The 288,358-nt window shown below is 42.0% G+C and overlaps 3 protein-coding genes and 3 non-coding genes across 7 annotated transcripts; 2 read left to right on the top strand and 4 right to left on the bottom strand.

The window, feature by feature from the left end:
• Positions 1 to 15,047: 15,047 nt before the first annotated feature.
• Positions 15,048 to 31,529, bottom strand: DMRT3 (doublesex and mab-3 related transcription factor 3). The gene is made up of 2 exons (XM_049773469.1): positions 31,061 to 31,529; positions 15,048 to 16,061 (listed from the first exon to the last, which is right to left on the bottom strand). The coding sequence occupies exons 1-2, from the start codon at positions 31,527 to 31,529 to the stop codon at positions 15,091 to 15,093; spliced, it is 1,440 nt and encodes a 479-aa protein (XP_049629426.1). The 3' UTR covers positions 15,048 to 15,090.
• An 8,508-nt stretch (positions 31,530 to 40,037) lies between these two features.
• DMRT1 (doublesex and mab-3 related transcription factor 1) lies at positions 40,038 to 159,387 on the bottom strand. The gene is made up of 5 exons (XM_049773768.1): positions 159,016 to 159,387; positions 154,916 to 155,102; positions 121,805 to 122,085; positions 101,263 to 101,407; positions 40,038 to 40,189 (listed from the first exon to the last, which is right to left on the bottom strand). The coding sequence occupies exons 1-5, from the start codon at positions 159,385 to 159,387 to the stop codon at positions 40,038 to 40,040; spliced, it is 1,137 nt and encodes a 378-aa protein (XP_049629725.1).
• On the bottom strand, positions 68,226 to 68,354 carry LOC126030773 (small nucleolar RNA SNORA19). Its single transcript, XR_007503182.1, has one exon. It is a non-coding gene; the product is annotated as a small nucleolar RNA SNORA19 (small nucleolar RNA).
• On the top strand, positions 118,577 to 118,683 carry LOC126025936 (U6 spliceosomal RNA). Its single transcript, XR_007501542.1, has one exon. It is a non-coding gene; the product is annotated as a U6 spliceosomal RNA (small nuclear RNA).
• Positions 159,388 to 182,503: 23,116 nt separating the features above from the next.
• On the top strand, positions 182,504 to 182,607 carry LOC126027971 (U6 spliceosomal RNA). Its single transcript, XR_007502357.1, has one exon. It is a non-coding gene; the product is annotated as a U6 spliceosomal RNA (small nuclear RNA).
• A 37,610-nt stretch (positions 182,608 to 220,217) lies between these two features.
• Positions 220,218 to 249,619, bottom strand: KANK1 (KN motif and ankyrin repeat domains 1). 2 transcript variants are annotated; one of them, XM_049773051.1, is made up of 9 exons: positions 246,958 to 249,619; positions 232,569 to 232,677; positions 231,094 to 231,324; positions 228,708 to 228,795; positions 224,815 to 225,034; positions 221,995 to 222,137; positions 221,358 to 221,558; positions 221,173 to 221,271; positions 220,218 to 220,764 (listed from the first exon to the last, which is right to left on the bottom strand). In XM_049773051.1, exons 1-9 carry the CDS (start codon positions 249,182 to 249,184, stop codon positions 220,702 to 220,704), a joined length of 3,381 nt encoding a protein of 1,126 aa, XP_049629008.1. In that variant the 5' UTR covers positions 249,185 to 249,619; the 3' UTR covers positions 220,218 to 220,701. The 2 variants fall into 2 exon arrangements, with proteins under 2 accessions (XP_049629008.1, XP_049629016.1); XM_049773059.1 differs by lacking the exon at positions 231,094 to 231,324.
• Positions 249,620 to 288,358: the final 38,739 nt, after the last annotated feature.

The following is a 288,358-nucleotide window of genomic DNA, read 5'->3' on the forward strand; positions in this document are numbered from 1 at the left end:
TGCTGTTGATGTTGTGTATTATGTTGATAGATTTACGGATGTTAAACCAGCCTTGCATTCCTGGAATGAAACCTACTTGATCGTAGTGGATGATCTTCTTAATGAGGCATTGAATCCTATTTGCCAGGATTTTGTTGAAGATCTTTGCATCTGCATTCATCAGCGATATTGGTCTGTAATTTTCTTTTTTCGTAGCATCTCTGTCTGGTTTAGGTATCAAGGTAATGTTGGCTTCATAAAAGCTATTTGGAAGTTTTCCTGTTTTTTCAATTTCATGAAAGAGTCTTGCCAGGATTGGTAGTAGTTCCTCTTGAAAGGTTTGAAAGAGGGCCCGGAGAGATAGCACAACGGCGTTTGCCTTGCAAGCAGCCGATCCAGGACCAAAAGGTGGTTGGTTCGAATCCCGGTGTCCCATATGGTCCCCCGTGCCTGCCAGGAGCTATTTCTGAGCAGACAGCCAGGAGTAACCCCTGAGCACTGCCGGGTGTGACCCAAAAACCAAAAAAAAAAAAAAAAAAAAGAAAGGTTTGAAAGAATTCATTAGTAAATCCATCTGGGCCTGGGCTTTTGTTTTTGGGCAGACATTTGATTACTTTCTTAATTTCCTCAATAGTAATGGGTGTGTTTAGATATGCTACATCCTCTTCATTCAATCGTGGAAGATTATAAGATTCCAAAAATTTATCCATTTCTTCCAGGTTTTCATTTTTAGTGGCATAGAGTTTCTCAAAGTAGTTTCTGATTACCCTTTGAATCTCTACCATATCAGTAGTGATCTCTCCTTTTTCATTCCTAATACGAGTTATCAAGTTTCTCTCTCTTTCTTTCTTTGTTAGTTTTGCCAGTGGTCTATCAATCTTGTTTATTTTTTCAAAGAACCAACTTCTGCTTTCGTTGATCTTTTGGATGGTTTTTCTGGTTTCCACTTCATTGATTTCTGCTCTCAGCTTTGTTATTTCCTTCTGCCTCCCTATTTTTGGATCCTTTTGTTGAGCACTTTCTAATTCTATGAGCTGCGTCATTAAGCTATTCAGGTATGCCCCTTCTTCTTTCCTGATGTGTGCTTGCAAAGCTATAAATTTTCCTCTCAGTACTGCTTTTGCTGTGTCCCATAGGTTCTGATAAATTGTGTCTCCATTGTCATTTGTTTTCAGGAAGGTTTTGATTTCCTCTTTGATTTCATCTCGGACCCACTGATTATTCAGTATGAGGCTATTTAACTTCCAGGTGTTAAAATTTTTCTTCTGTGTCCCTTTGTAGTTTATATATAATTTCAGGGCTTTGTGGTCAGCAAAGGCAGCCTGCAAAATTTCTATCCTCTTGATATTATGGAGATATGTTTTGTGTGCTAACATGTAGTCTATCCTAGAGAATGTCCCATGTACATTAGAAAAAAATGTGTATCCAGGCTTCTGGGGGTGGAGTGTCCTGTATATATCTACTAGGCCTCTTACTTCCATTTCTCTCCTCAGGTCTAGTATATTCTTGTTGGGTTTCAGTCTGGTTGACCTGTCTAGTGTTGACAATGCCGTGTTGAGGTCTCCCACAATTATTGTGTTGTTATTGATATTATTTTTCAGATTTGTCAACAGTTGTATTAAATATTTTGCTGGCCCCTCATTCGGTGCATATATGTTTAGGAGGGTGATTTCTTCCTGCTGTGCATATCCCTTGATTAATACAAAATGTCCATCTTTGTCCCTTACTACTTTCCTAAGTATAAAGTTTGCATCATCTGATATTAATATGGCCACTCCTGCTTTTTTTTGGGTGTTGTTTGCTTGGATGATTTTCCTCCAGCCTTTTATTTTGAGTCTATGTTTGTTCTGACTATTCAGGTGCGTTTCTTGTAGGCAGCAGAAGGTTGGATTGAGTTTTTTGATCCATTTAGCCACTCTGTGTCTCTTAACTGGTGCATTTAGTCCATTGACATTGAGAGAAAGAATTGTCCTGGGAGTTAGTGCCATCTTTATATTAAAGTTTGGTGTGTCTGTTGGTAAGCCTTGTCTTAAAGTATGCCGTTCAGTTTTTCTTTTAAGAATGGTTTTGAGTCTGTGAAGTTTTTGAGCTGTTGTTTGTCTGTGAAACTATGTATTGTTCCTTCAAACCTAAAAGTGAGTTTTGCTGGGTGCAGTATTCTAGGCGAAGCATTTATTTCATTGAGTTTTGTCACTATGTCCCACCACTGCCTTCTGGCCTTGAGTGTTTCTGGTGACAGGTCTGCAGTAAATCTCAAGGATGTTCCCTTAAATGTAAATTTCTTTTCGATCTTGCTGCTTTCAGAATTCTGTCTCTATCTATGGGATTCGTCATTGTGACTAGGATGTGTCTTGGGGTGTTTTTTCTGGGATCTCTTTTAGTTGGCACTCTTTGGGCATGCAGGATTTGATCACATGTATTCATTATCTCTGGTAGTTTCTCTTTAATGATGTTCTTGACTGTTGATTCTTCCCGGAGATTTTCTTCCTGAGTCTCTGGGACTCCAATGATTCTTAAGTTGTTTCTGTTGAGCTTATCATAGACTTCTATTTTCATCTGTTCCCATTCTTTGAGTAATTTTTCCATTGTTTGATCATTTGCTTTGAGGCTTTTTTCCAATTTCTTCTGCTGTATGTAATTGTTATGTATCTCATCTTCCAGTGTACTGATTCTATCCTCAGCTGCTGTTAACCTGTGGGAAATCTCAAACATGTTTTTCTTCAATTCATCTACTGAGTTTCTCAGACCTGTTATTTGATCTGAAATTTCCGTTTGGAGTTTTCTCATTTCTATCTTCATATTCTCCTGATTCTTTTTAGTTTTCTCTTCTATACTTTGTTTGAGTTCTTTGAACATGTTCCATATTGCAACTCTAAACTCCTTATCTGAGAGACTGACTAGGTGGTTGATCATGTTCAAGTCATCAGAGTTGCCATCTTCATTCTCTATGTCTGGCACTGGCCCATGTTGTTTCCCCATTGTCACACTAGTACTGCGTGTTTTTCTACGTGTTGTGATTGTATTCATTGGCTAAATGCTGTGCACCGTCGCGAAGGGGAGCGGAGCAACCATGCTCCTCTGGCTTCTCCCTTTCTGGGCGTGTCGACTCACCTCCACGGAAGGCTCACAGGAAGGCAGGCTGGCAGATGGGCCGCACCCAGGATGAAATCAGGCCAAAAATGCAGGACAGCAGAGTAGAGAGGCAGAAGGGTGCTGGCATCTGAGATCCAGCGAAGTTCAGTGGCTCCTCCCTTTCTGGGCATGTCGACTCACCTCCACGGAAGGCTCACGGGAAGGCAGACTCCCCGGAAAGCTCACAGGAAAGCAGGCTGGCTGATGAGCCGCACCAAGGGTGAAATCAGGCCGAAAATCGAATTATTTCTATAATTATATTAAACTATTTCCAAGATATGTTAAGTAAATAGTAGGGGGAAACTAAGGTAAAAGAGCTGAGGCTGAAAGACAGTACAGGGGTTAAGGTGCATTCAATATCTTGCACCTCATAATTCACAGAGTCCTATCAGGAGTGTTCCCTGAGTGCAGAGTCAAGAGGAAGCCAGGTGTGGCCTGAGAGAGAGACAGACAGACAGACAGAGACAGAGAGAAAGAGAGAGAGCTGTGCATATGGTATAAATCATTTGTGCAGTAAACGTAGAGTGATCTTTGTGACTACATATTGTCTGGAAGGACACCCACCATATTATTAGTCTTGGTTGCTGTCAAGTTGCTTGGAGAAGCAAGAATTTTCTCTCAGGCCAGAGAGATAACATAGCCATAGGGCTTTTGCCTTGCATGCAGCTGACCTGGGACTGACCCAGGTTCAATTCCCGGCATCCCATATGGTTCCCTGAGCATGCCAGGAGTAACTGCTGAGCACCACCAGGAGTGACCCAAAAACAAACAAAAGAAATTTCACTGTAAGCTTCACCATGGTTTGACTTCAAAATTTGCCTTGCAAGCAGCCGATCCAGGACCAAAGGTGGTTGGTTCAAATCCCGGTGTCCCATATGGTCCCCCATGCCTGCCAGGAGCTATTTCTGAGCAGACAGCCAGGAGTAACCCCTGAGCACTGCCGGGTGTGGCCCAAAAACCAAAAAAAATAAATAAATAAAAATAAATAAAAATATTTCAGTTCAAATTCAAGCTATTGCTGTTTTTCAAGCTCTTAATCATCCTGTTTTAAAAAAAGGCAGTCCTAACGGAGGGAAGGCACTGGTCTTGCATGTGACTTCAGGCTCCATTCACCAGCATTGTATATTGTCACACACAGACACACACACACACACACACACACACACACACACACACACACACACACCCCTCACCACTATCTGTCACTCCTGAGCACAGATCCAGGAATAGCCCTTGAGCACTGCCAAATATAGCTCAAACCAACCCATGTCCCTTCAAAGAAACTATTGGGACCCATAGTGGCCTGAGAGTGATCAACAGCTTTTAAAATCCCACCTCACCAGTACAGGGAAATATCAATAAAAGTCCCCCTCATTTTAGAGCTGAGAGAAGAGACCCAAAAGGAGAGGTGAGGAATTTGGCCCATGTTACACTTAAGTCCTTATGAAGAACAAGTTGTCATACTAGAGCAAGCAGCTTCTAGTATGAAGGTTCAAGCCCAATCCAGAACAATCAGGTAGGGTCAATGACCGCCCAGAATTTTCAGAACCAAAATATATTTCTCCCCAGAGGAGGCAAGATTTAAGAAATGGTCCCAAACATAGCTCCTGAGCACAGGAAACCAGTAGAGGAGACTCCAGGGCAGACACCAACTCAGTTCTTCCATGAGACATCACTGCAGCCCAGGTTTCCTCAAGAGCCCCAAAGTTTGGGAGTGGTGAAATCTCTTGATGTTTAGACAATGGCAGTCACATGAAAAAGAAATTGTAATGGCCATCGTGGCCTCCTGAATGCATTGGAGAACTTGATGAAGCCTCACTCAGCACCTCTGCTGACAAACAAGCTGGGCTCTAAGTTCTCCAGTTCTAGAGCACAATGTGACCAGAGGCTAAGGAGAGTATTCTCTCTCTCCCTACCCACCCCAGTAGGGTCGCCTGACTTAGCAAATGAAAGTCAAGATGCTGGTAAATTGCACTTCAGAAAAGCAATAAATGACTGATGTGAGATACTGGGGATTCTATACTTATAGTGTAGAATGTAAGTATGTTCACGCAACAGAGTATGTGGCCTGGCCATTCTTATGCAAATATATATCTATATCAGTGCATACAGATTCTGAGATGCAGGCAGAAATATAGCCAGGTACATACTAACACTAAGATATTATTCAGTGTATTTGAAAATCAAGATGTTCAACTGGGATCTTGACCCTAACTCCTGAGTGGAGTGATTCAGTTCCAAGCAAGTGTCTATATGTCCCCTTGTCTTCTAAAGGGTCACAGTACTCTGTGGAGGCCTCACCTTTGGTTGTAGTGTGGGGGTCAGAGCCAGGGACCCAAATCTCAGAGCCCTGCCTTCACCTACAAGGCAGCACTGGACTCTTGGAGCCTTAACTGTAAGCTCATCCTTCTTGGCTGCTATTGGCTTAAAAAAGGCAAAAAACTAAGGCATTTGTGACCAACCAGGTTCCAAGTCACCTAACCTCAGCGCTGGGAGTGGCTGCCTGGACAGAGCAAGGAGGGAATTTAGTCCCATGAGAGGGAGGTGGAGCCCTGAAAACAGGTACTGTCACACCAACTTTCCACCATGGTAGGTTTATCCAGCCACAGTGAAACAAGGTTTGTTATTATTCCCAGCACTTGAAGGGTCACTTCCCATTGACTTCCCAAGCTTTAGCATCCACCAATTCACAGGCTTCATAGTGCTGTTTCTTGTCTCTTTGAAAGCAGTCATGTGATGACCAGAATCCCAGAGCACCTCTTCTGTCCTCTGAACCCTCTCATACTTCTAGGTCCACATGTGGGGCCTCATTCCGGTGTGTCTGCTCTGTAATTCTCAGGATTTCTTCAAATCTCTGTACCCACTTTCGTCACCCCCACCACACCTCCTGTAAAAGGGGCAACCAAAAATCACCCTCACACCCCCTTAAGGAACTGCAGAAGTCACTGTCCAATTCTACTCACTGCTGGGGTGAGAAGCCTCCACGCTCTTTAAGTTCAGTGACCTGCAAAAGAAATTAGCTCAAGATAGGCCAGAGCAATAGCACAGCCAGAGGGCACTTACCTTGCACGTGGTCAACCCATATGGTCCCCCATACCTGCCTACAGTGATTCCTGAGCGTAGACCAAGGAGCAAAAGCACTAAGCACCACAGTGTGTGGCTTCTCCCAAGAAAGTAAAATAAATAAACAACTTAAGATAAATAATAGTTGAAAAGACACCATCTGTCTCCTTGAGGTGAGGGGTTTCACAGGAAAGAAGTGAATGCAAAAGATAATAACAAATATAAAAGTGGTTTGTCTCTTTACCTTTGCCTTCTTAGCAAAGCAAAGGGGTTTTGAGTGTCAAAAGGTGATCAACTAAGGGAATGAGTAGAAAACATGGGAATTTGTGGTACATTACGGGCCTGTTGTAATAGAGTCATTTTCTAATAATACCCTATATGATTTGGCATATTTAAAAAAGGACTGTTAGGGCTGGAGTGGTAGCACAGTGATAAGCCTTACATGCTGCCAACCCAGGAGAGACCCATGTTTGATTCCCCAGCATTTCATATAGACCCCCAAAACTGCCCAGAGGGATTTCTGAACTCAGAGCCAGGAGTAACCCCTGAGAGCCACTGATGTGGCAAATAATAATAATAATAATAATAATAAATTAAAAAGGAATCCCCCACTTGCCCTCTGGGATAATCTTTGTGTAGTAAGAAAGTTGTACAATCAGGGGCTTGAGAGAAAGTACAAGGGTCAAAGTCTCTGCTTTTAATGCAACCAACCTTGGTTTGTCCCCAGCACCACATATGAAGATCACCAGTAAAGATCCCTGAGCACAAAGCCAAGAGTAAGCCTTAAGCCAGGGGTCTCAAAATTGCGGCCCTCCGTACATTTTGTGGCCTGCGGCTGGCCTTCAAATATCACAGTATTTGCGATTATTCGCTTACCGAATAATCGCAATAAAAATCGCATTAGTAAGAAAAGATCGCATTAAACATTCGCATACCCCGAGCAGTTTCTTCGGGGTATGCAAATGTTTAATGCGATTTTTTTTGCGATTTTTTTCTTACTAATGCGATTTTTTATTTCGAATATTCGGTAAGCGAATAATCGCAAATACTTTGCGCCTAGCGCAGACGTCATTTCCGCTGCTCCTGCCCGCTGTCCCTTGCATTATCGGAGGCCTAAGGGAGAGAAGGGAGAGAAGTTTATTACAGAATTATATTTTGTCATAATTTCATCATGACTTCATCAAACCCTGCAGTGAAGAGAAAGATTGATGACGAGCACAGACAATTTCAGAAAAAGTTGGAGACACAGTATTTCTTTGTTGAGCACAGGGGCATTCCCACATGTCTTATTTGCTCAGAGAAAGTTGCAGTGCACAAGGAATACAACTTGAAATGCCATTATTCTACTAAATATGCTGAGGAATGTGCAAAATATCAAGGAAATGAGAGAGCCAAGCGGGTTGCCAGTCTTAAAGCATGTCTAATGAGGCAACAAGATTTCTTCAAGAAAGCAACCAAAGAGAATGTTGCATCAGTCGAAGCTAGTTACATGGTTAGTGAGATGATTGCTAAGGCAGGGAAACCATTCACAGAAGGAGAGTTTGTTAAAAAATGCATGTTACAGGCTGCAAGTATTATCTGTCTGGAAAAGAAAGGTCAGTTTAGCAAAATCAGCCTTTCTGCCAACACTGTGGCAGAGCACATTTCTAACATGTCAAGTGACATTTATCATCAACTGTGTGAGAAAGCCAAATGTTTTGATGCATACTCAGTTGCTCTTGAGGAGGGCACAGATATAACAAATACTGTGCAGCTCACAATTTATGTTGTGGTGTTGATTGCAATTTTGAATTGACAGAGGAGCTGCTCACAATTATTCCAATGCATGGCCAGACCACTGCTAATGAGATATTTTGGCATCTGTGTGATGTCATTGAGAATGCAGGTTTGCCATGGAAAAGGTTTGATGAAATGCCATCGATGACAGGAAAAATGGACTGGTGGCACTTGATCAAAAAAAAAAAAAAACGTGAAGAGGAGAGTGAAGAGAAGGCCATTGCTCTTCACTGCATTATCCATCAGCAGGCCCTTTGCAGTAAATGCCTGCCATGTGACAGTGTGATGTCTGTTGTTGTGACATGCATCAACCAAACCAGATCCAGGGGCTTAAAGCACAGGAGGTTCCATGCTTTTTTAGAGGAAATGGAGTCAGAATATGGAGATGTGCTCTATTTCACCGAGGTATGTTGGCTCAGCAGGGGAAATATCCTGAAAAGATTTTTTGAGTTGAGCGAAGAAGTGAAGAAGTAGGGAATGCTGTTTCTGAGTTGAGTGATCACAAATGGCTCATGGATTTAGTTTTTCTTGTTGACATCACACATAAGCTGAATGTACTAAACAAGATGTTCCAAGGCCCCAGGCAGCTTATCAGTGCTGCCTATGACAATGTGAGAGCATTCTCCACAAAACTTGCATTATGGAAATCCCAGCTCTCTCAGACAAACCTTTGCCATTTCCCAGCATGCAAGGAACTTGTGGATGCAGGCATACCATTCAGTGGTGAGAAATATGTTGATGCTATTTTTAAGCTAGAGAAGGAATTTGATCACAGATTTGCAGACTTCAAAAAGCACAGAGCCACTTTCCAAATCTTTGTGGACCCCTATTTCTTTGATGTGCAAGATGCCCCTCCTGTGCTTCAAATGGAGCTCATTGACCTGCAACTCTGATCTCAAAGCCAAGTTCAGGGAGATTAGTGGAAAAGCAGACATGCATGGGCAATTTTTGAGAGAATTGCCCCCCAGCTTCCCTGAGCTTTCCCGAATGTTCAAGCACACCATGTGCCTTTTTGGGAGCACATATTTGTGTGAAAAGTTATTCTTCACATTGAACGTCAATAAGTCAAAATACAGGTCTAGACTTAATGATGATCATCTTCAAGCCATACTGAGGGTCTCAACTACTTCCTCTCTAAAGCCAAATGTGGTTCAAATTTGTGAGAAGAAGTGCTGTAAAGTCTCTGGCAGCAAGGAATAGGCAAAATATGCCATGTTCAGAAGAACTGTTCATGATCTTCACTCAATGTTCTATTCATGTTCAGAAGAAATAATTAAAACTGTTAATAATGATGTTTGAGGACTTTTTTTGTGTGTGAAATCCCTTATGCAGCCCTGCCTCACCCCGACTTTACCTCCTGCGGCCCCCAGGTAAATTGAGTTTGAGACCCCTGCCTTAAGCACAGCCAGGTGTAGCCCAAATCCCCAAAATTATGATAATCACCTACATCAGCCCTGGTCTCCCCCTCCTTCCAAAGGACAGAAGTCCATGCAGAAAGTTCAGGCCTGAGTGGAGTGCCAGCATGTCCTAGGAAAGCTGGGTTCTGGCTATCATCACAGCAGCCAAGAGCTTCTGAGAAGGGGCTGGGTTCCAGTCAAGTTCACTGCCCTTCTTTCCATTGAACCTCTGCCATATTTGAGGGACAGAGATTTGTTCTCTCCCCCTACCCCAAACACTCTTTAATCACAGTGTGTTTGGGGCTAAAGAGATTGGACAGCAGATAGGCCCCCTGCTTTTGCACTCAGCTGACCTGGGTTTGATCCCCAGTACCACCCAAATCCTGCCAAGAGGAAACCCTGAGCACTATCAGGTGTGCTCAAAAAATGAGTGCACACACAACACACATAAACACACACACACACACACACACACACATCCCTGAGGGCAGAAAGTAGATTTGGAGGCTAGGGGGTGGGAGATGCTGAGCAGGTTTTTCTCCCTAAAAAAGGAATGCCTAGGCCAAGCAAGTTTGGAAACTTCTAGTCTAAACCGTCAGGCTATGCACCGAGTCTTTTGGAGACAGTGTTTCTGAGTAACTGCTGAGTTTACTTTTGGTTAAGTCCAGTGGCTTTGTCAGGGGATATACGAAACTCTTGATACAGCTTACAACCCCAGCAAATGCACAGAATCCAATTAGTAAATAAAGCCCATTGTTATTTAAGGAGCCAGCACTACCCTTGCTATTTACCCTTCACACCCAAATAGTAAGGGATACTGTGGGAACATGGGGGCTAAGAACTGACCAGGCAGCAGCCAAAGGAAAGGGCCAGGGCTAAGGCTTCTTTCTCTTCCCTCAAGATAGGAATTTGTGGACAGTTTGCAAATTATTTTCTTTTATTCCTAGTAATGCCAACATTCAAGACCACATAAGAAATGAAATTGAAGCCTTGGTCTTATTCTTCAAATACAGGATTGCTTCAATATTAAAATTAACATATAAATTTAGCATCCATCTTATTTTCAACTCACTTCTGCTGAGTTAATGCACATAAAAAGAATGAATCACTGAAACAGTATGCAGTGAAATCAAGTTCATTTTTCAAGAGTGTCATTTCTAATGCAGTCACTGCCTGTTTTCTGGGCACCAACAAATGTTCCCAAGATGCCCACCACCACCACCTCCTGCTGAGCCAGCCAAAGGGCAAGCTGGGGGACTTCCCAAGATGAATTCCTAAAGAAGTAACGTTGAAATATATGAGATGACCCAAGTTGCCCCATTCTTCTGGTCTGATTTCTTTTTACAAATTTTAAATGTTCTTTTCAGTTCTTAGACATCAGCTGATTAGCAGAGCCTGGAGCAAGAGTCTAGAACAAGCCAACACACACACACACACACACACACACACACACAGAGACAGAGAGACAGAGAGACAGAGACAGACAGAGAGAGAGAAAGAGAGAGAGAGAGAGAGAGAGAGAGAGAAATACATAAACTTCCCCTTTTCTGTTTCCTACTCTCCCTTCCAGATTGATTCCCATATGATTAATTCAAACCACAGATATGGCACAGGTCTTCTCAATTCATCCAGGAAATTTTTTTTATCTCATCATCAAAAGCACTGATGGTTCATAATATCAGAGGTCACCTCACATCTGTTAGGAGGGTTCTAGAGATTTGAGAGATAATAGGTTGGCCAGGAGATGAAGGGAGAAAGAGGATTTCTGGCGCAGCATTGTTGGAAAAGCAAACTGGAAGAGCAACTTTGTAAAAGAGGACAAGATGTCCCCCAAAATGAAAAAAAAAATGGATCTATTATATAAGTTAGTTATTCCATTTCTGGGTATATATTTGAAGCATATAAAATCACTGTCTTAGATATCTCTAAACCCATACTTACTGACACATTATTGATCCTTTTGACACCAACCAGAAGCTTCCAGAGATAAATATTTCTGTTCACAAGTGTATCCTCAATAATCATTGGTTCCAAAATTACTTGAATTAGACCTAGGGCATGTACCAAGACTGCTAATATTTTTATGTTTACCATAGAAAGTCAATGAAAATGGAGGGAGGTGTTACAAATCTCCAGCATAAGTTTTTTTTTTTTTTTTTCACCTTTAGGAGCTTCCCACGTAATACTGAGTAGGCCCCAGGGTCTCAGCTCTGATTCAGCCATCTGGCCAGGGTTTCCAAGAGCTCAAGGATATGGAGCTACTTGGTCTTGAGGTACTGGGTAAACACAGGTAATCCTACAGCATCTTCCAGGGCTGCCTCTGGTGATGCTATGCTCAGGGGACCATATGGTGGCATAACGTTATCCTTCACTCTGTTACTTGTCATCAATTAAAAAAGAATATGGTTGGGCCCAGAGAGATAGCACAGCGGTGTTTGCCTTGCAAGCAGCTGATCCAGGACCTAAGGTGGTTGGTTCGAATCCCGGTGTCCCATATGGTCCCCCGTGCCTGCCAGGAGCTATTTCTGAGCAGACAGCCAGGAGTAACCCCTGAGCACTGCCGGGTGTGGCTCAAAAAAAAAAAAAAAAAAAAAGAATATGGTCAAGGAAAAGGTTCCCAAACATTTTGTTGTTGTTGTCTGTTGTTGGGCCACACCCAGAACTACACGGGAGCCACTCCCAGTTCAGTGCTCAAGTTCACTGCTCCTAGCAGTGCTCATCATGCTATGTGATACTTAGGATCAAAACCCACTAGATCCATGGGCAAAGCATGTACCTAACACACTGAGCCATCTCTCTGGTCCATCCCAGACCCTCTTTTTAATTTTCCCAAATTATTTTTAATGGAGGTACAGTGATTTACAATGTTGCTCATAATTGAATAACTACAAGTGTACAATTTTCTAATACCAGTGTAAACTTTCCCTCACCAATGTCCCCAGGTCCCCCAAGTTCCCTCTCACCTACCAGCCTGCCTCCTTGTCAGGCATGTTTGTACTTTTGGTTGTGGTCATTTGGATCCATGCTTTCAGATCTGTTGGCTCTAAGGTACAGATATATAATACAACACCTCTATACCACCAATATGTCCAGGCATCTGCCCCGGTCTGTACTATCTTACTCCACCCATATATCATAGTCTCCCAAACATCAATGGTTAGTGCTGGAGGCCCCAGAGCACTACCAGGGTGGCCCAGGTAATCCCCGTACCACAGGGGCTAAGCACAAAAGTTTCTGAATCAGAGAGAGCTCAACAAGTTGAGTGAATGTTTTGCATGTAGGAGGGAGGCCTGAGTTAGATGTAGTTCACAACACTGCTGGGAACAACACTGAAGCCAGGAGTCGTAGCCCCTAAACACCACTAGGTCTGTCCCCCAAAGCAAAGAAGTTTCTTCTTTAAAATATTTCCTTTTTCCAGGGACCCATATAAGGGTGGGGGTCAGCTGATATCAACTCTTTCCCTCAAGTTTAGAAAGCATCTAAAGCCAAGAGGATTTGCCCTTCTCTTTGGGAGACTACAGAGACCCATAGAGCTTCTTTTACACCAGCTCAGAGCTCCTGGTATTCCTGTCAGTAGACACTTACTTATTTTCCCTGCCATATTCCTGAGTTTCTCTCTCACCTAAGCACTCATCTTTCTTCTGGAGCACTCTGAAGAAAGGAAAGAAGTGTGAGCACTGGTGAAGGAGGGGGTGTTATTTACATGACTGAAACCCAATTACAATCATACTTGTAATCAAGGTGTTTAAATAAAGATATTAATTAAAAACACACACAAAAAAGAAACTGTTGACATTGGTGTTGGAAAATGTGCACTGGTGAAGTTTGTTATACATTGTATAATTGTAATTCAATAATGAACAACTTATATGTGAAAAAGAAACTGTATTATGAACAACCTTGTAACCATGGTGTTTAAATAAAAATATATTAAAAATATAAAATAAGAAAAAAGTGTGGGCACCATTAAGCATCACAGCTGGAAATTTCTCTTTTAAAAATATCTGGACAAAATTGGAGAGAATACAAGAAATAAGGAGTTTGCCTTGCATCTAGCCAACCCTGGCTTGGTCCTCAGTACCACATATGATCCCAAGTGCTCCCTGATGCACAGAGCCAAAAGGAAGGCCTGAGACAGCCAGATATAGGCCCCAAATAAAATTATACACACCAACGTATATATATATTTCTAAATGACCAAGAGTTATGCACATACAGCACCCTTAAGTGTTTTTCAAATGCAGAAGGGGTCCTAGCTGTCAATGTTTTATGGTGTTTCTCCATTAGACCGTAACAGTATGTTCTCCAAAAGGACTTTGTCTGTCCTGAATGCAAAGCCTGTGACCCTCACACACAGGAGCTGTAGCTCCTGGCTGTTAATTTCTGTCTCTGTCTCTCTGTCTCTGTCTGTCTCTGTCTCTGTTTATCTCTGTCTCTGTCTCTGTCTCTCTCTCTCCCCCTAGCATTTCCCATCTTCCCTGACTCCTACTGTTTCATTTTTACCTTGTGATTAAATGAGATTCTTGTGATCTCTGCTTCTTTTGAATTCCAGGGTGCATAAAATACAGTAACAGGGGGCTGCAATGATAGCACAGCAGATAGGTCATTTGCCTTGCATGCAGCCAACCCTGGTTCTATTCCCAGTATCCCATATGGTCCCCTAAGCCTGCCAGGAGTAACTTCTAAGCACAGAACCAGGAGTAACCCCTTAGCATTGCTGGGTGTGCCCCCCAAACAAAACAAAACAAAACAAAATAAAAAAATTACAATGACAATTTCACAGCAGATACTCATTAAATACAATTGAAGAAGCAAATAAATGAGTAGGGGGCTGAATCCATTCTATCCTTCTGCCTCTTGGAGACAAATGAATAAAATCCTCTTTCTCAGCGCACCTCCCTCACAATTTGGCCATAACTATTTCTCATTCACTGACACAGGGTGTCCTGATCACAGGTTTTACGTCAGAGATCTTCTCTTCTTTCTCCAAGTAGAAATGACATTAACCAAGATCAGTTCCTTAGTTTATTTTTTTTCTAGAATCCTTAGCATGCTACATTAACCTGACAAAGCTTAATCTTGTGTTCATTTCACAACACATTTCATGCAGTTCACAGCTGTGATTGGTTTTACATTGACATTACACATGTTTCTATTCAGCCATGTGAAAAGAATAATTCTTAATGGAGTTTGTCTCAGAAAACTGTCCAAGCTTAAATAAGCACGTGAGCAGTTCACTTTAGGGCAGTCTCTTCACAATGCAAGAAGGATCTTTAGCTTAAGAATAGAACACCCCTGTTTACTGTCCATTTGCCATCCAACCTGGCTCATCCTTTAGGGTTTGCATATCATGAGAAATCCTCTGGGACAAAAATTGCATTCAAGTATACTATCTTCTAGAACATTCCAGGTTGATTAGAGGAGCAAGGCTGACCCATCACCTTGACATCCCAAATAAATCTTCTGTGGACCCAGTTTCCCCCAGACTATTAGCATGGGATGCTCTTTTACAACAAACATTCAGCACTAAAGCCACAGAGCAGAGCTATTTGGCATTTTCCAGTGAAGTGCAAGAAATTAAATAAGTTATGTTTTTATTGCGAATGTATAGAATCAAGCAAGTCCCTTTTGTCAAACAGAAGGAAGGAAAGGGGAAACACATGGGAAGTGAAATCTCCTGGGGAAGCTGGGTGGCAGGGTTCAAATACACAGAAAATGTCACCTGCAGCCATCCACCCCTACTTTAGGATGACGTGTTGAGTATTCTAGAGTCTGAGGAGTCGGACCGTTCGTCGTAGTCCTCCTCACTGTACATGGACTGCTTGGACACCATAGGACACCCGTCTTCGGGGATGGAGATCCGGGGGTCCTCGGCGGCACGCGTGGGGAGGACAGGTGAGCTCCTGAAGACGCTGGCAGAGTTACTGGGGAAGGGGCTGACGTACTGGGACCTCAGCTGGTACTGCTGCTGCAGCGTCATCGTGTTCCACAGGGTGACGTCGTTGGGTAGAAAGGGGCTCGATTGGTTTCTCGCCAAAGTATTCCTCAGCATCAGAGGGTACCGGGGCGGCTGGGGGAACGGGTGCTGCAGAGGCACAGCCAAGGGGCTGGGGACAACGTTAGTGGAGTCAGCGGAAAACCTCAAGGAGTCAGGGACTCGGAAGGCAGAGCCCACGGACCACTTGGAGGAGGAGATGGGGTAGGAGCTCAGGGTGTGTTCGAAGATGTGCCCATTCGAGGGCAGCACTAGGCCCTCGGGCTCGGTGGCAGTTCGGTCAGCTGCTGCGGACACAGAAGCCCGGCTGGACAGCAGCACCTCCACAGCACTTACCAGGTCCCCGCCACAGCCCTTCAGGATCAGCTCCAGCACTGTGGGCTTCTGGTTGGGGAATATTTTCTTTAACACTTCCAGGGGTGGCCTGTTGGCTTTCAGGCTAAAAGGCAGAGAGACAGTTCCAGAGGGGCCCTCGATCAGGAGGTGGTTCTGCTCCCCATGGTATTTGGGGCTGTCTGGGCGGCCCTCTGAGCTGCCCCCGTTCTTCTGGACAGTGGCATAGCTGCCTTCATCCACAGACACAATCTCGGGGCTCTCGGGGGTGAAGCTGCTCTTGCTCTTCACAGCATCAGGGGAGCTCCTCTGGTCGGTGTCTTTGTCACTGAAAGCCTCTGGGTTGTCGGGAGTGCTGCCATCCACAAGCCGTTCCTCAGTCAGATCTGAAAAGCAGAGGACAGCTAGTTAATCCTCTCCTAGATGGTGGGGAATTGGGGGGGGGGATCAGATGTAACCCAGAAAGCACGGCCCATCTGTGGCTAGGAGAGATGTTTATTGATGGGTCATAACCCACCCCCAGCTGCCAAGAACATCCAAAGTTTATCTCTGGAAATAGCAACATAACCTCTGACTCGCTCACACGTGACACACTCACATGCTCATGACACACATATACACACATATGTACACAAACTCACACAAACACTCCTCTTTGCATACACAACACCCTTGCACATCAAACTCACACATACATGCACACATACGCACAAGTTTGTTCACAGATATATTTGGTCACACTCTCTTTCATACATACAATATATTCACACATTCATACAAAACATAGACTGTGCATGGTCACACTCACTTGCTCACACTTATACATGCAAACTCACTTTCACACACTCCCCTTCATACACATATGCACACTCAAATGCATGCATATTCTAATACACAAACACACACATTTGCATACTCCCCTACCTGAAAATAAAAACTAGACACATAGTAGTGACTTCTCTGAGTGGCATGTACAGAGAAGCTCACCTCCAACACACAGTAGCTCTGGATCTACAACCCAGGTTGCCTGCCCAAGTTCTCACCTCTCCAGAGACAGAGGATGCAGGACTGAGCTTTGTTTTGCAAAAGGGGTGGCTGGATGTGATCAAGTGCACTATTGCCGAGCAAGACCCTAACCCTACATGGATACACAGAATTTTAATGTCCTAAGTGCATTTCCTATAGCCTGAAGTCTTCATTCTCTACTTCACCAGGTAACATGCAGAGTAACTAGTTAATGACTTTTCTACGGATAAAGAGAAGCCTTCCTACATTGCAGTCCATCTTTCTTTTTCAAGAAAGGACTAACATGGTAAGCAGATATCCCCAGTTTCCCTCTCACCCTCCCTGATGCCCTCTTCCCTCCTACCCACCTTCCCCTCCTGCCTTTGGGCAGGAATTCACTGTTACCTTTCTTAGAAAACCACTAAGTGTAGGGCCCGGAGAGATACCACAGTGGCGTTTGCCTTGCAAGCAGCCCATCCAGGACCAAAGGTGGTTGGTTCGAATCCCGGTGTCCCATATGGTCCCCCATGCCTGCCAGGAGCTATTTCTGAGCAGACAGCCAGGAGTAACCCCTGAGCACCGCCGGGTGTGACCCTCCCCACAAAAAAAAGAAAACCACTAAGTTTGTAAGTGGTGTGTGTGTGTGTGTGTGTGTCTGCGCACACGCACGCTGCGTGAAGTATGTCAGTTGCGCACTTGACATTCTGACTATAAGCATGACTCCAAAGGGGCTGGTATGACAGGGCCAGTTAGGCAGGAAAGAGTGGACAAGACAGCATGGCCTGCAGTACAAATTCTAAAAAAGCTTTATAATCAAGAAACATACATTATGTTATAACAAACATTATTGAACCAGCTATAAACAAGTGGGTTTGTATCCTTGGTAAAACATATCCAGGTGTGTTCAACTCAAAGCTAATGTAACTGATCATAAGATCAAAACTATTAATGGCCCAATTGTCTGTCAATGATAAGGCCTTTTGCATTTTCATCTGCCCTGCCTGAATAGATTCATCAACGCCTTCTCTAGGTTCTCCTGATTATGTGTATATAGTCCCTGGTGAAAGTTCATCAAAGAAGCTTCTAAAATAGAGTTCCTCCTATTTGTGGTGGTTTTTCCTTAAAATCTTTAAACGGGGGTGGGGGGAGGCGGGGAAAAAAACTTTAAACAAAGGTTCATTTGTGACCATTTTTTCTGATATGAACAAGATATTAATGAAAATTGAAAGACAAAACTTTGTTTCTTTGTAGGGCAATAAATATATGGCAAACAAATCACCACTGAGAAAAATGTTAAAATACAAAAGTGGGGGCCGAAGAAATAGCATGGAGGTAAGGCATTTGCCTTGCATGCAGAAGGACAGTGGTTCGAATCCCGGCATCCCATATGGTCTCCTGAGCCTGCCAGGAGCGATTTCTGAGTGTAGAGCCGGGAACAATGCCTGAGTGCTGCCGGTTGTGATCCAAAAAAAAAAAAAGATACAAATGTGTATGTACCTTGCAGACACAACTATCCCAATCCCAATTCACATTTATCCTCAAATTTTCATTTCAGTAAGCAGCTTCATTTTCCAATACAAAATATAAAGTTTCCATGTGAAGATCATTGGCAGTTTACCTATACTATTAAGCTATCTTCACTTTCTATAACAACTCAAGAGATGCACAAAAGACCTATTTTAGTAAGAGAAATCTGATCTATTCTCCCCTGCAAAAAAGCTGGGGATACAGCTTTTCATTCCTATTTATTTTTACTTGCCCTTGATCAAAAACAGCATCAAAAACACACAGAGGGCCAGAGCAATAGCACAGCAGTAGGGTGTTTGCCTTGCACATGACTGACCCAGGATGGACCTGGATTTGATCCCCCAGGGTCCCATATGGGCTCCCAAGCCAGGAGTGATTTCTGAATGCACAGCCATGAGTAACCCCTGAGCATCACCAGGTGTGGCCCCAAAACAGAAAATAAAAATAAAAACACATAGAAATTACACTCCAGTCAGCCAGAACCACCTAAATTCTCCCAACTCCTCACCCCCATATATATGTCCTGCTGTTCCTCTAACATGAAACAATTAAAAGTGAATGGACAGGGACCTGAGCGATAGCACAGCGGGTAGGGCATTTGCCTTGCACATGGCCAACTTGGTACATACTCAAATTTGATCCCTGGTATCCATATGGTCCCCCAAGCCTCTAGGAGCAAGTTCGGAGCACAGAGCCAGGAGTAAACTCCTGAGTACCATTGGATGTGGCCCAAAAACCCTAAAAGAAAATTTGAGTAAACAGTGGCAGAGTATTGGCTCAACGCCAAATTGACCACACCACTGGACACTGGCCCCTGCCTGGTTCATTAGAGCTTGAACAAGTAAGCTAAATAGTTCCTGGATAAATATGAACATAAAATATTGTTTCCATGCCAGAGACTTCTAAACAGTTTCCCCATTGAATTTTTGCTTTCACTACCTATTATTATCAGCATTAAGTATTAGTATCACTGTGACTAAAAAGTCTGGTGGGTAGAAATCAGCAGGAAATATAAGATTGTCCCTCACTTGTAAAGGTGTTATCTAGCTAGGGAGACAAAGTACATTGACAAGGAGATGCCAACATAGCCAGACAGCATTAGTCCAACATCAAACATGCCAGTTTGGAACACTAACGGTCATAGTAACTGCATTCACAATGGCCAAAAGATAGCAACAAGCAAAAAATCCATCAGTGGGTGAATAGGTAAATAAGTGCAGTCCAGGCATAAAATGGGATGATTCAGTCTCACAAGGAAACCAAATTCTAACTTGTCACAAGAAAATTAACCCTGTGCATTGACAGGACTTAGCAAGAAGAAAAAAAATCTAACCTCATTCAAAAATGCGAAGAAATTAACTGATATTTCCTCAAAAAAAAATACAGGGCCAGAGAGAGAGCATGGAGGTAAGGCATTTGCCCTGCATGCAGAAGGATGGTGGTTCAAAGCCCGGCATCCCATATGGTCCCCCAAGCCTGCCAGGAGTGAATGTAGAGCCAGGAATGACACCTGAGCGCTGTCGGATGTGACCCAAAAACCAAAATAAATAAATAAATAAATAAATAAATAAATAAATAAATAAATAAATAAATAAAATACAAATGGCCAAAAAGCACATGAAAAAATATTCCATATCATTAATCATCAGGAAGATGCAAATCAAAACAATAAAAATCATCTCACACTACAGAGACTGGCACTCATCACAAAGAACAAGAACAAGTGCTGGTAAACATGTGGAGAGAAAGGGACTCTCATTCACTGCTGGTGGAAGAGAAAGCTAGTTCAGTTTTCTTGGAAAACAGTATTGGTATTTCTCAAAAAAAAAAACCTAATAATTGAGCTATCAAATGATTCGCAATACCACTCCTAAGTATATGCCCTAAAATCTCAAGAATACCACGCAGAAAAATCCTTGTATTCTTATGTTGCAACACTATTAGTATAGAATAGCCAGAATTTGGAATTGAACAACCCAAGTGCCTGGAGAGATGAGTAGCTAAAGAAACTGTGTAGTGAATCTACAATGAAATACAACACAGCTGTTAGGAAAATGAAGTCATGAAATTTGCTTATACATGGATAGATATGGAGATTATTATGCTGGGTGAAATGAATCAAGAGGGTGAGAGATATAGAATAATCTCACTTATTTGTGGAATATAAGAAAAATAACAGATAGTATGATAATAATAATACCCCCCAAATAGAGATGAGCATTAGAAGGACCAATCCATGGTAGAAGCTTGCCACAAAGAGTGGTGAATGCAGTTAGGGTAGTGAACGGTCCATGGTTACAGTGATGATTGGAACTGATTACTCTGGACAAGAACTGGGTGTGCTGAAAGGGAAAAAAGTGATATACATGATACTCCTTAATTAGTAATAGTGAAAACCACAATATCAAAAATAAAGAAGGAGGGAAAGTGAGAAAGGAGAGAGAGAGAGAGAGAGAGAGAGAGAGAGAGAGAGAGAGAGAGAGAGAGAGAGAGAGAGAGAGAGAGAGGCAAAATGCCTACCCCAGAGGCAAGCAGGGAAGGGTGGATGGGAGGGAAACTGAAGACACTGGTGGAGGGAAATGTGCACTGTATTGAAAATCAAAGTCTAAAAGGAAACAAAAGGGAGGGAGGGAGAGAGAGGGGGGGGGCAAAATGTATGCCCCAGAGACAGGAATTGGAGAGGGCATGGGGAGGGTGAGAGGGAAACTGGGGATATTGGTGGTAGGCAAAAAGCACTGGTGAAGTTTTTATATACTATATGACTGTAACTTGATCATGAACAACTTTATCTGTGGGGAAATAAAACAACTGTATTATGAACAACCTTATAAATGTGATGCTTAAATTTAAAAATTGAATAAGAATAAAAACAAAATAAAAATGAAGCTAACAAAGAAAAAATGCAGCTGGAAAACATGTTAAATAAACCAATCACAAAAAGATCAAGATTATAATAATCTACTTATATCCTGTACCTAGAACTGGTACATTCAAAGACAAACTCTTTGACAAATCAGGGAGGAAATGCAGTGAGAATAAGGAGTTGTTAAACAGGCACAGTTTCGGTTTAAGAGGACAAAAACTATTCTGGAAACGAAGGGGAGTGAGACCGCACTGTAAATAAACTTAAGACCTTTAAACAGTACCACTATTAAAAGGCTAAAATATGAAATTTTGTAGGCTGGATCATTTAAGGGGGAAGGTCCCAACCTTGAATGCTGCTAAACTGGTTTTGATCCCTGGTACCATGTATGGTCCTTCCCTCAAGCCTTACCTGGAGGGATACCCAAGCACAGTGTCAGGAGTAAGTCATGAGTCACCCAAATCAAACCAAACCAGAAACAAAACAGTAAAAAAATGTAAGTATATTTGACCATATATTTTTAAAGGAAGATTAATTTGCGACAATATCAAATTAAATTAAAGAATAGTGGCATTTTCAGTGGGAGCTACATTCTACATGTTTGGGGGCTATTTTCAGCATAGTGCTGTGGGTTCACTCCAGGTGGTGCTAGAGGACCACATGGTGTGGGGCTAGAACCCAGGGCTCGAGCATGCAAAGCACGTGCATGGCCAATCTAGCCCTGGTGTCCAGTTTTTCTTTTCATTCTCAAGCAAAAGAAACTGGTCTTTCTAAAGAAGAGAATATAAAACTTCAGGTAAGGAGTTAAAAAAAAAAACCCTTGTTAAAAAAAAAACTAGCTTTTTTTGTTTGCTTGTTTTGTTTTGTTTTGGGGCCACTCCCTGTGACGCTCAGGGCTTACTCCTGGCTATGTGCTCAAACATTGTTCTGGGCTCAGGGGACCATATGGGATGCCAGGGTTCAAACTCAGGTCCATCCTGGGTCAGCTATATGAAAGGCAAATGCCCTACCACTATGCTATCACTCTGACCTCCAAAAAAAAAAAACAAAAAAAAAAAAAACTAGCTATTTTTAAAATGGGATGCTAGACCTACAAATAGCTCCCTATTTTAGGGGAAAGGGTGACCACACCCAGCAGTTCTCAGGGTTTAGCCCTGCCTCTGTGTTCATGGATCACTCCTAATAGGCTCCAAGAGGCTGGGGATTGAACCCAGGTCAGCCATGTGTGTGTTAAGACAAGTGCCTCAACCCTTGTACTAACTACCTCTATGGTCCTACAGTCCAGCTTCCTATTTTAAAATCCACCTGAATATGTATCAAGCACTAAAAATACCCAAAAAAAGTTTTTCTTTGGTTTTGGGGTCACACCCGACACAACGCCCAGAGGTTACTCCTCTCACTCAGAAATCGCTCCTGGCAGGCTAGGAGGATCATATGAAATGCTGGGATTCGAACCACCAACCTTCTGCATGCAAGGCAAATGCCTTATCTCCATGCTATCTCTCCGGCCCCACCAAAAAAAGATTTTATATGTATTAGCTAAACCTACTCTTCCATGGCAGGGCACCTCTAGAAGTGATTCAAAGTTTAGAATGTTAGCCCAAATCTGATGTAACATCTATTATAAAACTGTTTTTCTCAAGAAGCCAAGGGTTTAAATGAACTGAATAAAAATATTTTTTGTACCTATTTTCCTATTCTTAGAACAGAATGCAGTGGAATCTTAGATGCATCCATGTGCCCAACCATGAACACCACCCCCCAAAAAATGGCAAAATCTTCTTTCTTTTTTACTTGTACTGCCTTTGTACAGTACAAGCCAGAGACAGTGAGCCAGGGATAGTGCAGACCCTGCTTCTGGCTCCTTCTCAAGCTGGCTGGAGCTGATTCATCTACATTCTCCATAGGTTTCTGGAAGAATCAGCCTCTCTATGACTCAGACAAAGTAAGTCATGAGAGGAGCTAATAGGATGCCACAGGAATGAAAGCTACAAATTCAAAATATTCCAACCAGCAGGGCTCTGTATTCTTTACACTGTGTTCAAAGAAAAGACAGGCATTAAAAAACACAACTGAACATGCCTATGCATTCATGCACTGAAGTTCCATAAGATATTCTGCTAAGGGCTGAGTGAGCAGAACCACAATCAAGCTCCAAGACCACTGGCACCTCCAGACTGCGTAAAGGTTACTTAGCTTCTTACTTTGCATTTCGACTTGGACTTATCCATTCGTGGACAGCCTAAAGTATCCCTGCAGTTTTGTGGCACTATGATGTCTAGTATTGGTGGGATTTTTAGGCCTAAACTAGATGTTCTATAAATTACTCTATTATACATACAGGCGTTCACAAGTAATTATAGAGGCTGAGTTTTAAGCCTAGTGATAAAGTGTAATTGAATAGCGGGTGTTTCTTTACATCTCTTGATTTTTTTTTCTCAAATGAACTTCATAAATGGTTCCTGTTGATTTAAAACACAAAGGCCTTTCTAGATACAGAAATGTGAGACTGCTAACTAAATGAAAAAGGATATATTCCCCAATAATTTTGTCCTCTTCTCTCTCAAAATGGACACCCTCATTCCTAGAACCTAAAGAGTAAGAATAATTTCAACAGACAGAATTTTACTATTGGTATATAAGTTCAGCATGAAAAGTAAAAAGTACCAGGTAAAAAGGAGAAATAAATCTATTTCATCTGAAAAATAAATAAATAAATAAAATATTTCTCAGTGGATTCAACTATAAAAAAATCTATTTCATCTGCTCTTAAAAACACCTATTAAGCTTCTAATGCTTAAATATCTAGATTTTTTTTAAATCTTACTAAATGTTCATTTATATTTATAGTTTTTATAATGCAAAAATAGACTTACCCCTAAAATAATTTCTTGACTTTCATAAGATGCAAATAACTTTATTTAAAAAAAACATTTTTCTAAGGGAAACAGTTCTGCTTCCAATTTTAAAGTAAATACCAGATCTATAAAAATATACATATGAATTAAAAAATATATATATACATATGTACTCCAAGACAGGAGAAAAGGGAGAGAAAATGAGCATACAAATGACTTTCAACTTAAAATTACAGACTGCATCATCTAACTTTCTTTAGAGAAATTTTTTATAATAAACAATTTCTTCAAATCTAGGCACTCAGCTCAGAGGTTTAAGAACACCTACTATATTTGTGAAGTACTAATTGAAGACACATAAAAAGAGAAAATGTTTCTGACTAAGATGCGGTGGGTGGGTTTGTCCATTCTATCCAGTTACATTCATCAAAACAGAAAATATCTTACATTCCAAGTGAAAACACAAAAACATTGGCTTTTTGGTGTTTAAAGAATTAAAGAATGCTTACTAGCACAAAAAGTCACAAAACTCTTTTTCTTTTGAAATCATGTTATGCATTTGGGTGGGGTTGGGTTTTGGATCACACCCGGCAGTGCTTAGGGGCTACTGCTAGCTCTATGCTCAGAAATCGCTCCAGGAAGGTTCGGGGACCATATGGGATGCCGAGATTCGAACCACCACCCTTCTGCATGCAAGGCAAACGCCCTACCTCCATGCTATCTCTCTGGCTCCATGTTATGCATTTTTTAATATATATGGTCACTCCTGTCCTTATCTTTTCACTTTCACTTCAAGATCATAACATAACTAACTGTGCCCTGGAGTTGGTTTCTAAAGCACTCAAACGTGTCATAAATGATAGGGAAAAGCTCTGTGTGAGATGGAGCTTCCAGAAGTAGATTCATTCCCATTCTAACAGGGCAGAGATATTTTAAATGTTTTCTGCCACTCTTTATTTCACATGAGAAGTGCAGAATCATTCGACACTGAAGGATTGAAAGCCTCAATTATAATCAGAAATAAAAATAGTCTAAAATTCTTTCTCTTCCTGGAAGGGGTGGGAGAGTGATTGTGGTTTAAAGTAAAAATAGTCATGCTTTGTTTTTAAAAATTATTAAGAATGTTGCCTTAATGACTTATGAAGGAATTAGGATGATTCCTTGGAAACAATATTTTTGGGAGAGAGAGGGGACGTTGGTTCAGCAAGAGGTGGATTGAAGGAAGCATGGTTTTGCAACAGTGAATTTCATGTACCACACATAGATTTAGTTTTGATTTCTTTCTTGACTCAGAAAAGAACATTTTTGCAAAAGCAGGCAGAAAATCTCATGTGAACTGACTATCATGCAAGGTAAGATAAGAGATGGTCCAAGTCTTGCATCTCCAGTAGGCTTTCAGTTTTCTAACTAACTCTTTTGCAAATGTTTCAAGTTTTCTTTGCAGTTGGTCATATTTTTATATTGAAATGCAGCAAGAAACTCAAGAACATGGCAGACTAGAATATATTCATGAAAGAAAAATCCCTAGGGTACAACAAATATTTATTCTAGCCCTGATAAAGTAATATGGTGGAGGGAAGAAAGGGGAACTCTGGTCCCAGCTAAAAATGTAACAGCTTTATTAAAATAAAAATGATTGAAATTACAAAAGATTAGTGATACTGTATTTTAAAAATACACACAGGAAAAGGAGATGCTCTAACAATTAGAAAATTAGCATCATCATTGTAGTTGATTGTGCCTTGTTTTAATAGTTGCAGAATGACAAGAATATGAGCAAAAAACTAGTCCTCTTTATGTTGTCACGTCCTATTAATTTCTTTAAAGAACAGTGGTCTGACTACTAGGTGCAGGGCATTCACGAGGTCCATGTGGAGAGAAGAAAGCCAAGAAACTCATCAGTTTCCATGAGATAAAGGACTTGTGAGCTCTGCCACGCAGGCCTAGCCTCCAAGATCACCCATGTCCACTCCTGTTCAGAGCCCACTCAAGCCCTCGGTACCACTTGTAACTATACAAGACTGGGGGAGTGGGGTTCAGTGACATGAGCAAGCTGAGGATTGAGAAGCCTGAAGGGTAATAATAACTGAAGGAAAGTAGGAAGGAAAACAAAAGGCAAGACAGGCAATAATGGGGAAGCAGGCAGGACTGGCAAATCAATTTTTGTTTTTTTAAAACTGGGCTCGGCTGGTCCTCCCTGTCTGACAGAAGTGCAACATTTCCAGAAAGGCATTCCAAGTCCTCCAGGAAGGTTGATTTATGAAGATTTACTCCTTCCCGTCAGTAAAGCTGTTAGCAGAAAGTGCTGACTGGCCTCAGCAAAGAATTCCTCATCGATGCTCTTTGATTGTATTTTGCAAACAAAATGCCTGTTGCTTGGTAACATTTCACTTGAGCCTGACCTTCCCCGAAAGTTATTGCTATCAGATTCGATTTACACTGTCCTCCTGTGATTACAGTAATCTTTTAAACCCAGAAGTTCATCCATCAGGAGAGGGGGGAAGTTGGTTGTGCAAGTCCAGAGCACAACTCGCCAGATTTATAACTGTATGGGGGGGGGGGCTCTTTCCCGAATGACAGAAACTCTTGCCCCTGGTCATGGAAGACCGTTCCTGTTTGCTCCTGCCACCCCTTTCCAGATCCACTAAACTTACTCCAAGGCGCTCAGAAATTTCCCTACCAGATCTGATTTCTGGAAGAAGGAAAAAAAAAAGGTGGAATCAGCTCAATCAAGACTCCCACCCCAAAAACAGACAAGCTGGGAGCCTGGAGTGACAAGATAAAACAACAAGATGTTAAACATAAACTAGGGATAAATAAACAAGAAAAAATTGCATCAGTAATGTCTCCGGCAATGTTGGCATCCTGATTTTGTTGCAAATTTGTCTCTTACTTGTTTTGTTAAATCTAAATCTCCACAGGAAGCAAAAAGCAGGGCATAGAAGCCAGTCAAAGGGGCTAGTGCTCTTCTTCCAGGGTTGGGGGAGAACGAAAGAGGAAGGAGAAAGCTCAGCCCACAGCGCCTGCTTTGCAAATCCTGGCGTGCTTAACACTGCTACCGAACTTCCTTCCGAGGTGCAAGACGCCAGTCTCTCTATTGTGATGAAAGCCCAGCACAGTGGCCCCAGCGCTGAAACCTCTGTCCAAGACTTCTGCATCCAGTACTTAAAGCTCTGGAGCCCTGCCTGCAATCAGCTGCTCTGGGCTGAGGTTTGCAAGCAACATAGAAGTGGAGTATTGCATTCTGTCTTCCTTTTCTTTTGGTTGGTTTCATTATTTAAAGTGCAGTGCTGATTTGGTTGATTCAGCTGATTCTGCTCTTAATTGTGCCCTTATTAAAACCAAACCTTTATCTGAAAAAGTCTTATGTTGGGGACCTGAGTGGAGAAGGCACCTAGATTCCATCCCTGGCACCTTAAGAACATGCCTGAAGTAAGCCCAGAGCACCGGCCCAGCATAGACCCAAGATAACTTGTTCTCTCTTCACTCCCAATTTAATAGGCAAATCCATAGGTTAGTCCACTCAAATTTCACTCATCTGTACCCAGGTGAGTTGGGTTTCCTATAGACTGACCCGGGCATTCTAATAACACCTTTACCTTTGCAAGTGCTTCAGTCTCTTTAAAAATAGTGATAATTAGTATACATAAAATAAACAGTGATGATTAGACAGGTTTAATCTAAGCCCAGAGCCACCATAAGTATGCTAAGAGGTAGAATAAAATAGTTGGATAAAACCTCCTAACTTGGCTCCCTATGCTCTCTATAGGTCTCAAGTTCACTTCTTTTCAAAAGAAATAAACAGGCAAGGAGATCGTGCATTCTCACTCTACCATGCTCTCAGTTCTAATTAAATATAATATTTTTTAAGAACATTTTGTTTCTTTCTTCCCTCCACCCCCAACACAGGGGATCAAACCTAGAACTCCACACAAGCAAGGTACAACCCTTCCACTAGCCACTTCACTCTTCTTTCCCTTAAGAACATCTTAAAGGCCTGTGTACAAGCATTTACTTTGATGCAAGTACCAAGAAGGAAATCTCTGGCTTCTGATCCTTTAATCCTTTAAGGGGACACAGGACACTTTCTGGAGGAAAAGTTAAGAGATGGAGGAAGGTCTGGGACCTCAAGACTGAAAGTTACTTTAGCTTCTCTCACCTTGGTCTTGACCCTTAACTTGCCTCAGCTCTTTTGAGCCATGTCCTGAAAAGCTGTCCGTTGTGTCTGTCTGGAACTGTTGACTCAGAAACAAATACTCAGAACTGAAAGTACACACTTCAGGGACATTTTCATGGTTGGAGGGCAGGGAGTGTGAGGAGAAGGGTTCACTAGTATGGAGCAAGAGCAATAATACAGGAGGCAGGTGCAGGCCTTGTATGCTACCCACTGGGGTTCAATCCCCAGCACCCCTTATAGTCTCTGAACCCTCCAGGAGTGATCCTTAAGAGCAGAGGCAGGAGTAAGCCCTGAGCACCGCTGGGAGTGGACCAAAACACAGAAATTCACTAATATCTAAAGCATGCAAATGGTCTATAAATAAAGAAGCTTAAATTAGGATTCTGAACTTAATTACAATTGACTAATTTCAGTTAGTCAAAGTTAACGAGAAGGGAAAATCTATGCCCCCTAAAGGAAAAAATATTTCCATTCATAGGGGAAGAAATAGCATTAAACTATGAGATTTCATCAGGAAATCAACATAAAATACAGGAATCTTCAACATACTATATTCTTAGATAAAAATAATCCCTGTTCCTTTAAACAGAATTTTAGAACCAGATTTCTACATTTCTCAGCTACAAAACAACATTGTCATCAGGAGTTGTTTTGTTTGTTTGGTTTGGCTTTTTTTGTTTTGTTTTGTTTGTTTTGTTTTTCCCTTCTTGATAAGTCTGCATAAGTCTTCTGCACTTTTCTCAAGGATTTCAAATTTCTGGAGAGAGAAAAAAGACGCTGCAAAATGTACCTGCAATTATCAAAGAAAAAAAAAAGCCCCAAAGTCTCCAGAATTATATACTAAAGAGACCTTTTGAAAGCAATTACATTTTTTACAATGAATCAAAAATACATTTCCCTAATTTTCTAGTATTAAAGATTCCTTATGGTTTGTGAACTTACTGTATATGTGGAGTAGGGTTTCACTTACTTCTTATGCACTGAGCTATAGTTTCAAAGATACCTGATATTTCTTAAAAATAAATGTGGTCTATTATATAAAAAACATTCTAATAACAACCATTAAAAGTCAGGGAATGAAACAAAATAGAATACATACAGCATTGTGGAATTTCATTGGGCAGTTTCCCTCTGTCTTAAACCCCACATTGTCTTCCTTCATACAAAAACACTGCACAAAACCATCCTGACCCTTCCTGATGGAAAACCAGAATCTATTCTTTTCCTGCTTCATCACTGACAAATGGGTGATTAATTTCTTTCCAACAGAATTATGGGAGCAAACCAATACAAAAGTAGGTTAAACAGAGACCCCAGAACCTAATGTCTTATAAGAGGAGTGTTACTGTTTAATGGGCACTGCAAAATATCACCTGCCACTGACCTAAAGGCAGACTGATGCTGGGGGGGAAGAAAAGAGAATTGAAAAGGTTCAGGAAAGTTTCCCTGGTAGATCAACTTCTAGAATGAAGACAAAACTAGTAATTGGCTCCATCCTAAAGGAGGAAAACAAAGCAAACCAAAACCTTCTTTGTCCTCCTCACCTCCTCCATTCTTAGATAGTACACCCATCAATAAGAAGAGATCAGAATGACAACAGGTACAATGTTGGGGCGGGTGCAATACTCAGAAAAATGCTTGTTACTGGGGCCTAAATAGCTACGAAATAATTAGTCAACCCTTCTGTTATGGAAACATGCCATCCTGAATTTCCAGCGTGGAAAGCCATAACTGATCAACAGGAACTCCAGACAGACATTCTGCTCATCCAAAGCTCACCATGGGGTGAGTCCTAGGAGTCATGAATTAAAAAAAAAAAACAAAAAAAAAAAAAAAAAAAAAAAAAAAACAACTCTCTCAGGAAACCAGGAAAACCAGGAACACCAACTTTTGCCAGGGTGGAGCGTTGAGGGGGCATGGGAATTTGGGCAAAAGATCTACCAAGCTCCCACCTACATAAGAAGGCTCTGAGCCTACTGTGCCAATGACCAGTCTTCCTGGGTTGTACCAGTACACCTTTCATGTACCCCTGAAAATGGATTTTCTTCTTTGATCAACGACCACAGAGAAAGGGAAACACTAGGCATTCAACCACTGAATGCCCCAAGTCTGCAATTCAAACAAGTGCTAGAGGACTTAGGGTCTATACAGGATCAGGGGGGCTGGGAAGAGAAACCACTGCAAGAGGAAGAGTGTGGAATGAACAGAAAAATCCATCCATCTTCGGGGTTCTAAAAAACTCATTCCTTCTTAAAGCAGAGAGAAGACAGGGAGGGAGTACTAGAAGGTGGAAGTCTCCCAGAGATTTGCCTGGCAGAAGTGTCCTACCTTCCTCACTGCAGGGCCTGTTTTGGGTGGCTTAAGCTACAGAAACTCCTGAGGGTGGCCTAATGATAAAGGTCCTGAGTAGTTTCCAGTGGGTGAGCAGCTTCGGGGTCTCCTGGAACTTTTGTCTTCTAGTTTCTAGATGAGGTTTCTCGCCGGAATTGCAAGCGTTGGCCAAGGCGCTTGAACCAGAAGGGCTTTGAGTCCACTCCATTTCTCCCGCCCCTGACCTGCACTCAGCTGGAGTCAGTAACCGGGCCTGTTCTTTCCCTGCACCTACCTGCCGAAGCTCCAAAAGCAAAACCCTCCGATGCCCTTGGCTAAGAAGATCAGCGGATGGTGGTGGGGTGTCCGCGTGGAGCTACTAACTAGGCTCCAGTCTGAGCTTTTTATTTATCCGCCAACTCGGTCACGTTCCCCTTTCCCGTGAAATGCTCTTGGTTCAGCCCAGACTGTCCTTCCTGGGGGTGGCTAGGTACTGCCCAGGCCGGCTCTAGATTGTAGGGGTCTTCCAGCGTGGCGAGTGAGAGAGAACTCACCGGGGAGAAAAGCCGGGACAGGTCCCGTTTCCCCAAACTTCCCTACGGACCCGACCGGCAGGCACCCCGTGGCCGGTGCGCTCTTTCTTACCTGGCTTGGCGATCGGCGCCGGCAGCGCTCCGGGCTGAGACTCGGCCGCCCAGCGCAGCGCGGCGGCCGCAGCCAGCTCGGCAGCGGGCCGCGGAGGAGGCGGCGGCGGCGGCGCCTGCGACGTTGGCTGCGCGGTTGGCGGCGGTGGCGGGGCGGCCGCGGCATCTCCGGGCGGCGGGGGTCCCGGGAGGGCGCGCAGCGAGTCGGGGATGAGGCTCTCCAGGCTCTCGTTGGCCTGCTGTCGCCGCAGCGCCACCTGCGCGGCCATCACCCGCTGGCGCTCGATGATGAGGATGCACTTCTCGCAGGTGCAGTCCTTGAAGCGGCAGTAGCGCTTGTGGCCCTTGAGCCACGACAGGACGCCGTGGTTGCGGCAGCGCGCGCACTTGGGGGTGCGCTGCAGGGGCGCCCGCGGCGGCTGCGACACCGGGCCGCCCATGTACAGGTAAGGGGAGCCGTAGCCGTTCATGCCACGCGCTCCCAGCCGGGGAGGCCGGCTCCGGGGTCGCCTCCGGGCGATGCGCTCTCGGTCCCCGCAGCTAGGGCGAGCGCGTGCGCTCCGGACTCCCCGAGCTGGCAGCCGCCGTCTTGGCTCGCAGCTTCACCTACGGGCGGGCAGGGGCTTCTCGAATCACACTCGGGGTCTCCAGCGGCCTCTGCCTTCCGCTCGGCCCCGCAGCGGCTGCACCGAGCGGGCGAGAGCGCCGGGGAGGGTGTGAGCCACAGCTCGTCTGCAGCTGCCGCCCGCGCGCGCACACGCAGCCCGGCACCTCCTCCGTCGCCCTCCCCACCCCTCCGCCCTCCCCGCCCCCAGCCCCCGGGGTCCGGGTCCCCGCGCAACTCCCCACCTCCCTCCACGCCTTCCAGCTTCTTTCCTGCTGCCACCCCCTCCGTTCCCGGTTCCTTTGCAGCCCGGCTCCACGCGCGCGCGGGAGCGCTCCAGGCTCTGCCCACCCACGCCCGCCCCCCAACAGCTCCCCGAGTTCTGGCCTGCTGGGGGAGGGACTGCGGCGGGGAGCTCCGGGACGCCTCTGGGCTTCAGGGACAAGGGTAGGGAGAGATGCAATCTAGTGGGTGCCCAGAGGCGCAGCGGAGAGGGCCTCGACCCTTTCTTTCTCTCCTCTCCCTCTGGGACTGAGCTGGCGGCAGCAAAGGCCAAGGCCGCGTTCAACGTGACAACTTGGCCCTAGAAACTGGGCCCTGAGTATACTCCGTGGTTTCGTGAGCTTGTGAAGTTTTAGGGCGGCCTAAAACTACCTACCCCTCGGCAGGTACCTTTGGGATGTTTGGACTTTTTGACATTTCCTTTGGTAATATTTTTTCTTTTTTCTTTCTTTTCTTCTCCCCCCCCTCCCACTCATTTTTTTTTTTTCTTCTCTCTGGTCCTTGCTGTTGCAAGAGAAAATGAGTGTTTCTGAAAGATCTGATTCAGGTATGGTCATCCATTTTGCAAGATTTCAGGGGAAAGCCAGCACCTTCTCTGGAGCTGCATTTACTTATCTACACTTCTTCTCGTATCCTAATTTAAAAACAATTAAAACGAACAAAAATCAAACACGCACACACACACACACACACACACACACACACACACACACACACACACACACTCCCTGTCCTGAAAGGTTGGAGAGTAAGCTTTTTTGGGGAAGAAGGTTCTTTAAGTGCTGTTTCCAGAATTTCAGAGTCCAAGGAGGTGTCATATTAGCACTATAAAGTTACCAGATAGGGCTCCTCCTCCTCCCCACAGTAAGCGTTGAACCATTGAACGAAGGTGCCTATTAATTCAAACCCTAAGGAACCCAGTAATTGAGTTATGAATAAAAGGATGGGCCGTTTTTCCCCAACCCACACCAATATTTAGTTGGGGCTCCTAGGACGACGGTATGAAATTCCGTTTAAGCTGATATTTGCATATCCCTAGAAGTAGTGTGGTTTGATCTGATCATTGTCATCATAAATACACATGAAGGATTCCCCTCCATTCCTCTGTATCCAAGAAAAAACAACCAAACATAAGGTGGAGGTAGCAGAACCCTAATCCAAGCTTTGTGCACAGGCAAAGAAGGGCAGTTTCAGATCTTTCTGAGAGCCAGCACGAAGCTAGGCTCCTGCCTGAATTGAAGGCAAAAGCCCACTGCAAATACCAACCCTTCATTTACACTGGGGGCCCTTGTCCACGAGAGGCTGTTTCTTTCTGCTTGGCCCAGCAAGCAAGCGAACCTGAAATTTTTCGTTTACTAATACTTTAAATAAAGTATCACCTGACTTTCTTGCCAATCCTCCACATAGAAAGGTAATCCTGGGGAATTGGGTCTGTTAAGAAGGGAATTCAATTGTGTACATTTTCCTTGGAGCCCTAAACCACCTCTGTCTAGAAGTTAGGGGTCAGTGATCTAGTGCAGTGCTGACTTTGAAGGGCCTCCCCCCAAATCTCCTGGGACACAGACCTTCCCACATAACTTATCTGGTCCACCTATACAGATGTCCTCCTTCACAGACACCCACCACCTGTAAATGCACCTCCTGTGCCCCTCCCCCAACCTTTGCTCACAAATCCAGCCCTAAAACACAACTAAGTGGCCTAAACTCTCAGGACGTTAGCCGGAGGTCACCCAATGAAGTAGAGGCTAGGGACTTGGCCACGAGTTGCTTCACATGACTAGGGAGAACTGAGAATGGCATCAAATCTGGGAACTTTCCTGCTGAAATCCCAAATCTCAATTTGGGAAAATTAACGTCATGGATTTAAGGAATATTTTTCCCAATTTTCTCCCAAAGGTCAGAGAAAACAAGGATTGAGTATAAGGATTTTGGGAGTTAAACAATTTAGGGGGAAAAAAAGCAACGAAGTTCTGTACCCTATTCTGATTACCAAGGCACCCCCTTTCCTCTCTGGTCTCCAACCACTCTATTCCTTTGCCACTCAAACAGTCTGGCATTATTTGGTCCTGGACAGTTTCACTCCAGTGCACATCAGGGGTTGAGATCTAAATACTCATTTGATATAGTGCAATAATCCTTTTCTCATATTTGATGGGAATGTTTTCCATATCCCAGTATTTGACAACATCTCCCTATAGGGACAGGTTTGTATTTATGTTGGTAAAATGTCCCCTGCCTCAAAGTCTATTGTAACCCAACACCTGACAATCCTGAGTCCCATTTCTGTTTGCAGAAAGGGTTTATTCAAGCACATAATGGGATCCCAGCAGAAAGCCTTTCAGAACGAGGGGCTATGGTAAACTTCACCACATGAACTCCGTTTCCAGGGCTATTAAGCTTTTAATTGGAAAATAGCAGAGGAAATTTCAAGGTGACTATAACGTGTTAGCAGTTAGTGCCGAGAAGAAAAGCCTGAGAGGGGATGAATGCAGAAAGCATATGGTCCGAATCACTTTTAGGAGGAGCGGCGGCCTGCTTCTACTGAGTCCAAACAGCTTATACACGTATGGGAAAAATCATCAAAGAAATTGAAAAGGGACAGGGAAAGTTTACGAGTAAATGTGCTCTCCTTAGACCGGATCCATTGGGGTTCTGCTCTATAGTGTGTGTGTGTGTGTGTGTGTGTGTGTGTGTGTGTGTGTGTGTGTGTGTGTGTGTAAACCACAATGACCAGGGTAGAATTATGACAGGTATCAGCAACGAAAGTGAAAAATAATGTGCGTCTGCGGTTCTTGGGGCACACGCTGACTCTTGGAAGGAGGGCGGTTTGGATCCGCTCAGAAGGCAGGTGCTCCAGCAAGTTCTGACTCCAAACCAACCCACGAGTCCTGGAAGTTGCTCCTCACCCTCAATGCAAACTTCATCAAAAGGGCAGTTTCAGATTGTCCGAGGATATCTCCTGGAGGGGGAAGTTGGGGCTCTGCCTTAACCTTTTTTAATTTTATTTATTTACTTATTTATTTATGTATTTGTCTCCACCGCGTTTAATGCTGAAACCCAGGGCGCAGAAAGGAGTTCCTGTAAATAAATGCAAGAGAATTAACCGCTCTGCCAGCTCTTTAACTCCGCCGCTCTGGCTATCCGTGCTTCTCAGCCACACTCTAGGGCCAGCAAAAAACAGAGGGAAAATGTCTCTTGGGGCGGCGTGGGGGACTTCTCACTTGCAAGTGACTTCTTGCAATGACAGTAATGTCCTTGTTCTCCCTCAAAGCTCTGCAACTTCCCATGAAATCCCCAAAGGCGCCCGGTGAGAATGCAGGGTTGCCTCAGGGACAGAGTTGGGTAACGCTGTTGAACTGGAGGAGGGTCCCGAGTTTTGGCAGTGGGCGGCCTGGCTCTCCCCCAAGGCTAGAGGCCTCCCTCCTGCGGCAAATAAAACGGGCCAAGAGGAGCCAGCCGCTCCATCTCCTGAGCTCTGCAAGCCTGCGGTGGCTTACACCACTGAGCCCGGCTCTCACTCGTGCAGATTCGTCTGGCTAAGTCTGGGGCCCCAAAGTAACGGTGCGCTACAGCCTCGCTTCATCCGAGGGGCAGGCAGAGCTGAGCGGTTTTAGTAGGGAAGGAAGGAATAAAGCGCGCCCTTCCCTCTGGCAGTAGCCACACGCGCCCTGGCCTGGCTCTCTCGTTCCGCGGTCGTCTCGGGCACCGGGATTGGGGACTTGCACTTTGCCATCGCAGGGAAATCTCGGGGAACCGAGAGCGGGAAAGGACACCACCCACACCCCCAAGACAGCAGGAAGGTGTTTAGCGGGCCGTGGACGCGGGTACATCCAGTGCAATTTTGGAAAAGGTCACAGAAACTGCAGACTCTGTCTTCGATGCAAAAAAAAAAAAAAAGGAGCGAGAGAAAAATGTTTCCTCCAAGGTCCGAATGGGAACAGCCGGCTTTTGACCGATTTAAGATCATCTTTCCCTGGCGACTTGCAAATAATCAAACAAAAACCCTGCTGTGTAAATATTTTTAGGCAATTATAACAACATTCTCGTGACGTGGTAAGGGTTCCTTTTTCCCTAGGAGCTTTTTTTTTTCGTTCTCGGAGTTGTAGACACTCTTTGCAGTGGCTTTTCCAGAACTTTCTTCCACCTTCCCCCACTTCTCTCTTCACCCGTCTGCCCCGTACCAAGAGCCGCAGAGTTACAGGAGGGTGGTGATGCGGGCTGTTAGAAACCTCTAACATAGCCCCCTGAAAATGAGGGGAAACAGCAACCTGAACTCCCCTAAAACTCCCCCTTCAAGGAAATGGGTGCAAACTGCACTCCAAGGCCAGAGCAGGTGAGTAATGCAGAGGGCCAAGGCGTATTGCAACTCAGGGACCCACCGTGGGCAGGAGTGTTGCAATCTCAAAGTGCGGCCCACCAACCCACAGACCTGCAGCCAAGAACTTTAACTAGTTTGCCTAGAGCCCGAACCTCCACAGCCCAGCACCCCTCGACTGCTGGAAGGTTCGTGGGGCTCCGCCCACCCAACCTACGCTCCGCCCCAGCCCCGCGCGCCGCCCACGGCTCCAGCTCCCCGGGCCGCAAGTTAGCAGTTTAGGGGCGGTGGAATGGGGAGGAGACTGTCCCAATCTGAGGGTAAGTGGTGGCCGCTTGCCTGTCCGTGGTGGTGCTGGAGGTGGTGGAAAGGAGTCACGAATGGTACTTGCAGCCGAGACTCAATTGCGCCCTTCAGCACAAGGCCCCGCAGCACCCAATTCCAGGTTCCCTTTGGCGCGCGTGTACGTGGAGAGGGAAAGCGCGCGCGTTTCCCGGCCAAACGGCCCGGCCCGGCGGCGGAGCAGGCGGGATCGGCCATCATCTTCACCCGTGAATAGGACACCCCGGGAACGTTAGGAAAAGTCGCTTCCCTCTACAGGCTGACCCTAGCCCTAGGTTTCTGTGACGCGGATCGCGTGCCAGACACTGCTTCTTTTTTGGTTTTGGTTTTGGTTTTTGGGTCACACCCGGCAGCGCTCCGGAGTTACTTACTCCTGGCTCTATGCTCAGAAATCGCTCCTGGCAGACTTGGGGGGCCTTATGGGATGCCAGGATTCTGAACCACCGTCCTTCTGCATGCAAGGCAAACGCCCAACACCATGCTATCTCTCCGGCCCCAGACATTGCTTCTAAATACCATTTAGAAAGCCCAAAGTGCAGTGCAACAAAACTGATATGCGACACGTGTGAACTTGTGAAGCATATGGGGACGTGTGTGTGTGTGTGTGTGTGTGTGTGTGTGTGTGTGTGTGTGTGTGTGTCTGGGTTGGAACCTTGGGTGACCATAATACCGACTCATGCATGTGATTCGTACTTGACTGTAAGGCATACACCCTCACTGTAGCTCTGACAGTCATCGTGACAGCGAGGCCAGGATCACCGGAGTCGACACGGACCTTGTTGATGGTCCCCTTCCCTACTTCGGAAGTGCTGCGCACACTTTTAGGACTTCAAAAGGGGACAACTGGAGGGGTGCGCTCGCCTGCCCCCCAGCTGCTGCAGCAGCAGGAGTCAGGCGCTCCCGGGCAAAGGCCAAGCGAATCCTTAGCCCGTAGCATCGTCACTTAGTGTGGCCGCACTTTGCCCATCAATCCTCCGGGAAGGCCTGCCTCGATTTCCCCAGAGCTTTACAGTTAGACGCGCTTTTCAAGCGTGTTAGAAGGCTCATGAGGGCGCCAACCAGACGGGCTGCAGGTCCTTCCGCACACATTCACAGCCTTGCTGGCAGCGAACTCCGCACAGGACGGACCTCGCGCTCGCGCGGGGGAACGCAGCCTCGTCCTTTTAGGTCTTGGTTCATGGGGACACTTTGAGAAACTTCCTGAAACGTGGGGGTTAAAATGTACCAAGACTTCCAGTCTGTGTGCTGTCTACGTCCCCAAAATCCTGGATCTGATCCATTCAAACCGCTACACTTTGCACTCAAGGACTATCACCTGCAGGAAAGCAAAGCTGCATTTCAAAGCAGCACTAGCCAGGACACAAGTCCCAGGTTTGCGTTTTGTGGGGCCTATTAGTGGAGAGAAATCCTGGACTTCTCCAGAAACCGCCTGGGCAGCTGCATTCCGGGGTTACCAAGTGGGGAGGGGCTCTACTGGGACGAGACCCAAGTGCATTTTGGGTTCTCCAAGACCAAGGACCGGAGCTGTCCGCTTGGCTTGGCAGGCCTGGCTTCTTGGGTGTGGGCTGCCACGCTGGACCTCAGGTTGGCACTAGGGATTTGGGGCACGCAGGGCAGGCGGGTACAGAGGCCGGTTCTTGGGGGGGGGGTTTGCAGGATACCTTGAGTTTTTCTCCGCGGGATATGGATCCCTCGTTCTTTCAGATTCAGTACCCAAAAGGGTTGGAACACTAAACATGGTTAAACAGAGAGGATGGAGAGGACGCAGGCGGGAGGGCTGCAGACTTCTCCAACAATCGCCTGCAAAATTATAATGTTGTATTCATCTACGGAATCACAGGAACGTTTAGATTCCAGGATCTATCGCAGAAACCTGGATTATTCAAAGCTACAAAAGGGTCTGGTGCGGCCAGCGAGCGAGCAAGGGGCCTTCAATTCGGAGAACGCTCCTGCAGCAAGGAGGTGGTGACCCCTAGGTCGGTCCCTTCCCTGCGAGCCCTGACACCTCCAGGCTCCGTCACAATAGCTACAGCTAGAGCTACCCAGAAGGGCACAGGGCTGCAGTAGCAGCCGCCTGACAAGTGTGATAAAATGATCTTCCTTAACTAAACTCGTAAAGCACTAGGCAATAAAACTCAATCTTCTGTAAAATCCAATTAAGTCATTATCTGACTGATTGTATCTTTAATTGAAAACAGAAGTGACAGTAAATTTCTGTGATATATCAGGATCAATCGATACCGCTCTACAATTCAGCCCCAAGAAGTGATTTATAATGTCAAACCTATATAGGTAACTCCACATTATTCTCTCTAAAACCACTGGTGGATGAAATTAAGAGTAAGTGCATTTAATAAAAAACAAGATGGTCAGGTTATTGATTACAACAGATGGGGGTGAAATCAAATAGATGTTTTCAAAGCACAGAGCGAAGAAAATACAAGTAATTTCTTTTTTCCTGTTTAATACCATTCGCCAAATATACACACAGGAAAATTCGGTCATCAATAACATTTTTATTTCAGGTACAGCTGCAACTACACAGAACAATGAATTTTTTTTAGACTAGTTTCATTTCACGATGGCTTCTGTTACATAAAGAAGTACTCCATAAGCAATTTTTAACAAAATAATAAACTCAGAAAGTGTAGTAACTTTTAAAGAGGTAATCAGATTACAACCTAAGGTTACAAAACAGTCTAGATTGAATCCATTTTCGTCCCTGTAGTATAAAGAATTTGTATGATAAACTTACTATATTATCCCAGAAATAACATCCAGGCATCTGGCCTTACTTTAATTATATTGTTTTCAAATTACCCTTAACAGAAAAAAAGTAGCTATTGTTAAGGGCTATAATTTTATCTAATGGTTACTCATGTTTTTGTGGGATGGAGGAATGCCGTGAGTAGGATTTCGAAACAACACCACAATCAGTATTTCCATTTACTCTGACCTGCAGATTTTTAAATCACTAACTTGGCTGTATTCTCATAGGTCAGGTAGGCACTTCACTAAATTTATATTTCTGCAGTTTTATTGAATTCTAACTTTTAAGAAAAAAACTTAAGGCACCTAAGATTTCATCTTAAAACAAGGCATTCTCTAATTATGACTTATTTAGATGCAAAATAGTGCTTTACTTGAGAGAATTACTCGATTTTTTGAAAACTACCTGTAAACCAGTGTCATAAAAGGGGGTTACTATTTAACTCAGAGAGCAAAGGCCTTTTTTTCTAATAGATGATAGTTGTGGATCCTAAATTATCAAAGGTGTATTTTTAGCGTCTGAGCTAATCACTAAGGGATATAAACCAAACAAGTTCTCAACAGGTAAAACTGGGCCTAAATCAAAGCAAAATATTAACAACAAATCCCTTGTATAAATAGATTCATCAGCTTTATGTCAAGTGAAGGGCCAAAGGCAACAGGCATTTATTCGTCGTCCTCCTCAATGACAGGAGTGACTGTGAAAGTGCTGGGCTCGGAAGCCGACTCGCATTCAAGCACTCCCTTTGTGCTCTCAGGAGAGTTGCTGGACAGGGAGACCAAGCCAGAATCTTGACTGCTGGACTGAGGTGAGAATACTAGGAAGGAGAAAGAGGGAGAAGAGTAAAAACAAGATTTTGACATTCATTATTCAGGGTTTCAACAAAGAAACAGGTGTTCCTATTCTGAGCTGACTGCTTATCACTCGCAGTCATTTCCAACTCTCCTTTAAAATAAAAAAGATAGAAGTGAGGCCAAAGTAATAGCACAATGGGTAGGGCGTTTGCCTTGCATACAGCTGACCTGGGTTTGATCCCCAGTATCCGTATGATCCCCAAGCCTGCCAGGAGTAACTTCTGAGCCCAGAGCCAGGAGTACCCGAGTACCCCGGGTGTGACCCAAAAACCAAAATAATAAGTAAATAAATACATACATAATAATAATAAATGGGAAATTAGGTAGCAGAGTTCCGGTTTATATTCATTAAGTCTACTCCTGCTTTGGGGAAACTAGTTACACTATTCACTGAGTTTATCCTCTCCCCTTATAGAAAGGATGCTAATAGAACTTTGTCAAGTGATTCACCTGACAAATTACCCCTAAGCAGGACTCTATCCCATGTATTTCCACAGTTTAACGAGTTACCCTAAATTTTTAATTTATTACACATAAAGATGACCACTTATCAACTTGCCTGATATTTCTCTCACATGTTAGGGAAAAACATTAGAAGAAATAATATATATATATATATATATATATATATATATATATATATATATATATATATATATATATATATATATATATATTAAAGCAGTAGATAAAAGAAAACCTCAACAACAAAAAGTAAAAGAAACAGATTCATATATATCACACTATATTAAGGAGGGAGATAAATATTTTGTAAGCAAACCTAAGAATATAAGACTACTAGGAAACCAACATTAAACACGAAGGATGCAAAAGTAATAATGTGCTGAACAATTTTTGCAACCTTACAAGTCACAGTAGATACAAAATTTAAGCAAAAGGGCCTTTGACCTTCTTAACCTTAGTAGAGTCTAGATCCACCCCCAGAACTCCCTTCCTGCCTAGTGTGAATGTAATTAAGGGCAAGCTGCAGTGGTAATTTCTCTCCTCATTAACTTCCTGATTGGTTTCAGCCTCAGGATTTTGCCGGGCAGTAGTTTGTCACCAATTCCAAATGGCCAATCGTTAATACTAATGTTTGTGTAACTAACTGCCAGCATCTGCCACGGCTTCTTGTACAACAATAATGGTGAAAGGGTACATTAGTGCTCCTGTGTTAATTCAGCTTGTGTTCATCAATAGGGAAATCTATGGTGTAATTAGCAGAATGCATTGGGAGCTGAGTCATTTGTAGGAAACTAAATCATAGTAGAAGCTGTACTGGATCCTGATGTGTTTGCCATCAATACTTATTATGTTTGGAATTTAATAAGGTATATTACACCATACTGAAAAGAGACCTCTTTACAAGAGAACACTATTTACCCTTGTTATGGGTTTGGAAAGGTTTGCAGCAGCTCATGAAACCACACAGAAATAAAAGACAGAGCCAGGATTTAAGAAGCAGACCTTTAAACACTCTATGGGGCCTCTTTCCGAAATATGACATATGGACCAGCAGACAGACATATGGATAGTTGTTTATATCTACCTCAAAAATTCAATAAGGACAGGCATGATCTGAAAACTAAGTATTGAATAAATTGGAAAAGCAATTTAAGCAATTTTCTGACAAGCAATTACTTTTTATATTGGTGAAAGTCACTTAATCTTTAGGAACTGCAAGAATATATATAGCCTACAAGCTTCTTTTTTTTTTTTTTTTTAGAAGAAAGGTACTCAACAGATATCCTTCCATAGCATGTATGAGCACACTGTGTATATATACAATATAATATGTAATCTCCTAAAGCCTATAAATTTGAATACCTTCACTGTATGGCCACTGATAGAAGCATCTTACTTAATTTGGATTGAATTATATGATTCTTGTTTTGTTTTTTTTTTTTAAGGAAGCACACCTGGTTGCCCAGGTCACTCCTGACTCTGCAATCCGGGGACCATGTGAGATGCCAGGGATCAAACCCAGGTTGGCCATGTGAAAGGGAATCACTCTACCCACTGTACTATCTCTCCAGCTCTTGAATTTTATGATTCTTACAAGACCAAGATTTACAAAAATATACTGCATATGTAGACAAAAATGTTTTCCCAAAGAGTTTACTGACATTGGAGTTTATGGAGTCAACCAGATCAGCATCTAATTAATCTGTCCTACACACCAGGTACCCACCTCAAACCAATGATTGTCCCGAATCCACCAGGAAGAGAGTGAACACTCATTACTTCCTGTGCACCCCATTTTAACGGAATAGTTAATCATCAAACCATTCAGTGAGAGATTAGTTTCTCACTATGGAAGCTGCTAAGTAACACTGGTCAGTTCAACCCTGTGGTTTGCTCTTAGTGCTCGCACCCTTTCAATTCCCTGAATTCCACAGTGAAGTAACTGGCCTCTGAGTCTTTCTAATCTCTGTATGATTTTAAGAAAACAAAGTACATTACCCTTGTCAAGCCTAGGAAAGAACAGATATGTGTTTTTAATATGCTGCTCTTCCTTCTGACTCCACTTAGCAGCTTTTGGAATGTGACCCCCCCACCTCCACCACATCACATTTCGACTCCCCATTCAACATATGGGCTTGAAAAAGGAAGGGACAGAAATTCTGCAAGAGATAGCACCCTTTTGCTCTCACTTGTCTTGTGAAAGAATATCTTCTTTGAGAAAGTTTCCTGTATCTTGGGGATACAAATATATCTGCCTAGATCAAGCTCTGTGCATATTTATAATGCATGACCATAAACTAGCAAAGTACAACTAAAATAGCTCAAATATATGTATTTTAAAATGTTTCACATTCAAAATATAAATATGCTTTATTACTTTTATTCTCAGATTATTTTCATTTTTTAAAAGGGCCTTGATATCAGGAATAATATGTTTACTCATTTTGTGAAGCATCTCATAAAGGTAGTTCCAAGTGGTTATTTCAGAAATTAGTGTTAGTGTACAAAATCTATTTTACAACATCTCCATTTTAATAGTTACCAATAACTAATCATGAACATTTATAGCAATTAAAAATTTCAAAGTCAAAATTATCCTTCTTACTTTATTTCTGTCTTTGGGCCCCACCTTGTGATGCTCAGGATTAATTTACTCCTGTTCTGAGCTCAGGGATCACTCCTGGTATGGATTAGGGGACCTTATGAAAAGCTGAGTATCTAACCTGGGTCTGTCTGCCTTTTGCAAGGGCAGCACCCTCCCCCCTATATAGCCATCTATAGTTTAAGTTAATTCTAATGAGTTCTACAGGACGCTAATTTCAACTCCAAAGGTTCCTCTTAATTGTTTTGTAAAAATGCTAATGCCCAAGTGTCAGTGGGAATGGAGAGAAAGATATGCTGCTGGTAGCTCTAGAAATTGGTTCAATCTCTCTGGACAGCAATCTAGTGACATGTAATAAGAACCATAAAAACTGTTCATACCCTCTGACCTGGTAATTCCACCCTGGGGAATAAGCCTGAAGAAAAAGAATAATTGGCCCAGAGATGCTCAACACACCACTATTAGCATCAGTGAAGATGTCAGTGCTCTACTGTGGTTCTGCTTTGGGGGTAGCTGTGCTAGGCTTGGAAGGCAGAAAGCATTCACAGGCAAGAAACAATTCAGGATTATGCTACCCTGTAATCAGCCATAGACTCTCAGCCTTTATAGAAATGGAATAAATGACTTCTAGAGACCAGAGACTGAAAAGTAAGAAAAAGAGTAAAAAACTTGTCCATCTGACCCTTTCCTGGCTACAGATGAAAGGTAAGTAAACCCTCAAGGCTGACCCTAGCTTGAACCAGCAAGACTAGTATCTATTTTTCTCTCATGTAGCCTAGTCTACGGAAGCCAAAGGCTTTTTCTTTTATTACTATTTAAAAACAAACAAAAACCTTATACACACTTATTCTTATCAATGCTGTGGAAAACAGATTTCAGCAGTACTCTTGGGGTTCTTGGAAAATAGCCGAAACCAACAGTACCGAAACAAACCAGCTCTAATAAAAAACTAAACAAAAACCACTGGAACTGCTAAATCTTATGACATGGTAAAGACCTCTGATTTTTAACTTGAATGATCTGTTGGAAGTCAATGGACTGGAACAAATAATTCTCTTCCAGTGATGTGAGAAAACAGGATATTCATGCTTGAGGAAAAAAATGTTCTTCCTCTATATGTTAAATACTATTAGACTCCCACTAAGAAACCATTTAAAACTAAAAAGTGCAAGTGACATTCTTCGATTGTGAGCCACTCTTCACCTAGAAGTTGACAGCCAAGGAAGAAAACTAAATTGCTGGCCTCTGGTTTCCTTGAATTTGCAGGCACTAGAATCTGATGAAAAGCTGGTGAAAGTGCCTTAAACAACAAATTCTTCCGCTTCGTGATAACCATGGTGTTTGGAAATAAAATCATGTCCAATCAATACCACTTAGCAGATATTTAATGTTTCACAATGGAACTCCTTTCCAGAGTGGGACTGCTGCCCTTCTCACTAACATTGAAAATAATTAGGATTATCTTAGCTGTCCGAAGCTTGGCAGGTTCAGCTTGTACTTTCAAACAGCATTAATTCTTGGCACTCAGAACAAGGGATAAAAGGTAAAGATATGAATGGAGATCTTTATTCAACCTGATCTATCATGGATTAGCTCATTCTTTTCCAGTCCATGCCTGCACTCTAGTTAAGAGGAAGGCTAAGCTGTAACTGATGTAATTAGAAACCACAAGCTGAGAAAAAATAGCCCTTTATTAATCTCTCCATTTACTATAAATTTACTTTAAAAAATAAGAATCTTTGAAACAAGTGTTTTTTTTCCCCCTCTACCTAGAATCGTTAAGAGTATAACAAGAGAAGAGGGCTGTTTAGGATTATGTTTTTAAGAAAAACCTATCTTAATTGTCAGTTCTAAAATCTAAGCCAATTTTTAGAAGGGCCAGTCTGCACTGTGTTTTAAGAAGAAACGGCTCAGTGACAGTCAATGCAAGTGTGCCTATGGCTGCAATCCGGTTCCTTCACAAGTGCTTCTTCCTGTGTAAAAGCAGCACAACCACAAACACTGGGGTCTGTCTCTAAAAAGCCAACGTTTGGGGGCAGGGGACTGTAGCTCGGAGTATGTATAGCATTTGCCTTGAAAGTCTGATGCCTCTGATCTCCATTTCTCCCTCCATTCCCTCCTCCCACTAAACCTAAGAGAACTTTTGTTTTGGAGCCACATGTGTGTATGCTCAGGGGTTACTCCTGGCTCTACTCTCAAGTACCCAGGTTGGCTGTGTGTAAGACAAGCACCTTATCCATGTATTACCCCTCTGGCCCTACCAAAAGAGAATTTTTAACAGAGTATTTATTCAAATCAACAAAATTTCTTCCTCCCTCCCTCCTTCCTTCCCTCCCGTTGGCTCCATACCTGGCTTGTCCCCGGCTCCAGGCCCTGGGATAACTCCTGACAAGGTTAAGGGTGCTGGGGATCCACCCTATTTCAGCTATGTATCAGGGAAGGACTTTATCTGTTGTATAATCTCTCTGGTCTCTTTTAATTTGTTTTTTTTTCCCCTGGGCCACACCCAGCAATGTTCAGGGGTTGCTCCTGGCTCTGTGCTCAAGACTCACTTTTGGAGGACTCAGGGACCCATATCCCATATGGGATGCGAGGGATTAAATCTGGGTCAGCAATATGCAAGGCAAAGGCCCTACACTCTATACCAGCACTCTGACTCCACATTTAAATTTTGTGCATTACATAAGTGCAATTCACAACATAATACTTTCTGATTCTCAAAATGAAAAAAAAAAAAAAGGCTAATCATCAAGCACCTTTTTGTTGCATGTTGGGACAAAAAGTTGGCTTGGCATCTGAGCACCTGGATCCAGGATACCCTGTGGTTAATGCAGTATTCTTTCTCTATTTTTGGGAAAAGTAAATGATGTGACATTCGGGTCCTCTCTAATCTAGTGATAGAGTTCAGCGGGTTTACAAAGGGAACAGCTTTGGTGTAGACACTGTTGTGTAGCATACAAAAGGGTAAAAGGAAGAAAAGACACCATTCTTTCAGCCCTCCACCCTTCCACCATCAACCAAGTCGCAGGCAGAATTGTCTCTGGGCCACACAGTTCTCCTTGAGCTCCTCGCTGTCTCACAACCAACCTTGGGGATCTAACATCTTATCTGTTTCATGGAAGGGAAGAACTATATCCCCCAAATCGACCAAAGACTCAAGCAAGTCCATGTGTCTGCGATAACAGCTTTACATGGAGAGGGGAATCACACCTCAAAGTAACTCCTTGCTGTTCCTTATACCTCTTGCTCATCTATATTGAGTTTCTTCACCCTGCAAATTGTCAGTGGACATCGCAGGGACTTTTCTCTCATGACACTTCTTTCTGAACCCTTTCCAGAAGGAAACAGGTGAGTGTGATAAGCTTCCTCATTATTATCAGCTCAATTGCTTTACCCATCCATGGAAGCTATCTTTGGTGAATACATCAAAAATGACAAACAACCCAAACATCCAAGTTCCCCTAATTCCCCGTGCTTTACCCAAAACATCAAGGCTTAAACTTGCACATACTACATACAAGATCTTTTTCTTCTCTTTGGTAACTTACAGTAAACGGGTTAGCCTGGCTCTCTTTTCTTGGTGGTATAAACACTAGGCAGTCTTGGAAGAAGCCCCTTGAGCTACCTCTGTGATGGGCTCCAGCACCTGGGATTCAGTTTCCTATGAAATGTGGCTAACAGTAAGTTGTTGCTTAGTGATCATTTTGAGTAATGTGAGTTTCTGATCATATATGAGGGAACCTGAGATAAAGCACACATGATTACTGTATATGGGATGAACATACTTGCCAGAGTGTCCATCAAGGAGGCAAAACCCCTACTGCTCACATGGGCAAAGGGTCCTCTTTTTGTTTGTTTTGTTTTGGGGACACACCCAGGAGCAGTGGTTGCTCCTGGCAGGCTCTGGGGACCATAAGAGAAGTTGGGAATTTAATCTGGGTGAGTTGCATGCAAGACAAATGCCCTACACACTATGTTATCGCTCCAGGCCAGATAAAGGATCCCCTTGTTGTTTTGTTTTTGGTTTGGGGCCACACCTGGCAGGGCTCAGGAGTTACTCCTGGCTCTGCACTCAGAAATTGCTCCTGGCAGGCTTGGAGGACCATATGGGATGCTGGGGATCGAATCCAGGTCTGTCCTAGTTTGGCTGTGTGCAAGGTGTGCATGATTGCAGGAAGATGGCTACTATCAAATTAAAATCAAATGAGATATTGTGGATAGAAATACTTTATAAGCTCCACCTCCAAAAAACTGTCTAATGAGTTAACTATCCCTTCAGACAGCACTGTTTTCTATAAGAAGACTTTCTTGGTTTTGACAGTTTGGTCACCTAACATGTCTGGCCTGGTGGCTGCAGTACCTCCAACTGTTCCTCCACTTTATTTATTTTTATTTTTATTTTATTTTTTGGTTTTTGGATCACACCCGGCCGCACTAAGGGGTTCCTCCTGGCTCTACTCTCAGAAATCACTCCTGGCAGGCTCGGGGGCGTCCATATGGGATGCCGGGATTCAAATCTTCTGCAAGCAAGGCAAATGCCTTACCTCCATGCTATCTCTCCGGCCTCAGTTCCTCCACTTTAATTTAACCAAACATGTCTTAAAACTTCAGGCTTTGGCCACTTGTCATCCTGGTTTCTGTGCCTCCCTGCCCTGGCTCACGCCTTCTTCTAAGGAGGAAGAGGAATCTGTTGTACTTTATCTCTAAAGCAGAACTAAGAAATTAGGAAGGTTCTTTTCCAACATTCTTTTTTTTTTGGGGGGGGGGTCACACCCGGCGGTGCTCAGGGGTTACTCCTGGCTGTCTGCTCAGAAATAGCTCCTAGCAGGCACGGGGAACCATATGGGACACCGGGATTCGAACCAACCACCTTTGGTCCTGGATCGGCTGCTTGCAAGGCAAACGCCGCTGTGCTATCTCTCCGGGCCCCTTTTCCAACATTCTAATCTTCCATCTTCACAAAAGATTTGACTTAGCACTGGTTGAAAAAGAAAAAGTACAGAATTGGGGCCAGAGAGATAGTATGAAGGTAAGGTGTTTGCCTTACATGCAAAAGGTCGGTGGTTCGAATCCCAGCATTCCATATGTCCCCCGAGCCTGCCAGGGGCGATTTTTGAGCATAGAGCCAGGAGTAACCCCTGAGCGATGCCGGTGTAACCCAAAAACCAAAAAAAAAAAAAAAAGAAATAAGAAAAAGAAAATTTAAGAAAAAGAACAGAATGACAACCAACTCAAATATTCCCAAATGTTCTCAACTAAGTTTCATTTCTGATGTTTAGGCAAAGGAGACATTTACTTTATTCACTTTTCTCACACACTGAAAGAGTGAAAGCTAAGATGAATTCCAAGCTGAAACAAGAGCCTGTTATTTTTGCGCTTTTTACAGCATTGTGAACAAGACTTCAGTTACACATAATATTTCCTGAGGCTGGGCCAACAGGCAGGAGGCTGGGGCAGAGCCATGAAAATCACCTGGCATTGAGAGAAAGGCTCCAAAGAGAAAAGACAAGCGTCAGGGGAAGGGAGGTGAAGCTGAAATCCTCTGCTCTTGGTGCCATGCACAATGCTCTACACAGCACAGTGCAGAGGTGTTCAACGATGGGTGAACGTGTGAGGAGGTAAAATCTTCAGTCTTTACAAGATCTACAGCCATCACAGAACAGCGTACTGCACACTGATGAAAAGAAACTCAAGCCTAAGAACTATTTTCAGGCATTTAAAAGGCACAGGTTTATTTTACCCACATCATTTATTGCACAGCAGCTTTATGCAAAGCCTGGAAATTGAGACAAAGAGAACAGCTGCCTCCACCATGCCCTGGGACAAGTAGTAGAATCAGGACCTCAGCTCAGAAAGAAACCAAAGAAAGAGACTGGCTCAATCTTCTTGTACAAATGGAAGGAACAGATCATCCTAACCTTATTTAAGTGCAAATATTGGTAAGGCTAACTTTCATCACTGGAATCTAATACTTCTTTTTTCATACTGGAATTAAGTCCTGGTCTCATACAAGGCGTGCATTCTACTAGCAAGTGACATCCTGGTCACAAAAACACAAATTCTTTTTTCTTTTCTTTTTTTGAGGGCAGGCACCTAGCTATCTTGGGCTCATTCCCAGCAAACCTTGACACTAAGGTGCTGTTTTGGTCCAGTAATTATAACTGGTAGCACAGGGGAATAAGGAGGGGTTCATGGGGTGTTGGGGGGTTAAACGAGGGCCTCTCATGCAAGCCAAGTACCCTCTGAGCTACTACTGTCCCAACCCATCCTGAAAAATCACTGTTTTTCTGCTTATTTGTGGTTTTGTGCACAGAGATGATGTGGTGCTGAGAATTAAACTGGCCTTCTGCATTCAAAGTCTGTGCTCCAGCCGTCTGAATTATTTCTTTTAAAATATATATTTGGGGGGGAATGGGGAAGGGTATTCAGTGGTGCTGATGAGTGACCCCTGGCAGGACCATACTGTGGTATCAGAGTTTCAAACTGTATCAGTAGGATGCAAAGCAATGCCTTAAGTTCTGTACCTCTCCACCCCCTGAAAACTTACATCCTTTTTGTTTAGTTTTGTTTACTCATGGCTCTGTACTACGGGATCACGCTGGCAGGGTATAGGGGACCATACATACTATCAGGGATCAAACCAAGCCAGCTATGTGCAAAGCAAGTGCCATATATATTATACTATCTCTCTGGCTCAAAAAAAAAAACAAAACAAAACCCTACATTCTTAATGAGTACATAAATGAGCACTCTGGACTATGCTACTTGGGGATCCTTCAACCAAACCACTTTTATCTGTCTGTACATATACAAGTGCTATGACTGAAGAATGACAAATGCAATGGCATATGTAGGCACTGTCCATTTTTATGTGGTCATCTCAAAAGCTAAGATAGACAGGGCAAAGATGATATTCCACAAATTGGCTGATTCTATAGGCCAGGAAGCCTGGCACCACCTGATTTCTCATATGTGTATTTCGGACCCTCTTCCCCCTGTCCACTTGTCTAGACTCTGTCCCACAAACCTAATCACTGTTCTCAGGCTCTGAATGTGGTGTGGACCAGGTTTAATTCTGGACATAAGTGGAAAAATAAAACAAAAAGCTGTCAGGGAACATTCCTGTAGCTTCACAGGCCCAAATGCTCGTCTTTCCTTTTGTGAAGAGGCAACGGAAGACCTGGAAGAATTCTAGAAAGTTCTAATGCAGACCATGGAGATGGATGGTTGCCTGACCGTATCACAAGGACCAGACCTTCATCCTCTACAGAAACATTAACCACTGATGCCAGCCCAGACAGCCTTGAACCAGAATTCTCATGTGTTCTGCATACAGTCATAAAGTTCTTTGAATTTCCCTTTCCTTAAGAGACTAGCATCTTTGGTTGCTAGTACCTGAATAAGCTTTTGTAATATCAATACTTAAGTAATTGTCCTTCAAAGCAAGATGCACTGAACTTGAAATTTAGTTAACACTTCTAAGAAAGCTGTCTTTTCCATACAAAATAAAACAAATCCATGAAACAAGTTGTGGCATTTGTCAACCTGGGAACTAAACAGACTAGGTATTTTGCAACAAGACAATGTTTTAAAAACTCTCCTGTAGGGTGTTAGAAAGGGAAAGGTAGTATGACATGGGTAAGGCACCTGGATTCAATCTACTGCATCCCATATGGTTCCTCGACCACCATCAGGAGTAAGTTCCTGAGTGCAGAGCCAGGAGTTATCCCCTAACCATTCCGTATAGCCCCAAAATAAAAACAAAGAAAAACTCTTGTTGAAGGTTTTTTCACCAGCAAAGCAAAAATAAAATAAAAATCACAAATGTTTAGACGGTAACAGATGACTTCTTAACCATGATGGGTATCTTTTAAAGTCAAGAGAAAGGAGATGGAAAGATAGTATTGCAGGCAGGACACTTTCTTTGCCTACATCGGAACCAATTCAATCCCTGGTTGAATTGCACTGCCAGTAGTGATTCCCTGAGCATAGAACCAGAGAGTAATCTCTGAGCACAGTCAGGTGTGGCCCAAAAAAAAACCCTGTCCACCAAGAAAGGATAGAGAAAAAATTAAACCACATGTGTCCACACACAACTGATTGACTCCCCCCCCCACCTTTTTTTTTTTTTAATCACTCAGGTTTGCTGTAAAATTTACTTTTTCTAAGGGAACAGAGAAAGCACTATCTCAACTCAACTGAGGCTACTACTACTGCACCTCTGGTTCAGTCACTACCCTTCTAGGAATAAGGACCGCCCATTTTGGTCAAAAATGGATTAATGCGGGCCCTGAGAGATAGCACAGCAGCGTTTGCCTTGCAAGCAGCCGATCCAGGACCAAAGGTGGTTGGTTCGAATCCCGATGTCCCATATGGTCCCCCGTGCTTGCCAGGAGCTATTTCTGAGCAGACAGCCAGGAGTAACCCCTGAGCACCGCCGCGTGTGGCCCAAAAACCAAAAAAAAAAAAAAAAAAAAAAAAAGGATTAATGCTTCAGAGTCCATTTATATCATTGCCAGGAAAGCCTGCCACAAAGTCAGAGACAGCCCTGCCTTCTGTTCAAGGGCTTAAAGTGCATGACATCCAGCTAATCTACTGCCTTTCAACTTCAGAATTAGAGCAAGTTCAAGAAAGCAACCTATTTAACCAAACCACTAAAATATTCATCTTTACACATGACTTTAGAAGTATTTCATCTTAAAATATTCTGATATTCTTTAATTAAACAGAAAAAAATGTTCATGAACTATTTCTCAAATAGAACTGGGAAAACACTTGCAGCTTGTAATTTGAAAAAAAAAAAAGCATTGTGGGGCCAGAGAGATAGCATGGAGGTAGGGTGTTTGCCTTGCATGCAGGTCAGTGGATCGAATCCTGGCAGGCTCGGGACCATATGGGATGCTGGGATTCGAACCCCAAAACCAAAAAAGAAAAGAAAAGAAACATTGTACCACAAGTGACAGATGATAATAGGAAGGTACAGAACTAGGCTAAGTAAGTTATTTTATCTTCACTCCCTAATGATTATTCTTCAAAAAGCAAATCTAGTACTCCTTCAGGATTCACTGTCATACTATGCCAGCCTTCCTCCTATTTCTGTCTAACTAGCACTCTACAGAATTTACGACTCATAATTATTAGTATCATTCTATGATACAGAGGAAGGAAACAAACACCAGAACACAGATAAATAAGACATATACAAGATAACAATCAGGATAGAAAATGCCATACACTTCCAGACAGGAGCTTACATGCCTCCTCTCAGCCACACAAGTTCCTTCACCACCTAAATACAATACACCACATCACGAATGAATAAGGAAGTTCAGATTACAGCAACAAGAGCACACTCTTCTGGAATGGATCATGTTAGAGGTGAACTGAAATAAGAAAATAGAACAAACTATGTGTTTCTGAAAAAAGTATTTCCAAGCATTACAAAAGACTAACTGCTAATAAAGTTTACAATGTGTATTTCTTCTGACTCTGTTTATTTGGGTTTGGGAGCCAAACTGGAGAAGTTCAGCAGCTGTTCCTGGGTCTGTACTTAGGAATTATACCTGATGGTGCTCATAGGACCATATGGAAGGTTCATATGGTCAAACCCAAGTTGGCCACATGCAAGGCAAGCAGACTATTCCTTTGTACTACAGATTCAGCCTCTTGTTGTTCAATCTATTCACTTAGACTCCAACACAGCACTCTGAATCCTTCATCCTTCAAGAGGTTTTGGTCTATGGGTCACTTGATGAAGTCAGGGAAGGGACAGAGCTCGGACCAACCTAATTCTGGGCCTTAGTGATACTGACTCATGTTTGAGAAGAGAATTCATAGGAAAAAAAGAGATTTTCTTTTTAATTCCATTCACAAACATGCCTCAGAAAATCAAGTACTTTGGAATCAACTTAACAAAAAGATGGAAAATCTATATAAAGAAAATTACGGGCCGGCAAGATAGCATGGAGGTAAGGTGTTTGCCTTGCATGCAGATAGATGGTGGTTCAAATCTCAGCATCCCATATGTCCTCCAAGCTGCCAGGAGCTATTTCTGAGCATAGAGCCCCGAGTAATCCCTGAGCGCTGCAGGGTGTGACCCAAAAGCAAACAAAAAAGAAAACTACAAAACACTGCTTCAAGAAATCAGAAGACACAAGAAAATGGAACCACATAGCATGATCATAGATTGAGAGGATTAACATAATTAAAATGGCAATACTTCCCAAAGCACTGAACTCATTTAATGCAATTCCTTTAAGGATACCCAAGTCATTTTTTCAAAGAAATAGATCAAACACTTCTGAAATTTATATAAAACAATGAACCTCCATGAATACCTGGAGCAATTCTTGGAAAAAAATAATATGGAAGGCATTGTTTCCCCCAACTTCAAACTATTATAAAGCAGTTATCACTAAAATAGCATTGTACTGGAATACAGACCGACTCTCAGGTATAATATAATCAATTAATCTTTGAAAAGGTGGCAATAAATATGAAGTAGAATAAGGAAAGCATCATTAACAAGTGTTGTGAAAACTGGTCAACTACAAACAGAAACTTGAACTTAGATTATCAACCACAAGGTACTCAGAGGAAAATGTAGTCAGAATTTTTCATGACACTCAAACTAAAGGGATCTTCAAGGATGAAACACCATTTACTAAGCAAATGGAAGCAAAGATAAACAAATGGGACTACATTAAACTAACAAGTTTCTGCGCCTCAAAGGAAACAGTGACTAGGATGCGATAACTGTGCTTGGAATTGTGAAAACTATTCACTCACCTGATAAGGAGTTAATATCTAAGATATATAAGGCTTTGGTAGAGCTTAACAGGAAAAAAAACTAAGCCATCCAAAAATGGGAAGAAGAGTAGAACAGACATTTCCTCAAAGGAAAAATATAAATGGCCAAAGGACATATTAAAAAGTGCTCCAGGGGCCGGAGAGATAGCATGGAGATAAGGCGTTTGCCTTACGTGCACAAGGATGGTGGTTCGAATCCTGGCATCCCATATGGTCCTCTGTACCTGCCAGGGGTGATTTCTGAGCATAGAGCCAGGAGTAACCCCTGTGCGCTACTGGGTGTGACCCAAAAACCAAAAACCAAAAAAAAAAAAATGCTCCATATAATTAGCCACCTAAGAGATGTAAATCAACAATAAGCTATCATCTCACCCTTCAGAGACTGACACACACAGACAAAACAAGAACCAATGCTGGTGTGGATGCAGAGAGAAAGGGACTCTAATTCACTGCTGGTGAGAATGTAGACTGGCCCAGCTTTTTGGGAAAACAATATAGATATTCCACAAAAAGGCAAAATAAACATAAATTAAGCTTTCATATGACCTAGCAGTAACACTTTTAGGCATACACTCCAGGAGCCCAAACCCAGGATGCAAAAAGGCATCTGCACTCCTATGTTCATTGCAACACTATTCACAATAGCTAGATCTGAAAACAGTGCAAGTGCCCAGAACAGATGAGTGGCTAAAGAAACTGTGGTACATCTACACAATGGAACACAACACAGCTGTTATTAAAAATGAAGTCATGAAATCTGCTTATATACAGATGGATTTTTGGGGGAGCCACACCCGGTGACGCTCAGGGATTACTCCTGACTATGCGCTCAGAAGTCGCTCCTGGCTTGGGGGACCATATGGGATGCCGGGGGATCGAACCGCGGTCCGTCCTAGGCTAGCACTGGCAAGGCAGACACCTTACCTCTAGCACCACCGCGCCGGCCCCGTATGCATAGATGGATATGAAGAGTATTATACTGAGTGAAATGTCCATGGTAGGAAGCTTGCCACATAAGGTGAGGAGTGCAGTTACGATAGAAAAGGGAGAACTATGACAATGATATTGGAACTGATCACTCTGGACAAGAACTGGGTGCTGAAAGGAGATAAAGTTAATATGCATCATACAACTTCTTTTTTTTTTTTTTTTGTGGTTTTTGGGTCACACCCGGAAGTGCTCAGGGGTTATTCCTGGCTCCAGGCTCAGAAATCGCTCCTGGCAGACACGGGGGACCATATGGGACACCGGGATTTGAACCGATGACCTCCTGCATGAAAGGCAAACGCCTTACCTCCATGCTATATCTCCGGGCCCACATCATACAACTTCAGTAACAATTTTGCAAACTATAATATCTAACAGTGAGAGAAAAGAAACAGTAAGAGAGAAGAAAAATGTCACAGAATCAGGCAGAGGACAGGAGGATGGGAAGAAGGGAAACGAGATATTGGTGGAGAAAAGTGTGTGCACTTATGATGAAGGGATGGGTGCTAGATATTGTATGACTAAAACTCAATAACATATTTGTAACTATCTCATGGTCATTCAATTAAAGAATTTATTTCTTTTTTTGGGGAGTGGGGGGTCACACCCGGCAGCACTCAGGGGTTCCTCCTGGCTCTACGCTCAGAAATTGCTCCCTCGGGCCGGGAAGGTGGCGCTAGAGGTAAGGTGTCTGCCTTGCAAGCGCTAGCCAAGGAAAGGACCACAGTTCGATCCCCCGGTGTCCCATATGGTCCCCCCAAGCCAGGGGCAATTTCTGAGCGCATAGCCAGGAGTAACCCCTGAGCGTCAAACGGGTGTGGCCCAAAAACCAAAAAAATATATAAAAAAATAAAAAAAAAAAAGAAATTGCTCCTTACCATGAGTCCAAATTCTACATACCAGAGAGATCATTCTGTATCTGTTCCTCTCCTTCTAACTGCATTCAAGATTCAAAATGAAGAATGCAGTTAGATTCAACATGATTCCCCAGATCCATCCATGAAGCAGAAAACTGAACATTCCATCTTTTCTTATAGCCAAGTAGTATTCCACTGTGTGTATCTACAGTTTATTATATGCAGTCACCTGTTCTCGGGCACCACTTGGATTGTTTTCAGATTTTGTTTTCTGTAAATAGTGTTGCAATGAACAAATCAGCCATAGATTTGCATTATTGAGGTAGGTTTTTTAATTCTTCTATCCCATTGGTTGACAAACTTCACATTTCAGGGTTTAAGTTTTCTGTTTAAAAACATGTTTATTAGGACTGGAGCCAGTCCAGGTTCAACCTCTGGATTCCATACAGTCCCCTAAGCATTGCCAGGTGTAATCCCAGAGTGCAATCTTGGAGAACCTCTGCATGTAGCCCCAAAACAAAAAAAACTGTGTACTGTGGTCCAATATACACAATAAAAATATACTGCTGTCAATATACACAACTTAGAATACACTGCTGCAGGGGCTGGAGAGAGAGTACAGCAAATAAGGTACTTTCTTTATATGTGGTTCACTCAGTTCTATCTCGACATCCCAGGAGTTATTCCTGAGTGCAAAGCCAGAAGTAACTCCTGAGCATTTTAGGCGTGGCTAAAAAAAAAAACAGCATTGTGGACTCTCTCTCTTTCTCTCTCTCCTTTCTTTCTCTCCCCCCCTCTCTCTTTTTCTCTCTTTCCTGGTGATGCTCAGGGGTTACTCCTGGTTTTGCACTGAGAAATTGCTCCTAGCTTGGGGGGCCATATGGGACATCGGGAAATTGAACCACTCTGTCCTGGCTTAGTGCGTGCAAGGCAAACACCCTACCACTTGCACCACTGCTCCAGCCCCAACAAATCTCTCTTTAAACTCATGCCATGGATAGACTTAACTTCACTCTGGCCATTAACAAAAATATCAGAAATGAAGCTAGAAGGGAATGCAAGGCGGGGGAGACTTTCTTAAAAGTAATTCAGTGTAACAGCAGATTAAATTTTAGAGATGTTTTATTACTGAGTGACTGATTAAGGATGAGAATAAACAGAATAAATAAACTTGGTTCAACAGTTTCTGTGTTTTTTTAGCCACATCGACTGTGCTAAGGGCTTATTCGTGACTCTGCTCAGGGAACACTCCTAGCAGGCTCGGGGACTAATTGGGATGGGGGGGGGGATTACCTGCAGGACTAATTAACTCTGATTTTGCTTTAGCAGTCTTACATTGAACTGTGGCCCAAACATACTTCCCAAGCATACTTGAAACATTAATTTAAAATGAAAACATTGATACAGAATAAATACAAAATGACCAGGCACTAAACCACAAAGCAATTGCACTAATTTCAAAGATGTCTTTGTCTTTTTCAAATCTTTGAGATCTTAAAAGACTTAAGTCTGCACTATACTCTATCAGAAGAACTTTTTTTTGGGGGGTGGGAGCAGCATACCCGGTGGTGGCATTCAGGGGTTACTTACTCCTGGCTCTGCGCTCAGATATCGCTTCTGGCAGGCTCAGGGGACCATATGGGATGCCAAAGATCGAACCCAGGTCCGTCCTGGATCAGCAGCGTGCAAGGCAAACGCCCTACCCTGTGCTATCACTCCCGCCCCTCTATCAGAATAACTCTTTAAGAGAAAAACCAGTCAACTTTGAAAAACAATAAATAAGAGGGGTATAAATTTCACTGACTCACTAACCAACAGGCCAGTATTTGGTCACAATATAATTTATTTTCCCCTTAACGCAACTGTTGAAAGTATTTAAATGTCCCAGCACTGACTCCAACCCACACACTCCTCCTCGATCACACATTCCAAGTGATCAGATATTTTCACACTTGGTTCATCTTCAGTGAAGACTGTAATTGAATCTTTAATTTGAAAAGAATGAAAGTCCAGCACTTGCTGCATTATAGGTTGCCCTAATCTGATAATAGAGCATTCAATAATAAAAGGCAATGTCCACTCCTGCAAATTTTAGTCATTTGGTCATTTCAGAAGGTACAGCACCTCTCAAAAGGGACCAAATTATATATGGAAATAGTTTCCAATTACCTGTAAACTTCTTGGACATTAGAAGTGTTATTTAAATTTCATATATTGTTATATAATACCTACCCTAGATTACACCATTTTTTTTTGTTGTTGGGGACCAAACCCATCAATGCTCAGGGGTAACTTCTGGCAGTGCTCAGAGAACCATATGAGATGCCAGAGCTTGAACCTAGGGCATCTACATTCAAGGGCAGCTACATACAAGGTTAACAAAGTACAGACTATACTATCTACCCAGCCCTAGAACTACATTGTAATTTTTGAAACATCAGTTTCAGAACACTATTTTTAATATTCAAAGTATTTCTTTTTTTGTTTTTTGGGCCACACCCATTTGATGCTCAGGGGTTACTCCTGGCTAAGCACTCTGAAATTACCCCTGGCTTGGGGGGACCATATGGGACGCCGGGGGATCGAACCGAGGCCCTTCCTTGGCTAGCGCTTGCAAGGCAGACACCTTACCTCTAGCGCCACCTCACGGACCCCATCAAAGTATTTTTTTGAAACTTTTTTTTTCTTTATTTAAACATCTTGATTACATATATGATTGTGATTAGGTTTCAGTCATGTAAGGAACACCCACCCTTCACCAGTGCAACATTTCCACCACCAATGTCCCAAATCTCCCTCCAACTCACCCCTCCGCCACCTGTACTCCAGACAGGCTTTCCAGTTCCCTCATTCATTCACTTGATTATGGTAGTTCTCTGTGTAGTTATTTCTATAACTGAATTCACCACTCTTTGTGGTGAGCTTTATGAAGTGAGCTGGAAGTTCCAGCCCTCCTCTCATTGTCTCTGAGGATTGTTGCAAAAATGACTTTTATTTTTCTTAAAACCCATAGATGAGTGAGACTATTCTGCATCTCTCTCCCTCCGACTTATTTCACTCAGCATGATAAGATTCCATATACAGCCATGTATAGGAAAATTTTATGACTTCATCTCTCCTGACAGCTGCATAATATTCCATTGTGTATATGTACCATAGTTTCTTTAGCCATTCGTCTGTTGAAGGGCATCTTAGTTATTTCCAGAGCCTGGCTATTGTGAATAGTGCTGCAATAAATATAGGTGTGAGGAATGGGTTTTTGTATTGTGTTCTTGTGTTCTTAGGGTATATCCCTAGGAGTGGAATAGCTGGGTTGAATGGGAGCTCAACTTCCAGATTTTGGAGGAATCTCCATATTGCTTTCCATAGAGGCTGTACTAGGCGGCATTCCCACCAGCAGTGGATAAGAGTTCCTTTCTCTCCACATCCACACCAGCACTGATTGTTCTCATTCTTTGTGATGTGTGCCAATCTGCCAATCTCTGTGGTGTGAGGTGGTATCTCATCGTTGTTTTGATTTGCATCTCCCTAATGATTAGTGACGAGGAGCATTTTTTCATGTGCCTTTTGGCCATTTGTATTTCTTTTTTATTAAAGCTTCTGTTCATTTCTTCTCCCCTTTTTTGATGGGATTAGATGTTTTTTTTTCCTTGTAAAGTTCTGTCAGTGCCCTGTATATTTTGAATATTAGCCCCTTATCTGATGGGTGTTGGGTGAATAGTTTCTCCTACTCGGTGGGTGACTCTTGTATCCTGGGCGCTATTTCTTTTGAGGTGCAGATGCTTCTCAGCTTAATGTATTCCCATCTGTTGATCTCTGCTTCCACTTGTTTGGAAAGTGCAGTTTCCTCCTTGAAGATGCCTTTAGTCTCAATGTCATGGAGTGTTTTACCGACGTGTTGTTCTATATACCTTATGGTATCAGGTCTGATATCAAGGTCTTTAATCCATTTGGATTTTACCTTCATACATGATGTTAACTGGGGGTCTATGCTCACATTTTTGCAAGTGGCTAACCAGTTCTGCCAGCACCACTTGTTGCCAGCACCACTTTCTCTGCTCCACTTAGGATTTCTTGCTCCTTTGTCAAAAATTAGGTAATTGTATGTTTGGGGGACAATGTCTGAGAACTCAAGCCTATTCCACTGATCTGAGGGTCTGTCTTTATTTCAATACCATGCTGTTTTGATAACTATTGCTTTGTAGTACAGTTTAAAGTTGGGGAAAGTAATGCCTCCCATTTTCCTTTTCCCTAGGAGTGCTTTAGCTATTCAAGGGTGTTTATTGTTCCAGATGAACTTCATAAGTGTTTGATCCACTTCTTTGAAGAATGTCATGGGTATTTTTAAGGGGATCGCATTAAATCTGTATAATGCTTTGGGGAGTATTGCCATTTTAATGATGTTAATCCTGCCAATCCATGAGCAGGGTATGTGTTTCCATTTCCGTGTGTCCTCTCTTATTTCTTGGAGCAGGGCTTTATAGTTTTCTTTGTATAGGTCCTTCACGTCTTTGGTCAAGTTAACTCCAAGATATTTGAGTTTGTGTGGCACTATTGTGAATGGGATTGCCTTCTTGACTTCCTTCTCTTCCCTATCATTATTGGTGTATAAAAAGGCCATTGATTTCTGTGTGTTAATTTTGTAGCCTGCCACCCCATCAAAGTATTTAAAAAAAAAAGAATTCAATAGGTCTAGTAACTCAATGACAATTGTCAGATGGCTATTTCTTAGTGTGTTTCCAGAAAAACAAAAATAAATCTTTTTGGGGGTGGTGGGATCACACTTGGTGGTACTCAGGAGTTATTCCTGGCTCTGTGCTCAGGGCTCAATTTTGGATGTGCTTTAAGGGTCATATGGGATGTTGGGATAGATAGAGGGCCAGATGCATTCAAGGCAAGCTCCTTATCTGCTGTACTGTCTCTGCAGCACCAAGAATGAGAGCTGTCAAAATGATCTAGCAGTAAGCTAATAAGGCAGATCATCAATCCCCGCTTAAATCTGCTTCCCAGGAGTTTAATTTCAATTTAGAATAATGGCCATCAAAAAATGTTGACGTCCAAATAGCTCAAAGGTAAAAGGAGATCCAGTACAAAACACAGCACACCTTCTCCCAGGACCATCAGGAGCAATGCAAGCTGGGAAAGAGTCCTTGAGTCCCAAACAAACAATATGGTGTTTAAAGAGAAATTACCCCCCAAAAAGTTTCTCCTAAGAGTAACACTCCAATTTTCCAGTGTTTCAGGGAGGCCCAGAGTATAAACACTTGATAAGGTAGTGAAAAAAAGTCAACTTGTAATTACTTTCAATAATAGGAATTCATAGTTGTGACAGTAAACAGGTATAGAGGGAAAAAATGGAGAGGGGGAGGACAAGTAATGTCATTGCTGAAAACTATTGTTAAAGTTAAGGAGAGAAGTAGTTTTTCTGGTCATCCTTCACCCTATTAGTTTCCAAAAGTATTTGGCCAAGTCCTGTAGCCTCCAATAGATTAAGAATCTGCTGTGAGATCTGACCATCAAAATTTGTCACCTACCAAGAAGGTGAAGGTGTTCAAGGAATCTTTCTCCCTAAGTAACATTTCCTCCTAAAGAAAAGCGAGGAAATGGAGCAAAAAACCCTTCTGGACATAAAGGTTCTTCCTTTCCCTTTCTCTTTATTGAATAATTCTGATGTATGGTGTTAAGCAGAGGAGTGAGGAGAAAAATCAGGAATGGAAAAATCTGGAGGTTATAAGTTCCAACTGGATCGCAGGCTCACCATCTCGTTCCCCAAGCACAGAAAGACATAAGGGCCAGATTCTGGGCCAACCCATAGAGGTAGGTGAGTTTGCTGAGTAGGTAAGTAATTACTTGTTTCCACCTCCTGTGACCTTCCATGAAGTTAGGATGGAGACCATGAAAAATGAACCAATTCACCCCAGCAGGCTCCAGCACCTCCCGGTCAGCAGTATCAAGGACTCCTGATACATCTAACAGAAATGCCGTGGTGCCTGACCAGGGCCACCAGCAGGGAAAAAATCTATCAATCAGCAAAACTATCAGAGCCCAGTTCATGTTCCAATCTATAAGCAGAGCATCAGGAAATAGATCCTAGCACAATAAACAACTCTTGGATTTAGGGAGGATGAGGATTATCAACCTTAGACACTAGACTTTCCACATCTGTATGACACAGTTGAGTTGAATGTCTTCTAGAAGCTGCTCTCGCACAAGTAAATTTCCTTGATAATTTTACTGTTAGTCTTTCAAATCTTCATTTCTTTTAAGCTTTAAAGGCTGAAAGTCAGAATTAATTGAGTACCAAACAGCTGAGCAATTTACCAGCAAGTGATTACTTCCGAAGCAAGAAATTAAAATCTTTCCTTTTCTAATAGAACCATCAATGTTTTCTGTCAATACCAGGCCAAGGAAGTGCTTTCAATCACTGAATCAGGCAGTGCAAAAGAGAAGGTTCAATTCCTTCGCTGGTGGACAGCAGTTAAAGAGAAGTCAGAATCAAGGATGATCCCATTTTCACTATTTGTGGAAATCAGATCAAAAGCTCATGCTCCAGAAGGAACTTCCCCACACTCTGAGCTCATTCCTATCTGGACTATCTCAGCCTATGGATCGAGTTTCCGGAAGAGTCTCAACTCACTGTTCTCTATGTGAATCTGCACTACATCTGCCATTATCTGAAAGGCCCAGAGGTTAGCAGAGGACAATTCCCCAATCTTTTCCACCATGAAAACAGAGAATTTTTCCCTTCCTTGAAACACAGCTGCCCCCAGTAGAGTTAGCTTCTCCCACCTCTTTTATGAGGTTAAGATGTTCTAGTCATTTTCTAGCAACAACAGGAGCTGAAAACCACTCAGATTTTCCAAGCAACCCTACTCGTTTAAGAGCAGGTGTTTTCCTGTGGAGATTTATTGGAATTCTGTGCAAGCTGACTGTTAGGCAGAGATGGACTGTGCTTGGAAAAGCTTGTCTTTTGACCTGTGACCTGCTCTTGTTCTTTTCTTGCAGGGAGGGAAAGAAGCCAGTGGAGTGCAGAATGGTCCAGTCACTGGCCTCTCAAGCACTGCCCAGACGCTCATGAGGATTCCATCCTCACTGACAGGTATTCTGGTTCTGCTAGGAATCAGAACCATCCGACTTTCCAATCAACTATAGAGATCCGTGTAGATGTTCAATAATACCATGTTAGTAAAAACACGAAAACAGTTCTTTCTCAGAATATCATTTCTAAGATACTCAATTCACTGGCTTTTAATGAAATCTAAAATGCAGGCTTTATTTGAAATGCTACCTTTAAGCTTTACCCCCAGAAAGACACCAGAAAATGTGTACAAGGAGACTGTACATTTGTCTGTCAATAGTGTCAAACAGTAGAAAACAACATGACTGTTAATAAGTAAGGAAAATAACCAATATAAACATACCCACCCAAACTTTAGAATACTTATATATTATATTATTATATTATATTATATATTATTATATTATATTATATTATATATGTTAACGTGAACAACACAAGACCAACTATTGACTGAAAAAAAGAATATTTGAGTAACATTTTTTTTTTTTGCTTTTTTTTTGGGGGGGGCCATACCGGATGACGCTCAGGGGTTACTCCTGGCTATGCACTCAGAAATAGCTCCTGGCTTAGGGGACTATATGGGACACAGGGGAATTAAATCTCGGTCTAGGTTAGTCAGTGCAAGGCAGACACCCTACCGCTTGGGCCACGGCTCGGATCCCATATTTTAGTAACTTTTTTTTTCAAATTACATCACTCAAATTAAAAGGAAAAAAAAACTATGCATTTCAACAGGAACATATACCTGCACATGATTTCAAAGAATTAAGTCTGAAATTACATACATAAAATACCTATTAAGGAAATTATTAAATAAATTAGAGTTGGGGTGTGACTCAGTAGTAGTAGTGTACATACTTTGCATGTGTGTGAGGCTCGGGTGTCACTCCTAATACTACAAAAATAGAAAGAGGGGAGGATAGATCATAACTTAGCACATATAGAGACCATCTACAAACACTCCATGACAAAGATTACAATAGTAAAAAAATTACATGCATATTTTTTAAAAATCTTGTCAAGAATCCAATGAAATAAAAACAACGTTTTGCTCATTTAAGGAAAGTTATTTTAGCACAACACTCAGAAATATTTTCTGAAGAAACCAGTTTTCCAAAGTTATTTCTGTTCATTAAATATGACTTGAAAGGTACTTTGTAGATGAATAAGGTATGAAAGTAATTGTATAGCAAGTTTCATCTTGATGGAAATATGAAATGGCTGACTGCAAACTATTATGAAAGATAAAAGTGTTTAACTATAGTCTAGTTATACTGTTAATACAAACCATTTTGAACTATTTTGATTTATAAAATACTTGAGGATAAAATGTGCAGTGGGTTTACTATTATTAATGAGTTATGTATGGTAGGCCTGTAGTTAATCCATCAAAGTCTGAAAAATTCTTTAGCTTAAAGTTAGTCACTTTGGGATATGTGTTTTGGACAGCTAGATTTAATAAAATACCTTGCTAATAGAGTATGTGGTCTGCACCTTTCCAAGCAAATAGCTAGAATAATAATGTACTAAAATGTCTATGTTTAAAACACCAAAGAATAGGACTGAAGAGAGTACATCTAGTAGGGTGCTTGCCTTGCACACATCCAGGTTAGACCCCCACCCCAGTACATGGTCCCCCATTACAAGAAAATTAATTTCTGCATGCAGAGCCAGGAGTAATCCCTAAGTATCACCAAGTGTGGTCCAAAAACCAAAAAATAAAAAAAGTAATGTTTTATGTCACATATTTTTATTTTGTGTGATATTCTAATAGAGGTATAAATATAATCAATTACATAGATCAAAACTTAAAAGTACTTAAACTTAAAAGATTTGAATTAGGAAGTAAAATCTTAGCTCCAAAGTACACAAAAGAGGTAATTATTTATAAACCAAGTTGAGGTGAGAGTCAAAATATGCTGGTCACCTAAGGCCACAGTCTCTCTGAAACTCCACCATTAAACATCCATTTCTCCAGAATATACACTAATGTCCTTTTAAAATGCACATCATCAGGAGGACTAAGACATAAAATCAATATTATTTTACCATGTTATTTACTAAAGTGTTTTCTCTCAAAAGATGCAAAAGGGACAAGAGAGGGGCCGGAGAGATAGCATGGAGGTAAGGCGTTTGCCTTTCATGCAGAAGGTCATCAGTTCAAATCCCGGCGTCCCATATGATCCCCCCGTGACTGCCAGGAGCAATTTCTGAGCATGGAGCCAGGAGTATTTCCTGAGCACTGCCGGGTGTGACCCAAAAACCACAAAAAGGGGGGGAGCAAGAGAGAAACAGATCCCTATCGGGAAAACAATCCTCTCTGAAGGAGGATGAGGAAAAGTTCAAGCCTACTAAGAATCCCATATTCCTCCTAGAATCAGTCCTATTTGGGAAACTTTCATTGGTAGCCTGAGCATGCTGGCACAAATTCAATCAGGCTCCTACAGTTAACCATGGCCCATGTGCCATCCAGAATGAAGATCACTCCAACACTTTGGGATTACATGAGCCAGTATGTAGCTGGTAGCAGCCAAAAGCAGAGGTAATTAATGCTTCTGGCTGCATCACTACTGGATCAACTTCAACAAACATTCCCCAACATTTATCACACTATTCTGAGAAAGAGAGTATGAGGCATTGACAGTGACCAAGGAACCAGCTTCTGTCTGTGAACCTTTAGCTGCCTTACTCAGGCAGTGAACAGACATGGGAGGAAACAAGACTGTCTAAGCCTGTCACTACTAGAATGTAATGGGGCCTCTCCAGACTAGGGGAAATATAAAGGTCCCAAACCCAGCATAACAGTTGGAGATATGACTGAAGGGCAAGGGATCTGAAGTCATATAAAGAAAAGTTCAGGAGCTGGAGCTATAGCACAGCGGGTAGTGTGTTTACAATGCGGCCGACCTGGGACCAACACAGGTTCATTAATCAGCATTCCATATGGTCCCCAGGTCTGCCAGGAATGATTTCTGAGTGCAGAACAAGGAGTAACCTCCGAGCACCACCAGGTATGGCCCCCAAAACAAACAAAAAAAAAAACAGGAAAGTTCGCTAAAAAATACAACAAAAGTATGGAAATCCCTGGAAAATAGATGAAGAAAGTACTATGCAAAGCCAGGTAAGTCCTTAACCTGGATGTCCTTTTTTGTTGTTTGTTTTTGTTTTGTGGACCACACTCAGCAGAGCTCAGGGATTATACCTGACTCTAAGCTCAGAAATCACTCCTAGGTGCCATATGGGAAGCCAGTAATCGAATCCAGGTCCATCCCAGGTCAGCTGAGAGCAAGGCAAATGCCCTACTGCTATGCTATCACTCTAGCCTTGGATGTCTTAATTTACACTGAAGAGATATGAATAATATGTAGAGCACTGTCAATTTATAGGTAGAAAGAAAAGGTTCAAAGGAAGACAATAAGGTCTTACACAAGGTCATGAGACATAGGCAGGGCCATTCTGGGAAATGCCAAAGTCTAGAACATGTAATTAGTCCTCACCTACCCTCAGATGCAAAGGAAAACTAGGTACTTTCACTGTAAACAAGTGCTTCAGACCCTTAGCCATATTTTCAGAAGTTATCTTTATGTTCATAATTATCTTCTCTTCTAATTGGTGGGTCAAGGACACAGCACAAAGATCAGAAACACATTCTAGCCCAGTTCAATCTCCAACATGGCATGAACGCCAGGAGTGCCAAGTTTAACCCTGGAGGCCCCAAACTGCAGGGCCCAAGAAGTACATTCTCAGGCCCTGGCATTTAAATAATCAACCCCAGAAGGTTGAAAGTCATCATCTCTCAAACTTATTAGACTACATAAAAATAAAAAGTCAGGGCCAGGAGAGATAGCACAGTGGCGTTTGCTTTGCAAGCAGCCAATCCAGGACCAAAGGTGGTTAGTTCGAATCCAGGTGTCCCATATGGTCCCAAGTGCCTGCCAGGAGCTATTTCTGAGCAGACAGCCAGGAGTAACCCCTGAGCACAGCCAGGTGTGACCCAAAAACCAAAAACCAAAAAAAAAAAAAAAAAAAGTCAATATATTTAGTTTTGTTCCTTTAAAATTATTTTTGTTTGGTTTTTGGGCTACAGCCTTTGGTGCTTTAGGGATTACTCCTGGCTCTGGACTCAGTAATCACTCCTGGCAGTGCTCAAAAAACCAAATGGGACACTGGAGATCAAATCCAGATTGGCCACAGTCAAGGCAAGCATCTTATCTACTGCCACTGTACTATTGCTCCAACCCTTAGAACGTTTTTATGGCTAATTAAAGAAAAAAACTACCCTCAAGCACAGTCAAGTGTCCCCACATTCTCCAAATGCTTCTTTCCTATGTAGCTCTTCTGGCCTTTCTTACCAAAATAAACTCCTCTCCAGAATGGAGTATTTCTCCAGTAAAAAGGAATTTGCTGGTAAATCATCAATGCTCTATTCCAGTCCATCCTCTACCCACAAAAGAGCTGATATTCCTTTGTGGAAAGAGAAAAGGAAAATCCTCTGCACAGTGAGCCATGCATCCACCATCACAACAAAATTCAGACCTTTGGGGAGAGGGAGCAAGGGAGAGAAGCCTTCCAAGTGGGACTTAGGAGGTGCAGGGTCCCCTCTGGACCACTTTCAGCCAACCAGGTTGGTGGTTCCCAAGTGAGGGCCCGAGGATGCAGTGATGCTTAGAAATCCGGAGCCAGATATTACTCAGGCCATCCAGGTTGTGCTCAGGGACCTCCACAAGGCCAGACCAGCAGTGCTTGCTGAACCATGTGGTACTGGGAGGGTGGGGTCCAACCAGCATCAGCTACATGTAAGGAACTGGCTTTAACTCCTGTAGTATCTCTCCAATATCTTTTTTTTTTTCAGTCATAATGGTATTTATTTGGTACTTCTGATGAGAAAATAGTATAATGTCAACCATGAGAAATAAAAATAGGCCCATTTGGGGACAGAGGATCACACACACACGCATGGACAAGCATTTTTCATGGAGAGTGGGGAGAGATGGTTCAGAACATGTACAATATGGAGCTGGAAGTCCAATCCAAAGCTACCAACGCCCAATCCAATGATTTCAACTAGTGACAGAGCATTACCTATGTTCCTCAAATACACCATCTTTTAAACCCTAGACTCATAAACAAGAAACTCTGAATGGCCCACCAGGTGCTGGTAACATTCTGATTTGTAATTTGCCCAGGCAATCTGACAGAACTGTCTGAAGGAGACTGGCAGTATCACTATGGAGTCATACTGCTAATTAGCCTTCAACTATTATATAGCACATGAGAAATAACACTGCTCACATGAACAGAAGAAAGCAGGTCAATGAAATGTGCACATCTCTCTAATATCTTAAAAGACTTTTAAGGAAACAAAAATAATGTATTACTACCAAAACAGCAAGGACAGGTGGTGGCATGTTCCTTTTATGGAAAATAAAGTCAAGTCGGGAAACCATGTGAGATCAAATGATAACCTATAAAAAAAGATATCCTATATACAGCGATTAGACTGCCTGTAAGCATAACCCATAAGCTACTGACACAATCCTTTAGTGCAAATTTCAGTACACACACACACACACACACACACACACAATACCCAGGATCATGAAACCAGAGTGAGCCATGCATGGCTCATTACTTTATGCCTGAGGCTTCAGACTGGGACAGCCTCCTTCATCTAGCACAGAAGGGTGTGTGCGGGGAGGAGCTAGTGCTTCAGCCCTGCTGGATGGCAGTCCAGGGATTAATAGACAACTGCTTGATCCTCATGGGAACATTTCTGAGAGGCTTTCCAGAAATTCCTGAGAAAATTCCAAATCTAACACCTGCTGCTGCACACCAGTAATTCTGGTAACACAGAATTAGGTTGGCTTTTCCTCTTTCACTCACTCTTCTTAGCTGTTGGTATTTTTTCGCCTTTGGGCCACACCCAAATACTCTGGGGTTACTCCTGACTCTACTTTTAAGAATTACTTCTGAGCCGTAATAAGAGCACTGGCACACAGTCCAACCTCGATGGACCCAGGTTCAATCCCTGGCATCGCATATAGTCCCCAGAGTCTGCCAGGAGTGATTTCTGAGCTCATTTGGGAGTATCCCTTGAGCTCTGTCAGGAGTGGCCCTTTCCCCCCCCCCACACACACACACACACAAAACCACTCCTCTTGGTGCTGGGATGGAGCCCAAGTCAGTCCCATGCAAAATAAGCATCCTACCCTTCTGTACCATCTCTCAAGCCCGCTTCTAGGTCCCTCACTTTTAATGACTAAAATTCTTCTCCAAAATATTACATAATTCTTGAGTGTAACATATCCCCTCTGGAAAAACTTTCCCTCTCACCCACTATTCCCACCTTTCAGCCCTGCTTGCTGGGGACTGAACCCAGGACCTGACACATGAAACAAGGCAAGCCATGCTCTATTACTGAAATATATAATTCCTGGCCCTAAGTTCTGTTTTTAAGTGGAAACAAAGATAAGGCATAAATGTTCATTCAGACCTCATCAAGCAGCATGATCTAGTGAGAGGTAATTCTGTGGGTGAAGTCAGACCAGGATTTGAATCAGCATCAAAGTTTTATTTGTTTGTTTTTGTTAATTTTCCACCTTCTTTAGGGGAGTAACTTATTTAAGCCAATTGGCTTATTTTGCTTACTTGTTTTGTTTTGGGGGATCACACCTGGCAGTGCTCGGGGGAACCATAATAATGCCTGGGCTCAAACCCAAGTCTGTGGTATGCAAAGCATGCAATTCCAGCTCTTGGAGTTGTTTCCCTGAGCTACCAATGTAATTTTATATCATTAAGTTTGAAAGCCAAACTGGAATGGAAAGGTCTCTTAAAAAACTGTCAAAATGGGGCCGGGAAGGTGGCACTAGAGGTAGGTAAGGTGTCTGCCTTGCAAGCACTAGCCAAGGAAAGATCGCGACCACGGTTCGATCCCCCGGTTTCCCATATGGTCCCCCCAAGCCAGGAGCAATTTCTGAGTGCATAGCCAGGAGTAACCCCTGAGAGTCAAACAGGTTTGCCCCCCCCCCAAAAAAAAACTGTCAAAATTAAGTGAGGACATAGCAGATTACAACAGCATAAAGTAGAAAAAGTTATTTGAGACTTAAATTCAAGAAGGGTCTGGGCCTCGATGATATTAGGGGCAATTTTATCCTAACACTAGACTTGATTATTTTGTATCATTAAAGCTGCTCCAGATATAAAGGAATATGGGTAATTCTTTTTACTCTATGAACTTATTATAATCATGATTCAAAGATATGCAAAAGAGAAAAATAAGATGAAGTTTACTGTGTTTATAATGTTTTAAGTAAACAGAATCTGTCAAATATAAAAAAAGATTCATCAGGAGGGGAAAAAAATTTGTTCAGAAATACAAGTATTATCTTGCATTAGAAAATTCATTAGTGTGAGCTATTATATTTTATAAAAGAAAAAATTAGTGATTATGTTGGTAATATTCAAAAGACATTGATATAATATTTGTCATACGTGTTATAGTAAATTACTATATGTGACAGGAAGAAACTTCAAATATATAGTGTTTACTATATCTGCTATCTAATACATATATCATAATATATATTATTTTCCCAGTAAGTTTGCATGGAAGGGCATTCCCAGCAATGCTGGGGTATCGTGTGATACTGGGTCTCAAATCTGGAGTTCATGTGTGCAAATCACATGCTCCAGACCTCTGAGCCATGTTACCTGTACTGATTTATATTAAGCTCAGTTTTAAAGTAACAGTAAATGTATTAAACTATGAGTTAGAAGGAAAAAAATGCAAACCTCTTTGGTCATTGTGGTCTATGTTCAGTGCCAAGAGAGAAATAATAGAGTTGAGAAAATGAATGAAGACAAACTATACACCTTCTAAAAATATATGTATACAATAGGATTGATTCTGTATATATCCAATAGGACTGATATGCAGGAATACCCTTTTCTAATCAGCAGGATTAGGGCTAGGACTATTATTTTTCTATATGGCAGTTAGGGACCCCTGAATTGCACATGCCTTAGCCAGGTTTGATTCCCAGAATCCCTATGGTCCCCTGAGCACTGCAAGGAGATATTTCTAAGTGTAGAACCAGGAGTAACTCCTAAGCACTGTGGATGCCCCCCCCCATAAAAACTCAGCCAAAGTAAATCCCCAAATTGATATGGTTGATCTTTTTCACAAAAGAAGGAACATTCGTGGGAGTTAAGTCCTTCTTAAGTTAAGCATAAGGAAAAACTTGGAATTGAACATGCACGGACACTTAGAAGGAGTCCTTACTATGGAATGTGAGCTCCTGGCAGAGGGTAGAAACCAAGGTCCTCTAAAGAAAAACACTAAATTATTCCAGACATGAAAGAGTAGGACATAAGTTGAATCCCTCAATCAAGGAAGCAAAAAAGGATTCTCAGGTAAGAGGGTACACTAGAGGATAAATGGGGTATTACTGGAACCCCACAGAGGCCTCGGGTGTTAGGGTGAGGAAACTGGCAGTGGGGTGGGACAGGTGGTATTAAGGACACCTTGGAGCTGGAAGCCCACCATTCATCCATACAACAAAACCTGTGTATGACTTTGCAATAAACGTAGAAGTTTATATCATCTGTGAAAGTACTTAATGACACTAAACTCTACACTGAAGCATGAATAAAATGGTAAAATGTGCCAAATATATCTATAAGAAAAATATAATGAAGAAAAATATTTTTAGTGCTACAGCAGGACATTATGATTGTGATGTTCAATACTTAAGAAAAGGCAAGTGGGAGACAAGACAATGCCACAATCAAACCCAACAAAAAAACGAGTACCATGATTGTTTAACTGATATTTGATGGCAAAGCAATATTCCACAATAATAAAGACAATCAAACCATGCCACTTGACATCTGTACCCTAGTTACCTAGGGTCAGCCCTAGGCTCTCCATAAATGAATGCAGCCACTTTAGCACTCTGTAACAGCAAACATCCTTCATAAAGCAGAGCCAAGAAATCCAAAAAAGAGAAATATATGTTCCCAATTTTTTGTTTCTTTCTTAAAAATTATGGGGTAAGCCTGACCCAGAGGCTGGCGGGGAAAGGTGGGTGGGAGGAAAATGAGACATTGGTGGCAGGAAATAGGCACTGATGAAGTAGGGTGGTGTACATTCTATGACTGAATTTCAACCATGAACAATTTTGTAACCACAGTACTTTAAATAATATAATTAATAAAGAAATAAGCACCTTCTTATGCTTATTTATGGTAAGCACCCTGTACCTTTTACACCGAGTGCATTACTGGTTCTTATTAAGTAGACAACCAGACTTGATAAATTTACAAATGACTCTATTTGAGAATAGTGAAGTATTGTCATTTAGAAAGAAATTAATCATTTTTCTTCCTACCTTTCCTTCCTCCCTCCCATTTCTTCCCTCCATCTTTCCTTCCTTCTCTCTCTTTACCACATCTGACAGTGCTAAAAGGTTATTTCTCTATCTGAATTCAGGGACACTCCAGGTGGGCTTAAAGCAGGGGTCTCAAACTCAATTTACCTGGGGGCCGCACGAGGCAAAGTCGGGGTGATCCTTGAGTGCAAAGTCAGTAGTAAGCCTTGAACATTGGGGGTGTGACCCAAACAACTAAAACAAAACAAAACAAAAAAAGATTCCTCTAGGGCAGGGCCACAAAATATTGTATGGAGGGCCACAAACGGCCCGCGGGCCTCGAGTTTGAGACCCCTGGCTTAAAGGGACCATATGTGGTGCTGGTGATTAAACTTGAATTGGCCATGTGCAAGGCAAGAGCCCTCTCAACTATACTATATATAAGTATGAAATAATTTTATTTTATTATAATAAAATAAGTTATATATTTATAAATTTTATTTACAATTATTGTAAGTAATATTATAAACTATGATACCTCAAAAATAATAAAAATAAAATAACTAGAATCATTTCTCTTACTTGGGTGGGGGTGCTTTTCTACCTAATAATACACAATTGTGTTTGGTTTACAGCAGCAAAATGCTACTCCCAGGATTTAAAAAAATGAGCAAGACATTTACCTTCATTTTCTAGAGACAAACATTTGACTTGATAAGTAAACAAAAAGTCATTTATACTCTAAAGATCACTCAGATGTATATAAACAGTCTGACTTACTCCAATGGGTCTTGAAGAGGGTGTAATTTATTATAGTCCACTTAGCCCTTTAACAACTGCTTTTCAAAACCGACATTGATTCATGAAAATGAACATACTGACTCTCTTTGCAGCATAAACCCCAGCAGCCTCAGGCAAGTGCTGATAGAAATGTAGTACAAGGCATTGCAAACGGTATGCGGAAGCAAGCAATTACTCCGGTATTTAACCCAATCTATCGCTCGTCAGAAAAGCGCTTAGCATGGTACTCAGACCAGATTGAGCTGACAGGGAGCACAGCCACTTAACTGTCCCCTCCAGCGATTACATTCTCTCAACCCAGACTGTGTCAAATTAAAACAACTACACATTGACTTTTTGCTTCTGTAAACATTAAGAGGTGATTGACAACTCTGGGTGCAGTCAGCCAGGCATTATCACAGGCTGTCTCCCTTTCTGCCTGTGATTCCACTACTCAGTACAGGAAACAACTTTCCATTAACATAATGGGAAAACTAAACTTCCAATGCAAGAAAACAAAGTTAGATCCATATATATATATATATATATATATATATATATATATATATATATATATATACATATATATATAAGCTAATCCAAAATGAAATAAAGACTTAATATCAGAGCTAAAAATAAATAGGGAATAGCTTTCTTCTTATTCTTTAGTTGCTTTTAATTTGAAAGTTCTATTTTTAATTTATTTTAATTTTTGGTTTTTGGACCACACCCGGAGATGCTCAGGGGTTACTACTGTTTTTGCTATCAGAAATCACTCCTGGAAGGCTGAGGGGAGAGGGGGAAACCATATGGGATTCCATGATCGAACCCAGGTCAGCTGCTTGCAAGACAAACACCCCACACACTGTGCTATAGCTCTGGCCCCTAAGGGAATAGCTTTCTAACATTGAATTTATCACACTTAAGGGAGGTGCTATGAAACTCTTTAATGAGCTGGGCAGAAATGCAGGTACTAAGGAAATCCCATTTGTGGATATCAAGTGAAGTGGATGTAGTCTTATGAGAGTAAATTCTTATTCTATGAGATTTGTGCTAAATAAGTAGGTAAGTGCCAGAACTGAATTGTAGAGCACAGTCTGGTGGCAGAACAGTTTGGTTTCAGAAGTGGGAAAAACTCCTCTCAACCTATTAGACTCTTGCTTGGAAAAAATAAAATTATTTCTGTCCATGGATGATGGCTCATAACCATTATCAATATTTCTCTGAGCTATAGCATATACTAGGTCCTTTACAAGGGCTGAATATGAAATGATATTACCATGAAATGATACTTTTTTCCTTGGGCATATTACCATCTAAAAACAATGCAATGCTTTGTCATTAATTTCCCTACCTATATCCCTTGTTCAGTTCTCCCATTCCCAAGCATATTTGCCATAAAATTATTTAAAATAGGGCCCGGAGAGATAGCATAGCGGCGTTTGCCTTGCAAGCAGCCGATCCAGGACAAAAGGTGGTTGGTTCGCATCCCGGTGTCCCGTATGGTCCCCCCTGCCTGCCAGGAGCTATTTCCGAGCAAACAGCCAGGAGTGACCCCTGAGCACTGCTGGATGTGGCCCCAAAAAAAAAATTTTTTTTAAATAAACTTTAATTAGTATCAGTAAACCAGAATTAGGATTAACTAAGGTTATGAAGAATACTTCAAGGATAGAGATGACAATGAAATCCTTTCCCCAAAGACAGAAATAAAAAAAGAAAAGGGGAAAGAAAAAGTGAAGGGGGTGAGGAGTAGGAGAGAGGAGAAAAGGGGAGGAAAATTCTAGTGGGGACAAAAGTCCCAGGTAAGCAGGCATGGCTGATCTTGGATCTCTTCATCTTTGAAAGCCATCCCTGCTCTGAGCTGGGAATGCAGAAGGGGTTGCCACTAACTGTCCTTTAACACATCAGAGCACTTGAAAAGTGAGCAGTTCGGCAGCAAATGCCAGACAGGCAGGACCAGAGATCTTAATTAATTCATTTTCCACATTCTGGCTTACCGTGTTTCAGTGCTCTTTTAGTCATCGAGTACAAGAGGCATTTAAAGATAATGAAGACAGAGCAGTAGTGCATCGAGGAGTGTCCTTGCCTTGCATGGAGCCACCCCGAGTTTGATGCCAGCATCCTATTATGATCTCCCAAGACTGCCAGAAAAATTCCTGAGTGCAGAACCTCTGAGCACCAGTGTGTATCATTCCCAACCCCCAAAATAGGACAAAAACCTCTTATAGTTAAAAACTAAATTTCCAAAATTCTTCTGTCAGAAATACTAGACCACAGTTGGACTCTCCTTTAAAGTAGACCACAGTGGGACTACATTGTAAAGTAGACTTTAAAGGAGAGAGCAAGGGCCGGAGCAATAGTACAGCAGTAGGGCATTTGCCTTGCACATGGACACGAACCTGGGTTCGATTCCCAGCATCCCATATGGTCCCCCAAGTCTGCCAGGAGCAATGAATGTCTGAGATGTGGCAGAGTGCTACAGGGTGTGATTCTCCCCTTCAAAAAAAAAAAAAAAAGGGCAAGAACAGAGATTAAAAGAAGATTAAATGATTTCGACACCACCAAGGTTCCTATCAGATCAGATGAGATGTGATCCTGGACTCTATACTTTTGCTCACTGAGAGTTAATTTGTTAATGTTTTTGTTTTGTTTTGCTTGATTGGTTTTATTTTGAGCCAGACCCAACCTGGTGATACTCAGAGGTTACTCCTGGCTATGGCACTCAGTAATTGCTCCTGTCTTGGGGGATCATATGGGCCACTGGGGATTGAACTGCAGTCTGTCCTAGGTCAGCTTGTGCAAGGCAGATGCCCTACCACTTGCGTCACCACTCCAACCCCTTCATTTGTCAATGTTTAATCCATCTAGTCTGGGCTAATGTGTTGTGACAGCTCTGGAAGGTTAATGTAAGTATCTGCATAAAACTAGAAATTTCCATAATTTTCCATTAATAGCTCACTCAGCATTCTACACACCACACACCTGTTTCAGATTACACCTGATACAAATATTCAAGTGTTGAGCTGAAAGCACTGGATATTTTATACAACAAATAAATATGCACTTTCACCGTGAGCATCTCTTCTCTCAATCCCTCCCTTCCAGATATTTTTGCAATGTCAGGTCTACTGATGCAGCTGGTTATGATGCGCACAGACTGGCAACTGTGCTGTTTGCCAGGAGTCACAGTAAGTGTATGGTCTATATGTGGTATTCACTCACTTGGCCTCGCCAATTGGGGAGCTCTGTGCACTGTGGTGTTCAAATATGCAGTCATCTAGGGTTACCCTCAACTTTGTGCTCACGTAGTTGCAATGTTTTCCAGAGTGTTGTGGACCCTACACAGATGCTTTCTAAGGTTGCATTTCCTGGTCATGACACTCACATATACACTGAACTTCAGAGCTTCCAGAAACCACTGCATTGCCCAAGCTTACACTGAGGCATTCTAGGGAATCAAACTCAAAACTGCACACTTGCAAGATGGATGATCTAAGCCATGGCACTAGCCGCCTAATCCCTTACCTTGAGAACTTTACAGTCTGTTTTGCAATGTTCTGAAAGTTTCTGAATGCAAAATAACCAAACTTGCCATAAACTGAATTCTTTAGCCACAAGGATTAAGTACTAATATGTGCCACAAAATGAATGAGCCTTGAAAAAAAAATTTGCTGCATGAAAGAAAACACATAAGGGGTCAGGCAAGATCGCTTGCAAAGCTTCAAGTTCAAGCTTCTAAACAGCTGGGCTTGGGCACTGAACAATCCAGTGATCCTCTCAAGTGTCCTTGAGCTTTCCTAAGCACTGACTGAGAGGCCACTCACCCCCCAAAAATAAATGAACATTAAATAGGGTAAATATAGGATTCCATTTATATGCAACTTCCAAAATAAGCAATGAGACAGCAAGTAGAACCGTAGCTATGAGAAGGAAGAGTGTGATTCCATTTGGCATTTTTACAAAGACAATATACTTTGGAAGGTAGCACAATTTGCCACCTTTGAAAGAATGCATTTTTGGGTATATGAATTATCTTAATAAAACACATGTACAAACAAATCAAGCCTGTCTCGCCTCTTGAGTCATGATGAAGCCTGTCTGGAAGGACTACTTATTGGGAACATTCACTCCAAATCTGGTTTCTCTCAAAGAGAAGCCTTCCCTCAGGTTTGCAAGGACCATCTCCACCAAGATCAAAGCAATGGGCCTGTGATTACTCAAAAGCAGGTGGGGCTCTTCTGTGTAGGAGACAGGAAGGACCTGTTTCCCTAAGACCTCACTTCTGGGAATCTCCCCATTGTCCACCTCTAATGTGCTTGGTCTGCACACCTAACAATATGTACTCAATGAGTCTACGAAGTCAGTAAAGAGATGAAGAAACTAACCCTGAAGAGAGTTTTAGGAGTCACTATTATGGTCAGCAAAACTGAAAGGGGACCCACTGGACAGAATCTGAGAAAACGATGTATCTCCAATTTGAGATAGTTCTTATTTTCTCATATCTTGATATATGTAACCTATAAAATACAAAGTATAATATAAATTGTATATAATAATATAGGGGCCAGAGAGATAGCACAGTGGTAAGGCGTTTGCTTTAGACGCAGAAGGACGGTGGTTTGAATCCCGGCATCCCATATGGTCCTCCAAGCCTGCCAGGAGCGATTTCTGAGTATAGAGCCAGGAGTAACCCCTGAGCACTGCTGGATGTGACCCAAAAACCAAAAACCAAAAAACAAACAAACAAAAAAAAAAAAGAAACAAAAAAATATAAATTACATATAATAATATAATACATATAAAACAAGGTTTTGTTATATTTTTATTTATTATTATTTAATTGTATTATTTACAAAATAATATAAAAAGATCTTTCAGACTTATAAATTACCTAAGGAGAAGGTAGAAGTGATATGATTAAAATAATGCAGAACCTCTAATTATAATCTTATTCCTTTTGTTTCGGTTTTGGGCCACATCCAGCTATGCTCAGGGGCTACTCCTGGCTCAGCATTGAGGAATTACTCCTGGTGGTGCTAGGGGGAACATATGGGAAGCAAGGGACTAAACCCAGGTTGACAGAGTACAAGTAGCCTACCTGTCGTACAAATGCTCTGCCCACCAACCCCCCTCCCCCAAAAAAACACTTTTCACTAGGAAACTATGAATGATTTCAATCAAATTAGGAAGCCCTCCAAGAACAGCCAGCATTGCCTCTTTCAATCTTTGTAGAGCTAAAAACAGAACAATTCACAACTGAGGTGCTGGGATAGCACCATTCTGCAGATGTTCTGTCACTTGTCAGTTCTGCCCTCTACTCCAGGATCCAAAAATATCAGTTCATAGAAAACTTAAGTAAACATAAAGTTACCAGAGCAAGTGAATAAAATGTAGGATACTGAACAAAATTTAAATTTTAGAGTCATTTTTTAGAAAGGCATTATTTGGGGTGGAACAACAACTTTATGTTTTATCTAAAACCCCACCGGAATTGTTGTGAGCAGATCTGGAGCTGTTTTCTTCCTCCTTAAGAGCAAAATAAAGATTTCCACCCCGTCCTCCTACAGAGCACCAAATACCTGCCACTGTGCCACTGAGTTCTGCGCTGCTTCAGGAAACTGATATCCACCATTCATCACTCTCCAGTAAGAAAACATGGCAACAGAGAGGAAATAACCAGCAACGAAGAAGGACACAGCGGAAGGACTATTTGCTTCTGTACTAAACAGTAGAGGATCCACTATCCTCGATATGGTCAGTGGGGTTTGAGAAACCCTGGATTCTGTAGTGCCAAATATGTAAAGATCACAGATGGCTCTCCTAGCAAGCCTGCTATACAGAAAGAATTTTAACATGTGTGTTGGGTGCATATGATCACAGCACTGCAGAGCCTGCTGGTATCTCTGAACAGCTTTTTATGAAGCTCATTTTTAAGATCAGTGCTTTTAGGGCGAATGTAAATAAACCTGATCATGCAATAAATTCCATGTGCTTTTATACTGCGGATTTAAACTCAAACGTCATAAATCTCCTTTTGAAAGCAGCATCTTTCATGATAGCTGAGAGAGAACTGGAATTTTGATACCCATGAAATAAGCAACTGACTTTGGGCACACTCAGAACCAAGGCTGGGAGCCTGACAGCCAGGGGAAAGTATCTTGTGGGGTTTTCTGAACTAGATCCTCATCTCAGTGGGGTTCTTCCTGTGCTTCATCATCGCGAGAGAGGAAATCTTGGTTTTGGAGAAGACGGCAAGAGTTATTAGCATTATGCAGGCAACAATATCAAACTCGCACTTACAATCCTAGTACTTTCTATTCCACTCCCCACTGCCCAAGATGCCATTTAGGCCCACTCTGACAAACCACTGAAAAAAAGCTAGTCACTATTCTTCACAGCACAAGCCCAGATGGAACGTGACCTCAGCATATACTGTATACCCATGTATACGTGCACGATGGGAAGTATATGCCTATATATAAATATAAATACATAGAAAGCTAACTTTCACTGTTCAGAAAACAAAAGCTATCCCCATATAACAGCCAAATTCTGACATAACTCAATTTGGACACCTCATCTGGTGCGCACTGCACTCATTCCCAGTGTAAACCCCACGGCGCCAGGCAATGATATACTGTAATGTCACATCGCAATCTGGATTTACTATAAAGGGCCGCCGACGAGCTTCAGAGCAGTAAACATTGCAGTGAGGTGTATTTCACACTGAGCTGGTTTTTATGAAGAACACTTCACCGCCCAGGCACAGCACCTGGATGATGAATGGTGAAAGATGCATGACAAGCTTCATCATTGTTTGTAAATCTTAACTGTTCCTGCTCACTAACTCTGGAGGCAATTTTCAAAGACAGCGGCCGACAGAAGGACAGCACAGCTTTCCTGAAGGTTATTCAAGTTGTACTTGGCCTGGGCTGTGCCTCTAAGGAGCAGAGTCAGGAAAATAAACTCCCGATTTACTCCATGCTATGTCCCCCGAAACACGGCCTTAGGCCAGATGGATCCAAACTGAAATCTGAAGAAGACCTCCGGGGCTGACTCCTCCGGGAAGGTGGGTAGAGGAAAGGGTCCTGCAGGACTAGCCTATCTGTGTTGATGTCAAAGTGGATCCTGCTTCTTCAAAATTTGTAAATACAATCAACTGGTCAAGTGACAGAAATGGGAAACCCAACTGAGGTGTGATGTGTTCTCGAGACTGGGAATGAGGGGCAAGTCACCCAAGCAGGCAAATGGGAGGACTAGATAGCTGTCTTGCCAGAATTTAATTCAAAATTAAATTAGCTCTAATAATACAGACATGCAACATTTTTACTGTCATGTGTAAAGCATGTGCTAGGATGTTTAGTAATTCCTAAAAATGTTTTCAGGGTCACCTCCACGCTGTCCTACTGTGCATCACTGTAATGGCCTGGCCCAAGTGCAAACATCTTGTCCCAAACCACCATTTCATTGTTTGGTTTTTGCTTTCTTTAAAACAATAACCAACAAAAATAAGCTCCATAGAAGTGATCCAACAAGGCCAGAGAGAGAGAAGCCTCCTTCTGAAAATGACTAACTTCTAAGCCTTTGTGATAACTAGATGCTAAAATGGCCTTGCAGATATAACCTTATTTCCCAGTATTGTGAACTTGCTTATCTACTAGTGCATATCTGCTTTAGGAAGATGTATTCCACTTTTTCTTTTTGGAGGGGGCACACTCAGGGGAGATCAGGAATTACTCCTGGATCTGTGCTCAGGAGTCACTCTTAGTGGGCTCAGGAGACAAAATGGGATTCAGGGGCTGAAACTTGAGTTGTCCATGTGCAAGGCAAATCCCCTCCTGCTATAAAGATGTACTCTATTCTTTCAAAGATTTAAAAACTGTAATAGGGGCTGCGTTTTGTACCTCCTGGGATGAAGTGCAGTCACCACGGTGCTAATAAAGAATTCCTGACTTAAACTTTGCTGAGTGCTTCCATCCTGGTTATCCCAGACACGGTAACTAACAATCACAATTATCAGCGAAAGGAAAATTCCTGCAGAATATAGGTTCCCTATGCTCTTGGAATAAGAATAAGTTAAATGTGAAAAGCTACCTTAAAAATGGCTCTGACAGTAGGTAGAGTGCAAAATATCGTCTTTCTCAACCTGGGAAAATCCATGTGCTTGTTAGGCACATTAATTTTATCGACTGGTTTGGGGGCCACACCCAGTAGTGTTCAAGGATCACTTCTGGGGGATTCTTAGGGGAAATATATGATATTAGGGACCAAACACGGGTCAAGGGTGTACTTTCTCTCTCGCCCAGCACACTAATTCTTAAAATAGCAATTTATATCTACAGTAGCAAAGAACTTCAAAGTAAATACCTGACAGTGCTTCTCCTTGCACTTAACAATTTAAAGGCTAGTAACAAAAATGTTACTTATCACAACCATCCAAATAAATTATTAATACACAATTCACTTCCTCCTCTTACACCAGGAGAAGATTCAGTTATAACCACAAAATTAAAAAGGACTTTACTGTGCCAATCAAGTCAGACAGAAGTTTAAAGTGTAGAGTCTTGGAGAACAGTGATGAGGCGAGGCTCTTTAAAGCTGCTTTAAAGCTGCTTTTGTTTTGTCTGGCTTGGAGATGTGACTCCAACAAGCTGCAGAAAGACACCCCTAGATGGGGGTATTTCTGCATGATGCACAAGCGAATGGAATGCATTGCAGCAAAGAAGTATGATCACATTCTTATTTTTAATTCCAGCACGCACAACATACCAAGAGCACCTCAGCCCCAATCACAGCTATTATTCCCCTGAAAACAGGTCACATTTGAGAACACCAGACCAGAGGTCAGCGAAGCTACAGACAAATTCAGTCATCTCAGTGTCCTCTCTGCCAAATGAAGATACTAATATTATTGCTGTTATTATTATTATCATTATAAGAGAACTGAGTTATCCCTATCAAGTGCACAGAACATTGTCTCCAGTAAAAGTCAAACAAGGCTCTGTCAGAAAAAGAAAAGAAAGGCAAGAGGAAAGGGCAGGTTGTGCCAGCAGTGATAACTGGTGTGTCTGAACAGATCTGAGAGTCACTTTGGGGGGAGTGTCTTTAAAAAAATCTGTTCAGATACCCCCCCAAAGTGGCTCTCAGATCTGAGCCCCAGGCTGGCACCCTTTCGCCAATTGCAAGCAGCAGACAGACTCCAGACATCAAGCACTGTCTGGACGAAACTCTATGCAAGGTCAGTTGGGATCAAGCACCCCCAAGGGCCCGTCTTTTGCACAGCTGTGTTATTAATCAGCAAAGAGTCATATGTAAAGAATTAAGCCTTTGAAACTGGAAATTGAGCTCCCATACAATCCAGCTATTCCACACCTAGGAATATACCCTAGAAACACAAAAATACAATACAAAAATCCCTTCCTTACACCTATATCCATTGCAGCACTATTTACTATAGCAAGACTCTGGAAACAAGCAAGATGCCCCTCAACAGATGAATGGCTAAAGAAACTATGGTACATATACACAAATGGAATATTATGCAGCTGTCAGAAGAGATGAAGTCATGAAATTTTTCTATACATGGATGTACATGGAATCTATTATGCTGAGTGAAATAAGTCAGAGAGAGAGAGATAAAGATGCAGAATGGTCTCACTCATTTATGGGTTTTAAGAAAAATGAAAGACATTTTTGCAATAATTTCTAAAGACAAAAGAGAGGAGGGCTGGAAGTTCCAGTTCACCTCATGAAACTCACCACAAAGAGTGATGAGCTTAGTTAGAGAAATAACTACATTGAGAACTATCCTAACAATGAGAATGTATGAAGGAAATAGAAAGCCTGTCTAGAGTACAGGTAGGGGTGGGGTGGGGAAGAGGGGGATTCGGGACACTGGTGTTGGGAATGCTGCACTGGTGATGGGGGGGTGTTCTTTACATGACAGAAACCCAACCACAATCATGTTTGTAATCAAGGGGTTTAAATAAATTATAAAAAAAAGATTCACCAGGTGTGCCCCCCAAAAAATAGAATAAGCCTTTGAAATTCAAGTTTTCATAAGGGAAAATTGTTTGTGATCTAAACCCAGTAATGTTTGGCCATGACTATTACATACCTTACCAGTAAGTGTAACACTGGGCTGGGAAGGAATCAGAAAAAAATCCCACAGGGGTTAGTTTCTTCTGTATTCAAGAAACCATGAGCCATGGGGCCGGAGTGGTGGTGCTAGAACCTAGGACAGACCATGGTTCGATCCCCCGGCATCCCATATGGTCCCCCAAGCCAGGAGCGATTTCTGAGCGCATAGCCAGTTAGAATGTTATAAAGTCTGTTGTTTTCTTCAGAAGAGTATGAGTGTGGCTGAGTAAATTATAGGTAGCATTGAAACAATATTGGCCACAAGATGGTAAGACTCATTTCTGTAGGGAAATAAGTACAAATGTGGTACTGGAGAGCAAGAGAGAGAGAGAGAATGAGAAAGAGAGAGGGGGAGAGAGTGAGAATGAGGGAGAGAGACACAGAGGAGAGAGAGAGAGAACAGAGTGAGGAGGCAGAGAGTGAGCGGGAGGAGAAAAAGAAGAGAAAAATAAAAAAGGAATAGTGAGAAAGGAAAGAGTAAGAAAGGGAGGGAGGGAAGGAGGGAGGGAGGAAGAAGAGCAAGCAGGCGATGCTGTGGCTCATGGTTTCTTTATTTGTTTTGGAGCCACAGCCGCTAACGCTCAGGGCTTACTCCTGGCTAACCAACATGTAAGACCCAGAATACTATTATCGTAGTAGGAGAAAAGTCAATTCCTTAAAATCACAAACCAGCTCTGTTTTAAGTTTCCAATTGTCAAATGATATATGTCATAATTTAAAAGGCTGATTGTAAAGGCTGATTGAGTGTGGCAGGTTTTTTTTTTTTAATTTACATCTTCTAGATAGAGGCTCCTGTCTTTTTTCATAGAATCTTGGGATATAAATTACTTTCTCTTATCTCATATTTTTTGCATCTTTCTACAAATTGAGAAAAGTGGATGGGGCCCAGGGGCCAAGAGATCTCAGGTGCATTGGGTGGGGAAAAAAATGGTCAGAGCTAAATAAATACCCAAGCCAAAGTCAATGACAATAGAATCAAGAGACCCAAATTATAAAAAGATAAACACAAAATGAACCTGTTACACTGGTAAACCAGGGGGGGTGCCTATAGGTGGAGGTAAGGAATGAACACTGGAAACTCTAGGGGAGGGAAGTCAACACTGGTGGTGGGAATGGCCCTAATTCACTGTCACTATATCCCTGAAATACAACTCTGAAAGACTGGTAATTCACATTAGTCTCAATAAAAAAAATTAATAAAAGGTTATTTGAGTGAGGATCCAAATAAAATGAGTTATAACATACAACTGGGTGGTATGACTCAGGGTACTTTCTTTTATTTATTTATTTATTTTTTTTGTGTGGTTTTTGGGTCACACCCGGCAGTGCTCAGGGGTTACTCCTGGCTCCATGCTCAGAAATTGCTCCTGGCAGGCACGGGGGACCATATGGGACGCCGGGATTCGAACCGATGAGCTTCTGCATGAAAGGCAAACACCTTACCTCCATGCTATCTCTCCGGCTCTAGGGTACTTTCAATCGCTGGTATCCCTTCCATTCTTCCATGATATGTTCTGCCTTTGCAATTTGTTTAAATTTAAATAAATTGTCCTGACTTTAGCTAACCATGTATTTGTGGTGTCATCTAATGTTATTCTATTCCTCCTATTACCTAAAAAATAGTGCTTGGATTGAAGAACTTGATCAGTTTTGGCCAAGTTTTAGAGGAGAAAGCTATCTTTTAAAAAAGTCTTAATGGTACCATTTCAAAAAGTTTATTATATGTTTAGAATAACTATACAACATTTACCTATTTTATTAATGATGTCTAGCTAATTTTGAGCAACGTAAAAATATTTTCTTCAAATTAATAAAATAAGGCTGACAAACTTTGCTTTATAAATATCACAACCATTATTTGATTTGTTTTGGTTTCAGGGCCACACCCAGTGGTGCTCAGGGACTACTTCTGTCTCTGCACTCAGAAATTATTCCTGGCAGTACTTAGGGATTCCAGTATCAAACCTGGGTCAGCCACATACAAGGGAAATGTCCTACCCACTGTACTATCTTTCCTGCCTCAGGATCACAACTGATTTATTTTGTACAGCTCACTTCACTGCCTGGCACTTTTTAAAACGAAGTTAGAAATATGAAATATAGGAAGACCATATTTTCATGGTAGAATGCAGTGGCGAACTTCAGTGGTACTTTTACATAATTTTCTATGTGATCATAGAAATAAGCTATTCTGGCTGCAGCTGAACCCAGACGATCCCATATGCCAGGATTCCTGCTCCTCTCCTATGGGTATGGCTGGGAATCTGGGCAGACAGCTGGCCAATGGCCTTCTGGGCTGACCACTTAGTCCAGGAGACAGAGATCCCCCCCCCCATGCCAAACTGGTCTTCAGGGCCAGGTTTGGCAACTGGGCTCTGGGGGAGAGGGGAGGAGGGCAACTCCTCCCGTATTCATACTGGACGCCCTGCAGGGGTGTCTTTTCTTACTAATACTCATTTTTATAACTGCGTGGGCACAAATGCGCCCACACAACAAATATACTTTTTAAGCATTATCTAAAAATGTTCTTCATTCTAGACGGTTCCTAGGAAAGGAAACAGAATACCAAAGATTTGGATGATAACACTCAAATAGATCTTTAAAGTCAGTCTTTATGGACGTGACTTTCCGTACTGACTCCAAGCTGAAATCACAAACAATTCATATATACATATGTATATATTGTATATAGCCCGTCATATATTGCCTCTCCCCTACCACTGTGTCTCTTCTATCCCCTCATCTCCCAATCCTGATCCGCTATCTTCCCCTAATTTAACCCTCTTTACCCTCAGTTCCTAACTCGGTAGGCACCAAGATTGACCTCCTGCCCCAACAGACCACCTTCCAGCTCCTCAGTGAAAGACACGCGACACGTTCTGGGTCCCCGCTCTCAAGCCTCGGCAAAGAACTACAACTAGCACGCCTGCTGACTCATGCTTGATGGCCCCTCTCAACCCCACCAAATCGTGGACTGTTGCACGATACAGGAATCGGCCTCAGCAAAACCCCCAGCTCAAAGACACTATATGATCTTGTAATGCAGCAAAGCATCTCTCAAACTCAGTTCCAAGGCCTGTGATTCGAAAAGTACCTTGGCTTTTACTACCCACAAGAATATATCAAAAGACTTAATTGGAAGTCTTATATTGCCTATGGAAGCTCAATACCTGTATAACAATACATCTTAAGATGTGTATTCCTAAATATACAAATAGCCTCCTCCACCACTTGTTTTATTCAAATACCTTTTCTTTTTAACTCAGTTTTATTTATTTGTTCTATTTTAATATATATATTTTTTCTCTATCCTTACCATTTTTGGTGCTGCTTGGTACAACAGCCTTGACTAGGATAAAAACTCAGAACAAAACCAGACGACAAAGACTGTGTGTGCAGCCTGTCATCCTTACCCAGAATAGCACCAGCAAAACAGTATTACACCATACGTTTTTGTATGGGCTCAGTAAAAAAAGGGGAAACCATAGACACAGAAACAAAATATTATCTTCTAGGGATAAGAACTCACTTTCTATAGCAGAAGGTGCCTCTCATCCTGAACAGGTGTCATGTGGATACAATCAGTCCCCAGGAGATTGGACAGTGTTAGTCCAATACAAAACCCCAGATCCCTGATGTAAAAATGATACAGCTCCGGGCAACACCACCAGGAACTAAGCTCCATTGGGAGATTTATAACACTACTCTGGCACCAAGTTTGTACCAGTTTTGATATGACAACGAGGAAAGGAAAACTTGACCTAAGACCAGGCTGTCCTATCACATCACCTAACACTAAATGGAAATCAGAAGAGCTATCATCCTTTGAACTGTGAAAAATAAGAGCACCAACAACAGAAAACTGACTTTGACAACCGTGACTGAACAGAGCCTACATTGGGACTAATAAGGAAAACCCTACCCTAGGCTGTAGCCCAGGACACATAAAAAACAACAACAACAACAACAACAAGATGTCTTATTGCAGAGGTCCAACTTGGACAACAGAGACTGAGCAGAACCTTTGGATCCATAATATCCTAGGCTTCGGCTTAGGGACTGAACGAAAACAGGGAGCAAGTGTTACAGAAGACTGAACACCACAACAACGATGGATAGAAACCTCCAGAACCTAGAGACTCTATCCTAGACCCTGACCTATAACCTGTGCAAATACCAAGATCACTAGCTACAGTGGCTTGATTTTCTCACACACAACCAAGAGGAAACTTTCCTGGCATCACAAAAAAGCCTTTGGGAAGGGTAATGAGTGTATATGGAGCCAGGAGTTGATCACATGATGGCATGCTTCAAGGATGGAGAAACCCTGAATCTCTTAGGCCACGGGAATTCCCTTTCTTCCCCAATGCTTACTGTGCCTATGCAAAAAAAAAAAAAAGTGTGGGGAATGCCAAACCCTACCACTCCAGCACCCATACATTTTCTTGTTTTGTTTTGATTTGTTAGTTTTTTACTTTATTTTGCTTCTCCTTTTTCTTCCACTTTTCTCATTCTTTTTCACTCTTGTAGTTATTATTTAGAGATTTATTTTTATTTTTATTTGCCGGGTCCATTTTTTTTCTTTTTTCTTCCATTTTTCTTTTCTTTTTTTTTTCTCTCTCTTCTTTCTTTTTTTGGTAGTTGTCACCAATTTTTTTCTCCCCTTTTTCTTATCCTTTTTATCTCCAATGACGGTGAAATAGATACTCAATCTACAACAAGCTGTAAAGTGGGGTCCAGTTGCACTAGCATACTGGGGGGTAGAGGAGGGAGATATGGGATGCATACTGGGAACAGGGGCGGAGGGAGGACAGCACTGGTGGTGGGAATGCCCCTCATTCATTGTCACTATGTACCATAAATGATGCAGTGAAAGATTTGTAATGCACTTTGGTCACAATAAAAATTAAAAAAGAAAAAAAAAAGAAATAAGCTATTCTTTATTTTCAACTTTCTTTTTTTTTTTTTTTTTGGTTTTTGGGTCACACCCGGCGGTGCTCAGGGGTTACTCCTGGCTGTCTGCTCAGAAATAGCTCCTGGCAGGCACAGGGGACCATATGGGACACCGGGATTTGAACCAACCACCTTTGGTCCTGGATCGGCTGCTTGCAAGGCAAACACCGCTGTGCTATCTCTCCGGGCCCCTATTTTCAACTTTCTAAGTGAGGAAATTAAAGCTCAAAGGGATTAAATTCGCATTTTACAGTCCTGTCAGGAGCAGGAACTCAAGGCTAGACCTCATTTTGGGGTGGCATCTGATCTCTTACATACACTGGCCTCTGAGGTCACTGCCACTGAATGCCCCACTTACCTCTCTGCTCAAAGCTAACTCAGAATAAAGGTCACATAAGGAAAGCAAGTTTACCAGCTGAGTGCTCTTTTCTTTGAAATTTAGCAAACGCTACGCAATTTTCTGAAGTGCCAAGTTTAATGCAACATTTTCTAAATTGCGTACCACATATATTTCAGCCCTAAAATCAAGAAAGGGTAGATGTTTTTCTCTGATAAAATAATTCTACACTTTTGGGGGGGACAGAAAGATAGCACATCAGGTAGGGCATTTGCTATGCATGCGACTGACTTGGGTTTGATCCCAGCATCCCATATGGTCTCCCAAGCCTGTCAGAGCAATTTCTAAGCACAGACCCAGGAGTGTCTCGTCTCCTGAGCACTGTCGGTGTGACCCTAAAAAAAAAAACCAAAAAATAAATAAATAAATGAAGCAATTCTACATAAAACTGAAGTGCTAATACAGCAGATAGGGAGTTTGCCTTATATGTGACTGGTGCAGGTTTGATCCCTGGCAAACTGTATATAGTCCCAAAGCACAGACTGCCAGGAGTAACTTCTAAGTGTAGAGTCAGGAATAACACTTGAGCATTGCTGAGTGTGGCCCAAATCCAAACAAATAAAAACTAATTTTAAAAAACTAACAGGCATTCCACGCAATTCAGAGCAAAATATTCTCAATAAAAGTAACCCACAAATTCTTTGGTCTACCCTCCTTCCAGTCTGAGCAAACTTTTAGCACACACACCACACATACATACGCACACAAACACACACACACACACGCCACACAAAACCACTCTAAAACATCTGTGTCTCTGATAAGAACTGCCCAAGCTGTCAACAAAACCCTTGCAGAAAGGAATGCTAGAGTGATAACAAAATCCTGCCGTCTCTCATCATATTTGGGGATTTACTGAACTTGTCTGCATATGCTCCTGATTTCATCCTCACCACACCTGTGTAGATTTTCCAGGTTCTACTTCCCTCTACCCCCCAATAGGAAAGGAAACCTGAGCGCACAAAGAAGAGTTACCTCAAGGTTTCACAGTCTATCAGAGCGAGACAAAACATGTCTACTACTGGACTTGCCATTTGTGGCACAAAGTATCTGATGTGAAAGACACTCTGGCATCCTGCACTACGAATGGTGCCCAAATGAGGATGCCCCCACCTCCTGTTCTCACCTGTCAAAAGGAACCTGTTGCTGAGATTCAACTCTAGAGCATGCAGCACTAAGCATATCCATGCGATAATCATTAGAGTATAATCATTCTGCCTTTAGTCACAAGAACACGGAGTCACCAGTGAGGTCAAATGCACTGTTCTAAATCTAGATCTGTTCTAAGTCTAGATCTGCTGGCCTAAAAACTGCTCAAGCTAAATGTACTTGAAAAGCCATTTTTGGTGGAAATGAAGATCCCCAAAAGCCACCCCAGACATCATCAAAGCAGCATGATGTCTCCAACCGAGAAAGATCTTTCCATTGAGCCCAGCTACCGGATCTCTGGGTAATGCCCTCATGCCGAGTCCTTGCCTCACAGAGTTGTTGACAGCCTTTGTGTGCTAGAAGAATGATGCATGGGCATTCCTGATGCAGAAAAAAAAATGCTGATAGTTTTTCCTTCTCCTGGAACAAGAGGTTGACAGGAAAGACTGACTCAGAAAGCCTGCACAGCATCTCCTATAGCTAAGCCAGTAGAGGCAGCACCATTTCTGACTTTCAAAGACAGAGAGTACGTTAAAAAAAATTAAACTATATTCAGACTAATGTTTTGGTCTTGGGGCTTCTTCACAGGGCTCAGAGGGTGCTGAGGACACTAATAGTGACACACAATCAGCCTTGTCAATAGATCAGGTCTTGGGCCTAGTGATGCAGTGAAGTCTGGGCCTGCAGTGCTTGCTAGCAGGGATGACTGGCTGCACTTGGGGTTATAGGTTCAGGGACTGAGCCTAGCACCTTTAGCCCTTTGAAAGCGACTTCTTTAGCCACTGAATTTACTTTCTAAATCTAAGTATTTTCACAACTATTGGCAACTCATTTATATTGCAATACTTAACATTCAAGAGGAAAGAGAGGCGCCAGAGCAGTGGTGCAGCGGTAAGGCATTTGCCTTGCATGTGGCTGACCCAGGATGGAATGTGGTTAGATCCCCGGCATCTCATATGGTCCCTCAAGCCAGGAACGATTTCTGAGTGCATAGCCAGGAGTAATAACCTGAGTGTCACCTGGTGTGGCCCAAAACCAAATTAAAAAAAAAAAAGGAGAGAGAAATGGCATAGCAGGTATTTATTTTGCATAAAGTTAGTACGGTTATGATATACAGGACCACATATGTACCCCATCCTTCACCAGTGCCCCCTTCCCATTACCGATGTCTCCCATTTCTTCCCCACCTCCCACTCCCCTACCACTGCCTTGCTCTAGGCTGCCCTAGAAGCAAATTGTTTCTCTCTCCTCTCTCTCTATGCTTCTCTCCTCTCTCTCTTTCTCTCTCTCTCTCCCTCCCTTCCTCCCTTTTTTTGACACTGTGGTTTGTACTACTGTTAATGGAGGGGCACGTTGCCTGCTAATTTCTCCACTTTCAGCACCAAGTTCTTGTCCAGACTGATCAGTTCCAGCAATCATAGTTCTAGTAGACACTTCTCTACTCCAACTACACTCACCGCTCTTTGTGGCGAGCTTCCTATCCTGGGCTAGAACTCCTTATCTCTATTGTCTCTGGGTATTATTCTCATATTATCTCTTTTTTCTTACACCCCACAAATGAGTGAGATTATTATATTGATCCCTTTCCCCCTGGCCCATTTCACTTAGCATAATAGTTTCCATGTCCAATCATGTACAAGCAAATTTCATGACTTCATTTTCCTAATGGCTGCATAGTATTCCATCGTGTAGATTTACCACTTTTTTTTTTTTGGTGGTTTTTGGATCACACCCGGCAGTGCTCAGGGGTTACTCCTGGCTCCATGCTCAGAAATTGCTCCTGGCAGGCACGGGGGACCATATGGGATGCCAGGATTCAAACCGATGACCTTCTGCATGAAAGGCTAATGCCTTACCTCCATGTTATCTCTCCGACCCCTACCACTGTTTCTTTAGCCACTTGTCTGTTGTCAGTCACCTAAGCTGTTTCCAGATTCTGGTTATTGTAAATAGTGCAATGCTGAACATAGGTATGCAGAGGCCACTTTTGTATTTATGTTTTTGTGTTCACAAGATATATTCCTACATCATATGGGAACTCAATTTCTGATATTTTAAAGAATGTCCATAATGTTTTCCCAAAAGGCTGAACTATACAGTATTCCTACTCATAGTGATTGCAAGTCCCTTTCTCCCTACATCAATACCAGCACTGGTGGTTGGTTGTTCTTTTTTTTTTTTTTTTTTTTTTTTTGGTTTTGGGTCACACCTGGCAGTGCTCAGGGGTTACTCCTGGCCCCATGCTCAGAAATCCCTCCTGGCAGGCTCAGGGAACCATATGGGATGCTGGGATTCGAACCAATGATCTTCTGCATGAAAGGCAAATGCCTTACCTCCATGCTACCTCTCTGGCCCCTGATTGTTGTTCTTTGTGATGTATAATATTCTCTTTGGTGTCAGAGGATACCTCCCTGTTTTGATTTGCATCTGCCTGATGACTAGAGATGAGGAGCATTTTTTTTTCATGTGTCTTTTGGCCACCTGTATTTCTTTTTTGAGTAAATGTCTGTTCATTCTTTTCTCCACTTTTTTTATAGGATTAGATGTTTTTTTCTTGTAAAGGTTAGTGCCTTGTCTGTCCTCTCTCACCAACCCTATTCAACATAGTACTGGAAGTACTTGCTATAGTGATAAGGCAAGAAAAAGATGTCAAGGGAATCCAGATAGGAAAGGAAGAAGTCAAGCTCTCACTGTTTGCAGATGACATGATACTCTACTTAGAAAACCCTAAAGACTCTACCAAAAAGCTTCTAGAAATAATAGATTCATATAGCAAGGTGGCAGGCTACAAAATTAACACACAAAAATCAATGACCTTTTTATACACTAATAATGATAGGGAAAAAAATGGACATTAAGAGAACAATCCCATTCATATTAGTGCCACATAAACTCAGATATCTTAGAGTCAACCTGACTAAAGATGTGAAGAATCTATACAAAGAAAACTATAAAAAACTGCTTCAAAAAATGAGAGAAACGCGGAAATGGAAACACATACCCTGCTCATGGATTGGCAGGATCAACATCATTAAAATGGCAATACTTCCAAAAGCATTGTACAAATTTAACGCGATTCCTCTAAAGATACCCATGTCATTCTCCAAAGAAGTGGATCAAACACTTCTGAAATTCATTTGGAACAATAAACAACCTCGAATAGCTAAAGCACTCCTTGGGAAAAGGAATATGGGAGGCATTACTTTCCCCAATTTTAAGCTGTATTACAAAGCAATAGTTATAAAAACAGCATGGTATTGGAATAAAGACAGACCCTCAGATCAGTGGAATAGGCTTGAGTACTCAGAGAATGTTCCTCAGACATATAACACCTAGTTTTTTATAAAGGAGCAAGAAATCCTAAATGGAGCAAGGAAAGCCTATTCAACAAGTGGTGTTGGCACAACTGGTTAGCCACTTGCAAAAAAACCAACTCAGACCCCCAGCTAACACCATGTACAAAGGTAAAATCCAAATGGATTAAAGACCTTGATATCAGATCTGAAACTATAAGGTATATAGAACAACATGTAGGTGAAACACTCCAGGACATTGAGACTAAAGGCATCTTTAAGTAGGAGACAGCACTCTCCAAACAAGTGGAAGCAGAGATAAACAGATGGGACTATATTAAGCTGAGAAGCTTCTGCATCTCAAAGGAGATAGTGCCCAGAATACAAAGGCCACCCACTGAGTGGGAGTAATTATTCACCTCATCAGATAAAGCACTAATATCCAAAATTTACAAGGTACTGACAGAACTATACAAGAAAAAAACATCTAACCCCATCAAAAAATAGGGAGAAGAAATGAACAGACACTTTGAAAAAGAAGAAAGGCAAATGGCCAAAAGGCACATGAAAAGATGCTCAACATCACTAATCGTCAGGGAGATGCAAATCAAAACTACTATGAGGTACACCTCATGCCACTGAGATTGGCACACATCACAAAATAGGAAAACAAGCTGGCGGGGATGTGGAGAGAAAGGAACTCTTTTTCACTGCTGGTAGGAATGCCGTCTAGTACAACCTTTATGGAAAGCGATATGGAGATTCCTTCACAAACTGAAAATTGAGCTTCCATACGATCCAGCTATACTACTCCTAGGAACATACCCGAGGAACACAAAAATACAATACAAAAATCCCTTCCTTACATCTATATTCATTGCAGTGCTATTTACAATAGCCAGACTCTGGAAACAACCAAGATGCCCTTCAAGAGATGAGTGGCTAAAGAAACTATGGTACATATACACAATGGAATACTATGCAGCCGTCAGGAGAGATGAAGTCATAAAATTTTCCTATATTTGGATGTACATGGAATCTATTATGCTGAGTGAAGTAAGTCAGAGGGAGAGAGAAAGACGCAGAATGGTTTCACTCATCTATGGGTTTTAAGAAAAATGAAAGACATTTTTAACAATATCTCAGAGACAAGAGAGATGAGGGCTGGTAGGTGCAGCTCATGACATGAAGCTCATCACATAGAGTGATGAGTGCAGTTGGAGAGATGACTACACTGAAAACTATCATAACAATGTGAATGAATGAGGGAAGTAGAAAGCCTGTCTCGAGTACAGGTGGGGGGTGGGGAGGAGGGAGAACTGGGAAATTGATGGTGGGAATGTTGCACTGCTGAAGGGGGTGTTCTTTACATGACTGTAATCATACAACTATAATCATATTTGTAATCACGGTGTTTAAATAAAGATAATTATAAAAAAAAAGGTTAGTGCCTTGTATATCTTAGAAATTAACCCCTTATCTGATAGTAATTCCTCCTTTTCCATGGTCAGTCTTTGTATCTTAGTCACTATTTCCTTTGAGGTACAGAAGCTTCTGAGTTTAATGTAGTCCCATCTGCTTTCATTTGATCCATTTGTTTCATCCTTGAAGATGCCTTTAGTTTCAATGTCATGGAGTGTTCTTGCCTGCGTTTTCTCCTCTATGTAGCTTATGGTTTCAGCTCTGATATCAAGGTCTTTAATCCACTTTGATTTGACTCTCATGTATAGTGTTAAGGAGAGGTCTGAGTTCATTTTTTTTTCTTTTTTGCATGTAGTTTACATGTAGTTAACCATTTTCCACAGCACCACTTGAAAAGGCTTTCCTTGTTCCACTTTGTATTTCTTGCTCCTTTATCAAAAATTGTTTGCAAACCTGTGGGTTCATAAAGGAGCCTTTTGATTACATTTCAATTCCCCCAATAGTGATTGGTATGTTCAGGTATTCCAGATCATTTTAGTTCAACCTTGGAAGGTTGTAGAAGTCTTAAAATTTATCCATTTCTTCCAGGTTTTCTTGTTTTGTGGCACAGAGATTTTCAAAGTACCATATATACTTGAGCATAAGCCAAGTTTTTCTGGTACAAAATTTGTACCAAAAAAAAAAAACAGACTCAGCTTATGCTCATGTCATACAGGTTATTTGATTCGGTATGCACTCACCAAATCAACTGCACATAGTTGCCAGTCATCTTATGCTGTCTGCTGGAGGAGACGGTGCTTCAGCTCAGTCCACAAGTCACAGCTGGGGTGATGAGGTAGGTGGCTGAACTGAACTGTATGCCACAGAACTGTTTAATCCACAATATTCTGCGCTTTGTATGAGACCAACAGTGATGATATTTGTGAACTCAGTGATGATGACAATGTCTATGCTGATATGCACACATCAGATACAGCTGAAGTTCTATTTGGATGTATAGATGAGGAGGAGAAGGAATCCAGTTTTGAAGGATTTTAACCTTTGTGATTTAGCTTGATTACCTGTTAAGCTTTGGTTTTCTGCACTTTAAACTTTTAAAGTTATTGTTGCTAGTTTATAGTTTTTCTTTAGCAATAAATATTGAAAAACATTCAACTTACTGATTCCTCAATTGCTGTAACTGTTTTGGATATATATTTTTATTTTTGAAATTTACCAGTGGCTGCTGCATTTTCCACCGTGGCTTATACTCGAGTCACTAAGTTTTTAGGGTAAAATTAGGGGGATTGGTTTATACTCAGGTAGGCTTATACTCAAGTATATAGGTGGTCTCTGCTTGCCTTCTAAATTTCTGTAGTGTCTGTAGTGACCTCCCTTTTCATTTCTGATTATGCTCACTAAATTTCTTTCTCCCTTTCTTTATGAGTCTTGTTTATTTTTTTCAAAGAACCAACTCTAGCTTTCATTGATCTTTTGGAATTTGGGGGGGGGGTATCCAGTTCATTAATTTCTGCTAATTTTTATTATTTTCACTGCTTGCTTACTCTCGGCTCATTTTGTTGGTTATTGTCTAATTTCCTTAGCTGTGCCATTAAGTTATTTCTATAAACCTTTTCTTCCTTTCTGATGAATGTTTGTAAAACTATAAAGTTCCCTCTTCCTACTGATTTTGCTGTGTACCACAGATTCTGATCATTCGTGTCTTCATTCTCATCTGTTTCCAGGAATCTTTTGATTTCCTCTTTGATTTTGTCTCTGACCCATTGATGATTCAGCCGTGAACTGTTTAATTTCCAAATTTTAAAATCATTTCTTTATGTCTGCTTGTAATTCACCACTATATTTCTGCTTTCATATCTTCTTGAGTCTTGGTTGTGGTTCGTTCAGTTCGTTCCATGCTTTCTTTGAGTTCTTTGAACAATATTCATATTTCTTCTCTAGAACCCTTATCTGAAAGGCTGGATAGGTGGTTGGTACTTTTAGGGTCAGCAGAGCTAATGTAAAGTGAACCCTTCCCCCAACTTCCTTTTTTCCCCAACTAACCTCTTTTCTTTTGGTTGAAAAGCCCACCTGGATTACATAACCTCCCCCCATCCTGGTGAGTGGGGTCTGAAGAATAAAGAAAGGAGTGAGGATTTTGGGCTCAGGAGAGAGAGTACATGGCATGGCAGCACATGGCAGAGAAAGGCCATGAGGAATAAAATGAGCTGACTCCAATGAAGATCTTTTCTGACTCCTTGGTATATTATTTCTCTGCTGCTATCCTTCTTCATCAGACCCATTGGCCCTAGTGGTTAGAAATATGGTGCCTAGGGTGGTCTCTCCAATTTGTGTCTTTACTTATTTATTTATTGTACAAGCTACCATATTCGTTCTCTAAGTATGGTGGAGGTCTACTTTGCTCCCCCATTGTCACACTTGTAGTGTTGTGTTTTCTATGTGCCATGTTTGGGTTCATTGAATAAGAGAAATGTGTGCAGTGCCAAAGCTTTTCTCTGGTTTTCTCCCTGGAGGGGTGAGAGGGGCAGCTCACCTGGCTAGCTACAGGTTCCTAGGCCACTTTTTAATTTTTAAGGATCATATTTAGTGATGCTCAAGAGCTCTTCTTGGCTCAAGGTCCTTCAGGCTATCACGGGATTTTGGTTATCAAACCTGGTCTTCCAGCATACAAAGCAAATATTAGAGCCAGCTGAACTGTCTCTCCTGCCCAAACACTCCTTCATCTACACAGAAAAATATACCCTCCAGAGACATGAACGTCATCTATATAAAAGTCTGGCTACAGAACCTCCCCTTCTCCCTAGCTAGGAAAACAGGAAGTTTCAGTGCTCCAAATGTCACTGTTACTAGAAACCAGCAACACCTTCCAATCCTCCACCTGGGCCCTAGATCAGCACTTCTTAAACTATTTGTGAGGAAGAATATGCTCTTGGGTTTGTTTTTTTTTGTTTTTTGTTTTTTTTTTTGGGGGGGGGGATATGTTTTGGACCACATGCTCCTGACTCCTGTACTCAGGAATCAATTGTAGTGATGTTTGGGGGATCATATGTGATGCTGGAAATCAAAATCAGGTTGACTATGGGCAAGTGATTTACCACTTGTATTATCACCCTGACCCCAGAATCTGTTTCTCTGGTGTAAAAAAAACTTTTTTTTTCAGTTTCCAATACATAAAAGTGTGACGCTTTTGTAAGTAAAAATTATTTGACTCGTAATATTAAAAAAATAACGGGGCTAGGAATATTGTGGTGGCATAGCTATGTGAGCACATGGCCTGTGAGAAGCCTAGGGTTCCCTCCCATGTACCACGGTGATGCCACAAGTCATGAAAAACAAAAGGCAAAAAATTGTGGCTGTTAAAGCTGGAGCCACATATATTGTTGGCTAACCTCCAGTCACTGTGGAGAAGTTCACTCAATCTTGGAAAGTTAATATATGGAATTCTATCCCCAGGTGAATACCCAAAAGCAAACTAACCAGGTATCCAACCGAAACTTGGTCACTAATATTTAAAACTGTGTTGTTCACACTAATAAAAGAGCAAACACCCCCAAATATTCACCAGAAGATAAACAGCTTAAATTGAATCAAACCAGAATAATCTAACTTTTCTTTTTCAGAAAAGAAAAATGTCCTATCTACTACAACATGGATGACCCTTAAAAACGCTAAGTGCTAAATGAAGTCAGTCATAGAAGGTCATGTATTTATGACTTTATTTTCAGGACACCTTCAGTAAAAGCAAATCTATCAATACAAAAAGCAGACTAGTAGTCACTAAGGGCTGAGGAATGAGGAAAGAAAAATAGAAAATTACTATTATGAAGTAAGTTTCTCTTTGGGGGTATCAGAGAGAGAGCTCAATTGCTGAAGAGCTTGCAAGACACCCAGGTTGGATCTGACACTGCTTATTTTCCCATCACTCATCTGATTAAGGGTTAATGTTCAAGATATATAAAGCATTGATAAAACTTTATCAGAAAAAAGACATTCAATCTCAAATGGAGAAAAGAAATGAACAAACTTCCTCAAAAAAAATGTAAATGGGGGCCAGTGATGTGGCGCTAGGGGTAAGGTGTCTGCCTTGCAAGTGCTAGCCAAGGAAGGACCGCAGTTTGATCCCCCGGCGTCCCATATGGTCCCCCAACCCAGGAGCGACTTCTGAGCGCTTAGCCAGGAGTAACCCCTGAGCATCAAACGGGTGTGGCCCGGAAAAAAAAGAAGAAAAACATGTAAATGGCCAAAAGACATATAGATATACTTTATCATTAATCAGAGCAATGAAATATCACTTCTATTACAAAGACTGGCACTAAACAAAATAACAGGAATAACCAGTATTGGTATGGATGTGGCAGAAAAGGAACATTCATTCATTCAGCTAGTAGGAATGTTAACTGATGGTCCAGCCATCAGACAGTTTGGACATATTTTTCTAATAATTAGGAATTGAACTCCATATGACCCTGAAATACTCTTGGAAATATATTACAAGGGCTCAAAAGCACAATGCAGGGAGAGGGAAGAATCTGTACTCCTATGTTCATTGCAGCACTATTCACGATAGCCAAGATATAGAAACAACCCTAGTGCTTAAGTAAAGATGACTGAATAGAGAAGTTATGGTACATTTATATACACTGAAATACTATTTGGTCATAAGAAAAGAAGTTGTGCAATTTTGATGATAACTGGATGGATCTTCTAGAGTGTATTATGCTGAGTGAAATAAGTCAGAGGGAGATGGGCAGACAAAGAATGAACTCAATCATATGTGGGATATAAAGAAACATAATAAAGGAAAAATCAATGCTCAAAAGCAATAGAAATTAAGAGCAAAAGAACAGATCTTTAGCAAGAATCTGGACAGTGGCGTGGGGGCAGAGGAATAGGTCAGAAAACATAACACTCTAGCAACAATAGAGGGAACTGGTCCCTTGGGGAAATGGATGCTGAAAAGTGGTAAAGTAATATGCATGATACTCTCTCAGTCATAGTGTTGTAAATATAGATTTACAGTAGCAAACCATTTTAAAAAGAAAACTTAAAATATTTGATCCAATTCATTATCCATTGAAAAGTAAATCAAGTTATTACAGCAGGCACAAAGTATATACAGCATTCTGTATTCATATGAAGCTTACAGTCAATATAGACTCCTATATAGAATCCTAGGAAATATGCATGAAAGGCCATATGTGAATTGGTTTATCATCCAACATCATAGTCATGTGTCACTCCACAGCAGGGAAGGAATATGGTCAAGAAATGTATTTTAGGCGATTTTGTCATTGCATGATCACTGGAGTGAAACCTGACAAATCTAGAGGAACAACTTACCACATATCTAGGTTGTGGGATGTAGTCTACTGGAATTATTGCCACAATGTCATCTATTGTTATATATTATATATTGTCATCATCAGTATTATTGACAGAAACTATGCTACACAAATCAATGCCTGAATCCACAACTGTGCTGTCCATTTCTGACCAAAAACTATCAGTCCGAAAAGTCATCGTGCAATGGACAATACATACATCTGTGTCCCTGCAGTCCACAATGACCCATACATTTTAATAAATGTCTTTATTTGCTCCTTCCCTTAGCTGTTCTTGCTGTGATGGCTGGTGATTATCACCATGGGGGGTGAACACTTTTCATTGCAGTGTTTGTACTCACATGGCTGCGGTGCAGGAGATCTCATACTTTGTTCTGGGATCACACTGGGCATGTGGGGCAGTACCGGGGATGGAACTCGTGGCCTCATGCCTGCAAGACAGACCCTCTACTACTGAGCCATCTTGGGTCACTTAATTTATAATGGTAAATACAGCATAACTTGCCCAGCTTTTTAAGACTTTATCATTCTGAATGTGAAACCAATGCATGGTTCTGTTTCCTTTCGTCTAAGAAATCAATTATCTAGAGAGCATGATTATTTAGAAAATAACATTCAAATGTATAGAATATAAGTTCTAGTGGTCAGTTTATGGACCAAGACACTCACTACTGCCCTGATCTCTACTTAAACCCTCAACTATGTATATTTGTCTTCCAAGGTGAAAATTATGCATAACTATAAAGAACTTAACTTTGGGGGCTGGAGTCCTTCCTATCGAGGGAGTTTAAATGTTGGGAAAAGGTTGAACTTGAAGTTGAGGTATTATGTATTTCAATATGCTTTGGTTCATTAAACAGCCATTTTTTATTTCAGTCACTGCATCAGAGTTATTTGCATTGCTACTGCATACTCTGAGATCAATTGTATTAAAAAATGTTTTACTATGTTATTTTATTTCCTCTCCTAAAAGATAAATACACCTTCAATTTTAAAGAGATCTAGAAAACACGTATTTGATAAACAGAAATTCATTTTTCTCTATACCACACACACACACACACACACACACACACACACAAATCAGAACTGCTCCACACTGAAAATGCCCCTATACTTCACAGTTATTCCCCAGCAAGTACATGTTCTACTTCAGATGATGAAGTGCTGATCTGAACTCACCTTTTGTTTTTTATCACTCCAGATAGACAGAAAGCCAAATACTGTATTAAGAGTCTAGCAAAGTCAAATAATTCTGGGAGTTGATAGATACATAAGAGTCACATGCCATAAACTGGTCAGTGGCCAGTTTATCACTCCCCAGTGATCATTATTAGAGGGTGTGGTCCCCACCCTCTATCCATCGAGCTCCAGTCTCTAACAGTACCTACCACTTGCTTTTGCTTCGGAGTAAGAGGGGCCATCCTCAAAACTGAAGATCTGGGACACACTCTGGCCCAAATAGGAAGGAGGTGGATAGTAAGAATGCATCCGGTACTGTGAACTCACGGCATGACGGTTCTCCGAGTTTTTCATCTGCTAAAGAACCAAGAAAGGAAAATATAAATGTAGCAGTTTGCAATTAGTACATGTATGCTTTATTGAAATTTTTGTGGAGGGGGGCACAAACCCAGAGCCTTACACATGCAAAAACATTGCTCTACTGCTGAGGTATATCCCAACCCTTGGCTTTAACTGATTTAATTAAAAGAACAGTGTATTAAAATTCAAAGTATTTTCCACCACTGATAAGCCACCCCAGTACACAGACAGATCTTGTAACTGCACCATTTGATGCCTTGACTGATGGAATCATTTTTTATAGATCTAAATGCCTTTCAAAGAGGCAGAGTAGTAAGAGAGACCCTGGGTGAAAAAAGGTCACAATGATGGTAAGACTGATGTTGAACTTCATATGACTGTAAATATATTCTTTTCTCTTCCTTCCTTCCTTCCTTCCTTCCTTCCTTCCTTCCTTCCTTCCTTCCTTCCTTCCTTCCTTTCTTTTTTTAATTTTTGTTTGTTTTTTTGGGGGATCACACCTGAAGGCACTCAGGGGTTACTCTTGGCTCTGCGCTCAGAAGCTGCTCCTTGGCAGGTTCAGGGGACAACCTGGGGTCCGTCCTGTATTGGCTGCAAGGCAAACACATTACCTCTGTGCTATCGCTCCAGGGGGAATGGGCTTGGGCCACGTCTGGCAGCACTCAGGGTAACTACTCCTGGCTCTGCACTCAGAAAACACTGTTGGCAGGCTCCGAGGACCATATGGAGTGCTGGGGATTGAGTCGGTCCTGGATTGGCCGTGTGCAAAGCAAATGCCCTATCCCCTGTGCTATGGCTCCGTTTCCTGTAACTCTATTCTTTTCTTTTATTTCCTTTCTTTTCTTTTTTCTTTATTTTTTTTTTGGGGGGGGGGTTGGGCCACACCCAGCAGCGGCACTCAGGGGTTACTCCTGGCTCTGAGCTCATAAATCACTCCTGGCAGGTTTGGGGAACCATATGGGATGCCAGGATTTAAACCACCTTTTGTCCTGGATCGGCTGCATGCAAGGCAAATGCCCTACCACTGTATTATTTTTCTGATCCCTGTAACTCTATTCTTAATAATTTTGTAAGTTATGGTTCCTTAACTAAAAAAGTGTGTGTATGTGTGTGTTTGTTTGTATATGTGTATGTATGTATGTATGTTTCTATGTCTCAATAGACAAGCACCGAATGATACACCTCCAGCCTTTCTTAAAAATGTATCACCATCGGGGCCGGAGAGATAGCACAGCAGTGTTTGCTTGCAATCAGCCGACCCAGGACCTAAGGTGGTTGGTTCGAATCCCCGCATTCCATATGGTCCCCCTTGCCTGCCAGGAGCTATTTCTGAGCAGATAGTCAGGAGTAACTCCTGAGCATCGCCAGATGTGGCCCAAAAACCAAAAAAAATAAAAAATAAAAAGATACAAAAATGTATCACAGGCACATTTTTTAAGTTTAGTTTTTGTTTAAAACTAAAAATTTTAAACTAAGAAATTTTAGTTTAGTTTTTGTATTTGGATCTTCTGCTTGCAGTCTGGCTGACACTGTACTTTACATATATACACAGACCTCAACTCTATACCTTCAAAATGCCAGTGATCTCCCACCAGCCTCATCTTAATTATCTTCCCTATTTCATTCATGTCATTTCTATAATCTAGGGCCCAGAGCTTAGGTAACCTGTGTTGGAGTCCATCATAAGACCCCTAAAAGAGCCCAAGTAATAACACAGCGGTAGAGTGTTTTTGACTTGCACATGGCCAACCCAGGACGAATCCAGGTTCGATCCCTGCCATCCCATATGGTCCCCTGAGCCAGAAGCAATGTCTGAGCACAGAGCCAGGAGCAACCCTGGAGTGCCTATAAGTGTGCCCCCCCAAAAAACAAAGACCCTAAAAATTCCATCTGATCACATAAGCTCAATTATCAAGAAGATAAAGACAACGAATGGTAGGAAAAGAAGACAGTGAACTACTGATGTCCTGACTAAAAGAAACAAGATATGTAACTCCTCCTGCTTCCTTTTGTGTTACATTGGTCTCTGAATTTATCTGAATTTATCTGAATTATAGTATTCATAGAAAGACGATATTTGAAACAACTATATGCTGTGGTGTGTAGGAGGAAGTTGTTTCGACTAGCATGACTCTTATGCCAGATACTGTCATTCAGTGTCCATTCCCAGCTTTTTCTATGGTTTTCCCTGCAGCCAGAATACACAGCTTGGATCTCTTTCCTATACTCTCCAAGTCATTTTGTAGCAGGACCTAGAGTGAAACTGGAAGCAGAGGTTGATACCTGCTCTCCAAGAAGCAGCAAGAACAGTGGCCTTGAGATATGGCCTTGGCAGGGTTGGGTGCATTTTTCTGGTGACCTCTCATTCATAGCTAAGGAGATGTTGGTCCAGAGTAAGAGCTCAACATGCTAGAGTGTTTGCATTGGCATGCAGGAAGCCTGGCTTTAACCCCCAAAAAGTGGTCCCCCTAATACCACTAGGAATGACCAGAGCACTGAATCAGAAATAACCCCTGGGCACTTCAAGTGTGACCCCCAAACCCAAACCAAAAGAAAGTACTTCAAAGTTAAAGAGATATTCCTGAAGGTTTACAAAAACCTCTTTCTTCTGCTTTCCACACCTTCCCTGGCTGCTTCCATAAACTCCATGAATGATTGTGTTTTCTGCATAGAGCAGTGATCCTCAAACTATGGCCCGCGGGTCACATATTGTATTTGTATCTGTTTTGTTTCTTCATTGCAAAATAAGATATATGCAGTGTGCATAAGAATTCGTTCATAAGTTTTGTTTTTACTATAGTCAGACCCTCCAATGGTCTGAGGGACAGTGAACTGGCCCTGTTTCAAAAGTTTGAGGACCATAGATACTGAGAAAACAGCTGAAGTCCTACCTTTACAGCAAGAAAGTTTTGCCTTGAATTATTACATATATTATCCTCTAAATTTAGATGGATTAACTTACTCTATAAAGACAATCAGGTACTACTTAGGATAAGCACTCAATGCAAGATTTAGAGAACCAAGTTTAAACCACGATTTTGATTTAGAGAACCAAGTTTAAATCATGATTTCCATATGGATCTTTATACTGCTATTTTGGTCAAGAAATCAGATCTCAATTGACAAAACTTGGCAGGGAAAAATAAAAAGCTAACTATGAATAGTTAAGATTTTGAACAGGTTCCCATGTGTTGAAAAAAACCTAAGTACACTTAAGAGTATTACAACACTGCATGGTACAAAGGTCTAAGTCCAAAATTTGTGACCTGATCTGAGCTCAATTAACTCAGTTTTGACCTTTCCACTGCTCACCACTACAAACCTACAGAGGGCTGGTTTTATTTCTTGGTGAACAAGAGCTACACCATTCCATTTGATTATTTCATTTTAATGCAGTTCACTTGATGAGATCCCTTGATTTCTCATTTCTGGGTTTGGTTGGTTATTTGTTTGCTTTGGATTTTTGGGTCACACCCATTGTGCTGAGGTGTTACTCCTGGCTCTGCACTCAGAAATTGCTCCTGGCAGGCAAGGGGGACCATAAAGGATGCTGGGATTTGAACCACCATCCGTCCTGATCTGCTGCGTGCAAGGCAAATGCCATACTGCTGTGCTATTTCTCCGGCCCCCTCATTTATGTTTAATAAGTATATGAAATTGTTTCTCTTCTGTCTCCATCGCCCAATTTCCACTTTCTATTAACTGAAAGCAGTTAATAAAGAAACTAAGAGCTGATCAGTACTAGAAACCAAGAATCATCTGGGTCAGGATGGTAAGAAATGTTGAGAACAGTCCTTCTCCCTTCATTTGGTATAAAGGCTGCGATCACAGAAACCTTCACCAGTTTCTATTTTCAGACACACGATTGTGATTTTCAAAGAATCAGCCTCAGAGAGAATACTCAGTCAGTCATCCTAGTACCCACCCCACCCCACCCCCCAGTCCACTGCCAACTCTTGCTAGAACTTTGCTTCCATATTCTCTTTTCCTAGGAAACTGCTTCTTGTGACCACAAAGACAAGGTTACTTGAAGACAAATTTGAAGACAAAATCTTCCAAATAATTGACTTATTTGCCAATAAAGTTCTTTCTTGACCCTGTACTGTGTCTCCCAACTGAATGGGCCTGAAGTAGCAGTGGAACTAGACCTTGGTGGTTAAGTCATATAAATCTTTACTAAATAAAAGGGCAAGCAAGCTGTACTTAAAAATAGCCAAGGGCCAAAAACAACGCTCCTTGATGAGTCTGCTCGGGTCAGTAACACTATTAAGGACACACAAACACATGTCACAGGAATATCAATGGACCAGCATGAAGTCCTGTCAAGTGATCATTATTGATGAGTTGCACGCAGACACTGTAAAGTTCATCCCTCTGCTCTGAATGTGGGTCACTGAAAATGGACACATGCTCCGTTTATATAGATTCTGATTCAATGTCAGAGGTATGATCTCAGACTTTCACAAGTTCCCAATAGAAGCTGATTCTGCTTGTTCTCAAACCTTACTCTGGTGAAAATGCTTCCACTTTATAGGCCACAACAACAACAAAAAGCCATCCAAACCAGTGATCTTCAACCACCCATCCATGAACAGATGCAAGCCAGGTGTGGCAAGGTGCAAAATCTCTGGTTTCCAGCCTTAGTTTTAACTGTCCATTATGCAGAACTAGTGCTGGTCATATTTTTAAAGGCTGAAGAACACTGTTCCAATAAAGCCTTTCCCAACTGGTTACAGCCAGTTGTAGTTTTCACCTGAAGGTGGAAATAGTATCAAAACGCTTTACATTTTTCATCATTTTTCTTCTAGTCTCTAAGCAAACCACTTTTTTCCCCAAGGGGTTGCTGCCATTTGGAATTATTTTCATTGTATGTCCAACAAAGCCAAATAACCAAAGATTTTGTTTTTGGGCCACACATGGCAGTGCTCAGGAGTTACTCTTCATTCTGTGCTCAGGGATAACTCCTGGCAGACTCAGGGAACTATCTGGGATGCTGAGGACTGATTCTGGGTCATAGGCTAGGCAAGTTTCCTATCCACTGCACTATCACTCTGGGTCCAAAGATATTCTTTATAGTTTGCTTTTTGCCATACTTGGCTTGGCTGTGCAGAGGGCTTACTCCTGGCTCTGTGCTCAGGGATCACTCCTGACGAGTCTGGGGGACCATCTGGGGTGCTGAGGACAGCACCATGCAGCATGCAACAGACAGGAGCAAGCAATGCAAGCACCCTACCCACTATATTATCAACCCAGCTCCTAAATATATACTTTTTTCACTCAAGAGTCACTTCTGCCTCTATAAATTGCCCAATTTAAATGTGAACACTGCATTAGAATGTAAGTAGCTTTTCACTGCTGCTGTTATTGTGTGTGCTACATAAAAGTGGCACAAAGGGGAAAAACCTGCTTTTTTGAGGGGCCACACCCAGAAGTGTTCAAGGGTTAATCCTGGTTCTGTACTCAAAGGTCATTCCTGACAGTACTCGGGAGACCATATGAGATGCTGGGATTTGAACCGGGGTTGGCCAGGTGCAAGGCAAACACCCTACCAACTGTGCCATTGTTCTGGTCCCAGAACATGCTTTTTAAATTAAAAAAAAAATACAGAACTCCTGGATCATAAAAAAAAAAGTACAAGAAGTTGCCAGAGCAATAGCACAGCAGTAAGGCATTTGCCTTGCACACGGCCAATACAGGACGAACCCCAGTTAAAATCCCCGCATCCCATATGGTCTCCCGAGCCTGCCAGGAGCGACTTCTGAACGCAGAGCCAGGAGTAACCTGAGTGCTGCCGGGTGTGACCCAAAAACAAAACAAACAAAAAAACAGTACAAGAAGGAAGTGCTTCTCCTGCATATGGGAAACCTGGATGGACTCCCAGGCACCTGATGCTAGTCATGCTTGTCCTCATAAAAACTGATATTGTCTCCATATTTTAATGAATGGCAGAAACTCAAAATTACAGAAATTGAGAAATTCATCTTCAAGTCAGTTCTAGAAACAAAATACTTTTCCTGGGGCCAGAATGATAGTACAATAGGTACACAGCTGACCTGGGTTCCAACCTCAGCATCCTATTTGTTTCCCCTCAGCACCACCAGAAGTGATTCCTGAGTGCAGAGCCAAAAGAACCCCTTAGTCAGGAGCAATCACCAGGTGTGACCCCAAAACAAAACAAAAATAAAAAAGAAGAAAAGAAAATGCTCTTCTAGTTTTCCTCACATGTAAGAAAATCCAAAGGATATAACCCTAAAGATTTTGCAAAATGTTGGCCTTTGCAACCATCCCATCCTCTTCTCAAAATACTTTAAAAAATGTTCATTCTGAATCTAGAGTAAGAGCCAGTGAACACTTTTTTTTTGGGGGGGGGGTCACACCCGGCAGTGCTCAGGGGTTACTCCTGGTTCTGAGCTCAGAAATCGCAGATGGTAGGCTCGGGATACCATATGGGATGCTGGGATTCAAATTTTCATCCTTCTGCATGCAAGGCAAACGCCTTACCTCCATGCTATCTCTCTGGCCTCCAAACTTTTTTTTTCCAAATTTACAAACAGAAGGTTTGAAAAGCAACAAGTTCTTTACAATGGATATGACTTTTTCCATTTATTCACTGCCAATGAGACAGCTAAAAAGACTGAGCCTGTGCTGTGCATGCTCAAAGTCCAGGCTCAATACCTGGCACCACTGAATCCCCTGAGCACTGCATGTGAAATAATTCCACACATGAATTCATTGGTTGACCATTAAAGCTACAGACAGGAGCAGAGTCTGATCTTTCCAGGAACAAATAGTTCTTTTCATCTAATACCTAATTCTAATTATAGGGTGGCCAAAAAGAACAGAGAAGACAGAAGTAGAAATGTTATCTACTTGTTTATGAGGAGTGATGTGACTGCACAGATTGAGTAGAGGAAGACAAAATGATCAGAATAAAATTCCTAAATGCAAACTCTGGTGTCTAATTTAATAGTGACAAGGAGCTGGTTCACTCATCAAATCCCTTGGGTTTTTCGGGGGAGAAAGTCATAGGAGAGGACCACTCTCAGTAATGCTCAGGGGTCACTCCTCACTCTGTACTTAATAAATCTTGTTGAGGCCAGAGTGATAGTACAGCAGTAGGGCATTTGCCTTGCACGCAGCCAACACAGGACAGACCCGGGTTCATATCCCAGCATCTCATATGGTCCCCTGAGCCTACCAGGAGCAATTTCTGAGCACAGAGCCAGGAGTACCCCAAGCGATGCTGGGTGTGACCCAAAAACCAAAAATAAATAAATAAATAAATCTTGTCAGGGCTCAGAGGGACCATTATGGGATGCCAAGGATCAAACCCAGGTCAGCTGCACACAGGGTCTTGCCCATGAGTAGCCCTTGAGCATCACTGAGTGTCTCCTAAATACAAAATTAGAATTGTATATATATATAAAGAGGTATGGCAGATTTGAAATTCTAAATCTACATATAAAGGGAAGAGAAAAACCAGCTCAGATTCTTGGGTCACCATAGAGTAGCCCACTGCACCTGTCTGAGATGAGGCCTAGATCCCAGGCCATCCCAAAGCAACACTAGGACAGAGAATTTATGCCTGAGAATTACTAACACACTTCCTGTATCTGAGAAACACACAACTCCAACATCCTGTAAAAATTAACTAAGTCTACTAAACTAAGTTAATTAACTAAAAATTACAGAAGGTCAAGAAAAGTCTCACATACTAGTTTGACTGCTGACAATTCCAACATATTACTTGAAAAGGCATAGATTTTATTTTCTTAATTAAAATTTACAAAAAATAAGCAGTAATTTCAACTCTAATATGCTTATTTCTCCCAATTCCTTTTCTTTTTTTATAAGGCACCAGATTTATAAGGCACAGCGATCATTTAAACTCAGACATTCAATGTCCCCAAATCAATCAGCTATAAAAGATGTCTAGCAAACACAATGAAGATGCTATTTGAAGTTATTAAAATGAGGATACACTGAGGTCATCAGTAGTATCACCTACATTCAACAGGAATAAGACACAAAGGGGCATCTACATGATATGACAGGTTGGACATTAAGAGACATAGACTTCTATGTATTTCAAACTGGGAATTTCTGAAACATGAGGTTAGACTAGCTTGTGGCTCACCCATAAAGCCCTCCAAAAGTGATGGCAGATCTGATTTTTTAAGTTCTACTATAACTTTTTACCACCTTCAAAAAAAATCACACTCCTGCTACTTTTGGCTTAGACAGATGAGTAAATAAGGAAAGCTTTGAAACTTGTTTTAATTCAAGCCAGTAGTACTCAACCAAAGACCATTTATCTTCCAGGGGACATTTGACAAAGTATATGGTCATTTTTCATTGTCATAGCAGGGAGGGAGAAGGTGTTACCACACTGAATCCAAAGCCGCTGCTGAATTCCACCAAATGCACGGACACCCTCCACTGCGTAGGGCCAACAAGGAATAAGGTTTCCCCGCCCTCACCTAACAGCCTTAACCCTCCATCCAACACAGCAAAGGTCAAAGAGGGAGAAGAGTGACCTACAAATTTGAGTCACTTCGATTTTACTAATAGGGCACCCCTTTTCTTTAAATTCTTTTAATGCAATGCTGTCTGCTTTCCTCAAGGTTTTGTTTTGTGATCTTTTAAATTAAATCAACTCATAAAACTTGAAACCCAGGATTCTAGTAGGTTATTGTTGCAAGTCAGCCCCTGAAGAGGTTGACTGAGGTTATGACTACTACTTACGGAATATGTTGTAGGCAAGCCAGAGGCTCTTTCTCTCCTTTCCCCAGCATGCAAGTGCACACGTGCACAATACATGCACCACACATACACACACACACCTCCAATCCCAAATCAAACCCACACACGAAGATGTTTGGGTGGCAGAGAACGCGTGTGCTACAGTGTGGAAACACCAAAGAGTTTGATTTCATTCAATTGTTGAGTGCATGTGGTCCAATAAACCTGAACCATAGCTTTCCTTTTTATATACCTAGTCACTTTTTTATACTAACAATAAAGTTCGAACAAAACATAAAAATATTAAATCCCACTTCCCATAGAAATAATTCCAGACACTAACTCATTACTTGACCATTAAAGTTACAGACAGGAGCAGAGTCTGGTCTTTCCTGGAACTCAAAGTTCTTTTCATCTAGCACCTAGTTCTAATTATGGAGTGGCCAAAAAGAATAGAAAAGGCCAAATTGTTGTCTACTTGTTTATGAGGTATGGCGTGGCTGCACGAAATTTGAGTAGAGGAAGACAAATGATCAGAATAAAACTCCTAATTGCAAACTCTGGTGTCTAAGTTAATAGTGTGAAGCTTCCCTTGCCACTTACAAGTAGCTGCCTCAGTCATCAAACCCCTTGGTTTTTTGTGGGGTTTGGGGGGAGGGAGTCAAAGGAGAGAAACACCCCCAGCAATGCTCAGGGGTCACTCCTTTCTCTGTACTCAGTAATAAATTTTGTCAGGGCTCAGGGGAGATCATTGTGGGGATGCCAGGGATCAAAGCTAGGTCAGCTTATCCGAGCTGCATATAAGGCTACAAGCCTTATACCTCAGTTTTTCAGAAAACAAGACCCATACCCAGTGGAGCTCAGGTCTGGAGATGGGGTGCTGGCCCACACCCAGCATTGCTGTGGAAGGAGCACACAGTGCCTGGGATGAATTCAGGGCTTTGAGCATGCAGGCGTGCGTTCTCTCAAGCTATCATGCCAGCAGTCTTCTTGAAATAGGCCACACTCAGGCCAGGAACAGACAATGACCTTTCTGCTAAGGGTCATTTAGATGTTTGGAACATCCACAATTCATACCAAAATACAGTCAGATGGGCCTCAAGTCTATTCTGTCATGTGCTGGGGCCAGACCACATAATTTTAGACTTATGTAGGCTCTGGGTCTCTGCTCCTCATCTCCCTGAGGTTTATAGCATAATGATTTTACACAGACCACAAAATTGCCATAAAGAGTTCCACTAACATCCATCATCTCATACAAACACAAAAGGGGGGGGGGTTCTTGTGGTAACTTTGGGATCTGCAATCTTATAGGCTTCCATATCCAATACATAGCGGTGTTAACTAGAACCATCATGTTGATTCATAGTCTAATTGACTGCAAAAGTCACATATCAGAAAACCTTCTGCTTTTACCAGCAAAAATAACCTTTATTTTTTTTTAATAAAAGAAAGCACAGTTATTTACATGCTGGGGAATTCTAGGTGCCTGGGTGATATTAGTGAGTGATACTCAGTTATTAGCATCTCAGTGACTCTAGGGAATGGGTGGTATTTTGCCTTCATTAAATAATCTTTTTTTTTGGCAGTGGGTGGTATACCCAGATGTGGTTTGGTATTACTCCTGATGGTTCTGAGGACCATCTGAGACGAAAAGATAAACCTGGGATTATTGCAAGGCAAGTGCCTTATTTACTATACTATTGCTCCAGCCCCAAAGAATTTCTTTAGTTTCAAACCAGCTGAATAGGATACCTGTTTACTTAATTACACACTCTGAGCTCTCTTTCTCTCTAGGGCACAGAAGTTACATCTGCCAGTGCCTTTACCTGAAAGCCAAGTACCAGGGCTCCCCACAACAACCACTTCAGGTATCAGGTATGCACTGTGAGGCTATATATACATCATGGGAAAGAAGACCTACTACACAGATTACAAACACTCCTGCTCTAGCCATCACAGCTGTCCACTTCATAAGAGCACCACGTGTGTATGTGTGAGTGGGGTGGGGAGGAGGGACAAGATGCCTATCATGCACACATCTCACAACACCAACAGGTTGAATATGCGTCACGTGACCTCACAGCTATCAGCCACCTCTTGCTTCTTCCTTCTATCTCTCACACCCTGTTAGCCTTTTCCCAGTTCTGGCCAAGTTCCTCCACTGCCCTGATCCTCTCATATGGTCCCCAAAGCCTGCCAGAAGCAATTTCTGAGTGTAGAGCCAGGAGTAACCCCTGAGCACAGCAGGTATGTCACAGAAACAAATAATACATACATAAATACATAAATAAGTACATAAATAATAAATAAATAAATAAGTAAATAAATAAATAAATAAATAAAATGTTGTGACCCCAGAGAACATGGCAAAGATGAGGATCCGCCGGAGGGCACCAGATAGCCCATGAGAACACAACAACCAGAATGACTGGGAGCATCACAACTAAGACAGTAACCCAACCACAGTTCAGTGTGAGTGTCACTAGGTGTGTGCAGACCTTGACTTCAGCAGTGCAACAATGAAAAGGAAGGGGGAATTAATTACAGACAGCCTGGAAACAATTAAATGGAATGAAATAAGAATGAGCATTCAGGGCAGGAGGAATGGTATAGCATGTAGGCCCTGGGGCCAACCTAGGTTTAATCCCTGGCATCCTATATGGTCTTCTGAGCCCACCACGAATGAATCATTGAGCTCAAGGTCAAAAGTCAGCCCTTGTGCACTGCTAGATGTGGCACAAAAAAAATATACACCAAATGAAACTCACTACATATAGCATGTACTGTTCATTTTTTGAAACTTGTTTTCATTTTGGATCTGTATGTACATATAACCTAGATCACAATACTAAAGATTTCTTACTGGTTATCTTGATCCAAATGTTTGAAAGACAGTGATGGATAGAACAGAAAAAGGAGAACAAGGAGTTTTGAAAATGCTACATAGTAAAACATTTCCTTGATGGCTGCTTTTTCTGGACTCTGGAAGGATTTGGTGCATTTTGAAGGATTCATCCCCCAAAATGGGTGGTTTGGTTCATTTGAAGGCCATGACTGCATTTTCTTATCATTTCTCCAAGTCACAAATCTGTGTGGAATTTTCTAGCTCCAGAATTGAAACCATTTGCCTGATTCTCAAATTTAAAACAAACCATAACTTTGCAGCTTAACTCCTACAGGGTCCGGAAAGTATGTAAGAATTGCTTTCGTAGGGGCCGGAGAGATAGCATGGAGGTAAGGCATTTGCCTTTCATGCAGGAGTTCATCGGTTCAAATCCCGGCATCCCATATGGTCCCCCGTGCCTGCCAGGAGCAATTTCTGAGCCTGGAGCCAGGAGTAACCCCTGAGCATTGCCGGGTGTGACCCAAAAAAAACACACAAAAAAAAAAAAGAAAAGAAAAGGAAAGAAAAACAAAAACCAAAAAAATCTATAGGGACCGGAGAGATAGCATGGAGGTAAGGTGTTTACCTTTCATGCAGAAGGTTATAGGTTCTAATCCCGACGTCCCATATGGTCCCCCGTGCGTACCAGGGCAATTTCTGAGCATGGAGCCAGGAAAAACCCCTGAGCACTGCCGGGTGTGACCCAAAAGCCACAAAAAAAAAAAAAAAAAGAATTGCTTTCGAAGTCAGTAGGAAAATGCTTCGGCAAAAGACCTGGTGGCAAATGTAATGAGCATGTTTGCATTTTTTAAATTTAGTTAATAACTATCAGGATGCAGAATATGAAAATTATCTCTTAAGACAATAGGCAAGGGCTTGTAATAGTGACATCTTAAAGGTAACTTTCCTAAGATAATATCAGTTGGTGGCAGTAGAAGTAATGCAATTTCAGAGAAAGAAAAGGAGCATTTATTGAAAGGCACTGGAGAGCTTAGTCCTGTTGTTGCAGAGCATAATAACCATTAATAATAATAATCATAGGAAGAATAATCATAAAAATGATAGGAAGAAACTACTCAGAGAGCCAATCATGGGGTTCTGCTCATAGGGATTACGAAGCATACAAGATTCAAAGGAAATCAACTTCCAAAGCTTCTCTCTACTAAGTCAAGGTACCATTCCCATTTGTTTTTGTTTTGGAATGACAACTAGCTATGCTCAGGGCTGACTCCAGGCTCTGTATTCAGGGTCCATCCCTGGCAGGGCCTGGATACCAAATAAAGTGCCAGGGACAAAACCTAGGTCTGTAACATACTCTCTATATTATATTATCTCCTTCTGCCACCATTCCCATTTTAAATTAAGAGATCTGCTTATTATTAAAGAGCAGCCTTTGGCTTTCATCATCTCTTTCACATTTTCATTGCTTCAAGATCGAGTAGGAAAGTTTTGGGGGTGATGAGAAGGACAGGGCTACAACATGAATAGAGGATCTCTGAAGCACACATTTAGCAACTTTGATTTTTAGTAGCAGAAATACCAGGAGCATCTATATCTGTCCCCCTCTTGATGGACAAACTTAATTAACCTTTGCTACTCTGTTCCAACCTACTGTTTTAGACAAAACTAGTGACCCACAAACAATATGTTACCATCAAAATCTCAGCTTTGGCGACACCAAGAGATATAGCCCTATCAGCACTATCGGAAAATAAGCCCCTGGATTAGCTTGCTCTAAGAAATATGGATTATATTCATGTCACACATGAGCTGTCAGAAACATTAGGATACTTTTAGCATAAATCAGCAGTGTGAAGGGTATCTTATGAGCACTGAGAATGACAGACGACCAGGAGGAAAAGGTAAGACATCTGGGGTCCCTTCTGAGTGGTAGTATAGGCAGGCACGCACGAGAACACACGCGAACACACACACACACACACACACACACACACACACACCCCTTTGTCTGTCTGTCTGTCTGTCTGTCTGTCTGTCTGTCTCTCTCTCTCTCTCTCTCCCCCCCCAAAAAACCATGATGTAGAATCAGCAACAAAGGTACAAAAACAACACAAAAATGACCCCAAATCTGTTTTCCCAGAGAACAAGGTTCTACTCTAAGTTTTGATTCTAACCATCAGGACTCAAGAGTGTTCAACTCTCCAACACTTTGGTCTCTGAAAATATCATGGAAGTGGTTGTTAGTAAGATTTACTACACAATAGGAAGAAACATGACTTATTTTTCTTAAATCCCATAGTAAAGGTAAAGTGACCCCTATCCTCAGGGAATTGAAAATGACCTCCATTTCCTGGCTGCTAACTTCTGGCAATCTCTCATAGCCACGGGTCTTCAAGAGAGCATGCTCCGGATTGACCTTTGTCCTGGAGCAGATGGCAGGACCCACCTAGGAAGTATGCGAAGAGGGTTCCCAAATTGTTAGGCTGCAATGATGTGTTCAGAGAGCTGCCATTCAAAACAAAAGGTAAAAGCTGCCTATAAGGGGCCAGAAAAATAATGCAGCAAGTGGAGGGTTTGTCTTGCATGTGGCTGACCCAGGTTTAATCCCCAGCATCCCTCAGCCTGTCAGGAGTGATTCCCAAGTATAGAGCCAGGAGTGGCAACCCTGGAGCACTACTGGGTGTGATCCTAAAACCTACAAACAAAACAAAAGAAACCGCTGCCTCTAGAAGGTGAAGCTGTTCAGGTGAGAATAGCATCCAAAGACACTGAAGAACTGTCTCCGGTCTTGGCCACACTATGACAAAACAGTTTGCAGACTTGGAAATTTACAGGGTAGAGGAGGACTAGTGTTGCCAACTTTTCAAATTGCCAAGAAGGCACTTACAAAAATGACAACCTGATGTAGATGTAATTAGATGCTATTATTAGATCTAATGAGATGTTTTTTTGTTTTGTTTTGTTTTGTTTTGTTTTTTGGGGGGGAAGGGAGCCCACACCTGGCAGTGCCTCAGGCTTACTCTTGGGTCTACACTCAGGAATTATGCCTGATAATATATGGAACCACATGGGGTGTTGAGGATCAAAGACAGTCAGCCACATGCAAGACAAATGCCTTGTTCACTCACCAGTCCCAAAGGTATTTTATTGAATAAAAATTTGGAGGGAAGAGTCTTTTTTATTAAAAATTACTTTAATTTAATAGCACCATGGTTACATAATTGAGTTTCAGTCATAGAATGTACACCACACTTCACCAGTGCACTTGGGAAACAAAAACCCAGGAGTTTGAATGAACTAACTTAAGTGACTGTCTTTCTCTGGCTCCCAAAATAGTGACTTTAAGTTAAAAATTGTGTGCCTGGAAACCAGAGCCTTGGCCTCCCTCTCCCCCCTCTACCACCACCACTAGGACCTCCTACAAGACTTCCAGGACCCTATGGGCACAGGGCAGGAGCAGCTCTCACACTGCATGGATATATACATATGTATACATATGTATGTGTATGCTCAGTTTGTTCTGATGCTAAGCCATGCTAATTAAAAGGGGATGTAGTTAAAATAAATGTTCCTTTGTAAAAGCTCCGGAACCCCAAGTCACAAGCCTCTCAAAAGGGTCAAGATGTAAAGGCATTTCTCAGGGTCCCAAACGGCCTTAGGGAGCAGGATGGTCATCTCAAAAATCCCCAGAAGGGGTGCCTCTCATATGAGCCAAGACTTGTCAGAATGTCATCTTCTTCCTTCCTGTAGCTGTTTCAAATCCAGGGCTTCAAAGATCCCAACTTCCCAGTGACCTTTTACAATTTTTTGTTTGTTTGATTCAATTACAAGATAGATGGTAAGGGCTCATGAGTGTCTGTTACGTAATGAATGTGTTCTGGTGGAGTGTATGATCAAATGGGCAACCATGTGATGGAACACTTCAAACTGAGCCCCAAACCGCCACTAGGCTGTCCTGACCACACCCTACGTGTGCCTGGAATGTGTGCACACGTTGCATCTAGAAGCATTACAGGCTTCTGAAAAACAGTCCGAGGCTCCTGCCTCAGGGAATGAGAGGAGATCCCAAGCACTGCTTAAGTCCTCCCATATTTACATCTGCCCGCTTGATCTGCATCTCTCCCATGTCAGCCTGGTACATGTTTATTTAAGAGATAATGTTGCCGTGGAGGAGTGCACGAGGCAATAAACAGCTTTTGCAGGCAATTAAATGCAGAAGTGAAATTGAGTCGCTGGTCAGTGGAAGCAGCCATTCATCGTGAGTTTGTTCCAGTGTCACAAATGTTATTCCTGTTTCACAACAGGACAAGAATCTATGATTGGGCCACAAATCTCTATGAGCTGGAGACAGACCACAAGCTATAAAACAGCGTGTAGCATTCAAGGCATTAATAGAGCCGAGTCCCAGGATTCTGGGATGCTAACCCAGAAGCCTGTTGTTCTTTTCTTTAAGTAGGTTTTGCACTTAGTAGGTGCTCAGTATGTATTTGTGGCGTGTAAATTTTATAAAGACTTGGAGAGAGACTCTACAGTAAGCCAGCGAGTGAGAAGCAAAGAGGGGGTCAAAAGATACAAATGTCCAGTTATAAATCAGTTAAAATGATTAATGCTGTATCTATAAACTTAAGAAGAAAGGGAAAAAAAAGAATGAGGGCCAGGAGCCAAGTGATTTCAGGTGTATTGGTGGAGAATAAAAGGACAGAACTAAATATCCAAGCCAGTCAAAGACAATAGAATCAAGAGACCTAACCGTTAGCAATCTAAACTTAAATGGGCCTGTTATATTGGTAGGCGTTAGGGGCAGAAGGTAGAGGTCTAGGATGCATTCTGGGTTCATTAGTGGAGGGAGGTCAACATGTGTTGGGACTGGCCCTGATTCACTATCTATCTGAAATTCAACTATGAAGGACTTTGTAGATCACAATGGTTTCAATGAAATAAAATTAAAATAAAGACTAGTGCTGTATGATATTAACCTGAAGTTACTAAGAAAGATCTAAAAGTTCTCAGTACAAGGGGGAAATGTCTATCTGTATTATGATGGGTATTAACTGTATTTATTGTGGTGATAAATTCATAATGGGTAATAAGTTGATATATTTTAGCTCAATAGAAAATAATCGCAATATGAGCAGGCAGAAAGCCCAAATCAAAGAGTAGAGTGGTAGCTATGGCACTGACCATCACCTGAGCCCCTCATGATACAATCCTGGTGGTCTTGTTGGGTATTGGTCCAGAAGAATTACAAGGCCACCCCAGGCCTATATCTTCCACTAAGTGTTGCCAGGAGTGTCCCTCTGTACTCTGAGCTCCACTGAAAGTGAGCCCTCCACAAATCAACAAAATTTCAATATTTAATAAGTAAGTTTTTCTTTTTGCAACTAGTTCAGTCTTCTCCCCCTACCCTTTAGGAAGCAAGAAGTTCTCTGGGTCAGGGCAAAGGGCAGCTGGGATTGTGACTGGCTCTGATGAAGTGCTAGTGGGAAGATGCATGTCAACAAGAAGCAAGAGAGAAGATGACAGAGAATTCAGGCCCTTCATGATCCTGTAGATGGATCAAAGAGCTGGATCCCGTGCTCACTTCAGCAGCACGTATACTAAAATTGGAACGATACAGAGAAGATTAGCATGGCCCCTGTGCAAGGATGACACACAAATTCTTGAAGCGTTCCATATTAAAAAAAAAAAAAAAAGAGCTGGATCCCAGGTACCACATGGTCCCTGAGCACTTCATGAAGTAGTCTCCAGTAGTCTCCCCTCAGTGTCTGAGAGGTGTAGCTCCCACGTTTGTGGAATTTTTTTGGTAGTGGTGGTTTTGAGACCACCCTCAGCACTGTTCAGGGGACAGACCACTTGGGATGCTGTGGATTGAACTTGAGTTGCAGTATGCAAAGCAAATGTCCTACATGCTGTACTACCACTCTGGACCCGACCCCACTTTTTTTTTCTTAGCCAAAAACTCATTTGAGCCAGAGTAGATTTCAGTGAGGAGATACTAGCAAAGGGGTCCTCCAAGTACAACTTGTAGAGAATCATACAGCAGCCAAGAGAACTCTGCACTCCCCACTTTGCGAAGAACAGAGCTGGGAACCATAGGCAGAAAACTCAGCGAAGGGGTAGCCCCAACCCACAGCTGTTCCCTACACCCAAACCCAAACATCTCTAGTTACAAAGTCAGACCTTCAGTTCCTTATGACGAACTGTCCTAGGTCTAAGAATGATTTGCGATGTGCTTCTCTATAATATGTATCTCCCTCAGCCTGCTTTGTACCAATCTACTCTGTGTACTTTGTTTTCTATTTCCTAAGTGGATAAACTTCCTCTCCAAAAATGATAAAAATTATTAAATATACATTCCTATTTGGCCCAGATTCATGTGTCAGTTTTTTAGTAACTAAAACGTTCTATATCCCCTTCTTGTTACAAAGGGTATCTGAGGTAGATAAGAAAAATACATAGAAACAATACTGACAACTGATAGAAGAGGGTCAAGTAAAGTAATGAGTCCACTGCCTCTGACACACACAGCACTTGTAGGAGTACAGGGAAATAGCCCTGAACCAGCCGTGCTGGTTTCACCTTCTGTTTCCCACAACCTCCCTACAAAGCTGACCGAGCATCCATTCTCTGGGTAAGAAAAGCAATTCAGAGGTGAAGGATTTTGCTCAAAGTTTTCCTAATGGTTTAATCACAAGTTAGAAAAGAAGGCTGACCTGGTGCCAGAATCCATGTTTCTCAAAGAACAGAATGTTGCTCTCTTGGCTCAACAGGCCGGGATTCTAGTGTGAACATTGCCACATACTAGCTTATGGTGCTGAGCCAATATCTTCAGCCATATGTTAGTTTTCTTAGGACTAGAATTCTTCAGTCCAACTCAGAGCAGACATCACTGAGCTAATTGTCACCTATCATCTTGCAAGCTGATGGCTGTCTCTCTCTGTCTCTGTTTCTCTCTCACGCGCGCGCTCTCTCACTGCCGCCCCCCCCATTCAATGGGAATAATTTCTGCTGGCAGGACAAGGTTGTAATAATACAAAACTTAATTTACATTATTTACAGGATTGATCTACAGACTCTTAGAAAAGACAAAGAAAGCCTGAGGTGCAGCCCCATCACCTCAATGACTCAATGATTAGGGTCCCCTTCTCTCTATGGCAGATATGCTTTGTAGATGATTATAAATTTATCCACACCTGTGTGCAGATTCAAATTGCAACTTGCAAACAGCAATTCAAGGTGTTATAGACACTAGGAGCCAAGGGTGTGAAGCATTACAAGCCATTTGAACCACATATTGTTCTAGAAGTTTCCAGAAGCTTCTGGGCTGCACAAGTGAAGGAAAATATTCAGAGGTTTAAGAATCCCCAAAGGAAAACAAAGGACTTAGGTGGAAATGCAAACCTATAGAGTCTAAATCCCAAAAGAGAGACTTGGATCTTGAGATCCAGAATCTAGGATCTCATCCTCCTCTCACAAGAGTAGGATAAATTCAGGTAAATTCTTTCCTCCCCACGCTTGTGAGTAATGCATGCGATTAGTTTCTGAACCTGGCATTTGTGACATCTTTCCAAGATCCCAGTAGCACTTCCACCCATCACAGAAGGGTGCCCTTGGGAGGATTTTCAAGGACATCCAAGACCCCTGTCATTTACACCTTCCCCAGTTTTCCAGGGAAAACGCAAAGAAACATCAGTGTGTCCGCCACATCTGTCACCTGAGAGGGTCACTAAACATGGTGGAGAGTCACTGAACCTAAGAGATTTCTGGCTTTGTTGTAAAACTCCCCTTGAGTTTTCAGAACATCATTTTCTTTCTCATCTTTCATCTCCTAAGACAACAGGTTTCCGGGCCCTCCTACTTGATCCCTAAAAGTCTGGACACAGGCAGGAGACCAGAACATTACAGTAGCAAAAGAGCAACCGCAGCTTGCTGGGAAATATGGGGTAAACTGGCCATTCTTACAAAAACCATGATGCTTTTTTTCTCCTTTCAGAGAGAAAAGTCTCTAAGAGAAATCAGCTGAAAACCTGCCCCAGATCATAAAATCCAACAGACACTTTGAAAGACTTAAAGGAGGCTTAAAGGAAGACCTAAAGACTTAAAGGAAGCTCCTCCTTTCCTCCCCTCTTCAACTGCCTTTCAATTCTGACACCAACGTACTAGAGCACTCTCATCTTAAATAGTCTTGATTCTGAAAATAAATCATATAAAAAGCTTGTGGAGCTGTGAGTCCCAAGGAATTAAAAAGTGACAGTTTAGCATACCCTAAAGGACATTCATGAGAATCAGGAGAGAATCCCAAAGGTGGGCTGACTTGAATAGTAACTACCTCCCTTCATCTGAAATCTGCAGAAGCAGAATGGAAAGAATCTTCTCAGAGGAAAATTTCATTTGAAATTTTTGGAAAAATATAAAGAAAACTCCCCCCAGTACATACATCATACTATGTTAGAACCAAAACCAGGGTGAGAAATCTGAGCCCGGCCAATGCATTTAAAATAAGGACGAGGCTCACAGAATCACCCCATCTTACAGCTGAAGGGCAGCTGAGAGGTACAGAGTGAAGTGTCTCAGGTCCACACTCTCACTCTGAGATGGGTGAATCCTATCTCAGACCAGCTCAGTCTGCTGCGAACACAACAGCATGAGGAAAATGGAGACACTGAGGAAGAAACTATAAGTGGTCTGTGGTTTTTCACCAGGCAGTTCACGCGGCAGTCTGTTTTGTGAACTAAGTGTGTGTTGGGAGGGAAGGTAGAGAGTGTGTCATGTTATCCATTTTACCTTGGGTAGCATCTTACCTGCCACTGATTTCCTGTTTGACCAGGCACATACGGTGCTGGGAGGCTCCGAAGGCTGTTCTTCACAGGGGATCCCCCGAGAGGGCTTCCCACCTCGCTGGAAGAGGAATCAGCAGCCAAGGCCATGGAGTACTGAGGGTAGTTGTACAAATTGTTGTAGTAAGGGAACAGCGACGGCTGGTAGAAACTGCTGTAGTAGGGTTCAGAAACCAGTTCAGAGTTGTTCTCCATGTGCCCTCTGCTGGTGACAGCAGGAACATCCTGGATGACCATGCGACCCTCTAGAAAGAGAATCAAAGTATGGTAGTAAACTGGGGGTGCACACAACTGTAAGATTTCCAGAGCTGCTGAGCAAAGACTCTGAACTTATTATTTCATCCTGTAGCCAAAATAAAAGAAGGCTGGTGAGGCTGACATAGTCTACATAAAATACATTTTTCCAACATATTGTTTAATAATTATTTATTATTTAAAAGTATTTCCGCTTGCAAATTTATTTATTAAGGCAATTATTTCTCCTGAGAATATTAAAAAAAACTGTTAGGGCTAGAGGGAGGGATAGCACAGTGGTAGGGGCATTTGCCTTAAATGCTGCAGAACCAAGATGGACCTGGGTTCGATCCTGGGCATCCCATATGGTTCCCTAATCTTGCCAGGAACAATTTCTGAGTGCTAAGCCAGGAGTAGACCCTGAGCGCCACTGAGTGTGACCCAAAATAATAAATAAATAAATAAATAAATATATAAATAAATAAATAAATAAATAAAGTGTTAGACATTATCTTTACTGTACCAAGCCTGTCTTTTACCCAGAAGGAATCTTAAGTCAATCCAAAAGCTAGATATCCGATCTAGGCAACAAATTTGGCTATGTGTGACTTTATTCAGCAACATTCGCTGCACTTCACAACAAATAATATAAATCAAAAAAAAAAAAAAAACTCCCTAGATATGGTAGCTAGAACGTGAAAGAAAGCAAAGAGGTGAAGAGTTAACATAAACATTGTCTCCTTCACTTCCTTCCATAGCTGATTAAGTAGCCTCTGGAAGTCTGGGTGATGGTATGGACCAAGGCTAGGCAAGCCTTTGCTGTAAAAGGTCAGCTGTAGACCCAGGGTGCTGGTGTCATCTGGCCCTCTGTCAGCTGCTGCTTAGCTTTATGTGGGTGTAATTCCTGGCATTTACCTCTAGAGCAGGGGTTTCAAACTCGCAGCCCTCGGGCCGTTTGCGGCCCTCGGTACAACACTTTGTGGCCGGTAGCCGGCCTTCAAATATAGCAGTATTCGCGATTATTTGCTTACCGAATAATCGCAATAAAATTGCATTAGTAAGAAAAAATCGCATTAAACATTCACATACCCCGAGCAGTTCCGTTCGGGGTATGCAAATGTTTAATGCGATTTTTTGCGATTTTTTTTCTTACTAATGTGATTTTTTATTGCGAATATTCAGTAAGCAAAATCCCTTATGCGGCCCTGACTCACCCCGACTTTGCCTCCTGCGGCCCCAGGTAAATTGAGTTTGAGACCCCTGCCCTAGGGTCTGGTTCCAGGAAGTGACTGTTCCCTGGGCCTAGTCTTTCTACCTTAAAATTTCAGCCTGTCATGGCAGCACTTAGGCTCACCACAGAGCCCAAAGCCAAGTTTACAGTAGTTAACTTCCTTAAGCAAGCAGAGTACAGAAGCCAAAGCACTGGTGTTCCCCCAATCTTCCCCTTTGTTTTGTTATTGTGATAACTAGTGTCACACTTAACTTGATAGCAGTTCCCCGGGTCAAAAGAGAAGAAGCCTGAGAAATAGATAGTACAGCAGGTAGTGAACTTGCCTTGCATGCAGCCAAGTTTAATTGCTACATTCCATATGGTCCCCCTATGTCCCACCAGAAATGATTCCTGAACAGAGCTAGGAGTAAGCCCTGAGCACCACCAGGTGTAGTCCAAAATTTAAAGACAGAATAAAATTGATCTAGAATAATCTACTTGATGAATGATATGGAAGGATAATTACTAGCTTGAAAATAGAAAAGAAGGAAACCTCAAGACAATCACTGGCATATCTGGTGTTCTGGGAATTCCATCCAAACAACCAATCTCATCATAAACATTTACCACAACCAGGAATAAGGAAAGACGCCAGCTTTATTTCTAAGCGAGCATGCAATGAGTCCTCTCCCAGCCTGAGAATGAACAGAGGCACTTCCCATCCCTGGCAAAAGAGCCTAGATATAGGCAGACTATGCCATTTCTACGAATTCTGCCACAGCACAATTCAGATTAAATATCATTATTCTTGATGAAAATAAAAAAGTAAGATTTCTGATGTAATACTAACAAGGGACTATACCGTGGACATCAGGATATTAATAGGTTACTTCTGACCATTCTCTCAATTATAGAATAGCTGACAGAATAATAAATTAAAGCTAATTTTGAAAAGCTAAGCTGAATTCACCAACATTTACTGTTACCTGGCCGTGACTGTAATTTCCTCCTCCTCCAAACACCAAACATACCCAGGCTTCTTACAAAATGACCACTAGTACCCACTGAAGACCACAAAAGAGTATTAAAACAAAAAGTCCTTTCTTTATCCTTCAAAACTTGCAAAAAAAAAAAAAGTTAATGATTTTTTAGAGAAAACTATGCACTGCACAGCATTGCTTAGGAGAGCAGGGAACTACTCACGGCAAAACCAGCCCCATGGCCAGTAGTGCACGGGGATATTGATGCACTCTCTATGCAGGAGACTGAACTCAGGGCTTTGCATGTACTAGGCATGCCTTTTACCACTTGAGCTCTCTCCCTGATCCCTAAACCAAATGTGTGTGTGTGTGTGTGTGTGTGTGTGTGTGTGTGTGTGTGTGTGTGTGTGTGTTTGGGGTGAAACAGGGGTGCTTGGGAATTACTCCTACTTCTACTACACTCAGGAATCACTCCTGGCATTGTTCGGGTTACTATATAGGAAGCCAGTAATAGAACCCTGTATGCAAACAGGAACCTTACTGGTTCTTGTTTTTATTTTTATTTTGCCAAACTGGGTTCAGGGGACCCTACATTGTGCTGGGTACTGAACATATGTCTGCTGCAAGCAGAGCAATAACCTATCCACTGTACTATCTCTTTGGCCTCTGAATGAATCCTAAACTGGATCTCATTATTTTTCTTGAAGAAAAACTGGCCAAGGTCACTTGACAATGGCAATAGTAAAAGCCAGTGAGATAGTTCAGTGAAGAGGGCATTTGTCTTGCACGTGGCTGCCTCAGATTCCATCCTTGACCCACATGATCTTCTGAGAACCACCAAAAGCAGTTCTGTGTGCTGAGACAGGAGTTAAGCCGATAGCACAAAAACAAACAAAGAAACAACAACAACAAAAACCCATAATGACACCAGTAGTAGAAAGCACAAAGTATTATTCCAGGAGAACCTGGTAGCTTTCTGGATCAGTGGTTGCAAAAAAGCCCCCAGACTCAAACATACTTATGAAAAGAGAGGTTTTAAGTGTTGTAAGGCCTCATGTAGCTTGTGCTGCAAGAAAGAAAAATCAGCAGGAAGAAACCAATGGCAATGGCTCTGAAAGCAGCAGGTGTAGACAGGCATGTATGAGCATGATGACAGGGTTCCTTCCCTACAACTGGCCAGCCTTGTCCCTTCTATTCCCTGGCTCGAATCCATAGCTTCCTCCAGTTCTTAAGAAATTTCCCACTGTCTCTGCTACTTTTTTTTTTCTGCACTAACGTATACAGTGTAAAATATGATTCACTTCTTCATGAGAGATCAATACTCACATATGATAAATATCCCTATTGATCTTGCAGTGTTAGAGGCTGGTCTCTGGGCCCATGGCATATTAATAGTAGTTAACCAGTAATTCATTTTCAGGTATGTGAAGGCTTTATCCCCACACCTCTCTAGTGTCAAGATTTCCAGAGTTGTTGCACTTTAAGTCCTTTAGATTCATACTCAAATTCACAACCCCCCTTTATTTTTAGGATCATACCCAGCACTGCTCAGAGCTTACTTCTGCTCTGCTCTCAGGGATCACTCTTGGTGAGTTTTGAGGGACCATATACAGTTCCAGTATATGCAAACTAAGTGCCCTACCTGCTATACTATCTCTCCAGTCCCCCACACAAACCTTTTAAAAAAATTTTTTATTGAGATTGGTCCAGAGAGCTAGCATGAAGGTAGGGCGTTTGTTTGTCTTAGTTACAGAAGGACAATGGTTCAAATCCCAGCATCCCATATGGTCCGCTGAGCCTGCCAGGAGCGATTTCTGAGTGCAGAACCAGGAGTAACCCCTGAGCACTGCCAGGTGTGACCCAAAAACAAAAAACAAATTTTTTTTTATTGAGACCATTATGAATTACAAGTCTTTCACAGTTGTATTTCAGGCATATTGTGAGTAAGTTAGGGCAATTCCCACCACCAGTGTTGACTTCCCTTCAACCATAGCTTCCAGCCTGCATCCCATACCTATATCCTTAGGCCCCTGGAATACTAATGTAACAGGTCCCTTTTGTGTTTATCTTGTTACAGTTTGGGTCTCTTAATTCTACTGTCATTGACTTTAGCTTGGGTATTTAGATCTGACCTTTTTATTTTCCACTCAAGCCGCCTGAGTCCAGTACCTTTTTTAATGACAAAACCAGATCCAATAGTTTCCTTTAGAAAGTTTTAAAAAAGGGGGCAGAGTGGTGGCGCAGTAAGGTGTCTGCCTTTCACGTGCTAACCTAGGACTGACCAAGGTTCGATCCCCCGATGTCCCATTTGGCCCCCAAGTCAGGAGCAATTTCTGAGTGCATAGCCATGAGCAACCCCTGAGCATCACCAGGTGTGCCCCCCCAAAAAAAATAAATAAAAATAAATAAAACCAAAATGTGGAATCTATGAATGTTTAAGATGAGATTCACAATGACCCATGCACAATGATTTGTCAGGTGCCCAATCCTCCTAAATTTCTATTTTTTTTTTGTTTTTTTTTTTTGGGGGGGGCAACACCCACTGATGCTCAGGGGTTACTCCTGGCTAAGCGCTTAGAAATTGCCTCTGGCTTGGGGAGACCATATGGGACGCTGGGGGATTGAACCTCGGTCCTTCCTTGGCTAGCGCTTGCAAGGCAGACACCTTACCCCTAGCGCCACCTCACCGGCCCCTAAATTTCTATTTTTAACAATTACTTATCAGGAAAATTGCTTATCAGATGCAGTAAGTTCAAAAGACCAAATCATCCACCATTCTGACAGTCTGCTGTGCTCTGGGCAGGGGCAGAAAAAGAACTTAAGTGCTTTTCTGCATTTCTATTTAGGAGGGAAATCCAGGTCTTAAAGACCTGGTGGGTTCTGGAAGAAGGCAGCAGGGTGCGTGCCCCTGACCCTTGACAGTCTTTTCTGCAAGCAACCCTGTGTCTAGATTCATCAGCTCCTGACATTCTAGACTGAGGAATAATAAGTTTGATGCTTCTCAGCATGGGAGAGAAGCAAAAGAAAGATACATGGGGAAAAAATGTGTCTGTTCCCTGGTTTCCACCTGAACCTCTCAAAGTCTCACAGGGTTCCAAAAAGTTCCCTGCACCGACTGAGGCCATGGTGTGGGGAATGTTCAATAGGGAGATGGCACCTACCTGGGCACCTTCTCTGTTTAAAACAACCCAAGTTCCATGCAACAAAGGCACTAACAGGGTAGGAGAGATAGATCAACAAATAGGGCACTCACCATTCATGTAGATGACCCTTGTTCCATTCTGAAGTCCCATAAGGTTCCCCCAATACAAATATCCAGAACCACCAGTAGTAATTCCTAAATGCAGAGCTAGGAGTAACCCCTGAGCATCACCAGGTGTGGCCCAAAAATAAAAACAAAACAAAACCCAAATGAGAATCTATTGTATACAAGGTGACCTGTCCCCTCTATAAGAAGGCAGTAGGGAGGACTATATCTCCTGCACTGCAGGGTTCATTTGGAAGGGGCCACGGCAAACAAACACACAGAAAAAAGACAGTGGGAAGCCATGAACAAGGAAGACAAATGGCCTGCAGACAGGAGGGTAAGTTCAAGTCCACCCTTCAGCCTACAGTGGTTCTTGAATTAAGTTAACCCACCCCACCCTAACTCTTAGTTCAAGTAATTTGGTTCTGGAAGGAGGAAAGGGTCAAGTTTGAAAGCCTGGCTAAGCTTGGTACACAAATATAAGGGGAAAAAATACATGTGGGAGCAAAAGGGATTGGAAAAAATAGCAAGTCAAAGGCATGTAGTACGTTGGGCAAGATCAGATCAAAGACATCAACAGGAAGCCAGGGAGAAGATGGAGACAACCAAGATGGAAGCAAACATAAGCTTCCCACAAAGCCAGATGACAGGCTTCCCTGGGGCCACTGGGTGGCTAGTGCTAAGTACATCCATTGTGTGCAGCGGCCCAGCCAGGAGCAAATTCAGTCCTTGCCCTCTGGGAACTTGTCTTTCACCCAGATTATGAGCTCAAAATCAAATCCTAGGCACCTTAGAATTTTATTTGACTGAGACATTTTCAAAATGCAAGACCCATAATAAAGGACTTTCAGGGCCAGAGACAGTTATAATGATTAGGGAATTTGCCATACCCTAAGCCCACATATTCCTTGAACCTACCAGGAGTGTGATTCCTGAGAGCAGAGCCAGGAAGAGTAAACCCTGACATGACAGATTTCATTTTATTTTTTGCGTCCCTCCCTACCCACAATACTACTTGGTAACTTCAGTTCTGTTGCTAGAATCCAAGAATTTTTTTTCCCACTGAACACTATCTAATCCCTTGCTTTTTAAAAATATAACACATAGGAATAAAATAATCTGTCATTTGTGCTTTCCCTCTCTGACTTATTTTTCTTAACACAACATCCTTTAGTTCCATTAAAATTGTTGTAAAATTCAAAATTTCATTGTATTACTGAATAGTATTCCTTTGTGCATCTATACCACAACTGCTTTATCCACCCATATTCTATGCCTATTTTATAAATAGATTGGGTTGTTTATTTATTGTTAGGTTTGGGCCACACCTGGTGATGCTCAGGGGCTACTTCTGCTCTATGCTAAGGAATCACTCATAGCAGAGGGTGGGGGAGGAGGGAGAGGGGGGGCATTGGTTGCAGGAAGGTTGCACTCAATTTTTTTAAAAGGAAATCAAGATTAATGAGAGAACACAGGCTAGGCAGTGGGATGAGAATGCCAGAGATTCTGAACCTAGAGGACAAGTTTTGACTTTCATTGGGGGAAGAAACTGTGGAGAAGAGGCATCAGGGAGCAGCCCTGAGGGGCTATGGGGGGGGGGGCATTCCCCATCTCATCCCTCCCACAGGGGCCTGAGACTCCTGCTGGCCCATCAGGAACACTAGCCCTGCCCTGCAGTGGGCTGCGGATCCGAATTAAATGCCTTTTCTCTGACTTTACTAGGAAATGTCTCATGGCCATGAAAGCCTATCTCGTGGCTAAGAAAGAGAGTTTTCTCTCTCCTGGCGAGTTCAGAATTCCCTATCAATGGCAAGATGCCAGAGACACACTGGGATTCCATCCACACCTCCCAGTAGATTGGGAGGCAGCAGGGTGAAACAGGGAGTGGAGGAGAGAAGCCAGCAAAGAAGGCCAATGCCTCCTCTCCATCAAGGGCTCTACTCTAAAGGAGCGCTGACCAAGAAAATTCTGGAATCCTTTACTAGCTCTCATCTGGAAGAAATTCTATAGCAGGAACCTTTTGGATAAAGTCTGTACCTAGATCTCAGAGTCTCCACAGAAAACCCCTTCTCTGAGCTGTATTTAGAAAACTGAAAATATTGGGCCTTGGGAGCTTCATGTCCGGTCCAATTTTCTGTATCAGCTGGTTCTCCAGAACTGCTGGTTGTGGTCCCTACAAACAGCCCTAGCAAAGCAGCAGCATCCTTTGGTCATAGCATTGGACTATCTGACTGAGAGGGGACACTCAAGGACTGCTGGGGACAGCCTCCAGGGTCTGAATACTGCTTGTGGGAGCACTCCCAAAATAAATTATTTTTAATATAGGGACTTAATGGGGCCAGAACAGCAGCATACCAGTAGGACATTTGCCCTGCACGCAGCCAACCAGGGATAAAGCCCAGTTTGATCTCTAGCATCCCATATGTTCCCCAAAGCCTGCCAGGAGCGATTTCTGAATGTAGAGCCAAGAGTAACCCCTGAGCGCCACTGCTGGGTATAGCCCCCCACCAAAAATAAATAAATAAATAAATAAATAAATAAATAAATAAATAAATAAATAAATAAATAAATAAAAGAAATATGTAGGGGCTTAATTTATCAGATTCTTTCGGGATTTTTTGTTTTGTGTATTTTTTTGTTTTGTTTTAGACTGTTAGGACAGGAAAGTGTCTTAAAGAAGAGGTGTCAAGAGATATAACTGGAATATTTTTAAAAGATTGTATTGTAAAGATAGGTAGTATAGCACTTGCCTTGCACAGAGCCTACCATGGTGTAATCCCCTCCCCAGCACCCCAATCAGTCACTCAAACCCTACCAGGAGTGATGCCTGAGTAGGAATAAGAATCAGGAATAAGTCCTGAACAATTCCATGTGCAGACAAGATAAAGAAATAAAATTAAGAATACTGAATATGGAAAGAAAGTGCAGCAGGTAGGGTGTTTGCTTTGCATGTGGCCAATCCAGGTTCAATCCCCGGCACTCCAATGGTCATCTGAGCCCTCCAGGAATATCCTGAACAGTGGTCTGTGTGACAGAAACACACACACACACACACACACACACACACAAAACAAGGGAAGAGGAAAACAAAAGGAAAAAAACCCAAAACAAAAAGTAATAAAATCACAAAGCCAAGATAATTTACATGGGAGAACACATGTCTAACAGGCACAAAGCTCCTCAAACTCCCTGGCTCACTCAGATCTGGATAGCCCTAAGGACGCCCAAGGGACCACTGAACACAATATCATAGATAACATATGAAATTATGTATGTGTCCATTTTCTTTTAATAAAAATTACATTTGTTTTCATTCTTGCAGTTCTCAAAGGGTTATGTTATGTAAGGTGAAAGAGCAGAACTCTCCATAAATGAAAGAGATGAGTCACCTCTTAACAGACAATGCTTCCCTGGCTTTTTGTGCTCAGCATGAATATACCCTGTCCTAAAAATCTAGCATCAACTTGTTTTCATTCATTCATTTTGTAAGATGTTTTTAGCCAATGAAAGAGGAAGCCTCAGTTTACACTTGCCAGGGCAAAAGGCTGCAAGCAACTACATTATAGCTAGCTGTGTTCCACATTTTAAACATTCCTGCAGAATCATGGGCTCTTCCTGAGAAAAGGAAGTTAAAAAATTTCCCAAGACCATAAATTCTTCCCCCAAATTTAAGACTCACCAAAGAAAAAAAGATAATGGGCAATACTTAAGGCAAATAGTCAATAAGATAATCCAAAATTTCCAAATTTTCTACAGTCCTTATGTTTCCTGCAACATTGTCACTTGATCAAGGCTTTCTGTAAGAACTCCACAATAAAAAACCATGCTTAACTTAGTCCTATACTAAGTACCTCTCCTGCTGGAGAGTGTCTTTCTCTTCTACTTCACTTTCGAATAAACTTTGCTGCTATTTCCTAACTGAATCTGAGCATTTTTATTGCTCAATATATACATTTTTGAAAATACTGAAGAACCTGGAAACTCCATGGAGGAGCATAGAGACCCAATGTCACTGCTTTTGCATCACCATCATGAACATGGGACTAAGGAGTACTAGACTTAGGACTTAGCACTGGACTAAGGAATGGAGCCTACTGGAACCTCTAAACCCACAGCTCTCTACGAAGCTGCCCAGGATGGGTCGTAAAACTCCTCAAGCCACATCTTAGATGGCTCTACTGAGCCTTGCAGATGGAAACAGGCACTGAACTGTGGGGGATAATTGTAGCAGCAGCAGCCTTGAAACAGCTTTAAGCCTTTGGGTGTTGGTCTTTCAACACCATCAGATCCAACGTAGTTGAAGGAATCCTGTCATGACTCAAGGTTCCAAGAAGTCAAAAGTCTTTCCATATTTCATTATTTGCCTTTTTCCAACTGCAAACAAAAGCTGACGAAGTAATGATGGAATAACCACTGGCTTTGGAGCATCTATAAAGGCGACCCCTTTAACCTGCATATAATCACTATATTTCCCACTGCCACAGTGTAAATTAATAATCCATGTAAAATAATAAAAATAATGTAAAATGATGTAAAAAATAAAATTTTCACTGCCACAGTGTAAAGTAATTTATGTTCATCATGCAATCTGATTGCCCTTGATGAAAAAAGAATAATATTTACCCAATTGGTAGCTGAGTACATCCTTTTATTTTTAATATTGTATGATAAGTGGGAAAGAATTACATCAATGGGATGATAGTGTTAGACCCATGAGCGCTGCCGGGTGTGACCCAAAAACCAAAAAAAAAAAAAAACAGAAAAAGAAAAAGGCACACTTGTGCTAAACTCTTTACTCCATTGCTTTTCAATTAAACAATTCAAATAGAATAGTTGAAAGTTGCTAACAAAAATGGCTGAGGGGCCGGAGAGATAGCACAGCAGTAGAGCATCTGCCTTGCATGCAGATGGATGGTGGTTTGAATCCCAGCATCCCATATGGTTCCCCAAGACGCCAGGATCAATTTCTGAGCACAGAGCCAGGAGTAACTCCTAAGCACCACTGGGTGTGGCCCAAAAACCAAAAAAAAAAAAAAAAAAAAAAAAAAAAAAAAAAAAAAAAAAGGATGAGTCAAGAGCCTTCAGACATTTTCTAGGAAATGAGCTTTTTTATTTTTGGGGGGGTTTTGGTTTTTGGGTCACACCCAGCAGTCATGCAAGGCAAATGTCTTATCTACTGTGCTATCTTTTTGGTCTCTTTATCTCCATTTTCCAACTATCTGTGTGAGGATGAATTTTTTTTTTTGAGGATGAATGTTTTTCATATATTTCAATCAGAACAGACTGGTTGAAGGTGCAAGGGGAGCCCAAGATCTCCATTTAATCTACACAATCAAGATTCGTCAAAAAAGATGATGGTGCCATCCTCCTTACTAATTTCATTTGTTTCAAAAAATGACTAATTTTATTGATATTACTTACATCAACTATTTTGTGGTTATTTGGAAATATAAATATATTTTGTTTTAATTAAATAAATATCCAATATATAGCCAACATAAACAAAAGCTCTGAGGTCTTCAATGTGTTTTTGTTTGTTTTGGGCCACACTCAATGATGCTCAGGGGTTACTCCTGGCTATGCGCTAAGAAATCGCTCCTGGCTTGGGGGACCATATGGAACTCCGGGGGATCGAACCGCAGCCCGTCCTAGGCTAACGCCAGCAAGGCAGATGCTGTACCACTCCACACCACCACTCCGGTCCCTTCAAAGTGTTTCTAAGAGTCAAAAGGGTCCTACCACTAAAATACTTGATAATGTCTCCTTTACAGGCATTTCCCTCCCCAGCCAAATAAATTTCAGAGCAACTGGAGCACATGTTTTCTGAACTAGAGTTTCTCTGCCTATTCTAGACATCTCTATCTCTTTTCCTTAAGCCTGGAACATTGCTTCTTGTAAAAGAGCCTTTATCCACTACACTGCACAGTAAAGCAGCAGGGCCTTAGGCCTGATTCCCTGAATACCCAAGTTATTTGTGCCTGAGTGGAAGTTTTTAACTGTAGCACATAAGGTATATAATATGGCACCGATCCACAGCGGGCTGAGAAAGGTTCTGTCCCACTACCATTGTCAGCTATAGGTGCTTTCACCATTATAACTCAGCAATAATAACACACTTGGCCATCAAGCAAGACAATTACTAAGTGACCAGACAACACAAAATATAACAGCTCCCACCACTCTTCTTTGGAGTAGCACAGGGGGACTGGACAGTACCTGGCAGGGCTTGCAGCAAATTGGAAAAGAACAGGGTACTCACTGCTCTTTGCCTTGTGAGGCCAGACAGTAGCCTTGAGTGCAGTCAGTGTGCTATCACTCCCTAAAGTCATAATCAGAAAATGCGGGAACAATCTGTTTCTCCCACAGGCAATCATGACAGGCTATTTCAGACAAACCTGGCAACAGCACAGCAAGCAGCCTCTGTGCTATGTACCTGTCTCTAGTCCAGAATCACCTGGGGATGACAAAGGCCACCAGGGGGAGGAGACCTGATGATCCCTCTCTTTCCTAAATTCTTTTTCTCTAATTTGGGGGTTTGGTTTTTGTTATTGTTGTTGTTTGTTTGTTTGCTTGTTGTTTGGGCCACACCCAACAGTGCTCAGGTGTTACTCTGCACTCAGAAATCGCTCCTGGTTTGGGAAACCATATGAAATGCCAGAGATGAAACCTTCATCCTTCCTGGTCAGTTACGTGCAAGACAAATGCCCTAGTGCTGTGCTACCACACCAGCCCTCTTTTTCTTTTGGGGGGGCCACAACCAGCAATGCTCAGGGCACACTCTGGGCTCTGCACTCCAGAATCACTCCTGGTAGTGCTCTGGGATTATCTGGGATAGGCCAGGGATTGAACTCGGATCACCATGTGCAAGGCAAATTTCCTATGCACTGTAATATTGCACCAGCGCAACCTTCCCTAAATTCTGTCTCCCCCAGCCCATCTCCCCTGAATTCAGTTCCACTCCTGAGAAGCTCAGTCTATAAACAACCATTCTACATACAGTGTTTCCCTGAAGTAATCCTAAGATTTTATGTATTAGGCGGGGAGGGGAGGCAACCAGCCGCTGTTCCCAGGATGAACTTTCAGCTTTCTATATAAGTTAATGTGCTATTCAATGTTCATTCCAGGCAAGACAGTGGGGCTGTATACTTTCTGCCACCCCCAGAAAACCATTATCTGTAATTACCCATTACCATGCATAATGATTTCTCATAGCTTGGTCTGTGACCTCCAAGGTTTCGCATTGTTACAGCTAACTGTTCCCATTTTACCAAATTTGTGAAGGTTTCAGCTTATTAGCACTTACCTGGAAGGTATAGTATAAGACTGTCATTCAGAGACAACTAGAATCTGGAAGGTTTTAGGCCTCTCCCAGAGGTGTCTTTTTCCCACTTCCATGGAGTTGTATCTGCCCTTAAATCAGAGGAAAACATAATGCACTGTCTACTATGTGGGAGCTGATAACCTCAAGGAGAAATTATCCAAAGTCCTTAATACTCCCTTTTCTTTGATTTGGCTGTTTAATTGATTGTGCTTTTTAAAGACACCACTGGGAAAAGGTGGGGTTAGAAAAAGGATGTACAGAAACAAAAATCTTTCTATCTTAAATTCTTTCTCTTTATTCCCACATTTAGGTTCTTGTGAAAACCAGAAGAAAAATTTATGGTCAAAACAGAAATTAAAATTATGGGGGGGGGGCTGGAGTGGTAATGCAAGAAGTAGCCTAGGATGGACTGTGGTTCAATCCCCCGGCGTCCCATAAGGTCCCCCAAGCCAGGAGCAATTTCTGAGCACATAGCCAGGAGTAACCCCTGAGTGTCACGGGGTTTGGCCCAAAAGACAAAAAATGAAAACAAAAACAAAATTACCCAGGGGTATGCATTTCCTAGGTGCATTTAATATGTTCACTTCAGATCTGATACCTAGGGTTACATTCCAAAAGATGGCATTGCACTAATGCAGCTTTTCGATCACAGCAGAAAATAAACAGGTTGGGGGTGGCTGAAATGCCTAGTCATGGAAGAGCTTTTCCACCACCTCTTTAGGGAGCCCACATTTAAGACTCAGGTGTGAGCACGAGAGTGAGATAGATCTCAGTATTATCAAGCTTGCAGAAACTTTACTGCCACAAATGAAAGTATTCCACTTTTATATAGGCCCAACCCACTGGTATATCACACACTCACTCTCACTCTCTCCTTCTCTCTCCTTCTCTCTCTCTCTCTCTCTCATACACACACACACACACACACACACACACACACACACACACACACACACTTTCCACCTTCACCTTCCTAAATCCTTCTGAATAAAGTTCCTCTGTGCTTCAGTCAAATTTCATCCATTCTTCAATGGGTTGCCAAAAAATAAGTCAACCAGAAGAGGAACAACCTTTGCATAAAATCTAGCCATCAGGAATTGCTAGGAAATAACTAAATCACTTGTGCTGATGTCTGGAGAACTAAAGGGAGAAAGCTTGAGGATGGGCATGCATCCACAGGAGGACCTCATGCTTGGACTATGTATGGTGCCATTAGGACAGAAGAAAGCTGACAGATGTGGCCAGTGAGCCTCATCACTTTAAAAAAAAAAAAAAGTCTACTAAGGACCATGCGACATGGATTCCCAGAAATGGGCAGAAATGATTGCTAACTGAAAACACTGGAAGGCACAGAACCATGTCCAACTCAATGCTTCCCAAATTCCACAGGCAGAGACAATGACAACAGAGATCAGTGATTTCTACTGGGAAATGCCAAGAAGCACTGTGGCTGGGACACATGGCTTGGTGACTCTGGCCGTGAGTTCGCAACTGGTGGCTCCCCCGATTCATCTCTGAAACAGCTCACCCTAAAGCTTCCTTCAACTCTGCATTCTGCCACTGAAATCTTTTTTGCCAGCTGCCAACTCTTTCCAAAAGTTCTCCCCAAAAGCACACTAAAAGGTATATGTAAGATGACCATCTGTGCAACCCAACTTCCTCCTCAGAGCACATCACTTCACCAAACATATCACTAATCACAGGAGAAAAAAGTCTGGTGACATAACATGTTTTGACATCTCCTGTCTGTCTCGAAAAACATTCATAAACACAGCCACAAAAATAATGGTCAAGGCATACTCTAATAATAATCACATCATCATTTAAGATGAGCTATGCCAATGCTGCCTGCCCTCTTTGTCTCTTCTTACTGGAGGTAGAGGCTTCTGGCTTTATATAGTGGCAGACAGGATGGGCCAGAGAGATAGCACAGTGGTAAAGCCTTGCATGCTGATGACCCAGACTTGATCTCCAATATCCCATATGGTCCCCTGAGCCTGCCAGGAGCACTTTCTGAGCGATGAGCCAGGAGTAACCTCTGAGCACCGCTGGGTGTGGCCCAAAGAAAAACAAACAAAACAAAAATTTAGTGGCAGACAGGAAATGCTAGGCCTGAAAGGCTCTGACAATTCTGACAACTTGGATTGTATGTGTACATGTGTAAGTGTATCTACTTACACAGATATCCACACAAACACAGACTTTTATAGCATCACTTAATAAAGAGACGTGTTCTGAGAAAAGCATCCTTAGGTGATTTCACTGTCTTACAGAAGCAACATTAGTAGTGGATTTTGTATGCTATGGGGATCATAATCAACACAATATGAAATTAAGTTAAGCATATATTTGAAGAGTGATGCAATCAAGAGACATGTTATGGGGCTAAATAGTACAGGAATCTAGGCACTTGCCTTGCAAGTGGCCAACCTGTGTTTCATCTCCAGTACCACATAAGATCCCCCTGTATCCTACCAGGAGAGATCCTTGAGGAAAGAATCAGGAGGAAGCTCTGAGCACACTCAGGTATGGTCCAACAAGAAAAAATTTAAAAAAGAGAAACATGGTAAGCACAGGTAGAGAGGCCTGTTTAAAATACTACGACTGTCACAAATTCAGTAGACAATAGGGATTCGAAGACCATGGTGTTAGACAGCTTCTGTCCATGACTTTCATCATTGCACCGTATGTCCTTCGTTACAGGCATAAACATCTCTATAGATGTGTGTATTACAACATTTTAACCAAAAGAAAGTTAAATCTTTTATTTGTTTTTGGGAAGGGAGCCACACCCGGCAGTGCTCAGGGTTATTCCTGGCTCTGCACTCAAGGGTCATTCCTAGCAGTGTTCAGGGAACCATAGAAGAAGCTGTGAATCAAATTAGATAGACCATGTGCAAGGCAATGCCCTACCTGCTGTACTATCACTCTGGCCCCAAAAAGTTAAAACTTGCACTTAGGTGTCATTTCTAGCAGTGTTCAGGGGACCATACAGGAAGCTGTGAATCAAACTGGATAGACCATGTGCAAGGCAATGCCCTACCTGCTGTACTATCACTCTGGCCCAGAAAGTTAAATCTTGAGTGGAAGAAATAAACACAAGTCCAAATTGGGCCACAACTAAAATGTTTTGGCACCAACTAAGAAGAGCATGACAGAGGCCACATAACTGCCTGTGTTTTGACAAGTACAGTTGCACCTGGGTTGCTTCTATAATTCCCTTATCTACTGGTGTTTGCTGTACAAGCTTTCACCATCTGGACCACTGGAAGCCTAACATGCTTCCAGAATTGCCATGACATAGAGAGATCGTGAAGTCTCGAGTAATGAGTACACTCCAAACAGAGGTAAACCTAGGAAAATTGATGATAGGGTACCATCACCAGTGACACAGATGAAAGAGTACATAAACTATAAAGCCATGCAACCTGCATGGACAGCACCATCTTTGGCCAAGAGTCAGCAGAGTCGGAGTAGAGAAGTAGAGAAGTCGGTCAGCAGCCTCCACTGTGCTTCTCAAGACTTACACCACCTGTCTCAAACAGTACTAACTTTGCAAGAGAATAAAGGTGTTTTGTTTCCAAATCAACAACAAAGCGATGGTCCTTATCTAAACAAAGGAACAGCCACACAGGCCTTAAAAATACAATTTACGATTAAGGTGCCCATCACAGCAGAAAGCAAAATAGGCTGAACCTCTAGACTCACCTGAGAGTTCATTCATCCCAGGACAAAGTACTGACCCAATCATGCTAACCTAAGAAGAAACTTCATGCCAAAGGGAAGCGACTGCAATGGGACAGAGCTGCTTCTCCTCAGGGCTGTCACAGGAAGGATTCATGAAAAAGTTAACCAATAAAAGAGCAGTTCACAGCTATTCTCCCTTATGTCTGCAGCAGTTCAGACATCTATCTACTCCAGAAAAAAAAAAAAAATAGAAACTTGTGAGAATGACCTCTTGAACAATGCAACACATTCACCAGTTCAATCCATGCCAAGAGTGCTCAATTGTTGACCTTGGACTTGAGAAATGAGAAAGGTCATTTTTATAGCACTACCATATGCATCTGTGGGTGCCTTCAGGGAGAAGAGATGTCAGCTAGTACTAAAATGAAGAAGCCCACCAATTCCACAGAATGATAGAACGTTATTTGCTGTTAGCCAGAGTGTACAGCATGGACTTGTATTAATAGGTAAAATAAAATGTGTGCATGGGGAGCGAAGCCTATTAAGCAAGGTGACAGAAAATATGACACCTTCAGAAAAACTTAGAAAATAATAAGAAACAGATTATTAAATTCTCAGGAACTGAAAACAGCAAAAATAGGGAGGAGAAACAAAGTCACTGCAGATTAAATATGGAGAGTCTTAAGGCAATTATAAAAGATCAAAGAGAACAAGAGAGGGGAGGAGTTGCCTTACAAGTAACCGAGATAGGAGACCTTGGAAGAAATACGACCAGGGTGAAATCACTCCAGTGTACAGTAAAAGTAATCTGGGGACGACTTTAGAGAGGGATTCACAAGACCGCATCGGCAAGCAACAGCAGGACAGAAATCACAAAGTGCTTTATTTTCAGAAAAGGCTCCAGAGAAAGGTACGAACAATGCAGACTAGGGAAAACTCATGAAAAATTAAAAAAAAAAATGACAGTGCATTGAGCCATTTCCTGATTCTACACACCATCAAACACTTCCCACTTGCCTGGTCTTCACTTTAACAGTGGGTAAAAGGACTAGGCAAAGATTATGGAAATATGTGTGAAACTTAACTCCATACTTGCTTCCTCCTCCCCAAAGATCTGTCACTGTCCCCTTAGAATGACAATTTCCTCAACAATTTACTCAACTATTACTGACTTCTCGATTTTAGCCAAGAGGAGATGTGCTAAGAGCAAATGCAAATATTTCCCTAGGTTTTGTTTTGTGCCATCCCCAGCCATCAGTCATTCAGGTTACCCTCTGGGGAGGGTTCAGCAATCAATTGTGGCTCCATGCACAGTGTGTGTTCAGCCCACTGAGCTCACTCTCCAGTCCAACATTTTTAGGGCCACATCTGGTGATGCTCAGGAGTTATTTCTAGGGGGGATCAAACTCAGGCCGACTGCATTCAAGACAAACACCCTATCCACTATACTACTGCTCTCATCCCTTCTAGTCCAACCATTTTAACTTTAAAAAATCATCCTCCTCGTTAGTATAGTGGTGAGTATCCCCGCCTGTCACTCGGGAGACCGGGGTTTGATTCCCCGACAGGGAGGTTGTTTACACCTTTTGGGGCCCGGAGAGATAGCACTGCGGCGTTTGCCTTGCAAGCAGCCGATCCAGGACCAAAGGTGGCTGGTTCGAATCCCGGTGTCCCATATGGTCCCCCGTGCCTGCCAGGAGCTATTTCTGACAGCCAGGAGTAACCCAAAAACCAAAAACCAAAAAAAAAAAACAAAAAACAAAAAACAAAAAACTTTACACTCTGGAATGGCAATGGCATGGAAAAACCCAAATACCTACTTATCACCTTGACTTTATTTTCTTCAGTGAAGGATCACCCAGCCCCTTACCCTATCATATACGAGGCACAGTCTACCACTGAACTACATCCTCAGCACTCAATCCTATTTATTTTTAGTAAATATAACTCTGTATTTTGTATGAGTCATTCCAAACTATCAGTCAGGAATCTAGCTAAGCCCAACAGGTTCAGTGTGCAGACTGTCTGTGAGAGCCCTAGGTTTGTCCACATCATGTTCCCCTAAGCATCACTGAGACAGAGCCCTTTCCCCCAAATAAATATTTACATATATTACCTGTTTATATTTTATTTAAGTTTGTTTCACAAGATTAAATATTTATTACATGTATTTTATATATTAATATGCACACATGTAGGAGTTAGAAAGCCAAAGAAATTATTAAACTCTGCAAGAAAACCTCCATTATAAATTGTATTCTGCTCAGTGACAGTACCTACCTGATAAATTTTTTCTTCCACTATGAAACCATAGAGATCACTATGAATTTACAAGGATAACTAACTGCAATGATGATATAACTGAATTTGTAAAATGAAAAAATGTAATTATAGTAACACTATAGCACTGACACAGAAAATATATATCAAAGAAAAAAGGGAGATCTCTAGACATCAACTTTGGGAGGTTGGGGTCACACCCATCAGTGTTCATGAGTTACTCCTGGCACTGTTCAGAGGACCATGTAGTAGTAGACTAATCATATGCCTTAACCCTGGCACAACTGGCTCAAGTTAGACATCAACTACTTCTTTTACTCTTTTTTTTTTAATTTCTTTTACTCTTGTACTTGGATATAAATTGTGTACCTGGCTGTGGAGTGAGTCTCAAATGCACAAGCTTCTGAATGAGTGATGGAGCTTAGAGTTGTGGAACATAAAAACAGACTATGAGTCCAGGTTCTAGGGTAGAATTGCCTGCCAGTGAACACATTTGAAAATGTGGATAATATTCAACAAGTTACCTGAGCTCAATTTCCTTCAGTAGAACAAAGAGCTCCTATTTTTACAGAGTTGCTGTAAAATTTAAATGAGAATATAACTCACAAAGCAGACAAAACACACCTGACATGAAGCTGACAGTGTCTGCAAGGCAGTACAGTAGAATTACTATTACCACCGTTGCAAACATAATGCCAAAGAATTGGGAATTAAATAAACAAAGTACTCAAAAACAAAGAATAAAGTACCGCTCACTCTCCCCTGTCAGAGGAATTAGGAAAACTGTTCTTAGCAATTGTGCATGAATTCTGTTTGAGAAGCATCACTTACTTCTACTGTTCTAGCTCTTGTCAACACAAATGCATATGAGAATGACATTTCTTTGCTTAATCATCCTTATTATACTGGTTTTTAATTTTTCTTTAATTTTTTTTTTCAGTTCAACCCAATTTCCACCTGCTTCTAGATGCAAGCTTTTGTTCACTGTCAAAACTCCTCTCCCTTGCTGTAAATAATTCCTCCCTCTTTTATATTACCTTTCAAATATTTATAGACTGTTATTCTCCTCCTTTCCGAGCCATACATCATTTTTGTTGCCCTTCCCCTGGATTCTCTCTCCTTTATTGACATCTTTAGAGAAAAACAAACCCCAGGTGCTTCATGATGAAAACAGCACATACATAGCTAACCACTATAAGCCAAGACGGCTCTTCCAATGAAGCCACAGAAAGTTCTTTGATGTGCCTCTTACTCCTTTTCTCCCATAACTCATCATTCCATCTCTCAGATAAAAACTGAGGGAGCAAGTGATAAGGGGAATGAGCACCACCTTCAAGTCAATGGCCAGAGCCCTAGAGGTGGTGGATCCAGGAGTAGGACAGCTCAGCTATACCACAACAGCAACTTATAATAAGGAATCACTAATAGAGACTGCTGCTTCTACTTACTATATCCTTTACCATCACTGCATTTGATGTAAGAGGATTGAAGTATCCTTGAGAGTTTCTTTAAACTTTTGTTTACTCCTGGCCAAAAACCTGACACCATTTAACTAACAGTGGTGACTATATTAGGGGTGCGAGTGGTAGAGAGGAACATATTTGGCAATACTCGGGACTTAGTCTTGGCTCTGTACTCACGGATCTCTCCAAGCAATATGGAGTGCCTAGAATCAAACCTTCTGGGGTATTTCTTCAATCTGAATGTTCTTTTTTTTTTTTTTTAAATAAAAGCATCTAAAATAAAATACTTAGTAATACTATCCTTCCCACCAAGTAGACTTCACTGTGGAGAAACTCACCTGGTTCAACTTTCTAACAAAGCTTATGGAAGAATGTGATGTTGCAGAGTCTGTTCCTAAACCTCAACAGGCAGGCTGGCACACCTAGTTACTAGGGGAGGGGAGTTTAGCTATACTTAGTGTTCAGGAAATTACTCTTTGTGTGATTGAAGAGTTGGATCCCTGGTAGCCCATATGGATGCAAGGAAGGCAAGCTGTATTACCCACTATATACTTCTATGGCCCCTATATTCCATACTCATAATTCCACATGCATGTCCAGTTCCGTCCAAACCACCAAGCCTGGTACAACCTCACCTCTGTGGCTGAAATTATGGAGAGAGGGGAAAAGGGAAGGAGGGAGGGAGGAAGAACATACAGTTTTGTATGAAAAAGCATCTATCTACAAGTTCATGTCTCTGCTTCTGACATTAGGGTCAGAAACTTGAGCCTATGAATGTTTCTTTAGATCATATCATGTCTTACAAAGAAATGTCAGAAAAATAATTGTGCCAACTGAAACTATTGTGAGATAAATAGGAAAAGAATTATTATTTTAATCTCACAAAGAAGAAAATAAAAAAGATTAAGTGAACTGATCAAAAGGGAGTAACTGAACCAAGTCTTTGGATGCTCCATCGTGGAGTCTTGCTATAATATGGCTCTTCCTTCCCAGATGTCAAGTTATCAAAATAGCCATAAGGCTTTTTTATGTGTCTCCAATCCTCAAGACCTTGGTTCAAACTTCAACACCTATCTACAGACCTGTCTATATATCTATCTATGCACTATTGATATACGATCTATATACCATCTTCTCAATGCCATGCAGTGATATCACTCAGTTTTGGAGATGTAGAGTTATATGCATGCTCCTCATCCAGAATAAAAAAAGCAGCAAAACTGAGAAATAGTGATTGATAATCTGCCTTCCATTCCATATAATATTGATAATAAGATTGGTCTCCAGGATTTGAATGTAGTACAGCTGGTAAGGCACTTAACTTAGTGTGACTGACATGGGTTGGATCCTGGAAGCCCATATGGTTCCCCAAGAACTTCGAGGAGTAAGCCCTGACCACATCCAGATACAGCCCAAAAGCAAAAACAAAATAATGGCTATATTAGTAATATTCCATCCCTCAGTAATGAGCAGATCTTTTATTTACCAAATAATACTGAAACTTTGAGACACCACAATGACAAGACAAGTGATCTAGCTTAACCACTGGGGATGTTAAGTTTAACTTGACATCTGCTTATGGGTTAACAGAAATGAGTAGACATGGAAGAATATGAAGAACATATTCAATTTAGCTAGTTTATGAACTTTTTAACCAGCCCAGGCTAATGGCCCCCCAAAAAGTTTCTATCTTGTATGGGAGACATTTATTAACAACTATACATGTATATAAGCTATTTTCAGAAAGTGATAAATGCTACAAAGAAAAACAGTGATGTGATGAATGTGTTTGAGAGTACAGTGATTGGGGTGGTCAGGGAGCAAGAGCTTCCTCAAAGGATTCAATGTAATGTGGTCTTGAATGATCATGAGTAATTGTGGTCAATGTCAGGACAAGACATTAAAAAAGATGATGGTGTGGAGTAGACAAGTCAGTAGGTTAGAAAGCTGAGAAAAGGAGCTGATGTAACAGGGAGTGATGTTACAGGGCTTTATAGGCCACTGAAAGTAGTGAAGTTTATTACATACGTAGTGAGAAGTCATGAAAATGTTGGCGCAGTGATGGCAGGATCTGATTGACTTTTGGGGAGGGGGCACACTCGGCAGAACTCAGGGGTTACTCCTGGCTCTGAGCTCAGAAATCATTCCTGGAAGGCTCCAGGGGAACATATGGGATGCTGGGGATCAAATCCGGGTTGGCTGTGTGCACGGCAAATGCCCTACTGCTGTGCTATTGCTCTGACCCTTTGATTGATTTTCCTGAAAGAACTCTCATCAGAGTATGATTAAATGATGACATGTGGAAGCAGGGATAGAATAAGGCTGTAAAGTTGGACCGCAGTACTAATAGGAGGGATGGGAAGAGTTTCTTGCAGTTTCTGAATAGATAAGATCCATAAGACAGAGTTTTGATGTACTTCTGTATATCCTTTGCTAGAACAGTGGTGAATCCATACACATGACTGTTGAATAATTTAAAAAAAAAAAACAGAAAGGGAGGAAATGAAGGTGAGATTCTTGATCAGATACTCATCAACAAGAATTAATTCAATTTGGTTCACTAAAGGTTTATTGGGTTTGATTAATCTAATCTGGTTTCCTGAATTAAAGCATATTTAGATAAACACAGAATTAAGTATTTCAAAGATAGGAAATAGTTTCATTAAGTGCTGAAACCAATACTGAGAGTTATGTTTTGTTTTTGTTTTTTGGGCCACACCCGATGGCACTCAGGGTTACTCCTGTGCTCAGAAATCAATCCTAGCTTGGAGGACCATATGGGATGCCGGGGATCAAACCCACGTCTGTTCGGGGTCAGCCACATGTAAGGTAAAACACCCTAACACTGTGCTACCATTCAGGCCCAATACATCTTAATAACTCTTTTCGTTATTGTTTTGGACCACAGACCCAGGCTTACTCCTGACTGTGCTCAGGGATCACTTCGGGTGGAGATTGCTGGATTATATGTGGTAATGGGATAGAACCCAAGTCAGCCATATTCAAGGCAAATCCATTACCTATTTCTCCAGCCCAAGGTATCTAAGAATTCTCAGGGCTAATAAACATCAGAAAATCTGCTTACATGAATACTAAATCAGTATTTTCTCTTGACAAGAAATAAGTTATAGACTACTTTAAGGATTCCTTTGTACTTTTACTAAAAAGTATGTTCACTGGTATTGTACAGTAAGAATAGAATGATGACTGTAAAATCTGGAAACTGAGCTAAGAAACTAGAATAAACTGAATTTGAAATGTAATTTGGTTCAGCAATCAAATGAATAAAATGTAAATTTTGGTTTAAAAATGCAGTCACAATGAGCTACTTGTAAGTCTAAATAGAAGATACCTGAAAATTAATAGAGAAATTTGAGTCTGGAGAACAGAGCAATACTACAATAATTGGTAGGGCATTTGCCTTGCACACAGCCAACCTGAGTTCGATCTCCAGTATCCTGTATAGTTCCCAAGTTCCTACCAGGAGTGATCCCTGAGCAAAGCCACTAGTAAGCCTTGGACACTACAAGGTGTTCATCAAAAACAAATAAACAGAAAGGAAAATGAAACAATAAAAAATTCCTATATATGTATTTATATACATATGTGGATCCTCATGACAAGCACAGCAGGAACAAACTCTGCAAAGCCACAAAGGTCACTAGCACACACAACACACACACACACACCCATACCCTATTTCTTGGACTTCAAAGCACAAAGAACAACACTCCTAAGCACAAAGTCCAGCATTTATAGAATCCTGAATAGGGCTTAGCTGACATCCCCTGGTCCTGTTCCTATACTTCAATCCTTCAAGAATCTTTCAGATTCTTCATTACCCTAAAGTGACAGTTGTAATGAAAGAAATCAACAGTAAAGCAAAAAGCACTGGGAGCTGGGAGAAGGGAGAAGTCAGGAAGGATGCTGACGGAGATAAAAGGAATCATGTTATCTCATGTGAGTCTATGGGAGATTTCAAAGACCAACTAGGCAGCTTTGAAGAAAGAAGTGTTAGTTCTAGGAGCTGTCCTAGATTAGTTAATTCAAGGGACAGAAAGGAGTTATTATCATTAGTGAGTAGAATTACAGTTTGAGGAGGAGAAGAAACCTTACTGGAGACAGAGGGTGGTAATGGATGAACAATGTGAAATATACTTGATGAGACTACCTGTACATTTTTAAGTAACTAAGGCATTGATTTAATATAGTTTACAGAAAAATGTTTGAATAAATTGGTTAAAACAATGGCTAGAAAAGAAAGGCATCCACAAGATGCAAAGAACTGTAGGTGGCCGAGGGTTGTGCTCATTGGATAGAATTCTTGAACCAGGAGATCCAAGAGCTCCTGGGGACAGGGTGGAGCAGGCAGATGTAACTGGTGACACAAATTGGCATTCTCACAGCCCGAACTCTTCCTAGCAGCAAATGCCAAGTCTATAGTGCCCAGAATGGCCATCTAGAAAATCCTCCAATACAGCTATTGTAGTAATTTTAAGGACATTGAGAACTAATCTCTTCCCATGGCTAAAATGTAAGGAAGATACATACATCATCTCTTGATTTTTCTCTTCTACCTCCCATAAGAGTGATGGTAATTTTTCATTTTTAGAAATCCAAAGACTAAACTGATTAAATGTTTTCATATCAAATTTCAAAGGCAGTGGCCAGAGCAATAGTGTAGTGGTAGGGCGTTTGATTTGCACATGGCAGATCTGGGAAGGACCCAGGTTCAATTCCCAGCATCTCATACATTACCCCGAGCCTGCCAGAGCAATTTCTGAGTGCACAGCCAGGAGTAACCCCTGAGCACTGCCACCACCACCACCGGGTGTGGCCCCAAAACAAAAACAAACAAAATTTTAAAGGCAGTAATTACATTTCTTCTCCCTCCTGAGTAAAAATGTGTGTACCCAAGGTATGTAAAGTGCTTGACAGAAACAAACCTGTGTTCCTACCAGAATACAGAACACACACCATGAAAGTCCAAAATTCAAATCTTTGGTTTACCTCTCAAACATTGCTGTTTTCATTGCTAATTAACAGTAGTTTTAAGGAGGTGACAAGAGATTTTTAAAGATGAATTAGTAAAATGATAATAAGACACAAACCTAGAGAATCTGCCATGATCTCAACTTTGGGTTATCCAAGAGTTTTTGTAGTGATTGCCAGAATGAGGGCATCTACCTTGTAATTTAAAAGACCTTGAGTTTAAAAATAATCTTGTACTACCTCAAAATTTAAGCATTATGTTACTGTATAACTCAGTAATTCTCTCTCCTAGTTGTATGCCCAAGATAATGAAAGATGTATCTCTCTAAAATGTCACAGCAACATTATTTATAGTAATCAGATGAGCACCAAAATGTCCAATTATTATATTAGTATTAATTATTACTATTATTATTGGTTTGGGGGCCACATCTGGCTTCGCTCAGGGGTTACTCCTGGCTCTGCATTCAGAAATAATTCTGGCAAGCTCAGCAGACCATATGGGATGTAAGGGATCGACCTGGGTTGCCATATGCAAGGCAAATGCCCTATCCAATGTGCTATCTCTCCAGCCCCCCAAAATGTTCAATTAGTTTTAAGTGGCATATTCATATATAGAGATCTTTTAGATTTTGTTAAGGGAATAAGAGTCTATAGGGATAGTTCCAAAGGATACAACTAACCCAATCTTGGGCACAACCAAATCCCCAGGATTGCATTCTCAAAACAGCAGAACACTGCCAAATCACAGAATTACGCTGTGAGACTTCCCCCACCAAAAAGGAAAATATGTTACAAAATAAAAACCTTACAAATATCAAGCTCCAAAAATTATTCAAAAAACTAAAACAGCATCTATCAAATGTTCCTATTTATATGAAATGTCCAAAATAGACAAGTTTGTAGAAATAGAATACACTAGCAAAATAAACATGTATGTAATCAAGGTGTTTAAATAAAAAAAAGAAAGAAATAACTACACTGAGAACTACCATAATCATGTGAATGAATGAGGGAACTGGAAAGCCTGTCTAGAGTACAGGTGGGGGTGGGGTGGGGTGGGATGGAGGGAGATTTGGGACATTGGTGGTGGGAATGTTGCACTGGTGAAGGGGGGTGTTCTTTACATGACTGAAACCTAATCACAATCATATATGTAATCAAGATGTTTAAATAAATAAAAAAAGTTTTAAAAAATCTCCCTCTGTAAACTATAATGGTAGATATATATCATCATAAATTTGTTCAAATCTGGGCCCGGAGAGATAGCACAGCGGCGTTTGCCTTGCAAGCAGGCAATTCAGGACCAAAGGTGGTTGGTTCGAATCCCGGTGTCCCATATGGTCCCCCGTGCCTGCCAGGAGCTATTTCTGAGCAGACAGCCAGGAGTAACCCCTGAGCACCGCCTGGTGTGGCCCAAAAACCAAAAAAAAAAAAAAAAATTGTTCAAATCTATGGGGCATGTAACATCAAGAGTTAACCCTAACACAAATCAAAGCCTTTGGTGATTTTGAGACTCTGTTATGTTAGTATAGCTGATCAATTTTAACACCAATCACTCTGGTGAAGAATCCTAATTAATACTGGAGACAGAGACTATATGTGGGCAGTGTACAGAAAACTTCTGGACCTCCCTTTCAATTTGGCTATGATGTTTAACTGCTTAGAAATTAAATCCTACTTTTTGAAATGTAAAGAACTTGGTATCTTCCATTGTTAGTTCACCAGCTACATTTCCTACTGGGAAGAGCTTCCGGGGTGAGGGGGAGAAGATGGACATGATTTCATTTTCAAACTACCACATTTCATGTTTGCAAAGCATTTTTGTGAGAAGACACAACAAACTACTACCCTAACAGTGTGCTGGCACTCTGCATGTGTTGAACAGAAAGGAAGATTCACAAGGAGAGTGGGTGAAGGGTCCCATCATTATCAGACTCCACTGACCTTTGCAAGCTGGGAAAAATGAGGGAAACCAGGTCCCAGGCCCCAGAAGGCTGAGCTTTCTGGGGAAGACTCAGAAGTAGGAGGTGGTTTGACATGGGGGAGTGTGCCTAAGAGTGTATATGTGGAAGTCCAGGGTGCTCCAAAAGGGAGGGCCTGAGAGAGATAACATTCCTGTTCTTAACAAAGAGCACACATGCAGAGCAGCCTGGACCACAATACAGCCCTTCACTTGACAGTTTCTCCTCAACAAAAAAGAAGCAAACATATACCTTAGTTTACAGACTGGGTAAAGAACATAAGACATACTTCACAGGCAGCTAAAGAAAGAGCACAGATTTATTACAAAGAGAAATCAAGTTTTAAAGAGAAAAATGTCTGGAGTGATATTTTTTTAAGTAGCTAAATCCTAAAATTTATAAATATATTACATGCTAAACTTTAATCAGTAAAATCACAGACAATGCTTTGCTATATTAATTCATTGTCATTTATCACCAAAAATGTTGGTTTTTTTACTGGGTGCTACCAAGAAAACAACTGGGGAAAACTATTAACCAGTACTAGCATCTGAATCTGCAACAATATGAAATGCAAACAGGGACCGGATAGTAAAGTGTATAGGGCATTTGCCTTGTAAAACGCTGATCAAGGTTCAATCTCTGGCACCCCATATAGTACCCCCTGAGTCCTGCAAGGAAATAAGCACTGAGTACAGAACAAGGAGTAAGCCCTGAACACAAGAGATGTGCTCAAAAGCAAAAACAAAGAAGGAATAAAAAGAAGTATTTGGAAAGGTTATTTCTTCCACAGTAAGGCTCCTAATTATAGATGCAAATAAAATTTTTTCAGACATATTATTCAAGGACTCTGGTCAATGTTCTGGTCAATCTTAGCAGATCTCTGGCTAAGGATTGAAGAGACTTTCTTGCAACCTATAGTCTATAACTCACAGAGAGGTAGTTCTCCAATAAGTGAAGCAGCTTGGCAAACCCAATTTCCTTCAGAGAATTCTTAGAATTCAAGCCATCATCTCAGCTGTATTATTTTATGGGCATTTTCTCACAGCCATTTTGACACTTTCAGGAGCCAAAAGCTAAATAAGAAACTTCAAGAACATAAAAATAGGTTTCATTTCATCTAGGTACTTCCCTCGAAGACTCTGAATATTAGTTATTAAACATAAAAGGGCAGGGCTGAAGTGATAGCACAGTGGGACCGGTGTTTGCCTTGCATGAGGCCAACTGGGTTTGATCCCTGGCATCCTATACGGTCCCCTGAGCCTACCAGGAGTAACTCACAAAAGCAGAGCCAGGAGTAATCCCTGAACACTGCTGGTGTGGCTCCAAAACAAACAAATAAGAAAACAGCAGTTAAGTGCCACCACATGAGTGGGGTAGGTAGATTTTATTCTTCATAAAAGCTCCTACAATCCTACGACTTTACCTCTTACCAAGTAATTTTGAATCCTAGTCTTCCACAGGTCTATCACTGAATACCATGTGGGAAAAATTTCCAATTTGTTTTGAATATTTAAAAAAAACTAAACATACACAAGATAAACAACTCTTTTATCTTTGAAAAGCTAGACACATAAACCAGTACAAGTATCCTAGAATGACAAACATAAGAGGACTAGAGATGGAGATGGAAAAATAATGATCTTCAATGAATATATTTCTGTGCTCTGTACCACTGAGTAACATTATTTTTAAAAAATCCTCCCAATGAGGATTAATATAAGCCTCATGTTTGCTAGCACCAGCTACCAGCTATCTGCATAAACTTGAAGGACATGCATTCTCTATTGGTCTGGTTCTCTTTCTCCTCTACCCTCTTCACTTTCTTACTCTCCCAATTTGTTCTATTGCATATTTTTATCGTTTAACTTAAATTTTTGGTTCTCTCTTGCTCATGTTCCATCAGAGTCTAGTTATCAGTCTCCACTCAAGAGCTCTGAAGCTCAGTAAATAATGAACAACCAGCCAGTTGTCAAAGGGGCAGGAACTGACTAGTGAAGGCACATCTTCCCATGGCTGCAAAATTTCCAGAAAGAATTCTTCCAACTCACACCTGAGCATAGTCTGAACACCAGTGAAGCTTCCATATTCCCTCTCTGAGTGCTGGTTCAAGACCTTGAAGGCCAGCCAAATCCTATCAACTCCAAAGCAAAGGTGTGATCTCTGCAGTCAAAGCCTCCTGAACTTCCTTTCCTTGCTCTCCTACTTTTCAATTTGTAACTTTTCCCACTCAGAAACACTACTAGAAATCTACCAAACTTCACCTAGCCTCAAGTCCTTCTCAAAGCTTTGCATTCTTGGGATAAATCAAACACAGACATTCATTCCTCCAAGGTGAATTGCAGGACAGCACCTCAGACCTGAGTCAACAATTAGTGCTTTATAAAATCCCCACACTAACATTATCCACCATGGGCCTTCTCTACATCTCTCACCAGACTTGTCTAGCCTTCTATGCCAATGAAGAATGGCAGTGTTTTGGGTTGTTTTTTTTTTTTTCACTGAATATTGTTCTTTTTTACCTGTTAACCCTGAGTCCCTGCTGAAGAGTAAACCAAGTCCATTTTCCCAAGGTATCATGACAACAGGGACCCCACTCAATCTTTGCAGGAAGATAAAATGGAAAGGAGTTTGGTAGCAGACAGACCTGAATCAATTCTCAATTCAACTCGGCTTCACTCTGGGGCAATTTCCTTAATATTTACTAGCCTGATTTCCATATCTGCAAAAGCAGTAGTAATTCCCACCTTGTAAGATGTTTGTAAATGACTTATTACTCTCCCCCTTTTGCTTCTTTGAGAATACTTTCTTGTCAGCTCTCCAGCTAAGTTCACTAGAGAAACCCAGATTAGATATTATTCAATCATATAAGTTCTAGAAACAGCATAACATTAAAACTCAAATGTCGGGGCCGGAGAGATAGCACAGAGGTAAGGCGTTTGCCTTGCATGCGGAAGGACGGTGGTTCGAATCCCCGAATCCCATATGGTCCCCGGAGCCTGCCAGGGACTATTTCTGAGCATAGAGCCGAGAATAGCCCCTGAGCGCTGCCAGGTGTGACCCAAAAACAAAACAAAACAAACAAACAAAAAAACTCAAGTGTCAAGATCTCATTCATAAGATGTTATCTACAAAAAGCGAAGTTGGAAAACCATTTGTTAAAAATATCTATTATGAGCAATTTCAAATTGCTGTTTTTTCCTCCATTATAGAATCTTTAGCTCCAGTAACATAGACATACCTACCTGCAATGTATATTCCAGATCTAACCTGTTTACCACTTTCTTCTTTTTCATATTTAAGACTCATAAAATCTTCAAACTTACAGAAAAAATAAAAGGCTATGAGACCTTAGGTGACTTATTTGAAGTTACGCAGCAATTAATAATAGGCAGTTAAGTTTACCCAGGGGTTAAGTCCAGCAAACTGAATAAACCATGAAAACCTACACTGTAGATCCCACACTACAACAGGCTGTGTTTCATGGAGTTTGAGCAGGTTCTACAAGCATCCCATGGAATGAGAAGACTCAAAAATGCTTGAATACATGCTGCAGCCTCAAGTTCGATCCCACGTACTACATGGTGTCCCATGCCCTTTTACACACACACACACACACACACACACACACACACACACACACACCTGTTGTGGGCCTCTCCCCCCCCCAAAAAAAAACAAGATATTCTATAATTCTCAAGCTATGTCTTAAAAATATAAAGTATTTTCCAAGTGAATTTCACAGATTCAACAGATTTCTTAAGGTTTTAGCAATCTAAACCTACCAAGTGGAACTTTCTAATCAATTAAAATGCACTATCCAATTAGTACCACTTACCTATATTTATTTGCTCAAAATGTGTTAGTGAAACTGAAGAACTGAACATTTATTTTCAATGTTATTGTGATACAATATAAAAGCATTACCAATATGAACAAAGACTTCAGTGACTATACAGAAAATGGGGTTGTCTATCTGCATATATTCTTCTCATTTAATTTAAAGTCTATATTCATTATAGTAATCTCCATTCCCCTCTGCCAGTGCTTGTCAACCATTCACTTTTCTTTTGCCTTAGAAACCTCATAAATTAGAATCATACAGTATTGTCCTTTTGTGACTCCTTTTATTTATTTTTTTTGTTTGTTTGTTTTTGGGTCACACCCAGCAGCGCTCAGGGGTTACTCCTGGCTCTACGCTCAGAAATTGCTCCTGGTAGGCTCAAAGGACCACATGGGATGCCGGGATTCGAATCGCAGTCCTGCTGCAAGCAAGGCAAACGCCTTACCTCCATGCTATCTCTCCAGGCCCCTTTTTGTGACTTTTATTTCACATAGTAAAATTATTACCTTCAAGTTTCACATTGTGGCATGTGTCGCAACATACTTCTCTTTTAAAGGCTATGTAATTTTCGTCTCTGCTATAACACATTGTGTTCATCTAACAGTCCAAAAATAGATCGGTTACTTCCACATTTTAACTCTAGGAATAACACTAAGGACAAGAGTGTTTAAGTATCTTCCAAGATACTGATTTTGGTGATGCCCATACCCCCGAGTAGTAGACTTTCAGGAAAATATAGAAACTCTAAAATTTTTGAGGTACCTCCTCTTCTTCCTCATAGCAACTGTACCATTTTCTATTCCTACCAATGGTGGGTGTGAAATAGTTTTGACTTCTCCACATTCTCACCAATACTAACTTCCTGTTCTTGGATAAAGAGCTATCTTCATAGGACTTTATCAAACTATATATATATATATATACATATATATACATATATATATCAAACTATAGGTTTGATTTGCATTTCCTAATATTGAGTTTTCAGATGTTTAGTAAAATATGAATATTTTGTGTGACTTTTTTCTATATAGATCTTAGAGAAATACTTTACATTTCTATATAAATATATTCTATTTACATACTTTCATTTGAATCCATGGTTAATCATTTAAATTAATAATTTAAATTTAAATAGCCACATCATTTGGCATATCCATACAAAAACATCAGGTAATTTGGAAGTGCCATTAAGCCCTAAAACTTTGAAGATAGATGGAGTTAGCTCCTTCCCAAAATGTGCATGTATCTAGTCACTTAACTTCCTAAACCTTAGCTTTCACATGATATGGATTAAAACTTCAGGTACTCTAAGAAAAAAATTAAATGAGTAAGGTTGTGTACAGCCCCCTCTCTTATGCAGTCTTAATGCATGGAAAACTATATAGCACAACAGAACATTCTATCTCACTTCCTGGAGCACTTTAAAATTTGATACCTAGAATCAATTTCCAGACACTTTTCCCAAAAATCACAGCTGAAAGAAAAAACTTTCAGTTCTAAGAAACTTAGATCTTCCAACTCAGATCTTCCAAATGCAGGAGTGGGTCAAGAAATAAACAAACTTGACTTCTCTGACCTGAGTCTACTCTTGGCTAAAACCCAACAGGAAAGTGAAGCTGTGGAACTGAAGGTTTTAGAATTCTTAGCCATCTATACTTAGAGGGAGCCAAAGGAATACTTTTTATAAAGGAAGAATTCTTTAAGAACATCCTCTAGGCATGAACAAGCTAAGTACAGGATGGTTGGCAGGCCCATGGGGCTTTCTTTGTCCCTCCTGTCTGGACACAGGGGACCCCTAGTTCCATTTCAGCCCAGAATCCTTACCTGATGAAGCAGCCCAGAATCCTTACCTGATGAAGCAGAGGTGAGGGTGCTAGCCGGTGGTGGGGGCTGTGAGGAGCTGCTGCTCTCATTCATCAGGCAGGGGGTGCTGCCATTATTCTCTCTCTTGACAAGCAATTCAGCAGTACTGGGCAGTGGGATGGGGTGACTGATCCCCAGTTCCTCCTCTTGGGCTTGCTGCCTTCTCAGCGCCACCTGTAATAAGCACAGGGCAGCAGGTCATTCTCCAACACATTGGTATGTACACTGTTCAACTCCCTTAGCCCAAACCACTGAAGTCAATATTCACCCCCAGACAGCAAAAATGCTCAGCTCTGGAGAGATCTAAGAATCTCTAATTTCTTTTTAAAGCTACGCAGGAAATGATGACTATGCAGACAAAACTTAGAAAGAGTATGGCGGTAGAGTTTGGGTCCACAATGAGTGCCTCCAAAATGTTTATTATAAACAAATGAGTGAGCAAATCATAGGAGCAGTAAGGCTGACTAGGGAGATGAGAAAAATTTAGTTCAGACAGATTGGAGTAGAAGTAGAAGCCTTCTCTGAGAGGAATGAGGGAGGGTGGGCTGACATTGGACTGGAAACAGAAGTTTTAGCAAGATACAGCCTGATTAAATCAGATCCCAGATTAGATGGTAATCACCATCTAACAGAGGGTTAATAGTTCAATTCCAAACTAAACTAGGCAAAGCCCTTAGGTATGTCCTAAACTGAGCTGAGAGATTCAAACCAAATGTCTTCAGATAGAATAACGGGGCCAGAGAAAGTAAGGTGCTTGTCTACATTGTAGTTATCCTGATGACTTTAATTTGAATACCCATACTATTCATCCCAGAGCACTGCCATGAGTCACTTCAGAGCACAGTCAAGAGCAGCCGCAGAGCATTGTTGGGTGTGCCACTCTGCTCCCCACCACCCCAACCTCCCTCCAAAAAGTCCTAAGAATCTGATGGAGGTGGAATACTATGAAACAGGACCTTGATGAATAGGAGAATGGAGAGGGGAAAATACGAAATAAGGGCTAGTCTGGAACTAGAGGGAAAGGCATTTAGTAAGGGAGGTTCCCTAAGGTAAAGGGGTATATGAAAAGTAATGAGAAAAAATAGGCTGAAATTTGCTGTAGTTTCTGGAGAAGAGAGGCTAGAGGGGGAGAGAAGATAGAGGCCAAGTGTGACATTCTGCAGAGCTAATAGGGGAAGTAAAGTGCTGGACTTAAACATAGTCTGTCCAAATTCAATATCAGGCACCACCAGGAATGGTCCCTGAGCACTGTAACTGTGGAAAAAGAAGAGAGAAAAGAACAGAACAGAAAAGACTAAAACTCTCCAGAGTCCCCTCTATTTTATCTGCTTAAAAAATGTTAATGGTTTGGGAAAAAAAAAAAGCGTGGTTAAAAGAAAATATATTTCATTTTTGCCTGGTCCTAGTAGCAAAAAAGCAAGACTTTGTGCTGAAATTGACCACAAGTGAGAATGAAATGAGCAAGTGAAATCAGTCAACTTCAAAAATCCACATACAAGCCCGGAGTTGATATTAAAATAGTAAACCAAAACACAGGTATAATTTATACGTTTTAAAAAACTGCAGTCTTGGTTAAGAAAGAAATTTACCCTTAACAAGAAGAATTTTTCACTTAACAATGTGAAAATATCTTAAGAATAACTGTAGTGGTTGTTAGAATGGGTTGTTAAAATCAACCTAGCATAGCACAATTTTTCTGGGATAAAAAATCTGATGCTTTTTAATATCAAAGTTCTCTTTTTTGGGGTATAAAAGAAATCCCTTGCTTTTGTCTTTAACATAGCCTTTATCAATGTGTGACCCTACTAATAAAACGTATACAAAAATAATGGCTTTATTGGGGCCAGAGTAATAGCACCGCAGCAGGGAGTTTGCCTTGCATGTGGCTGACCCAGGACCGACCACAGTTCCATCCCCAGGTGTCCCATATGGTCCTCAGAGCCAGGAGCTATTTCTGAGCACATAGCCAAGAGTAAATCCTGAGCTTCACGGGCTGTGACCCCAAATCAAAACAAAACAAAACAAAACAAAACAAAAATAATGGCCCTATTTAGCCAACCATTTTAATACATTTTTAGGAGAAGTCTTCCTCTCTTATTCTACAGTGAACATTTAAGTCAACCTCTAAATGCTCAGGTTATTTTCCTTCCTACAGGAATAATTTAGATATTTTTTCTTTCATTAAACTCTGAGGTGCATTTTAATGCTACTCAGTATTATCTTCGTGTCACTAAAGACTAAAACTTTATAAAGTTTAAAATAAAGAATCTTTTTTAATGCCTCTTCATATAACCTATGAAGTCAGAATATATTTAACTTAAGGAGATTTTTGAGAACCTTTTATATAAGCTAATGTGGTTGTGTTCGATCTTCTTATGTCAAGAAGTAGGACTTTGTTCGCGAACTTTAACATTTATTTTAACATTTTTTGCATTTTAACATTTAAGAATATTTTCAAATACTGTCCTAAAACGATGCAAACCGCTTCTAGGTGGGAAAATGTCGCTATTCTATTTTGCAATATTTTATGTTCTGCTTTCCTTTAAAAAAAAAAAAAAACTTTTAGGATACCTAGGACTATTTCGGTTGAAATGTTAAGTTCCTTCCCTTTTTTAGGACTCCTTAAAAAATGAGCAAACATGACAAAAACTTCAACTTGGTGCAATTATCCCATGCACATGAAAAATACATAAGTGCATTTTATTTTTAATCCTCCAAGTGATACAGGCTGGAAAAAAATAACTTGGATCAAACGGTAAACCTGCAAAAAGCTTTGGAGAAACTTCCCGACGTGTTCAAAATGGCCGAGGTGGGGCCGCCAGCCACACTCCGGGGCGCCTCCAAATGCGCTTGGAGCCCCGGAGCATGCAATCCGCCCGCGACTCCCTCCTCCCCAAAAAAATGCCCGTTTCCCCCGCACGTCGTCTGCAAAACGGAGACGCGGGCCCGGGAGCCTTCGTCCTCCGTTCCCCTAATGCCTGCATTTGCAAATCTCAGCTGGGGAACCCGGAGTGGCGGGTTACGGGGATCCCCGACGGGAGAGACGAGCCCCAGAGCCAGCTCTGCAACTCCGCTTGGGCCCAAAGCGTTTAGCGAGCAAAGGGCGAGCTCGATCCCTAGTCTAAGGGGAATAGCAAAGATCCCAGGAACTGCAGAAAAGCCGGTAAAGACTCCTAGAGTAAAGCGAACCACCCGATTCTCTGCTCGACAGTGAATTCCCAGGGCTCCCCCGAGTCTGCGCTCAAAGCCAACTATATGCTGGGAGGGGAGGGGGGAGAGAATCCTAGTCACCATAAAAGCCTGAACCCCGCAACGGAGATTTCGCCAAAAAAAAAAAAGTGTAAGTGCAAACTATCTGAAAAAAATAATAATAAAATACAAATTGTCCGAAAAAAGCATTTTTAAGTGCATGGAGCAGAAGCGGCGGCGCAAGGGATACTCTGCCTTGCGCGCGCCAGCCTAGGACGGACAGCGGCTAGGTCCCCCCGGCGTCCCATATGGTCCCCCAAGCCAGGAGCGATTTCTCAGCGCATAGCCAGGAGGAACCCCCCGAGCGTCACCGGTTATGGCCCAAAACGCAAAAAAAGTAAGACATTTAAGTGCAAACTCTCCGAAAACAAAAAAAGTTTTAAGTGCAAACTATCTGGGGAAAAAAAATATTAAGTGCAAACTCTCCGAGGGAGGAAAAAAAAAATAAGTGCAAACTTTCCAGAAAAAAAATAAAGAAGTTTTTTTTTTTTTTTTGGTTTTTGGGCCACACCCGTTTGACGCTCAGGGGTTACTCCTGGCTATGTGGGACGCCGGGGGATCGAACTGCGGTCCTTCCTTGGCTAGCGCTTGCAAGGCAGACACCTTACCTCCAGCGCCACCTACCCGGCCCCGAATAAAGAAGTTTTAAGTGCAAACTATCAGAACCGCGAACCGAGTTCAGTTCGGGCCCGGAGATGCCGGCGTCGGTGCACGGTCGGTCCGGAGTCACCCCGCCTGCAAAAAGCCCCGCGGCCCGGCAGGCTGCTCACCCCGTGCATCTCGGACCCCGCACCCCGCACCGGGCCCCGGGCCCTGCCACCCACCCACAGGCACTCACCTGCGCGGCCATGACGCGCTGCCGCTCGGCAATCAGGTTGCATTTCTTGCACTGGCAGTCGCGCCACATGCAGAAGCGCTTGTGGCCCTTGAGAGGCGACGCGTAGCCGTGGTTCCTGCAGCGCGCGCACTTGGGCAGCCGCGGCGACTTCTTGCTCGCCGCGCCCGCGCCCAGCCCCGACGGCCCGGAGCCCGAGCCCAGGCTCCCGCCGCCGCTGCTGCTGCCTCCGGAGCTGGAGCTGCCGCCGGGGGTCCCGAGCAGCGCCCCGGAGGTCTTGCCGTAGGCCCCGGCCTTGCCTTGCGGCGGCGTCCCGGAGCCGTGGTGGACCTCGGACGGGGCCGAGGGCTTGGCAAAGACGTCGTCGTTGGGCATCTCGTTCCCCTAAAGAGAGGCGAAGAAATGCGAAGCTGCGCTCGAGCAGGGAACACTCGAACCCCGACTGCACTGGGAGGAGGAGGAGAAGGAGGAGGAGAAGGAGAAGGAGGAGGAGGAGGCGTCCCGGAGGTGCGGCGACCCAAGTGGCGAGGTCGACACAAGCAGCGACCCAAGTTGTGGGGGGATGTGCGTATTGGGACGCTGGCGCACGCGCGCGCGTTCTTGCGCACAACTTTTTGGATACTTTTTCAGAACGTTCCCGGGACACCCCGGGCGGGAGACGGCGTGAGCGGCCCTGCCCCCCGCCCCTCAACTCTATCCCCACCCACCCACTCATCATCCCACCTTTCTAAGTGCACCAGCTAGCTGCGGGTTTGCAACCCGTGGCAAACGTCGAGTCTGGTTGCAAGACACACCTGCACGCCCACCGAGAAAACACCGCGTTGCTTTTTCCAGACAGCCGGAGGGTGCTCAAAGTGGAGGTTTGCACCCGGAAAGCTCAGCCTAGAGCCTCGGGTCCAGAACAACTGAGTGTGTGCACGGGGCTGGGCGGAAGCGGACCCCCAGTGGTGTGTCTGTCTGTCTGCTCTTTCCCTCCCCGCCCCCCTTAAGGAAGGTCATTTTTCCAAACCTGCTTAGTAACAGACATTGACAAGACAAAAAAAAAAAAAGCCAAGTCCGAAAGCAGCTTATTTTTTTTTTCTCTTACGTTAAGTGAATTCAGCATGAGATTGGAGGCCTGGGGAGAAAAAAAAAAGAGTTGGACGTTCAGGTGTGCTGAAATGTACAGATATTTCTGTTGGCTAGGTAGCTTGTTCTGCCTGTGTTCACTTACAAGATTTCTTTCTACCTACCGGCTGCAGAGACCAGCTTGTTTCTCACTCTTGACACGCCTTGAAGGCAACTCCTCTTCAGTTCTGCAGGCAAGTGAAATTCAGTCTATTAACAGCCTAAAAAAAAAAAGTCGTGGAGAAGATGATTAAACTGATAAAGACTGACTCTACACTTAAAAGCTGCCCTTTTTAGCAAAGAACTAAACCTCCCCAGGCTCATTATTTTGCAGCCTCCCCCAACCTCTCTTGTAGCTGTTTTTTGTCTCCTCTCTCTCTTCCACATACACTCTGGAGGCCTGATGAGCATTTCTTCCTCCACACCAGGTCTGTCATTCTAAAGGCCAGAGTAGAATCTCTATGGCTTCCAGGAGGTCTAGTAGTCTTCTAGCATATTCCTTGTACAAGGTTGACCCCATACATATCTCTGTTGGGGGCCTATTACTTCAAATTACAATGCAGTCCAGCCCCCACTGACAGCCAAGAAATGCTTTCTGAAGGTACAAGACTGTGGAGCCTGCCCCCAGCTGATATTGTTTTCTATTTGAAAAACAGAACTTGAAGACCAAAGACTACGGCCAGAGAGATAGTATAGAAGGCAAGATGCTTGCTTTGCACTAGACTTACTTGGGTTCAATCCTCTTCACATTTGTTCCCCCTCCTTCCCAAGCACTACCAGAAGTGATCCCTGTGTGCAGAGCCATGTCCTACGTGCCTCCTGAACTCTCTTTCTCTTCCAGAAGCTTATTGGGAGGGGGAGGGAAGCCATGTCCAGTGATATAAAGGGCTTACTCTTGACTCTGAGTTTAGGGATTACTCCTAGCAGGCGCTGGGGTACCATATGGAGTTCTAGTGATCAAAACCTGATTTGGCTGTGTGCAAGGCTGTACTATCTCTCCAGCCTCGATTCCTTTGGAGGAGCATTATACATATTCCCATGCCAGGGCCTCTTTCCTAGTAGAGCACTATATGTTTTTCTGAACTTTACTTCTTTCTCCTCATCCTCTTCTTGCTTTTCACCAGCATCACTACTTAGGTTTCCATTTCTAGAATCCCGAGTTGTGTATTTCCTGACTTAGAACAATATCTTACATTTATCCTCCCCACTCTCATGTCAGGAGTTGAATCTAAAACATGTCAGGGTTAGGGAAAGACTTCTTACATACAATACTAAAACAAGTGATCAAAGAAACAAATCAGACTTCATCTAAGTTCAAACAACTACAATTCTTTTTTTTTTAAACAACTACACTTCTAAAGACATGAACCAAGTGGAAAAGGAGATCCATTTATGGTTTATAACATAATAAATGGATGTTTGGGAGATGTGTATTCACACCTTGTTAAGAAGTTGACATATGGGCCCGGAGAGATAGCACAGCGGCATTTGCCTTGCAAGCAGCTGATCCAGGACCAAAGGTGGTTGGTTCGAATTTCGGTGTCCCATATTGTCCCCCGTGCCTGCCAGGAGCTATTTCTGAGCAGACAGCCAGGAGTAACCCCTGAGCACCGCCGGGTGTGGCCCAAAAAAAAAAAAAAGAAGTTGACATATTTCTCATTTGTTGTACAATCAAAAGATTGAAAATTTATTTGTAAATCTTGTATTTGGTAAAAGATGCACACCAGAATTCCAACATGTACTGTAACTCTTGCAATTTAATCATAAAAGAAATATATACCAAAATTAAAAATTGACAAAGGATCTTAATAGACATTTTTTTTTTTTTGGTTTTTTTGGGCCACACCCGGTAACGCTCAGGGGTTACTCCTGGCTATGTGCTCAGAAGTTGCTCCTGGCTTGGGGGACCATATGGGACACCGGGGGATCGAACCGCGGTCCGTCCAAGGTTAGCGCAGGCAAGGCAGGCACCTTACCTTTAGCGCCACCTTAATAGACATTTAACCAAAGAAAATTTTATAAAGCTTAGAAACCAAGTAGAAGGATTCTTGATAGCATTAGTCATTGAGGAAATATAAATAAAAACAGCCATGAGGAGTAACATCCACTAGGTTGACTATAATTAAAAAGATAGCAAATATGACTAGAATGTGGAGAAACTAAACTTCTCATACATTGCTGGCGGAAATGTAAAATGGCACAAATTTTTGGAAAATTTGTTATGTAAAGTTTACCAATTTTTGGAAAACTTACCATGTAAAGATTACTGGTTAGGTATTTAACCTAAGTATCTATCCACAAAAGTGAAAAATATGTCCACATAGAAAATTTTGCATAAATATCCAAATAATTATCATTCAATTAAAAAAATCTAACTGTTCATTAATGCTTGAATGAATTTTAAAAAGCAATATATCCATACAAGAGTTGTGTACTTTTTATTACTGAAACCTAGCTATAAACATGTTTGTGCTTAAATAAATATATCAATATAATAATAATAAAAATAAACAAAAACAATAAAATAGAATTATAAATATTAAGATAAAATATTAATAAAAATATTATTCAATCATCAAAAGAGATAAAGTATGGTCGGGGGGGCAGTACAATGGTTAGGTATGCTCAGTTCCTCATACCACATGATCTACCAGTCTAGCACTGCCACCATGATGAGATATCCAAGCACTGCATACCAGAGCAGCATGGCTTCCTTGCATTGAACTGCCAGCTGATCGGATGAGAATCACTGAGGCTACACTTAGGAGGCCCAGGAAAAATGGTTGGGGGAGGATTGGAGAGACAGTACAGCAGGTAGGATACTCCCCTACTATGCAGCAGACCTGGGTTTGATCCCTGGTACCTCATATGAGTCCCCCAATCCCTGCCAGGAATGATTGCTTAGTGTAAAGAGTAAGCCCTGAGCATCACTGGGTATAGACCAAACCTTCCCCCCAAAAAAGAATTGGGGGTGTCATAAAGTAGCATAGTAAACAAGAAAAAATCTTGAGAGTCAGATGTGGCTCACAGGCAGAGAACTTACCTTGCATGTGAGGCTCTGGTTTCAATTCTCATCACTCAGCAGGGGTCCTCAAACTTTTTAAACAGGGGGCCAGTTCACTGTCCCTCAGACCATTGGAGGGTCTGACTATAGTAAAAACAAAACTTATGAACGAATTCTTATGCACACTGCATATATCTTATTTTGCAATGAAGAAACAAAACAAATACAAATACAATATGTGGCCCGCGGGCCATAGTTTGAGGACCACTGCATGGTCTCTCAAACACTTTTGGAGCAATGCCCAAGCATGAAGCCAGATATAATTAAAAATAACACTCTTGAAAAATATTAATTTACAGAAGATTAAATTCAAAATACTACATATTATCAAGTTCATTTATATAAAATGTCAGAGCAGGTATATCAATATATACAGATACAGTTGCCAAGAGTAGTTATAAGGGTGAAAATGAGTACAAAAATATTTTGGGGGGCCTGAGAGATAACATAAAGGTAGGGCATTTGCCTTGCATGCAGAAGGTCGGTGGTTCAAATCCCGGCATCCCATATGGACCCCTAAGCCTGCCAGGAGCGACTTCTGAACACAGAGCCAGGAGTAACCCCTGAGTGCTGCCGGATGTGACCCAAAAACAAAAACAAACAAACAACAACAACAAAAAGATTGTCATGATAGTTGTTAGTGTAGTTATTTCCCTACCTTTACTCACCATTCTTTGTGGTGAGCTTTATACTCCAAAGATGGAAGGAACCCCCAAAATGCTTTACCAGATCATGCCTCAGCTCAATCAGAGAATACCTATGCCTTGAAGGGATTTACCATTGGATCCAAATGTGTTGTGTGGTCAAGTCTAAGAAACACATGGTCTAAATGTGAGATTTTAGAAATAGCTGAAGAAGGCACAAGGGTTTTGGACCTCTCAAATGGCATGGAAGAGATAGTGAAGCCTGAGAACGTCTGGAGTGGCATATCCAAATTGGATATGAGTCCATCTAAGAAAAGTGATCTGGAGGCAATATAGATTAAGAATGGGTTCCCAAGTGTTGCCAGTCAGTCAGAAGCTGATATTAAACAAGTAATCATCACACCTAGACCAGAGGAGTAATCTAAAAAACTCGTTATTTGTATCTAAAGATTATTTTTTTAAATAATAATAAGAAGTTGACATTTTCAAAAACTTACATGTCAAAAACAAAACAGATCTTAGGTTGATTGTGTAATGCATTTATGATGACTTTTCTATAAATGCATATCTGGGATGTATCCTTTCCCTCCCTTTAAATATGTTAATGTTCTTAATCAGTTGGGAGAATTATTATTTTATTATAAACAAATTGCTAATGCACTATTAACATTTTCAATAAAACTATGTTGCTTTGTTTTGAGTATGCCATTTAAGTTAAAATAGGAAAGTATAGGTTTATGACATGTATGTTATATGATGCTACTTGTAGAATAGCGTTGTTAGCAGTAACTACTACAGAATTTTTGTTTGTCTCTGTAGCCTCTTCATGTTATTTGTTGGTTAAATATTTGAATAATACTGTTTGAACTTGAAAATATTCTAATATGACACAATTTGAATAAAGTTTATTTTTTAAAAACAAACAAAAAAAGAAAATATTTTGGGGGCCAGAAAGATAGCATGGAGGTAGGGCAGAAGGATGCATGCAGAAGGATGATGGTTCGAATCTCAGCATCCCATATGGTTCCCTGAGCCTGCCAGGAACTTCTGAGCGTAGAGCCAGGAGTAGCTCCTGAGTGCTGCCCGATGTGACTCAAAACCCAAACCCAAACCCAAAACCCAAAATCAAAAAAAAAAAGTTTTTTGGAATCATGTGATGACCTGTGACTAAATGGTGGTAATGGGACAAAATAATAAATTTACTAATAGTATGTATATGTTAAAATGAGAATCTGAAAGTTCTGAATTATACCTAATTTATATGTTAAACGTTTAAATGAAAAGACCAAAAACATTTTGTACCATATAGTTCAATTTCTGAAATAGAAACTAAAGTGCATTTATAAGTGCTGGAATAGATTATTTAATTTTCTCTGGGGAATAGCATTTTGGATTATAGTCTCCTTATATTTAGTTTATGATCTTATTAAAAATGTAGCTGATATTACTTTCACTATAGGGAAAACAAGACATCATTTTATTAGTGATGTAATAGAATCATCATAATTAAACATCAAATCATAGTTGTAGGATCTTAGGCAACTTTCTTAACCTCTCAGTGATACCATCCCCTCAGATTTAAATGAGGATAATTAAAATACTATAGAGGATTATTGGGAATATTAAATTGTTAATACTAGGAAAGTGTTTAGAAAAGTGGTGCATGATAATATTTGCTATTGTTATTTCCATGTTAGAGGGAAATAAATGTATATGAAACATATATAACATAAATTGTGTTATGTTGTATATAACATTTATAATATATATACATAACATAAATATGTGTTGTGTATATGTTATATGATTATATATAATATATATAAAATAACATGTATATTTTTAACATATAGAAGAATGTAATGGAAGGGGAAGCTCTATTAGAAGGCACTAGTCATCTACTATGCACTACTATGCACTTGGAAAAGTTTTCCTGAATATGTGGGATACTACACATGTCTTAGGTGCCTCTAACTATACCTACAGAGAGAGAGAGAGAGAGAGAGTATAATAGTCAAAATACTCATCTCAACCTACAAATATGGAGCCATGAGTCAGCCATGAGTCAAAATGTAAGAATTACCATGCAACTGTGTGTACTCAGGGGACCAAGTGATAGGTAACGTATAGCACTAGGAATTAACAGAGAAGGGAGACTGCCAGGACATCCAGCACCTAGTATTCAAGAACCTGGTGTGATAGAGAAGACTGAAGTGTTTTCGTCGTCACAGTGTATTTGATTATTTGGAGTGGGTTTTATGTCTGTTTGTTTTGGGCCTTCCAGGGGTTCTCAAGTCAGCACTTAGGAATTACTTCTGACAATCCTCAAGGGACCATATGGGATTCAGGAGATCAAACCTGGATCAGCTGCACGTATGGCAAATGCCTTATTCTCTTGTATAATCATTCTGGCCTCTATCACAATGTATCTGAGTAGGCACAAAGGAGAAAGGAGACATTCTGGGAACAGTGGTTAGAGGATTGGGCATTAGGAGTGATCATGAAGATTGGAGAGAGTGTACAGAGATGACAGTCTGGAACAGAAGAGCCACTCTGGAAAAGATCATGAAGATGGTATAGCAATTTACCATAGGCTAATATAGTGTGATGGTAACTGAAGAATGAAAGTGTTGGGTTTTCTTTAAACCAAAGGTACATCAATAAAAGTTAATTAAAATTTTGTTGTTGTTGAATCTGCCAATCACTGATTTGACAAGCCTGAGTCTTGGGTCTATTTTAGATAAGGATAATGATCATATTAAATTAAAGAATAGTGTAGAGTGCTCAAGATCAAATCTGCCACATTGCTCAATTGTTGTTGGCATTGCAGACACTAATTATATCTTGCATTGGAGAAACAGGAGGAATCTGAAAGCAGATTAATGCTAGTAGGGAACTAGCTGCTCAGAAAGATAGTCATCAAGGCTGTAACAGTGAAACCTGATAGCTAGCCACCATTCCCCATGTAAACCCAGTCCGACCTAAATCCACATAGATACAGGTCAGAACCCTGTCAACCAGAGTGTATGGAAATTTGCAGCTTTGCTGTTTGTAATTTATAGTTGGGTTGTCGGTGCTAAAGTTTCAGGTTTGTAGCTTGCCCTTATGCTTTCCTTGGCAAATCTCTTAACCTCTTTGTGTCAATGGTTTAGATTGGGTCCTTCTTGGGAATAAGTATGTGTCAAGTGAAAATTACTGTTCAGAATTCTGTAGAAGGTGTTTTGAAGCACAGACTGGATTGGAGATAGGTTTTAGTATTTGGGCATTTTGATACGTCCTTCCAAGACAATTTTCCAACAAGCACAGAACCTGGAGTATGACCGGGTGTGGCCCGAAAACCAAACAAACACACAATGAGACTAGAAATAAGTGGGTGGGAGGGAGATGGAAGGCTTCCTGGAAGAAACAGATATAAAAATAATTATTTTGGGGTCAATGAACCAAATCATGAAAGGCCAGATACAAATTAGAATCGGATTTTACAAGAGGAATTTGAATTGTCTCATGACGAGGGAAATTGCCCTGGAAGTTTTTATCTCTGCATCTCCTATCCCTTGCTGCCTGCCACGGTCCAGAATAGAAGCATTCTACTTGAATTTATTTAGGCAAAATACAAGGCCCTTTCTTTGTATGCAGGAGTCTTATTAGGAGGCAAGATCAGAGTAGTTTTACTATTTTATTATTTATTATTATTTTGGGAGGGGCACAGAATGTGATGCTCAGAGGCTACTCCTGGCTCTGCACTTTGAAATGACTCCTGGCTCGGAGGACCATATGGGACATGGGGGAATCGAACCAAAGTCTGTCCTAGATAGGCCCAGTGCAAGGCAAACGCCCTACCGCTGTGCTATTGCTCCGGCCCCTATTTTTATTTTTATTTTTTTATTATTATTTTTATTATTTATACATATTAATGAACACCAAGTCAAAGAAATAATCATAGAGGACCATGAAGCCGCACATTGCAGCTTGAAATATGTCACCTCCTGTCACTCTTCCTGGGGACTCCATAAAGTCAAGTCCCCTGGAGCCGGCTGACCGGTGCCATCTTTAGGCCCAGGCTCCTCCCCGACCCCCCAAATCTGTGGTCAGGGGACTTGCCGCGTGACTGGCACGATCTAGTACACGTGACCTAGTGGGTAGCTGCTCCTCCTGCTGCTCCTCGCCCCGCCCAGAAGCCACCCGGGCCCTGCAAGGAGCCAGGCGTTCTGCACCCCCGCAGTGAGAAGGTGGCTCAGAGGGTAAAGAGGCGGTCAAGGCGGGCTAGTATCTCTACCCTTTGAGAGCACTATTTACTCAGAAATGTGGGAATGCCACATCAGACACGCAAATCACGCAAGCTATAATTTCCTTGTTTATCTGAAATGCAAGTCCTCTTAGAAGTCCATAAAAAAAATAAAAACTACAGAGTAGGGATTCAAGGATTACAGCCCTCTACACAAAAATCCAATGGACAGAATTATTTTCTTTGTTGTTGTTGTTGTTGTTTTTGTTTGCTTGTTTTGGGACCACACCTGGTGATGCTCAGGGGTTACTCCTGGCTCGGCGCTCAGAACTCACTCCTGGCTTGGAGGACAAAATGGGATGCTGGGGGATTGAACAGCGGTCTGTTCCACCGCTCTAGCTCCCAGAATTATTTTTTTGAGTGTGTTTGGGGGAGAGCCTTTTGGAGAGCTACGCCTGGCAGTGCTCAGGGCTTACTCCAGGATCTGTGCTCAGGGATGGCTCCTGGCAGTACTCAGGGAACCATATGTGTGTGCCGGAGATCAAACCCAGGTAGCCGTGTGCAAGGCAAATGTCCCAACTGCTGTACGACCTTTTGGCCCCAGGACAGAGTTCTTTTTTCTATGATGTGAGCTTAGAATGAATTTTACCTTATTATAAGGGTTTAAGAAAATGACAATTTTTATGTTATAGGAAAATTATACTCAAATTTTAACATGTAGGTGTTCATAAAAATATTTTATTAGTGTACACATTCATTGCAATATATTCTTTTATCCACTGTTTGTGGTTGTTTAGGGGAGAGAGAGAGAGAGAGAGAGAGAGAGAGAGAGAGAGAGAGAGAGAGAGAGAGAGAGAGAGCCAAGGACAAGAATCTAGTTAAAACAAATCTAAATTGGCCCACAGATATTTAACTGTCTAGTCTTTTGCCTTGCATGTGGCCAACCTGGGTTTGCTCCTTGGCACCCCATGTGGTATCCCAAGTCTCCGGAGTAATCCTTGAGTAAGCCCAGAGCACCACTAGGTGTAGCCCCCAATAAAAATGTATTTACCTTGGGCTGGAGGAATAGCATGGAGGTAAGGCTTTTGCCTTTTATGCACAAGGTCGGTGGTTAGAATCCCAGCGTCCGATATGGTCCCCCGAGCCTGCCAGGAGTGATTTCTGAGCATAGAGCCAGCAGTAACCCCTGAGCACTGCCGGGTGTGACCCCCCCCCCCAAAATTTTATTTACCTCAGAGAGATAGCACAGTGGTAGGATGTTTACCTTGCAAGCGGCCAACTCAGAACCAAAGGTGGTTCGAATCCCTGCATCCCATATGGTCCCCCATGCCTGCCATACAGTAGACTTCATTTGTTTAACTTTCCAGTATAATTGGGAGGAATATAATATAATGAGAATATAATGAACACACCCAGTGTTATCCAGGGCTTACTTTTTTTTTTTTTTTTTTTTTTTTTTTGGTTTTTCGGTCATACCTGGCAACACTCAGGGGTTACTCGTGGCTCTATGCTCAGAAATTGCCCCTAGCAGGCAATTATGGAATGTAGAAATTCGAACTACCATCTATCCTTGATTGGCTGCATGCAAGGCAAAAGCCCTACTGCTGTGCTATTTCTCTAGCGCTCAGGGCTTACTTTTAACTTTGTGCTCAGATATTTCTCCTAGTGATGCTGGGCACCCATATGGGTTGCAGGGATCCATATAGGTGGGCCAAATCCAATGTAATTGCCCTACTTGCTGCATTATCCCTTGACCCACAATTTTAATTTTTAATTTTAATTTTTTTACATATGGTATTTCCAAATAGAATAATACATTTACAGGTATGCCCCAGGTCCATTACAAATGTCAGACTATATCTAAAACAGTACTATTTAGGAAAGAAAATAGGGGTTGCTGTGGGATTGGATCCTCTAGGTCACATGGCCTCCTCAGTGATGCTGGGTGTAGTCTTGGTGACCCTGGAGTCCCTCTGGATGTCCCTGATGTTCCCAGAACTTGTGGGCCAGAGCAGGACTGCATCCTCTAGGCCTAATACAAGCTATTCATTTGGCCAACTGAGAATCATAGGGGCTGGTACTTCTTCTTATAAAGTTATTGCTGTTTTTGTTTTTGTCTTTCATCTCTTATCTCTCCTTGCTTACTGGTGTATTAAATAATGATTATGGTCTAAGACTTGTCCTGGTAAAGCTACTGGTTATCAGGTCAGGTAGGCCTTGCAATAGTGTTCTACTGGGAATTCTACTGGAAAGCCTTTCTAGGAGGCTTTATGAGATTGGCCAGCAGAGGAGAATTAATCCAGCCTCACCAGATTGGTAGAAAAAGATAAGAAAAAAACAGCAGGTATAGGAGATAGATCAAAGACTGAGAGCAAATTCAGGAATCCCTTGGACCCAGGCGACCATTTGGGCACCATAGCACTGTATGGGAAAAACCTAAAAAGCATCTATTTACATGTAGGGGGACTCACAGATGCAATAACTTCTAGAAATGATACAAAGGCTGAAACTGAGGAGCCAAGGCTGGCAGGTGACTGAACAGCAATACTTAAAATTCACATAGATTAGGACTGAAGAGATACCATAGAAGTAGGGTGTTTGCCTTGCTTGCAGAAGGATGATGGTTCGAATTCCAACATCCCATATGGTCCCCTGAGCCTGCCAGGAGCGATTCCTGAGTGTAGAGCCAGGAGTAACCCCTGAGCATCACCAGGTGTAACCCAACCCCCCCCCAAATTTTTTTCACATAGATTGCACTATTTTAAGAGCCTTCTTGCTTTGTTTCAGCTCATAGCTATCATGAGCCACTGACCCCATTTTTATAGGTGAAGAATATGGGGTATCCCTAGAGGGAAAAGAAAGAGAATGAGAATATGTGTATAGAAAAGTCATTGCCACTTAATATAAATGTGAACTTCCTTGAACAACAGCAAAACTACCATTAGGACAGAGAATAATTATTAATGTGATACAGGGAGTGAGAAAGGAGTTTGGAATATTCCTGCTGAGAAGTTATGGGACTGAGAGAGATATTAGAAGGGCTAAGATCTGTATCTTGCCAAGGCTGACCCCATTTCCATCTCTGGCACTGCATGTTCCTCCAACATGATAGGATGCGACTCTGGAGTTCCCACCTCAGCACTGCTCGAAGCAACAACATCCTCCAGGCCTTGATTAAACCACAGACCTGATTGAGCAAGAATAACTGGAAGGGACCGGAGAGATAGCATGGAGGTAAGGCGTTTGCTTTACATGCAGAAAAATGATGGTTCAAATCACAGCATCCCATATGGTCCCCTGGGCCTGATAGGAGTGATTTTTGAGCATAGAGCCAGGAATAACCCCTGAGCACTGCCAAAAGTCAAAAAAAAAAAGAATAACTGGAAGGGTCCACCTTCCAGTTATTGGGGATGGAGTCTCCATCCCCAAATAAATAAATACATAAAAGAAATTGTGAGTAGTATCAGAAGAGCCAACCTTAAGCTGCTCTTTGGACACTTTGGACACTCAACCTGAAGAGCATAGAGTAGACTGGTCTTTTCCATTGATATGTGTGGTTTCTTTTACAGTACCTTTCATAGTACCCCAGTACCCAGACCAGGACCTGTTTTGTTTAGCTACTCATTAACACTTATGGTACAAAGGAGTGAACTGAAAAATATACGTTTTATTTAATAGAAAAGGCTCACATGGTTCAAACGTGAAAAGATGATCAACTCATAGGGCAGGAGAGATAGCTCAAAGGACTGGAGTACATGGTTTGTCTGCAAAGCCTAATATTCAGTTCCTGCACTGCCACATAGTTTATCAATACATATGGGAGGAACCCCTGAGCACTGATTTGGGAGTAGCCCCCAAGGTCTGCAAGCTGGGACTATCTTTACCCCAATTACCAAAACTGAATTATGAAACTTTCTCTTACTGCTGTCTTTAGTCTCTTTGTCTTTTCTATGCAGCAAACCAGGGTGAGGGTCAGGGATCCAGGGATATTTTCCTGTGCTGCTCAGACCCTGGGGTGTGGGAAATTACTAAGACCACCCACCAGTGCCCAGGACCATACTAAGCAAGTTTGGCTCTGGGGACCATGGATGCTAGGACCAAACTGGGATTTGAGGTTATTTCTGTATGATCTCCCTGATCCCTCAAATCAACCATCTCTGTGACTCCTGTGACTCAGAGGAAGCTAAAACAAACAATATCCACAAATGGGGCAGTTAAGTTTCCCACTTTCAGGGGAAACTCCAGCTAGAGGGCAGTGGGTAAGCCTTGTCCAGGGAGACACAACCTCCTGGTCATGAACAGACAAACTTTTATAGTTTTTGAAAGTTTTTATTTTTATAAAGTGATTGTGGTTAAACTTAAGTGGTTTATTTTACCCCTAGGTGCTTCGTTTACCTTATGCAGACATAAATTAAAATGAATTCAAAACAAGGAGGTCAAACCCAGTAGCCAAGGGTCCCTTTTCCATCTGAAAGTCTGCAATCTGCCTCTAGCCTCTGACTGGAGGAGGAGTAGATGGGGGAAGCTAAAGAGAGGAGAGCAGAGATACAGGCTGGCCTCTCCCCTCCCTTCTCTCCTTGCTTGGGCTCAGCACCCTGCCCTCCCCTTGAACCTGAGGTTCAGCTTCCTCCAACCCTGCAAGTGGATGCCTGCAGGGGAGAGTGTGAGGGTTGGTCCAGGTCAGGGTCACAGGAACCCTAGACAGGAGACACATTCTCAGATTCCATTTTGTATTGGAGATTACAGGCCTTGAGAAGGAGGCAGCTTGGAAGAAAGTACAAAAGGGCCTAGCAAACTTACCAGGCAAAAAGATGGTTTTCCTTCTGCTTATAAAGGATTCTTTTGCTATTATTAAGATTAATTAGTGTCCTTTAATAGACTAGTGAGCTGTGCTCCATTATGTAAATCATACATTTTTATAGTGGTGACTATGCCAGGAATGCCATTTTTTTGGAGTGCATTTCAGTGGGCATTAATTACACTAATATTATTGTGCTACTATCACCACCTTTCATCTCTAATGTACATAAATAAATTAATTAATTTTTATGTCACAGCTGGCGATGCTCAGGGCTTATCCCTGTCTCTGTGTTCAGGGACCACTCCTGGTAGTACTCAATGGATTATATGTGGTGCCAAGGATCAAATCTGGGATGGCTATGTGCAAGGCAGTGCCCTACTTGTTTTACTATCTCTCTAGCCCCAGCTATGTATAATTTTAATTAAATATAACAGTAGAAGAAGCCGAAGTATCTTCCAGGATTCATACATACCCTTGTATGAACTCATAAACTACCATTCAGGTCAAGAGCATTTACAGCTGTCTGGAAAACTTCTTTTTGCTTCCTGACAACAATTACAGTTTGTTTTGTCAAATTTAACTCTTTGGTTGGAAGAAAAACATGTCTCTTTGCAAACACTGAAATATCACAAAATACACAGTCAGGGCTCAATGTTTCAACTGTCAGTGATCTTAGACAGGAAGGCACTGTGCTAGGACAGAGAGTTTGCATCTCTAGAGAAGGTTTGTACTCCTCCAGAGACCTAGAATCTCCTTGTAATGTGCCCCAGGGCCACTTTACCGAGTGATGAATTCTTATTGCAATGTGCTTGCCAGTTTCCCTGCAGAAGGGACAGAGGTGACATGTCTTTTGTTAAGCAGGTAGCCCACAGTTCTACTTTCTGCTATGTAGTTCTTAGATAAGACAACAAACCCTCTGCCTCTCAATGATGTAAAAACACTTGCCCATACTGAAGCTGAATTCAAAATAGCCTAGCATAGTTTATCGCCCTTTGAAAGCTAAACAAGATTAAAGTTATAATTTGGGGGTCATATTTATTTTATTCTTATTTAAAAATGTATTGAGAGGGCCAGAGAGTGAAGGTAAGCACCCTACCTGTTGGATTAAACAGATGCCAGCCCACTCAGTGTATGCCTGTTACTCATTGGTTAGAAACTTCTTTGAATGTAGCACCTTGAATTGGTGTTTAGACCACTTGTTCTCCACCCCAGGAAGTGGTCTGATTCTTCCTAATAAATGTCCTGGGTCTCAAGAAAACATTCTCCTGTGATTCCGGATTTCCCCACTAAGCTGCCTGCTTTTTAGGAGCAGAAGGCTTATGTGTTGGGATTCCTGAACCTGTTTCACCAGCTTCAGTGTGTGTAAATTATTTCTTACATCAGTGTTTTCTTCCAGACCTTCATCTCTCCAGTGTTCTGGCTTTGAAGCTTGAGGCTTTATTTTCAGACCTACCTACTATTCTATCTCTCCAGCCCAGTAGCTCATGTCTAAGCAGAAACCATGAAAACATCCCAGAAGTATATCCCACAGCTATAGACAGGCAGCTCATTTCATGTGCAACAGAAATAGCCGAGCAGTTTCTTGAAACAGATGGCATTTTGAATAGGACAGAGACTTGGGAGGTAGAAGTCCTGGCTGAAGATCTATCTGTAAGTCATTATCATTAATCTGATCTGTTTCATCAGCAGTGTAATGAGGTTCAGGGGGCTGAAAAAAACTGAGGGGGTCTCAGTGCAGTGCAGGCTTGGTTGTCAGCTGTTGAATAATGCAGTGTTGGTACCACAGCTATTGACAACAGAACAAATTTCTATGGAAATTACTTTTAATATTGAGTTACTACAACTTAATGGCCACTTTCAAAAATGATTGGCAAAATCAAAGAACTCAATCTCTTCTCATCATTCATAAAATTAAAGATGGAACAGCAAAGCTGTTGACCAGCTTGCACCAACACCAAACTGGTCAATAGAAAACACTTCCATCTTTCCATTTTTTTTTCTGTTTTTGTGCCATACCTGGTGATGCTTAGGGGTTACTCCTGGCTATGCACTCAGAAATTACTGGCTTGGGGGACCATATGGGACACCAGGGTATCCAACCGTGGTCTGTCCTAGGCTAGCATGGGCAAGGGATGCCTACCGCTTGTGCCACTGCTCTGGCCCCCATCTTTCCTTTTTATATGAATGAATGGATTTTTGCTGGGGACACACCTAGGCTACAAAGGCTACACCAGGTAGTGTGGGAAGGCTGAGTGGGAGGAAGCACTCATTGCCAGATACTGAACTTTTCATAGGCTAGACCAGTTCTCGCCACCTGAGCTCTCTCCCAGTCTCAGGCCTTTCCTTTCAGTTGTTTAAAGAGGTCCCACAAGGGGGCATAAAATAGCATTTCTCACTTTTTGAGTTGATTTCCTAAAGAGACTATCTTTATTTTCTACGTTCATTTATTAAACTTAACTAAAGTTAGACTGCATAATGCAAATTACAGGAGAGGTTCAATTTAATTGGAGATCTTCCTGATGAGAGAAATTAAATATGAAGAAATAAGATTTTACTGGGTAGGTGTGATTTTGGATTACTACAAACCACTGAAGTAGCTAGAATTTTTTTGTTGTTCCCAAGAACCAATTTTCTGCTTTACTTCTGTTGAGAATTCATGGGGTCATGAAAAGACAAAGAAAGAAATTGTACTCAAACATGAAAACAAAAAACCGAAAACTACATCATCTTATAGTATTTATTTGTGATGGAGTGGAAGGGGACAAGACTCAGGGCCTTATACATGCAAGGCATATCTCCAGCCCCTATTAAAGGATTATAATAAATGGAACTCAACTCGGGACCAGAGAGATAGCATGGAGATAAGGCATTTGCCTTGCATGCAAAAGGATGGCGGTTCGAATCCCAGCATCCCAGATGGTCTCCCGAACCTGCCAGGAGCGATTTCTGAGCATGAAGCCAGGAGTAACAGTTGAGCGCTGCCAGGTGTGACGAAAAAAAAAAAAAAAAAAAAGGAACTCAACTGATCATTGTGCTTGTGAATTCGGTTGGGTTTTTTTTTTTTTGGGGGTGGGGTGGGGGTTACACCCAGCAATGACCCAGCAATGCTCAAGGATCACTCCTGGTGCTAGGGGACCATACGGTACACCAGGGATAAAACTCGAATTGGCCATATGCAAGGTAAACATCCTACCTGCTGTATTATCACTCTCGTCCTATGTTTACTACTATTTTGTCGTCTTTACTAGATTCTGGTGCCCATTTAGTTGCTTTGAAAGTATTTGTTAGTGTAGGATTAGCAATTATACAGTCAGATGGAAGAAGATTAACCTTCACAATGTGATAGTTTCTATCTAGCAGTCACTATCTAGATGTCATCTTGGTTTAAAAGGAAAAAATACTTGGTATCATTCAACTTTCATACTAATGCTATGAGTTAGGTAAAATCACCTCTATGTTATAGGTAAGGAAAGACCCAGAAACATGATGTAAAACCAAGTAACAAGGATTGGCAGAATCAAACGCTGAATTAGTTTGACTTCAGAACCCCTTCTCTCCATTTTCTCTCGTCAGGGGCCATCCACAACTCATCAGTTACATCAACAGTTTCATCCCAGTCTCTCTCTCTCTCTCTCTCTCTATCTCTCTCTCTCTCTCCCTCCCTCCCTCTCTCCCTCTCTCTCCCACTCCCTCCCTCTCTCCCTCCCTCTCTCCCTCTCTCTCTCCCTCTCTCTCTCTCTCTCTCTCTCTCTCTCTCTCTCTCTCTCTCCCTCACACACACACACACAAACTGGCAATGTAAAACAGTTCCCTAATAAAGTCTAGAACTGTTCATGTGTACAAATACTTGTTGTCCAGCATTGCAATAAGCAATTTGCTATTCTCATCTCTTTGATTCTCATAACAGCCTTCTAAAGCACTTTGGATAGATTATACAGCTTTTAGAAGTGAAGTGCTTTTAGAGCAGAGCAGTGGGTTCTAGGACCTCTACATATGAGGGGAGTGAGGAGCTCAGGTATCCTAGCACTCATGACACAGAGCCTCATACATGCAAGGCACAACCCCAGCCCCTATTAAAGGTCATTGAAGGATTATAATAAATGGGATTATACTGATCATTGTGCTTGTTAATTTGGTATTTTTTGAGGGGGGTCACGTCGAAGGATTCAGTCAGTGGGAGGAGGGACTAGCTTTGCTGAGACAGAGCTTTGCAGGGGAACCTTAGTAAGTTTCTGCAAAAGTTCTGTTAATTAATTAATATAATCAGAATTCATAAACTGAAGAAATAGTGCAGTGGGTAAGGCACTAGACTGGCATATTGATGACCAGGGTTTAATTCCTGGCACCCCAGATGGCCTTCCAAGTACTACTAATAGTGATCCCTGAGCACAGAGTCAAAAGTAAGTCCTTAGCAAAGAAAATGAGAGAGACAAAGAGAGAAAGAAGGAAAGAAAGAAAGAAAGAAAGAAAGAAAGAAAGAAAGAAAGAAAGAAAGAAAGAAAGAAAGAAAGAAAGAAAGAAAGAAAGAAAGAAAGAAAGAAAGAAAGAAAGAAAGAAAGAGAGAGAAAGAAAAAAAGAAAGAAAGAAGAAAGGGAGGAGGGAAGAAAGGAAGAAAGGAGAGAGGGAGGAAAGGAAGGAAAGAAGGAAGGAGGGAAGGAAGAAAGGAGGGAGGGAGGGAAGGAAAGAAGGAAGAAGGGAAGTAAGGAAGGAAGGAAGGAGGGAAGGAAAGAAGGAAGAAGGGAAGGAAGGAAGGAAGGAAGGAAGGAAGGAAGGAAGGAAGGAAGGAAGGAAGGAAGGAAGGAAGGAAGGAAGGAAGGAAATCTGACAGAACTTTTGTCCAGAAACATTAGGTTCCAGATGACACCCACTCACGTGCTCTAAACATAGTCCTGATGACTGCTGCTTGGGACTCCCAGCATTTCAGCTTCACTTGTCAGGTACATATGAGCACCACAGCTGAGGATGTTGTGAGCACCATGGCCTGGAATAAGACTCCCAGCAAGCAGTGATCCCTGTAAACTCTGTAAGCAGAATGTGTATAGCACAACCTCTAATGTGTGCTATCCCTGAAAGCAGGACTAATCCCCAGTCATTACAACAACAGCAAGGGAAAGAAAGGAATCAATCAGTGAATCAGTGAATCAACAAAGAGAAGTTTAATAAAGACCCCACCTGCCTTGAACTCAGGCCGCTGAGCAGTATCTCAAGAATCCAGTAGGTGTCGTGATAGGTCATTCACATGGAGGACTTTCTATTTTCTGTTTTTTCCCCAAACCCATCTCTAGTTCACTGTAGAGCCAAGAGAATCCTCATCAAAAGACTCATGTATCAAATCAAATACAGCTTTTTTCTATTTCCTTAGCTGCAAAATCCATGTATTAAAGACATTTTTATGTGTGTCTACTCTTTGTTTACCAAAAATATGTACAAGGTGCTGTTAAATAATGTTTAGATAAACTTTTACTGCCTGGCCATATATCCATGTGAATTTATATTTTGCATTGTATTAGCATACGTGATAAATTCGCATTTATGCTGCTTGTATTTAAAAACTCTTTAGCCCTCATCCTGTGTGTTTGTAGTCAGGCCCAGAGTCCAGCTACTCCTCATTGTGCCTGAGTACTTGTTATGGTGGGGAACTTACTCACAGGAGCCAATAACAGGAAGCTCCCACAGCTTCTGGCATGCAGGGGGGTAAGGGTTTCTTCTGATATGAAATTGTGACTGAGATTGGTGTCAATGTCCAATGGTGTACAAGGCTCGCGATCCCCACTGTGGTCACCTTATATCTTTTAGAAAGTCCCCAGCAGAGGTGTTGGAAGAGACCTCCGCATCAACACTGTGCAGGAGGGGGCATTGCAGAGGTGGCTGAAGGCTTTTAGAGCATCCCATTGCTTCCTCCTGATGGTTGCTTCTGCCACTGTTTGGACTGACTGAAAACGAACAAGACTGTGGTTTTTAAGTAGACCTAAAGATGTATCTGGACAAGGTCTCCCTTCAGGCTTGCCAATTGGGTCTATCAAGGATTTGATATGCCAGTTTCTGAGAGACCTAGATTTTCCTCATGTCAACATCATCATTTCCTAGACCTGAAGCTCCAGGACATTCTTTTTTTTTGGGGGGGTGGGGTGGGTCACACCTGGCAGCGTTCAGGGGTTACTCCTGGCTCTACATTCAGAAATCACTCCTGGCAGGCTCAGGGAACCATATGAGATGCTGGGATTCGAACCACCGTCCTTCGGCATGCAAGGCAAATGCCTTACCTCCATGCTATCTCTCCAGCCCCACTCCAGAACATTCTAATGACAGTCAGGTTGGTTGTCTTTGACCTTTTGAGAACTGGCAGCTACCTCATGGTACTGGTATCTCCAATAGTTCTTTTGTAGTCTTCATATGCAATGTCCATCAACAAGTTGGAGTGTGGTCAGTATCTTCACAGAGATGATGTATCTAAAATCCCTCTTCTGTGGAAACCTTGAAGCTAATCAGGTAAGCAAAACCTTTGACCTGATTTAGTTGCCCTCAGAAGAAGACTGGCCCCAAAAGTGCTTCTATCTCAGGAACCATTCTTTCCGAGATCCTGCTCGTGCAATCAGAATCTGAGATGGAAAATTCTGGAGCCCCATTGCTGCTGGAGACATTGGCTTTTAACCCACATAAGTAAACCTCTGCCTTCTGAATCTAAAAGTATGGCTGTGCCAAATGTAATGGAACTTCCTTAAGTGCAAAAATGTACGGTATTAAAATGAAATCATTTGTCCACCAAATGGCACAAAGTTGCCAAACTATAAACTTTGGATGTTCAAATACTAGTGTTGGAGGGATTTCCAGAGACCTTGGATTGTCTGGCTTGACCCATCTCCAGTGTGTTTTGCCTCAGCAAAGCACAATGGACTGGAGCCAGGGGCTGAGACCTGTAGATAAGCATCCTAAATAATGTCTGCATTTTAAGTAGCATTTTCATGCTTTTATTTTATTTCCATTTGCAGTCTATGAAAATAATTTTAAGTGATATTCATTTTCTTTCCCCCCCTCTGCCTTCCCTTTATTGCCATTGTCAGGACATTGACAATGGAGCCCACACACTTTGCCAATGCGCTCTCTAAAATGTCACCTCAAATTGCAGTGCTCTCACACTTAGCTATGGATCACACTTTTTAGTTGTGGTGCTTACAGTTGTGCTCACAGGGGGTGGGAGTGGTCATACTCCTGCTCTTGTGCCCACATGTTATTTTCCAGTTGTTGTTTTTACTTTTTCATGGTTGTGGTGCTTGCACACACCTAAGGTACAGAAAGAAAATGCTTGCAGCACTGGGAATCACAGACAGTCATTACTAGAATCACACTTAGTGCATGTGGTACCAAGGATCACATTCATAGACTCACACTTGAAAGGTGGGTGCTTTAACCATGGGTTCATCTTCTGGCCATCATCTCCTCTTTCTTCTTGGATAAATATTTCTTTGCATTATCAGGAAGATCCTCTCATCCTGTTCTGTTCCAAAGTCTTCTCTACCAATGTGTCTTTTCCTCCTTTAGCTCTTACCAGTCTATGATGGCATCACCAGGCATAGTCACTGATGGGGACAAGAGATGCACAGTGAGGGAAGGCTCATTTATCTTTAGGGGCCCTCACACTTAAGGAGAAGAGAAGCTTGATAAAAGCCGATGCAATCATTCTTGGTTTTTGAAAAGTGCAACAGGGAGTGACCCATGATGGGGACTAACACAGCTTCTGTGACAAAACCACAGTTCATGAGAGTACTAAGTCTGGGCTCAAAGGCAAGTACAGTCTAACCTCTTGAAGCCTGTGTCCTATTAAAAGCCTGTATCCTATTTACCTAGGTTGGCAGGTAAAATTATAGCTCAGCTTGGAGAACATGGAGGGCAGCAAATGAGAGAATGAGTGCACTGTCAGAATTAGATTTGTCACTCATGCAGGCAACCCAAGTCTTGTGGGGCTCTTGAGGGCACCTTTCAAGGGCTCGGCAAGTACACCCACATAAGCAGCCAGGAGAGAGTGGCTGCAATATTTTAACAAGTGCCCTCTCTTACATCCAACTCCCCAGGTTTGCCTCGGTCGTGGATTGGGAAGGGCGCTCATTGGGATCACTGCATCCCAAGGTTCCTGTTATTTTCTTCTGGTTGATTTTCCTAATAATTCTGACAGTCAGGCTGCCCTAGGCTGGGGATGGGGGCCGCTGAAATGTCTTTGCTTCTCCCAACGCAAGGAAATTACCAAGAATTACAAACAGGCAAGTCAGAGTCTTGGCATTTAGAAAACCACCCTATTTCTCTGCCTCTGGTGGCCTTTGGAAGGGGAAAATAATTGAATCAGTGACTCTGAATACCGAGCCACTTTGCATGACTCATTAAACTGCCATTTTCAACACTTGCACCTTGTGCTGTAGAGCTGATAGAATCCTTTAACAATCTATACATTTAAATTCGTTTCTCTCTGAAAAGCCTTGCGGTACAAGTACCTTCAAAAGTGAGCACAAACATCAATTGAAATACAAGACAGTCATAATAGAGCTGAATTTGATAAGCCATTCAAGCGCAGCCCTGCCAGCCTAGCCTCTTAAATCAGGAGGCACAATTAATTGCTATTCTTTTATTTATTATCTTTAATCCCTCATTGGATACACTTGACTTGCTACTTCCTAGGTTCAGGCCAGTGCAGAGGTAGGGGGAATGAATAATTTTAAAATTAAAAAGCAATTCCTTTGTTGCAAACCCAGTACTCAGGAGATGTAAATCCTAATCATTTCCTTTGCCCAGCACATTGCCCTCTGAACTTTGAACAAATATTCATTTCTCCTTCTTTCAGCCACCAGAGGCATAAAGCTGGCCATATCACTCTTTGAAGGTCACTGGGGTTCTTCTTACCCTCAATGAGTGTTGAGCATAGTTTCTTAGGACTCCTCAAGGTTCATTGTTAGTATATTATGCATCACTGTGTTATAAGACTGAGTAAAATGGGTTTTTGTGAATACAAATGGTGGTAGCCAACATTTAAAAGTTCTCTGGAGGGTCTGGAGAGCTTGCAAAAGAGGAAAGGCACTCGGCTTGCAAACAATTGTGCTCCCAATTCTTCCCCTGTCTAGCAGAGGTTTCTATCATAGGTCACTCTTGTGCACAGAATCAGAATTATACCCCAGTGCTATTAGGTATGCAAATAAACAAAGGCGTTCTAGATTCTTTTCTAAATAACGTACATTGGTGTGATCCCTTTTCACAACTGCCCACAAGGAAGGCACATGATTAATTTGTATTTTGAGAATAAGGAAATAGACTCTTAGAGGCATCTGGTTCAAAGCCATGCTTGGAAAGGGAGGGTCAGGGTTCAGACATGCTTTTTAGGCTCCAGGATTGGTTTCTTAATATTTCTGCACAATTCAGATTATTTATTTTTACCCTATATGGTTAGGAAAAACAGCTCTGAGACTGGGCCGAAGCAATAGCACAGCAAAGAAGGTGTTTGTCTCACACACAACCGACCTTGGTTAGATCCCCAACATCCCATATGGTCCCCCAACTACTGCCAGGAGTAATTTCTGAGAGCAGAGTCAGGAATAACTCCTGAGCACTGTTGGGTATGGCCCCAAACAAAACAAAACAAAACATAACAGACAAAAATACACTTCTGAGTGCTTGCTTTGGCAGCACATATACTAACTTTGGAACAATACAGAGATTAGCATGGTCCCTGTTCAAGGATGACACTCAAATTTGAGAATCGTTCCATATATATATATTTTTTGGTTTTTGGGCCACACCCGGCAGTGCTCAGGGGTAACTCCTGGCTGTCTGCTCAGAAATAGCTCCTGGCAGGCACGGGGGACCATATGGGACACCGGGATTTGAACCAACCACCTTTGGTCCTGGATCGACTGCTTGCAAGACAAACACCGCTGTGCTATCTCTCCGGGCCCGAATCGTTTCATATTTTAAAAAAAATACACCTCTGAGACCAAGGTTAAAGAACTTCTTTCTTTTCTGTTTCTTTCTCTTCTCCCATCCTTTCCTTTCTTTCCTTAATTCCTTCCTTCCTTTCCTTTCTTTTGTTCATTCGTTCCTTCCTTCTTTTCTTTCTTCCTTCCTTCCCTTCTTCCCTTCCTTCCTTCCCTTCTTCCCTCCCTCCTTCCCTCTCTTTCTTCCTTTCTTCCTTCCCTTTTTTTTTATTCTTTCTTTCCATACAAGGCAAGAAGTAATACCTTACCCCCTGTACTATCACTCTTGCCCTCAAATGATTTCTTGGTGGGGGTGGGGCCCACACCTGGCAGTACCCATGGGTTACTCCTGACTCTACATTTAAGAATCATTCTTGAGGTAGGCTGGGAGTATCATAATGGATGTGGGGATCAAATACAGATAAGCCATGTGCAAGGCAAATACCCTACCTGCTACACTATCAATCCGGTCCCCTCAAAAAAATTTTGTTTGTTTGTTTGTTTGTTTGTTTTTGGGTCACACCGGAGGTGGTTAGGGGTTACTTCTAGCTATGCACTTAGAAATTACTCCTGGCAGGCTCAGGGGACCATATGGGATGTCAAGGATCAAACCCAGGCCAGTCCAAGGTCGGCTGCGTGCAAGGTAAACACCCTAGCGCTGTGCTATCACTCCATCCCCTCAAAACTATTGTTTTTATTATTTTTATTTTCACAGCATTATTTATGGTACATAGTGACAACGAATGAGGGGCACTTTCACCCCAGGGCTGTCCTCCCTCCACCCCCGTTTCCAGCATGCATCTCATATCTCCCTCCTTTCCCCCCAGAATACTAGTGCAACTGGTCTCCACTTTATAGCTTGTTGTAGATTGTCTAACAAATCAAAACAAAACAAGGAAAAGAAGGGGTGCTGCAGTGGTATGGTTTGGCGTTCCCTCCACCTTTTTTTTTTTTTTTTTGTATAGGCACAGTAAGCATTGGGGGAGAATGGGAATTCCCGTTGCCTAGGAGATTCAGGGCTTCTCCATCCTTGGAGCATACCATCATGGGATCAACCCCTGGCTCCATAGGTGTTCATTACCTCATCCCAAGGTTGTGGTGCCAGGAAACTTTCCTCTCAGTTGTGGGTGACACAATAAGGCCACTGTATCCAGCGTTCTTGCCATTTGTACAGGTCCTAGGACAGGGTCTAGGTTAAAGTCTTTACAGTTCTAAAGGTTCTATTCCACCATTGTTGTGTACAGTCTTCTGTATCAGATGCTCCCTGTTTTCATTCAGTCCCCAAGCCGAAGTATGGGATATTATGGATCTAAGGGTTCTGCTCAGTCTCTGTTGTCCAAGTTGGGCCTCTGTAATAAGAAATCCTTTTTTTTTTTTTTTTAATAAGAGTTCTGGTCCACAGTCCAGGGCAGGGTTTTCCTTATCGGTCCCCAGGATAGTTCTGCCCAGTCGCAGCTGTCAAAGTCAGTTTTCTGTACATGGTGCTCTTATTTTTCACTGTTCAAAAGACAGTACATCTTCTGGTTTCCATCCAGTGTTAGGTGAGGTGATAAGACGACTTGGTCTTGGGTCAAGTTGTCATTTCCTCATTGTCATATCATAACTGGTACAAGTTAGTGCCAGAGCTGTGCTATAATTTTCCCAATGGAGTTGGTTCCAGGAGTTGTTGCCCAGAGCTGTTTCAGTTCTACATCTGGGATCTGGGGTTTGGAGTTGAACTGCCACTGTCCAATCTCCTGGAGACTGGATTGCATCCACATGACACATGTCCAGGATGGGAGGCACCCTAGTGTTATAAAAAGTGTAAGGTCTTATTCCTAAAAGATAAGATCTTATTTCGGTGTCTATTTTTTAAGGCTCTTTCTTAACTGCCTAATTACTTTCTGCAAAATTGGCTTTTTGACCCTGAGTCTGCTTCCGCTGTTATGTTTGAAACACCTGTGTTGCAGTAGCTGTTTATATTTTGCCAGTTTCTGAGCCGGCAGCAGGGGGAGGGATCCAGGAAGCAAAAATTAGTGTCTGTGGGTGACCTGAAGTCCTTGAATCCAGGCAGCTCCGGGGATTTCTGGAAGCACAATTAGATCCGGTGTAGTCTGCACCTGGATTCTTGGAGTTTCATGGATGGGAAATGAATTCTTAGAGTCAATCAGTGGGGTATTTTCTTGCCCATGATATTAGGAGACTCCAGAGGTGCTTCCCAGGTACTCTATTCAATGCATAGAGCATGCAGGGGCCCTGCACAAGCAAACCTGCTCCTCAGAGAAGCAGGGTCATAGGAAAATCTGAGCAAGGAAGCCCAGACATCCACTTGCCTGGTTGTTTATTTGTGCGTATGTGTGATTGTGAAAGAAAGGGTGTTTTGTTTGTTTGGGGGCCACACCTGGCAGTATTCAGGGGTTACTCCTGTCTATAAAATCTAGAATTACAGGCCCGGAGAGATAGCACAGCAGCGTTTTACTTGCAAGCAGCCGATCCAGGACCAAAGGTGGTTGGTTCGAATCCCGGTGTCCCATATGGTCCCCCGTGCCTGCCAGGAGCTATTTCTGAGTAGACAGCCAGGAGTAACCCCTGAGCAACGCCGGGTGTGCCCCCCCCAAAAAATAAAAAAAAAAAAATCTAGAATTACTCCTGGTGGGCTTGGGACTTCATCTGGGAATTCCTGCAAGGCAAGCACCCCCCTATTGTTCTGGCCTCTTAGAAAGGTATTTTTTAATGTTTCAGTAGAAGGTTGAATAAATGAACTCTAAAATATCTATTCGATAGAGTCATATGAATGAAATAAACTGGTACATACTGACATAACCTGTCCAACACCCTTGATTATGTAGAGAAAGAAAGAAAAAAAATCACAGGCCTGCACAATTCTACAATCCCACTGCAGAGTGAGAAAACGTTTCTTTGGTGAGGGCGTCACATCCAGCGGCACTCAGAAATCATTCCTGGTAGCTTAAAGGGTACCCCAGGCTTTCCCCATTTCCCACCTGACTCCGGATGGAGGGTTTGGGTGGGGGCTGTGAACTTCCGGGCTTCCAACTCTTGGAGGATCTTTTTCCTTCCTGGGAGCCAGGAGTTTTTGCCAGCGTGGGGAATGGCAGCACAAGAGGTGCTGGCTTCAGGAATTTGCAGGCAACTTTCCTTACTACCCCTGACTATTGTGAAACCACGTGGGGGCGTATAGACGATTATTTGGATATCATTGGGTTTAGCTATTTGTCATGCACAGAACTTCTATGTTGTATGTTCTCCCTCCTGCCCTGGCTCTCCCCCAGAAGCTCATTTTGTTCCTTTGCTCCCTCATTCCCACCGCTTATTACCCATATTTAACCATTTTTATTCTCGGTTCTTGCTCCCCATGAAGCACATCATTGTCCCTGCCCAAGCTAGCTGCTAACCAGCTACCAAGTTGAGAGGATGGACTCTCAGGCTGGGAAGAGATCAGTACTCTGTTCCTACTTGTTTACTCTCAGCGACCTCCTGGCCTCCTCCTTCCTTCATTGTGTAACTGTGGTTGCTGCCATACTAGGTTTCTGATTAGTTCCCACTAAAATGCATTTCTCGATATGGAACTGCTGGGAGTCATTTTGCAGACTCCAGAAGGCCAAATCACAGACCAAAGTGGTGTCCAGGATTCAGCACCGTCCTACTGACTATTTCTAATGACATAAAAGAGACATGCATATCTCCTTTGAATATCCTAGATCCATTCCCTTAACTGCTATACTATTATTGAATATCCCCTTAAACAGTGACAATTGTGCCCACTGTTTTATGGTTGTTTGTTTTTCTTTTTTTTTTTTTTTTGTTTGTTTTTGGGCCACACCCGGTGACGCTCAGGGGTTACTCCTGGCTATGCGCTCAGAAGTTGCTCCTGGCTTGGGGGACCATATGGGACGCCGGGGGATCGAACCTCGGTCCGTCCAAGGCCAGCGCAGGCAAGGCAGGCACCTTACCTTTAGCGCCACCGCCCGGCCCCGGTTGTTTGTTTTTCTTTCTTTGTGATCTGTTCAACAAGTAATTATGGTAGAAGAGTCTTTCGCTTTAGAATTCATGTTAGAACCAAGGTAAGGGATTATTGGACTTGTTCCCTCGGCTCCCCAGAGGCACCAATAATACATTGTGGCATTGTTTCTCTTTTGCATAGATGCATTAAAATGGGAAAATACTACATATGCAAACAAGTTATTATTTAATAGAGATAGGAACACAAATTTTGTAATGCAGTTAGGCCTTATACCCAGAACGAAGGCATAATGTCTTGGCTCAAGCCTCTGAAGAATGGACATTGCCAAACACCCCTGAACCATTGACCATTTATGGAAACAACCACAATTGTCTACATCGCCAAGAGGCAAACATCTACAGGGGAGATCCTGCTGCTACCCTGGCATTGACTTTATTCCAAGGAGTGTTCACTTGATACCCAGATGACTTAGCGACAGCAGCAGCTTGCTTGCAGGGCAGGACACTCCGCATCTGATGGTGGGGTGAGACTGAAGGATGCTCCACATCCTGGCTTCAATGAAACACAGAAACCACACAAACCAGAGTCCTTATGGTTTGTGAATCTTCGACGACAGGGGGCAGATAAAAACAACATCTAATGTGTGAAGAAAATTCCTCGTGACCACAGAGAATGAACCAGGGGTTGGACAACCTAGTGTGCCTGGAGCCCAGAGTCGGTCTTACACCAGAGAGCTTCGAGGATGAGGTCTCTTTGTATTTAGGACAAGGCTTTTTTTTCCATTTTGCCAATATTTTGCTGGGCCTATTCAGGCAACAATAACCGCTCTCACACCATTATTGCTGTACTTTTTATTTTAACTTTTATCCTTTAAAAAAAAAGAGTTTACTAGGCTTTCTGCTGGTGCTTCAAAGAATTCATTGTGAGTCAATGGTTTTCTTTTTTTTTTTTTTTTTTTTGGTTTTTGGGCCACACCTGTTTGACGCTCAGGGGTTACTCCTGGCTATGTGCTCAGAAATCACCCCTGGCTTGGGAGGACCATATGGGACACCGGGGGATCGAACCGCGGTCCATCCGCTTGCAAGGCAGACACCTAACCTGTAGCGCCACCTTCCCGGCCCCAAGTCAATGGTTTTCGAAGATATTCTTTCCTTTCTGTTTCATCTCTTTAGTTTTTCTTTCAATTTTCTATTTTTTTTAAATGTTGCTTTTGGTCTTCCTAACGAAGTTTATTGTTGTCAGTTATGTCAACTATGTAATGCTTTTTCTTTAGATAAATTAATTTTTAAAAATAAGATAAAAAATAAAAAAAAATTACTCCTGGCAGGTTCAGGGGACCATTTAGGATGTCGGGGATCGTACCTGGGTCCATCCTGAGCAGGCGTGTGCCAGGCAAACACCCTACCACTATGCTATTGCTCTGGCCCTGAGAAAATGTTTCCTTTTGAAAGTGAATAGGGAGTGCGTGAAGACCTTATTTCTACTCTCTGCTTATTGATATTCCCTGCAATTTTCAGTGACTATTTATTACTTTTTAATCCTTCATTTTTGCTCACACTTGATAGTGCTCAGTGCTCAGGGACTAGTCATGGCAATGTTCAGGGGACCATATGGGGTATCGAGGATTGAACCCAGGTCAACTGTATGCAAGTTCAAAAGCCCTACCTGCTGTTCTATTTTTCTGGTCCATATGACTTTGAAAAGTAATATGAAACTATATTTCATAGTAGAGTATAATATTTTGAAGTTTAACATTTAAAAATATACAAGTACCTGTCTATATTTACAAACAGGAAAATATAGAAGAAATAAATGAAATCTAAGGAAATTCTAAGATAGAAATCCTAGTTGAATTGATATACATACATACATACATATGTATACATATATGTATGTATAGAGAGGTTTTGGTTTTGGGGTCACACTAGGTGATACCTGAGAAACCTTTAGTACAGAGGATGGAGCTCTAACCTCTTGCATGCAACCATGGGCTTCAGCCTTTTGAGCCATCTCCCTGGCCCCTGTCACTTTTCTAAGCGTTTTGCTATGTAATTGTATAACTACTATGCATTTTTATGTACTTTAAATGTTGATGTAATGAAGGAAGTATGAAGCTGTAATTAATTTAAAAAAGGACAAAAAATGTAACTGAAGGGGAAGTAGTAAAAAAACAAACTGAGTAGTCAGTATGAAAACTAGGCTATTTCTCAAGCTTGCTGAGTGATCTTGAGCAATTCACCTGGTCTTTCTAGTTATTAGTGTCTTCTTCATCTAGCCTGAGGATTCTTGGCCCTGACTTCTTTGCCCTGCTTCTTTCCCAGCACTATTGCCTCTTTGGGTTGAGCTTGGACTGGTATTTTTGATGAGCAGAAGGAGAAGAGAACCTGGAACTGGCCTGAGTTCTCCGAGCCAGATGATGTGTGGATATTGCATATTTCTGTAGTTATTGGAGAAGAAATGTTTGAAAGACACCAGTTGGCCCTACAACCTTTTGGTTTTAAAAACTACTTGCTATTTGCTCAGAATAACCACTTTCCATTGGGATTTTTCCTAGGCATTTGGTGTAAAGAGTATACATTTTTAAAGCTGTCCAAATGCCTATTTATGCAGCAGACCATAACTCCTCTCTGCATAGGCCACTATGCTTTATCAAATAAATGATACACATTTAAAAAACTGTCTGAAGAGGCATTTACCTGAGGGACTGTTATTGTGTTTGATTTTTCTGAGCTTGTATGGTTCATTGGGTAAATAATATTTTTAACCAATTTTTAAATAAACATGTCTAGCAAGATGCCATTTTATCAATCATATTCACTCTCTCCCCTTCAGAGAGGGCTCTTTTCACTTATATTTTTATTTGAAATTTCACATCAAGATTCTCGATTTTAAAGGGATCAAACTTTAAAATAAATAAATATATCAGCTTGGGGCCAGAGAGATAGCATGGAGGTGGGGCATTTGCCTTGCATGCAGAAGGATGGTGGTTTGAATCCCAGCATCCCATATGGTCCCCTGTGCCTGCCAGGGGCGATTTCTGAGCCTAGAGACAGGAATAACCTCTGAGTGCTGCTGGGTGTGACCAAAAAAAACAATAAATAAATAAATAAATAAATAAATAAATAAATAAATCAGTTGAGCTAGGGAAATAGCTCAGAATCTGGATACCTGACTTGAACCCCCAATACCACATGGTCCTCTAAATATTACTGGGTGTGGCTCTGGAGGTCCCCAAGAAAGTGGGGGTGGTCCAGGTGTCCCCAGCACCATGGGACAAACAAAACAAACAAAAAACAGTTTCACAGCTAAAAACACCAGTGCTTCTTTGGTAAGAAGTCCTTGCCCTATATTCCAGCAGCTGTATCCAGAGGCCACAATTTTCACTATACCAATGGCACAACTTCACTGCTTCACATTTAATCTTTGCAGAGACAAAAATAGATAATAATTCCAATAACACTGGTTTGGGAGCTAAAAAGTATGGGGTCCATCTTCTCAGAGTAGGGTCTGGTAGCATCTCTTCACCTCTCCGTATTTCCAAAAGCCCCAGAAGTCACACCTATGTCCCCAGTTGCCACCATATCACCTCATTAGTCCAACTCCACGGGTCCTCAGATCTAACACTCCATATTTCTCAATACTCAGGCACACAGCAAATTACATGTGAATGCAAACAGAAGCCTCTTCAGCTCCTCAAACAGAACCAATAACAGAATGTTCAACTAGAAACAACTTAATAAACCTTCAACAATGACTTTATTGACCCTATTGTAAGATATAACAATTTTCACAAATTTTATTTTACTAAAGTTTTTTTTTTAATAACTTCATTACTGGGGCCAGAGAGATAGCGCAGTGATAGGAAGTTTACCTTGCAAGCGGCTGACCCAGGACTAATGGTGGTTCAAATCCCGGCATCCCATAAGTCCCTCGTACCTGCCAGGGGCGATTTCTGAGCTCAGAGCCAGGAGTAACCCCTGAGCACCGCCTGAAATGACCCCAAAACCAATAATAATAATAATAATAATAATTTCATTACCATTTAATTGTAACAAGTAATATTTTGTGCCTGCTAAAGAGGTAGGCTTGGGGGTGTGGGAAACTGTGAACAATGGTAGATGAAATGTTACACTGGTGGTGGAATTGGTGTCTATCACTGAAGACCAGAAATAACTGTACTATGAACAATATTATAAATCATAGTGTTTAAATAAACCATGCACTTCAACCCTTTGAGCCATTTCTTTGGCCTTTGAACTGGTATTTGGAAAAGGCAAACTTTTCTGCTTCCAGTTTTCTAAATGTTTAGTTTTGTAGCTGTTTAAGCACTATGCATTTTTATGTACTTTAAATGTAGATGTAATAAAAATATAAAATTCTAACTAAAAATGATTTTTAAAAGCCAAAAATGTACTGTGAGGGGAAAGAAATGAGAAAAAAATACTGGGGAAACAGCACAAAACCTAGGCACCTGAGTTCTACCCTAAGTTGGTATATGATCTTGGGCAAGTCCCCTGGCTTCTCTGGCTTTTAGTGTTTTCTTAATCTATCTTGAAGGTTCTTGGCCCTGGCTGACCCTTTCTCTCTCCCACTGCTTGGTAATCCCATTTCTGTAATCCAAAAGCACTGGTTTGCTCTCAGTTAATACCATCTATTCCTTTGCCTTGTTTTGGTGCATATCACAGATAAGTAAGATCATCCAGGATTTGTCTTCTCTTGGACCTATTTTGCTCTCTAGTATATTGTTGCATATATATGCCACAAATTATTGCATATGAATACCACACATTCTTTATAGATTCATCTGGAGGGGGGGTGGTCCTCTCCTCAGTGTCCACAAGAGCTTTGGGATCTTCTAACCAGCAAGGTGGGCTCTTGGGGCAAGATGTGTTTTCAACTGTGCTTTTGTTTGGGAGGTCCCAGATGTCTGAAGGTCATTTTCTCCACTGTAATTTCTAGGAGTAAATCTCTCTGGATGATCATTTCAGTCTGTCTTTGGAAGGAAATTGCACCAGTCTTTTATTTGAGGGAACTAATGGAGAGCACTATACAGATGGTACCATACAGGTAAAATCTGATAACCTTGTATTAAGTGCACTTCATGTATTTCTACACTTGATCTTAGCCAAAAGGCTGAGAAGCGATACTTCATGTATTTCTAATAAAGTGACTTTCCATGGGCCTGGAGAGATAGCACAGCGGCGTTTGCCTTGCAAGCAGCCAATCCAGGACCAAAGGTGGTTGGTTCGAATCCCGGTGTCCCATATGGTCCCTCGTGCCTGCCAGGAGCTATTTCTGAGCAGACAGCCAGGAGGAACCCCTGAGCAACGCCGGGTGTGGCCCAAAAAACAAAATAAATAAATAAATAAATAAATAAATAAATAAATAAATAAATAAATAAATAAAGTGACTTTCCATAAAGTGAACTTTGTTATGTTCTGGCTTTTAAAAGGTAAAATATAAAGAAATTTTATAATTTATAAAAAAAAACATTTGGGTTGGTTCCATGTCCCATCTATTTTACTTAGTGCTACAGTGAACATAGATGGGCATATATATTTTAGAATCAATGTTTTTCTGGAATTAGTGTTGCTCTGAATGTGGTAAACAAAAAATAATCCTCTTTTATGATTGATGGAAATACATCTTGTCCAGTCTCTATGGAAATTAAATGGAGACATCAAAAAAGTAAGAGAAGAGACTGTATATCCAATTGTGCTTTTTGACATTGACCATAAGTAACTGAATATAGCGATTCACACAGTAGCTCTGGCTTCTGTGTGAAGAGGTTATGGTAAACAGGACACACAAGATGGGAAAGGTTATAGGGGGACTGGGAGAAAGGACAGCACTGGAAAGACCTATGTTGCACCACATTCTTGAACTTTGAACTTTTCAAATTTTCATTTTGAACTTTCAGGTTAGTTAGCTGAGACTTGCAGGTGTAAATTGTACATTTACAAGTATATATTAATCTTAAAAACATGCAGACAAAAAGGAAAAGTGATTTAGAATGTGGTGGGTAGGGGATGTACTCACCTGCTCTTCCTGGCTCTATGATTGGAAATGACTATTAGTGATGCTTGTGTGGCTTGGGGGTGATGAGCGGGAATCATGGGGTGCTGAGAATTCAAACTGAAATGGTTTGGATGTAAGACAAGTGCCTTAACCCTTGTGTTATCTCTCTGGCCCAAAATTAATTAATTAATTAATTAATTAATTAATTTGCTTTTGGGTCACACCCGGCAGCACTCAGGGGGTTACTCCCTGCTCGACACTCAGAAATCGCTCCTAGCAGGCTCGAAGGACCATATAGGATGCCAGGATTTGAACCTTCTGTATGCAAGACAAACACACCAGCTCCATGCCATCTCTTCGCCCCCCCCCCAAATTGATTTTTTAAAAAAACTATCAAAGTAAAGGAAGTACCTCAGCCCAAGATTTCTTCTCTAGTATCATTTATCTTCTTTATGGGAGGGACTAGTGAATATATATTTACTTTTAATAAATTTGCACTTCTGTTATGTGTAATATTTGGGCTTTAAAGTTATTTGAATTAAATATATAGTTCACTGTCTTCCCCTGTCCTTATATTTTAAGTAACTTTCACTTTTTTATTTATTTTTATTTTAATTTTTTTTTTTTGGTTTTGGGGTCACACCCAGCAGCACTCAAGGGTTACTCCTGGCTCTCTGCTCAGAACTCACTCCTGGCAGACTTGGGGACCATATGAAATGTCAGGATTCGAACCATCATCCTTCTGCATGAAAGGCAAACGCCCAACCTCCATGCTATCTCTCTGGCCCCAACTTTTACTTTTTTAATTAAAGATATTTTTCTTTTAAAAATAAGCATGGCATATAAATTTCACTATTTAGCAGTACCTTCTATGTAAGGAATATAGAAATATTTAATATTTATATTTATCAAATATTAATATAGTGTATCAATGTATTATTAATATAAATATTAATATTTTAAAATAAGCATGGCATTTAAATTTTACTATTTAGTAGTACCTTCCATGTAAGAAATATAGAAATATTTAATATATAAATAATCTCAGGTCTTCTGGTCAATAGTTCCTTTATTCTTTCAGAGTCTTTTAAGACTTTTTTTGATTGGTTTTTTTTTTGTTTTTAGGTCACACCCAGCCACGCTCAGGGCTTACTCCTGATTCTATGCTCAGAAATCGCTCCTGGCAGGCTCAGGGGACCATATGGGATGCCAGGATTCGAACTACCAACCTTTTGCATGCAAGGCAAACTCCTTACCTCCATGCTATCTCTTCGGCCCCTTTTAAGACTTTTTATATTAAATAATTGCAGCATCTTTGATGTTACGTAAACAAAAACGCACTTCTCAAGCTCTACTTCGTGGTATAGCAAAGCTAGGAGGGAATTATGTTGTCTTTGAGAACGCAGTAAGTTATCCACAACATAACCCTTTTTTTAAAGCTCAGGAATGGAATAGAATTGAATAGACTTGTCTTATGGGTCTAACCTTAATTTGAAATGTAATTTAGTTTTTGACTAAAATATATATATATGCTACCCCATGCACATTACACACTATTAGAGTTTGTACTATTTCTTTCTTTCTTTCTTTCTTTCTTTCTTTCTTTCTTTCTTTCTTTCTTTCTTTCTTTCTTTCTTTCTTTCTTTCTTTCTTTCTTTCTTTCTTTCTTTCTTTCTTTCTTTCTTTCTTTCTTCTTTCTGGTTTTTGGGCCACACCTGGCAGTTCTCAGGAGTTACTCCTGACTCTGTGCTCAGAAATCGCTCCTGGCAGGCTCGGGGGACCATATGGGATGCCAGAAATCGAACCCAGGTTTGTCCCAGGTTGGCCACATGCAAGGCAAACACCCTACCGCTGTGCTCTCTCCAGCCCCTATTTCTTTCTTTTTTTTCTTTTTGGTTTTTGGGCCACTCCCATCTATGCTTAGCATTCCTATGCTGAGAACTCCTGGCTCAGTGCTCAGGGGACCACCTGAGATGCTGGAGTTTGAACCTGGGTATGCGACAGCCAAAGCAAGTACTTATCCACTGTATTATTGAAAGAGCCTCAATGGGGCTATTTCTTGCATGCAGCCAACCTAGGTTCTATCTCCGTTACCGCATATGGTCCCCTGAGCACTTCCAGGAGCAATCCCTTATTACAGAGACAGGAGTAAACCTGAACACCACCTAGAGTGCCCATGCATACATACAAACAGACATACAAACAACAAAAAACACAGTATCAGCTGTAGGGGGTAAATCCTGGAGTCCAAGTCCTATATTTTCCCCTCTGAACTGTTGTGGCTCTTTTTCCTACAGCGCTGGGGTGGATTTGATGTATTAGATGGATTGATGGACTGTGATGGATTAGATATTGAAGACAGTGCAGTACCTAGATACAGACACACGGGGGCAGAGAACCACAACACAGCTCCCTGACCTGTTTCCTGCTTCCTATATGCGTTTAAAGGAAGATTTATGTACAACTCTAAATTCTAAAAAAAACCCTTTGTATTAAGAAAAAAAATGTACAACTATCTAGTATATTTAGTATATACCCAAACTTCAAATGTTTCATAATTTACTACAAGAAATACAAAAGGAATTGTAAAAGGGAAAAAAATTAAGAGCCATGATATGTATCAATATTGTAGGAGTACAGATTTCATTACACATCATTTTTCAAATAAAACTTTGGTTATATAGGGGGATAATGGAAAATTTTAATTTCTACCTAGTTTTTGAAATAAATAATACCTGTGTAGATTTTTTCCCTTCGTTTTCTTGAAAGGAAATTAAGTTTTCCCTTAATAAAAGCACAGGAGGATACATAATTTATTTCATAGGAAAGTTTGCTTTGATGGTCTTAGTAGGACTAGGAGGTGTTAGTTTTCAGGTTAGAAATGATGTTATTTGGGCCCGGAGAGATAGCACAGCAGCGTTTGCCTTGCAAGCAGACGATCCAGGACCAAAGGTGGTTGGTTCAAATCCCGGTGTCCCATATGGTCTCCCGTGCCTGCCAGGAGCTATTTCTGAGCAGACAGCCAGGAACAACCCCTGAGCACCACCGGGTGTGGCCCAAAAACCAAAAAAAAAAAAAAATGATGTTATTTTTCTACAACAGTAGGCAAAAACTGGCTCGTCTTCTGATGCTGCATATGGTGTGCAGGAGGTCATAGAAGTAAATAAATTCCACTTCTGTCCTGTAATTCAGAACCAGCAAGTCAGGCTTGTTGTTTTGCTAGTGTTTCACCCTTTAATAAGCTGGACTTAATCTCCAAATGGATCTCCTTCCGTCCATATGAACAGATATATTGGGATTATATTGTCCAGATCAAGCCTGATTGTCAACTGATATGCCTACAGGTATGGACAAGATCGTGCATGCTAACCCTTCTTAGGACTATGCTTCTTTGCCTTATATGAGCACATTTTGTTGGCAGAGTTCAGTGTTAAGCAGTAAGAAAACTAAGGCAGTCTCAGCACTATACTGAATGCAATGAGGAGAAGTCATACGCCATGAAGTAGGTGACATGAGAATGATGTTAAAGGACTCTAGTGGCACTTTGGTTTGGCTTTCTTGGGGATGTAGAAAGAGTGTGATGAACTGGACCCAAATTATGGGTCTCCATAATTATTTTTCTCCAGACAGAGGATGAAGGGAGCCACCAATAATGACATCCCTGTGAAGAGTAGGGGAGAGCAATGTGGACCTAGTAGGCAAATCAGGAGAGCAATGTGGAACCCTGAACTGAAGGAGTGGGTGACAGGCACATATCTGGATGGGAGCTATAGCCAGTAGAACCAATGACTTCCTTCACTGAAGACTTTGAAGTGTGAGGCAGTTCTCAGGACAGAACTGGAAGACTGTGGAGACAGCTATCACTGAGGCACAGAACACAAAATACTTGGAAAGTCACGTTCCTCAGAAGAATCTGCTCCTCACACAGTACAGTTATGTTTCTTTTCTTCCCCTCGGAGCCACCTTCCCTGGCTTAGGACAGTCCAGCCTGAATAACAACATCTGTGGCTTTATGGATGTTGTGGAGGATCTGAAAGATATGATATGCCTGTAAGCCTGTAGGATGAATGTCAGCTAATGAAACTGCAGGTGAACAGTAACTTGAGCTCAGCTGGGATTGCTCAGGGATGGAGTTGACTGCAGGTGTGAGGGCAAGAGTTTGAACCCCAGCGCCAGCCTCCATACTGTGTGTGATTCAGGACTCTGTCACTGGAGATTCCCCCCACACCACAACCAAATGCCCTGTCCAGGCCAAGTGCATGTAAGCACCAAAACTCAAGTGTGCAGTCATTGGTTAAAACAACCACATGCCACAACTGCAACCTTCACAACCAAGGAAGAGATGTTTAGGGACTGGCGAAAAAAAAAAAAAAAACATTTGGACTGTGACCATTGGCAAAATAGCTAACAGTTCTAAAGGGCACTTTTTAATTTTATTTCACAGTCATGGGCTCCTGTGATTGCTTCATTTTCTGCTTTCTAAAGTAGCCATCGTTTTGGAGAAAGTAGTTATGGAATTTCTTGAGCTTTTGTTTTAGAAGTTGCTCTATTGCTGGTTGACTAATCGCAAGAAGTGAATGGAACTCAGGGCTGAAGGTGAGTGCTTCCGTGACCTTTCTGTGGTCACTGGCATGCAGGTTTGACTAGCCTCTGCTTTGTGAAGTTGGTTGTGAATAGGGTGAAAGGCAATTCTCTCAGATATGCCCACGCATGGGACTTCTAGGCTCCAGCAGGCACTCCAGGGGCTCTCACAGAACCAGGCCTGGAAAGAGTTTTATGAAATCAGAACTGGGTGTTTCAAATGGGTAGCAGGAAAAACCTTTCCCTCTCCTTGACTGAATCACCTGAAATTTTGTGGTTCCTGACTTTTTTTTTTTGGGGGGAGGCACACCCGATTATGCTCAGGGGTTATTCCTGGCTATGCACTCATAAATCCTTCCTGGCTTGGGGGACCATATGGGATGCTGGGGGATCGAGCCACGGTCCGTCCTGGGTCAGTCGCGTGTAAGGCAAATGCACTACTGCTGCGTCCTCACTCCAGCCCTGAGTAAGGTTGACAGGAAACTTTAAAAAAAATTATTGGGGGCCAGAGTAATAACACAGCAGGTAGGGCATTTGCCTTGCACATGGCCAACCCTGGATTCTGTTCCAGGAAGCTTATATAATTTCCCAAACCTGTCAGGAGTAATATCTGAGGCAGAGCCAGATATTACCTTGAGCAATACACCATTGAGCACCAACAGGTGTGACCCAAAAAAATCATATGCCAGGGGCTGGCGAGGTGGCGCTAGAGGTAAGGTGTCTGCCTTGCAAGCGCTAGCCAAGGAAGGACCTCGATTCGATCCCCTGGCGTCCCATATGGTCCCCTAAGCCAGGGGCGATTTCTGAGCGCTTAGCCAGGAGTAACCCCTGAGCATCAAACGGTGTGGCCCGAAAAACCAAAAAATAAAATAAATAAATAAATTAATTAAATAAATAAATTAAATAAATAAATAAAATTAAAAATTAAAAAATATATATATAAATATATATATGGGGCCCAGAGAAATAGCACAGCGGCATTTGCCTTGCAAGCAGCCAATCCAGGATCAAAGGTGGTTGGTTCGAATCCCGGTGTCCCATATGGTCCCCTGTGCCCGCCAGGAGCTATTTCTGAGCAGACAGCCAGGAGTAAGCCCTGAGCACCGCCGGGTGTGGCCCAAAAACCAAAAAAAAAAAAAAAAAAAAAAAAAAAAACATGTGCCCTGGTGTTCAGAACTTGTGTCTAGATCTGTGCATGGGAGACAACATAGAGTTTCAGGGATCATGCCAGGGTCATCTGTTAGAAGGGCAAATGCTTTAATCTCTGTGCTATTTCTCTAACCCCTGAAAAGAGATATTATTTTTTTAATTAAAATAATTTTTGTTTGTATTTTTTGGAGGGATCATACCAGTTGTGTTCAAGATTTACCCTTGGCTCTGCACTCAGAAATCACTCCTGGAAGACTCAAGGGACCTTACAGGATACTGGGAATATAGCTGGGGTCGATTCCATGCAAGGCAAGCATCCTATTAAGTGCTATTTTCCCAGCCCCTGAAAGGAAATTTTTAAAAGAGAAATAGTGCTTTACCTGGCTTACTCAGTGGAATGACAGAAGCTTTTGGACTGGTTGCTTTAGAAGGGCACCTTGAGGGAATCTAATCAAAAGTACAGTCCCAGGTTCCCTGGCAGGTAAATAGTTCTGTTCTTGAGGACCCAGAGTTGAAATCCCTTGCTGGCTATCTCCTGGCTATGGTCCCAGTCCCAGGAGCTCATATGCACCTGCTGTAAGGACACCAAGTACCCCAGGGCTCTGGCTTTCTAATAATACATTCCTCCACAAGTCGGAGTCAACAGTTTTTGTTTGTTAAACTGGAGACAGTGGGTCTCCCGGCAGTGGTTCCAGCCTTAGGTTCTGAAGGATTGCCTCATGGCTTGCCCTTCTTCTACCTACAATGAGGTGGGGAAAAAGCAGGCTGGGTTTTCTTTGACTTCAGCATAAAAGAATTCTTCTTTTCTAGTCAACAGGCCTCAAGACCTACATAGAACTGGGGAAATTGTCCAGTGTAGTGGGACTCTTCTAGGTTCTGCTTCTTTCTTTCCTTCTCCTTCTCCTTCTTCTCCTCCTCCTCTTTCTCCTTCTCCTCCTCCTCTTTCTCCTTCTCCTCCTCCTCTTTCTCCTTCTCCTCCTCCTCTTTCTCCTTCTTCTCTTCCTCCTCTTTCTCCTTCTTCTCCTCCTTTCTCCTCCTCCTCTTTCTCCTTCTTCTCCTCCTTTCTCCTCCTCCTCCTCCTCCTTCTTCTCCTCCTCCTCCTCTTTCTCCTTCTTCTTCTCCTTCTTCTCCTTCTCCTCCTCCTCCTCTTCCTCCTCCTCCTCCTCCTCCTTCTTCTTCTTCTTCTTCTTCTTCTACTTCTTCTTCTCCTCCTCCTCTTTCTCCTTTTTCTTCTACTTTTTCTCCTCTTCCTCCTTTTTCTTTCTTCTTATCTTCCTTCTCTTCTCCTTCTCCTCCTCTTTTTCCTCCTCCTCCTCTTCCTCTTCTCTCTTTTGTTTTTGTAGAAAGGGTCTCAAGTATTGCCAGGGTCTTTGTGTGTGGAATGGAGTCACTTCCAAAGATGCAGTGAAAATGATTTAGTGCTAGGGTGCAAGGATTTGGTACTGGAGTATTGAGCCTTTAGGGTCAACCCAGCAGTATCTAGAGAACCATGTAGTACTTCAGGATGGAACCTGCAAAATTAGTGGGCCCTAATTTCTGTACTAACTGCCTGGCCCAATCTTCTGTGTTCTGCAAGTTAGTGGCCTAACCTTCTTTTGGGAGAGGTTTGAGAGACATGGGTTGGATCATACCTGGCAGTGTTCAGGGATCACACCTGGTGGGGCATGGGGAACCATATATGTGGTACTGTGGATCAAATAAAGATCTGCCAGGTGTAAGGTAAGTGCCTGTATCCCTATATTATTTTTGTTTTATTTTTGTTTTTGTACCACACCCAGCAATACAGAGGTTACTCCTGCCTCACTCATAATCACTCAGGAACTCAGTAATCACTCAGGAATTACTCCTGGTGATGCTTGGGAGACCATCCAGGGAGTCAAAGGTTAGCCTTGGGTAAAGCAAATAACCTGTCTCCTGTTCTATAGCTCTGGACCCCTCACTCTCACCCTGTACCATCTTTTCAGACCCTAGTTATCTAACCTTAATTAATCACAGTGGTCTCTGTGTGGGACTCAGAGACACACTGAATAGTAGGAAACTGCATTTCTGTAGCATGGACACCCCCAGAATCTCTGTCTTTCACTAAGTGGAGTCTAGAAGGTGTCAGGGCCCTGAGGCTGTGCCTGACTAATTTCATTTGCTGGAAATTTCTAGATCAGAAATTTCTAGGTCAGAAGGGACAAGTCCCTAGCAGAGATTGGGACCCTGGAATTTTGTTGTCAAAGGCTGATGTAACTCATTGACCTTGCTGAGCAAACTAGTCTTCCTGCATTAATCTCAAATAAAGGGCACCTTGATTCAATCTTACTTCGGTAGACACCATCTCTACACTTCAAGTGGGAACCCCCTGGAACACTCACACTGTAATGAGGCTGAGGGCGGGTTGTCTCCATGAGGGGCCGGTGATTATGGAAGAGGCTGGAGCTGGAAGGCAGTCTAGGTCACAGGCTAAAGCTCTGTGACCTTGGGAGAGCTTCACCTCTGATTCTCTCAGGGGGACCTTATGAGATGACAAAGATCAAACCCACATCGGCTGGCTACATGCAGACAAGTGCCCCTATAGTATTGCTCTATTCCTGATTCATTAATTAAAAAAAAAAAGTGCTTGTTGTTACTCGAGTTTTGGAGTCCTTGACTGAACAATTTTATTCAGACCGGTTCATGCTTGGGGTGTTCACCATCAGCCACGAGGGGGCGCTTACAGGTCAGACTGCCAACTTATTCCAAATTACTATGTAAGAGCAGCAATAGTGGGACCTCAGTTTTGAGTGACCTCATGGTTGGGACAGGACTTCATCGTGGGGAGTTTTAACTCCTCTTCTCAAGGCTCATTCAGATTTTAGTTGAACAACTAGTTAGTTCATCTATTTGATTAGGTTTTTCTAAGGTAGTCTTTTGGGGAGCTATTTATTTTAAAAATTATTCTAAAAATTAGGGGCTGGGCGGTGGCGCTAGAGGTAAGGTGCCTGCCTTGCCTGCGCTAGCCTTGGATGGACAGCACTTCGATCCCCCGGTGTCCCATATGGTCCCCCAAGCCAGGAGCGACTTTTGAGCACATAGCCAGGACTAACCTCTGAGCGTCACCGGGTGTGGTCCAAAAACCAATATATATATATATATATATAATATTTAATTAACACATTTAATTTAAAATATTTAATTAAAAATCAAATATTAAGGGGGCCGGATAGATAGCATGGAGGTAGGTCGGTGGTTTGAATCCCGGCATCCCATATAGTCCCCTGAGCCTGCCAGGAGAAATTTCTGAGTATAGAGCCAGGAATAACCCCTGAGCACTGCCAGGTGTGACCACCCCCCCAAAAAATAAAATATTAAAATATTTTAACATTTAGCTGAGTAACCATGATTTCTAACATTAGATGGGATTTAGGTGTTCATCACTATAAATCAACACCTATAGGCTCTAAATAGGACTACACCAGATGCTCTTTCTTTCAGCCTCAACCTCAAGCCCTTTTAGGCCTGTCATTTCCGATTGTGAGGAAAGGGAACCAAAGCAGTCAGTAGCTTGGTTCTGTGATTCTGGAACATTTTCAGAGCCTCCATGCCAGATGTAATGAGGACTCCCTGGTGTCCTGTGCTCAGTCTCCCTAAGCAGGTTCCAGATGTTATCTCTGTTCCAGCATAGCCTTGGGGTCTGTCTGCAGTGGGAAGTCTTGGGTCAAGAGTCTTTGTAGCCTTCCACAGTGTACTCAAGGAGGATCAGACTTCAGGCTGACTCACCACAGCATCTTCAGGGCATTAGAGAGTGATAGTTAACATAGTTCTTATCCTGTGCTTCCCATCAGCCCTCCCAGTTTCCCTAGATTTTTTCCCATGATGCTTGACCAAAGTGAGGAGGCAATTAGCTCCACTTCCCCAGGGTTACCTGGCAGTACATGTCTCAGTATTTTTAGAGTTTTCAGTTAACAGCTTGCATTCAGAGCAAGTCAGAAAGGATAACTTGTTCGTAAGCAATAAGCAGCTTCTTTATCTGCCAGTGGTTCAGCCATTGTGGCATAACTCAAGTCCAAGTTCCATAGATGATTCATGAGGCTGGAATCAACTATCAAAATTTAATGGTGACACTTTTAGGTCACTTTGAAACAGGGCTAGAGACATAGTACAGCAGGTGAGGCACTTGCCTGGCACACAATATCCCCAGCACCATACACATGATTCCTCGAGCCTGCCAGGAATGAACCTGAAGCACAGAACCAGGAGTAAGCCTTGAGCTTACTAAGTTTCTTAGGTATGGCCCAGAAACAAACAAACAAACAAACAAAAAAAACTAAACAGAAAAACACAAAAGCCCAGAAAATAATTAGGACCTGCTCGGTCGGACCGCCTCAGCACAATCTCATGAATTACACATTGATTGTGAAGTCTTTGCTTGTTGGACACTGGAAAGAGCTATGGTCTGTGGTGAGGTTATCATATATTAGAATATAATAAATATAATAAATATTCTACAACCAAGAGCTTAAGTGGGTATAGCAGACTCAGGCCAGTCCTACCTTTAATTCTGTCAGGAGACCACTAGTCCCCACTGTTTCCTGATATTGTAAATTACTTATAGAAATCTTGTTCTTCCCCTAGTCTGCCTCACCTCAAAATACCATGTGAAGCCCATTGCCAACTCTTTTTATGACAGTGCTCTTCTCTGAAAACTACTGTTGCACTTCTAATCCCACCATTTCCAACAAACAGACTCTCAATTTTGGCCCACAACCTATCTCTTGTCATAGGGTGCTTTACCACCAGTGATAGGAATTAGAGTCTCCTCAGGTTTACAATCACCAGGTGAGGGCATGGCACTTACTGTGGACAGGGTGATGCACAGCAGAAGTCTTCAGGGAGGAACAGAGTCACCATCTCCACCTGTTCCCACAGGTATTTAAGGGGGTTAGGAGAAGTTTGTCTCTTGAGCAAACTCCCAAAATTCTGGCCAGAACTATTATTGAAGAAGGATCGTATTTTGACAAATTTATTAGATTTTTATTAGATGCTTTATTTTATATATATATATATATATATATATATATATATATATATGTGGTTTTTAGGTCACACCCGGCAGTGCTCAGGGGTTATTCCTGGCCCCAGGCTCAGAAATTGCTCCATGGGGGACCATATGGGACGCCGGGATTCGAACCGATGACCTCCTGCATTCAAGGCAAATGCCTTACCTCCATGCTATCTCTCTGGCCTTTATTATATTTTTTAGACTTTTGCCTATAGCCTGACACTCTGAGATGTGGTTTCTCATACAAGAGGCAGTGTTTGTTCCTCATCTCCTTGAAACTGGGCTGACCTGGTGACTTGCTTAAGCCAATGAAATGCTGTGGAAAAGATGAGGGGCAGATTGTTCAAGGAGATTCATTCGCTTGTTCTTCATCTTTGTTATGGCCATGAATTCATTATTGGACTAGAGATTGAGAGATGGCAGTCCTGTGGAATGGAACTAAGGGAGCTGAGTGGCCTGGTTGAGCCAGCTCCTTTAGCTGACCTCAGTGAGAGGCCTGCAGAGCCATTTCACAGACCACTTAGTTTTTGTGAGCAGAACCTGTTCTTTGGGTTGAAGATGGGGGTGTTATTGCATTATTGTTGCCATAGGTCACTACTTATACACCCACTTAGAAATAAAGTGAATGATGGGGCCAGAGCAGTGGTGCAAGCAGTAGGGCATCTGCCTTGTACGTGCTAACTGAGGACGGACCTTGGTTTCATCCCCCATCGTCTCATGTGGTCCCCCAAGCCAGGAGCGATTTCTGAGCACATAGCCAGGAGTAACTCCTGTGTATCACTGGGTGAAGCCCCCGCAAATTAAGATATGAGATAATATAATAATTAAATAATTGTGAGAAAAGTTTTCTTTTTTAAAAAAAATAATATATTTATTTAAAAGAAGAAATTTTCACCATCACATTAAATGGATTCCTGGCTTCTTTACCTGCACTGCCTTGGACTGAGAATCTTCCACTGGTTTTCAGTGTTGCAACTTTGTTGAATTTTAGTAGAAACCAGATTGTACACTCAGGAAGAAGAAAAACGTCATTCATTATTAGGTTCCAGATGAACAGAGGTAAGAACAACAAAGCCAAGAGAAGGGACGCTTATCTGTCTCTGTCTTTGCTAACTTTGGATAACATGGGATTTACCTGCCCAGTTGGTGTTGATTGTCTATAATGTTACTGTTCCTCAGACTGGAAGCTGGGAAAAACTCCTCAATATGAAGAGATCAGATATGTATTGATGAATATAGGCAATATGTATAGGACTTTTTGGGTGGGTGTTGGCAGTCTCTGGATTCCCTGATTGCAATGTGGATTTAGAAGCTGGTTTAAAACAGATCCACAAATCCAAGGCCATTGTTCTCTAGCCATTTACTGACCCTGGGAATTCTGACACATAAAGGTGCATTAAAATACTTTGTACTCTCTTTAAAAATATTTTACACATAGCAGGATTTATACGATAGGTACAACACTTCTGGTTATATATTTGGGCATCTGTCCTGACAATGATTGAAGGAAGCATATGGAGGAACTTCATTAACATTCTTGGGTCCTTCAAGGCCTGTCATCAGTCATTGTCAGCAAGTGTCCTCTCAGAAAGTGAGTCTTGTCTCTCAGAGATTGATTTATCCACAGGAAAGGATATAAACAAGTTAACTCCAGTTTCCTAGGAAGACAGAGATTTCTCCTTCCTCTACTTAGGCTTTTCCAGTCCATTCTCCCCCGGAACTAGTGTTTTCACTACATGCTGTCAGGTGGGGAGATCCCTCTTATGAGTTGCTGGTCCTGTGAATTCCTGGAACCTTCCCTCAGAAATGTCTGTGTCTCTCAGCTCTCAGTGTGAGCATTCAGAGTGACAGCTGGCCCAGATATGAAGAGAGAAACTGTTGCATATCTGGCCAGTGGTAGAGTAAGAACAGAGATGGAATTCAGAGGCACCATAGAGAATGGCATTGCAATATAACATCTCTGTGCCACACTGGGGTTTTATGAGGGGCCCATGATGTTCAAACAGGCATTCACGAAGGAATGAGCCACACAGAGACTCTTTCTGGGTTAACATAAATAATGATGTCTTTCTTTCCATGTGTAGTGTCTATCCACAGAACACATGGAAATTCTTACAAAACTACTATGATTCAGTCAAGTCTTTTGGTCAAATTTGAAAACTTAATCCATCATGGATACAGTGTCTATAATTGATATATAAGCTATAGGGAAGAGGAAGTACCTAGATAATGGTATTTTTTTTTAATTCTTGTTTTAGGGGCCGGAGATAGCATGGAGGTAGGGCATTTGTCTTGCATGCAGAAGGACGGTGGTTTGAATCCCGGCATCCCATATGGTCCCCCGAGCCTACCAGGAGCAATTTCTGAGCTTAGAGCGAGGAGTAACGCTGCCGGGTGTGACCCAAAAACAAAACAGAACAAACAAAAATTCTGGCTTTATACATTTTATAATTTTGGTCTCGGGAGCCACAAGCATGGTGCTTGAGACTCAATCCCACTGAACTTTAGGAGACCATGTGGTGCATGGAAAGTCTATATTCTATCCCTCTGAACTATCCTTCTGACCCTTCTCCATAAATTGTTTGTTTTGTTTTTTGGGTCACACCTGGTGGTGCTCAGGGGTTACTTCTGGCTCTGCACTCAGAAATTGCTCCTGATAAGCACGGGGATCATATGGAGTGCTGGGATTCGAACCACCATCCGTCCTGGATTGGCTGCTTGCAAGGCAAATGCCCTACCGCAGTGCTATCTCTCCAGACCCCAAGAATTGTTTTTATACTGGGGAGGAAATGATGCTCCACCCAGGGAATCAGCTAAATAACCAAATTACTAAAAACTTGTAGAAAACCAGCAAAGCCCCACAAAGATGAAAGAACACAAATGCTGAGTATTCCATCCAGCCAGTACTTATTTTTTTTTTTTCTTTTTGTCTTTTTGGGCCACACCCGACAGCGCTCAGGGTTACTCCTGGCTCTATCCTCAGAAATCGCTCCTGGCAAGCTCCGGGGACCATATGCCATGCCAGAATTCAAACCACTGTCCTCCTGCATGCAAGGCAAATGCCCTACCTCCATGCTATCTCTCCGTTCCCCAGCCAGTATTTGTAAGAAGAGGCAGAAAAGTCTCCTCATATGACAGCTTCGCCTAAGTGGGGGTTCTTAGCATGTGACCTCTAAGGCAGCATCAAGGTCACCTGGAACAGGAAGGAGAGCTGTTCTCTCCATTTCTGGGCCTCACTCCACATTTGCCAGATCACATGATAGTATGGAGCCCAGTAACCAAGTTCTGCAGCATGTTCTGTGTGCACTGTTTGAGAGCTGCATGAGTTTGAGATAGGATCTGTACTGAGAGAGATAAGTAAGAAATAATTTTCCTTCCCTCAGAGATTCAGTCTTCAAAGCCCTACGATTGCCTTATCCCCTAGCAGCTGGGATGGGTCAACTGAAAGCTTCCTGTGCTCTGTGACTGAGCATCCATTTCCGAAGTAATTGCTAACCACAGATAACCTCATAAGCCACTTCCTGGAAGCAATTTCCAAGCAAGAAAACTTAAGTCATGCAATGATAACAAATCACAACCGAACTTCTCACCTAATACTTAAAAGTTTGTTTCTTGCTCACAATAAACCTGTAGCACCAAACATTCTCTGGGCAATCCAGGTTTAGCTATATTTTTTCTCAATACCTCTTTCATGATCCCAGTATTAGAGACAAGGGGATGAGGATGGGGATATGCATTGCGCCCTGTATTTCAGAGCCCCACCATGAACTGACTGGTCACCTCATTGTAATGTGTGATTTTCTTGCCAAAGCAAGTCATGTGGCTAGCCAAGCCTCACTTGGAAAATGGGCAGATAGCACTCAGCGAAGAAAGCAGAGACCCTCGGAGCACAGCATTGATGAGCTATTTAAGTATTATTTACTGTTGAGCCAGAACAACCCTAGAGTGCAAAGCCATGGTTTGGTGTCAGAGAAATGCATGGCCCATGTCTCTATTTTCCAAATATCTCTGCTACTCCTGACTTTTAAATCTATACTTAGGCTCTCCCCTATGAGCTTTTTAGTGCCATTTTAAAGCTTTGTTCATTTTAGGGCCATGTCTGGTTATGAAGGGGGCCAGCCACTCATGACTCTAGGAGGTAATTTTCAGAGTGTTTGAGAGTTGGGGTTACCCCTGAATGCTGGAGACAGATAGGGGGATACTGCACACAGCAAGTGCTCTGCTCTTTAAACCATCTTCTTGGCCCTGAGCATCTTTTTATTAAAAAAAAAAAGGCAATTAATGTAAAATAAAAAAATATCCACGAGTTGGTGAGACTGCACCCTACATGCTGTGTTTCTAACCCCTTAGGTGGATGGATCTGATAAAGCAGGGAAGTGGCAGAGAAATAGATCCAAGCCAGTCAGCAAAAGATATTCATTGGCCTCTCTGCCATGTGCTGTCTCCGCATTTCCCCATCAAAAAAGCAAGCACTGCTCTCTCCTTATCTCCAGAATCAAATCCATCAAGGGGGGGGGGATGGATCCTGTAACTCAGGTGGGCTTTTACATACCAGAAGAAGAGGTTAAGGAAAAGGGAAGTTGGGGAAACACCTTTGTTTAGTTCTGTTAGTCTCATCTCACATTTCCACCTTTTCTGTTCGAAACAAAACAAAAAACAATGAGAAAAATTACAAAACTTTTGTTCTGTTTTTCTCCACCAAAGGCTGGATCAGAACTCAAAGCATCAAAGTTTAAATTGTTTACATAATTCTAAAACCAAATTAATATACACACATAAAAGGGTCTACACCTTAAGTACACAGGTTGTCTGATGAATGCTTACAAAGAGAACCAGCATTACATTCAAGCTCAAGGCTGGGAAGCCAGGTCCTTGACAACAATCCTGAGTGGAGCTTGTCCTAAGCATCATGCTCCCTGCACCCGGATGATGACACCCTGTGTCCGGACATCATCCAGGAATCACTTACACTTAACTCATTCTACTACAACTTGTCAGCCAGGCACCTGAGCTTCTAAGTCCTGACCCAGGACCAAAAGCTGATCTTTGTGAGAGAAACTTCTGCAAAAGATTGGCATCTCGAAGGGATGTAATGGCAAAAAGGAATGCTCTAGCTTTTTGGAAGCTCAACCCAATTCATGACTAGTGTCTTTGTGGCTTGTTTATCTAAGCACACATGCTATTTCCTAGCATTGCTGATGGAAATGGAGTCAGGATCCCTTGGCCACCAGACACAGACATCAGTGGCCTGCCCTGCTGATGCTTGGTAATCTGCAGCTTCCCTTTCCTGGTGCTGAGCTATCAGACACCCCACCAGCCAAGCAATACCTGCCCCTCAAGCTCCGGAATGTTCTTACCTCACAACCATCTAGTCACACCCACTTCAAGCAGTTCTGAGGTTGGGTGAACTATGGGGAGTGGTAAACAAGGGTAAAATTGATTTTGACTCAAATATAAGACTGAACTTTGATCTTTTTTTTTTCTTTTCTTTTTTTTTTTTGTGGGATGGGACACCCTGTGGTGATCAGGACTTAATCCTTGTTCCATGCTCAAAGATCACTCCTAGTGGGCTTCAGGGGACCTTCTGGATTGAGAGGGATCAAATCTGAATTGGGTTCGTGCAAGGCAAGATCTACTTTTTTCTCTGGCTCACTGAAATTTGCCTTTTTTCTGTTGTTTTTTTTTGTTTGTTTGTTTGGGGGCCACACCTGGCAGCGAACAAGAAGTTTTGTTTTGTTTTGTTTTGTTGGCCACACCCGGTGACACTCAGGGGTTACTCCTAGCTATGCACTCAGAAATCGCTCCTGGCTTGGTGGTCCATATGGGACACCAGGGGATAGAACCGCAGTCCATCCTAGGCTAGCATGTGCAAGGCAGACACCTTATTGCTTGTACCACTGCTCCTGCCCCAGCACTCAGATTTTACTTATGACTCTGCACCCAGAAATCACTAGTGGCAGACTTGGAGAACCATAAGAGATGTCAGGGATCGAACCTGGGTCCGTCCCGTGTTGGCAATATGCAAAGCAAACACCCTAACGCTGTGCTATCCATCTGGCCCCTGAAATTGCTCCTAAGCTTCTTTAATCAGCAGGTTCCATTCTCTGAAAATTAGGAAGAATGTTTCCATCTCCTTGTTTTTCTTTTTTTTTTTTTGTTTTGTTTTGTTTTTTGACCACACCTGGTGATGCTCAGGGGTTACTACTGGTTATACGCTCAGAAATCGTTCCTGGCTTGGGGGACCATATGGGATACTGGGGGATCTAACCACGATCTGTCCTATGCTAGAGCGGGCAAGGCAGATGCCTTACCGCTTGTGCCACCGCTTCGGCCCCTCCACTCCTTGTTTATTATATGATCAAAGGGGCAGTGGGCAGGTGATTTCCTAAAATGCCAGCTCCTCCTCTAATAATATGAAAAGCTGCACGTGCCCATAAAACCTGGTGTTTTGCTTTCCAGCTTCTCTACAAAGATGGACTTTGGCCATCCAGCTGGAGGATACCACAACACTCTGTAGAACAGACTAGTTCCCTCTATTGCTACCCAGCAAGGTCAGCCAGCGATGCTGCCACTTCCTTTTGTGGTCATCATTTCCAACAAAATGTGCTTCAAATATCTTTTTATAATCGGCTGCCCTCAAAATTACAGCCGTGCTGAATCAGAACAGAGTAAACACATGATTAGTAATTTCCTCATGGCAGAAAGTAGAACTAAATCATCTCTGGCGAAGGCCCAGGGCTTACAAAGAAATGCGCTTTCCGTAAAAGGGAAAATAGTCTTTTTCCCCAAGCTGAAGCAACGGGTCACAGCCTTCTTCCTGAGCAGCAACAGAGCTGCTTTATAAAATGGGGAAGGAAAAGATCAGCCTAGGAAATGCACTCCAGAGCCACCAGCCTTCTCAAAACACTGTCAATCTTCATAGGTACAGAAAGGGGTCCTGGCAGACACTGATCCTGGCCCTCTATAACAATTATAGGAAACACAGAAACTCTGCTGCACATGGGTAGACCCCACACAGACTAAAGGGGCTTTTTGTATTGCAAAGACAAAAATCTGAATGTCATGTTTCTTTCTTTTTGGCTTTTGAGTCACACCCGGCAGCACTCAGGGGTTACTTCTGGCTTCATGCTTAGAAAATTGCCCCTGGCAGGCTCGGGGACCATATGGGATGCCGGGATTCGAACCACCGTCCTTCTGCATAAAAGGCAAACACCTTACACCTCCATGCTATCTCTCCGGCCCCAACATGTCATGTTTCTTATTTTGCAGGTCTCCCAGGCAGTGCTGAGAGGATGCAGGTGACACTCCTAGCCATTCTCGACCAATCGGTCTGAATAGCTTGATGTGAGGAGCAGAGGATGTATGGCTGAGGATTGAAATGGGATCCCGTGCAAATGCCCTAGCCCTCTATCATCTCCCTTACCTTCCATGTTTCTTGTTTTTATATAGCTCTTCCTACCCCCATCTGCTTGAAAAAGTAGGTCTGGGTAGAGTTTTGTAATTCAGGAGAAATAACTTCTCAGTGTGGACCCAAGAACACAAGAGAAACATCTGGGAGGCAGGCTAATGAAGCTCCAGAAAAGAATTATATTTTTTGAGCCAAAGTCATGGAACAGTGGGTAGGATGCTCATTTTGCATGCAGCCAACTGGGATTAGATCCCTGGCATTCATATGTTCCCCAATCACCTCCAGACATGACTCCTCTGAACATGAGCACAGAGCCAGGTGTAAACTCTGAGCACTTCTGGTATAGTCCTCAAATGAAGCAAACAAACAAAAAAATCTCTCTCTCTCTCTCTCTCTCTCTCTCTTACACACACACACACACACACACACACACACACACACACACACACCTAAAATGTCAATCTCTACTTGCAGCAGGATTATCCCACTAAATACACTGGTTAGAATTTAAATAAAGTGGGTCCAGAGCGATAATAACAGTAGGGCTTTGCCTTGTATGCAGCCAACCTGGGACTGATTGACTGGGTTTTTGATACTTGGCATTCCATATGGTTCTCCGAGCCTGCCAGGAACAATTTCTGAGCAAAGAGCCAGGAGTAACCCCTGAGTGCAGCCGGGTGTGATCCAAAAGCCAAAAATAAAGAGGTCTTAGCTATTGTGCTCATTATTTTCTTTATAAAAAAGAGCAGTTTCCTTACCTTAACCTTCCTGTGGGAGCCACCACATCTCACGGTATTTCAGATTACAAAAGCCAGGAAAAGGGAGGTTCCTGGTATGATATTAGCCACTTAACTGTCAGAACATGTATTTGGGGGACCCATGTTAGATAGCACATTCTTGGGAACATTGAGAAATGATGTCTGTCCTGTGATAAGCCCATTTAATGATTCTTTTTCTACCCTTAGGGGTGGAGCACAACCAATGGTGATGTGTGTGTGTGTGTGTGTGTGTGTGTGTGTGTGTGTGTGTGTGTGCCACTCATGGTGGTGCTCTGAGAACTATGTGTTAATAGGGCTGGAATCTGGGACTCCCACATACGTGTTCTTTGAATCATCTCCCAGGCCTTAGGCCACTGAGTTTTATTGGTGGCAGGACAAGTGACATTTTGCTTTTATCACATTAAAATAGCAAAATTCCCACTGTTCTTTTTCTCAAGCAGTGAATTCCAGCTGTTAGTGTTTCAATTTCCAGGACATGAGTGTCAAGGAAGTTGGTCCTCTTGTCAGGAAAAGGTTTAGCTTTTTGTTGATTTAAATCAGAAAATAAAGGGGCCGAAGGGATAGTACAGTGAATTATGCATTTGCTTTGCAAGAAGTTGACCTGGGTTTGCTCCCTGAGCCCATCAGGAGTAGTTCCTGAGGGCAGAGCCAGGAGTAACCCAGGAGCACTGCTGGGTGTGACACCAAAAACAAACCAAACAAATAAAAACACCAAAAACAAACAAACCAACAATCATTCCCACAAAAACAAAACAAAACCCCACCAAAACATACAAACAAACCCCCCCCCACCCAGGAATCTCTGATCCTCCTCCAGCCTCACTTGGGAACTTTACCCAAGAATCCCACTGCAACCCCCTTTATGGACTGTGTCCCTATAAGTCAAAGCCACACCAGTTGGGGAGAATCAGGCAGCTTTATAGAAAGTGCCAAGATTCCAAGATAAAAGCATTCTCTGTGCCCAGTGTTCACAGAGCAAACAAAGCACAAGCCAGCTGAAGTTACACAGAAGTCAGATACCTGCTGAATAAGCTCTCACTCACTCAGCAATAAAACAAACACTTGTTCCCCTTTCAAAATGTTGTAGCACAAGAAATCTGAAAAGGAAGCATACAGGGGTAGGAATTCATTTTCTCATGCATGGAAATTTTTTGCCTTTTTTCCCCCTCATATGGAATAAAGAAAATCCCCAGGCCACCAGCCCTATGAGATCTCACCCTCTACTCCAGCAGCAAGTCACCCATGATAGGTCAGAAAACTCACTTTTCTTCAGAAGCACTTTGGCTTTAATTTATTGTGCTATTTCAGACTCTAAGAAACTTGAGCTTGAATAATGATCTCAATGGAAATTTAGCCCCAGACTCAAACCAAGCAAATCTGTCCTAGGAAGGTAAGAGTGAGCTGTGAATGGCTCCAGGAAGGTGTGAACTTCCTCTCAGGGGACCCAACAGGTCAGCTCACTGTGGTGTGGCCCAGGCCAAGTGGGGAATGTATGTGCACATCTCAGTGTAACCTGAACTGTTCACAGTACTTTTCTTCAACTCCTGCTAGTTCTTCTCGGAAAGATCCGACCTTTTGAGTCCAGGAAACTAGCTTATTTGGGTGGCACTGTGGAGATACATGTTAAGAAAAAGAACAAAACAAAACAAAACCACCAAACTAACCTCTAGCTTTTTTTCAAGCTCAATAATGGATGAATGTATGGGGAAAAAAAGGAAGGTTAAGAAAATCTCAGTGCTCATTTCTCCAATGCACCTGGTTCTTGAAAATGATCTAGGGTTAAAATTTCCCCAAAGGGGAGAGATAGTTCTAGGGTTAATAGGCTTGCCTTACATACATAGTACTCTATTTGATCCCTGGGACCACACATAGGGTTTCTCAAATTTCTCTAGAAGAGATCCCAGCGCACAGAGCCAGGAGTAAGCCCAGAGATTTTTGCATTTGGGCTACTAGATTCCTTCATTTAAAGGAAGCAGACCCAGTTCCTCTGTTTTCTAAAATAAAATTTGGGGCTGGGATTAGAATGATAGATAGTACTGTGTTTGTCTTGCATAAAGTTGACCCTGACTCAATCCCCAGCATCCCATAGTCCTCTAAAAAACAATAGGAGTAATCCGTTCTTTGCTTGGCAGACACTTGGGGGCCTCCCCAGGCATCCCCTGACGGCTTGCCTCGGCTGAGGTGAGTGTTTGGGGGCCGGAGCGCGGCCGCTCCGCTGCGCTTCGCGGCCGCGCACTCCACCTCGCCAATGAGTACCACCACAACACGTAGAAAAACCCACAGCGTAAGCGAGACAATGGGGAGACTACGCAGACCAACTTCAACCATAGAGAATGAAGATGGAAACTCTGATGACCCAACAACGACCAACTACCTAAGCAGTCTTTCAGAAATGGAGTTTAGAGACGAAATATGGAGGTTGCTATCAGATATCAAAGAAAGTATAAATCAGAGCACTAATAAAAATCAAGAGAATATGAAGACAGAAATCAGAAAACTCCAAACTGAAATATCAGATCAGATAACAGGTCTGAAAAACTCAATAGACGAATTGAAGAACATAATGGATGAGTTTTCCAACAGGTTAACAGCAGCTGAGGATAGAATTAGTGCTTTAGAAGATGAGATGCATAACAACTTTACACAGCAGAAGAGATTAGAAAAAAACCTCAAATCAAATGATCAGACAATGGAAAATTTACTCAAAGAATATGAGAAGATGAAAATAGAAGTCTTTGATAAGCTCAACAGAAACAACTTCAGAATCATTGGAGTTCCAGAGACCCAAGAAGAAAATCTTCAGGAAGAATCAATGGTTAAGAACATCATCACAGAGAAACTACCAGAGCTAAAGAAAACATGTGACCAAATCCTGCATGCCCGAAGAGTACCAGCTAAAAAAGACCCCAGTAGAAACACCCCAAGACACATCCTAGTCACCATGATGAAACCCACCGATAGAGATAGAATACTGCAAGCAGCAAGATCGAAAAGGGAAATTACATTCCACGGAGCATCCTTGAAATTTACAGCAGACCTGTCACCAGAAACACTCAAGGCCAGAAGGCAGTGGTGGGACGTAGTGGCAAAACTCAATGAAATAAATGCTTCGCCAAGAATATTGCACCCAGCAAAACTAAGTTTCAGGTTTGACGGATGTATACACGGCTTCACAGATAAACAACAGCTCAAAATCTTTGCAGACTCAAAACCAGCCTTAAAAGAAAAACTGAAAGATCTACTCTAAAAACAAGACAGAACAAAAAACACACCAAACTTCTACACAAAGATGGCAATAAATCCCATGACAATTATTTCTCTCAATGTCAATGGACTAAATGCACCAGTTAAGAGGCACAGAGTGGCGAAATGGATCAAAAAACTGAAGCCAACCTTCTGCTGTCTACAAGAAACACACCTGAATAGTCAGAATAAACATAGACTCAAAATCAAAGGCTGGAGGAAAATCATTCAAGCAAACAACACCCTTAAAAAAGCGGGGGTGGCCATACTAATATCAGATGACACAAACTTTATACTCAGAAAAATTGTAAGGGACAAAGATGGATATTATGTACTAATCAAGGGATTTGTACAGCAAGAAGAAATCACTCTCCTAAACATATACGCACCGAATGAGGGTCCAGCAAAGTATTTAATACAATTGTTGACAAATCTGAAGAAGGATATCAATAATAACACAATAATTGTGGGAGACCTCAACACAGGCTTGTCAACACTTGATAGGTCAACCAAATGGAAACCCAACAAAAATATACTAGACCTGCAAAAAGAAATGGATGAAAGAGGCCTAGTAGATATATATAGGGCACTCTATCCTCAGAAACCTGGATACACATTCTTTTCCAATGTACATGGATCATTCTCCAGGATAGATCATGTGCTGGCACATAAAACATACCTCCATAAAATAAAAAAGATAGACATTTTGCAGGCTGCCTTTGCTGACCACAAGGCTCTGAAGTTAGATGTGAACTGCAAAGGGACACAGAAGAAAAAATTTAACACCTGGAAGTTAAACAGCCTCATACTCAATAACCAGTGGGTCCGAGATGAAATCAAGGAGGAAATCAAAAGGTTCCTGGAAACAAATGACAATAAAGACACAAACTATCAGAACTTATGGGACACAGCAAAAGCAGTACTGAGAGGAAAATTTATAGCTTTGCAAGCACACATCAGGAAGGAAGAAGGAGCTTACCTGAGTAGCTTAATGACACAGCTAATAGAACTAGAAAGTGCTCAACAAAAGGACCCAAAAATAGGGAGACAGAAGGAAATAACAAAGCTGAGAGCAGAAATCAACGAAGTGGAAACCCAAAAAACAATCCGAAAGATCAACGAAAGCAGAAGTTGGTTCTTTGAAAAAATAAACAAGATTGATAGACCATTGGCAAAACTCACAAAGCAAAAGAAAGAGAGAAACTTGATAACGCGTATTAGAAATGAGAAGGGGGAGATCACTACAGATACTGCAGAGATTCAAAGGGTATTCAGAGAATACTTTGAGAAACTCTATGCCACTAAATATGAGAACCTGGAAGAAATGGATAAATTTCTGAACTCATATAACCTTCCACGGTTGAATAAAGAAGAGGTAGCATATCTAAACACCCCCATCACTATTGAGGAAATTAAAACTGTAATCAAAAATTTACCCAAAAACAAAAGCCCAGGCCCTGATGGATTCACGAATGAATTCTTTCAAACCTTTCAAGAGGAACTACTACCAATTCTGGCCAGGCTCTTTTATGAAATCGAAAAAACAGGAATACTTCCAAATAGCTTTTATGAAGCCAACATCACCTTAATACCAAAACCTGATAGAGATGCTGCCAAAAAAGAAAATTACAGACCAATATCCCTGATGAACACAGATGCAAAGATCCTCAACAAAATCCTGGCGAACAGGATCCAGTGCCTCATCAAGAAGATCATTCACTTTGATCAAGTAGGTTTCATCCCAGGAATGCAAGGATGGTTTAACATCCGTAAATCTATTAATATAATACACAACATAAACAACAACAAAAATAAAAATCACATGGTCATATCAATAGATGCAGAAAAAGCATTTGATAAGGTTCAACACCCATTCTTGATTAAAACTCTCAGCAAGATAGGAATAAAAGGAACCTTTCTCAATATAGTCAAAGCCATCTACCAGAAGCCAGTGGCAAATATTATCCTCAATGGAGAAAAACTAAAATCCTTTCCTCTAAATTCTGGTACAAGACAAGGCTGTCCTCTCTCACCACTCCTATTCAACATAGCACTGGAAGTACTTGCTATAGCGATTAGGCAAGAAAAAGATATCAAGGGAATTCAGATAGGAAAGGAAGAAGTCAAGCTCTCACTGTTTGCAGATGACATGATACTCTACTTAGAAAACCCTAAAGACTCTACCAAAAAGCTTCTAGAAATAATAGATTTGTATAGCAAAGTGGCAGGATACAAAATTAACACACAAAAATCAATGGCCTTTTTATACACGAATAATGATAGGGAAGAAATGGACATTAAGAGAACAATCCCATTCACATTAGTTCCACACAAACTCAAATATCTTGGAGTCAACCTGACTAAAGATGTGAAGGATCTATACAAAGAAAACTACAAAACACTGCTCCAAGAAATAAGAGAGGACACGCGGAAATGGAAACACATACCATGCTCATGGATTGGCAGGATCAACATCATTAAAATGGCAATACTTCCAAAAGCATTGTACAGATTTAACGCGATTCCTCTAAAGATACCCATGACATTTTTCAAAGAAGTGGATCAAATACTTCTGAAATTCATCTGGAACAACAAACAACCTCGAATAGCTAAAGCACTCCTTGGGAAAAGGAATATGGGAGGCATTACTTTCCCCAATTTTAAGTTGTATTACAAAGCAACAGTTATAAAAACAGCATGGTATTGGAATAAAAACAGACCCTCAGATCAGTGGAATAGGCTTGAGTACTCAGAGAAGGTTCCTCAGACATATAACCACCTTGTTTTTGATAAAGGAGCAAAAAATCCTAAATGGAGCAGGGAAAGCCTATTCAACAAGTGGTGTTGGCACAACTGGTTAACCACTTGCAAAAAAGCGAACTCAGACCCCCAGCTAACACCATATACAAAGGTAAAATCCAAATGGATTAAAGACCTTGATATCAGAACTGAAACTATAAGGTATATAGAACAACATGTAGGTGAAACACTCCAGGACATTGAGACTAAAGGCATCTTTAAGGAGGAGACAGCACTTTCCAAGCAAGTGGAAGCAGAGATAAACAGATGGGACTATATTAAGCTGAAAAGCTTCTGCATCTCAAAGGAAATAGCGCCCAGAATACAAAGGCCACCCACTGAGTGGGAGAAATTATTCACCCAATACACATCAGATAAAGGGCTAATATCCAAAATTTACAAGGTACTGACAGAACTATACAAGAAAAAAACAACTAACCCCATCAAAAAATGGGGAGAAGAAATGAACAGACACTTTGAAAAAGAAGAAAGGCAAATGGCCAAAAGGCACATGAAAAGATGTTCAACATCACTAATCGTCAGGGAGATGCAAATCAAAACTACTATGAGGTACCACCTCACGCCACTGAGATTGGCACACATCACAAGAAAGGAAAACAAGCAGTGCTGGCGGGGATGTGGAGAGAAAGGAACTCTTTTTCACTGCTGGTGGGAATGCCGTCTAGTACAACCTTTATGGAAAGCGATATGGAGATTCCTTCACAAACTGGAAATTGAGCTTCCATACGATCCAGCTATACCACTCCTAGGAATATACCCAAGAAACACAAAAATACAATACAAAAAACCCTTCCTTACTCCTATATTCATTGCAGCGCTATTTACAATAGCCAGACTCTGGAAACAACCAAGATGCCCTTCAACAGATGAGTGGCTGAAGAAACTGTGGTACATATACACAATGGAATACTATGCAGCCATCAGGAGAGATGAAGTCATGAAATTTTCCAATACATGGATGTACATGGAATCTATTATGCTGAGTGAAGTAAGTCAGAGGGAGAGAGAAAGACGCAGAATGGTTTCACTCATCTATGGGCTTTAAGAAAAATGAAGGACATTTTTAACAATATCTCAGAGACAAGAGAGATGAGGGCTGGTAGGTGCAGCTCAGGACATGCAGCTCATCACATAGAGTGATGAGTGCAGTTGCAGAGATGACTACACTGAAAACTATCATAAAATGTGAATGAATGAGGGAAGTAGAAAGCCTGTCTCGAGTACAGGTGTAGGGGGGTGGGGAGGAGGGAGATCTGGGAAATTGGTGGTGGGAATGTAAAAAAAAAAAAAAAAGAAAAAAAAAAAAATAGGAGTAATCCCTGAGAGCAGAGCCAGAAGTAAGCCTTGAACACTGCCAGGTGTGCCCCACCCAAAAATAAAAAAATGACTTGGAAACAGGTGCAGGTGGTATGGGCCCAAATCCAAAGTCACACTCTTTTCTTATCTCCCTTTTCTTTTCCACACCACAAAGTTTGACAGAACTGAGGACAGAGCATTAACTCATTCCTGCCATTCCTCCAACCCCCACACTGCCAGTCTAATGAACTGTTTTACTTAACAAGATCTTCCATTGCAGAGCTTGAGGTACAAGTCAGGTGATGAGATGCAGGAATGGAGTCGGGGAATCAGGGCTAGGCACTCAGCCATCCCCCATTCCAGTGATCCACACCTTTTCACTGCAGTCCATCATCCCATTACTGCCATCTCCGTGGCCAGTCACCAGACCAGGCAGACAGCTGTCAGAGATGGAGGAGGACAAGCAAGAGAGCTTAATGAGTTTTATTTTGAAAATATGGCAAGAGTCTAAGGCACTTCAAATATTTAAATACACATAAGACCAAAGTAAATGTGACATGGTGTGAAGGACTCCATAAATACAGACTGAACGATAATGCTTTGTTTCTCTAGAAGCAGATCTAGAGCCTTTAATCATTCAGTACAGAGCTTTGAAATTATGAATAAAAACGCGGTAATGTTACATATAGTTCAACATGTCTTTAATTACCATGGAATATAAAAGTTGAAAATACTGTGTCAAGTTTACATAGATACTTATGGAAAAGGTCACATAGTACATCATCTAGAAAGATCCCGCTGAAAAGATTTCCTCTTGTAAGTTGTTTTTCTTTTCTTTTTTGGAGTTCCTTTTATTTTTACACCAGAAACCTACTAGCCCAGTGGCTGATGGCTGAGTCATATCAACATTTATATTTTAAAATAGTATTGACAGGGCCCAGAGAGATAGCACAGCGGTGTTTGCCTTGCAAGCAGCCGATCCAGGACCAAAGGTGTTTGGTTCGAATCCCGGTGTCCCATATGGTCCCCCGTGCCTGCCAGGAGCTATTTCTGAGCAGACAGCCAGGAGTAACCCCTGAGCACCGCCGGGTGTGGCCTAAAAACCAAAAAAAAAAAAAAAAAAGTATTGACAAAAGAAAAAAAAAAGGCAACTAATCCAGTCTGAAATGGAATTTTCAGAGTTTTCCAATGGTTCCACACACAGTCAGTAGAGATATATGTCAAGATGCCTCCAACTACCAGGCCAGTAAGATAGCTCTGGGCAGGGTAGAGTGGCTGGAGGAAGAAATCCTGGAGACTGCACACTAGCCCAACTCAGGTTATGGCTCCAATCCCTCTAGTGGTACCTAATGTTAGGGTCAGAGCTGCAACAGACTGGTGTCAAGTGTGCTCCACTCAAGAGGTAAGGGAGTCCCAAAGGAAATGGCGCTGCTTGGCTCCCCATCTCTTGCTGGCTCAGTTTCCACTGGGAAAACTCCAGTCTGCAGTCCTCAGCTTCCTGCTTGCTGTGTGCTGATGAACTCAGGCACAAACATATACATTCAGTAGCTGTCACCCCACAGGAACAATTAGCAGCTTCATGATGGTGTGTCAGCGGGTGGCCATTTGCACAGATCAATCAAATGAACCTCGGTGAGTGGGCCCAGGAGAAGTCTTCCGGCCAAGCCTTGGGGTGCTCTAGAGACCAGAAAAGAAGAAAATATATGTAATGAGTGACTTTAGGAGGCTTTGTGCTCTTCCCTGTGACCCATGAGCTCAGCACTCACGAGCTATGGGAGAAGAACTGGGACCTAGCAGCTCCAACAGCTTGGATCCTGCTGGGCTCAGCTGGACCATGCCCAGACATCCTGGCAGGGCTTGCTCAGGCTGGGCCATCTGGACAACTGGGCTCCTTCATGAGAGGTGTGAAAGTATCAAGTCTCCTTTGGTGGGGGTGGGGTATAAAAAGGTTGAAATGCAGCCGTGCAAGACTAATGTTTCCACTTTCACCAGAGAGCCTGTGTCTCCTGCTGCTTCCCAGGAAAGGGGCACAGGGATGGGGGTTGGTTTCAGGCTGTTCACAGATGCCAAGTACACAACACTGACCGGAGATGGGGCCTTTGCGAAGTTGACGTGGGCATACAGGAGCACTGCGATGTCCTTGTGTCCAGCCTCCAAGGCGATGGAGAGTGCTGTGCTGCCATCCTGAAGAGGGAGACAATGTGTTAAGCTGGGTCTTTACCCTCCCCCCTCCCCCCCAAACACCTGGCAGGGGTCAGGGCAGCACTTACATTGTCCTCTAGGTGGCCATTACAGCCTGGCTGTGCCAGCAGCAGCTTGACAATCTCCACATGGCCGTGCTCACTAGCACACATCAGGGCAGTGGAGCCCTCGTCGTCTTGGGTGTTGACGTCAGCGCCGCAGGCCAACAGGCCCTTCACCATGTCTATGCGCCCGTGACTGACAGCTAGCATGAGCGCTGTTTGTCCTGCCTGTGGAAAGGAGCCATAATGGGTGTGAGATGTACATGTGGGGAGACACTTAAAATCATTTGGTATTAGGTCTTTTTTGTTTGTTTGGGGGCCATACCCAGAAGTGTTCCTGGTCCTGCATTCAGGAATCACTTCTGGCAGGGTTTGGGGGACCTTATGGGAATCTGGGTATGGAATCCAGGTCAGCCATGTGCAAGGCAAGTAAGTGCCCTACCTGCTGTACTGGTGCTCCGGCCCCAGTATTGGGTCTCACTGGGACAATTTTGCTCATAGCAAAAGTTTGAAAAATGTTGCAAGTTCAGCTGTGAACAGTGGACCCTTAGCACTGGGAATGAAGATGTGACAAGCTGGCAGTGTTCAGGAAGTCACCGCCACTGGTAGTAGCGCCTTAGTGTACACGCACACTCGCAGCAGGGGTGTGGGGCAATGTGTTCACCTGGCTGGCTTTGGCATTCACGTCTCCACAGCCGAAGAGCTCCTCTACAACCCGCATGTCCTTCTCTGCTTCCACAGCAGCCAGAGCGGCTAGCATGATGGGCGTATAGCCTGCTTTGTTTTGGTGATCCACGTTACACACATCTGCAAAGATACAAATCTCTCCTGGGTCCTCCTGACCTTGGACCCTGCTCTCATGGATTGAAAAGGGGGAAGGGTTTGGAAAAGGCCCGTGGAAAGGCCTGAAGGACCTAGACTGATGTGGAAGGAAATATGAGAGAAGTTTGCATCCCAGAGGAAAAGAAAGGTAATGAAGCCCAAAGCAGTAGTGAGTTTCCATAGAATGACCTGCTCACAGCTGGAGTGGGATAAAGAGGGGATCAAATAAAAAAATTTGGAGGTCTGAGTGGATGCATTAAATAATGACTGTTTTTGGGCGGGGGGTTGGACCATACCCTGTGGCCCTAAGGGGTTACTCCTGGCTCTTCGATCAGAAATTGCTCCTGGCAGGCTCAGGGGGACCATTTGGGATGCTGGGAATTGAAACTGGGTCCGCACAGGGTTGGCTGTATACAAGGCAAATGTCTCCAGCTGTACTATAACTCTGGCCCAATAATGGCTTTTGTAAGAAGACACATGCTGCTGCCCACACTGCAGTCTGTGTTAATTAAACCATATTCAATATGGAGCCACTAGAGACTGGTGGTATCTGGGGAACCAGGGCTTTGGAGTGAAGAGCAATAAGTGCTACCTGTGAAAGGATTTGTGGAGTCTTGTATATAGATTAGAATTATGGAACAGGGCACCGCCCATGCAATCACCATGGTCCATTCTTAGATCCTGAATTTGCTATGTAGACATGGCCCTCAGAGAATTCCAGTCTCACAGCACCTAGCTCTGGGGACTTCCATTCTGTAAGTGTGCTAGTTCTCCAAGAAAGTGCAAGGACCAATGCCAGAGCAGTAGCACAGCGGTAGGGCATTTGCTTTGCACATGGCTGGCCCAGAATGAACCCGGGTTTGATCTCCAGCATCCCAGATGGTCCCCTGAGCATGCCAGGAGTAATCCCTGAGAGCTGCTGGGTGTGCACGCCCCCCCCCCCCAAAAAAAGAAAGTGCCAGGACCAGACCAATAAACAAGATCTTTGTTTACCCTGTAAATCTTAAGATTAGACACCTCTAATTTCCTTTAGTGTTTCCTAATAAAATGAAAGGATTAGTGAGAGCATCAGGGAAGCTTTGATGAAGAACTCAACATGGTTGAAGTGTTTAGTATGTTTCCAATGGAAGCAGAGAGAAAGGAACACAAGAACATTCCTAGATTCCAAAACAAGTGCATATTTGGGACACAGGCATTTACAATATATTGTGTGTATCTTCCTAGGGCTCACCCTCCAGTGGAGCCTGCTGAAGTCCAGTATCCGAGACCCAGAACTGCTGGGCAACTGTAGCTCAGTGGTGTTTGTGAGCTGCGAAGGTTGAGCAATAGTTAAGTGAATCCAGTAGATGTATTTTACCATAGAATCCAGCGACAGAATTAAAATCATTAACTGACCAAATGCCTTTTACCCACTCAGATTTTCCAAGGGTGGATGAAATTGTGACTAACTGAGCAATTCTGAAACCTCATCTGAGCTTCCTCAGTTATTAGCTGCTTACTCACTCACTCACTCACTCACTCACTCACTCACTCACTCACTCACTCACTCACTCACTACTCACTGGGGCTGACAATATATCACCAGCTCTGTTTATACTTCGGAAAGTCTGAAGAGAAAGAGGTCTGGAATTCCTTTTTGAAAGATGGAAGTACATTTATTTTAACTTGGTCCCTAAACTAGGCATAAGCAGACTTAGAAAAAATAAAAGCTTAGGTTTGCTTGGCTACTACATTTAAAAATAAGCAGAACTGGAGAAAGGCAGTTTAAGTGGCTAAGATGCTTTCCTTGCATGCGGCCAATCCAGGCTCAATCCCTGGCACCACAAATAGTTCCCTGAGCCTACAAGGAGTGATCCCTGAGCACAGGGCCAGGAGTAGCTATTGAACACCACTGGGTGTGGCCCATAAGCAAAAACAAAACAAAGTGATTCAAGGATCAGAGAAGATACCATAGGCCTCTTCCATTGAAAAAGCTGAATGCTTCCTTTTTCTCAAGGGACTCTTCTGAGCTCCATTTCCTCCCTGCAGCTTTCCTACATCTATTGGCCAGATACTGTATGGCGTGTTCCAATTAACACCAAGAATTTTCATTGTTTTCATTTGGATAGTCCAGGTGTAAGTGTGATACTTTCTCTGCTCTGGCAACTCCATAGTAATGGACCTATTTTGGTGGAAATGGTGAGTGATCCCTAAGCTGGGAGAGTGGCTTTGCTCAATCTCTGTCCTGAGTAACTAGATGCTTCTGAAAAGCAGGTGGAGCAAGGACCAAAGAATGAAACAGCCTGCAGGCGACAAAGCTGTGACTCCGCCTAGGAACAGCACCTGCCTCCCAAGACTGAACCCACCAAGCCTGCATGACTCAGCTTGGGAGGAACTTGAGTCATGTTGACAACCAGGATCCCACCTCTCTTGAATGCAGCAGAATCACAAGCAAGACTGGGTTCCCAACTGCCTTTCACAGAGCTGGAATTGTGTCACCTCATTCTGTTGAAATGCAAGGCCTCCCAAGAGGTAATTCAAGAAGGTGCTTGCCACACTGCATGGAAAAGCAATGAGAGAGGATGTCTGGATGGCTACAGAGCTGAGAAAGGCACAGGCGGGCTCTTGGGAAATGACTCATGGCCTGTGTGCCGTGAGAGGGGACACTGGACAGCTGACGTACCTGCGTCCAGAAGCAGCTTCACGATCTCAAAGTTGGAGTGAGACACGCTGTAGTGGAGGGCTGTGTTGCCATTGCCATCGGCCATGTTGATGATGTGACGGAGGACCTCGGGGGAGATGGCCTTGAATGCAGCAATATAGTCCCCCACCATAGCTGGCACCGCTGATTTCTGACTAGACACGCGAAACCACTCGTGCTGGAGGGTGTTCAGACAAAACCGCTGCCAAAACATCAAAGATGCAGATATCAGTTCCACTATTTCTGGAGCTTTATGAGACCTAGCTGAAAAGCCCAAGATAACCAAGGCTTCTAAAGAGTCAAAAAAAAAAAAATACCAGTAGCTAAAATTTGCTAAGAAACAGCTAATGAAGCCCATATTCCAAACCAGAACATTACCGGTGATTCTTGTTTTAAATGGTTAATTAAGTTTTGATGTGGGGCTGTATACAGCTGTGCCCAGAGAACTACACTCAGGGATCACTCCTGGTGGTATTCTCAGAAGACCATCTGTTGTGCCAGAAATCGAACCTGGGTCAGCCACGTGCAAGGCAATTAATTGCCTTAACCCCTAAACTATCTCTCCAGTCTCCTAATCCTGTTCTGACTTCTGTGAAGGAGGCTACAGAGCACTGTGTCAGCCCAGAGAGGTTCTGATTCCAGCTTCACAAGTTCTGAGTGCAACCACCTGGGGAAGATGCTCATAATTCTTGTCTCAGTTTACTCATCTGCAAAAACAAGGAGATGCATAGGACATTTTCTTCACAGTGTCAGTGTTAAGGACAAATTAGGCAACACAGGCAGAACATGAAGGCCTGGATCCATTTGTTATGGAGCTATTACTATTATGCAGTTATGCTAGATTTGCATATGATTTTCATAGTAATCAGGGCAGAAGGGATGAGTTAAAGCATTTTTAATTATGCTGATTCCTTTCTGTGCAGATCAACTCCTACTCCTTCCAACAGCTCCATAGACACTTGACGTGGAGACTATAGTCTGTATTTACCTACTCTATTCAGTTCTTATTCCTCTCTCCAAAATGAAGAAAAGAAAATGAATGACATCTCTATAGACTACATACCTCCTTATATCATCAGTATTTGGTCATCAAGCCCTCCTACCTCCTGTCTGGTTGTGGACCATGAATGTAGCATTTGTATTGTAAACCAACAGGTCAAACTTGGACCTGGCTAGGCTCAATGTAGACTGCATACAACCAGCACTGGTGATAGTCCTCTTCTCCTTGCACCCTTCACCCACCCCAGGTCTAGATATTATTTTGTTTTGGTCATGGCCACAGGTTCTCAGGGTATACTTCTGAATTTACACACCGGGCTCACTCTTGATGGGTTCACTCATATAGAATGCCAGGTATGGAACCCTGGTCAGCCATGTGCTAGGCAAGTGCCTTAACTGTTGTAAGGTGAGGCCCCATCCATAGGGCAACTTTCATGAACATATCATTTATTGGTGCTTTGATTATTTAAAAATTAAAAAAAAGAAGGATCCAAGAAAGAGGTAAATAACAGGTTAAAATGATCAAAATAAAAGAAATCTTTCTATATAAAAGGTGGGATTAGAATTAGAACATTTTTATCTTCTTTCTAGCTACTGAATCTTCAGCACTTTTAACCAAATCAGTCATATTTTGTTCACATGATGCAAATGTTTTGGCTAGGGAAAAATTAATCAAATCCCCCCCCCACTCTCACATACTCAAATTTATCTCTGGAGCTCTCACATCGAAAGTTACATAACATCACCATGGTGTAATAACCCCATAACTGATTTAAAAAAAGGAGCTTCCTAGTCCTATATTGCTATCACAATTCTATTAGCTCTATCAGCATACTATATCAACTTTATTTTTTCCCCTGGGGCCAGAGTGGTAGTACAATGGTAGGTCATTTGCCTTGCAAATGGCTGAACTGGGACAGACCCTGTACGATCCTGGCATCCCCAGAATTGCCCAGAGCGATTTCTGAGTGCAGCCATAGGAGTAACCCCTGAGTGACACCAGTGTGGTCCAAAAACCAAGGCCCTTAGAACCGGAGAGATAACATGGAGGTAGGGCATTTGCCTTGCATGCAAAAGACCGTTGGTTGGAATCCCGGCATCCCATATGAGCTCCTGAGCCTGCACGAGCGATTTCTGAGCGTAGAGCCAGGAGTAACCCCTGAGTGCTGCCGGGTATGACCCAAAAACCAAACCAAACCAAAACAAACCAAAAACCCAAGCCCCCCCCCCCCCAACCACCAAAAACAAAAACAAATTTATTTTTCCTCCAAATCCAGTACAAATGGATTAAATTGGTGTCTGTGCCTCATAAGAACTGCAGGAATGTTATATTCTCCCCCAAGGGTAGAAATGTTACATCCTCCCCCAATTACATGTCATATTTGAAAATGGTAAAAGAAAAAGTATATCAAGTTTACATATATGGAGTCTTTTCATATTTTCAGTTCAAGTTAAAGCTAGGGGAAGCAGTTACACTATAGTGAAAGTTCATGGTTTAAAATTTGTGGCCAAGGAATAGGTGGTCATTTAGTCTATATGGATTACTTTCAACTTGTAATACTATGCTCCTCTGAGACTAGGAGTTTTATTTAGTACTTCCTCTGTAAACATCACTACGCTCCTTTCTCAGCACACTGTGTCAAGATGAAGTTGGCTCGGTTGGAGCTAAGTTTCTATAGCAATATAAACAAATATATGAAGATACCAGATTTTCAAAAAAGATGGTGCGGAGTAAGGTGATACCATTTAAACAAGCTAACCAAAACAGAGAGCAGTACTCAAGGCAGGTATAATCTAGTCGCTGAACCAAATAATAGCTGCCACAGTCGACAAAGGGCCTGGTGGGAAGAGGAAGGATCTTAAGGTCTGTGGCTGTGCATCCACAAGCTTTTCAGGCTTGTGACCAACTCATTACATCATGTTTGCTTTATTAAAGGGAAATGATCAATCCCTGCAGGGTGAGACAGTTCCTTCGATCCATTTTGTTCTCACATTTTGAGCTAGCAGCTCTGGTATCTTGGGGACCTGAAAATCAACTTTCTAACTGCTGACTACATGTAGCATGAAAGCACATTAAATTTCTGTTCTAGTTCAAAAACTCAAAAGCACAGCTCCATCTATATAAACATGAAAAGCTGCTGTTTCTCTGTATACTGAAGACAGAGCCATCAACCAGAGGCTGGTTCTAACCTGTGAAAGAGTCCTGAGAACAAAACTCCAGCAGTCTATGGGAGAGCAACAGTTCCACAGGCAGATCTATCATTGCCCCACACATCCTGATCTGTTGTATGTTTTACGATTTTGCTCACTCAGGAAACCATCACCCACTGCCTCCCATTTTTGGCTATTTGCTTCTCAATCTCTCAAACTGTGAGATGACAAGTGCTGTCCTTTCTACATCTAAGAATAGTGACCTCTTGCATTCCACATAAGAACATAATAGACAGCTTCATGAAAGGAATGCTGGCCTCAGCCCAGATAGGTTTCTTTGAACAGCATATGCTAACGTCAAACGCAGAATTCTGGGATTCTGCTCCCCGGATCATAAGGTGCTGGAAGCAGTAGTCGAACACACAGATGGACAACCAACAACTGCAATTAGCCCTTTCTCCCAGAGACAAGTATATGCCTTACGGATGCTCTGCCCCAAGAAAAGTACAGGGTGCAGCAAGGGCATCGGAAGTTGGGTCTGAGGGGAATGTTCATAGGGTGATCCAGAGAATGGGCAGAACACAGTGCTCCCTCCTGCCCGAAGATGTCAGAAATAAGTCTGGCAGACAACAGGCAGGCAGTAAAAGTTCAGGTCAGGCTGAGGCCATGCATGCAATGGTGACCACTTAGGTACTTGATATAGATTCCCTGCAGGTCAGACTTACCATATCTTTGCTGGTCAAAGCTTTGGGGTCATTTATATTATTTTTCAGCAAGTTGCAGGCAGACAGCATCTTTTCACTTAATTCATATCTAAAAGATAGGGGAGGATTAAAAAAAGAGAGAGAGCTCATGATTGGTTCAAAAAGGAAGGGATTTAAAAAAAAATATATCTGTGTGTGTGTGGGGGGGGGTGTCAGAGCAATAGCACAACAAGTAGGGTGTTTGCCTTGCACTTAGTGACCCAGGTTCAATTTCCGGCATCCCATATGGTCCCCTGAACCTGCCAGGAGTGCAGAGCCAGGAGTAAACCTCAAGCATGGCCAGATGTCGACCCAAACACCACCACTCGATTTATCTGACCCCTTTTTGGGGGGTTTTCTTTGGGTCACACCTGGCAATTCCTAGGAGTTAACTCCTGGCTCTGAACTGAGAAATTACTCCTGGCAGGGTTCAGGGTACCATATGGAATTCTGGGAATCAAACCCTGAAATACTGTCTCTCTAGCCCCAAATTAACTGAAATTTTAAGAGTTTTAATAGATAGTGGCCCCAGGTAGACTTCACAATGTCCTGGCGGAATGATATACTTGTTTGAGTGTCCATTGGTCCCCAAACAGCTGAGGACTAAAGCCACCAAAGTCAAGAACTTGTCAGAACTTGAGGTCTTTTAATGAAGGGTTGGCTTTCATGACATTATGGAATAACATTTGGGGAATTTATTTTACCCATAGTTTTTTTCTGGGGAGGGTACTCCAAGTGGTGCTCAGGGATGCTTCCCAGTAATAGTAGACTAATGAGGTCAGCAGTTCAATGCTAGGGGCTGAGGACAATGCCAAGGACTACCTTGGTCTATACCTTGCAGCATTCAGGGGCTGCATACAGGGGATGGAGCTTGGGTCAGGCATATGGCCTAAATCCTACACTCTCTCACCAGCTCCTCAGATTAAAAAATTGTTCTTACTCTTAAGAGACTGAAGAAATCTGAATTACCATCTATTTATTGACCAGTAACCCACATGTCTAAAATCACCTTGTTTTCCTTTCTTACCTTTTCTTGGGGGGGGGGGGGGAGCACAACCAGGAATGCTCAGGGGTTAGTGCTTAGGAATCACTCCCGGAATGCTCAGGGGACTATATGGGGACAAAATGTGTGTCGATGATGTACAAGGCAACCACCCTTCCCACTGCACTCTCTCTGGGCTCTGAATTCACATTTTGTGACTCAGGAACTGTTTGCTTAACTCACATGGAAATATAAACTTGAACATCGGATTACATATGGTATACACATTTTCTTCTATAAAACTGCTTTAAAAAAAAAAAGAAATAGTAAGATCTTAAGCCCTCTGAAAATATTTGGAAAGAAACACTTTTTAAGAAACACTTACCTATGTTAATGTAATTAAATTTCTATATGCCAAATTAAACAGAGCTAGGTTTTAACTAGAAATGTCCCATTTATATTTCAAATTGTGACAAACCATACTAGAATTTTCATCTGTTCTATTCTCTCCTACTTTATAAATCCTGATTCCATTTTTGTTAAAATCGACCACACTTTAAGATTTATTTTCTAGTCGGGATGTTTATTTGATACTTGATTTGTAAATTATTTTTGTTTGTTTTGGGGCCATATGCACTGAAGCTCAGGGCTGACTCCTGGCTCTGTGCTCAGGGATCACTCGTGGTGATGCTCAGAGGAGCATAGAGGTGCCGGGAATTGAACCCAGATTGGTCCAGGTGAAACAAATAACTTACCTGCTGTACTATGTGTGGTCCCAGCAAGTAAATCTTGTGGGATACCAATCACTCAATAAGCAACACAATATAAACATACAATGAGTACAGTGCACCATCCTTATGGTAAACATGATCTTTTAAAGTAAAAAATACATTTTTTCTCATATCCTATGATCCCTGATAGCAGTACTGACACCTGTATCAAGAAAAAGGGCTAATGTTAAGATTCTGAAACCTTAAACATGATGGTCACAAAAATGTTTCGTATGTCTTAAGTATAAAGTGAATCTAAGGGAATAACCTAATTTAGATATTAATAAATACAAGGCAAACAAACAATAGAAACTTGAGTGTTGCTTAAATGGTTCCGTGGACGTCGACCCACAGATTAAATCAGAGCACAAATAGTTAAAGAAACTGAAACCAAGGTGACTAGATCACAAGCCCTTTTCTCTGTAAGCATCTCCTCCACCTCCGTTTGTTAGTCAGGGACAAGATGTATCCACCTCGGAGCCAAGGTCAAGTTAAAGCTTTCCTTTGGAGCACTGGAGCAAATAGATAACAACTGCAAGAGATGCTAAACAGCAACTCTATTTCCAAAATATATTCAATCAAGGAGGGGAGGGAAGGGAAGGGGAGTGTACCACACCTCTCTCTGATTTCCACCTTCTCAGGGTCACTTTTGTGAACCTGCACTTCATCTTCCACCCTGGAGGACTGGAAACCTTCCATAGAAACACCATGGCGCCCTTCTGCCACTCCCCGAATGTCTTCGTCCTCCTCTTCTGCAGGAGGAGACTCAAGGACATCACACTCGTCATCTGACTCGGAAGAAGAGCTCTCATCTGAGCCGGAATCATCACTTGAAGTTGTTTCATACCTAGGTGGCAATTGGGATTTCAGGAGATGCAAGGAGTGCCAGGAAAGACTGAGAGACAGAAATTTCTACCAAGATAAAGCCGCTGTCTCCAGAAGTTTCATCAATGTTCAGGGTAAGTAAGGTTTATTGGAATGTCTGGTAGGTCTGAATGGATTCTGACTGTAAAAAGGTGTCCTGGCTTGCCTACTGGTATCATGTATCACTTGCAAAACAAATTTAAAAAAGGCACCTTGGGATTTGCATAAAATGAGAAAATTTATTTTATGGACACAAGGTCTATGGTTACTCATTTTTGGGGTTCATTCTTATGTACCATTAGTTCCCAGTATGTCAAAGTGAACTTAAATAACCATAGTTCCTCTGGTACATATCTTCTTAAAGTGTCTGGACCCCACCAACCAATAAAATGATAAATATTTGATAAATAGCCACCATTTGTTATATATTTTGTTTGTTGTTCTGGGGCTTTAACTGGTGGTGCTCTGGGCTTACTCCTGGTTCTGAGATCAGGTACCACAGCTGCTGGTGTTTGGGAGAATGGGAATTGAACCTGGGTCAATTGCATCCAAGGTGAGCATCCTCCCTACTGTGCTACTGTTTCAGCTTCCTGATTCTTTATAGTATATTAACTAACTTTGCACTGCTGCCTTCTTGTCAAGACCATGTCTCAAACAATTAATTGAGTCAATTGCAGAAGGACAAACGGGCTTACCTATTGACCTAGATTGTATTAGAAAAGAAGATAAACTACTAATAAAAGGCCTATTTAGAAAGAGAAGAATGGATGGTATGACTGAGTTAGTTTTCTGGTAAAAGATCCCAAGATGTTGTGTTTAAACAGGAAGAGAGAAGTGGATCAACAACTCTGAAGGAGAGGATGTCTATCACTGAATCTGGAGCCATAAGCTCTCAATCTTTGTTTCTGATTTCTGAGGTAAGAAATTGTAAGTTGTCCAACAGTGTAGGAAACCTGCCGCCTGTTGCTTTTGTTTGTTGAAGACTACTTTTTTTTTTTTTTTCCAGATCAGTGGTGAGAAGTTGTAAATCACTCAGCTTCATCAGATTTCCTTTAAAGAGGGCCATATCCTTAAAGACAGCAAGAAGACAGGAGAAGCCCAATGCACCTTTCTGAGGAGTCTTCCATCACCAAATGTGATAGTGTTCCAGAGAAGGCACCTTGAAATAGAACACGAGTAGCAGAGGCAAAGGAGACAGGCCACGTATAAGCCATCGCCTTTCCTTACCCTCCATTGATGCCAACAAACTGAAGATTCTTTTTCGCTCCATTAGAATCTTTCATGACATCTTTCTTCTTCATGATGGACTTCAGTGTACTTTCGCTGTTTGGACATACTGTGAAAAAAAGGTAATCAAGGTGACTATAATGAACACAATTCACAATTCAAGTTAAATAAATATGTAATTTTCATATACAATGATTCTCCCCAATACAAGTATAGAACTTAGATATTAATGAGAAAGCTGCACAAAATGCATGAAAAAACTGTGATATTATATATATCTTAGGAGCAGAACTTTATATTAGGATTAGAACTTAGGAGTAGAATATATATATAAAAAGAATTATATATATATATATATAACTTTATATATAATAAAGAACTTAGGAGTAGAATATATATATATATATTCACACACACATACACACACACACACACACACACACACACACACACACACACACACATATATATATAAAGCTCTCAAAGTTCTACTCCTAATGCTCTTTTTTTTAACTGGGGGAGGGGAATCTCTTTTCCAGACATAACAAAAGCAGTGACTTCTACCATTTTTATCAGGCTTTACTGTTTGTAAAGTGATGTCATGTCTCATTTGACCCTCAAAGATTTACTTAGGACTAAGATAAGGATCATTCTTTTTCTTCAGTGGAAAAACCTGGGGGAAAATTGTCTGCTTGCCTGCTAGGAATGAATGAAAGGCTGAATTAAAATATTTTGCAGGGGCCAGAGCAATAGCACAGTGTGTAGGGCGTTTGGCTTGTATAGGGCCAACATAGGACCAACTTGGATTCAATTCCTGGCATCCCATATAGTCTCCTGAGCCTGCCAGGAGCGATTTCTGAGCTGAGCACAGAGCCAGGAATAACCCCTGAGCACTGCCAGGTGTGGCCCCCCAAAACAAACAAACAAAAATAAAATATTTTGCGATTAACAAAATCAGATGAGTTTTTCTTTAAGGATGGCACAAAATTCCTTAGCAATTGAAGGCTATTCTAGGCATTCCTACCAAACATCTGTTATCAACATTTTTTAGGGGGCAATGTCTGAGTACATAGTAAACACAGTACTAAGTGGGAGTTAGCAAAATGGACCTATAATCCTAATGCGTGGATTGAGAGTGAAGAGTTACCGTAGAGGCCAGTGGCAATCTGGTCGTCGGTCAGGTTCACTGGACACAGAGGATTTTCTTGTGAAAGGAAGGTCGTCTGATCTCCGATAGACCTTCCTTCTGGGGTTCCCGTCTCTTTCAAATGCTGTGATGTCTGGGTACTTGATGCCCCTGATTGAAGGCCGCCACACTTACAGACACATGCCATACTGTTTGCTGCAAGGAAGGAAATGGAAGTGAGCCAGTGATGCTAAGACCAGACCCCAAAGGCTAAACTGTTTATCCAAGTCTTGCTACTTGTTCTTTTCCCAAATGCTTACCTTCCTTTTATATACGCAGCACTACTTCCTGAGTCACCAAACTCAGTCCTCCCAATGCCTGCCCTGACTCTTTCCTGTCCCCCACATCTGGCCCTGTTGAGGCTTAGTATGCTTACTCTGCTCTTAGATGTTCTCTTCTCTTCTCTCTGGCTTCTACCACTTAGCCTGGGTTCAGACATCAGTGTGGTATCCTGCCTGTTTGGGACTCTTGGCCATTCCTGACTTACCCACTGCTGTACAGAAAGACTCCTACTCTCTGCTCAACACCTTTTACTTGATCCAGCTACAACAAAGTTTTATAAAACCCCAAGAAATTAGACCACACTGAAGATGGTATCTGGGTATTCCAGACCTCTGCACTGGTCCCAGCCTCCCTCTCCAACCCCACTTCGACTCTTCTATGCTTTTTTTTTTTTAAATTTAAAAACCACGGTAACAAGGGTGTTCATAATAGTCCCCCCCCCCACACAGATACATCTGTTCATGACTGAGTTACAGTCATACAATGTACAAAAACTTTCACCAGTGTACATTTCCTGCCACCAATGTGCAAAGTTCCTTCTTGGCTACAAGGAGCCAGTCCTGGTACCAGGGGGTCTCTTCCTCTCCATGGAGCAGGCTTTAAAGAGACGTTCTTCTACCTGAATTGAACCTTCTCTCCCATTTACACATGATCAAACCCACCTGTTACTCCCTCTCCCAAGCCTTCTCTCATCTCCCTAACTAAAAATGTTTGTTTTTTTTTTGGTTTTTGGGCCACACCCGGTAACGCTCAGGGGTTACTCCTGGCTATGTGCTCAGAAGTTGCTCCTGGCTTGGGGGACCATATGGGACACCGGGGGATCGAACCACGGTCCGTCCAAGGCTAGCGCAGGCTAAAAATGTTTTTTTGCTGATTCCTTACAGTCCACTTTCATACCCTCCCAGAGGGATCTGATAATTGGTGTGACTGTCTCAGTAGGTGAACAAGTCAAAATAGTGTCATTCATTTGGACTTAGTTTCTTTTTACCACAACTTTTAGATTGCTTTTTTATCCAGAGTATTTCACCAGATAATTTTAACATTCTATTTTTAAGTAACATAGGTACAATTAAAAAAAAAGTACCTCCCCCATTTTTGGACAAAATTTTGGCAATCAAATCTGTGATAATGCAGTGAAATGTGATGATACTCATCTATTCATGGACTGAAAAGAACTTAGCTATAAAAGATGACAGCGCCAGCAGGCATATATGAACACAAAAGGATGAAGTTTTGAAGAAAAGCTATAAAATAGTATAGAGAAGACAAATTATTTTAGTAAATAATTACATCTGTATATATATGTATTAGATCAAGATTAGAATAAGCAACAAATCTGTTTACAGAAAAGACTGACAGATTGTTTGGGGCTAGAGAGAGATGCTTTGCATGCAGGAGGCCTGCATTTGATACCTCATACCTAATGGTCCCCTGAGCATCTCCTGAGCACAGAGCTAGGAGGACTCCCAGGTGTGGCTCAGATTCTCTCCCTCCAAAAAGAACTATGAATTATTATAATTTTCTTCTTTGTATCTGCTCTGTGGCCAGAGCAGTGGCACAAGCTGTAAGGCATCTGCCTTGCCCACACGAGCCTAGGATGGACCACGGTTCGATCCCCCACTGTCCCATATGGTCCCCCAAGCCAGGAACAAATTCTGAGCGCAAAGAGTAACCCGAGTGTCACAGAGTGTGGCCCCCAAAAACAAAAAACCAAAAAACAAATAACAAAAAGGATGATCTAGGATATTTTTTAAAATAAAGATCTAGCATTAGCCCGACAATCACTGTGGTCTGGGAGGGGGCCTGGTGTGGGCATTTGTGACTCTTTACTGATGATACCCCAGTGATTTTGATGCTGGCAGTCCGGTTTGAAAAATACTGGTTTGAAACACTGGCACTCTAATAAAAAAGGGTGGAGGGAGGTAGAATGTTTAAAGTGAGACTCTAGAGCTCATCTGAATCTTAATTCTCATATAGTCAAGCTGGGAATTATGAAGGCCACGTAGTTTCAGTGATTTGCCTGAGGCCACAGAGCTGGGCCAGAACCAACATTTTTAAATTTAGTGAATATCTAAGGTGTTTGCCTTGCATGTGGATGACCCTGATTTGATCCCCAACAGAACCAGCAAGAGTGATCCTTGAGCACAAAGTCAGAAGTAAGCCTGAGGGGCCAGAGCAGTGGCACGGAATGTTAAGGTGCCTGCCTTGCCGGTGCCAGCTTAGGACAGATCGCCATTCGATTCCCCGGTGTCCCAGACGGTCTCCCAAGCTAGGAGCAATTTTTGAGCACATAGCCAGTAGTAACCCCTGAGCGTCACTGGGTGTTGCCCCAAAAAACCCAAAACAAAACAAGAAGTAAGCCTGAGCACTTCAGGTATGGGCCTGAACAAAATTAACTTTAATAGAAAAGCTACTAAATAAAAAAAATAAGATCATCATATATTTGGTCAATATTAAAAATTTCAATGTTCCCTTAAAACTGATAAAGTATGTTTCAATCTAAATTTCAATCATATATTTCTATGGTTTTTAAGTTAGTCATAGTTTACCTTTTTAAAATTTAAAACAAAACAAAATACATTTTCACTTTAGGAGTCTACCAAAACAGTGCTCGGGGCCCTGGTAACCTAACCAGCTCCTATTAATACTGGCTACTGGGAACAAACATCCTGGAGGTACTCAGGGACCAGCCATTGGGGATGAGAGGCACAAGGACAAATAAGGTCAAATGGGTATGCAAGGCTGGAAGGTACTAGTTTCTCAGACCCCTTTTGCCTTACTTATTGGGGCACCCTCCTTTTAGGTGCCAATGGCTAAAGCCATGGCCATCAATACTTGACCATACTTGGTTCAGTACTGTAGACCTATGATATGGAGTTATTCTGGCCCTGCAGTATGGTACATCTGGTGCTGGGATCAAACTCGTGACCCTGAGCATGCCAAGCATGCACAACAACACTGTGAACTAGATCTTTTGTTCTGCCATTATTTTCTTAAAAAAAAAAAAAAAAAAGGTACCTAGATTTATAAAGTTGTTAATAACAGTTTTGGGTATTCAATATTCTTTTTGAAAATACTCCTTTTAGGGGCCAGACAGCACATAGGACAGGCTTATAGCATCAGGAATAATCCCTGAGTACTACCAGGTGTAGACCAATGAGTCTCCCTCCACCCAAAGACTATATTTAAGATATTAAAGTATAGTTTATACACAAGAAAATGAGGTGTAGTTTAAGAATAAAATCTGGTGAATGGAGATACCTGCAGAAACTCCCTTATTAGATACAGAACATGTCTAAAAATATAGACAACCCATAAACCCCTAGTCTTCCTTTTCCAGATTTTCTCTCTAGTGGCCACTTTGTACTTTACCTGCTTAGCAAGGTAGGGAAGAGGCCAAGGGGGGTGTGGGGGGAGATGTGGTAGGGACTGGCAGGTATAGGTGTAAACCCTGGGGTTGCTCATCTGCAAAGCACACATTAGGCCACTGAGTTAATACCTGGTCCCATAAACTAGGACTTTTAAACTTTCCCTAATTAAGATCTGTATAGACTAAGTTATCTTGCCTGAGGAAGAAGTTTAACTACTTCACTCAGATAACTGAAGACACAAATTCGACAGGCATAGAATTTCAGCACCTTTCAGAGTGCTTCTACCCGGTTTCTTTTTTAAAGAGCTGCCTCCAATTCTATGTCCATTGCAATCTTTGTTCTGTGATACGACTCCTCTGAGAAGAGAGAGCTTTTTCCCTCAACATCTTCAACACTTCTTAAAAAAAAAAAATCTCCAACACTTCTAGACCAAAACACACACCCAGCCCTATTTTCTCAATTTCAAATATCTCCTCCAGTATCTTCCTTCCTTCCTGAAAAGAAGAGTTTATACTTCTCTCTGGTTTCAATCCATCAACCTGGACCACATGAACTCTTAGGAATAAATGTGTTTGAGTTGCCATCCCTGAATCACTAATGGTAGAAATTCAGAAACTTCTATGAAGGAAGAGCAGCAATCACAGAGCACTTGCAGAATCCTGGCACTGAGACCAAGGGAGAAGCTTCCATCAGGAGTACCAAGAGGAGTTGGGGAACAGTATAGGGGGAACTATGCAAAACCTTTGGCTTTTTGGGCCATACCTAGCAGCGTTCAGGGGTTACTCCTGGCTCTGTGCTCAGAAATCAGCCCTGGCAGGCACGGGGGACCATATGGAATGCAAGGATTGAATCACTGTCTGTCCTGGGTCTGCCTCTTGCATGGCAAACGCCCTACCGCTGTGCTATCTCTGGCCCCAAAACCTTTGGCTTTTAATTCAGTTCTACAGTGGCCATAATATCAAGCAAACAAGGACTTCATTTTATTGACTTAGTCACATTAGTGAGGATAGAGACAGCAAGTGACAGAAATCCTAGTGTTGGAGAAAAAGGACTATTTTTTAAGTCTTAATTCTAATTCTGAGGCACACTTACTGTCTTACGTGTGAATAATTTGAGGAAGCAAATTATACTGAAAAATAACAAAAATTAGAACCTCACACTTGATATTAAAAGTTAAGAGCAAAAACAAACAAAAAAGTTAAAAGCAAATGGATTTATAAGATAGTTTTTGAAGATAAGATAGTTTTGAATAAATTTTTGAAGAGACCACATCCAATTTCCTCTGTGACATTTATCTATCTTGATGAGTATTAGTTGGCTGTATCTAGAAGTACATCTCTCTAAATTCATTAGAAAACTGATTGCAAAGATTAAAATTATTCTGTTTACATGTTCCAATTTGGTGTAGTAAACTGTTATTTTAATTTATCAAGCTGCTTTCTGAAATGCCCTGAGAACAGTGTGGCGAGCTAATTAACTAGGCTAATATGCCAACAATTCTGCTAGACATCGTAACTTGTTATATTTTTTTTTCATTATTGTGGTTTCCAAGCACAATGGGAATGGTTCATAACAGAGTCAGGCTTCAAACTCAGGACCTTGTACAAGCAAGACATGTGCTCTGCCATTTGAACTACATACCTGTACCCTTGGCTCTTTTTGGTTAGTTTGTGTTTGGGTCATCCCCAGCAGTGCTCAGGGCTTACTCCTGGCTCTGTGCTCAGGAATCACTCCTGGCAAACTTGGATTGGATGGGGTGAGAGACTATAGGGATGGCGGGTATCGAATCTGGGTTGACTACATGCAAGGCAAGTGCCCTACTCACCGGGCTGTTGCTCCGGCCCCACCTGTGGCTATTTTTTGGGGGGTGGGGGATCACACCCGGCAGTGCTCAGGGGTTACTCCTGGCTCTACGCTCAGAAATTGCTCCTGGCAGGCTCGGGGAACCATATGGGATGCCGGATTTGAACCACCATCCCTCTGCATGCAAGGCAAATGCCCTACCCTCCATGTTATCTCTCTGGTCAACCTTTGGCTATTTTTAAATAAATATTTACCGGTATCTAGTTTATTTCTCAAAAAGGCAGGAGGGGCTGGAAGATGGTTCAAAGGGCTGGAGCACACCCATTGCTAGAGGGAGTTCCAGATTCTATCAAGGTGTGCCCTGAGCACCAAGAGTTCTTCCTTCTTCCCCCAAAAGGAAGTAAGACTGAAATTCGGATTTTTCCAAAGTATTCAATTTAGGTATTTTTTGCACATATAAATAAGAAATCAACAAGAATCTAAAATGATACCTTGTTTTATTCTTAAAGAATAAGGACATGAACAGGAACCATCCATTTTTGCCCCAATATTGGTTTGGGAAATAGATAGTAGAAATGATTCGCAAAGATTCATCTTTTTTTCTTGGTACATACTTCTTTTTGGGGTGGGGTGGGGGGACACATGTAGCTTTGGAGACAGGAAAAATAGCTTTCCATTTCAAGAATCATCTCTCATAACTCAGCATAAATGCCAATGCATTGTGACCACAAATAGCAACTGAATCGAGAGATAAAATGTTAAATGGGGGATCAGAACCACCGCAGCGGTAGGGTGTTTGCCTTGCACACGGCTGATTTAGGACAGACCTTGGTTCGATTCCCGGCATCTAAGCCAGGAGCAATTTCCGAGTGCATAGCCAGAGTGGCCTCTGAGCGTCACCACGTGTGGCCCAAAAACCAGAAAAAAAAAAAAAAGTTAAATGGACAGAGTCTGGCCTTGGCTTAATTTCTAGGGCCATTTAAAAATCCTCCTGGGGGGCTGGACCAATAGCACACAGGGTAAGGCATTTGCCTCAATCTTGGCTGACCCAGCTTCTATCCCCACTATCTCATATGGTCCCCCGAACCTTCCAGGAGTGATTTCTAAACTCAGATCCAGGAATAATCCCTGAGCGCTGTCGGTGTAGCCCCAAAACCAAAAACCAAACTAAACCAAAACACAAAAATATCTTCCTGGGAACACATTAGACAAATGTGTTTAAAAGTAGTGGATAAGGAGGGATCAAAATGCTAGCATAAATAAATGATCATGTTCTCGACTGCAATAATCCTACTCACAATTAATCACTCATGACCCCAGAACCTAGAAAACTCACACTGAGGGGCAGCTTTAAATCTAGTTGGGTTAAGCAGAAGTGATTTTTGATTTTTCCAGATACATCTAAGAGCGCTCTTTTTCTCTCTAGGCCTCAGAATATGTGATTTCAGCTGAACTCTTTCACTGCTGTTAATATATTATTTGGTGATGAGCAAATACAAGCTACCATGTATATTTCTGGCATCCATGTCTTGGTTCTCAAGTGAGATGTAAAATCTTTGAGGAATAATGGACTCATTAATGTTTTCCTTGTTGCAATACCACCCTAGGTCTATATGATGGCCACTCAATACATACTGTCAGTAAATCTGAGGAAGAGAAAGAGATAGAGCAAACCAGAGAAGTCATGAAAGACTTGCTGTTTGGTGAAAAATAAGCAGTGGTCTCCATTGTCCGATATCCAAAATAACCTCTGTCATTAGTGACTGTACCCAGTGTGGTTTGAAATGACTCATCTGTTGCTCTAGCCAGAGACAAGCAGCTTATCTTTGATTGTGTTGAATAAACAATCTCCCACAGTGCATGTGCATCTCACTCATGCCTATTTAAAACGAGACACTTTCTGCGTAAAATATTAAAAAATTTGGGCTAGAGAGTACAAGGATTAAGGAACTTGTCGTGAATGGCCTTAACCCGGGTTCGATCCCCAGCACCCCATGGTCCTCTAACCCCCACCAGGAGTGATCCCTGATCGATAAACCAGAGTAAGCCATGAGCACTGCAGGGTGTGGTCCCCTAAACCAAACCCCCCCCCCCAAAAAAAAAGCTTTTCACACAAAAGTCCCCTCAAGGACTCAACAAAAAGTGCTAGGCAACAGACAATCCTTATAACACTTGTTTTTCTCATAATGGAAGGGCCTTTCTTCCCAATAAAGATGTGTTCTTCATTGGTAATTTTTTTGTTTTTGTTTTGCTTTTTTGGGCCACACCCTGTGATGCTCAGGGGCTGCTCCTGGCTATGAGCTCAGAAATCGCTCCTGGCTCAGGGGACCATATGGGATGGAACCGAGGTCAGTTCTAGATGAGCCACATGCTATCGCTCCAGCCCCTTCATTGGTAATTTGTAATTGGTAAACTTTTTATTTGGGGGGGACGCACACCCAGTGGCACTCAGGACTCTGCGCTTAGAAATTGCTTCTGGCAGGCTTGGGGGACCATATGGAATGTCAGATTGAACCCAGGTTCATCTTGGGTTGACAACGTGCAAAGGCAAATGCCCTATTGCTGTGCTATCGCTCTGGACAGATAATTTCCATCTTTAAGATGGTCAGCAATCCCTTTTGAGAGGCTAACCAAAATGACACACTTTCTTTACAAAAGATTCCAAACACAAAATTGTTCATGAAATTGTGGACTCTGGACTAAGATAAGAAGCTTCACTGGAATCAAGGCAGTAGATTCCAAGAATTCCTCTCCTGAATTAGGGCTGAGCATGCCTGGGGGAGGGGAGGGAGGTCTGTGTGTAGAGGGTGAGGGGAGTGGGTGTTGTAGGAAATCTATGAAGTTTTAGGGAAATAAAAGCTATCCAGATAAATCTGTTGAACACCCTGGCAAAAAGTTCCTTTTATAGAGCAATTCTTGAAAAGAAGCCTTAAGCAAGAAAAATCTAATCCAACCCTCTCATTACACTGGACAAGGCAGCCCAGAATACCTTTTTGGAGTGATCCTGCAAAATTCTTGCAGGCCAGAGGCCTTCCACTAAACCATGAAGGGACCCAGAAATAGTCTATTTGCATCTGTTTGATGCTGTGGAACATTTATTTGTTCAAATAGTGATTAAAAAACGTATAGTAGAAAAACTGGATTAGAAGAAAGTAAACTAGAATCTTCAATAACTTGATTTTCATACTTTGGCTTTGGCTCAGATCACTATCAACAAAGTTACTTTTACAAATATGGGAATGACTTCAAGTTCATAAACCTTTTTAAAACAAACCTAAAGTAACAAACAGTATAAATATGGAAGTTGAATTAAAGAGCAGTTCTCTTCGTAGGGAAGATGAATTTTCTAGAAAGCACAAGTTACAGTTTTGCTTATGTTTCTCAATACTTTAAGAGTATTTTTACCTGCAGAATATTTCTCTAGAACTTTCTCTGTTCTTTCTTCTCTCCATTAAAAAAAAAAGCAAAACAAAAAAAAATTTCTTAAATTAAAATAACAACCGATTTATAGGAAGAACAAATGTATATTTCCCCTAAGATCTGTAAGAACATAAACCTATTTCTTCTTACCTTTTTCATTCCATGACAATTTAATTATATGCATGAAAAATTACATGTAACTGGAAAACTTTATGGAATACTTCATGGGTCAACCCCAATTCAAGTTGCATCAAGTATGTATAGCACCTTTTAAAACTTAAAAAAAAATTGCTCGTGAATGTTTTAAATGAAAAGTACATAGATGAACCAAATTTTGTTTAAAAAACGTGCCTCTAAAATAACTACATCGAGAACTATCCTAACAATGTGAATGAATGAGGAAATTAGAAAGCCTATTTGAGTACAGGTGTGGGTGGTGTGGTGTGGTGTGAGGGATATTTGGGACATTGGTAGTGGGAAAGTTGCACTGGTGAAGGGGGGATGTTCTTTACATGACTGAAATCATATAACTGCTACATACATTCCTCTACATCTACCCGAAGGCTACTTCTTGAGAGCATATGGGAAGGTTTCACAACCTTATTTTCTTCTGAACTATTGATTAGAATCATCATTAATGATTCTAACAGACTATTTCAGGCACTTGACATTGCTAAAAACAAAAACAAAAACAAACACACTCATTTCCTTAGTAAAAAGTAATACTCATCCTATCTTTAATCCTAGGGAAAAAAACTAAAAGGAATTCTGTGGATTGGATTATAATGATTACATTTAATTTAAGCTTTCTTTTGAGCTTTGAAAGATTCAGAGCAAGTGACTGAAAACTAACTCTACTTATTTTGCTGGCTCTTTTTACTCTCTAGATTTAAAAAATCTTGACTAAATTGTCAGTTGGAAAGGTACGGTGACTGTGGGGAGAAAGAAGCAATAGCCAGATAGAATAACCGGAGGAAATTTTAAGATTAAAAACCATAGAACAATTTTGGTTTGGCACTTTATCCTCTATGTACATTTCCATTTCTGGAAGTACTAAGAACAGTAACAGCAATGACAGCCAGCATTTATTGAGTGTTTATACTCTTTGCTGTAAACTATTTCCAATGCTTTACTCATATCGAATCACTAGATCTTTCTTTCAATCTGGTGCGGGAACAAAGACAAATTGTCCTGAGGCAGAGAGAATTCAAACCCAGTTGTTTGGCTTCTGAGTTCTAAATAAACTTCAGCATCCACCCACCCACAAGATGCAAAGGTTTACATAAATGATTATTTTATATATATTATAATATTATATATATAATTATATGTAATATATTATACTTATTTATTTGGGGGAGTAGATGTCAAGCCAAAATTCTTTACTGTCGTATTTGGGGAGAAAAGTTTGAAATAGTATGAATGTCTTTCTAAAGTATGCTTTTGCTCCAGGAACATATTCTAGACCATGTGAGTAATATGGAATACTGAATACAGAAATCCAGAAAGCATTCTGACTGACTGTCCCTCTTCTCAGCTTTTATGTGTTGAGTCTCTGGTTTACTGTATTGTGCTGCTTTCATTTTGAGCCCATAGAAGAAAACTCAGTACTTGCCCTGGACTGTGTTCCTAACCAAATTTCTTAGTTAGTATTTTTAAAAAATAAATATGCAACGTGAATTACAGAAATACACACACACACACACACACACACACACACACACACACACACACACACACACACACACACACACACACACACAGATTTTGTGATGCTCTACAGGGCTAGCAGTATGACCATGTAAGTGCTATGTAAATATTTATACTTTTGCTCACATATCGCTATAGGCTTTTGTGCCTTTTATAGTTGATTAATTAGGTGACTCTTTGCAAGGTCAGATTTAAACAGTGATGTGTAAAATGTCAACGTGCCTGGAAATAGACCAAAATATATTCCCAAACAGTCAGACAAAACTTTTTTCCCTGTTCTCCAAGCTCAGGGTGTTGAGGAGATTACTCCAGTATGATAGCAGAATATTTCTAGCAAGTATGTGAAATAGAACCACCAGTCTGGGGGTGGGAGACAGAGGAAGGATGGCAGGAAAAGGTTTTTATAGTGGATGATCCACTGGCCATCTGTGTCTGGAGATCTTTATTTTGACTTTACCATCTGACATCATGATTTTAAAACAGAAGTGGAAACAGACATATTATTAGTTCCTGAAGACATTGTTTTGATCCACAAGTCATTTTAATCCTGTTTACCTAAAATGACTCCCCTGTCCCTTCATTAGACTTCTAAATGCAAAACCCTACATCAGCTGCCACTGTCTGGTTCCTTTCTTATTCCATAACAGGCCATGTGTCTCTCAACACAGTCTCTGAGAAGGAACACTAACTCAGGTCTGGAAGGTGGAAACCAAGGAAGATATGAAAACCATCTGTATCCGTCCGTTTTCACCACCACCATTTTAGACTTTTAAGGGGAACAAAGACTTTCAGTTTCTCATAAAATTAAATTTACGGTGCATCACACAAATCATGTGAAGTGTATGTATTCATTTCACATGGAGCAGCTGGTCAGTTGGGAGCATTAATTTTTTGTAGCTTCCAACCCTTACAGTATCATTTAGCATGTTGACAAAAGAAACCACACTTGAAAAGTGTTTGGCACCACCACCAAGAACAACAAAAACCCTGTGGTGCTGGCTGCACACCTGGGCCGAACACATAGGTAGCCTCTCCACAGCTATGCTGATTTAGAACAGGACAGTCATGCAAAGAGCCCAGAGCTGAGAATGAAAGTAGAGACACATAGGCAGCAGGTTTTTTTGAGGGGAAGGGGCTCCACACCCAGCAGTGCTCAAGGCTTCCTCTTGGTCCTGTGCTCAGGGAGCATTTCTGGCAGAACTCAGGAGACTGGTGTCCTGAGATTGAATCTGGATTGACTACATGCAAGGCGAGTCCTTTCATCTGAAGTACTGTCATTGGCCCCAACACAGGCAGTGGATAACAGGGAAAATAGTTTTTAGTGTACCTCACAGGGAAATAGTAATCGGTTACAAAATCTCCCAGGGTGATCTCTCAATTAACTGCTTCCATTTACTTATTTAGTTTTGTTTTGGGGCCATACCAACCAGTGCTCCAGGCTTACTCCTGGCTCTACACTCAGGGATCACTCCTGGAAGTGCTCAGGGATTCCTGGGGATAGAATTAGGGTTGGCTACATGCAAAGTAAGCATCCTGCCCACTATACTATTTCTCTCCAGCCCCAGTTTTTGCTTCCATTCAAGGAGAAAGAGGGCTGAGCAGGAATCTCAATGAGCAAAGGAAAGGATGAGAAGAAAAACTGTAAGCATCAAGAACAAAGAAACAGTGAGAGAAGGCTTCCTTCTTCTGAGTTCTATCACCTTAACAGAGACCATCCAGAACCATTTCAATTCAAAGGCACCCACTCCAATCACCACCACTTCACTGTTCTATATAGGAATGTTCTTCTCCACAGCACATCTCCCCACTATTTACTCTCTTAGGTTGATTGCTTGTTACCTGAGCCCACCTAGAATGTTAGCACCGAGAGGCCACAGACTCTGCTTGGTTTTGGGTTCACTCTCTTTGAAACCTATGCTTAAAACAGGGTAGGAATTCAATCCCCTTCGGCTGAGTTTATAAATTTGTGAAGTTGTTCATGAAGTCCAAGTTTTGATAATAAACATTTCATGGCAGCATTTAATATATGTAACATGCTGGCAACTGTGGGTAGAGACAATATGGGAGTTTATTTTAGGCTTATACCACTCTTTCTTTTGGGGGGGCCACACCCAGTGACACTCAGGGGTTATTTCTGACTATGTGCTCATAAATCGCTCCTGGCTTGGGGGACCATATGGGATGCCGGGGATCGAACCGAGGTCCGTCCTGGGTCAGCCACATGCAAGGCAAAGGGCCAACCGCTGCGCTACAGCTTTGGCCCCTATTTTCAGGCTTATATAACTCTGTAAAAATTGAGCATGAAAATAACTGGTAGACAAAGAATAAAGAAATGATCCCAAACTGGACTACACTGCTTTGTTATTTCTCCATCTACTTTTAGTTCTCAGCCAGAGGCCAAAGGAACTATCAAAGAGAAATCTAGGGAGCTGCTTACAGATTTTGGTTCTTGGTTTGCATTCTATCTACCTTGACTATTCTGGAGTTTTCTTCACAGTTCCAAAGACAAAGTTTCAGCAGTTCTCCAAAGCTGGACACTTCCTGGAAATACCTGGACCCCATTCTTCCTCATCCCCAGGTCCCTCAGAAGGCCACCCATCTCTCCCTGTGATCTTACCTATAGTCATTTTCGGGAGGTCAGCATTCCTCAGTTCCTCGGTGCTTGCCGATTTCATGACGGAATTGATGGAGGAGAGGGTGCTGATGAGTTGTGAATTGAGGGAGCCAATCTGTGAGTGGGGTTCCCCAAAGGCTTCGGCCAGTTCGCTATAATTCTCGGCCAGCAGCGTCTGCTGTTCTGCTAGGAGTTTCTGGACAAGCTCAATGTAGTGATCCAAACCTGTCACCATTCCGGGAGGGGTTGCAGGCTGGGGGTTGTCGAGCCACTCTCCGACAAGCTGATCCCCCACACCCACACTCCTCTTGCTGGCAGTGGGCCCCACAGTCAATGGGGGAGGTCCACAAGCGATGGTCCTCATCTTGAGCCCCACTAAATAGTTGTCACTAATGTTTATCTGCCCCACACCTGACTCTTTGGTCTTCACAGCCGATGGCCTGTCAAAACCAGCACTGCCAGAGAGCATGGTCCCCACTCCCACAGACCGTGTTTTCACAGAGGGGCTGACATCCCTGACTCGGCCTTCACCCACGGCCACTGTCCGCATCTCCACAACCTGGGTGTTGGTCTGTTTATCCAGAGTGCTCACGATGGTGCTGGTGCAAGATTCTGTAAGTGTGGCCGTCTCAGTGTTGGTGAACTGGTTCACTTGTGCCAAAGCCGTACTGGTGTGCTGGCTTGTGGTATGAGGCACGGCCATGACAGCAGCTTCCACTTGGTTAACTGCCTCGGTGCTCACACCCCGTGAAGTGTACGTCTGGAGAGGGCGGACAGTCACCTGCACGGAGCAGTCGCCGCAGCCTATGGACCGCACATCTTTGAGATCCAGATTGTTCTTACACAGTGCCAAGCCACTGACAGACTCTTCTGTGTTGCTGCCTGTTTCACAGATGCTGATTTCCACGCCCACACTCTTCTCAGAGGTCTCCAAAGCCCTCCCAGCAGCTCGGTCACTCGTTTCCACCCTTTCCTTAACAACCCACAAGTTCATGGGTAGCTCGGGTCCCACAGCTTTGTGCTTATAATTGGGCTGACAGAGGAGGCCCACGCTGCAGGTCTGTATAGAGGTGCTCACACCCACGTCAACTCTGTCCACGTGATCGCCGGACATCTGGTCTCTAGTCAGCACCACAGCCTCCACCATTTTGCTAAACACAAGAGGCTGAGCCATGGTGGCTTTATCTACTTTTGTCCTGGACCCGGCAGCCTGCAGCTCATGTTTGAGTTTTGTCATTTCCCTGTCATGTGTGGTTTCTTTAAGCTGCACTTCTAGGCGGTAGATCTTCTCCTTTAGGGCTTCGATGGTCTGCTGCTGCAATTCAATTTCCTTATCTGCTTCTGTCGTTACTCCAAGCATGGCCTCAGTCACGCTAATGCCCAGATCCTTTGATTCAATGGCTGTCCCTACAGCAGCATCCTTACGAGACCTAGAGTTCCTGTGGTACACGATTATGTCATCCATGGCTTCATCAACCCCCACAGCCACAGACCTGCACTGGGGAGTCTGGCAATCTCCATTCTCCCTGAGCTCTGGGGCGGCCTCATAGCTGCTGTCCTGAATCTTCTGCTCCAGGGCCTGCATGTCTGCAGTGAGCTGCCGGAACTCTTTTATCCTCTGTGTGCTCTGCTCTACGCTTTCCATCTCTTCTTCCTCATAGTCAATGTATAATTCCCCACCACGCCTCCGGACCCTGGAGAGCTGATCCAGCTGGGAGGCGTTTCCCGCACTGAAGGACCGTTTTCGCATGCCACATGCATCGTTCTGGGCTGCGGCTCTCTGGCTCTTAAGCTGGGAAGCCAGTTGCCTCTTCTCCTCTTGTAAGACAGAGATCTTGACCTGGAGCACAGGGATTGTTCGCACTTGCTCTTCCAGCTCCTTGAGGCGTTTCAAAGCCACGGCCATCTGCTCCCGGATGTGCTGCAGATGCATGGGGCTCACATTGGTCACTGGAGTGGAGATGCCCGAGCTCAGGGGGCTGTGACGTACAGAGCTTCCCATGGAAGAAGCGGTGGCGGCAGTTGGGGCATAGCCTCCAAAGTCCCCATTGCCCTGATAGCCGTTCTGAAGCTGATGCATGGCAGGATTGTGGTTTCCAGAGCTCATAAAGGAGGAGAGTGAGCTCGTTGAGCCCAGGCCCCCAAAACTAGCCAGTCTAGGCCTTCGGAACTCACCTGGGGCCACCTGCATGGTGACACGTTCCTGTTCTAGCCTTCTCCGTGTCTCCATTAGCGTCTTGGTGACATGAAGATTGTGTTTTGGGAGTTGGGGTGAGGGTGGAGGTAACTGCCGATTTTCTGGAATGGCAAGAAAAGTGGGTGAAGTCTCTAGAGGGGCTGGGGGTCTTGAGACTGACGCTGAAGGAACTTGGCTTCTGGCTAGGAGAAAGTTGGGGGACTGCTTGCTCTCATCGCTGTTGGAGGAGGAGAGGGACTCAGTGGAAGTCCACGGCCCTTGGTGGGCAGCTGTGGTCCTTGATTCCCGGCATGGCACAGATGGTTTCCGCCTTTTCTGGATGTTCAGTTTCTTGATGGTGTTTCCTTTTTGTATATCATCCACATATTTGAGAAAATCTAAATCCAGCTGATACCCATAGGGGGTCTCCACAAAATAAGGATCCTTCTGTTCCTTATCATGGTCTCCATTCAGGACCTCATTTGTTTTACCTGAGGGGGAGAGAAAGGAACTACATTATAATGTCACATAACACATATAAAGAACAAAACTACAATTTGTGCATGTTTGTGCATACTTTAGCATACATAATTTGTACAAACTGTAGCAAGCTGGTATGGCTGAGGAGTTAACCCTAGATCTACAGTTTAATAGCTGGAAGAAGCAATGAGTTATAAATTCCTCAGAGGGTAGGGTATTTGTCTTGCATGCGGCCAGCATGGGTTTGATCCCTGGCATCCCATATGGTCCCCTAAACCTACAAAAGTTATTCCTGAGTGCAGAGTCAGGAGGAACCCTTGAGCACCTCCAGATGTGGCCCAAAAATAAAAAAATCAAAAAGCCTTTATCAGAAATTCAGTGTCTCCAACCCCCAGTAAGAACGGATACAAAGCATTATTCTCTAAGGTTGTTAAAAGAATATAATGAAGGCTATTGTAAAGACATAGTAAATTCATAGGATATTTACCTAGAATATAAAGCACATAGTATATTCTCAATAAATACTTCACCTTGTAAAACGAATGCATTAAAAAGATTTGAGGGGCCGGAGAGATAACATGGAGGTAAGGCATTTGCCTTTCATGCAGAAGGTCATCAGTTCGAATCCAGGCGTCCCATATGGTGCCCTGTGCCTGCCTGGAGCAATTTCTGAGCATGGAGCCAGGAGTATCTCCTAAGCACTGCCGGGTGTGACCCATAAGATTTAAAAGCATTCAAATAAATAATTTTCAAAGTCACCAACAGTTCCTCCAGTGCAGACAAGTCACTGGACATCTATGTTATAAAGTGTATGCGCTCGGGCACAACAAGTGAATTGATTTAGAATAACACAGTCATGTCAGCTCCAGGAAGTCTAGAGTAGGAGTTCCCACACCTCCAGCTTTGCTACATATTGAGCCTCTCTAGGTGGTAGACAAAGACAGAGAAAGAGGCCTGACCACTTCGACCACAACCCAATTTGCCTTGAAACCTTTCTTGTTGAGAAGGCTGGGACACAGGGGATAGTCAATGATAAACTCCAGCTGTGTGGGTGCAAGGACATGGTCAAAGGACAGACTCTACCCTGTGTTTTCCCATTTAAAAAACACACCAAACCATACCCTAATCTGATAGGAGGAAGTTTCCTTCCCTTTGACTTCTGGACACTCACTGGCCCCAAGAATAGCTTATGTGGGATTTGTGATAGAACTAAACAGATGCAAAAGAGAACGAAAATAAGGATAAACCAAACACAGGATCATGTGGCACTTGGTAAATGCTACTTCGGGCTAAACCAAACATTTAGAAAAGGAAACACAGGAGCCTTTCAAGGCAGAGACTTGCTGCTGAACTGAGCTATGTATGTATTTCCAGTCAAAAAGTAAGGCCGCTTTTGTTTGTTTGAAACTGTAGGATTAAGTAATGTTGTTTTTCTTTTTTCCTTCAATTTTAAGTTTCCTATTTACTTATTTATTTTATGTGCCACCTGGTTGTACGCGGGACATTTTCCTGGCTCTGTGCTCAGTGATCACACCTGGAGACTCAAGGGACCCTGTATGAGATGCCCAAATAGACCTGAGTGGACGACTAGCAAGGCAAGCTTACTGGTTATTCCTTCTCCAGCCCCAGTAAAATGGTTTCCAAGCATTACAACAGGCTCTACATTAAAAAAAAAAAAAAAAAAAAAAAAGAAAAGAAAAGAAAAGAAAGCACTCATGCGCAACGAGGACATTGGTGGTACCCATTGCCTTCATCCTGGGCATGAACCTTCCTTCCCAACCCCAACAGCTGTCAAGGTGCTATTGCAGACCACTGGTTGGCCTGACTGCCAGCCTGTCCTAGCCCCTGCGTGCATCATCATGTACTGATGGCTGAACACTTTTGTAGAACGTTTGCCCTCCACGAGCCCGCTTTTTCTTGGAGAAGGTGGCAAGAAAAGTATATATATATATATATAAAGATCTCCAAATATAAGAATACAAAAAAAGGTGCTTGGTGTCTGGATAGAAAATCGTTCCAGCTATGACACAGAAGGCTTTTTGTTTTTGCGATTCCCAGCGCAGGGAAGGGAGGAAGGAAGGAAGGAAGGAGAGAGAATTCTCTTGCAAAGCGGACTCAGCACCCACCGGTTTCTAGTAAGCCAAGAAAGGGTAAGTAGAGGCTGAAGAGCCAGGAGGGAAAACTTTGGTGCGTTCACGCAAGAACACACCGCATCCAGTCTTTTCTCTCTCTCTCTCTCTCTCTTTCTCACTCCACATGGGACAGACAACACACTCGCTCCAAATATGCAGCCCGACCTGTTTGCAAGGGCTGCCTGAGATTCCGGCAGCGCAGCGAGACAGCAGCAGCAGGATCGGGTGTCAGCCACCCCCACGCGCCGCGCAACAGTCGCCACCCTCCCCGGACCTCCACCAAGCGCCCCGCTCCACCGACCTACCCGGCTCCCGCGGGTCCGCAGGACACGCACGCACTTCCCACCCGGGCCAGGCGCCCCGCGCTCCGGCTCGCCAGCTGCGCACCCAGCCCGCCCCGGCGCCCGCCCCGCTCTCCGCACCGGGCCCGGGGCGCGACCTCCAGGGAAAACTTGGCCCTGGCACGCGCGATCCCCATTGGCCAAGCTCGCACCAATGAAGAGCCTCTGCGCCCCGCCGGCTCCGCCCACGCCCCGCCCCAGGGCCCAGCCACGCCCCGCTCGGGGCTCCCAACAGGAAGCCGGGAGATTTTGAAAAAGGTGCGCGGGTCAATTTCAACTCCGCTAACACTGCTGCCACCGCGACAGCCTAGCTAGGCCCGGGAAGGGCCTTGGGTACCGTTGCGGACGCTAAGTGGCCTCTGACTGTCGCCAAAGGAAAGGAGCCGCACAATCAGCCGCACTGTTGTTTCGGTCAGGCCAAGAGGCCCCAGGCTCCCAGCTCTGCAAGGCAACAAACAGCCTGGAATTTGGCTGGAACGATCACGCGGGCACTCCCTACGCATGTATCCATCTTCACCTGTTAAAGCAGAGCCACCCATTTTTCTAGGCCGGGAATGTGGCTCAAGTGGTAAGTCCAGGGTCAGGTCCTGAGTTAGGTTATTCTCCCCAACCCCCGCACGCACCCCTACTCACTGGGTGTGATTCTGGCAACCCCACCTCCAACATCCCACTCCCTTTCCAAAAGAAGGTAATGTGCTTAATGTCCTATGAATAAACAAGTCAGCTCACCATCTAGTGACACTATTGTATTAAAAAAAAAATTGGAGGGGCCGGAGAGATAGCATGAAGGTAAGGCGTTTGCCTTTCACGCAGAAGGTCATCAATTCGAATCCCGGCATCCCATATGGTCCCCCGAGCCTGCCAGGAGCGATTACTGAGCGTAGAGCCAGGAGTGACCCCTGAGCGCTGCCGGGTGTGACCCAAAAACCAAAAAAACCAAAAAAAAAAAAAAAAATTGGGAGGGGGGGTGCATAGGATCAAACCCAGGTAGAGGACATGCAAGACAAAACCCTACCTGCTGTACTATGCTCCAGGCCCTAGGGGCACTATTTTTATTTATTTATTTATTTAGGATTTTGGGTCACACCTGGCGGCGCTCAGGGTTTTACTCCGGGCTCTGCGCTCTGAAGTCACTCCTAGCAGGCTCAGAGGACCATAAGGGATGCTGAGATTCAAACCGGGATCCGTCGTGTATTAGCCGAGTGCAAGTCAAACCGCCTACCCCTTCCTCCGGCCCCATTAATTGAATTCTGGTGTAATGCCTTGTAGCGGATTTGAGGTAACCACCCAGCACAGCTTAGGGCTTAAACATGGCAAATGGGGACTGGAGAGATAGCATGGAGGTAGGGTGTTTGCCTTGCATGCAGAAGGACGGTGGTTAGAATCCTGGCATCCCATATGATCCCCGAGCCTGCCAGGAGTGATTTCTGAGCGTAGAGCCAGTAGTAACCCCTGAGTGTTGCCAGGTGTGACCCAAAAACCAAACCAAAACAACAACAACAAAAGAAACATGGCAAGTGGCTGAATGTGGCTGATGGCTGATGGGGGTGGTCTTTTATCGATAATTAGGGACCATGGGAGTGAGGACTGAACTGAGCTTCTTGTATTCTCTGTGCATTTCTGAACATTCTTTTCCCACTATATTATTTTCCTTAGGAAAGGTTAATTTTTAGTTTATTTTATCTTAAACATTCTTTGAATACTTAAGATTCAATGCAGAAATTCATTCAGGAAACAAATGTCGTTTCCCAGTAAAATCTGAAAGATCTATTTCAATTATTTGTGGAAGTCAAAAAAAAAATGGACGGGACTTACTGACTAATCCTGTGAACTTTGAATTTCTAAATCTAGGAATCAGGAGATGTTAGAACTGAGCCATGTATGGTTGGTTCTTTCCCGAGACTGCTTGAATCACACTCTCCTAATATCTGTCATCCTATCTCCATTCTCCAGCAACTAAAATAGGGAACTATATTCCCAACTATATTCCTAACAACTGTCCACAGCATAGATTTTCTTGAGTTACCTGCCTTGCACATGGCAGACCCTGGCTTGATCCTTGGCACCCCTGAGCCCTGCCAGGACTAACCCCTGAGTATTGCCAGGTTTGCCCAAAAATTAAAAAAAAGTAGAACATTTTATTATTAAAATTTTTGTAAGTCCAATAATAATTAAAAAAGTAGAAAAACATATCTAAAAAACCTCTGAGTGAGTTACAAGAAGATGATTAATAGCCTAAAATATCTTTCTGAGCTAACAGAGCTATGTCTGCTTATATTCAGCCAAAACCTACTGGCTATGTTTTCAACTGGAATCCACAAAGTAAGAGCTTCCAACAAAATACCTTGGAATCAGAGGGCTGTCCTTGGTGTTTACAAGAATTTTCTGGATGTCTGGAAATCCAGTGGTGCAGACAGTTCCTGGCACCACTTCTACCTTCATTAGATAGAATTTATTGAAAGCTTAATTGGGTGCAGAAAATGGTTCTATTCAGTGGAAAGAGTAGGAGGGAGGATTTATAAGAAATAAAACGAGGCATAGTCTAGCTATGATAGAAATGCCAAACAACCCTAAATATAACAGTAATTGAGATCAGTTACAAAGGCATATTATCAATAGGAATTCTATGGTAGCACGTGAATAAGTCAATGATCAAAACAACAGCGCTAACTAGTAGAGGAGCTTTGAAGACAGGCTAAGTGATGACAGAGCGAAGTGTGAAGAGGAAAATGGTGGAGAAGAGCCAGGGAAGGGCCTGCTGGTTACAGCTCAAGGAAAAAGGATGGCTTACAGAAGGGGCCAGGTCCTTAAGCAGGGTCAGCCTAGCCACTTTAATTACTGCACTGTCCACTCTAGGGCCTCATGGTTTCAGAGCAGACTATGGACAACTAATTATATGTGGATTAGCCTAGGCAGATTAGCTTCTCAGGATTAGTTAAAATGTTATCATAGGGGCTGGAGAGATAATACAGGTGTTAGGGCACTGGTTTTGTATACAGCCAACACTGTTTCTATCTCATGGGGTCCCTTGAGAAATCACCAGGAGTGACCCTGAAAACAAATCCAGGAGTAAGCTGGTAAAGTAAGCTTAAAAGCTACCATACCGGGCCGGGTAGGTGGCGCTGGAGGTAAAGTGCCTGCCTTGCAAGCGCTAGCCAAGGAAGGACCGCGGTTCGATCCCCCGGCGTCCCATATGGTCCCCCCAAGCCAGGGGCGATTTCTGAGCACATAGCCAGGAGTAACCCCTGAGCGTCAAACAGGTGTGGCCCAAAAACCAAAAAAAAAAAAAAAAAAAAAAAGCTACCATACCCAAATGTGAAGGGAGGACCTAATAACAATTTTATTTGTATATTTCACACATACAATATTAATTATTTATATGGATGAAGTACATGTTATTGAAATTAAAATACACTGAAGTGCATATCATTAATATGAAATAATATTTAAAATAATCTAATGTCAGGGACTATTCTAGGAACAGGAAACATATTGTGAATAAAAGGGACATGTCAGGGTGAGGAAGTCTCCATGGATGTGGCTTGATGGTAAAGAACATACCTTGAATGTTTGAGGCCTTGGGATCAATCCTTAGCACCAAAAAAGAGAAAGAAAAAGTAAACAAGGTCTTTTATTATCACAGGTTTACAAATAAAATGTGAGGCAGAAATGAAGCAAGACGGTAACAGTGAGTAACAAACCTTTGGGGTTTGCAGCATCTCTAGGCCACTGATTTCCTAGGTACTGGTGTGGGAGGGTCACAGAGTCTGTTTTTCCTTTTAAACTTTCCCTATGCGGTTTGTACTATGGGCAACCTAGAGTAACTAACAGCCAAACAGCCAACCAGATGCACTATATGGACACCACATCGAGGCCAAATTCCCTAGTGTTCAGAGAATCAGAGAGCCACAAATAGATGGTAAGCCTACATTTATTTATAGAGATATTTACCACTTAAAACAATGCTCTAAGTGAGGGGGTTGGGGGTACAGCTGAAGAGGGCCTGTGAATAGCCTCAGGAGCAGTTTAAAAATTCCTTGCAATTGTTTTGCTTTAACAAAATGAAACAGAGATAGAGCTATTTCAAACCTCATTTCATTTAGATTCATTAGTGTAGTATGTGCTTTTAAGTTCTCAAGGAAACCAAATTTGATGTCCAAATAAGATCTGTTTGGGAAGACAAAAAGAAATTCACCAGAGGTAGATTAGATGGTTTAGGGGTTTAATGCTCCAATTATTAGGTCTCAAGTGAAATTACTATCAAAGTTCCCCTCCAGGGATATCTTGAACTATCTAGGGACATTATGTCTTTTTTGTTGTTGTTTGTTTCTTTTTGGAACATACCCTGTGGTGCTCAGGAGTTACTCCAGGCACTGCACTTAGTAAGCACTCCAGTAGTGTTGTGGGGGGGGGCATATGTGATGCTGAGGATTGAACCAGAATTGGCTGTGTGCAAGGCAAATATCCTACCCCTTGTATTATCACTTCACCCCTGACATTTTGCTTCTTACAAATGAAAAGAACTAGTACTGGCATTTAGTGGGTAGAGACCTGGGATGTTTCGAAACATTTTATAGGGCACAGAACAACCCCACTCTCCCCTATAAAGAAGTATCTAATCCCAAAGGTTAACAGTGTTAACCTATGCTAAAGACAGTGAACAGAGTAAAAAAAACTCCTATCTGGAATTGTGCATCTGGCCATAGAAACTAAAGTCTTCAATTTTCCACTTTTGCTTGGGACCATAATGTCATGCTCAAATGATAGGACATCAACATGCCACTTTTTGAGTAAGACAATTAAGGACTTAAAGTCTACCACAGAGATGAAAAAACAACAACAACATAAAAGAAATAGAGGTTTTTGAAACTATGTGCCCTGTTAGACTTTTAAATGAACGAACACAAACTTGATAATATGACTCTCTTAATTAGAGAACAATGACTTCTTTGTTCTGGTTGCAGCACCACACATCCTAGGTCCAATTACTGACTAATGCATCATGAAAATGGTTACACTGTGAGCCACAACTTCCATATGCTATATACTTTCCTTTACCAGATAAGGTATCTGACATGGAAATGGTAAGACTTAACTCATCGTCCACTCTTTTTTTTAAATTTACTTTTTGTTTCCTTTTCCTTTTTAATAATATCTTTATTTAAGCACCATGACTACAAATATGTTTGCAGTTGGGTTTCAGTCATAAAAAAGAACACCTCTTTCACCAATGCAACCTTCCCACCACCAATGCCCCCACCTTCCTCCTTCCACACATCTGCCTGTATTTGGGACAGGCATTCTATTTCTCTCACTCACTACCATTGTCATAATTGTTGTTAGTGTAGTTATAGTCTCACTCATCTGTGGGATTTAAGAAAAATAAAAGACAGTATGTAATAATACCCAGAGACAACAGGGATGAGGGCTAGAAGGACCAGCCCGTGATATGAAACTTAGCACCATCCACTTTTTTTTTTTTTTGGGTTGTTGGGCCACACCTGGCGGTGCTCAGGGGCTACTCCTGGATGTCTGCTCAGAAATAGCTCCCGGCAGGCACGGGGGACCACATGGGACACCAGGATTCGAACCAACCACCTTTGGTCCTGGATTGGCTGCTTGCAAGGCAAACACCGCTGTGCTATCTCTCCGGGCCCAGCACCATCCACTTTTAAATGAAGCATGGAGATTTTGATGAAAGAGGTGGTTCAACCCCCCCCCCCAAGGGGCACAAAATTATTTAGATTACCAGTTTTTTTTAAAGCAGAGAGTGCAAGCACCTTGCTGCTGGAAGCAGGGGAAAGAGCCCATACCAGGAAGGTCAACAAACAGGAAAGAAAATGGGTAGGATGACTAAGTTCCTATGAAGTTAATTACTTTTATAGTATCAAAGCAACTTGACTTAGCAGCGTTTTTCTAAGCAAGGGGATAAAGAAGACAGAAAAGTAGAACAGGCCCTGAACAGGTTTAACAGGAAAGTGCTCCAGAGGACACTTAGCATTAAGACTTTTAGACCCAAGGAGTTTCCCTGTACCAAATCTTCGTGAGAAACATGATGTTGCAGATCACACAAGAGAAGGACAATGACGCAGGAGCTTCTCATTTAGCTTTAACAGAATGTGAGCTTCTCTCTTGTCTTTTTAATAGTAGTTACTTAAAAACCTGCCCCCACCAACTGGCACATGCATCCTTCTAGTCCTTCAATGAATAGGGAGAATCTATAAGGAATCAGGACCAGGCCACAAGGCATAAATTACTATTCCATGGAGTACACACCATTTGCCTGATTTCTTCTAGACTTTCTTTCACGTTGCAGCTATTTTATTAAAAAAAAGATTTGAGGTTCTGTAATTTGTAATGTTAATGGTGGCATCTTATACACATAATTCCTACACCACACTTGCCAACAGTGCACCCACTTATCCTCCAAGTTCCCAATGCCCCTTTCTTTTATGCCCCAACCCTGAAAATTAAATTGTGGGTCGATTCTCTGATGAAGCCTTTGCCTTTTGTTACTACCTTGCTGTGTCATCTGTGTTTATCTCTTTCTTTCTGACTCTAGCAATTTTAAATGGCTACCCAAATGCTTTGCACAAACAAAATCTGAAAGCAAAAGTGTGTGTATTAGAAGCAAGAAGTTCTTTGGCAACACAAATAAAATTGATGTGGCTTGTGACTGCAGCTGTAAAGGTTGTTTGTTTACAAGGCTAAGCTGTTTTTTAAATCTGTACCTCCTCCATCCTTTTGTTGTTGGGTTGTTTTTCTTTTTTCTTTTTTTGTTTATTTGGGGGCCACACCTGGCGGTGCTCAGAGGTTACTCTTGGCTCTGCACTCAAAAAATTGCTCCCAGAGGGGCCAAAGTGAAAGCACAGCAGTAGAGCTTTTGCCTTGTAAACTGCTAACCTGGGATGGACCCAGGTTCAATTTCCGGCATCCCACATGATCCCCCTAGCTAGGGACTATCCTTCCAAGATCGATTTCTGAGCAAAGAGCCAGGAATAACTTCTGAGCGCCACAAGGTGTGGCCTAAAAACAACATGGATCTGTCCTGGGTCAACCACGTGCAAGACAAATGCCCTGCCACTGTGCTTAACACTCTGGCCCCTCTTATCCCATTCCTTTTGCTTGTCGTGCTAAATCTTTGGATTCTTCTCTCACAGGTCATCTCACAGAGATGAAATGAGAGTACCAAATTGCATTCCAGTGAATAAATCAGTTGTTTTGGATTCATTTTTTTTTGGGGGGGGGAGGACATCTGGCATTGATCAGGGGTCACTCCTGGCTCTGCATTTCAGAATTACTCCTGGCCATACATGACGATCATATGGGATGCTGGAGATTGAACCATGGTAGGTCGTGTGTGAGGCAAATGCCCTGCCAGCTGTACTATCACTCTGGCCCTTCATAAACCCTTTTTAATCTAGTTCCACAGACATAATTTTCTTTCGTTGCCCATTGTCTTTTTATTGTCTCCCATTAAAGAGGTATTTTTCTCCACTTATCTCTTTCCTACATTGACTCCACATTCTAAGAGAACCAATTCCCACACCCTATAAAGGAAAAAATTCACCTAGAGAAAAGGCTAACAAATATTTATTACTTATAAAATATGTATATGTATTCATTAACAAAGATGATAAATATTAAGTACCTATCATGTACAAACATTTCAAATAGCTGGGTAAAGAGAGGACCTTTTGGGGTAGGGCTTGTAAAGTGTAGATAGGGACAGATAAGTGGTTATAGGAATAACTGTACTAGTGAAAACTATAGGAGATGTTAGGGCAGAGCAAGACCCTCACCTGAGCTAAAGTAGGGTGTGCTGCCAGGAGCCCTTTGAGCAGTCTAAGCATAGATGGGGATCAGGAGAGACTGCAGGTGAGGGAGAACATAGGAAAACCCTGAAGTTCTGGGGAACTGGTAACTCTAAAGTGATGCAGGGAATATACAAGTCCCAACATTGTAGGGCTCTGGGAACAACATTGTAGGGTTCTAAACAAGTGAGTGAACTAATCAGATTTGCATCTTACTGGGATTGCTTTTGGCAGGGTGCTACATTAAATTTATGTTAATTTTCTCATTGTTTCACACATTCCTTTTTTTTTCTAATTTGTTTGTTTGTTTATTGGTGGGAAGGGAAGCAGGGTTTGAGCCATACCTTGTCATGCTCAGGGTTGACTCTTGTCTCTGCACTCAGGGATCATTCCTGGCAGGGGATTGGGGACCTTATATTGGGGATTAAACCCAGATTGCAGACAGGATTTACAGGGCAAGAAGCCTACCCACTATACTGTCTCTCTGGCCCAGCACCTTATGGGTGTTATCTATTGGACTAGAAAGTCAGCAGTTCCCTTAATGTTAACACAATCAGAATTTGCAATATGCCTGCATTTGGGAGAGTCTGTAAATTCTACTTTGCTCCAAAATACTGAGGAAGAAACAGAAGCAGTGACAAACACCTCTGCTACTCAGTTCTTAGCACTAAGCAGGATGCCAGGATAAAATCTTTCTTTGAACTTCTCTTCTGAAGTTCAATCTGTGACTTCATTCACCAAGAGAAAAAAACATTTTTTTTTAACCCTCCACCCCTTTAAACCAAGGGAATACTCCTTGCCATAGGAAACCAATGTTGTTGCCATAGCCTGCTGAGCCTGGTGCAGTGAACCTTTATGCTGCAGACTAGAACTTGAGCACCATATACTGCTACTTACTATTCTCAGTTGCTGGGCAAGCACACATCAGAGAAGCTATTTAAAGATAATACCCAAGGTCTGTTTGTCTCTGAAACTCTTCTTTGGGGTGGGGATTGAGAGGTTCAAGTACTGTCTGGAGCACTCTTGTTGAGCACTAGGCACAGAGCTGGATGTAGCCTTTGAGCACCACAGGGTGTGGCCCTCAAATCCAACCCAACATTCTTCTTTTGCTTTTGACTCTTATTCTCTCAACTGGGATAATCTGAACATCACACTAATAGGTTTAGTCACAATACAATTCTCAGTGAATAAATAATACAAATTTTGAGTCAATCATGATATAATAAATATACTTAAAAATGCCAACTATCCCCCAAGCTAGGGGCAATTTCTGAGCGCTTAGCCAGGAGTAATCCCTGAGCATCAAACGGGTGTGGCCCGAAAAACCAAAAAAAAAAAGGGGGGGGGAATGCCAACTAATAAAGAGTAAATTCTAGAAATAGAAAGTCAGAATTTAAAAGCATAACTAGTAGTTGTAGGCCAGAATGATAAACACGTACTATGGCTAGGAGGTGACTTCTCGCTGAAGAGCAGGATACTGGCTTGGTGTCAGAATACCTCTCCATAAAATACATACTCAAAGCAAGGGGAAAATGGTATCTCTAAGGCACAAGTTAATTGAATTCTCTGGATGAGGGCCTCAAGGCTAGTATCACATGCTCATCGTGCCATGCTTTCAGAAAAACCTTTCATTTCCGCTCACGCAGGATGGCCTAAATCTGTAAACATAGATGAATCATACCTGAAAGGTATCCTACAGAATGATAATTCTTTTTCCTAAAAAGTGCTGGACATTGAGCCTGAAGTACAGGGAATAGAGCATCTGCCTTGTATGCACCCAAACCATGTGCTATTCCCAGCACCATATATAGTCCCCCAAAGTTGTCAGGAGTGATTACTGAGCAGAGTCAGTAAGACCTGAGCACCACCAGGTATGGCCCCAAACAACAACAACAACAACAACAACAACAAAAGCAGCAGCAACAAGAACAAAACAACACCACCACCACCACCAACAAAAAACCCAGGAACAAAACAATAACAAACTGCTGAGCTGGAGTGATAGCTAAATGAGGAGAACACTGCTCCTCTGATACTACTAGGATTGTTCATGGCCCCAAACCAGAAAACTGAATTAAAACAACAACAACAACAACAACAACATATTTTACCAAGATCATGGCAAAACCTAAATGAAGAAAGTGTTCCAGATTGAAGAATATTAAAGAGACATGACAAATGCACGTCCTTATACATGCATACATGCATACGCCCACACCAAAAATGAACAAGGAAAATAAAATTTTAATAGCCAAAGAATGAAGACTAGAACTTCTTTTACAGATGTTCTGAAAGGCAGCCTATGGATTAATGAATACAGTGTGGGGAAGAAATGCTGTATTAAAAGCGGGCAATCTGGGGCCAGAGTGCCTTGGGTGGCACTGGAAAACCTGGCCCTGCCACTTTCCAGCTGTAAGGTCAATTCTCTTCCAACTATATAATTGGGGAAATAATAGCCCTACCTTAGAGGGTTGCTGTGGTGCACTCAGCAGGATGCCTGGAGTCTGGTGTTATTATTTACTATTTTGGGGGCCTCCGTATTGTCTGGATCTGGGATTCCTCTCCAGCCTGCTTTTTCTTTTTCTCAGGTAAAGTGAGGATTGGAGACATTTGTGAAACTTGTTCAAAAATCAGATGAGCGTGTTAAAATCTTGAAGGCTGCCGGAGAGTATGAGATTTTTGGAGGTGGGGGTGGAGGTCACAGTGGGCGGCATTCAGGAGTTTACTCCTGGCTCTGCCCTCAGAAATCATTCCTGGTTGATTCAGGGGACCATATGGAATGCCGGGATTCGAACCACCATCGTCCATCCTGGGTTGGCTGCATGCAAGGCAAAAGCCCTGCTGTTGTGCTATCTCTCCAGCTCTGGATGAGATGTTGGTGAGTTCCTGTGTTAATTGGCCTGAGGGTACAGGTTACATGTGGAGTGATCGACTATGAGTATAATGAGTATCAATTATGCAGAAAAAAGTAAAATAAAACAAAAGCAGAAAGATACCCCCCATCGTTTAAAATATATCAATGCCGGGGGCTGGAGAGATAGCATGAAGGTTAGGCGTTTGCCTTATGTCCAGAAGGTTGGTGGTTCAAATCCCGGCATCCCATAAGGTCTCCTGTGTCTGCCAGGGGCGATTTCTGAGTGTAGAGCCAGGCATGGCCCCTGAGCGCTGCCGGATATGACCCCAAAACCAAATAAAATAAAATAAAATAAATGCCAGATAAAAAATAGTTTCTATTCAGAGTAAGAGGACAAAAGTATAGGTGACTTTTTTGAATAGATCACTCTCCTGGACCAAACTCGGAAGTGACACATTCAGAGTGGCACATCATTCGGCACAAGGCAGAGAGTTATACTTCACAGCCACAGACTGCATCCATGCAGGCATCTGAATGGACTCACTTTAATTGGGGAAAGGTATAATTTTCTTTCCGAAAGCAGGAACAGGAGCTATAAATATTTCCTTTTTTTATAGACATGCAAAGGGCAGCAGAGGTTTGGAATTGCTCAAGGCAGCAGCAAGGGTTTTAATGCGCAAAAAATGAGAGGGTGGGTGGTTCGCAATGATTTCTAAAGAGCTGTTTCTAGACTATGATTTTCTGAGGACACTTCACATAAAGTTTCATAATACTGCATGCTATGAAGAAAGAAAGTAATTGCTGCAGCTGTCAGACCAGATGAGCTCAGGCAGACAGAGCTCCTGGCCTCTCTCTACCCATTCCACTCAGTGGCATCTTTCCAGTTACGTCACAGTCAATGGCACAGTCTAACCCCTCTTCCCCACTCCCCCAATACAGCTTTCTTTTGCTGTGTCATCATCAGCTTTGCTCTGGGCATGGACTGATCATTCAGAAGCTGGGTTGCAGGTAAGTAACTAAAGGGGAAGAAATATGGAGAGGGTAATTGTTTCAGGGAATGGAAAAGGCTATGTCTTCATAAAGGGCATATTGTATTAAGGAGTCATGTGACATTACAGAGTCCTTGAGGCTTACACAATGGCCCTCTTCTCCACTTTTCAGTGCCAGTGACAAGAGGCAGAGACTCTTTACTCCAAATCTGTCCCAAAGTAGCCAAAATGTCACATGGGTACTGGAGTACTTACTTATTCTCAACAAACTGGGCAATAATTTTTTTAGGTGTATACTGTTAATTTTAAGAAATCATTTCTGAAATAGTTTAAATTTTCCATTCACATGCAAAAAAAGGAAGCAGCTTGGAGATAAAATGCTGCTTTTCAAACTTTCTTCCAAAATAACCCTAAGAGTAAATAGGAAAAGGTTCCAGTTCAAAGGGCAATTTTGTGAAAGGTAATGGAGTATACACCAGTATTTTGAAGCTGAAAAAGATTTTCTAACAAAGTTATATTTTTTGGAGGGTGGTGGTGGTAGAAGTTTATATAATTAATTATATGAATTCTTGTCCTTATTTTGTTTTATAGTATTTATAAGAAAAAGAAAATCAACTTTTAAGGTACTTCAAGAAGTTCCCTATTAAAAAAGAGCTAGGAAAAAAATGAATTTAGCAATAAATGGAATTTCTGGGGACCAGAAGAGATAGTAGAGCTAAGGCACTTGCCTTTGATACAAAGTTTGAACATACAGTCCCTTGAACCTTGCCAGAAGTGATCCCTGAGCACAGAGCCAGGCATTAAGCCCTGAGCATGGCTGAAAGTGGCCCAAACTCCACCTCCGTCTCTCTACAAAAGGGGAATTCTAAAATTTAAGTAAACCATAAACTATAACACTAAAACCTTAGCTATACATACACCCCTTTATTCCTGCAACAATGATCTCTTTATATGAAAGTTTTAGCTAAAGGTGAACATTTTTGGGGATCCAAAAACGTAGTGCTGAGTTCTCCTTAGCTTGTAATAAAAGCAACTTTCTTTTCATAAACACACAGAGTTTGAGTTTATGGTTCATCAACCCCCCACCCAATCATCAAGTTCTTTTCTATTTTTCTTTTTCTGGAATTTCAAACTTACCCACCCAAAAACAAAATAACCGATATTCAGTGAGCAGGAAGTCAGTCTCAGGCATGCTTTCCTCAGTTAAAGGGAACCCGCAGAAGCAGGCAATGAGCCCAGGAGGCACTGCAGAAGATTTATTTATATCCATTTGGAATTTCCTGACCAACGAAAAGCCTTCTTAGCCACTGGGTTTAATACCAGGCCTCTCCATGAGTGAGACAGCAAAAAACTACCAACAAGTGAATCACAAACAAGTATTTAACATCAAAAGGTAGCAAAATAGATTTCTCCCAGATACCTTCTAATTTTCCCCAAACACCTATCCAACTTTTTTTTTTTTTTTTTTTTACATATATGAAATGCCCATCTAAAAGTTAGCTATCAACCTGAAGCCAGAGAGAGCTTAGAGAACTATTCCTCATTTTGCCCAGATTTATTCTCTTCCCTCTCAAAACCTCCCAAAGCAGAGGCAAGGATCTCTGGTGCAACTTGAGTAACAGCAGCAGACTTCTGAAAAAAAATGATTCAGTCTTAGGATAAACACAGTCAGGGCAGCAGGTGGATAATTCTTTTCCTGAGTTTAGTCTTGTTTAATACTACATGTACTCTGATAGCTAAAAACACTCCCATTTGCCTTTTTATTTTGGGATTATGATTTTGGAGTTCTCAGAGCTTACTCATAGGTCTAGGCTCAGTGATCAGTCCTGGGACCAAATGGGGTGCTGAGGATTGAACCAGTATTTAGCTAAGTGCTAAGGCAAGTGTCCTGCCTGCTGTACTATCTCTTCAGCCTCTCATCTACCTTTTTCTGCCCCATATGTACTAAAAAAATCAATACAAGGTCTTATACATGTTATCCATGAAAGTTAAGTACTTTATCACTAAGCTACATACATTCCAGGCTCTTAAAGTGGGGGCATTTGTACACTCAACCCTCTCTGCTTAGTCCCAACATTTTATCTGAATTAAAAGGAGTCTTCCAAAGAAACAGAATTAATTCTCCAAAAAAAATACATTGGGCTTTTCGGTAATTAACACTAAGCAATCATTTGTTTCTGTCTTTAAATGTGATTACAGTGATATATCTCTAATAATTTAATTCATAGTATCAAAAGAAAAAAAGGACCAGGAGTACAATGGGGTAGGGCACTTGCTTTGCAAGCGGCCTACTTGAGTTTGATCCCCAGCATCCCATATGGTTCTCAGAGCCTGCTCGAGTGGTTCCTGAGCACAGAGCAAGGAGTAACTCCTGAGTACTGCTGGGTGTCCCCCCAAAATAAACAACAGACAAAAAAGGAGAAAAAGTTGCCTTAAACCATTATTGCCCTGTGCATAAAATACTAAACAAATGTGACCAGCGGAACAAGATTACTGAACGCAGTCTACAGGATGAACAAGCAAAGCCAGTTCTAAATAATGAAACAGAGATTAACAAAGATTAGGGATGACTAACTGGCCAGTAGCTTAAAGAGAGGCAAAGTTTTATAAGAATCAAATGGATTTTCTCAGTCTGATTAGGTCTTTGTTGGTATCTGAACATACTCAATCTACTCACTTCATTCTCTTTCCCCGTCTCCCTCCATAATCAGTGACTGGATGCTTTAAAAGTTATTCACTGAACATTATTTTTTTGTGTGTGTGAGTCACTAAAGATTAAGGTTTATAAAACCATGGGTTTCAATTGGACTTGTTACACCAAATAAATGAATGAATTAAGGAAAAAGTTTCACCTCCATACTATACAATCAGATTTAAATAATTTCAAATTACTTTAAGTCAACAAGAGCTATATAGATCAGAAAGTTTAGCGTGGCCTATTTTTTAGAAAATATTTTTAGTTTTGAGCCACACCTGGTGGTGTTAAGGGATTACTCCTCACTGTACTCAAAAATTACTTCTGGCAGGCTCAGGGTTACCACAGTGGCAGGGACTAAACCTGTGGCAGGGACTAAATCTGTGCCAGCCACCTGTAAGGCATGTAAATGTCCTACCTGCTGTGCTATTATTCTGTCCCCCTTTCAGTTTTTGGCAAGTTTAAAACAACTTTGAGGTATTTATATGCATACATTCCACATTAGGGCTGAAGCTTTTTCATGAATGTATAAGATTGTATATCTGACCACAATGCTTTACAGAACTTCCATCCATCATCCTAAAGATTTCCCTGGACATGTATTATTATTGGCTTTGAATAGAAATTGTCTTCTCTGTGCATTTGAGAAAGTTCTTTATTATTTAGACACAACATCATATTCTGAACTAAGCACTAATATAAAAAGTCTTGTTAAAAAGGACAAAACTGGGGGCTGGGCGGTGGCGCTAGAGGTAAGGTGCCTGCCTTACCTGTGCTAGCCTTGGACGGACCGCGGTTCGATCCCCCGGCATCCCATATGGTCCCCCAAGCCAGGAGCGACTTCTGAGCACATAGCCAGGAGTAACCCCTGAGCGTCACCGGGTGTGGCCCAAAACCAAAAAAAAAAAAAAAAAAGGACAAAACTGGGGGCCAGAACCTTGCACGCAGCCATCCAGAACAGATGATGGGTTCGAATCCCAGTGTCCCATATGGTCCCCGAAGCCTGCCAGGAGCGGTTTCTGAGCACAGAGCCAGGAGTAACTTCTGAATGCCACTGCCGCCGCCACCGGGTGTGACCCCAAAATCACCCCCTCCAAAGGGACAACATTGACAAAGGCACCTCAATGTAATGTTTGTTAATCCTCAAAAACATCTTCTAGGTTTTTATTTCATAAGTCTTGTGTCTGGGAAGAATAATCTCTAAAGCAGTTGAAGGTATTTTTCCAAGTGTTCAAACCTGGAGAAAGTGAGGTGGAGCAGAAGATGCCATTGTATGTAAATAGATGCCTAGTCCCTGAGTAGGATGGATGACAAAGATTGGGAAGGGAGAAGAACCTAGAATAGAGGCTCCTTGTGCCTGGAAACCATCAGTCACAGAGGTTCCCGTGAGAGTGAAAGACACACCTGTCTGCCTTTATGTTTAGTTTACAAAATCTTGATTCTTCATGGGAGAATGAAGATTTACTCAAGGCCTTTCCGCTGAAAAGGTGACTTCCTGTGTGAACAAAAACCAAGTAGCTAGAATTGCACACCACAGTCTTCATCCTCTATAGAAACTGTTGAACTTCGATGCCTCAATGAAGTTCTGAACACTAAATCTCCTCATACTTATTAATAACATGATTCCCATCCCTTGACCCACCACAAAGGCTCAATCCAGTAGAAAAATAAAACCAAAGTACAGTCAAGTGGTGAAGGAGAACAGTTTGGATGTCTAAGAGGGATATTTCCTGACATGCCCTGAATTTACCCAACTCCCCTCTGTGTTCTTTTTTATAGTTTCCTGCCCATCTACCCGTGATCTACCTACAGTAATTTTTCTGGTGCTGACTGTTCCCAGTGCTTCTTCACAAATGGATAAATTCAAAGCTTTTTTCCCTCAACAAACCTAAAAGTGCTGATTTTCCCCCCAGCATTTTATAGATGAAATTTAGCTAATTCTAAGGGTTGGAGTGATAATCCAGCGGGTGGTGTGCTTGCCTTGCATGCAGCAAACCCAACTTCTATCCTGGGCATTCCATATGTGCCTTGAACATAGCCAGGAAAAATTCCTGAGTGTAGAGCCAGGAGTAAGACTTAAACACCACTGGGTGTGGCCCCCAAACAACAATAAAGACGACAACAACAGCAACATCAAAAAGTTGTTTTTTGGATCATACCCGGTGGGGGTCAGAGTTGGATCTGTGCCAACTGGCTATGCACTACCTGCACCATGCCTGGCTCTATGCTCAGAAATTACTCCTGGGGGGCTCAGGGGACCATATGGGATGCTGAGGATGGAACGTGGGTCAGCCACGTGCAAGGCAAATGCCCTATCTGCTGTGCTATCACTTCAGCCCAACAACAAAGATTTATAAAAATTGCCAAGGGTTGAGCTCACACAGTGGGTCAGTGCTCAAGGCCCAGAGGAGTGACAATACCACTACCTTTCAAGATAGAGGTGCCAAGGCTGGCAATATCCCAGAGCAGGTGCTTTCATGCCACAAGTCTGCACACCTGGAGCACAATCTACCAAACTGGGGCTGCTTGGGGGGGGAAAGGTTGAGTCATCCCTTTCTTGCCTTAGTGAATCAGCAGCTCTGGTGAATCTAGGAAGGGAAACCCTGGTGACAATTAACAACTCAAAAGTAGGTTCTTACTTTTGTCTCCTAGAAATCTTTGAGTCAAGTTGGGAGAAGTTCTTGGGGCTTAGTACCTATTTCCGAAGGTATTTGAAGGACTCTGGGTTTAGGGACCAAAGCTGGGGCTCCTTATTTTTATATACAAAATTACCTAATTTTAAAATCACAGTAGTTAATTGAATTTGAAACAAAATATGGGATGCTTGAACAGAGCATGTTTCCAGGTTGTCGCCTGATAATGAGCAAAGTCTCTCCTATTTCCATTTGGGTTCTAATCTCTTGCCTTTTCTTATGCCTTCACTTTTCCCATTCCCACCAGGCCAATATTCCCTTTCTCATTTTAAGTGGCAAGATTCCTTATTGAAGCAAGCTGTAAGAAAACAACAAACAAGTAGGCAGAAACATTGGATCTCTTCATATTTAAATAGAGATGTTTCATTATCAGATATCTCATCATCAACAAAATGAAGATTTTTGTCATCATTTCTCTCAGAGGTGGACTTCACATGCAGAAACCACCACAGAATAATTTATGTTCAAATGTTCGAAAGTGGGGGATAGAAAGTGGTTTCACTCTCTCTTAGAGAATCTGTGTTAGCTCTGGCTCATTTGAGATTTTCCCTGACCAGCATAGCTGCAGGGTGTGGACAGGGGCCTTGACAGGGACTGAAAGGACAGGCCCAGCCAGGGTTTCCACTTCTTTCTCGTTCTGCCAGAAGTGTGCAGAATTGGGTGTTCCAAGAGTGCTTCTCTCTATGCCTGGACTAGAAGAATCTGTTCCAGAGGAGAGTTCACAATCAACCTCAGGAGGTTGTGTCCCCAAGAGGAGGGGAAGGTTCTAGTTAGGACAGTGAATTACAGGAGAGTTAATGGGCCTTTTTTTTTTTTTTTAAGAAAAAAATAATCTTCTGCATTCACTTAAAAGGGACAGAAAACAAAGGGAATTGGAACACAAAACCTAATAATGAGATAAAGCCTTCCATTGAATTATCACCACAATGGTTGCAGAGGATGCCAATAGTGGGAGGGAAGGACCGATGTCTCATCTGAAAGGGCTATGGGTCTTCAGAGACAACAATAATGTAGGAGGAAAGGAAGGTAGTTTGATTGGTTCTACTCACATTATAAAGATCACCCACTCTGGTGCTTATCTACAGTTTCAACCAACCCACCTAAACCCAACAGGATAATAAACCTTGGGCAGAAGGAAGACTTCCTTTTCCTTCTCTCTCTGGTCCATAACTAACAAGTGAAAGGAGCAAATAAAGAGTCCCTGGGAACTTCAAAGAATGCTCTAAATTGCTTCACATGACAATCCTTCCTAGTCAACCAGATACTTTTCCTAATACCCAAATCATCTGCAAGATAATGCCACACTTTAGGTCTATCTATCTAGAACACAAAGAGATAAAGCAGACAGGACCACTCCCAGTTGACTGTGATATAAGTAGTGGAAGAAAGTACAAAAGTCTAGATGACAAAGTCAAGGCCACCTCTTTTGGGAAAAATACCCCAGTGAAAACTACCAATCCAATTCCACTAATTTGGGGGGAGAGAAAAGGGAGGTGCTCAGGAGCCACAGCATCACTCCAGCAATACGTAGTAGGGCACTGTGGGCCTGATAGTTTTGTGCCTGGTCTGGCAATATATTGATGCTCAGGCCTATTAGGGTCATACTCGGTAGAGCTAGTGGACCATACAGTGTTGGGAATTGAATACAACCCCCAGTTTCATCTCCTGAGTCCATCAATTCCATTAATCACCCCTTTTGCTCTATATCAAGTGCCCTGCATTATGCCTGGACAGAGTAGTTATGCTATAAATACTCGTTTAACACTGCACCTATTGACTATATACTGAGTACTAAGAGAGCCAGGCTGAGTATCACAGAGGAAGGGGAAGTGAATCTTATCTCTTAAGACTTCAAAGCATACAGGTTAATGAGACATTTTAATGAATACTCTTAATTCAAAGCACATAAAGTAAAAACAACTATTCAGTATTGCATACAATTCAAAACACTCTAGGAATAAAGAAGAGGAAAGAATCAATTCCTCCTGGGGATATCTAAGAACATTTGTTGGCAGCAGTAAGAGAGGAAGCAAATTTGATGTATAAGAAGGGGAATATAATAGACATGGGAAAAACAATCAGGTCAAGAGACTAGTGCTTTGTTCAAAGGCAGAGAGTAGAACAGCATAAGATAGAAGGAACTAGGGAAGAAGAGCAGATGGGAGAGAGCAGAAGTACCCTGCTCTGTTATTTTGCCTTTGTTGTTGCTTGCTTGTTTTAGAGCCAGAACTGGGGAAGTTTAGGGCTTACTTTTGACTCTGATTACTCCTGATGGTACTGAGGGAACCATAAACAGCCCAGGGATTGAACTGGGGTGGACTGTGTACAAGACAGATACATAATGCCTGTATCATCTCTCCAACCCCAAAGTGCAACAATTCTTACAAAACTGTTTGAACACAGCTAATCTCTAATAAGTTGGAACCATGGAACTCTGGGAAGATCCATCATGATTCTACAGACCACAGGACCAGAGAAACAAAAGGAGACCATAATTTCTATTCAGTTCAAAGTCAAGAGAAGAAGTTTAGCAATTAAGGTAGTGGAAGCTTAAATATAAAGAGGAGCAAAAAAAGAACATAATACTAGAAAGTTCAATGATACTTAAAATCTTGCCAGTCTACATTAGTTAAAGAGAATCACACAATAGAGAGAATAAAGCAAAAACCAACCTTACAGGACCTCCATTATGCTGAGTCCATTATGCTAAGAGGAGAGTTGCATGTTCCTCCACTGTACAGTCAGTTACAAGGGAGTTACAATACAGAAATAGACTTTCAAAGTCAAGGACTTCTGAGTTTTCTATCATTCTTTTCCTTTTACAGGACCACACAACAATTCAAGTTCACCATTGCAAAAAAGGAAAGTCTACTAGTTTATCCTCCAATGTCCAAAGGACAAAGCATTGAGCAAAATTTCCTAGTTCTTAAGCCCCGCTTTACCTTTCTAGAAGATTTTCCGTCTTGGGATTTCTTCATTTAAAACCCAATGTCCTGACCTGTTGTAAACTCAGCTGCTGTTTCTAGCACTCACATCAGATCTGAAAGCACAGTTCCTGGTTGAGTGTGAGGCATGAAAGGAAGGCCGGCAATGCTGGGTATAGCTGCTTGGAGATCCTTACCAGATAGACTGACAGGTAAGCCAACCACACAGCTTATTATGGGAGGTGACCGCTTCTCATTTTGCTAAAGTGCTGTCCCTGAGGCAGCTCTGGAAGCTGTGGCATATGGCACTCATGGAAAAAGTTGGTGGCACAGGGTATTTTGCAATTTTTTCCTGTAGGCTGCACTTCTGTAGTGGCATGCCATGCAAACTATTCCCTCCGCCCCTAGATTCCCAGGTCTCCACCCTGGCATGCTACAAAATCAGTGTATCATCAGGCTGATTCACTGCTGCAGGGTGGAGTCCTGGCGAGGGGTTTGCTGCAGCCCCAGCCGGTAGGTACTTCTGCCTCCTCAATGAGGTCATGGGAAGACAAATCAGCCATTGTCCTCACAGATGGTCCAAGAGGAACTGGCCAAACAAACTGCCACAGGAAAAACAAAAAAAAACAAAAACCGAAAAAAAAAACCTCACACATTTTCCATTGCTGATTTGAATGCAACACTATAGTCTACCAGCCTTGGGGACAGGAAATAAACCAACTGCATGTTGGTGGGTATATAGACTCGAATGGGGGAGATCCCAAGTATTGAGGAAGAGTGAACTTTTATTTGTAGGTTTTAGTTCAAAGAAAGTGAGAGTTGATAAACTATCTGGTTATTATATAATAAAATTCTCAAAATACCTGATATTTTTTAGGTCACATGGCTATTTGTCCATATGAGGTTGTGAGTACCACCTACATAGGGTTCCAGTTCTAAAGATAGTCATTGGGTTTAGAAACTATTGGGAATAATCCTGCCATCACCCTGTTTTTTCTTTCTGTCTGAGAACACTCTCTTCTCCTTCCCAGAAACTCTTAACTGTGCCTGCTGAGTGGAAACATTTGAAAATGCCTCAGCCTAGTGAACAGTTGATGTGAGAGAAAAGGCCTTCCCAAAAGTGGGCAGGGATGGAAAAAAATTTGGTCTGACAAGCTGAATCAATGTTTTCCCCAAATAATTTGCAAAGTGGCGGGATTTATCAACTAATCCAAATATTGTGCGACAAAAATAAAAATCACACAGCTATCTCTTAATTCTATCTAGCAGAGACATGTCTAAAATACAAAAGGTCACTTCAAATGTTTCCAATAAAATGAAATCACTCAAACAAGCATCAATATGTTTTTTTGACTATTAATAGAATATTGCTTCCAAAAACTGCTTCTTTTTTTTTAACAAAAGGTCATAGGTTATATCATAAACAGGCCACAACCTCCCTCCCAACCAAGCTAGTAGGAATGTCTCTGATGACTCAGCTCTTGTCACAAACTAGACAAAGGAAAAGTTAAAAAACTTTAACTTTCAGTATAAGAGCTTAACTCTCATGAGATAAAAGCCTAGAACTCAATGATTCCTTTCTTGGCACCATTTTCCCTCAAGTTCGCAATTCTGCTTTTCCATCTATTGGTGAGAAAGGTCTCCTAAATATTATAAAATGTTATTTAATCTAAATTTTTGGTGATGGCTTGCTTCATGAACATCTATCTGGTTATTATAATACAAATTTCTCAAAATACCTGATTTTTTTTTTAGGTCATATGGCCACTTGTCCATATGAGGTTGTTAGTGTCACATATACAAATAGACTGCATATTTCAAAGATTCTTGTTTTTGAGTTCTATAATAAACTATAAATTGAAAGCAGTACCAAGCTGAGCCTCTAAATGTGAGCATATTTTTCCTCAAACCTACTGAAATGAGTAAATCAGCTAGAACTCAATCCCAAAATATCCAATATAGCAGCCAAGAGAGGAAAAGAGTCATCAAGTTTTTTTCCTTAAAAATTTTACAAGTGTTGGAATGAATCGTATGAAATATGATTTTCTAGTTGAGTCTTCCCTGAAACCTCTATAAAGAAGCCTGTTCAATGAAGTTTACGTATTTTGCTAAGAGCAAGAATTTATTACTTCTGAACTGGAGAACTTTGTTAATATTTTTTCAAGCCAGATCAAATAAGCAGCTTCTTCTAGAAAAGAAACCGAACAGAAAAAGAGAGATGGAGTTACTCATTTCCCTCTCAGTCTATAAAAATGTGCCTCAGAAACTATTCAAGAGAGGAACTGCATTTATCTAGTACACAGAAAGGCCAATCATGGAAAATGAACTAAGGAGCCATCTGCCTTACAGTGGACTGGGCTAGTTCACTCAGGTCCTCCAAGGAAAGAGGGAAGGGCTAAGGATTACAGCACAGGGCAAGGTCTGTAGTTTGCCTGTGTGAGGCACTGGATTTAATTTCCTGGAGTCAAAAGCAACAACAACAACAACAACAAAATCAAACCAAATCAGAGGGCAAGTACAAAACCCAGAATAAGCTCCAATACTCACAACAGAAAGTCCTCATGTGAGAAGGGCACAGAATGTTCAAATTCTTTAATAAAACGTTGCTTTAATCCTCACTTTGTCATCTCAGGATGACTGCAACAAATCAAGTTCTTAGCACTGCAAATCTCCCATAGATATACTACATAGTATATATATTATATTATATATATATAATACCAGCTGGGAGATATTTTATATATATACTTATATGTATATATGTTGTTGTTGACATTCTCTGAGTATATGAGAAGAAATCTCCAACCAAAAGATTATCTCTGCTCAGCACCTAGAACTAGCCCAATTCTATTCTCCTTGCACCCAAGAAGAAAGCTGGTAACTCTCTGGGAGATAAATCTTCCTTCCTCAGTTTAGCTGAAGGGCTAATCTCAGTCTGAAACCTGATACTTAACCCATTATGACTGCTTTAGTTGTGGAACCAGAAAGCTTCTAAGGGCTAAATTGACTTCAGGTTAAAACTAAGCCAAGTGTTTTTAAAGTAGGTAAACCTCACTTCAAAATTATCTTGCCAAACACTGCATCTTAAGAAAATTATTTGATATATATAAACTTTAATAAATTGTTACAATGAGACCTGAAATTCACAATCTAATTGAATCCACTCATTAAACAATCAAACTGTATGAGGGGCTAAATACAAAAAGGTTCAGAGACTGTCATATGAAATAATTCACACAATCACAGAAGGCTGGAGCAATAGCACAGAGGTAGAGTGTTTGCCTTACACGTTGCTGACTTGGGCCTGAGTTCAATCCAGGTGGTCCTCCAAGCCTGCCAGAAGAGACTTCTGAGTACCCCTGAACATTGCTGAGTGTGCCCCCCCATAAAACCAAAAATAACCAAACCAAAAAAAAATCATGTATCAATATAACCCTAAGCACAGAAGAATTTCACTAATAGCCATTCTACTTCTAGGTTTCATGTCACTTTCTGAAATGCATGCTTTCCCTTTGATCTGTTTGATCAAAACTTCACACATCCCACATTCATAATGAACAAAGAAATATTCTTGAACAAAGAAATAAAGCTTCTCCCTATTCAACTTCTGGCTTAGTTCTTGATTATGAGTGCCAAGCTATGTTTTGTCATCTTAAAGTAGGGAAGGGGTGACTGGAGACAGGAAACTAAAAATATGCCCTCATTTTTGCTTTCACCTATGTTTTTATGTTAAGCATGAACAAAAATGCTATTTTGCCACTTTTCAGCTCTTTACTATATCACTAAGCAAATACCTAAGGAGTATGCAAAGCACAAAAAAGAATACTCTTTTAGGGGCCAGAGTGATAGTACAGCAGGTAGGGCATTTGCCTTGAATGCAGCCTACCTGGTTTTGATTTCTGGCTTCACATGTGGTCCCCAAAGCCAGCCAGGAGTGATCCCTACGGACAGAGCCAGGAGTAGGCCCTGAACACACCGCTAGCTGTGGTACAACATTTCAAAATAAAAATGAAATGAAAAGAATATTACTATAAATCTTTTAATTTAGAAATTAATCATGGAAATTCATAAAAGCACCTCAGAATAAAAGCAGTTTTAGGGGATGGAGAAATAGCATGGAGGTAAGGCATTTGCCTTTCAATCAGAAGGACGGTGGTTGGAATCCGGCATCCCATATGGTCCCCTGAGCCTTCCAGGAGTGATTTCTGAGCATAGAGCCAGGAGTAACCCCTGAGCTGCCAGGTGTGACCCAAAAACAGAAAACAAAACGAAAAGAATAAAAGCAGTTTAAACCCAGTTTTAACCAGCTTCCCTGTCTCTCAAGAAATACTAACTCAGAGGACAGGATAGAGACTCACCACAAACACAGCTCCTTTGCCAGGGCCATGACTTTGTTTAGTGATGGCCTCAAAAAACACCAGTTTGTTTCAGCTAGACCAACCAGTCCATGCAAATGGGTCTTGGTTTTGACAAACAGCACGTAATTCCTGCTGTCAGACTCATCACAGTGAGCTCAGAGATCTGTTTGAAAAACGCTTCTGCCCAGAAAAAATATTTACCCAAGAGATTGGTCTGCCTTGTACAGCAGAGTTCACTCTGCCAGGAGTTTCAGGTCTGGCCCGGTCTTATCAGTGGCCTTTGGACCTCACTTAAGATCCACACGGAGACAAAACCTGGAGCTGAAATAACTGGCAAGGTAGTAAGATTCAAGTCCCACAACAGTAGTTCACAGTCATGAAAATAGACATGGCCTTTGACTGTGTGTGTGTGTGTGTGTGTGTGTGTGTGTGTGTGTGTGTGTGTGTGTGTGTGTGTGTGTGTAAGAGAAAGAGAGTGAGAGAGAGTGAGAGAGAGAGAGAGATCACACCCAGAAATAATTAAAGAGAGGGAAAAAGTGGTTAAAAAAATTTTCAGGGGAAAAGAGACAGGGGAAAAAAAAAAAGATCAGGAGAAAAGTGCTATTCTCTCCAGCATTAACTACAATTTTAAAGGAAAAAAATAGGCCAGATGCTAGGTATGGAATACTACACCATCATTGAAAATAGTTGAAAATTGTTTTCTAGGGCTGGTGAGGTGGCGCTAGAGGTAAGGTGTCTGCCTTGCAAGCGCTAGCCAAGGAAAGATATCGACCGCGGTTTGATCCCCCGGCATCCCATATGGTCCCCCAAGCCAGGGGCAATTTCTGAGCACTTAGCCAGGAGTAATCCTGAGCATCAAACGGGTGTGGCCTGAAAAACCAAAAACAAAAAAAAACAAAAAAAGAAAATTGTTTTCCCTCCAAAAGATTTGAAAAACTATTTGGGCACATAAATTAGGAAAATGTGCCTAATAATGATGAAAAAGGAATGCTAGAAATAATAGTCACTACAGAATTTTCAGTAATTTTTCTTTTGTTTCTTTACCAAATGTTATGAATGCTGTTCTATTTATTGAATATGGCAACAAAGTTTTTTTTTATTAAATTACTTTATTTAAATACTGTGGTTACAGGTTGTTCATCATACTTTTTTTCCCCCCACAGATAAAGTTGTTCATGATTGAGTTATAGCCATATAATGTACAACACCCTTCCCCAATCCATATTTCCCGCCACCAAAACTCCCAGTTTCCCTCTCACCCTCCCCATGCCTTCTGCCCTACCTATCTCTGGGGCATACATTTTACTTTTCTCTCTCTCTCTTTTATCTTTTTTCCCCTTTTAGATACTTTCGGTTTTTTGGGGGGTGGAGGGTTGGGCCACAACCAGCTGCACTCAGGGGTTACTTCCAGCTCTGCACTCAGAAATCACTCCAGGCAGGCTAGGGAACCATATGGGATGCCAGCAATCGAACCCAGGCCTGTCCCATGTCTACATGTCACTCCAGCCCTGATACATTCTCTCTCTCTCCTTTTGTGACATGTGGTTTGCACTATTGCTAATGAAGGGGTGCTATGCATAGCACTTTATCCCCTATTATCACCCAGTTCTTGTCCAGAGTGATCAATTCCAACTATCACTGTTCACTGTCTTAACTTGCCTATTTGTGGCAAGCTTCCTATGATGGACCAGTTCTCCTGATCCTCATCTTTATTATCTTGGATATTATTACCATACTATCTATTATTTTATTATACCCCATAAATAAGTGAGGTTATTCTATGTCTCTCCCTCTCTTCCTGACTCATTTTACTCAGCATAATAATCTCCATATCTGTCTATACATGTATAAGCAAATTTCATGATTTGATTTCTCCTAATAGCTGTATAGTATTCCATTGTGCAGATGTACCAGTATTTTTAGCCACTCATCTGCCTTCCAACAGTGGATTGTTTCTAGATTCTGATTATTGTATACAGTGCTGTGATGGACATGGGAATGCAGAGGGCTTTTCTGCAGTGATTTTGAGTTCCTAGGATATATCCCTAAGAGTGGTATTGCTGGATTATATGGAAGCTTAATTTCTAGCCTGCCACTTTACCATACAAGTCTATAATTTTTAGAAATTTTTTGATAGTTTTTTTGATTTTCTTAGTATCATATCATTTGCAAACAGAGAGTGCTTGACTTCTTCCTTTCCTATCTGGATGCCTTGATATCTTTTTCTTTCCTGTTTGCTATAGTATTTCCAATGCCACAATGAAGAAAAGCCGTGAAAGGGGGCAACTTTGTCTTGTGCCAGATCTTAGAAGAAAGGCTGGGGCCGGCGAGCTGGCGCTAGAGGTAAGGTGTCTGCCTTGCAAGCGCTAGCCAAGGATCAGGACCACGGTTCGATCCCCTGGCATTCCATATGGTCTCCCCAAGCCAGGGGCAATTTCTGAGCGCTTATCCAGGAGTAACCCCTGAGCATCAAACGGGTGTGGCCCGAAATTAAAAAGAAAGAAAGGCTTTTAGTTTTCCTCCATTGAGTATAATGTTTGGCAACCAAAAAAAATTTTTTTATACAAGTCTATAGATGCCTTAAAGAAGTAAATACTATTCTGTCTGGGGAAAAGTGAAAGGGATCAATTAGGTGAAAGGAAAACTGTAATAAACTAGCAAGGTGAGTATTAGCACAAATAAAGATGGCTGGTACAGAAACTCAGCCCACCATGCTCATCTGTTTATTTTAACTGTTAGGTGGAGGACAACAACACAACTTTTGCTGCTCTGCTAGCTCAGTACTGTACTCCTATGGAGGTATTGCTAGATCAGGAACTCGAGATAAAAGAGCTAAGAATGGTGATTTTTCACTGACATCTGAGCAGCACTTTGCCTTTTTAAAAGTGTTTTTAAAAGGTATTGTTTTATTTTCCCTTCACCACAATCCTGTGAAGAAGGCAGGACGGGTATTATTATCTTCATCTGACAAATAAGCTACTTGTTATTTGGCTTCTAAAGAGATTCTAGGCTCTAATTAAAGTTTCACAACGTTAATTAGTGTTTAGAGAGGTATCAATCAGCACATCCAGTTTGCAATAAGATTCAGAAACCTGGAAAAAAGTTGACAGTCCCCATGCCTAAATGCCACAAAAATACGGCGATTTTCCTACCCAACTACCTCCATTTGCTCTCTAGTTAGTCCAAAGAGAATAAAACAGGCATGAGTAACTTATGATTCCCATATCTCATTTAATGAACAAATCACTTGTTGTTTTTGGTTTGTTAGTTGTTGTATTTGGTTTGTTCGTTTGGGGACCATACTTGGAGGTGCTCAGGGCTTACTCTTAACTTTGCACTTAGAGATCACTCCTAGCAGGCCTGGGAATGTGGCGGTGGTTGGGGCAAACCCAGGTTGATTGCATGTAGGTCAAGTGCCTTACCTGCTGTACTATCTCTCTGGTTCTACTTCAGTTACTTAGTCATAATGTAATAAAAGTAAAAACAAAAATTCTAAATTAATCAAAATAAAACCATACAATGAAGGAGGACCAGTTGACAAAGAGATGATGCTATGCTTGAAGATATGGGCAAGGATGGGATGAGCAAAGGGAGAGAAAGATGCAAACAGAAATGGATACACAGGGAGTGTTGACAGGTTTAAAAATCAAAACAAAGGAACAGAATTACCCTAGCATTGTTGATAAAACATGTTTACAGTGCAAGTATGTATTCTCCAGCACAATGCCTAGTGCCTAGTAAATATCAATAATATTTATCATAAATCTACTAGAGTATTTCTTTCTTTCTTTTTTTTTTTTTTTTTTTTTTGGTTTTTGGGCCACACCCGGTGACGCTCAGGGTTACTCCTGGCTATATGCTCAGAAATTGCTCCTGGCTTGGGGGACTGACTATATGGAATGCCAGGGATCAAACTGAGGCCCATCCTGGGTCAGGCACATGCAAGGCAAATGCCTTACCACTATGCTATTGCTCCAGCCCCTAGAGTATTTCTTTTTTGGTTTTTGGGTCACACCCGGCAGCGCTTTGGGGCTACTCCTGGTTCAATGCTCAGAAATCGCTCTTGGCAGGCTCAGGGGACCATATGGGATGCCGGGATTCAAACCACCGACCTTCTGTACGCAAGGCAAACGCCTTACCTCCATGCTATCTCTCCGGGCCCTCTAGAGTATTTCTTAAAGCTAGGTGGTGTGTATCCAGGTACTTGTTATAGAACCTCACACATCATGTAGGCAGGCCTGAGATGCCCAAGCTGCATCATTAACTAAATGCTCTTACACTTAAAATCAGAACCTTTTACTACATCTAAGTGAAGGACTCGGTTCAATCAGAGGAAAAAGGATCTGTGAATTGTTTTTTATCCAGTGTAAACTTTAAATAGCATCCTGAATATAGAGTCATCAGTCGTTGGATATATTTCCAGCTGATTTTTTCTTAGTTATGCTTCTTACCATCTACTTTATTACTAACCCTGTGAAAAGTTTTGTGTTTTTTTTTTTTTTTTGCCAGTAGCCTGACTCTATCCTCAGTTTTTCTCTTCAAATTGTATAGAGTCCAAAGTCATGATTTTTTGCAAGAAGGGCTGATGAGGGGGCTTTTTTAAAATATAAGACATGTAGGGAAAGTATTATATTAAAAATCTCATGAAATTTTATACTTTATCTTTGGAAAATGAGAACAAAACATACAACAAAACATTTATTTCTGCATGATGGTCATATCAGAATTTTGCTTAAATTTTTATAAGAATTACAGTTTAATTTTTTTATTATTTTTTATTTTTTGGTTTTTGGGCCACACCCGGCAGTGCTCAGGGGTTACTCCTGGCTGTCTGCTCAGAAATAGCTCCTGGCAGGCATGGGGGACCATATGGGACACCGGGATTCAAACCAACTACCTTTGGTCCTGGATCGGCTGCTTGCAAGGCAAACACCGCTGTGCTATCTCTTCGGGCCCAAAAATCATAGTTTAATTTTAATATAATAAACATCATATATACATATCTACATATGGATTGCTGTGGATGTACACAAACATAACACATATGAATATATTTTCATACTCTATATATGCTTATGTAGTCAGTTGTGAATAACTTTACCTCTAACCAGATTTTCTTATGGACTTCCTAAGATATTAGTGACTAAGAAAAAATTCTTCTCTAACCTGGCCCAGTCTTTTGTCAAGAGTATGAATTCATATCATCCTGGGACATCCTAGAAGTCCCAGATCTGAAGACTTTGCTCTCAGAAGTAGGGCTCAGATCTGTTAAGCAGGATAAAAAAAAAAAGAAGTGGGGAAAACAGGGGCCAGAGTGGTGGTACAGTTGGAAGGGTATTTGCCTTGCACATGCTAACCTAGGATGGACCGTGGTTCAATACCCCAGTGTCCCATATGGTCCCCCAAGCCAGGAGTGATTTCTGAAGGCATAGCCAGGAATATGAGGTCATAGCTAGGAATAACCCCTGAGCATCACTGAATGTGGCCCAAAAACCAAAAAGTGGGGGGAGGGACAGCAATTGGAACGTGAGCCTTTATGAGCAAATAAAAAATGAATACTTCAGATTAAGTCAAGTTGAAAAGGAATTAGGAGAAAAACAGTGGGTGTTAAACCCTTGGAGACAAGATCTTGCCAGAATTGAGGTCTAGGGGCATCAAAAACACACTTTGTGTATGAAAGGGAGAGAAGGAAGGGAAGATAGAGCCTCACTTAACACTGAAACTTACGATGGCATACATGAAATCTCGCCTACAACCTTCTCTCATGAGTAATAGTACTGACTTTTCCTCCATCACTTGGGTATAACTGAGCATCTCTGTATATAAGTAGGTATGATGGTAGTGGCAATAGCATAAAGCCATGGGATTACTGTGAGGATTATGTATGATAACATAGGCTAAGCATCATTGTAGGCACTGTGATAAGTGTTGATTAAATATTAGACACTGTCATTCATAGATAACTATTGACAGCAGTCCTTGTGCAGAATCTATAAAGGCCCTGAGGAATTGGGCAGCCAAGAGGACAAGCAGATAACTTCCCCAGAATAAATAAACTTGCATTTATTTGTGCTGTGTTTTTGGAAAAGCTGGAGCATTTTTGCCAGAGGAGATAGTCATCTGGGTTAGCTAGAGCAGAAAAATCACATCCAGGGGCTGACAGTGCCCACTTTGAAAAGCTCCTTCAGCCATTGTTTTTTCAAAATACTTTATAATTTATAGAGGCACTTGTAAATGCAATTTTGATGCCCCCACTGGTTCTAATGCTGGAGCTAGATAGACTAACTAATATTTTACACACGAGTGAAAAGACCATATATCATGTTTAGGGCTGAAGTTGGGTATTTTTGATTCAGGTCTGCTGACTCCAATTTTATGTTATCTCCTTGAGACAGTGCTCAGAGGCAGCACTGTCTATATGGACTCTATAAGAATTCCTTGCTCTACAATTTGGGTCACCCCAAGAGAGAAATAAACACAAGGTATGGGACATGTTTTATGTAGGCTGTCCTCTGTCATACTCAGAAGGTTTGTTCTACAAATTTCTCCCCAAATTTTACAAAAATATTTCTGAAATATATGTCCAAATTACACATGGGTCTAAAATAAAACCAAGGTAAGAATCATAATACTGTGACTGGAGGAATAATACAGTGAGTAGTGCACTTGTCTTGCACACAGCCCACCCAGGTTCAATCTCCAGCACCTCATATGGTCTCCTGAGCCTCTCGGGAAAAATTTCTATTTTTTGGGGGGGGGCACGCCCATTTGATGCTCAGGGGTTACTCCTGGCTAAGCGCTCAGAAATTGCCCCTTGCTTGGGGGGACCACATGGGACACCGGGGGATCGAACTGAGGTCCTTCCTTGGCTAGCGCTTGCAAGGCAGACACCTTACCTCTAGCGCCACCTCTCCGGCCTCAGGAATAATTTCTGAGTGCAAATGCAGGAATAAGCCCCAGGCATGGACAAGTGTGGCCCCAAAACAAAAACAAAGAATCAAATACTGTTGTAAGATTTCTTTTTAAAACTTATTGGTTTGTACTCTTTATAGAAAGTCAGTGTAAGTCATTGTAGAGAATATCTTACTTTCCCCTTCTTTCTGTTTAGAAACATCAAACAAAAGCTTATTGGAGTGGCTACAAGCAATTGTTCTTAAGCAACCAAACTGCTTTTGTCTCTCAGTGTTCAATGCCCCGTAAGAAACTGTAAGAGGAATACACATTCTACTTGCATCAGCATTCCGGAGTTTACATTTATCTTTCAACACTTCAATAGAATTGACCTAGGTAATAATTTACCTAACTGATTTCTGCATATACATACTCTAAGATAAAAAGCATATTCTCCACTAGTTTCTTTTTTAAAAGCAGAATACAAAAGGGAAAAAAAAACCTCTAAAACCACAAAACCCCACTTCACTGGATAGAAAATTGCTTTGAAATCCTAGTCATCTAGAATGGACAACCTGTTTTTATTATCCATTATTAAAAGGGAAATTAGAAATTAGTTTGAGCAAAGACAAAAATACATACACATACACAGAGACATATACATGAACATGATGTGCACAGGGACAAATACATGAACATAAAGTTACCTGGAGCACAGCCGTTAACCTCTGTGCTGTGAGCCATTTTGGCGCGAATCCAAGGACAGATGCAGAAGGGAGTGAGCAGACATGCAGATTTTATGCATCAAGTTCCCAGATGTATCCAACCTGAAACAATAAAGAATCCCATCAAAATGAATCACTGAGAATGTGCACAGTATTTTGTCTTCTGTTTAAAAAGATGATGGAGATGATGGAGAAAGCCAAAAAAAAAAAAAAAAAAAAAGTGAAAACAGTGGTGGCCCAGAGGGAGGATCCCTGACCATGGGTCTCTTTCACATTTAATATGCTATGGGAAATAAAACTACTTCTTGAGATATTTAACTTTTCAGAAGTTGTTTTCAGTGGCCCCAAAGCAAAACAACCGTTGCTATTATTTTGCCTCTGTGTGTGTGTGTGTGTGTGTGTGTGTGTGTGTGTGCGCGCGCGCGCGCGCGCGCGTGCGTGCACGCCTGTGTGTTGCTCAGAAGGCCAAGGGATCCCTTCTGCTGATTATCCAACTAGGTTAGTGACTCAATAGAAGGGTTCAAGCACCCTATGACATTTGGGAGACCATGTGATGTTGGGGATAAAACTCAAGGCCTTACACATGCTACCACTTAAACTATTCCCCCAAAAGTTAGCCCCCCAATTTTATTTAAAAACAATTTCCCTTCCCTTTGTTGTTATTTCTGTGATAACTGGGATTGGCATACTTGATCATGGTCCCAGACAACCCAAGTAACAGGGATCCCCAGGAGCATGTGGGGTCGTACTAGCAGTTGAATTCATGGTCTCACTATCCTCATGCTTATAAGGCAGATGTTTTACCTCTAAACTATCCCTGGGTCCCCAAATGTTCACATTTTTAAAAGATTACTTTTATGCAAATTCTTTAGAGTTACCTCAAGTCTTTGACTTAGGCTGTTTCTAAAACACAAAGCTCACTCGGTGGTACCGCTTCTAAAATAAAATCTTCAATAAAATAATAATAAGAAAATAAAATAAATTAAAACTTTGGTGACACTCAGTTTTTGAAGCATTAGGGTTAGTTTTGGGCAATGTTTGGGAGCAGAAATGAGAGAAAATAAAAAGAAAAAAGACATGGCTATTTTCTTTAACCACATGGGGTGAGAATTTTTTGCTGCTCAGCTAGGAAACACTTTCCTTATTCTTTGAATGGGCTTGAAACTTGTCAAAGTGAGCTACTGTGAAAAGACCTCAGTGTAAACTTGAAAGGACTGATTTTTGCATGCTGCCTCTGACAACCATGTTTCTGGCCTCTTGACACTCAGCTTACCCTCAGTCCTGATTTTTAACTTTCCCCTTGAACAACCCCTCCACCCACTCCTAGCACCCTGCTGGTCCCCAGTTTCTGTATGGCAGCACACCAAAAGGACAGGGCAAGTCTAATCTCTCTGACATGGGTGCAATCACCTGACGTTCTGTTGGGAATGCTGACAAGTCCATGGCATTAAACCTGGAGAGCAATAACCTTTGTGTGCAGTTAGAGAGTTAAATCAAAAGGCATTCTCTTTAAGCAGCATTATCTTTACGAATAGGAATGGCTATAAATGTTAAACAAATGTGGCTTTGTTTAAAAAATCAGGGCTAGAACTGTGAGGACTGAAAGAAAAGCCAAGGAGATGTGGCAGCAAAGGCAAGGAGCCCAGCTCTGGGATTATTTGACTAATCATATTTTTCCAAGCCATGACAACAAAAACTTTAAAGACTTATTTACTGGCTTCTTTCTAGCACAAGTGTTTGGACTCTTGCTTCATAATGGCTTATAAATACCATCACTTAAACTCGTGAGGGCAAACAGAAGGCAAGAAGTAACAAGCAAGAAGTGTCATGAAGAATGAAGAATAATATGTCAAGATATTTGGATGGAAGCATCATCAACTCTGGTCAAGCTTTTCTCCTGTTACTGAACCACTTTTAGCGGGCAGGAGGTCTTTATTTCATTCCAAACTGGGCTTCCCCATCCCCAAAATGATAACAATCAAAACAAGGAGGAAGACTAGAATGTGGAACACAAAGTATGCTACTGGTAAAATAACAAGACTTGCACCTCACTGGGTGTGGATCCAGACAGTCTTTGTAAAGACAATAGTGTTATATATTATGTATTGATTTCCCCAGTTATTGTTCATGCCTGACAGGTGGCCTCAAATTGCCAAGGCCCTTTCTTCTTAATCATATGAGATTCCAGGGTAGTTTATTGAATAAATGCAAGAAGATTTGGTCATAATCCATTCTCTGTTACAGATCAATAAACTGCTAGGCTCTCTCCTCAGAAAAGAACTGCAAACAAGCTAATCTTAGGAAGTAAATGGTTGCTTAGTCCTATTAGCTAAGAGAAGCATTTACTTGAGAGAATTCAGCCACAGAGAAAAAAATAATTTTTTGTCTTGCTTACTTCCAAAGGGGGATCTGCAATGCAGAACATGCTAACTAATTAACACTATCATCATAAATACTTTGCATTGGCTTATATAAGAACAAATATTTTTTTTTTTTTTGGGCCACACCCTGTGACGCTCAGGGGTTACTCCTGGTTATGCGCTCAGAAGTTGCTCCTGGCTTCTTGGGGGACCATATGGGGCGCCGGGGGATCGAACCGCGGTCCGTCCTAGGCTAGCGCAGGCAAGGCAGGCACCTTACCTCCAGTGCCACCGCCCGGCCCCACAAATATTTTTTAAAAAAATTTATCTCACTAAATATTTTGAATGAATGGTAAAATGAAACAAAACCAATAAATGAGAGGCCAGATCAATAGCATAGTGTATACAGTGCTGGCTTTGTATAAAGCGACCCAGGTTCAAAACCCAGCACTTCAGATGGTCCCTCTAGTACCCATTCTAAGTGCAGAGGCAGGAGTAATTACTGAGCATTAATGGGTGTGTCCCAAAAGACAAACAAAAAGAAAGTAAGATGAAATTGAGATCTGATATATACTCTTGATTGAAACTCCAACTTAACAGAGATCTATCTTGGTTAGAACCAAGCCAATGATGATGGCTACAATTGAAATTAAAATGCCATTATTTTACCATTGACTTAGATAAAAGATGTTTCTAATTAAATGGCGATAAATGATTTTTTAAAAATCATATATATATTTTTTATTTTTTGGTTTTTGGGTCACACCTGACAGCGCTCAGGGGTTACTCCTGGCTTTACGCTCAAAAATCACTCCTGGCAGGCTCAGGAAACCATATAGGATGCTGGGATTCAAAACACCATCCTTCTGCATACAAGGCAAACGCACTACTTCCATGTTATCTCTCCGGACCCCCAAAATCATATAATTTTTATTTGTTTTTTTGGGTCACACCCGGAGGTGCTCAGGGGTTACTCCTGGCTCTGCACTCAGAAATCACTCCTGGCAGGCTTGGTGGACCATATGGGATGCCGGGAATTAAACCCAGGTCCATCCCTGGTCAATCAAGTGCAAGGCAAATGCCCTATTACTGTGCTATGGCTCTGGGCCCTTTTCATGATACAGTTTTAAAGACTTGCTATTCCATATTTTTGATATTAGGCACTATATTGTTTCTATCTAGCAGAAATAATAGAGACTAAGACACTCTGCTATTCCCTTAAGTCTAGACACCAGAAGCAAAGACAAAAGAGAAAGAATTGGAATAATACAATTCAAATTAAATCTGTGCTCCTAAAATGATGGGATGGCAAAACAAAACAAAACAAATCAAAAAACAACCTTATTCTTTAATGATCACTTGGCTCTTTGTCTTAAAAGACAAGTAAGTCCTTTTCAGGACAAGAAAGATGGAAAGGCATTAAAAGCAGACGGAATAGTATATGCCAAGGCATGAGACAAGAAAGTACATGGTGGGATAGGAGAGATGGCTTAGGGCCATGAGCACATGCTCACCCCCACCTCCTGCCCATGCACAAACCTGGTTTGATTCCAGGTACTGACCGTATCCTCCAATCCTAAGGATCTTAGGATGTGGCCCTAGTTGGCCCATAGCACCACATCACGGACCTTAGTACTAACCCATGCAGCCAGATTAGCAGAATGTCACTGGGTGGCCCTCAGGCGTCCTGAGAAGTGCATGGAAGGCTGCCCTCTGTCCTTCCATCGCAAAAGGGGGGAAAAAAAAGGAGCAACAAAATTCATAAAGACACTGTTGTGGTCTCTCAACCTGTTTCTATGAGGGCTCTGTTCTACAGGAAATTACCTGCCTGTGAGAAGAAAGATACAAAGAAACTGTTACTAAAGAAAAATCAGAAAAATGCAGAAAGCAAACTAAAAAACTCATACATATTTGAATATCTTTAATGGAAAATGCAAAACTCATCTATTTTCTTAAATAAGTCAGTCTTTCA

Source organism: Suncus etruscus, chromosome 1 (assembly GCF_024139225.1).
Source record: "Suncus etruscus isolate mSunEtr1 chromosome 1, mSunEtr1.pri.cur, whole genome shotgun sequence".
NCBI classification, from domain to species: domain Eukaryota; kingdom Metazoa; phylum Chordata; class Mammalia; order Eulipotyphla; family Soricidae; genus Suncus; species Suncus etruscus.

Excerpts from the sequence above, each read along its gene's own strand:
- DMRT1 (XM_049773768.1), bottom strand. The coding sequence starts at position 159,387 with ATGCCCAACGACGACGTCTTTGCCAAGCCCTCGGCCCCGTCCGAGGTC. Across the intron at positions 122,086-154,915 it reads CCTCACCTCTGCTTCATCAG|AGGGTCGCATGGTCATCCAG; the intron begins GTAAGGATTCTG and ends TTCTCTTTCTAG. Across the intron at positions 101,408-121,804 it reads AAACAGGAAATCAGTGGCAG|ATGAAAAACTCGGAGAACCG; the intron begins GTAAGATGCTAC and ends GTTCTTTAGCAG.
- DMRT3 (XM_049773469.1), bottom strand. The coding sequence starts at position 31,529 with ATGAACGGCTACGGCTCCCCTTACCTGTACATGGGCGGCCCGGTGTCG. Across the intron at positions 16,062-31,060 it reads GGCGCCGATCGCCAAGCCAG|ATCTGACTGAGGAACGGCTT; the intron begins GTAAGAAAGAGC and ends TCTGCTTTTCAG.
- KANK1 (XM_049773051.1), bottom strand. The coding sequence starts at position 249,184 with ATGGAGACACGGAGAAGGCTAGAACAGGAACGTGTCACCATGCAGGTG. Across the intron at positions 231,325-232,568 it reads TTTGTTGGCATCAATGGAGG|GTATGAAACAACTTCAAGTG; the intron begins GTAAGGAAAGGC and ends ATTGCCACCTAG. Across the intron at positions 225,035-228,707 it reads CTTTGACCAGCAAAGATATG|CGGTTTTGTCTGAACACCCT; the intron begins GTAAGTCTGACC and ends ATGTTTTGGCAG.